General features: G+C 42.6%; 1 protein-coding gene and 1 long non-coding RNA gene across 3 annotated transcripts; both read left to right on the plus strand.

Moving 5' to 3' along the window:
- Positions 1–67456: 67456 nt before the first annotated feature.
- Positions 67457–200222, plus strand: SV2C (synaptic vesicle glycoprotein 2C). 2 transcript variants are annotated; one of them, XM_036409771.2, is made up of 13 exons: positions 67457–67697; positions 99997–100678; positions 129666–129846; positions 140637–140788; positions 176605–176738; positions 177212–177301; positions 179023–179133; positions 179605–179693; positions 182136–182300; positions 185288–185421; positions 186860–187063; positions 187541–187700; positions 196440–200222. In XM_036409771.2, the coding sequence occupies exons 2-13, from the start codon at positions 100099–100101 to the stop codon at positions 196621–196623; spliced, it is 2184 nt and encodes a 727-aa protein (XP_036265664.1). In that variant the 5' UTR covers positions 67457–67697; positions 99997–100098; the 3' UTR covers positions 196624–200222. The 2 variants fall into 2 exon arrangements, with proteins under 2 accessions (XP_036265664.1, XP_036265665.1); XM_036409772.2 differs by lacking the exons at positions 67457–67697; positions 129666–129846 and having other exon boundaries at positions 100567–100678.
- On the plus strand, positions 162678–174415 carry LOC118703125. The gene is made up of 3 exons (XR_004982925.2): positions 162678–163100; positions 173469–173474; positions 174401–174415. It is a non-coding gene; the product is annotated as an uncharacterized LOC118703125 (long non-coding RNA).
- Positions 200223–238291: the final 38069 nt, after the last annotated feature.

The following is a 238291-nucleotide window of genomic DNA, read 5'->3' on the forward strand; positions in this document are numbered from 1 at the left end:
TGCAATCTGGGTATGTGCCCTTGATCAGAATCAAACCTGGAATCCTTCAACCTGCAGGCTGACGCTCTATCCACTGAACCAAACTGGTTAGGATGAGTTTGATAAACTGCTGTCATCCCTATTGGACAAAACTGAAGTCCATAAAGATTTTTTAGGGACTGATGTTCAACTCAGGGATTTGTTGCCTTTGGATCTGATCCCTCCCTTGATCCAAAATGTATTGTTGGGCAGGAAACACATTGTGTCTGCAAATAAAAATGGCAAGCTCTGTTCTCCTACGGTATTGAATGTTTCTGTTTCATTGATTCATTCTTTATGATAATAAAAGGGTGGTGCATGGCAAAAAAAAAAATGTATTGTTGGGTGGTGAAGATATGTGACACAACATGGGGCCATACAAGTATAAGGGATTGACTACAATCACTTTCTCAGGCAATAATCTATGGACAGAACTCTTTAGAAGGGGACTAAGGGCATAGCAGGCATTCTGAGAGTGGACTCTGTTAGAGGTACAGAAACAATGAGCATTGTCTAGGAGCTGAGAACAAGTATGTGCTACCAAAATCATGGTTTAAAGATTGAACCCACTTTTATCTGTTACAGCAATGGATACAACCAGCAAAGAACAGAGGGTGTCAAATGAGGCTACCCCAGCATTTTGTTTAGAGACTCATGGTATCTACCAAACTTGTGCCAAGAATTGCTGTGAGGATTCCACAAAATAATATATAGCAGGTTGTGTTTTTTTTTAAAAAGGTGTAAACTATAAAATGGTATTAGGTACCATTCATTTATCCATTCATTTGAGAAATAATCATCTAGTGTTTACTATATGTAGGAAATTGTGGTGGGTTCCAGACACACAAGTACAAATGAGGCCTGAATACCTTCAGAAAGCTCACAGTCTAGTGCAAGAAACAGATATAAGAGCAAACTATTGGGACACAGAAAATGTGCCATAATAAAGGAATTCAGTTTTATAAAAACTGATAAATATGTTTAAGCTATTTATACTTTATGTATATTTTACTAATCCCCATTTTGTCCTTTAAAAATGTATTATTTTTTCCTAGTATAAAGTAAATAACTGAATGACTAGATAATGCAAGACAGTGAGAGATCTGACACTCAAAGATAAATATCCAAACTCAAAATCTAGTTGCCTGTCCCCCTCATCCCACTACAGATATATCAAGTTGCTTCATTTTGGAGTGAGGGAGACCTTTTCAATCAAGACTGGAAATCCAGGAGCTAGTAAAAAAAAAACAAAAAAAAAAAAAACAAAAAAAAAAGCACATTTTGAAGAATATTTAATGAAGTAGGAAACCTTTCACTACTGAGTATTAAATGCAAAAAGCAAGATACAAGACATCTCAGAAAATGAAATTCCTGTATGATGAAAAATTATGATCATATAATGTTTTCATAACCCTCACCTACCTGTAGATACTAGGTTTACAACACTAGCAAAACCCCATATTTCTCTGGCTCTGCCTCTTTCCTCCATTATATAGAACTTAAGCCCCTTACAAACATGTTCAAAATACATCTTGCTGTCCACCCAGCGAGGATGTTCCCAGTGGGATGCTGAGACCAGACCTTTATTTTACGAGGCTCATCAGAGATGCAGGCAAGCTATCTCTGGGCCCCAGGAAAGAATGCCTCTCTCTATTTTGTCACAATCTGTGAAAGGGTCTCAGGGCAGTGCTGTCTGGGCCCCAGTGTGTCACAGTGTATAGTGAAATTACTTTTACAATGTTTATTCACTGTGTCCCCTCCCCCTCCAATACCTTCACAGGATGCAGATAGTAATCAAGTAGGCAAGCCCGGTACCCAAGGTAGGCAGCACACAGAACCACTCCTCCCTCCCCAACAGCTAGGGGCTTTCTCATCACGCTAGGCTCAACATGGGCATTCTTCAGGGGAGTCCCCTCCCCACAGCTTCCTGGTCTTCACACAAATAAGGTGCGGAAGGACAGTCCCCAAATTTAAACAGATAAGCCCCAAGTACATCAGAGTCACCCATGAACTTAAAGGTTCAAACTCTGCTCATATTTTAGTGATTAGTGCTGGGTACCAGTATTGGGGGGGGGGGAGGTAATGTGAAAATCTTTATTATTTTTTATATTATATACATTAAAATACTAATTTTATAAGTAGGAAATATTTTTTTAAAAACACAAAAAGCATATACTATTAGAGTAAACAATTTGAGAAGGTTGTAGATTTTAAAAGAAAGATGATTTATCCTCTAGGGTGGCTTGAAATATGACCTTTTAAATGAACTGGATGACTTCTTACTTTGAGGTTTCTAGGAATCACTTGGGTATTTTTGACCCCTTTCTTTTTAAAACTCATATCTAAGCCAGAGATAGTAGGACTCTGTACAAATTACTAAGCATTGAAATTATTCAAACACTGAATTTCAATTGAAATGACTTTCATATAGATTCATTTAACGGTAGTTGATAGAAAATAGCAACATGTGCTTTAATCAAAGTTGTGTGTTATTTAGGAAAAGAATTTCAAGCCAGGGTAGCTTGGCACAGACATATATTCTCCTCACTGAGCTACCCAAACTCACATCTGCTCCAAGATGTGCAGCTGTGGAATAGAAGTCTCCTTCAGAGTTATGGTAGTTCATTTCTATAAAAAAAAATTATCAAGTGTAATAAAACATTCTTGGAAGACAGGAGGGATTCGTGGCATTTCAGTTGACATAAAAAGAACTAATGAGTTTTGCTACTGATAACAAATTTTGGGTACTTATTTGCTCTAAATAATGATGCTCAATTAATAACTCAAACATATATATCTTTTCCATTTTTGTTTTTCCTGCTTGGTGCCAGAATTTTCTTGGCAGGTATTGGATGGAATATACTGAATAGGTTGGCTCCACTTTTTATCTGCATATTGGATCTGGTGGTTCTAAATCCAAGTCCTTTTAATGATGATAGAGACTAAAACTTCCTAATGAACATACATTGTGTATAACAGATATTGCCAGTAATTAGAGACAAAAGAAAGGATGGCGTGAGCCAGAATAATACATATAAACTGTGTACCTGCCAAGCTGAATGTGTGCACAGCCACAGCGGGCCAAGATCTTTTGGTAAGCAATCCTCATACATTCCTGTTAGTCCTCCTGTTAGTCATTCCTTCTAATCCCTTCTAATCTCTTCCCTCTCTTAATGCTACATCAGAGGTATCGGTATCCTCTGGAAGAGGTGTTAAAGCAGACCAAAAAAAAAAAAAAAAAAAAAAAGGAATCATGTCTCAGGGTTGAGGTTCAAAATGGACTTTCGAATTAGTTTAAAAGAAAAAGTTTTATTTCAAAGGCCTATTTTTTTTAATATCAAAAGCTAAGATCCCGAATGACTTAGTGCGTAAAAGTTTTGCCATTGACACATTAGATTGGGAAGAATGCATGTGGATGACAGCGCTTGTTTTTCTTGTTGGAGAGGAGCTGTGAATCCTACACATTAGGGGAGGAGAGCAGAGTTGAAGGGCAAGACACTTTGACATCACTGAGTCTCTCTGAGAAAGGGCCCTGCGCTCTGACTCTCAAATGGAGCTGAGAGCAGGGTGGAAGCTCAGAGGCATGTGTGCATTCCACACCATGCATAGATTTGGGATTCTGACAACAGGCAGGATCCATGCTTTGCTTTCTGAATGTAGCCAGGCCAGGTGTCCAGCATGTAGAGAACCTAACTTCAGCACGGCATGGGAGCAATGAAATAGGAATGTATAGATGAGGCATCTTAGGTCTGAGAGAACCCACCAAACCTGCGTGGCTATTGTGATTAATGCCACAATGAACATGGGGGTGCAGATAGTTATTTTGTTTCCTTCGGATAATTACCCAGAAGTGGGATTGCTGGGTCATGCAGTCCTGTTTTAAAAATTTTGAGGCACTTCTATACTATTTTCAACAATGCCTCTACCAGTTTACATTCCCACCAACAGTATTTAAGGGTTCCCTTTTCTCTGCATCCTGACCAGCACTTTTTATTTCTTGTCTCTTTGATAAAAGCCATCCTAACAGGTGTAAGGTAATATGTAATTGTGGTTTTGATTTGTATTTTTTTGATGATTTTTGGTGTTGAGCATCTTTTCGTGTACCTGTTGGCCCTTTGTATGTCTCCTTTGGAAAATGTCTTTCAGCTTCTTTGTCTATTTTTTAATTAGGTATTTATTTTTGCTGTTGTGTTGTATACATTCTTTATATATTTTGGATATTAACCCATTATTGGATATATGGTTTGTAAATGTATTTTCCCATCCTGTACATTGCTTTTTTAATTTTTTGTTGTTCCCTTTGCTGTGCAAAAACGTTTTGGTTTAATGTAGTACCACTTGTTTACTAGCTTTGTTGCCCATGCTTTTGGTGTTATGTCCAAAAAATCAACACCAATGTCAAGGAGCATTTTTCTTTGTTTTCTTTTCTCTTCCCCTCCCTCCCGTCATCCTCCACTTTACCCTCTTCCCCACGTATTTCTCACCTTTTCTTTCACTCTCTTCATCTCCCCGCCACTCTTTCCTCTCTCCTGGCTAAGTCTAACAACACCCACCAAGTAGTCTCAAGTGCAATGTGGAGACATTGGGAAGGGGACAATCTACAAATGCAAGCAGAAAGATTTCAAGCTTCCTCACATTATTCTGGAAAAGGTGAAAAGTTACCAGTTTTAAGTTTTACAGTACCTTAAAAAGGCACATGTTTCTCTGTGGACACCCAGCAGAGGTGCACTGGAAATTTAAGATTGAATTCAGTTGAGGCTCACTGGTTCTATTAATAAAAAGAATCGTACAAAAGGTCTGTCTGACACGCTATTTCCTTCATGGATCAGGAGTTGGTTTCACAATGTGTGTGGTGGCTTGAACATCAGACAGAATTCTCTAGGAGGTTTGTAATCTAGGGGATTGCATTTCAGAATGCAATTTTTGTTCACTGACCTTTATGAAAGCTACTGCAAAGTGATGGTATGAAAGTTGGAAATTCATGGCTGTGAGCTTGGGGGAGCTTCCAAAAAAAAAAAAAAATGTGAATAGAATCAACATTCAAGAGAAAAACGCATTTGAGAATAATATGTTAACTATTTGTTGATTTGCTAATCAATTTCTTTTGGTGGAGAGTCGCAATAAGTAAACCCTCTCTGTCACATCCTAAGATATAGAGTCCTAGTTTTAGGAATAACTGGCTAAGGAGCTCTACTCTACAGCTTGTCTTTCATTTTAAGGGTATTGGGTAGAGTGGAAAATACGCAGGGTAAGAACACTGGATTCCAGTTTATGCTCTGCCACGAATCTCTTATGTGTCATAAGACAATTAGTTGCTCTGAGTCTTAGGATCTAGAAAATGGAGTCACTGGACTGTATGTTTTATAAAGGTCCCTTCCAGCTTTCAAATGCTACATTCAAAGTGGTGACAATTAGAAGTGCCTTTATAACAGCATGGAGTGCTGGGGTACTTGTCCCAGCCTTACAAAGGATTCAGCATTCTGGAGAAAGGGGCTGATGTGTAGATGATTTAAGAATCCAGAGATGAAAGATAATTTTGAAAGGCACTGGGGGGTCAGAGGAGCTTCAGCTAAAGGAACTGAAGACTCACCCTTGCTTAAGGACCCTGTGCTTTTATTCAACACAATTTGTCCTAAGGCAAGGTGGAGAAATATACTTCAAAGGGTAGGGTTTACAGAGATTGGGGTATTGTCAGTTTGGGGGAATAGCCTACAGCTGTTCAGGTGTTTGTCCAACGGGAGTCAATAAAATGCCCTGAGCTGTCTGGCAGCAGACAATCCTATTCAGGTTTTGGGGAAATGCCCTCAGCCATCCCAGATGATTCAGCCCTGCTGACATGCTGGAATTTGCTTCCAGCAATGGAGCTTTGTTTTCACTTCTGTAAACTGTAATGCATGGACATATCTTTATTTGGTAGAGTTTGTTCCAAAAGACATGCTGCCTTTTCCAAAGGACAGATGCTGCTTTGATCACTTGTTTGAGGATTAAACCATTGCTGGCCATGATGTTCATGTCAAATGAAGGCTGATGCTGCATTAAACCTAATTAGTTGTTGAAGAAAAGCAACTTCAAAGCTATATCCCAAAACAACCAGATTCTCTTGGCAATATCTTATAAAAGACACTTAGATAAATGAAATTTATGTTTTGAAGAATATTGGGTTCTTTTGCACAACCTTTGATTTTGTTCATTTTTCTCTTATGTTTCAGTGGATTTCACAGTGGATAGAATTTAATTTTATCATCTTGTTATCATAAAGGGGATTTGGCCCTGAGCAGGTCTGCCTAGGGCCAAACTGCTGCTGCCCCTTGCTATCCTAGCTGCATATCTAGAGTTTTGGGAGAAGATGAGGGTGAGGGGAGGGGAAAGGTGAAGGCTTTCAGGGAGAGAGCACATGGGACCTCCGTTTTGAGGGAATTTAAAGGGTAGGCACTATGTTATACTATAGAAAACAGCAGATGCTTATAAAATATTGCTATATAAAAATGTCACCAATGTACTTAACTACATGGCAAGTTCACTTATAAGAAATGTCCATAGGTTTATTTTTTACATATTACTATAACATAATAGTTTATATATTAATTTTTTTCAGGCATGGTTGAACTTTCATATTTAATTTTCCAATATGAACCCATGTATTCTAAATTAGATACTAAAAAGTAAGTTAGAGGGAAGATGGCTGCTGACGGGAAGGCAGACTGCAAGATAGTGTGTGAGCAAGAAAACAAAGGGAGAGTGTGTGATCACATGGGGAGTGTTTGTTGATGAGGGACAGCTATACTCCAGGAGACTGTGGGGGACTGCTGGACAGGGCTTCCCTGAAAGGGCAGCCCCCACTGCTGCTGGGTTCCCTCCCAGAGCCACTGGCTCAAATGCGGACACCATGCCATCTTGGAGGGAAAAGTGGAACCAATATTAGGCCCACCACCTCCAAGTTAGGGCACATGTAGACCAGACTCAAAGAAACATAGCAGACTTTTGGAAATAAGTTGCCATATAAAAAATTGACCACATCCCAGTCTAACTTCTGGGTCTTCACCAGGTAGACCCAGACAGTGTGATTGAAGGTTTTCAAAATGAATTGATATTGGGTCTAATAACCCACAGAAGGCAAGTTAAACCAGATTGGTTGCTTTAAAAATCACATTCTCTAGAGGATTTTACTAGGTGCCAGTGTCTTAGAACATAATATTCTAAAATCACTCAGTATACAGCCCTGGCTGATGTTTGCAATGTGGTTAGAGCACTGAAGGATATCAGGTTTTATTCTAGTCAAGGGCATGTGCCTAGGTTGCAGGTTTGATCTTCACCCCTGGTTTGGGCTTCCATGAGTCTCTCTCACATCCATGTTTTCTCTCTCTCCCTCCTTCCCTCCCTCCCTCCTTTCCACTCTCTAAAAATTAATGAAAAATATCCTCAGATGAGGATTAATTTTTTTAATTACTCAGTATACAAATAATATTTTAAATAAATGTTCAAAATTCAAGCAAAAACAATTCACTAAATGCCAGGGAACAATAATCAACAGAGGTAATTAAGATAGCCTAGATGTTGGAAATTACCAGAACAAGACTTTAAAGCAACTATAATCATCATGCTCCATGAAGTGATGGTGAACTCACTTAAAATGAATGGGAAGATAGAAATTCTCAGCAGAGTGCATATTATAAAAATAATTATAAAAGTAACAAAGAGAAATTTTAAAGCTAAAAAATACAGTATCTACAGACCAGAACAAGGTTATCAATCAACTTGACATAATTGATATTTATAGAAAATTTCAGGCAGAAACCACAAAACACACACTATCTTTATGCACACATGGAACATTCACCAAGATAGTTTCCCAAAATAGGAAGAATTTTGAGGTGGCAGTGGGAATAAAGATAAATGTCCATTAGAACATCTTAATCAGTATAGAACATGAGGACCAAGAATTGTCTTGATTCAACTAAATTAAACCTCCTGGCAGTGATGCTGAGGAAGAAAAAAGGCTCCCAGTTTTGTCGTTGGAGTGATCACGCACTCTATATTTGTTTTCATCTCATTTTTTGCTTTCTCATTCTGCAGTTCCAATTCAGAACCGCTTCCTGCTATCTGTTTTCCCCATTCCCTCCCTTAGAAAAACCCTGCTTCTTTTCACATTAGGAATGTATCATAGTTCTAACATTCTTTTTGTGTCTTAAAAAAGTCTGATGCCTCAGACTCTGGATGCTTAAAGATTTGTTCTGTCCAGGCTTTGCTGGATATGAGGTGGGTGGGGCAGAGGAGGACATGTGCTTTGGTCTGTAGAGTGAAAGACAATGGGTGTCCTAGTTCCACCAGTGGCAGCCACAGCTCATTTCCTCCAGAGTTACCCAAGGGCAACGTGTACCTGACTACAGCAAATATGTATGATTATTTTTTTATAGTGACAAAAACATCCTGTCTAAATGAGAAAGGTATGACCTCTTATTAACATATCTTTGAAAATTCTCAGAAAACAATCATCCTGGGCATTATAAACTATGTAATAATTGTCTCCTCCTATATCCTGCTTTTATTAGAAGGGTCCCACATTATGCTATTTATGTTTTCCAAAACTTTATCAAGGGCTGGAGGTCTTATTTCACCCCATAAAATATCAGTGAAAACTATTAACTAACAGGGACTGGCAGTTTTATAATGATTAGCTACTGAAGCATATTTTTGTAAGAGCACATTCGGGAATTTCCTCCTGGACACAGCCTTCCCAGAGTCCCCATAGATGAAATGGTCTCTTCCTGTACTTTCATGGCAACCTTCATATACATCACTTATATTACACTGAATTCTCTGTTTATGTTTCATCTCCTACAATAAACTGGCAGCTCGCATAAGACAGGCCTGTATCTTATATTCATGAGGTTCCAAAGTGTGTTCAGTAGGCTGCCACTAAGTAAAGAAAGTGACAGAAAGTGAAAACAGTAAAGGCTAAACAAGTAGAAGCTCTTGGTAAGAGACAAGAGGGAAAACAAAGCGTTCATTCCACCTAAAGGAAATCAGTTGTGAAACCTGAGGAAGCTTTTACTGAAGCTACATTGACATAGCTGCCATCAAGGAAAAGATTAAGGAAGCAAAGAATAAGAAACTGGGAGTTCTTATAGCTGAAGAAGTTACACTTAAAATGGAAGCAGATGAAAAGAAAAAGAAGGAAAAAGGTAATATGCATTAAAAACACCCGAACTACTAGTAGATAGAATATTAATACATTTGTAAAGGATTTTGAGATATTAAGTCATTCCTTGTCTTATGTGTAAGAAGTAATACTCTGATTTTTTTTCTGAGACTTTTTTTGTTCTTTATAACAGGGTTTATATATATAGCTATTCTTTATAAATATAAATTATTATATTTACCATGTGCTTTTTTGAAAAAATTTACAGTGTGATATATATATATGTATGTGTGTGTGTGTGTGTGTGTGTGTATATATATATATATGCATACATTCCACCTAACCTTGTAGCTTTGTCTAGCATGATTTTAAAATAAATTTTTAGGTTGTTATATAAAGATTTTTTTGAATGTGGCTGTTGTAATTACCCATCAAATCAAATGTCTGATGGCATTGATTAGTCTTTAAATATAGGTATGTCCCAGCATTTGGTTTTGAGGAAAATAAGTGCAGATTTTTCAGTGTTCTCTCTACTCATAACAACAGAAATAAGCTGCTACTGAGTATCATGCTTTAAAATGTGTTTTTTTGTTTGTTTGTTTTTTGATACACAAGATTGTATTTACTGCAGGATCTCTCAGAAACTTTCATGCATTTATTTATTTAACAAATATTTATTGAGCATCCACTATGCCAATCATCATTCTGGACACTGGGAATTCAGTTGAAAAGGATAAGAACATGGTTTTCATAAAGCTTACATCCTAGTGGGGAAACACATAAATAAGCAAAAAGAGTTACGATGTGCTAGGTGGTGACAGGTGCCATGAGGAGAAATAAAGCCAGGTGAGAATATAGAGTGATAGTCTGGGGTGAGAAGCAGGGGTGTGTGTGTGTGAGATAATTATATGATAGTGGTCAGAAAAGGCTTCTTTGATGCAATGGCATTTGTGTAGAATCCTGAAGGAGCCTGGCCAGTGTTGCTCAGCATTGACCCGCGAACCAAGAGGTCAGTGGTTTGATTTCCAGTCAGGGCACATAACCGTGTCATGGGCTTAATGCCCAGTAAGGGGCATGCAGGAGGCAGCTGATTAATGTTTTTCTCTCATGGGTATTTCTATTTCTCCTTCTCTTTCTAAAATCAATAAAAAAGAAAAAGAAAGAAACCTGAAGGAAGTAAGGAGGTGAGCCATGCAGATACCTGGAGGGGAATATTTAAGGGAAGAGTAAATAAGAAAACTGGTAAGTGTGCCTTGTGTGTTCCAGAAATGGCAAAGAAGCTAGTATGACAGGAATGGTTTAATCTAGGTGAAAAATGAGAGGAAAAGAGATAAGTGATGGGATAGTAATGAGAGGCAGGATGGAGGAGCAGAATAACAGACCATATGTCATAGATCATATGAAGGCTGGAATTGGAACTTTGGCTTTTATGCTGAGTTAGATAGGTAGCCCTTGATTGGGTGTAGGTATAGGAAAGACATAACCTGGGCTGCTATGTTGACAGTAGACTGAAAGGGGAGCAAGGACAAAAGTAGGGAAACACTTTAAGAGGCTGGTGTAACAATTTAGAAGAGAGTTGGTGATCATGGGACCAAAGTGATAGTGGTAGAGGTCACAAGAGATGAGATAAATTTTAAATTAGGCCCAATAGAATTCCTTGATGGATTAGACAAAACAGGAAAGTCAAGGATGAATCCAAGGATTTTAGCTCAAGCAACTGGAAAAATAACATTACCACTTACTGAGCTGGGGAGAGCTGGGGGAGAAAGGGATTGTGGGAGAAAACCGGAGTCTTGATAAAACTACCCAGGAAGTAGATAAAATTAGAACTGGACTCTAGAGCATCTTTGATGTGTTTATATGCATTGCAGATATCTAAGGGAGAGTATAGTAGGCTGCACTTTTTAAATGTATCCCATGATAGATCCTATGCTTTATCTTATCTAGTGTTTCACAGTACATACTTTTATTAAACTAAATTGAACCTTAAGTTGGTATGAAGAGATACATCTGAGGAATAGGCCATCATGAATTAGATCAATAGTTAGAAATGCTCAAATATGCTGTGGTTTTCAAAAAGACCCCACATAGAGGGACGAATTAGAAAGTTATTTTGCATTTTGATAAATAAAAATGTTAATATTATAAAATAATATAACTAATTATTAACAAAAATGTGAGAACTTATATGTTCAGAAGAACACTGCCTGTTTTGAAGTAGTCTCTTTAGATAGCTAAATACTTATTCCAAAGATACTACAGTAGGTCACAATATATTCAGAAATCTTATTATACTTAGACCATCTTTCATAGACATATTGCTTGGAAAATCCTTAGAGGTGGCAAAATGTCTTTTGAGGGTAGATTTTAATTTCTAAAACTGCCCAAAGTCATTCAGAGTCAAACCAGATATAAATGGATGAATAAATTGAGAAATAGTTTACTGTTAAATGTGAGTTGGATCTGTAAGATTGAATTTCCTGATGGTCTTGGGAGACATTCTGAAGAAGGAATTCAAAAATATTTTTGAACAATGGCAGTATCCTGAAATAATTATATTTCTTCCATAGTGTACACCTTCATTTAGATATATAAGAGTTGCTGCTGAAATCTCTTTATATTATAGAGACATACCTACTCAAAGTCAAATGAATGATTCTAATTATCTTTAAAACGAGGAAATAAGATAAAAGGTGAAATTAGATACTCCTATGCAGGCTTTCACCACCCATCCTCTCTTTCTATTCTTGGCCTATAGTTTTGTATACAAAAATGCCATAGTATATTAAAAACTATTTTAATTATTATAAGCTGGGTTTGAGCTATCTGTACTAATAGTCTAGAATTAGTAGGAAAAAAGGGATAGGATTCTTTTGGAAGGAAGTAGAGAAATTGAGCCTGCCTCTAAGATCTAGTTTAGACTAAGAAATTAATATACCAAATGGACCTGGCTTGGTGCCTGATGTTTACTGTTTTCCAATTGGGTGCAAACATGTCTGTGAATTTTTGGTGGCGAGCCAGCTGCTCTGTACTCATTCTGGTTAATTAAAATGTTCTCAGTAAAGATGCTGTTCAGAATTGATCACTCTGCGTTTGCCTGTTGGGAAGTGGGAACTGCCAGGGCTTCTTAAGCTGAATGAAAAGATTATTCTATCTCAGCAACACTCTCTCAGATCCAAGTTTTCCAAATTTTTCAAGGTTGGAGAGCCTTTCTAAATTATATCCCATGCCAATGAACCTCAACCCCGTGATTCATGGGGTATGTTTTAGCTAAACTGGGAAGTAAGAAAGGAGATTCTAATTAAATACAGTGGTCTCAATCTAGGGATTTACCTGACATTGTGGAGGGGGAAAAAAGGACACAGCAGGGATTTGTTAACACTGAAACCAGACACACATTCTGGATATGAAGGTATATTTGCTTTCCTGGTGTCCCATGCTTCTGCCAACAGCACTATTTGTGCACTTACAGAAAGTGTACTCACCATTATGGTGTCCCACATAACAGTGCACCAAGGCACTATTTACAGCAAAGTTAGTAAGAGCATATAAAAACTAATTGTTATTTCCCTGCTACTTCCTCAAGCAAGGAAATCTTTTTACAATCCTTGGTCAGAGCATTATAGAGTAAAGAAATTAGAGCAGGTTGATTCCTCCTGGAATGAATGTTTTTTCCTAAAGTTTTTATTGTGTAAAATATACATAAAATTTCTATCTTATTTATTTTAAGTACAACCATCACCACTATTCTTTTCATCTTGCAAAAACTGAAATTGATACCCATTAAACATTAACTCCCCATTTCCTTTGGCCCAGCCCTTGTATTCTTTTTGTTTCTATGGATTTAACTACTCTAAGTACCTCTTATACATGGAACATACAATATTTATCTTTTTATGATTGGTTTATTTCACTTGGCATAAAGTTCTCAAGTTACATCAATGTTGTAGCATATGTCAGAATTTCCTTTTTAAGGATGAATAATATTCCATTGTACATATAATATATACCACATTTTGCTTATCAATTCATCCACTTGATGGATAGTTCAGTTGCTTGTATGTTTCAATTATCTATATAAAAGGCTAATATGCTGTGTCCCTCCAACTGTCCGACCGGTCACTATGACATGCACTAACCACCAGGGGAGCAGATACTCAACACAGGAGCTTCCTTGGCACACACAGGCCATTTACAAAGAAACAGCATTGTGGACCTGGTGCCAACAAAGAAACACTTGGCTTCCCCCAAATGGGACACAGGCCCCGCCACCACCCCAGAGCGATAGCCCACCAAATTGCTGCCAATGCTGCCAAGACCCCATGGCACAAAACGTGGCCCACAGCCCAGCCCAGCCCAGAAACGGTCACTGTGGGCACCAGGTAATGACGTCACACAGCAACGCCCAGCTTCCTCTGCCTCGCAGCTAGCCTCCTTGGTATTTCTTTAGCTCAGGAACATGACTTACTTTATAGCCAGGTGCAAACATTTTACACTTTAACCAAATGTCTGTGAAGTGTTTTCCCGTGCCTCCTCTCATTTGACCCTCATGAGTCCTGAGGTAGAAGGATAGGACACACAGTAGAATCTTATTTTCTTTAGCTGGAGAACAGAGATTTAGAAAGTTTAGAAACTTGACCTGACTGAAAAGAAGTAAGAAATGGTGGACCTTGAAAATGACTTCAGGTTTTCTCACTGCGCAGAATATAGTCAAACACTGCTACAGTTAAATATTTCACCCTCTCCCTGCATTATCTACAATAATAATATGCTTTGTGTTGATATTTACTGCTGTGTTGTTGACAATTACCTGAAAGAGAAGTTGAGGTGCTTCACTGGGCTGGAAAAAGTTTAGCTAAATAAGAAAGGCCTAATTAAGCAAATTTATTCTATATCTATAAAAGGCTAAGTTGACTCATGTATGCGTGATACATATAAAGCTATTGCTGGCACCAATTACATATGTGTGTTTCCATCTTTCATTGTTGATCATGAGTTTGGTTGACACGTCTATTATAGAGAAAGGGCGAATAGCAATATTAAAATATTTCTTCTAATTAATTTCCTTGCAATGTGTATAAATTCGTATACCAGGCCTCTAGTTGTGAATGATGCTTCTGTAAACATGGTGTGCACATATTCTATTGAGATCCTGATTTCAGTTCTTTTGAATACATATTCAGAAGTGGAATCATATGGTAATTCTATTTTTAGCTTTTAAGAAATCACTGTACTGTTTTTGACAGCAGTTGTATAATTTTACATTATGAACAATAGGGGACAAGGGTTCCAGTTTCTCCACTCCACATCTTTGTCAACACTTGTAATTTTGTTTTTCTTTTTAAATGTGTTTTTATTGATTTTAGAGACAGGAAGGGAAAAAGGGACTGAAGCATCAATAATGAAAGAGAATCATTGATTGGCTGCCTCCTGCATGTCTCCCATTGGGAATCAAGCCTTACCAGGAATTGAGCTGTAACCTCCTGGCTCATGGGTAGACACTCAACCACTGGACCACATTGGCTAGGCTTTTTTATTTTTATTTTATTTTTGTAGCCATCCTAATAGATGTGAGGTGGTCATCCTGGTGTACTTTTGGACATTTATTTTAGACTGAGTTTTTGTATTCTATCTACTATTGTACTGTTGCAAAGGACACAGGAAGAGCAAATACTAGTACCTTTCAAGTGCTGGAAAATTATCTCCAATTTTTTCAGAGAAACAAGAAAAATCAATTTTCTAGCATAGCTTAACTTGGCTGTCAAAAATGCTCACATATAAAGAAAAGCAAAAGATTAACATTCCCATATTAAATCCTTCCACGAAGATTATCAGCTTCATGGAGCAAGAAAAAAAGAGGTTTAATATTGTCACTGTGTTGAGTTTCTGAACATGCATCAGTGCAGCTATGGGAGCAAAGACCCTGCTATAATTGCACTCACTGATCTGGCTTCCCTGAAGCCACATATTTTCAACATTATTGATTACCTGGCTTTAATACAAGTTGTAGAGGAAAGTACAGCAAAGAAAAAATGTTTCTAGATTATGACTAATTCAACTAACTGTTGGGAGTTTTATATGATCCCACTCTAAACGCCCTCTGGTCTAGTTATTATTGAAATTTATGCTTACCCTTTCTTTTAAATATCCATTCATTCTAACACATTCATCTAAGGTGAGAAAGAAACAAGTCAGCTAAGGTTCTGTGTGGGGAAGTCACACTTTCAGCAGTCTAAAAATGAAGATGGCCACACTCAAAGTTATATTTTGCTACACTACTACATTATATAGTAGGAAAAAACAGACCTAGGTTTAGGCCCTTAAGTAATTTTTTCTGCAGGTATATAAAACTCTTTAGTATCGAATCCACAAATAACATGATTATTGAGGATTGAGTGAATAAGTTTATATACTATAATTAATTTTAAAAATAGGTATCCTATTTGGTGGACTTCTTAGTATTCAAAAGACAAGAAGGTCATATTTCTGCGAGTAAACCCATTTTTTGATGCTCCTCTTTTCAGAAGGTAAGATATCCTTTCACTCAACAATTGCTCTGGAGCACCAGCTTATGTGCTGGGAACTATTTGTGTACATTTTAGTGGTTGGGAATATTTATTAAATGATGGCAGCAACTGTCACTCTTCAATTCAATTTGATGTCTGCCTAAAATGAAAAGAAACAGTGGGCTTGTGAATTCGTCAACTGAACTTGAATATAAATGACCACATGTAATATGTCAAAAACCTGGCTACATGTCTATAGACACATTTTATTTCCAATTCAGTGGGAGTTCTTTTAAAACTGAGAAGAGCCTAACACCTATTCGTGACCCTTTCCTCTGCCTGGTGTTGGGTATGATAATGTTGGGCCCTGGCTGTGCATCTTTTAAGCATTCTTAAGTTTCATATGATACGATAGACGACACCGCATAGAGGGATGAGCATCCTGAAACCTCTCCCTCCGGATCTAAGAACTGGCAACAGAAAGGACATTCTCGCTTCTAGGAGGAAAATCCGTTTTAATTATGCTTTATGCAGAGTCTTGGGTTGCATGCATCACAGACACTAGGAAATAAAGAGGATTGGTTTGGTGAGGCTCTAGGGGAAGCCTCAGAGCCCAGCTGTCTTTACACAGTGATACAATAAACTGGGGAGAGCAGTGAGGCTCAGGCAGCATCAGTCTCTCCCTCCCTTACAGCCCTGCATCCTAAACTGTCCTGTGAGATACACAGAGAGGGGAGAAGCTTAAATCCTGCTTTCCCGTTCCAAAAAAAAAAAAAGAAGGCTTTTATGTCAGTAGCTATAATCTCTAATCATTAACTTTAAACCAACACTGCAAAAGAGCCAGGATGCAATTGTACTTACTGAAACAGAGCAGGAATAATAGTGCATGGCTCTATTGAAGAGCACATGTGAATGGCAGGTATAGTTTAATTGATAATTGTGTGCAAAGAGGAAAATATAATTGATATTTTTAATATTTACTTGTTTAAAATCAGTGGATCAACGCCAAGTTGCTTTTTACTTCCTCTCTCTAATGCTATTATTTTTCTATAAAAATATGTTTTCAGATTTTGTTCTCTCTCTCAAAGGCGTGAGGCTACTCAAAAAAAAATAAGAAATGTGAAGACCATTTACTGAGTATAGAAAAAGTCCTACGGTTGTTTTATGCCTTACAGTCAGCAAGAAGAAAAATGGAATTTAAACTCTTTATCCACTGCTGTTAATTCATAACTTTCTCTGTAATGAGATTGGAATGAGCTGTGCAAAGAGGATGCAGCCTGCATAACAATAGCAGGTTTTCAGACAGATCCCAATCTCAGATTCCTACATGAATTGGAAATAAATGTGTCTATGGATATGTAGCCAGGTTGTATTTCTTTGACCCAGGGTCTTCACACAGCAAAAACATCATGACCAATTGGACAATACCAGGCTTTTTTATTTTTTAAAAGCCATTCTTAGATCCTGTGCAGTGGGCATTTATTAATATTTGAGATATAGTCCAGTAAGTCCTTTAGGGAATTAAAAAAAATCTGTTAATATATATCAGTAACTTGAATAAGAAAAATGATAAGATCAATAGATACCCAGAAAGTATTTTGATAAAAATCCTACATATGTTTCTAATTTAAACCTTTAGAAACAGAATACTTCCTTAATTTGAAAAAACTTTCTTTCAAAACAGCAGTGACATCACACTCCATGGAGGAATGCTAGAAACATTTCCACTAACTTCAGAAACAAATCAAGGATGCTTGCTAGAAATCATTATCATTTAACCTTATCATAGCAGTTCTGGACAGTGCAAAAAAAATGACAAAACAGCAATAACAAGAATTGGTATTAGAACTGAGAAGAATTGTTATTTATAGAAATATAAATAAATTTATATTTATTATCTATATAATAAAAGCCCAGCAACTGTTATGGCAGAATGTCTAGAACACCCAGTTGCTATGATGCACACTGACCACCAGGGGGCAGACACTGCTCAATACAGGAGCTGCCCCCTGGTGATCAGTGCACTCTCACAGCTGGAACTCCACTTAGCCAGAAGCCGGGTGCACGGTTGGTGAGCTCAGCAGCAGTAGGAGCCTCTCCTGCCTCCATGGCAGCACTAAGGAGCAGCAAGCCAAACAGTAAGGAGAGAGCTGGCGGGTGGTTAGGAGCAAGGGGTCCAGAATTGTGAGAGGACGCAGGCCAGGCTGAGGGACCCCTCAATCCCCGCACGAATTTTGTGCATCAGGGCCTCTAGTATTTTACATAAGTAACAAATACCCATTATTTAGCAAACCCCAGAAAATCTACCAAAAATGTATTAGAGGCTCTAGTCAATGTCTTCTGTTCCTGTCAAAATATAGTCCCCAGCCCTAACCAGTTTGGCTCAGTGATCTATGCTTCTCTCTCATCAATGTTTCTAACTCTCTATTGCTCTCCCTTCCTCTCTGTAAAAAAATCAATAATATATATATATATTTTAAATAGTCCCCAAATCACCCTTAGAAGATTCCAAGCCTTGTCAGAAAACAGCCATCAAAAGTGAACACTCAGCCCTGGCCCGATAAATCAGTTAGCGCTTCCTCTTGCTGCAAGAGGGATACAGGTTTGATCTCTAGTCAGGGCACAAGCAAGGCTGGCCAATGAATGAGTGAGTGGGTGAAGCAAAAGACCAATCTCTCTCTCTCTTTCTAAAACAAATTAAAAATAATTTTAACATGCACACTTCTACCAGCACATCTATCAACACATGCATAACCGTTGTGGCTGTTAAAATGGGTGTATTGCCCCTGGTTTTATCCATGGCCAATCCCTTTACTTGTGCACTGGCCCTTCTCTTGCTCACCTAATTAAGGACATTACTCTTGCACTTATTCCCTCTCTCTCACATTATCAGATTTTCCCTCTCCACTGGATCATTCCCATTACGATCCAAACACCCTTCAGTATCTTCCATCTTACCTCGCCATCCTTTGTCCTGACATCACTCTCCAGCTACTTCCCTATTACTTAACTCCCCTTTCCAGCAAAACTCCTTTTACAGGTTCTCCTTACTCACCTTTCATATTCTTGACCTCCCATTCTTCCTAGCAAGCCTTTATCCCTACCACTTCACTGAAATAGCTCTGGCTGAGGTCATCAATGACCTGATGCTACTTCAGTCCTGGGTTAGTTCTCAGTCCTAATATTACTCCATCTGTCAACAACTTCTGACTCACCTGGCCACTCCCTTCTCTTGAAATCATTTCTTCACCTAGGCTATGTGACACCATTTCTCTAGATTCTCCTCCTACTTGATTAGATGTAACTGTAGCTCTTCTTTGCAGATACTCCACACCTTCCAATTCTCTAAATCCTGGAATGTCACAGGATTTACCACCTCTTCTTTACATACACTCACTACTGAGGCAATGTCAAATAGTCCCATGGCCTCAGTGCCTTCTGTATGCTGATCACTCTTAAACGTACTATATTTCACCATTATAAGACACACCTTTTCCACACTTACTGTATTTTAAATTCATCTGTGTCTTAAAGTTGATGACATCTTTTAATGTTTGTCATCCAGGCAGGTAGCATGAAGTAGTTGTTTTTGACTACATAGGTGAGAACTCAGTAATATTTATTCATATTATCAACAATCCATTTGTTCACAAGTCTCATGATAAAGAAGAGCCACATCTAATCTGATGCAAATCACAAAATCATGGGCTTTGAGCCCGATGTCATGCTTGGGTAAGATTTTTAGAGGCTTTATAGGTGATGAGTATATTTTACATGTAGGAGAGATTATAAACAATGGTGGCTGGAGAGCAGACTGTGGTAGGGCAGTTGTGTTAATGGCCTCATTTAATGGCTTCCCTGTATCATGCCTGGTGCTTTCTAACTATAGTCCCCTCCGTGTCTCTGAGCTTGGCCTTCTGTCTTGCTTTAACCAATAGAATGTAAACAAATGTGATCCAAGCAGAGGATTGAAAAGCAGTTGTGCTCTCTGCTTTTCTTCTCACATGATTGGTTTGTTCACTGAATTCTCTATTCCAGCCATAAAAACATTCCTGCATTAGTTTGCAGGAGGGGGTATAAGACACAACAGAGGAAAGCTAAGATACCTAGTTATCAGAGCCATTTCAACCAGCATACTATCCAGCTATGCAGTCTGAAATCAGCCCACAGCCATAGGCTGGAAGCCAGCCAAGATCAGAAGAATGGCTAAGCCCACCCACATAGAGCTAAATAAATGCAAAATGGCTGGGTTCAAATATTCAGAAGGAAACAATGGCATAGAATACTGCTTTTGGTTGCTGAGGCATAATTAGGGTTAGTGGATATGTTACAGAAAAATAGACTTTAGTTTCAGGTGAGGTAGAATAATCTAATAAGTTAAAGGAGAGGGCATAGATGGGATATTAATTCCTCAAGGGCCTGCTATATGCCAGTCACTATGATAGGTGCTATACCTTAATTATTAAATTATGGAATATAGATCTTGCAGCAAGCTTGTGAGGTTATTACAATGCCCGTTTTCCAGATGAAGAAATAAAAAAAATTAAAGAAGTAGTAATTTACTCACCATATCAGTCAGGGTTTCATCAAAAGGAGGAGGGCAGGAAGAAGGGAGATGGATAGGGCGGGGAGGGCTTTCTTTCTATATCCAATTATTCTACCAGTTGGGGACCCTATTCATTTATCTCTACCCTGCGGGCTATCCCCAGTCTTTAGAAATTAGTCCTGAGGGGCCAATCAGGGTTAGCCGAGGCAGTGACATCACCGACCTGAGTAAAACCCCTGGACTGGGTGAAATTCGCTCTCTTTGGCCATGCTGCCTGCGTGAGTGGGATAGCCCATGCTAGCATGGAGATGGCTCTTTTGTTTATTGCATCAGACTTGGCTCCCTGGTGGTCCTTGGGGATCATGACTGGAATCCCCAGCCAGGACTATGAGGGACCCCCATTCCGGAGAGCCTGACTGGCCGCGGTAAGTGTGTATTTGTCTGTGTTTTTGTGTGAGCACTCTGGAGGGACTGCCCCTCCATCGGGGCTCTTACCTGGGTGTTTACTGGCTGCTGCGTCAGCCATGGTTTGAGTCCAGATTCGAATCTGTAATAAATTCTAGCATGCTTAATCAAATTGGCTCCGGTGGTCCATCTCTTGGGGACTCGCTTCGTAACAGGAAGATGCTTGCTTATTTCATATTATAAATTATACTACAAAAGATGATTACTGTTCAAATTACTTTTGGGAAACTATTTTTGAGAAATGAAATAAAGCAATTTTAATCTTCGATGTTCCTAATGTTTTAAATTACAGTGTACTAAATACTTTTTTTTCATTTTGTAATATATTTATTACCAAGATCAAATGTGTTTTTAAAAATATATATTTTATTGGTTTTTTACAGAGAGGAAAGGAGAAGGATAGAGAGTTAGGAACATCGATGAGAGAGAATCATCAATCAGCTGCCTCTTGCACACCTCCTACTGGGGATGTGCCTGCAACCCAGGTACATGCCCTTGACCAGTGTTACGCACAGACTTCGTGATCCCCAAGGACCACCAGGGAGCCAAGTCCGATGCAATAAACAAAAGAGCCTTCACCATGCTAGCATGTGCTCCTCCCACCCACGCCGGCAGCATGGCGGAAGAGAGCGAATTTCTCCCAGTCCAGGGGTTTTGAGGGCTAGGGATAACTCTGTCCTATGGGGCGGAGTTGGGAGCTCATCCTCGCCCCGCCCTGCCCTCTCATTCCCCCCTTGTCTAATGTGCCTAGTCAAATCATTGACTCAGCCTACTTCCTTTCAGCATAAACAACAAATACAGTTATCAAGACCCTTAGTACCACAGTTCCCAACAGTATTGTCCTCATTGAAGTCCAGTTCCCCTCCTGCAGGCACCAGTTCTCCTCCTGGCCTGTAGTTGCCAGGATCCAGGCCATGCAGGAGCTGGGAGTCATGTAGTCAGGTCTGGGTGCCATCTACTTCAACAGCAGTGGGCGTGCTCAGGATAACAGTGCAGCATCCCTTTGAGTCCTTGGGCAGCAAATTTCTTTACCCACATTGAGTTCCGGGGCTACAGGGTCTGCGGTGGGCATCTGGAACAAGCAAACTGCAGAGCCTGTAAGGACTTGAGCAAGGAAATGGTTACCATACATGATCCCCTCCCAAAAAGGGGAAACTTGTCCCAGTAAGGGGTACACCTGGCCCTCAAGAGGGCAAAGGACAGGGGGTTGGTCCAATTTTCACCGATTCTAAGACACATTTAGTTAAACCCCCTTTTCCGGAGTCCTGCTTACCTGTCCTAAGGCTAGAGCTATACTCTGAGATACCTTAGCTACCAAGTTGGGGCTGTTATCTGATAGTGGGGTATACCTCAACCTAATCTGAAGTGTCTATAAAAACTAGACCTTAATGCTGGTGGTTTAATCTCTGAAATCCACCTACCAATGCTCTCCTGGGGAGGTTCCCTGGGACCTGAATTCCCAGGGGGGATCCCCTTACCTTGCTTAGCATTTACCTGAGCACAGACAGTACTTCAAGCAACAGATCTAATCATACAGTTTTTTCAGATCTCAAATTTTTTTTCTGAAGTTCAAACAAAGCACTGAATAATCTCTTTGTAGGAGAGCTAATAGTCTTGCGCTCTCCGGCCTCCCCTAGACCTCTCCACACCAGAGGCAGTTTACTAGGATTTAAGACAATGTCAGAAAATCATAGGTCAATCACAATTCATACTTAAGTAGCTATATGACTCTGCTTAGCTGATACCAATGACAAGGAAGACTAACCATTGTGGGCTGCTTCACCACCAATCACCTGCCACTCCCTGAAGCTGGAGCAGCATTCAAATGCAAATGAACACATTCTTTACCTGAAGACTCTCAGCCATTACCTTCTAGTTTCCGCCTCAAGGCTGGGAATTTCAAAAGCTGCTTACAATGACTTGGGAAACTAGATTTAATTTATCTCCCGGTTATCTTCACCATTTTTAAAGCTCATTCTGGCTCATTCTGTACACAGAAAAGTTTTAAGCACAGCCCAAAACTATGCGCACTCATTTTGAACTGGCCTTTTCACTTTACTGAGCACAGAGATTCGCCCTTGAGCTCTTCTCCAGTACCCGATGTCGCCAGGGACCAGATGCCTCCACTCTGGCCCAGGCCCCTAGGGCCCAGGCCCCTGGAGCGAGGCTGCTTTGGCCACACTATTCAGGCGGCCCCCGAGGGGAAAGCGCGAATCGCCCCAGTGGCTTCCCGGCTCCACTTCCCCTTCCCCAGGCAGCCAGCAAATTAACCCAGGTGCCTGCTCCCCGAGCGAGGCCACCACTGCCCAGCCGCACTCCACCGCGCAGACTGAGCCACGAGGGAGCCCCCCCTCTGACCCAACGCCGCCAGGGGACCCTGCACCGCCACGCCGGCCACACTTCGCCGGCTCCATCCTGGGGCGCCATGTCGCCCGCAGATACCAAACTCAGACCTGGGAAAGGCTCACTTTCCACAGGTGAGGCAACAGCTCACGCCATTCCTCTCCCCATACGAGGGTCCCTCTCGGGCCCTCCCAGGAGGTCAGAACGTCTTCTGATCCTCCTGCCCGTGGCCTTCATGGTGCGTCCACCAGGCGTTTTCGGGCACCAATTCCACAAGGGGTTTTACATCCCTCCAGGGCGCGCACACAAAAACACAGACACACACGCACCTACCGCGGCCAGTCAGACTCTCCAGATTGGGTTCCTCATGGCCTTGGGGATCCCGGATGAATTCCCCCATATGTTACGCCCAGACTTCGTGATCCCCAAGGACCACCAGGGAGCCAAGTCTGATGCAATAAACAAAAGAGCCTTGACCATGCTAGCATGTGCTCCTCCCACCCATGCCGGCAGCATGGCGGAAGAGAGCGAATTTCTCCCAGTCCAGGGGTTTTGAGGGCTAGGGAGCTCATCCTCGCCCCGCCCTGCCCTCTCAACCAGAATCGAACCCGGGACCTTTCAATCCCCAGGCTGACGCTCTATCCACTAAGCCAAACCAGTTTCGGCAAGATAAAATGTTTTTAATGCTTGGACAAGATAAATGAAAAAATTCAGTTTTTTGTGTTGTTGTTTTTTTTTAATCTATAATGAGGTTTTTTTTTATTCCCACAAAACACTTCACTTCTGAACATGCTGGTCACAAAATATGTGTAGGTTTTTCCCCAAACCAAGCATTACTCTGTGACACCAGCTGGGTGTCCAACAATGCATCTCAACTCTGACGCTATCTAGCTGGAGGTAGTGTTGGATATCCCGGGGTTAAAGGCTCAGTCCAGTTCCACAAGATCTCTACCCCCACTTCCACCCACATTATTCAAATGCCAGTTAGAAGCCTAAGTTATCACCTGTGCTTCTAAACAACTAGATATAGACTGGAAATTTCAATGACTTCCTCCTTAAATTCTTACTTATATTTACCAGTTATGAAAGGATACAGGTGAACACTCAAATGAAGATACATGGGATGAGGTTGTGGGGGGTTCTGAGTTCAGTGGTTTCTGTCTCCATGGAGGTGGGGTAGATGAGTTCATTTACCTGGAAACTCTCCAAACCCTGTACTCTTAGGATTTTATGGAGACTTCCTTATATAGGCATGATCAATTATTAGCTCAGTTCTAGCTCCTCTCCCCTCTCTGGAGGATGAGGGGTGGAACTGAAAAGTCCAAGCTTCCAATCACAGCCTGGCCTTTCTGGTTATCAGTTCCCATTCAGGAGCCTGCCCGAGAGTCTCCTTAAAGAACAAAATATATTCCTAATGTTCTTATCACTTAGCAATTCACAGTGTTTTAGGAGCCCTGAGTCAGGGACAGGGTCAGAGATAAACATTAGAACAAGAAATGCTCCTAGTGTCCTTATCACTTAGAAAATCACAAAGGCCTGGGCTGGCATTGCTCTGTGGCTGAGCATCAACTTTTGATTCCTAGTAAGGCACATGCCTGGGTTGTGGGCTCGGTCCCCAGTGTGAGGAGTGCAGGAGGCAGCTAATCAATGATTCTTTCTCATCATTGATGTTTCTGTCTCTCTCTCATTCTGCCTTCCTCTCTGAAAAAAAAAAAAAAAAAAAAAAAAAAAAAGTGTATACCAGTATAATCACAAAAATTTCAAGAGTTCTGTGCCAGGGACAGAGACCAATACATATTTTCTATTATCTCACAAACAACAATTTGTAAATATCACAAAGTAAACTGTAATTTTTTCATAATTAGATAATTTTGCATGGTTCAGCTTGCACAGCTATTTTCTATTAATGTGCATGGCAATGCAGTGAGCACAGCCAGTGCTAAGGAAAACAAGGAGGCAGAGTGCACTGGAACGACGAGCTGAGTGAAAATCCCCCAGCTCAGAGCAGATGGCAGGAAAAGACAAGGCCATTCACCCCGTTAAGAAAATAACAGTCATGAGACTGACTGCCACTGGCCTAGAGGATGGATATGACTCTGTGGAGTTATGTTGGGCACGGCCACTCAAGAAGGTCCTTCTTGAGACAAAATCAGTATGCTGATGAGATGTCTGCATACCCACATTCACCATAGTATTATTTATAATTAGGGGCCCAGTGCACGAATTCATGCACCTTGAAAGGAACTGTGGGTCTCCTTTGTGCCCTGCCCAGCCCCTCCCACCATGGCCCTGATCCCCTGTCTGCTGGCAGCCCTACTCCTGCTGCCACCACTCCCACATGCTGATAGTGCCGGGCCCCATTCTCACCTGCAGCCAGTGCCAGAGCCACTGCTCGCATCTGCTGATGGCACTGAGTAATCAGAACTGGTGCTGGGTGCTGGCAGCGGGTGCGAGCAGCGGCTCTGGCACTGGCTATGGATGAGTGGGGCCGGCCCCAGCAGCAGGTGTGAGCACCTGACAGGACCAAGGTGTGCAGGAGCAAAAAATTTTAGTAACTACCAGAGACTTGCCCCGATGACAGCAACTGGTGCCCCACTGGTCTGGCATCCCTACTCACCTGCTCCACCATCCCACTGTTGCCGACACCCACCATGTTCCACACACGCCCCCTAGTGGTCAGCGCTCATCATAGTGATTGGTTATTCTGCTGTTTGGTTGTTCCACTGTTCGGTCTATTTGCATATTAGGGTTTTATAGAGAGAGAGAGCCAAAACATGGAAACAACCTAAGTGTTTATCAACAGAAAAGAAAATTGAAAATATACGTATACAATGGAATACTATTCAGCCATAAGAAGGAAGGAAACTCTGCCCTTGGCAACAACCTGGGTTGGCCTTGAGGGCATTATGCTAAATGAAATAAGTCGGTCACAGAAAGGTAAATACTACATGATCTCACTTATATGCTAAGTCTAAAAATAAACCCCGAGGTAAACAAAAATACTGAACTCACAGATACAGAGAATAGAGAGTAGTATCTAGACGTGGAGGATTGGGAGTGGGGAAATTGGATGAAGGTGGTCAAAAGGTACTGGGGAGGTAACGTACAGCATGATGACTATAGTTAACTCTGCTCCATGGTATATTTAAAAATTGATAAGGGAGTGGATACTAAAACTTCTCATCATAAGGAAAAACCTTTCCCCCCATTTTGTATCTATTTGATATGATGACTGTTATCTAAGCTTATTGTGGTATTCATTTCACAATATGTGTAAGTGAAGTCATTATGCCGTGTACCTTAAATATATGCAGTGCTGCATGTCAATTATTATAGCTCAATAGAACTGAAAGGAAGAATGTTTCCCCCTATAGCTAGTTTATTTAAATATAATGTGCTCCTTTGAAGCTTTTGCTTTAAGAGCAGGAGTTTCTGGCCCTGGTTGCCTGAATGTACATCTTTGCTCCCTTTCCTTCAGGAGACAAGATTGTCTAGGTCACAAATACCTACTGTCTCAGTTGCTGTGTCAGAGAGGATGACAATTCTTATTCCAGTTCTTTCATGTGAAGTCATCCTGGTCATTTAATCTTCCATTGCAGTGACACAATGAAACCCTCTCAGCCTAATGGGTTCAGGCACATCTTTCCTGGGCCGATAGCCAGGACTGAATTGATGTGCTGGTTTAAAAGCAGAAGGAAAGCACAAAGAAAATTTCAAGCCAAGAAATAAGCAAGAGAAAGAAAAAAAATACAGTTCCTGTCAGTGGCTCTAAGTGAGAATTTCTCCTTAAAATCCCAACGATGCTCTACAGTGCTATGCAAGTGATTTGTAAGGCCAGCAAGGACTGGCTGTGCTTAACAGGGTCATTTGATTTTATTGCCTCAGGTGGGACTGCTGCTATTTTGGGCCTGATAAAGGAGTCTGCAGTGGCACACGTGAGCAAATTTAAAAAGGTAAGTCATGTCTACAGTGTGGTCAATTTTTTGGGGGGGGGGCAAGGAGAGTTTTGATAAGAAAACTGGACAGACAGTGCAATGTGATATGCAGTCATAGACAAAACATATCACATTCCCACATCCCTGGTGTAGAGATACACAAAAGACAGAACCAGCTGTATTTATAGATGCTCTGCCTCAAGCTCTGAGTGTAATTGGAGAAACTAAAAGACCTGTCTCATTGGGTATATGTCCTTGTTAAGTTCCCATACTTTCTATGATATCTTGACTACTGAAGAGTTTTTCTGAGTTTGCCTTTGACTAGCAGTATGATCTTGAACAAATTACATACCTTTTCATGCCCTGACTTCTTCATTGGTAAAGGAGATACCTAAAGTGTCTGTTGAATGGCATTGTGACACTCAGAAGTTCTTCTTGAGAAATGTTTTTAATTGGAGAAACATTGGTGTCAATAGACTAATTTTAAAAAAACCAATTAAAAGCCCAACCTTGTTCCAGAAAGGATTTAAGGTGGCTAGCCATCACTTTATTCCTCTGGCTTGCTTATATAAGAAAGTTTCTTCCCCCTCCTCCCCCCACAGCCTTTCCCTTGGCTACCTTCAACTAAACTGAGGCATAGTCTGGGATGTCAGAGGTTTTTAAGAGTTTTTTATATTGCATCCTAGATTAATTGGCAACAGAGATTAGCACATGACTGGAGGCAATTGAGATTTACTTAGAGAAATAAGCTATATCAAAAATAAAATATCACTCATGTAATAGCTCAGTGGTTGGCAAACTGTGGCTCGAGAGCAACATGTGGCTCTTTGGCCCCTTGAGTGTTCTAACGCCACTTCTTCAAAATAGACTCGCCCAGGCCAAAAACCGACTTCTGCGCATGGGCCACAAAGTTTCAGTCGCACTATACATGTGCGCCTGCACGTAGTATTTTGTGGAAGAGCTACACTCAAGGGGCCAAAGAGCTACATGTGGTTCAATTCTTAGGGCCTAATCAAAGAATGATGAAAGCCCATAGTTTCAACAGCCAGGCAGTCAGCAAAATCTCCAAGGATAATGGTGTTTAAGGATCTCTGGAGTGATAGCCAGATCAGTTGCTAAACCATCCTTACTAACAAAAATTTATTTGTTATATCAAATTGCATAGATGTTGCAAGTAAAACCCATTTCTAAGTCCTGGCTGGGTAGCTCAGTTGGTTAGAGCATTGTCCCAGTACACCAAGATTTCGGGTTTGATTGCTGGGTCAGGGCAAATATAAGAATCAACCAAGGAATGAATAATTAAATGGAACAAAAAATCAATGTTTTTCCTCTTTCTCTCTCTCCAATCAATCAATCAATCAATCAATCAAAAAACAAACAATTTCTTACCCTGGCCATTTACTGGCTGGGCTGGTATAAGTGTTGGAAGCCAATTAATCTCTCTAAGGGTTAGTCTCATTTGTAAAATGGGCATAATAATATGGTCTATCTTACAGGGTTATTATAAGGATCCATCCCATGTGAGGCGAGACTTGAAAAGCACATAGATTAGTCCTTGGCATGGGGTATGCATTGCTTTCGGCAATGATAGAACCAGGAAGATTTCTTGTAGCTTCTCTGAATTCTGCTTTTCTCCAACCCAGGCCTTCCTGTGGAGGCTTCACTCTGCATGCAGTGTTCTTCCTCCCGAGATCTCCATGGTGCACTAACTCAGTCCTTCAAGTCTCAGGTGTCACCTCCCCAGTGGGTGCACCCTGTTCATCCTACTAAAACTGCCTCCCCCTTCCTGGCATTCCAACACTCTTTCCTGCATCTGGATTCATCGCCTTCTGATACAATAGCAGATGTCTTTATATGTTTTGCTTATTATCTGTCTTCTCCCACTAGACCACAAACTCTACCAGTGCAGGGATTTTGGTTTGCTTTTCTCTGCTGTACGTATCCCCAGTACCTAGAAGAGCACCTGTTACATGGTTAGGAGTTCAAGACCTATTTGTTGAGTGAACATGTTGTTTTTCCAGAAGGGATCCACTGCAGCCCATAAGTAGAGTGATGAGCTCCTGTCTCTCTCTCTGCTCTTTTTGGAGTGCCGAGAGGTGACTAATTGTGTAGGCTCAATCACACCTTCATGCCTGCTACTCAGTATAGGTAATCACTCACTGCTAATTATCTGGGAAAAGACAGCTGAAGTATGATTTGCTTGTGCAGCAATTTTCTTAAAATGGATCAATGTGAGTATTCAAGGAGATGAATCTTACAAAGTCTCTGACTTCACTCTTATGTAAGTCTTCAGCTTTCAGGTAGAAAAACAAGCAAGCTCCAAAATTTTCTCTTAAGAAATCATCTTCCTCCTCCCTCTTTCAGTTTTTCAACCCTTTAATGTTCTGGCCAACTGGAGAGAGAAAAACCGGAAAGTAAGCAAGTCAAAATAAGAGATCCGTTTTAGTTACTCTGATAATATTGAAACTACTTTGCACTCATGCTAATACTAAAATTGGTTAAAAACATAGACACTTCAGCTTCAGTGTATTGTCTTTGGTATCATGTAGTTTATTAGGTGCTAGAGAGTATAAAAAGAAGAGACCAGATAGTATTTCTCAAAGTCTGCAAGGACTCAGGTTAGGAATTGGGAATGCCTCTTTTTAATGCAATTAGCAGCTACATTATGGAACTAAATTTAGGAAGAAGAGGAAGGTTCTAAAGAGAATTGCCCAATTTAGGTCTAGACTCCTCATCTTATAGAGCATATTTTACTAATGGGATCATTAAAGCCTTGCATTATGTCTGACCCAAAACAAAGTACAAGCACATTTCCTGTCTACAGAACAGCACTGACAGTTTTCAAACAACAAGCTCTTGAAGACAGGTAACAATAGAGCAAGCCTTTCACACCCTTAAGGAGGCAGCCTGTGTGGGGAGGATGGTGTGTGGTAGTTGATGGCATGTGCTTAGATAAGTAACTTTTTTTTAAGAGGAAAAAGGCGGCAAAAATATACTGACAAAGAAACCCATGGGCTCTACCAAGATACACCAAAACTTTTAATTTCCACAGCTGACATGACAGGGCTTAGATAGAATTTGAAGAAAAGATACCTTCCCACCACTAAGGAAAATAGAGAAAAAAGAAGTAGCCATTTTGACATGGCCAGAGAGGATCTCTAAGATTCTGAGGCTCTGGCTTCTACATATTTTATGTTGAGTTTTAAACTTCATTAGTAATAATAATTGAAATAATCATCATTATTTATTGCTTGCTAAGGGCCGGGAACCAAGCTAACCATCTAACTCTCACTTAGCCTTCAGAATAATTAGTGTGGCAGGTAGCACTCCCATTATAGAGAGGAGAGAACTGAGGTTTAGAGAAGTTAAATTATTAGCCCGAGGTTATATATAGAATGTGGCTTGAGCTCAGATCTATTTAATGCCAAACTCTAAGCTTTTAAACACGACACCATATTGCCTTAACTTCTCAACCTTACCAGATCTAACCCCTTCATCCAAATATTTTATTGTTCCTTTATTACTCTAAAATAAATTTCATAGCCATGGACACAGATAGTAGTGTGATAGGCCTGGGGAGGGGCAGCGTGGAGAGAGCCAATGATTGAGGAAAGGGAGACATCTGTAATACTTTCAACAATAAAAATACGTTTAAAAAATTTCATAGATATTACTGACTATATAATTTTGAAAAACCTTCAATATCCTAAGTATATGAAGGAGAGATAATATGTATTCAAATTTATAGTAATAAAAGTATAATATGTTAATTAGACCGAACAGCCAAACGATCTTCCAGATGAAGCCGAGGCTGGGAGGACCGAGGCAAGCTATCATGGCTGCAAGGGCCGAGCTCCTTGCACGAATTTTATGCATCGGCCTCTAGTATAGAAATAAGCAAGCATGACCACTTTAGAAGATACAGTAATGTCATCAGGTACTTGAATGTATGTGGAGAATAATTATGAATGCAAATATCATTAGCAGTACTGCCATGGGTAACATGAATTTTTAGAATAAAAAACAATAAAACAAAGTACAACCTTCCATTTGTACAATAGTTTAAATTCTTGAAAAATTTAATAAAAATGAAAAGTCCAACCTCCATCCTTTATTTTTTTTCTGTTTATAGGTAAGGCATATTTTAGTTATATAGGTTCAGATTATGATAAACTTAAATATTAGTTGAAACTTTTGAATGTCAAGAGATGTAAGATGACTATTTATTAAATACCAGTGGAGCCTTCCAGTTATTTTTAATAGATAAAAACAAAACTCCCCCAAATACACCATCACAATTTTTTAAAACACTCTAAGGGGCAGTACCATTCCATTTAAGAACTATTGACAGATTTAGACAATTTTTAAGCGTTTAAATTACTGAACAAAAACAAAAATTTGTATCATTCAGAGCTCTGTAAAAATATACAAAGTATTCAGATATTATATTTATAAAGTTGAACATCCAATATTATTAACCAATGTTGCCTGAACAAATTGAATAAAAAAGTATACCATAGTATTTCTTGAATTACTCCTTAGGTCTGAATATTCCATTTTTCTCACTTCCATTAAGATGAGGCAGACCAAGCAGGTACACTCATATTCTCCTAAGACCGAAGGCAGACATCATTGAACACACACACACACACACACACACACACACACACACACCACTTGCCCTTTCTCAGCTAAAGTGGTTATGGCTATTTGATATAATTACATAGACTCCAGAAAACTAGTCATACTAAATGTCTACATTCACTGCAGCCTGATGGGTGTAGAAATGTGCTTCTTAAAAAGCCTAAACAAATGGATAAATAAAATATGTATCTTTGAATCTGTGTAATTAGAGTCTACTCAAAGGAGCACAATGACTTGTATTTTATTCTTTGCTCTTGGATGCCATAGAAGATATAGCTATTGTTCACCAAATATTTCATGTACTTCGCTATCAATTTTCAGCCTCTTAAAGTTGGAATGTGTGACTAATTTTGCCCAAGGCTGGGAGCAGAAATGATTGAAGTCATTTCTAGCATAAATACTTAACAACTGTGTGGGTACCTTCATCCTCTCTCTTTTTGCCACAGCAGATAATGAAGCCACACTTTCTAGTTGTACAACTACAAGTTGAGAGTGCCTCTGAGTCTGAGTGACTACATAGAGCAGCATCCCCAACTCACACTGCACATGTAGTATGAGCAAAAAAGAAAACTGAACAAAAATAAGGCCCACTGAAATTTGGGTCTTTTTTTTTTTTTTAACTGCCTGTCCTAGATTATTCTAGTCTGTCTGATATATGTATTTTTATTTATTTTTTAATATTTAGAAGGAGCTAGTATCCTAGACCCTACTCTTCCCCATTTATAAGTCCACAGCCATTCTATGGAGAAATATTATAATTGCTAATAGATTTTATTCTTAGAAATAATCTTAAATAAATGTGTTTTATATTTATGAGCAAATTCTTTTCTCAGGTTTACAAAGTCTCTTAATCATGTCATTTATTATTAGCTTATAATGAAGGAGGCAGGTAGTATAATATGTTAAGAGGTAAGTTATTATTAATGTGTAATAGACTGTCTTGAGAAATTTCCCAATAAGATTTTACAACATACTCAAGTAATTTATCTTATGGCAAACTTATTAAAATCTTTTTTACTCAAAATTTTCTAAAATAATTTTAAAAAATGATTTTAGCCCTGCCCAGTTTGACTCAGTGGTTAGAGTGTCAGCCAGAGGACTGAAGAATCTTGGGTTCAATTCCTAGTCAAAGGCATATACCTGAATTAAATAGAGTAGGAAGTAAAGGAGTTAATTTTCTTATAAACCTGAAAAATCCATGGGTTCCCTAATGGACTGCATTTAGATACTTAAAAAGTATTATTAAGACCAATTTCTATCTCTCATCTTTCCTTTCCACTGTGTTAATCCCATTAATAGCAGGCTTCTCCCTCTCCTTTTAGTAGCAAGAGATCATCAGCCATTATAGATATCTGCTTTCAAAATCCCATTGTAATTGAAAAGAGAGAAATCCTTCTCTTTTGATTTTTGTGGAAAAAGTCAGGCAATTCTCTCTGATAGGCTGTGGTTGTGTCATGTGACACTTCTGGCCACTGTGCCCAGAAGGACATGATGACCTGATCAGTTGTGCCCCGTGTCCCATACCAATCCTGGGGCCACAGAGTCAACCCAGCCAAACCAAAAGGAGGGGGAGAAATGCTGGGCAAGCAAAACCAATATGTCCCCACTACAGATTCAGACACAGATGAGTTTAAAGCCTCTGAGGATCTTACTATCTTGTGTAAATCATTTATCCTTTCTCTGTTAAATGGTATAAATGGTAAAGAATGCCAGTATCCAAGATTCCTGTGACTATGCTACGAGTGAAACAACTTAGAGTCCCTTATTCAATGTGGACTGCAGAAGGCACTCAATAAAAGGCAGCCTGATTCAGTTCACTTGGTATTAAATAACTACATGAACACGGCACTGTTGTGACTGCCTCTGTTGTGGAGAACCTCCAGGGCATGGCTTTCTCTCTGCCCCACTCCACTCACAGAGGGAATCTCCTTGCCAGGTTCAATAGGCAAAAGTAATGAGTGTCATTAGTATTCCTAAAATGCACACCTGCATTAGCTGCATCAGAGCAGCTGTGTTTACTATAATTCACCAACCTTTGCACAGTAATTTCTCACTCATTACTGAGAGGTGGAGAATTATCTTCTATTTGATTATAAATATACCCCCTAATTTCATCATGAAAATATGAACTTCGCATTAGCCCTGTGCAGCACTCATTGCCATTCTTTCCCTGACTCTACTGAAGGCTCCAGAGGCCCCTCCTTGCACGTCCAAGCGTTGCTTTGCTTTTCTACTGACTAGGTACCTATGTAGCTGCACCAATAGGCAGAGAAGGGTCACTGTGCCCGCAGGAATGGCTGATCATGAGTCACTGGATTATTGCTCTCAGAGTACAGGGAGGACCATACATGGAACATGGGTTGTCGCATGGGACGCCTCTTTGTCCCTCCTGACCTAATAGTATAAATAAATGGAAAACTGAGACCTAATCAGAAAGTGCCATTCCATGGGGCCTAATACTTTATTAATAACAATGGGTTAGCTTTGTTAAGTAATCTCTGTCACTGAGTTTTAAAAATAGGACCTTAAATCAGTAGTTCCTCATTTGTCTTCATAGTGTAGATTAGTGTTTCTTCTGAGATTTCAGATTTAGCCAATACAAACAGCATTTAACATCAACTACAGCTGCTCACTTTTAGGAATTTTTTTTCCATCTTATCCTGCTAATGGCCTGAGGCCATTGACCAGGGATCTGGCCAAAAGAGACATAAGATAGTATTTTAAAAAATAAGATTAATATGAAGATTTGTTTTCTTTATTTGCAAGCATTATTTACCACAGTAAACAACAATGCAACTTAAGTTAAATAGTTGAATTCTTGAATTTATATATTTACCATGAATACTTAGTCAATTACTTGATAGGCTCTATTTTATTAAACTTGAATATTTGAATTGTATGAGTTTAATAAAGTGACATTTCCAAGCACACAAAGAAGAAAATGGTTGATTATTACAAATGAATGTTCTTTCTAGAAAGAAACTGCATTCTATTATTAGTAGTATTTATTTACCTCTCTACAGGTCAATTTTTATCAATCCTTTTAGCTGCCTTCATTGCAATTCTAATGTCCCATCTTTGTACTGTTTCACATTTATCTTACTATCCCCAATACCTAGCAAGACACCTTTCACATTGTAAGAGCCAAATTAATATTTGGGAAACCGAATTTAATTTGAAAAATATAAAATTACAAGCAATACAGGAAAGGCCTAATGATCCCTTAGGCATTTTTTTTTTTTTGTCTTAGTAATATCAGTTTTATTGATTTCCTGGAAAAGTCATTTTATAATTGGAAGGACAGTTTTGCTAATGATTCATTTGGAACTTTTCTACCTTTTATTTCATCCCATTAACCCCTTAGAAGTTTTTGGTTTCATAATTTAATATTCAAAAGTACATAGTCTTGAATCATGACAAAACCTTTTATGTGGTCTTTTATTGTATTAATATTTTATAGGTAAGTAAAAGTTATTTGACCTTATTATTTTTCAAAATATATATTTTTATTGATTTCAGAGGGAAAGGGATGGGGGAAAGAAAGAGAGAAACATCAGTGATGACAGAGAATAATTGATCAGCTACCTCCTGCACACCCAACACTGGGGATGGAACCCTTGACCCAGGCATATTCTCTTACCAGGAATTGAACCATGCCCTCCGAGTTCATAGGTTGATGCTCAACCACTGAGCCACACACAGACTGGGCTAATCTTTTTCCTTAAAATAAAAAACATCAAAATTATTGAAGTTATTAATGGATGTTGTGCCTTCTTAAACTTTCCTTGGATTATTTGTACTCTTCACTCATTAAGGCAGGCATTAACAATCACATTGAACAAAACAAAGAGCCAAGGTTAAAATGATTTATTCCTGACCATTTTGCAGCATGGCCACACCAGGCTGAGAGACTGAAGCTCACTAAGACAGCTTGCCTCTGCCTCTCACTCTCCCAGGTGCCTAATGCCTAACAGCTGCATCAACTCGCCCGTGTCATTTAGTGCACTCAGAGATGGTTTGCTTTTCTCAGCATGCCTGGTACATCAACAGATGCCTTCTTGGGCTCGGAATATCAAAGTATCTTCTCAGATACCCGGCTTCCCATGAGTGGCAGGTGGTAGAAGAACAGAACAGTACATACTTCAGCAACACAAGTCCAAGCTTCTGACCCACACTGCTCTGTATTTCCTTTCATCTGTGCCATCGCAGGTGTTGAAACAAATCGAGTTGGCACTGTAGAGTGTTTTCACCATAACACCTGCTAAGACTATCCCACAACAATTCCTCTTTATCATATTTACACCAGCAAAAGGCAGCACTCTGCTGGGAAACATCACTGGCCCTCAGACAACAAAGGCAGGAGGTAATTGGCCATTGCTGTGGACTGAATATTGGTGTCCCTTCCAAGTTCATATGTTGAAGCCCTAATCCCCACTGTGATGGTATTTGGAGATGTGGCCTGTGAGAGGTAATTGGGTTTGGATAAGGTCAATGGAGCGCCTGTGATGGGTTTGGTTCTTTTAAAAGGGAAGGGACCACAGTGTTTTCTCTTCGACATGTGAGGACATAACAAGATTCTGTCAGATTACCTCTATAAGCATTGTTCCTGGCTTTCAGGCTACTATATTCCCCCCAAAACAGTACTTTGCTATCAAAATAAAGTAATTGAGAGCATCCCAATGGCATGAGATATAAGGACTTAAATAGAAGTCTTTTCCAAAGGATAATTTGGGGGGAACTTTTGAAATGTTCAGATCTATGGTGTTTGATCCAAGAAATATGGATTGTGTGCAGGAAATACACATTTTTCAAAAGTATCCCATATGATTCTGGTTTAGCCATCCCCAAACAGGCATTCAGGAGTGCATGTGTCTGAATATTTCTCGGGTGTAGGGGATAGTATTTCTTTCCATATCAATGCCCCTAGTCCTTCCCAAGGCAAGCAGTGTTACCAGCTTGGCATAAATACCTTCATACTTTACACTGTGCTCACACACACACACACACACACACACATATATGTTTGGAGTTATTTAATAATATTTTAATAAAATGGAATATTACAAATAGTCTGACTTTTTCTTAGTATTGTCTCAAGGACTCACTTCAGTATATATACACACTTACATGCAGGTTTCTTAATCTCAGCGTTATTGGTATTTGGGGCTAGATTATTATTTGTTTGGGGTGGCTGTTTTGTACCCTGTAAGATGTTTAGTGAAATTCCTGGCCTTTACCCACTGGATGCCTGTGTCCTTCAGTCCCCAGTTGTGACAATCAAAAGTATCTCCAGATATTGCCAAATGTCCTCTGTGGCACATACTCACTCCTGGTTGAGAATCACTGACAAAACTTACTTGACTATTTCCTGTTAATGGGGTTCAGGCCATTTGCCGGTATTTTTGGTCCCACTTTACAATAAAAATCCCCTATAACAACATTGCTTCTATTTCTATAGGGTAGATTTTCGAAAATGGCATTGTTAGGCAAGTTGATAGGCATTGTTAGATTCCTTTCCTAAGAGCATGCAGCAATTCACATTCCTGCCACAGTGCCTGAAAGTGTCCCTGGGTTGACACTGGCACTGGATATTCACCAACATGTTTGTTTTTCTATTTGCTTTGCACATTGTAAGCATGCCATCACGTATTTATTGGTCATTTGCTTTTCATGTTCCATGAAACCTATCATGTTCTTTGCCTACTTGTTGTCTGTGTTTTTCATTTTCACCAATTTGGAGTAGCTCTTAATTAGGGATATTAACCCCTTTTCATCAGTATTGCAAATAATTTGGTTGGTGGTTGTTTTGCAGTCCATCATTTACCTTTTGAATTCATTTTAAGATGCTATAGTCCCCCCCCCCCCCATTTTATAAGGTTAATCTGTGGGAAAATCTTTCCTTTTTAATATAGGAAAGTACAAGGGGGAAGTTATTTGCTCAAAGTTTCATCTTCAGTTAAAGGTAAAGCAGAGACAGGACATAGATCCCCCACCTCTCAGGCTTCCCTTTACCCACTCTGCCCTGCCCCCTCCACACTCCATCTGTGCATGTTTACAAACAACTGGCAGAATGGATTTGAAAATGCAGGACAGCAAAGTGGAATCAAATATTATAGCACAATAACAACCCACGTGCCTTGAGTACATAATAATTGTCTTTATGTTGTCCTTTTTAGCCATCCAAACACCTAAGCAATACTTGGAAAGAGATTGCCATCCCCCTGGCACATATGCAGGGTACCAGGGATAGAGCAGATGGCTATGAGGCATCCCTGGCGGGGATTTCTGCCAGCGAGCATTCAGTGAGGAGGCGCATAGATAGTTTAAGTGAGACAGCCCAGAGGCTAATATGTTCACAGGCATAATGTCTTTTCACAAACTGCCTGGCTGTTTATCTGTGGCAGGAGGTATCGGGGCTTTTAGAAGCTCTGGCTAACACCTTAAGCATCATATCACATTGGAAATCTGTTTCCTGTAAAAGAATTAATGTATTAGGAAAAATTCCTTGAAATGTTAGCACATCTGCTAAAATTGTATATTTTGAAAAACTAAAAATTCAAATCTTTATTCTCTGTATTGAGGCACTGAGCCCATTAATTTCTGTATGTAAGATTTGCCACACTGTTTGATACATATTTGCAGCTGGATATTCAAAGAAATGCAATATGCTGGCCAAGAGTTTGTGTATTTAAAAGCACATTGAAAAGAAATGGAAGTCAGATGGCCCATGTCTGCTGTATCACTCCATTAACCTTCTGGACAACTTCGGGGAAGCCAGTGAAAGTATTAACGCTTGTCCGTGCCTGACCATTTCAAACATGTGTGGATGCAAAATGAATAACAAACACTGGAAAATTTTAGCTTAGATGAGAACTCCTTTTCAGAAGTTTGTCTGGATTCCTGAGGCAATGATTTTCAGTCAGGATGATGGGAGACAGGTGGAGAAGGAATTTTAAAACTACACATCTCACCTGGGATTCTGATACGTTCTCTTAAAAATAATCCCATCCACCCCCACCAAAGGTACAATCAAGTAAACCATTTAGAGTTAGAAATGGTGATGTACCTCAGGTGAGTGGGGCATGGAAAAAGATTCAAAGATTCTGATTTAAATATCTAAAGAGATTTATTAAAGTGGAAATCAGCCTGGCAAATACAGGCCCCCCCCCCCCCCCCAACACACACCAGTACTACTAAAAGGAGGCTGTAGGTGATACTGTGCTGGGTGCAGTGAAGAGTACAAATATATTTTTTTCGATGTACTTTTTTTTTCAACTTCCAGTCAACAAACAATGATGAGACTAGCATAGTACTATTCTTCATACAAATACTTACTGTGGGTCTTTTAAGTGGAAGACTGTGCTAAAATTTCCAAGATGTGATCTCTACTCTAAAAAGCCCAAGATGTGGTCCCTTACAACCTACTTGACACTTGTAGGCAAGAACTCAAAGAGTAAAGGCACTGAGCAAACACCAATACTGTATCCTCCCTCTGAATGCCACTATAGCACAACAGGAATTGGGTTTACCTTCCCATCTGAAACAACAACAACAAAAAGAAACTCCAGACAAAATATATGAACGAACAGTTTTCACGATGGAACATTAGGCAGTGAATGACAGCGGTCCTGGGAGACAAAAACAAGGTGCTGAGCCCCAGTGTGCTGCCTGGGTCTGTTGTTTCTGCTGATGGATCATTCCTTTGAGTGGTTCGTAATTCTGGTTTATGAGTTCACTTTCTGTTGTTTTTCCTTTTTCCTCTGAGTCTAATTTACCTACATATAGAAATTAATGGGCTCAGTGCCTCAATACAGAGAATAAAGATTTGAATTTTTATTTTGTTTTAAAAAATACACAATTTTAGCAGATGTGATCATATTTCAAAGAATTTTTCCTACTACATTAATTCTTTTACAGGAAACAGATTTCCAATGTGATATGATGCTTAAGGTGTTAGGCAGAGCTTCTAACATTTCTCAGTCCCAGCACTATTGACACTGTGGGGCGGGTCTTTTTCGTTTTCGCCGGAGGGAGCACTGTCCTGTGCTCTTTAGAATGTATAGCAGCTTCTTGGCTCTACTCACCAGCCACCACCCCCACTCCCAGTTGTGACAACCAAAAATGTTCCCCCAAACTGCCAAATGTCCCCCGGGGGACAATATTGCCTCTGGTTGAGAAACAAAGCCGAACCTTAATTGCATTTTATTAATTTCTATATTACCAGCACTCAGGAGAATGCACTCAATAAATGGCTGTGCAATTAGCGAATGAATGAATGAATGAATGAGTAGCATGCATAAATGAATGTCATCAGTCCTTGTCTCATAGAACAAGTATCCTCAGGGCTCACTGTTCTTAATAATCACTGGAGTTCTTTTTTTTTTTTTTAATATATTTTATTGATTTTGTACAGAGAGGAAGGGAGAGAGATAGAGAGATAGAAACATCGATGAGAGAGAGTCATCGATCAGCTGCCTCTTGCACACCCCCTACTGGGGATATGCCCACAGCCAAGGTACATGCCCTTGACCGGAATCGAACCCGGGTCCCTTCAGTCCCCAAGCCGACGCTCTATCCATTGAGCCAAACCAGTCTCGGCTGGAGTTCTTATTAAAGTGCAGATTCTCCAACCCCAGTCCCAGGGAGTCATTTAATATACATGAGGTGGGGCACGGGAATTTGCATTTTATTTTATTTTTTAATATATTTTATTGATTTTTTACAGAGAGGAAGGGAGAGGGATAGAGAGCTAGAAACATCGATGAGAGAGAAACATCGACCTACTAGGGATGTGCCCGCAACCAAGGTACATGCCCCTGACCGGAATGGAACCTGGGACCTTTCGGTCCGCAGACCGACACTTTACCACTGAGCCAAACCGGCTTCAGCGGGAATTTGCATTTTAACATCTGAGAAAGTCCCAAATCCAACTACAATGCCAAAAAGTATTTATTAGAGTGGAAAAATACACCAATGGTAAAGTCTCTAGCCATTTTTATCCATCCTATTCACTAAGCATATGTAATTTCAGGGACAGGTAAACAAATTTCAGGTCCAAGAAGAATTTGCTTTTAAAAAATTCAACTTTAACCTACAACTGCATTACGATGCAGTTACCATGTGATGTTTACTTTGGGATAAAAGTCAGTATGTCAGCTTAGAGTTCAATGCGGCATCTTTTTTTGACTAGTGCTCTTAAATGGAACCATCAACCAGGGTCTGTAATCAGAGCAGGTTCTTGAAATGGGTTCAGTCTCTGCATCAACCACTTCTTTCAGAACTTGATTGAATAGAGCCCTTCAGTTCCAAAGGCAGATTTTGATCCAAGTGACCTCTGACCCCGTTTCTATGGTGATTATTTCATAGGGTTGAAAGTCCAGAGAAATCACTTTAAAGAAAGGATTTTAATGGTTACCTACTTCTTTTTTTTAAATTTCAATAACTTTGATACAGAAAAGGCTTTATTTCTTAATATTTTCAACTATCAAGAGACCCTAAATAGGAAAGGATATTTACATAGTTTGGGTTTGGTTTAATAATTTTTCTGTAAAACAGACAGACTGCTGTGGTCAGAGGCTTGGTTTCCTTTATTTCTGTAAAGTTCTTTTCAAATAGGATAGTTTCCATCCTATCTGTCTAAGGAGTTGGAGTTATGTCTCCACCTATCCAAGAGCTTTTGGAGAAAAGGGGGGGGGGGGATTTGGAGCACTTCACAGACCCACTGGCCACAGAGTATTCTGGCAGGAATGGATCAAGGATTCAGAAAAGTCAGTGCCACATCGGAATTATTTCCTTAGCAATGAAAGGAGCCCCATAGGAGTAAGAACCGCTGATTTGTGCTAATAACGACAGATGGGTGGGAGGGAACGGCATGCCACCCCCAGCCCCAGCAGCCAGCGGAGGGGAGGTTGAGAGGGGGGGTTAGCCAGGGTGGAGACACAACACACAGGAGCGCCTGCCCCCACCCCAGCTGGCACAACATGGCCAGCAGGTGCTATGCAGGTCAGGCGTGGGTCCTGGCCCTCAACTGAGCACCTCCTTGCATGATTTCAATCATGTTGCTGAGCCTCTGGTACTACTAGAAATTAATATATAAATCAAACATTAACATTTTTTCTTCTGTTCTCTAGATCAACTAAATGAGGTAGCATACAACTGCTCACTAACAGATATAAATTGTGCAAAATATTCATCAAATCATCCTAGTATTTTTGAAATACTTAGTTGAATTTTAAGAATTCCAAGTGTGGTCTTTTGTCTGACCCACTGTCACAGGTTAAATGATGCCCCCATCTGAGCCAGCATTTGGTGAAGGGATTGCATTCACTTCCAATAACTTCCCCATTAAATCTGTCACCCTTTGGCCCTGCCTCCTGGGCTCTGCTGCAGTTGCCGGGCACATTGCCTGCTCATCACAGCCAGGTACGCACTTGATGCCAGTGTTTTCCTCACAATCTTGACTTAGAGAAACTGTATCTCAGACTCTGCCAATGATGGCACCCCATTTCCTATGCCGTCAATCCCTCTGAATGATGCCACCCCAGCAATGCTGCCTGTTTCTAGAGCAGCAGGCAAGCCTTGCCCTCTGCCCTATTGCCATTGTCACCTTGGTCCCCTCCTTGTTGCCAGGGGCTACTCACAGATCCAGTGACAAAACTGCAGCTGGGCAGCATCCCTGGGTTCTTACTCATAATTTCAGTAATTAGGAAATTGCACTTCTCTTTTAAGTTGACCCACTAACAATTGCATTCCAAAATTGTCTAACTCTAACCTATGAAAAAACTGTCTGAGATGATAATATATTCAATGTCTCTAATATTACCTAGGTCACATTACAGCAGGAGACCCATTTGTTAATGGTCAGGGTGACATTCTGCAACAATCAGCTTAAATTAATGAGTTGACATTAGAAATTATTAATTACATCTACAGCTTAGTTCAGTTACTGTTATATTCTTTACAACAAATACAGAAGTACTAGAGGCCCAGTGCATGAAATTTATGCACTCAGGGTGGGGAGGGGGGATGTCCCTCAGCCTGGATTGCAAGAAGGCACAGGCCAGGCTGAGGGACCCCACTGGTGCATGATCAGGGCTGGGGGGAAGGGAACACAGAAGGTTGGCCAACTGGGGAAGGACTGCAGGATGGCTCCAAGGCATGTCCAGCCCATCTCCCTCAGTCCCAATCAGCTGGACCCTAGCAGCAAGCTAACCTACCAGTTGGAGCATCTGCCCCCTGGTGATCAGCACATCATATCGACTGGTTGGCCAATTGACCGCCTGCCCTCTGGTGGTCAGTGCACATTATAACTAGTGGTTGAGCAGCCTTAGCATATCATTAGACTGTTACGCTTTGATTGGTTGAATGGACAACCAGACACTTAGCATATTAGGCTTTTATTATATAGGATTTCAAGAGTTTAGCAACTTACCCAGGGCCTTTCTTAAATATTTCATTTTCAGCCTCCCAAATGCTGGCTATCCTGAATTTCCTGAGGTGCTATATAGGCTCCATCCTCATAGCCCAGCCTGGGTAAGATAAAAGATAGTTTAGTCATTAGTTCATAAGACCCACACCAAAAGTAGTGAAATGGAAGTCTCTTATAAATATTTGCTTCTGTTTTTGAAAGATGTCTCCTAATGACTTTCCTTTGGAATAAGGTGAAATATAAATACATATTATTAAGTGATATAATTAATCCTAATATATAAAAAGCCATGGGCTGTCATGACGGAAACAACTGGACCAATGCCCAAACACAGGCTGCCTGGGGCGACCAGGCCAGCAGGGGGGTTAGTGAGGGACGACCAAATGACTAAACAGCAGGCTGCATGGGGTGAGCAGGCCGGCAGGGGGGAAGGTGGGGGCAACCAGGCCAGCAGTGGGGGGGGGGGGGGGGCAGTTGTGAGCAACCAGGCTGGTGGGGGTGGGAATTGGGGGCAACCATACCAGTAGGGGAGATAGTGAGGGGCAACCTGGTCAGCAGTGGGGGGCAGTTAGGGGCAACCAGGTCGGCAGAGCAGGGCAGTTGGGGGCAACTAGGCTGGCAGGGGGGAGCAATTGGGGGTGACCAGTCCAGCAGGGGGAGCAGTTAGGGGTGATCAGGCAGGCAGGCAGGTGAGCAGTTAGGAGCCAGCAGTCCTGGATGAGGGTGAGAGGGATGTCCCAGATCAGAGAGGGTGCAGACTGGGCCGAGGAGACACACACACACACCCCTGCCCCTGGGCACAAATTTCATGCACCGGGCCTCTGGTTGTTAATATTCAGATAGCACAGCTAGCCCTGGCTGGTGTGGCTAAGTGGTTAAAATAGCAGTCCATGTATCTAAGGGTGTAGGTTTGATCTCTGGTCAAGGGCATGTACCTTGGTTGCAGGTGTGATCCCCAGTCAGGCAAGTGTGGAAGTAACCAATCAATGTGTCTCTCTCGCATTGATACTTCTCTCTCTCTCTTTCGCGCTCTCTCTCTCTCTCTCTCTCTCTCTCTCTCTCTCTCTCTCCTCCCTCCCTTCCTCCCTCTCTTCTGCTTTCTCTAAAAATCAGTGGGAAAAAATATCCTCAAGCCAAGATTAACCAAAAAAGAAACAAACAAATAGCACAGGTATTTTATTATTGTTGCCTAACTGAGGGATAGAAGAAAATAATGTGATTTCTCTATGGGCAGGGACCATATCTTATTATTTATCCCTCTTCTTGCACTGTGTAAAGGATCCAATACACTAAATGAGCAAACTAAATGCTGAATGAATGAATGGATGGCTCTTCTTTCAGCTAGAGGTTGGGGATTGAGGTTTGGAGGTGAGTGCTCTATAGTGGAAATAGCATGGGTTTCGGAGCCAGGCAGATCTTGGGCAGAATCCCAAGTCTAGCACTCACCTGTGATGTAGCCTTGGGCTTGTCACTTAACTTCTATGGGCCTCAGTTTTAAAATCTGGAAAAATGAGAATTGTGTGATGGTAATAATATTTATATTGTAGAGTTGTCATAAAAATGATAAATAAGGCACTAAACCTCCGGGTAGATTTAAAATGTGGAAATTTTATTACATTACTGGTCAGTCACATCATCTACTGAAAATATTAATCCTAAGGAGCAATCAGAGCTATCTTAGTATAGAAAAGAAAAATATTCTTAATATACTCTGAACTGATAGCAAAAAAAGTAAAATGGAAATTATACCCTCTCATATTTTCCATAATTCTCAAATAGCTTTAGAAATATCTCTGAGAAGATTAAAGCTTTCTCTGAGGCAGCTCAGACTACATCTATCATTACCCCTTTATCTGAATGAAGAACTCTGTAACAGCTCAGAGGAATTCCATAAGCAAATCAGTATGCAGCTATGCTTTGTAAATGCCCAGATAAGCATGTGAAACTTTAATTAGGTCTCCTCTTTTCCAGAAGAAACAGCAGTCGCGTGAGATACCATACAAAGCTCCCTGTTTTAAGAGCTCTCATTGTAGTGTTCCAAAGTTGATATTGGCCTACTTTTAGCAATTGCTTTACACAGGCCTAGACATTCAGGCCACCAGAAGCAGTGGACACACCCTGGAAAAAGAAAGGGATTGATAAGGCCCCAAGTCTACTACATAAGCATGGGCAGCACAGGTTCCTGCCCTATCCTTCACTTCTAGATTATCCTTCAACAATGGTGACTAGAGGTTGCCTGTGGCATGGCTCAGGTCTTGAGTTTTTACTGTCTCAATCCTGGAGATGTAGCTCATGTCTCCTCCATGGAAAGGTGACTCTCCTGGGTAATGTCAGATAGCCACGCAGGAAAACCAGAGGTCATCTCATTAGCATGCAGTTTACTACCTCTAGTTGGTCAAATTTCAGTGCATGAAATATAAAACATTACAATTAGAAAGGATCTTAACTGGTCCAACACCCTCATGTCAGTGATTAGAAGTATAGCCCATTCACCTATAGAATGTGATGGAATCCGAGAAAGAAAAAAATGGCTATCACTATTTAACTCATCCCTACCAAAATTCAAGCTTGTATATTCCCATAAGAGTTAATAATAATATTGGTAATAATATTTTATACAAATGAAAGCATCTATAATAATAAAAGCATAATATGCTAATTAGACCAGACAGCTGAATGACCTTCCAGACATCATTCTGGATGTCCTTCTGGACGAAGCTGTGACAGCTGGGGCTGAGGCAGAGGTTGTTAGAGGTGATCAGGCAGGCAGGCAGGCAGGCAGTGGTTAGGGGCAATCAAGCAGGCAGGCAGACATGATCAGGCAAAAACCGGCACTTGGACATCCCTTGAGGGGTCTCGGATTGCACAAGGGTGCAGGCCAGGCTGAGGGACAAACACACATACCACCTGCCCTACCTCCTCCATGCATGAATTTTGTACACCAGGCCTCTAGTAATAAAGTAAGTATACAGATACTTGTAAGTCCATACCTGTTTTAAAAAAGAATTAGTTCTTTTAACTTTAAACAGTAAAACATATAAACACATATAGAAAAGGATAGTTAAAAATAAAGGTGAAACAAGTGTGACTAAGGAACACAAGAGGTAATTGAATATGATCATTATTATGAGTATTAAATTTAATTGAGTCTCTTAGCAGCCAATGCAGAAAGAAAAAACAATGGGTTAAAAAGTCAACTATTATCTGTTTAAAGGAATCATTCCAGCTTTTCCAGTAAAACAGTTTCCTGGCACTGAATTATGAGACAGAATTAGTGCATGAAATTTTCTTCAAAAGATAGTGAATAATGTAACAGAAAATGTCCTTCATATCATCAAATAGAAGATACAGCAATGGTCTTCATGTGCCAAATTAAATATTTACTTGAATAGAAATACAATATTGAATTCTGTGAAGACTTTTTGTATTACAATTAAGGCTGGTATAAGAGCATTGGCACAAAGAAAGTAAGCCTGGAGAGGAAGAACAGTGTGGTCCAGAGATGCTGATTTTGCAGCAAATGGGCTAAATATGAACAGTTGTGCACATGGAGTGTGGAAGCCAAGTCTTTCTGAGCCTCTAGTAAATTGGTGCTGTCAGAGTGGTGTGCTGACAGCAGCTGAGCCCTCACTCATAGATGTCACCCTGCAATGCTGGCTACCTTCAGTGGTCACTGGGTTTTGAATGCTTAACATGTTTTCAAACTGAGAAACTAGGGATACAATACAGTTGAAACCCATCTGCTTGAGGAATAGGGGAAGTCATGGCAGCACAGCTAAGTGAAATAGGCAGCATTCTATTTATTAAGGCACATGGTCAAAAACTACTGGAATGGACAGTGGGATCCCGTGAGTTGAGCTGGGTGGGAGGAGCAGAGAAGAGAGAGAAGGTCTAATCAGTTGCCTTTCAAGCTTGTGCCAGCATCAGGATTCACAGGCCCATTCCTGCAGGGTTTGTGCAGGAATACAAATGGAGGTCCATGCTTTGTACATTTAAATAGATAAGGTAACTAATGCAAGATATAATATACTCCATCCTTCTACTTTCCTAAATATGCTTTCAGAATGAACTGAAAATCTAGATTCATTTAGAACCTTAAATTCTGAGTTCTTCCCCAGTCCTTCTCTTTCCACCTCCAGATTTATCCCTCATGTCAAAAGGTCTCATGAACACGTGTGTGGACATCCTAGCTTGCATGTCCAAGTTCTTTTCATGACCCTTTATCCAGCTAAACAGCTGTCTCTTGGGCCACCCCTCAGCCTTGGAAGTACACAGAGTAGTGGCAGAGTTCACTCTTGGAAAGAAGGACCAGGTTGGAGGATTACGGAGACCCTGAAACAAGTTCAAGACATCTGGGCAGTGAGTTCTGGGATGCCTGATATTTAGAGATGGGGAATGGATTCATGCAGGCACACCTCGGTGATTTGGTGAACTCCTCATCTTATGAAGGGGGACTCAGTCAGTGGAGGGCTATAGAAGAGCCCTCTAGCCCTGTGTAAGGGTGAGGGTGAGTGATTGAACACTGGTTATAAGGACCTTCTGAATGCAATATTCGTAACCAACACTTGTCCCCTGACCTCCATTTTACATAAGAGTTGATTTTGCCATTACCTCAAGTTCTGCAAAATCTGCCCCATTAGTCACAGAAGACAACATTCACAGATAGAGGAGGTTCTAGGGCCTTTTCCTATGAGTATAGCTCCCAAATCTAGATGATTTTCCCTGCTCTGCCTTCTCAGCTCAGGCAGCTCTTCTGGCTGTGTCTTCCAGCTTTATCTGTCCATGTTTACTCAGGCTCTTCTGTTCCACCTTGTGACCTGGAGAGGCCCACACTCCAGGTTTAACTCACAGCCCACCCATTCAGGGCAGCGCCTGGCTCTGTCCAGGGTGCTGCTCACGCGGTCTGGTGATTCTGGATTAGTTATGACAAAATTGACTTCACGTCTGTCTCTTGGAGTCACATGGCTCAGGTGCCTCTTTTTAATGACATCTAAAATATTTCTTCCTTTTGGAATTTTACAATGACAATGAATGAATTGAGAGTATGGGATTTCAAACAGACCTGAGTTTGAAGCTCAGATCTGCCACTTACTAGCTTTGTAAATTTTGGCAAATCACTTAAACTTCCACGGTTCCATTTCCTCATCAAATAAATAAATAAATAAATAAATAAATAAATAAATAAATAAAATTTAAGAGGATATATACTCAGCTCATAGTCTTGGTATAAGAATTGGACAAACTAAGTGCCCAACTCATGGTAAGTGTTTCATAAATGTCAAGGTCCTTGCTTCAACAGTGTTTCCAAAGGTATAATTTCTGCCAAAATCTAAGTCTGGGTTCTCAGTTTAGCATCCAGGCCCTGGGACAGTTGTCTCCATCCCCATCTCTTGTCTGCCCCTGACGTGACTTTCCTGTTCCTGCCAAGAAAATGTCCATACATCTCCACAAGTGACTCCCACTGTCCGGCTCCCATGGCTCTGCTGCTGTCAGTCCAGCTGCAGTGTGTCCAGCCCCTGAGTTGCTCTTGGCATTGGACCTCCACTCTCCAATCCCACATCTCAGTTTATATCAAAGCCTAGCTTAGCATTGACTTCTTCCAAAGAACCACTGCCACTCTCTCCTTCCCCTCTCCTGTACCACACGTGGAAGATTGTGTTTTCAACGGTAGCTGAGGTTGACCTCTCTGGTCCAGCTTCCACTGTTGCAATGTGACCTTGCCAAAGGGTGAAGTCTATCTCTCCTGCCCTGAAACTGAGTGGGACACTTTGACCAATAAGATGTAGTCAGATATAGTTTCCAGTATTTCTGAACCCAACCCTTATTGCCTTGAAACTGCCATGGAATAAGGAAGCCCAAAGTAGCTACATGAGAAGTCAGAGAGAGAGAGAGAGAGAGAGAGAGAGAGAGAGAGAGAGAGAGAGAGAGAGAGAGAGTGTCCTAGCAGCCCCTAGCTGTTTCAGCCATGCCATTTGTGTAACCAGCCTTCCAGATGGCCTTGATGACCCCACTTCCTAATGTTCACACTCTTGTGTAGTCGTCTTATATTGTATTTAGATTTGTGTATGTAATAAAAAACATACAGAAGAAGTATTCATTGAGATAAATGAATACAGTCTCAGTCAGTCTCTCTCTCAGCACTTGCTTTGGAGAAATCCAGCCATCATGGACTTAAGTAAGTCTCTCGTAGTTAATAATTGGTGGAACCCAGATTCAAGTTCAGACTGCTGGATTTCAAAGCTCATATGATTAACAGCTACACCTTCCACCCATCCTAGAATTCAGGAGAGCCCCCAATATACTTATTACTTAGTAACAACCCCCAAGCCTCACCCCACCCCCATGATGAGCTACTGCATATTTCATTTTCTAAGTGAAACCACATTAGATGTATTTATTATGCTGCCAAACTTCGTTCTGTGTAAGCCAGACACCACAGAGTGTTGTCCTGTACTTGCTTTTATTGTTTCCAGTGCTTTCTCCAAGCATTTTGTTTCATGTCTTTATGTATATCAGCAGGTCATGCCTTCTTCTGGGATGTAAAAAAATTTTTTAAAAATATGTTTTATTGATTTTACACAGAGAGGAATTGAGAGGGATAGAGAGTTAGAAACGATGAGAGAGAAACATCGACCAGCTGCCTCTTTACACCCCCCACTGGGGATGTGCCCGCAACCAAGGTACGTGCCCTTGACCGGAATCGAACTCGGGACCTTTCAGTCCTCAGGCCGATGCTCTATCCACTGAGCCAAACCGGTTTTGGCATAAAATAAATTTTAAAAGTAGCAAAAAAGTAACATTTAACAACATCAAGCAGTTCTCCCTTCTGGCTCTGATTTATTTCATCTCCTCTCAGTTTCCTATTCTGATTTGTATTGAGTGGGTTGGCTGCAGTCTTAAACGAAACAACACATAAATTAATCTGTTGTGGCCCAGGATGCTGCTTTCGGGCTAAGTGGCTTAAACTCTTTTATACTGCTAGTGCTAAGGTTTTGTTTCTCTAAACTACATTGTTTAAAGCTATTTTATGTTGCTGTTGAGTGTAAGCAAGGTAACTTGATGCTGACTCCTCAATAACCCCTTATTTGCAAACAGTGAGCCATGCTGCACTGAGGAAGGTTCTTGCCCTCAAAAAGCTTAAGGCTAGTGATAGAGATACATCTAGCAGGCTAAAATAAAATAAAATAAAATAAAATAAAATAAAATATAAAATAAATCTACCAGGCTTCCTGGGTGGTACACCAAGAGGGGTGAGAAGGAATTCATTTTCCAAATGTTTTTGGAGTATCTGTAATGCTGCAGGCAATGCCCTAGGCATTTGGAACTTGTCAATGAACAAAACAGACAAGTAGGTAGAGATTATGCTCTAGTGGGGAGCAATAGATACTAAATAATAAACAATATATTAGATGGACAATATTAGAAGGTAATGCATGTTAGCTCAAAAAATATATAGAGCAGGGTGAGGGGGAATTGAATGCCTTCATTTAAGTCTCTTCTCCATGCCAGATGTGTTACAGGAATACTTGATCATCAAAATTACCCAATCCTGTAAATGGAAAAATAAAAAAAATTGGGGTTCAGAGAAATTAAGAAATGTTGATCTGTATAATTCAAAGGTCACCAGGATATCCCCCTTTAGATATACTAAAATAAAGAAGAGACAAAGTTCAATAGAAGAAAAGGAGAAAGCAGTGAATTAGGAAGGGTTTGTGGAAGGCTTCATGGAGGAGGTGACATTTGAGTTGGGTCTTAAAAGATAAGCAAAAAAGAAGAGGGGAAAGGATGATCATTGAGGGAATTCTTAATCCATGAGTATACATCTATTTCATTCATGAGGCCATTCAGCTCAAATCCATGATTGTGTGAAGGTTTGCTGTCTCAAACATAAAGCCTCAAAAGGTTTTCCTACTGAATTACAACTTATTTTCTAATGGTGGATACACACTCCACAGCACTACAGAACTCAAATAAAATTTAAAGAACATAAAGCAGTGCTTTCATGTGCTCTCGCAATAAGGAACAGAACTGCCAAGTCAGCATTTTTAAAATAAAAAGCCCTGCCTCTGTGGGGCTCTCAGGTGGTCTCTGAGTAGCCTTAGCTTTTAGGGCAGGTCTGAAAGTGACTGCCCTTGTTCATTCATTTTACTTTGCAGAGCTCTGCCAGTGCCTTTTCCCACTATGGAAATTGGTCCTGCATTCACTAATGGTGATGTTTTCGCTCTCTTCCATTTCATCTTCTGAACTGAGTGCTTATACTCATCCCACTGAAGAATGGGAATTGGAGTTTTTCCACCATTGACCTGGATGTTCTTAAGTCTGATGAACTTTTTTCTATTGTTTCTAATAATGGCTTTCTTTTTGTGTACTTTGATTGAAGTGTACATATATAAAAGTACAAAAATCTTGAGTGTACAGATTGATGAATTTTCATAAAGTGAACAACACACTTGAGTAACCAGCACCCAGGTTAAGAATTTTCCAGGCACCCAGAAGCCCCCTCGCATCTCTCCCAGTCACTATCACGAGCCCCCCATCCCCTGAGTAATCACACTCTGACTTCTAGTAATAGTGATTAGTTCTACCTGATTTGAACATGATGTAATCATAAATGGAATTGTGTAGTCTGTACCCTTTCTTGTTGGCTTCTGTGATTTACCATGTGGTTGTGGTGGCTGCAGTTTATACATTCTCGGGCTGTGCAGTGTTCAGGTGAGTCCGTAGTGTGACTAGACAATGATGTGTCTTTTCCCTCTGCTGTTGAGGGCATTTGGGTTGTTCCCAGTATAGGGCTAAATGACTTAGCTGATGGCTTTCAAAGCAATTTATGTAACTTGTACATGATTAATAAGAAAGTAATTATTATGCTGCTAATATATACTCTATCATTACAAGCACGATTCTAACTTTAAAAATATATACTAAGGTCCTTGAAAACAAGGTGTATATCTTAATCCCCACTGGATTCTCAGGGGCTGTTTCTTTCCTTTTTGTTGTTTTTCTGAGGACTTGTATTTCTTTTATTGATTTCAAAGAAACACACACACACACACACACACACACACACACACACAGAGAGAGAGAGAGAGAGAGAGAGAGAGAGAGAGAGAGAGAGAGAGAGAGAGGTATGCGTGGGGGAAGAAACATTGATTGATTGGTTACCTCCCATAGGATCAAACCTGAAACCAAGGTATGTGCCCTGACTGGGAATGGAACTTGCAACCTTTTGGTGTAGGGCAGTGTTTCCCAAAGTGTGGTACACGTACCCCCAGGGGTATGGGAAGAGTTTGGTGGAGGTACGCGTTGCACTGGAGTTTGGTGGGGATATGCACTGCACCGTGCTTAGCTGCGCCTAATTCTACGTTCTCATGAGTACGAGGGGTACTCAGTGTTACTAAAATTATAGAAGGGGTACACATATGTCAAAAGTTTGGGAAACACTGTTATAGGGGATGACAGTTGAACTAAATGCACCACCTGGCCAGGGCTCAGAAACTGTTTCATGGTAGAGGCTAACATTTGGTGAACATATATGTAAATGAACTTCACACATGGGCAAATTTCAACTACCTACTGTGGAAAAGAAGATAGTTTTTTATGCTAAAGCCCCAAGTCACCAAACCAAGACTTAATCACAGTTTCAGCTCCCCTAAAAATGGACGCTTAAACCAGTCAGTCAGGAATCACCTGATCAGAACTATTAGGGAATCTGCCTGGTAGACCCCTGCCTCCCCCTATCGGAGAGTAACTTAGCAATAACCAATCTGTCTTTCATCTAGTATAAATTCCTTGTTCCTGCTCCCTTCTGCCTATGAAAGTCTCATTTTTGGACAGCTCCTTGGAGTTTCTTTCTATCTGCTAGATTGGATGCTGCCCAATTTGAATTCATTTTTATTCAAATAAGTTCTTACACATTTTAATTTGCTTCAGTTTATCTTTTGACACTGCCTAGGAGGCAGTTTTACTAATTAGTGAGCTTATGTCAATGCAGATGTTCTGTCAAGGGCTGAGTGACGGGTGACAGGATTATTGTAAAAGGCATTTCTGCAGTAGGTAGGCGGCAGGTAGGATTAGATGAGCCCAATTCTAAAGTGCTAGGATTTTATATAACACATAACCACACTAGTCAACAGTTACCTCCTTACCCAGCTTCACTCTCCTTGGTTTAAATTACCTGCAGTCAACCAAGGTCTCAAACATTGAATGGAAAGTTCCAGAAATAAACAATTTATACATTTTAAATTGCATGCCATTCTGAGTAGCATGATGGAATTCACACTGTCTTGCTCTGTCCTGACCTCTCTTGCCTGGGAGGTGAGTCATCCCTGTGTCTAGTGTATCTGGGCATATTTGCTCCCTGCCTGTTAGTGACTCAGTGGCCATCTCAGTTATCAGATTGTAGTGCTTGTGTTCAAGTCAACTTTATTTACTTAATAATGGCCCCAAGCTATTCACATAACTTTTATTACAGTATATTTTTATAATCATTCTATTTTATAATTAGTTATTGTTGTTAATCTTCTGTGCCTATTTTATAAACTACAATAACTTTATCATAGGCATGTATGTATCTATAGTATCCATAGAGTCCAGTACTATCTGTGGTTTCAGGCATCCACTAGGCATCCTGGAATGCATGCCCCATGGACAAGGGGGAACAGCTGTAACGTCCCTTTGGGCTGTAAGGATGGGAGGAAACAAATTGCTATGTTTTGTTGTTTGCGAGTCATTGGTTATAATGTGTTTTCCCCCCTGTTTTTTGTCTTGTTTTGGTGGTGGGAGAGGCTCCCCTGCATTAAATTTTTCCGAGGAGCAGGAGAGAAAGTTGGTGTGTCAGTAAGTAGCAGCTCCCACTATACATTTACTCTGTTTAGTTTTCATGTTTATTTTGTAACTAAGGCTTCAATGATTATGTCACATGTCTTTAGTGATATTATTGTTTTTATTCAAGGCAGAACAGATTTCGCACACAACAGTATGCCATAACCACAAAGAGCAGAAATTCAGGAGCCAAGTTGATTCCTGCCCAGTTCCATCATTTTTTACCCGTGTAACTTTGGGTCATTTATCCAACTCTCTGTTCCTCATCTGCAAAATATGGCCATAATGGTATATATCTCATAGAGTCATTGTAGGGTTAATATATGTAAAACACTTAAAATAAGGCCTGACACATAGTAAGCATGTGATCAGTTTTTGCTTTTGTTGAAAGTACTATTAATCATATTGTAGATATTGGTTAAAGGCTGTGCAACTTATTCAATTAATATTCATTAAAATGTTTAGGGTTGAAGAGATATTATAAGTGGTATTATTTACTTGGTCTCAACACAGGGCAAATAACGTAATGTTCCTTTTCTTCTGTGATATGAAACCTCTCTATCTTTGAAATATTCTCACACTATTCCTCTTTAAAAATGGGGAGTATGCAAATCCAACAGGAAGACATCACTGGCAAGCAGGAGAGAGAAAATAAGAAAAATCCTAGGGGATCTTCATAGTCTGAGCCTTGGGATCCTGAGTTGATAAGACTCAGGTAACAATGGAGTTCACCCATGAGGGCTGGCAACCACTGCCGTTTGTGTTGATAAGGCAGTGTTCTTTCACTCATCTGTTCATTAGCCATTCGTCCATTCCTTTTTTCTTATAAAGAATTCAACACCTTACTATTTCTTCCCCAGTTCCTGATCAGTACTCTCCAGAGCATTTAGAACTCTGGCATTTAAGTCTGTTGGTAAGCCCTTGTTCTCATTGATGGCGTTTTATCTGTATGCACTGGAGGAAAGCACCCAAGAAAATAATATGCAACAGTTCAGAATTGTACCAAGTAACGGAGTGAAAATCAAGATGAATCTTCTATTTGGAAATACAATACATGCTCATAACATTTAGATAAGTTACTTCTTGAAGAGCAAGACATGAGGAAAGCATTTCAACGTTCTGCTCCTTGCCTGGATAAAAATAATAATAAGCCAGATCACAAAGTAAAGTACAAACACGTATGACTATGAATTTAAAATGACCATAATTCTTAATATTAAAAGCATAATCAACACAAAGATAAACAATAGGAATTTCCAGCAAATAGAACAAAGATTTATCTTTATAAAATACTCTCACAAATCGTTAAGAAAACATGTAGACTTTAATACTGGATATGTATTGGATATGAGTAAGCAATTTACAGAAGGTGCCATAAATAACTGCTTAGCTAATATGCCCCAAAATGTTCAACCACACTAGTCATAAAGAAATGCCAGTAAAAATAAAAATATAGTCCAGCTTGGCGTGGCTCAGTGGTTGAGTGAGGTCAGGGTTTGATTCACAGTTAGGGCACATGCCTGGGTTGTGTGTTGGGTCCCCAGAGGCAGTGGATCAATGATTCTCTTTCATCATTGATGTTTCTATCTCTCTCTCCTTCTCCCTTCCTTCCTGAAATCAATAAAGATAAATTTTAAAGACAACAATATAACATTTCTCTTTATCCCATGTTTACATAATAATCCACAGATGGAGGTAGTCAACTTTTTGATGGGAAACTAAAGGAATCTTGATTTCTAATTTTTCAATATGGGCCAAAAAAAGAGTGGCTACTCAAGAATTTCAGATAACCATTGTGGGTTCTAAGACCTGCAGCAAGCATCTATGCCTGCAGAAAGCTGACCTGCTTCTAGCTTCAGGTGTCATTTGTCTCTTCAGCTCAACAATTCAGGTCATGACTCTGTCACATTGCTCAACAAAACTCCTGATTGACAGGAACCCTGTGATACATTGCTAGTCTCTGAAATTGAAATGGAAAAATGTATTTTTAGTCCAGAATGTACCAGCCACCAGATCAAATAGCAGATATTTTGATTCTGTGGTTTAGGGGGAACACATCATTCAGCCTTCAGTCATAAAGTAGAGGAACATTCCACTCTGTGAGGTAGATCTGTTTTTATCTAAGATAAACTAGTCAAAGACCAAGCATAACATTTTCATTGTTTAATATCATTTGGCAGGAAATAATTTTATAATGGCTTTGGTTTTCATAATCTAAAAAATATGACTAGTGCTGGTCTAGAACCATTGTTTTGTCAAATATCCCCAGTGTTTTTTGTTTGGTTGTTTGGTGTTTAGGCAATTCAGTTGTGCTTTTAAAATGCCTCTTCTCTGTTCACTTTGAGAGATGCTTCCAGGAGACTGCATGGGTTATGAAAAAAAAAAAAATCGCTGGGTTGTGGGCCAGCTTTGTGACTCTGGTAAGTCAAAACTTCTGAGCTTCAATTTCCCTTGTCCATAAAAAGAAGACCCCACTACCTGTCATACAATCTCATAGGGTCTGCTGAAGATCAAAACTCATATTACATGTTAAGGTACTATAGATGAAAGAGAGATGAAAATTGTTAATAACAATTAATGAGAAGAAAAAGGGTCAAAGGAGTCATAATAATAAAAGAACAAGAGGTGTCATGACCAAAATGACCAAATGACCTGTCACCATGAGGTGCATGGAGCATCTCTTGGGCTGGCCTCTCACACACTGCGGGAGGCAGGAGGTGGGGTGCCTCTTTGCAGCAGCGGGAGGGAGGCGGGCTGCCTCCTCACGCGATTTCAATTTCCCACTGGGCCTCTAGTTTTATATAAAATTAGCTTTATGATATAACCAGAACTAGAGTTCTGCACTCATATGCTAAATGTAATAGGTTTGAATTTTGGTTCTGCTGATAACTAGATATGTGACCTTGGACAAGCCAATCTCTCAGTCTCAATTTCCTCATCTATAATGCATATCAGTGCCTATTACTTACAGATTTATAAGTATTATATTAGAGACTATAATTTATCTGAAAGTATAACTCAATGACACTGGTTGCAATTATTATTTTTATTCTGGATTAAGTTCTCACCAGATGGCCTAATGATTTTGATCATTCAGGATGGCCATTCAGGAAAATATGGCAAACAAGTAAATACTTTTCTTTGAAATGGGGTCAGTGTTTATGAGTAATTTGAATTATTCAGTAATATTTTTGCTGTATCTTTTATTTGTTTTGAGAAGTACTTTATAGGGATTATTTAATTGTATGTGCATTTATTTATTTCAATTAATGTACTACGAGCCAGGCATTCTGTCTGGATTAATTCCACGGGTGCAGATGCAGACGGGAAATTGGCTATGGTGAGAGGAAAGGTACCAAGGCAAGTCCTGAAACTGTCTCTATGCCTGAGCTCAAATGCCATGGTTGGGTCTGATATGAGAATTATGCCACGTTCCAAGGAGAGCCATTTGCAACTCTTTGCTCTATCCTGAGATATCTCAAATCCTCCTTATCAGCCCCTAGCTCTTTGCAACACTTGGGAGGTCTATTGCTAGAACAACTCCAACCTAATCATATCCTGCCTAGTCCTGACTTACTAACCCGAAGCCAGGCCAGAACCAAGTCAGGTGTATTTACCAACTGGCATGGATGATTGAATTCTCATTTCTATGGAGCAACAGTTAAGAGTGAAGAGGAAGAAATGTTGGCAAAGACATACTTTTTAAGAGCTTATTAGAATATAGATACAGACTTGGAATTTTCTAAGGGCTGAAAAAATATTCCAACAAATACTGAACATTCTATATTTTCATTATTACAAAATTAAATTTGGAACAATAAATTGGGAGATGATTTGCTTTTTGAGTGTGACTAGAAATTGAAATTAGAAGTTATATTACAAAGCAAATCTAATCACAATTTAAAATAAAAATATTTAAAGCCCATTTTAGAATACTAAGATAAAACACATGTAAATTTTAGAAAACTCTTATTGTAATACTCTACCATGATCTTAGACATCTATCCAAATTTGTTACGCCTTTCAAATTTCCAACGTTCTGTAAGTGACCACAAATATGCTAACTTATGATAAAGAATGGAGCATTGGGTTATTTTTTTATTATGAAAAACAAATAGCTATCATCATTTTCTCATATTATTTTTAATAATTCCTTAAAGACTAGATTTGTCATCTTTATTATATCAAGGGACCTATATGGATTCAGGAGATAGATATGTCAGAAAAAAAGAAATCAGACTGTTCTCTTCCCACTTCAAATTGTATTATGGGTAAGAGTTATATCTAAATGTGTAAAAGAGTAGACCACACATTCTCTTCTCTGTATTTATTTTTAGGATAAAGAATCATACATCATCATTTCTATCAGATAATATATATGAGGTCCTCCTTTATGAAATATTATATAGGATACATAGAGACATGAAAACCTATTCCCTTAACTTTATGCTTCTGTGTTCATTTACTTGAAACTTTCTAAATGGACTTTTTTGAGATAAATGTACAGCAAAAAGGAGTAAACTAAAAAATGATATTTGTGTAAAATGCAAAACAAAAACATTTTCTTTATAAGGAGATGAATATAGTGTGATTCTTTTTTTCTTTTTTTTAATCTTCTTAGTATACAAAATGGGGAAGGAATGTTGGACTGAAATAGTCCCAATGTTTCTGATTTTCCTTTATCCCTGGAGCTAGTAGCTTAGTGACCCCTAAAATATTTATGAAACATACTGTCATATTGCCTAATAAAAACTGGGTAGTTTTGTGTGTGTGTTTTTTTTAATTTAATGCAATTTTTGGAGTATGGAAAAAGGAGAATTAGGGAGAGGTCTGATAGATGATTGCGTGAATTTGGGCATCAGGGTTTTATTATACCTGAAAAACAAAACAAAACACTTAATTTTCCTATATTGAGCTTCTATTATTGCTTTAGAGTTCTCTATTCTGGTGACTTGGCAAAAAAAATCATGAGAAGTAAAAAAGGCTCTTTATTGAGGACCATGTCATATGCTTGGGTCAATTAGAAGATGAAAGTACTAAGAGTAATATTACATTTCTTACCACGGCAGTCGGCCAAGTCACTGGAGTGCTTTTAATTAAACCCAAATAAGCTCTTACAAAGGTACAGAGAAGAAAGCAATGTGCCTTTTGAATTGCATGGGCTTTTCTGACATGGCACAAGCACTCGGATTTATAGGTTCCGGGAAAATATGGGGGAGTGGTCCCACCAATCCACCACATTGCCCTGCCTTCTGACAGGAAGTGCTTCCTTCATACTAGGCAGTTACTTACCGGTAACTCTACGTATAGCCTCCCAGCCCATTAAAATGACCTGCCTTACACTGGAAGATAAAATTAGTCCATGCATCATCAAATGTGATTGTTTTTATGATACCTAATTGGCAGGTGATTGCCCTCCACAGGAGTCTTCTCCTTCTGGGAGCTGATGAATTGTTTGTCCTCATTTACTGTCTTGGCTCTGTTGTCCCACGTGTTTGTGAGACCTCCTATATTTTGTGTTCCACCTTCCCTAGGGAGAAGCTAGAAACTCTTCCCCAGCTTCTTTGCAGCATATTCACCGACATGTGTCCTCATGTCTGCCTTCCTGGAACATCTCTGAGAAAGGCTTTGATCAGAAAAAAGAATGTGGGAAACTAGTCACAGCCTTCTCCTAGCAGAGGCAGTGATGAAGGTATCTCGCTTCTGAGGGACATGGCGGTGAAGGGGCTGGCCTTCCCCTGGTGGTGGAGTTGTGTCAGTGGCCTGCACTGATGGCCATGAAATCTTTGCAGGAGTGTCCCACAGTATGGTCAGACACTGACTCCCACGGTGTAGGCCCTCAGCCTGACCTTTCAGTCTTCTCAGAGATACTGGGAACTACTTCATATGGTTTAATAGAGTCCTTTTCTGGTTGAATTGTCTCATACTCTTTTGTTTACAATAAAGAACTCGGAGATATATGGATAGAGTATTTTTTATAACAACACCTTTTATTCAAAACTACAATTTTAAAATTTTGCCTATGTTTAAAGATTTGCATTTAATTCTTAAAGAACACTCATTTTTTAAAACTCTATTTTTAAAACATACCTGAAGAAATATAAACAACTTTTAAACAGTTTTACATGATATTCTCAGAAAGGCAGATGTACCCTGGGTGCCCCTGAGCATTGTTAATCAAACATACATTAAAAAAGAATGAAGAAATAGTGATAATGAAGGAGTGGGAGGATAAGGACGAAAAGAACAGAATAGCATGAAGAATGTGGCAGCCTAAGTAGGAGACTAAACACTCTCATTCGTAGTAAGCCCTAATTAGTGCAGAATGTGAAAGAGGGATTAAAGATAGTACTAGACTTTTGGGTGAGAGGAGAGTGTGGAATAGAAATCTGAGAAAGAAAAAAAAAAACAAAAAACTAGAGGAAACAGATTGCAAATCTCAAGGTGTATAGGCCTTCTTTAGAGACACCACGGGGCTCAGGCCTGGATGTGGGAGGAGGAGGGATTATGATTTCACAGGCTCTTCCCATTTGTGGTTCCTCCTTGGCAGTTTCCAGTTTATTTCCTTTGCCTATTTATCTATGGAGTTTTTATATTTTTCCTTTTCTGCATTGCCTCTGGGACAATCTAAAGAAGGGTGTTTTTGAGATTTTCTTGAGAGAAATCCTAGATCAACTTTTTTTCTTTTAAGGACTCCCCTAGTTTACATTCCAGAAAGACTTCAGAGGTGAGATACCTCTTTTTTAAAAAATTATTTTATTGTTTAAAGTATTACATATAGTAGCACATATATCTCCTTCCCCCCATTTACCTCCCCCCAGCCTCCCCTACCCCCTGTCACATGCCCTCTCCCCAGTGTCTTGTGTCTATTAGTTGTGCTTTTTTTTTTTTTTTAAATATATTTTATTGATTTTTTACAGAGAAGAAGAGAGAGGGATAAAGAGTTAGAAACATCGATGAGAGAGAAACATCGATCAGCTGCCTTCTGCACAACCCCTACTGGGGATGTGCCTGCAACCAAGGTACATGCCCTTGACCGGAATCGAACCTGAGACCTTTTAGTCCGCAGCCTGATGCTCTATCCACTGAGCCAAACCGGTATTGACTATTAGTTGTGCTTATATGCATGCATACAAGTCTTTTGGAAACAAGAATTACACATATAGCATTAAGGTGACATTCAAGGTAGAGTCAGAAAGACAAGATGGAGCCAATCGCACGTTTAAGGCAGCCACTAGTTCCCTGACTCAGCCTCTTGTCGGTTGGGTGAATGAGAAGGGGGTGTTCAGAAAGGAAGGGCCTCTTTCCCAGCACTTCAGAGAGCAGGCAAGTTCTCCATCATCCCAGCATAGAACTTTTGGTGAAGCATAGCTTAATCACAAAATGAGACTTTCTATCCCCTCCCTTAGAAGTGGCAATCACCTAGGATGAACTTGATTTGACTTTGTATCAGTCATAAAGGTGAGAAGCGACCTTCTCAGGATTTGCAGAGAACTCTTGGCAAGTGTGTGGAGAAGAGGTTTCAGCTGCTCTTTCAGGCTCCATTATTAATGAACCTCCAGAAATGAGCTCATTGCATCATGGGAAATTTAGTGTCCGTATTGGATGCATCTTATGTAGGAAATGATTAATATAGCACTCAGAGATTGGGAGTGGAGCCAAGTGGGTAGTTTTTAAACATATTTTTATTCAGCAAGAAATGGCTTTAATCTAAGAGTAGAGAAAGAGCAAAATATGAATTGGACAAACTATTAATATCAAATGTTTCCATCATTAACATTCTTGGTGCTGCTACCTCTTAAAAGAAAAAGACATTTGTAACCTAAATTCTTGAGGGCTTATTACATGCATTTTTTAATAGTTAGATCAAATGGGGGAAATCAGCATATCTATTATTAAAATAGAAAAACTGAGTGTTAGAACACTCCTTTGGAGCAGGAAGATTATACAAGACAAATTTTGAACTTGGAAACGATAAATTCTCCCTTGAACAGGAAAATAACAATAGAATTCAGTGGGTTAGCAAACCTGTGGTAGAATGTTATAAAGGAACAGCCAGCCAGTGAGAATGCAGAGGACCCAATGGAAGTATTCAGACTTGAGCCATAAGTCATCTGGATACAGAGGATGCATAACACTTGTTACAGAGCTTCGGGCAGCATCAGGAGTCACTGAAAGAAAATGAGAAAAGAAAATCAGAAAGGTGACTCTGCAACAAAGTGAGCACCTGTGTTTTTAAAATCTATTTTTATTTTTCATGTGTTTTTAAAAAATCTGAATCACATTAAAATTCTAGGAACGCTCGTGGTTTCTCAGGATACGGTTGTGCTGTTACCCCTCCAAAGAAGGCCATGCAAGATTAGCTCTTAGGTCCCTCATGTGGAAAGATCCTTGATAAGTCTCACTTTAGAAAAAAGTTCAAGAAGGAATGTAGAGTAATTAATGTTTGAGAGCAGTCATTCAAACTATGCTTAGTACCTCTCCTTTAGAAGGAACTGTGTTGGGGAGTTTGTAGACCTTCGAAAGGCTATTGTACTTTAGGAAATGAGACAGAATCACTTATAACTAAGCTGGTAAGCGACGAGGGCTGTGTATGCAGTTTGACATAATTGCTATCAGAGTATGGGACGGGGAAAAACACTTTTGCCTAAAATGGTTGGCAAAAGTATAGTAGAGAAGGTGGCATTTGCTATTCCAGGTAGTAAATGGGTGTTGCAGCTTTACGCAGAGGCAGAGAAATTGGGGCTCTTTAAGGAATGGCTATTAGTCCAAACTATCTGAGGCATAACATTCAAATTGACAATAGTGGAGGGGGGAGGAGGGGGGCTGGAAAGGAAGATGGTGCCAGATTACACATGGCTGTGCACAGCAGGTCTCAGTTTGACTTTAGAGTTTGAGTACATGTGGTTTACTGGATAAATGATCCTGTAAAGCATGGTGTGGGGGTGGAGGTTGCGGGGAAGAGAAGGTGCAGGGAAGTGAGACAAGGAAAGGGAAAAGTCAGTGAAATGTTGATTAATGAGCTGCTTACCCCTATGGGCAACCGAGATCCCACCGGAAAGCCTCTGAGAACCTGTGTAGAACACTCCTCAGCATTGCCTCTCCATGGGATAAGAACTCCGTTCCTCAGCCACCCCAAGGGCCATTGTGCAAGCCCTGGGGTGGCTGAGGTCAGAGACTGGCCAGGTCATCCTAACCCCTCATCATTCATTGCTGCTTCTGTGCTGAAGTCTCTCTGGTGGGCATTGACATGAGACCTACAGACAAGCTGGGGAGTTCCCACTTCATTGGGAGGCACCACCATTGGGAGATTTGGAGCAGGCGAGTTGCCTACCCACAGCAGCACTTTCTGGCATCTCCATTGTAGGCTGGGGACTCTACAATGCTGTGTGAGGTGGCCCCAGCCTTTTCTGCCTCTGAGATGACATTTTCTTGGTGACAAACCTGCTTTACTCTAGACCTGCAACTACACATGGGAACAAACTATATAGAAGGGGATCGTTATGGGCCCAGGGGGTATACCTAGGGTGGATCGATGAATATCTGTGTTTCCTTTAATTCATCTCTCTCCTTCTTAGCAGAAAGTTTTCCGGACATTAATATGCCTCTTTTTCCTAAGGAATGTGTCTTGTGGCTATTCTTCCACTTCCTCCCCCATCTCCACCCTAGCATGGGCTCCTGTGTGACAGGCTGCCTGCCCCTCTGAGCCACCAAAGGAGGCAAGGGTCCTCTTCAGGAACTCTTTCCCTCACCATGCCTGGGGCAGCTGCTTTCCTGGCAGTTTGAGCAGGAAGATTCTCCCAGAATCTTGAGTTTTCACAGAGCTAATTATTTTTATTTTATTTCAGCCTTCCATCTGGACTTCTAAAGTTTCCCTTTTAGTTGCTAAAATCCTGAAGTCATTTTGGCTTTAAGCAAATATTTTCCAAACACTTTCTATGCTCTCGGACCAACAGATGGAGACATCTTTCCTGTTTTCTCAACAGAAATGAACTCAACACACAATTTAAATCAGTAGAATGTGCTGAGAATATATGTGCCAGATACTCTTTCAGAGTTGGGGGGAGTGTAGACATAAGAATGCTTTTAGCTGCAAGTTAAAAAACTTGGTCTTAAAGTGGCTTTTAAAAAATAAAATCCATTATCACACAATGTCCTGTAGTATCACATGATTTCATACCTATGTGGAATCTAATGAACACAATAAACTGATGAACAAAATAGATCTCAGAGACATAGAAGCATAGAACAGTCTGTGGAATCTCAGTGGGAAGGCAGGGGTGGGTGAGTTGGTGGGAAGAGATCAACCAAAAAACTTGTATGCATATATGCATTACCCGTGGACACAGACAATAGGGTGGTGAGGGATGGGGCAGGCTAGAAGGTGTCAATGGGGGGATGGGGGACCTTATGTGATAATGGATTTTATTTTTAAAGCCACTTTAAGTCTGAGTTTTCTAACTTGCAGCTAAAAGCATTCTTATGCCCATATAGAATACTTTCAACAATAAAGATTTAGTTTTTAAAAATAAAAGAAAGAAAGGGACAGAATAGAGACTGAACCTTATGAGCGTTAAGGGCTTAATGAGATTAACATTGTTAGACTCGAGCTGTGAATATTGGGTGGATATCTATGCCTTGCAATTGACTCCTGATGACGGAAGTGAGGACAGTGGAAGAGGCATGGCCTTGGTCCAAATGTATGAGGCTCTCTCTAGACCCCTGTTCTGGAAGCTGTGTGTTGGAGCTTGGAGGAGCATCATACAGCTCTCCCTGGCACAGCCTTTGGAAAACTTCACTGTAGCTACTGAAAGGGGATGGGAGAGTAACATTCTATGTCCAGGACATGCTTCTTGTATGTTATCAAATTTAACCACCATAGCATCTGTGTGATTCTTAGTGTAGTTGTTTTTATTAAAACCACTTTGCAGATGTGAAGACAGATCTTTGATGCTCCTTACGTGTTTAACTGCTTGCTATCACGAACAGACACTGCGCAGAAGAATAAAACTCCTGATGTGCCGGAGGGCGGTGACTTTAGACCACTGGGATTTTGTGGTGTCCTCTTTACCCTCCACCAGTTTCCACAAGACAAGTATTTTTAGGAGAGAAGAAGTCTTATAAAGAAGGTATAAAGAAGACTATTCTGAGTGCTAGACCCAGTGGGCCTAGGGTCAAGGGGTGCCCCAGGAGGGACCCTAGAATGAGAGCAGCTCTGGAGGGAAGGCCAAGGCATCTATACATACCATCATCCTGAGAAAATACTTCCTTACTCCAAAGACACAACATTAAAATTCCCTCCTCCAATACAACCTGGTTTAAAATCGGACACTTCACAATCAGGGATTTCCCCCTAAGAACTGTTATCTTCAAGTGCATCAAGACATGAAAACTCAGCAGCTAGAAAGATTTATATACAGTAGATCATCGGGTTACATCGGAGATCCGTTCCTATGGCATGACGTAACTCGATTTTCGCCATAAGTCGGAACCCACCTACCTAAGCACCTACGTCACTCACATGAAGCAGAAATGAAGTGAAACAGTAAAAAAAAAATTAAAAGAAAGATAACAATTCCTGACCTTTACATATGGTAAATACAGTAAATAATAAAAATCATAAAGCACTTATGTACATACATTGAAATGGTGGAACTTTTTTAAAAAATAAATGAGAGATGGCAATGTAACTACAAAACTACATACATTGAGTCCAACGTAACCTGAGGACTGCCTGTACTTCTTTAAATGTCTCCCATGGACAGCACAGGGAAAGATCATTTTTAAGGTTTGTTTCATGGTTTCAATTTTTCTATGACATTGGGGGGAGGTTCTCAGAGAGTATCCACTTGAGAACTCAATGAATTACCAGCATATTTTGCAGTTGAGAGCTCAACATTTATATATGCACCATTAGTACTAGAGGCCTGATGCATGAAATTCGTGCAAGAGTAGGCCTTCCTTCCTCTTGGCTGCCGCACCAGCTTTCCTCTGCCACCAGGACATGGCTTCGTCCCATCTAGTTAGCATATTATGCTTTTATTATATTATTATAGATGTAGGCAATCTGGATAAAATTTATGAGTTTTTAAATTTCACAAATTTATTTCCAAAGTTAGAATTATAGGCACTCCATGGGTATATTTTCCTTCTCCTGCTTACAACACAATTTCAGCCCAAGTATTTAATTTAACTAATTCATTTATCAGAAGAACCCATGAAATGCAAATGAGCATGTTCCATAATTACAATTTCTGTTGACCACCTTATAGCACATTCATGGCTGCAATCTGCAAAGCTTTTAACCAAAACAAGACCCTGACAGGCTTTCGAAGGCCAGGGTAGCGAGTATGGGCACAATGGGAAATGAGAATCATAACGGACAGCTCTGGAGTGCCCGGACTAGAGAGAAGGGAAAGCAACAGGCCATGGACTACCTGTTTTCTTTTCTTCACCAGTTTGTATCATGCATAGTAGGAGGTGCCTGAACCGTCCCTTTCCCAGCACATGGACGTGTAGTATTTATATTACTGTCCACGCATCCTGCCACTCAAGCATCCAGGCCTATTTACACAAATAGAACACATTGGTGCATAGAGGGTGTGTGAGTTCCATACCACTGCAGTCCGCAAGGGCTCTGTGCTTTGTCTCACTTGGGGTTACCCATTACTGGAGTAAGCACCTGCCCTTGTGACCGCTTCCCACCCTGTAGGGATTCCACATGAGCCAGAGCTGGCAGGGTTGGGACTTGAGAAAGCCCAGCTTCAGGACGGGTCTCGGCCGCCAGAGAGAGGGGGCGGAGAGGTGGAAGAAAGGAAGGGGCGGTCCGCAGAGGGCCACGCCCTTCTATGTCAAGGCCCTTCGCTGAGCCGGACTTGGTGTGGCCTCCAGGAGGTAGGATAATCCTGAGCAGCCAGGTCACGCTGCTTTGAAATGGGGGATCTCGAATTGGGGTCTCCAGCATGCCAAGGGGCGAAATGTTTCTGAGAACACAAAACGACCGTGTTTCTAAAAATTAAATATTCGGTAGTCTGCCTCTTCCTCCTTCCCCCCCCCCCCCCCCGAAAAGGGGGGACCTTTTCCAGTGTCTGTCTGTGAGCCTGGCTGTCTGGCCCTACCAGGCATTAAGGAGACCCAGACCCCAGCAAAATTTCCTCCTGTTCGCTCCAACTGCGCCCTAAGCTTCCCTTCTGGAGTGCCGGAGTGGGGGAATGGTCAGTTTAGCCCTGCCTGGTGGCTTCCTGGAAGTCAAGTCAACAGGTCAGTCCCTGGCCCAGGAATAGGAGGCAACCTCTCCCCTGGCAGCCTCTCCCCTGGCAGCAGCGGCTCAGCTCTGAAAACTCCTCCTCTGTTGGGACCGGACTCGGCGCGCCGCCCCCGGGTGCGCATAGTCACAGGCAGAAAGAACTGGTGCCCTTTGCTTCCCTCCAACACAAACTCAGCCCTGACTTCTTCCAAAGTGCCTGCACTTGGGAGGGAGTGGCCTGATCTCCGCCGCAAGCCCGCCCTCCCGGGGCGCTTCAGCCGCCCCCCCCCCCCCCCCACGGAGTCGGGAGCGGCCCCCGCCTCCCCGCGTTCCGGTTGCTCGTACTCCAGCCGCGCCGCCGCGGGCACTGCAGCACCGGGAGGAGGCGCGGGCGGAGGCGGGGCCGGAGGACCGCAGCGTGGGAGCCGGGAGCCACTTTCCCGCCCCTCCTCTCGCCGCCCACACGCCCGGAGGAGCCGCCACTCGGCGCCCGCAGGAGCGGGTGGCAGACGGAGACGGCCCCGGAGCGCGAGCGGAGCGGCGCCCGCGCGGTGGCGGCTGCAGCGCCGGTAGCACCCGAGGCGGGGGTCCCCGGCGGCCGCGGCGGTGAGTGAGGGGCCCGGCAGCGGTGGCGGGAGTTCCCGCCGGGGCTGAATGTTCCTCCCGGACTCAGAGGCCAGGGGCTGCAGCCTCGGGAACTTTTGCAGCCTCGTAGAAGCGCAACTTTGCCCTGCCTGCCTGCCGGCGCCAGGCGCTGCCCAGCCGGGGGGCACCTCTGCTGGGGCAGGAGGGGGGAAGTCGGGGTGTATACGGAGGGTGTGATTCCACCTCCAGTTGCCTGAGGTGGGTCAAGGGAGGTGGGCTCACTGCATCTCGGATTCCCGGGGGCGGGTGTGTGTGTGTGTGTGTGTGTCTGTGAGCGGCAGCGATACGGGGGCCGCGCCCTCCTTCGGTGGGGACCCGCACGATCCGCGCTGGCCTGCCGGGTTGGACGGGCAGGGGGAGGCCGATTCCAAACTGGCAGCTCTAAGTCCCGGGATGGGTGTTGTTGGTCCAGGACCTCCATTCCAGCCTTTCGGGCTCAACTTTCCGGCGGGGATCCCTCGTAGACGTGAGGCGGGAGAGCAGAGGCAGCCGCAGTGGGCACTGCGGGAGCCCCGAAGAACACGGGGGATTTAAAACCGGTGCCAGCGAGTCCCCGGCGCTCCTGTCTGGTGTCTGGGGAGGGATGGAGAGAGGGAAGCCCGCGGGGCGGTGGCTGGAGGTGCCTGCACCCCACTGCCCTGCGCCTGCATTTTCAGAAAAACCCTGCTGAACGCCCACTGCGTCCCAGGTGAGGCTCAGAGTCCGGTTGGCGTGAGGCTCCCGTCTCCGGTAAACACATTGCCGAGATGATGCCAAGCTGTGCTTTGGAGAGGATCACCCCATCCACGGACCCTTCCCTTGGAGGGAGGGCTCTTCCCCCCCCCCCCCCCGGCCCGGGTTCTAGCACTGGGAGGACAGAGCCCCAGCGTGTGGCGGGGCGCCCACGGGGACTGCGGAATCCGGTGATGAACTTGGCGCGGGGAGGTGGGAATGCACCCGCCGCGGACGCACCGCCACCACCCAGCGCCTCTCTGTGGGCGCGCGGGGACCCCAGACGCCCGCACCCCCCCTCCCCGGGGACGGCGGGGGAGGGGCTGAGTCACCGGGCGCCGGGCTGGAGGTGCCCACGCCAGGGTGGCCCGAGCCGGGGATGCTCGCGTCACCGCTACGTGAGCGAGTGATGCAGACGCAGCCCCGCGGGGGGCGGACGGGGTGGGGGGCGGCGGCGGAGGCTCCGTCCGGGAGCGCGGGTGCGCGTCACAGGCTCCCGGGGCTGGATGCGGGCTGGACGCCCTGAGGCCCCCGGGGAGGCGGGCGGGGGCGGCCTGGGAGCCCCGGGGCCCGGCTGCGGGCGGCGGGCGGGCGGCTCCGCAGTGCCGCAGTGCCGGTGCCGGGAGGGCGGGCAGAGGGGGCGTCTGTTAAGGCGCCGCCATAGAGACCCTGTGGCCTCCTCTCTCCCGGGACCTCCTTCCTGCACACTTAGCTGGCAGCGGGAGAAAGTTATTTTCCTTTCCGTCTTATCCTGCATCCTGGAGGATAATTGGCGTCAATCTCTTTGGCAAATTACGAGAGGCCTCGTGGCGGCACCAAGTTTTCATGTGAAAGCGTCGATGGAGAGGTTCCTGCGACTGGGCAGGGCCAACGCGTTCCTTCCTCTTTTTTCGGGAAGCCGGGCCTTGAAGGGGGGCTTGAGAATGACTTACAGAAATAATGTGCTGCCATTGTTAAGAAAGACCCTTTCTTTCCTAACGTAAAAATATACGTTAAAAAACAGCACTATGAATGCATTCCCTGGAAGAAAATAAAAAGCACAATCCGCGTTTCATTCTGTTTATTGCTATCATTATTATTGTTGTTGTTTAAAAACCATACTTTCTGGAAATCTAATGGCAAAGGTTTTCCTGCTGGTTTTACTGAGTGAGCCCCAATCTGCAGTGTGGGTGGCAAAAGGAATGAAAATGTGTGTGAGGGGGAGGGAGGGGGGCAGAAAAACAATTATCTCACATGATTCAGACAAAGATCCTAGTTCCCACTTTACCAAGTATTGTGTTCTGTGACCTTGGGCAAGTGATTTACCCTCTTGGGTACACTGGAGGGATGTGGAAAATAGCTCAGACTAGCTCTGATGACAGAGTTGTTTTGAGGACCCAAGAGATGGTCTCAGAGAGCTTTGGACATGCAAAGGATTTGTGAATGCAAAATATTATGAAACAACATCTCTTTAAAGAAAAAGAAAGACAGTTTTATCTTTTAAAACATTACTATCCCTTTAATGAAATCTGGCCTTCAGACTCAGCAGATGTAGACAATAGACTTTTCCTAATGGTCTAATATAACATCAACTGCCATTAGCTGCTGTCTGGAGAAGGAAAGGAGGGGGGGGGGTGGGGAAGCTCCGGATTACATCTCAGTATTTTGGTGATGTACTACACTTGATCTTAGCCAAAAGGCCGAGAAGCGATAGTATTTTGGTGATGTAGTAGAGAAATGGAATTTATTTTTAATGACCTAATGACAGTAAAAGGAGCTTCTCTGGTCTGACCAGCAGAATAGCCTGAGAGCTTCTTGGGGGAAATCCTACTCATTATTATATTCCTTAAGTGTGGAAGGTGCCTCCCTCAGATTACCGCAAAGGGCATCATCATGGCGTCACAACGGGTGTCATGTGACTGCAAGTGCCAGAAAATCCATTTCCTATAATTAGGGATTATTAGTTTTTACTCTGAGGTAAGTAAGCTTGTTGACGTATTTTATAAATAAAAACATCTGATTTGTCAAAATGCTTCCTAACCAGCTCACTCTGTAATTATTCATGTTATAGACACATAACCATCAGTTTCTGTGAACAGTGGATGTCGGAGGCTGCATCAGGGGAAAGCCTAGGATCCGCCTCCATGCTTCTTGGTTCTATATTGCTGACATTTCTGCCTGATCTGGTTTAGAGCATGTATTTCATGGCCAGTTAATTTCACACAAAGGTATCCTTTCTGTCAAGTCTGCTTGTAAACTTAGGAGAGGCAGGTCCCCAGCTGTGTGCAGTTTGGGTGCAGCATCGCAAAATTGTTTTTTGTTTGCTTTGTTTTTCAATTGCAGCCCCGCTGAGCGACCAGTGTAAAGCGGAGCAGTGGATAGAATTTGGAGCCTTTTTTCTTTATTTGAGACAGCTGAGAGGGGAAGAGCCACTACTTTAATTCTTTCTGGAAATACGTCTTAATCAGATCTACAGACACCATTTAGTTTCATCCAGGATGCCCCACTTAGGGAACATGATGATGGCTTCCCTATTGGGAAGAACTGAACAAATGGATAGGAGTGGGTTTGGATGGTTTGGTCTTTTCTGATCCTAATATTCTTTCCCTCCATGAAATGATGAAATAGATAATGAGTTTTATTTTAAATCTGAACGTTGCTTACAAGTAGAACATAGGAATTGATTTTGATGAACTCAGATTGAAATTTTCCATAGAGCTGTGAGCTCTGTTTCTGTAGAGGAAATGTTAGATTTTGTAGTATGCCATTGGGAGCATTAATTAAAACATTTTTAAAAGGTCAAATTTGAAAAATAATAATCCCAGCTACTGTAAAGCAGATATTTAAATCAGTTTAACACGACAACATTTAAATTGTTTTCTGTACTGCACACCATGCCTGCTCTGTCTTTTCCCATGGACACTATGTAATACAAATGATTAAGAGCAGACACTAAGAACTATATTGATGGGCTTTTGTCTTCTCATAGCACTTGGGCCCTCTTACAGTTCAAGAGCACAGTGAGATTTATGACAGATCAGAAGAAGTGCTTCTCTTGTCACTATTTGAAAATCCTATGAATTAGAATCTTAGAATAGTCAAATAGACCAGTGCTTCTCAACTAGTTGTGTGTATTCTCCCTTCCTGGGAAGCTTGTTCAAATGGAGATTTCTGAGCTCTTCCAAGACATTCTAATTGAGTGGGTATTTTTTTTTTTTTTGCGGGGGGGGGGGGGGGGGGAGGCAGGGAGGCAGAATATGCTGTTTATCGAGCTCTGGATGTCATTGTTATGCCATCAGAACCCATGAACTTACTAAACTATGTTGCTCTCTTTAACACTGATCATCTCCTTGACACCCTTAGGGAAGTCACATTCCAGCTGGGAAGACAGATTTGAAGATGACTAAATTCTTTGGTAAAAATCAATAAGGCCGGGGATTGGGAAGGACTCTGGAGACCATTGTGTAGATGATATCAAAGAAGGGAGGGCAGGAAGAAGAAGCATCATGTATGACTGGTCAGTCTATTAGAGTAAAGACTGAAAACCTTAACCTGCAAGGCTCTGAACAGTCTGGCCCCTGCTCACTTCCATGACCTCATTTTGCAAAACCCCCCTCCCCGCAAACCTTTCCCATCCTAGCAACCTGCACTCATCAGCCTCTTCCTGCTGTGGCCATCTCTTCACCTGCTCCAACCTACCTTCAGTCTGAACTCCCTGTGGTCTTCAGATTATAGACTGGTCTTCCGTTTCTGGTCCTAATATTATTATATTCCTCTCTGGTGAAGTTAAAATTCCCTTTCCTCTCACAGCGCACTTTTGCTTTTAAGTAAGGTTGGCAGAGAAAAACAGGATGCTCAGTTAAATCTGAATTCAGATTAAGAACAAACATTGTACTTAAGGGTCAGTTGTTGTTTTGTCTTGCTGTGCTGTCTCTAGTGTCTAAAAAAAAGTATCTGGAACAAAGCAGAAGCTCAATAAATGTTATGGGATAAATTAATGAGCTAATTGGGAAAAAGGGACAAGTTTCTTAACCTCTCTGAGCTGTCATTTTTCAGCTGTGAAAAGATGATTTTTTTTTGTACATACTTTTTAGGATTGTGTATGAAGATGAAATAGGAAAATATACGTAAATATCTTAGCATGTTATTTTGTAGACACTTTGAAAAGTGGCTTTTCTTCTAATGTTTGTCTTGTAAAATGAAAGGATTCCTTCTTAATGTAAGAAATCCTACTTCCTTTTTATTATGATGCAGTCTTGCTAGCAGACAGGTGTTTCCTGAACATTTGCCAATGCAGGGTGCTGAGATTTAGCCGGGCAGTTCGGGAGGAGTACCCATCTGCAGAATGGCAGCACTCGGGGCCAGCTTCATGGGTTTTCGTCACTGTGCAGTCACACAACCTTACGTGTGGAAAGGACCCTGTGGCCCGTCTGATGTGGCTCAGTGGTTGAGCTCAACCCATGAACCAAGAGGTCACCAGTTCGATTCCTGGTCAGGGCACATGATCCAGTAAGGGGACCTGCAGAGGGCAAAGCAGGTCAATCAAAGTTTCTACCTCTCTATCCCTCTTCCTCCTCCTCTCTTTAAAAATCAATAAAAAACAAAACATATTAAAAGGGCCCTGTGTTTAGTTATACACTGCCATCACTTGAAATTCTTTGAACAGAGTCCCATGTTTTTCTTTTACTTTGGGCCCTGCCAGCTATGTCACTCTTCCTGGTAACCAATGCATGTGCTATGTGCATTGGGGACATTATATTTAGTCTTCCTAATGACCCTGGGCCTCTCATTACTTGGAGAATTTGTGATTTTCCCAGATAATGGCTTAGAATTGCCTGAACCAAATTCAATGTCTTTTTGCACTACACCACGACGGCCCTCAACTGATTACAACCACCCGTGTATCTGCACCTTTGACTGAGCACCAGGGGCTTCTGAAGGCTAGACTCAGGGCCTCAAATAAGAGGATCCTCTGGATCCTCCCCATCTCTGCTCCTGATGTTGCTGAAGGATTGGAGCTTGCAGTTCCAGGCCTGCCTCTGTAGGAGCAGCAGAGTGTGTTTTAGATGAGATCGCCTCGGGGTTCAGGTTTTAAAATATGCGTATTTGCATAAGATAAATAGCGATCTTGAGGGGTTGAACTTTTCTGAGAGAAATATGAGATGTTTGTTCTTGGCTTTAAATGGCCCAGCTGAGTCATGCAGCGCGGGAGCCTCCGCAGCACGGGACGCCCTGCGCTTTGGCAGTGGGTAGAGAAGGTGACCCACTTTGTCCTTTCCGGCTCTGACGAGCTTCTTTTAGGTGCACTCATTTTAATATTACTTTTTAGATGCTCTAAGTAAGCATTTTTTTATTCCATTGTACACTTAAGTGTGTTTGTACTTAAGAAGCAACATTTTAATAACTCCATAGGGCCATACTCATACTGTTATTCGGGGCCGCATGCTCCAAGTTCATGCACATCAAACGCATTATGATCTGCATTGAACACAAAAGTAAGCTAAGCCTAGATTACTTTAGAAGTATCCAGTTAAATCTGCAGCCTGGGTTTCCTGTTGGCCAATCAGTGTGGAGGTAGAGAAACATAGATGCGCTGTAGATAGCATCCAGTCATTTCTCTGGCTGTATTCTTAGTCCAGCTGTGGATTCCCAGGCCACTGCAGAGATCTCTCATGAGTCCTCAGGGATCAGCTGCAGTCTATCCCGGTTTCCTGCAGGGTTGATGGACTGCCTCTCACTGCCCCGATTGCCCTGGTCCCAAAATTGCAGAAACTGATGATGCTATTGAATTCTCTCATGTCCCCAGAGAGCTTAGAGGACTGCATGGAGATTGGTGAGAGGACACTTCAAGTGACACAGCATCCTATATTTTTAATCAGCAGTCCCCTCTGGTCATTGTCCTAGGACAGTGGTGGGAAAACTCATTAGTCAGCAGAGCCAAATATCAACAGTACAACAATTGAAATTTCTTTTGAGAGCCAAATTTCTTAAACTTCTTCTAACGCCACTTCTTCAAAATAGACTCGCTCTGGCCATGGTATTTTGTGGAAGAGCCACACTCAAGGGGCCAAAGAGTCCATGTCGCTCGAGAGCTGCAGTTTGCTGACCACGGTCCTAGGACCATAAATAGTGGTTCTCAAATTGCTGTTCACTTGGGATGAGCCTTATCTCAGGAGACTTCGTAGGCCCTCCCTTTCACACATGTTGAGAGGTATCACAATATTAAGATAAATCATCAGAATTTTGTACAGGATGTTTGTGGCATTATTATCTGTGGTGGTGAAAAGCTGGAAACATCCTAAATTTCCACCAGAGGGTAACCAGGTCAACAATGAAATACTACAGTAAAATGAATGAACACCTATATGTAATTAATATGAAAATATTTTGAAGATACGTTATTAGTTTAAAATACAGCACTTTATTGACTAGAATATGTGGTATGTCTATATTTTTTTTAAAAAATTAAGATATATTTAAAAGTCTGGAAGAATAAAGACCAAACAGTTATCTTTCGGGAGCAAGATAGAACCTTACACTTAGTACTTTATGTATTTCTGAATTGCTTGAGTTTCCGACAATAATCACATATTATTTTTGTAATTAAGTCATCCATAAAGGTGGTAAAAATTAATTTCAAGATGCTCCTAAGATGCTACTTTTCAAATATGTCTAAATACTGTTTTAGTGACTAAAAAGCAGTGCTAGTTTTTCCCATGGAAAAATTTTCTAGCCCATAATATAGGTAAGGTAATCAAAATTGTGAGAGTATAAATTATGTTGGTACTCAATAAAGCCATTTTCATTTTGAATGAAAAAAAAAAAAAGAGCCCACCTATAACCATTGAAGGGCCCCTGAGAAGGACAACTCATTGCTGACTTAGTTATTAAAGCTTCCCCTACTCCCCCACTTCTGTCCTCAATAAATCTTACATGTTCAATAGCTGTCAAAAGCCTGTATTACTACTCAGAATATTTTGCTTTTAGGGGCATTTTTCATTCTGCTATGTCTGTGTATTTGATGGAATTGGAGATGGGCAATTTTTAATCTTCTCTCCCCGTGGGCCTAGAAGGTCCTCCCTCCCACTATCGATCCTCCCCCACTACTAACATTTGCCGGTAGGAAAGGCTCCTTCCTACCTGTTCTCCAGGCCTCAGCTTAAAATTTCATGACGGTAGAATTCAGGGCCCTTTATCTCTCTCAGTCCCTTGTAGCTGCCACTGTGGGAGTGCCTCCCCTGCTTTGTCATCACGTCCTCTCTACACCTGTTTTCCTGCTACATTCTGAGTGTCTTGAACCCCAGGGGAGAGCGCTACATCACTGAGGTCTTTGTAACTCTCAGAGCTGGACACATGACAGCTAAGAATATTCTAAATAATTTTTAACCTTTTAAATTGAAATCCAGAGGTAAAAGCACATGTATTTAAAGGGGATATCGGTTTTCACAAACGGAGCATATCCCTTTAACCAACACCCAGCTCATGAGAGAGGTTATTCCTAGTGCTCCAGAACCCCCTTGCATGTCCTTTCCAGCCATAATCCCCTCCACTTTCCCCACGTCGGTCCTTTGGCGAAGCCTAACAAAGCTCTCCGGCTCCCATGAACTTTTTCTCCTGCCCACTATCTGAGAAACTGGTTGGCAGAGCCTTACCACTGCTGATGGACACGAGAATGCCATGGCTATGCCCAGGATGCTGTCTCTAGATGCCCAACCTTCCATCCATGAGGTAGGTGCCAGAGGCAGAGGAAAGGTCCCTAGTTTATTCCATCCTCCTCTGAACCTAACCTGCTACCGCGAGAAAACCCAGAAGAGAAAAGAATCAAACCAAGTGTTCAAAGATGGCTGCTCCAACAACTCAGGGAGATGCCCAGTGGTAATCTTTCTAGCCCTGTTTTTAAAATCCCATTATTCTCTGAGGTCACTGCCAGGCAGTGCTTCCTGTGGGATTCTCCTGCCAGAGTTTGCTGTGTATGAGGGTGAGGGCCCTCTGAATTGCTTCCAGAAGAGACTCTGACAAAAGAGGGAGTGAACCCTTGGCAACCTATCTTGGTCCATAGTTCAAGGATCCGAACATTTTCCTGTCAATTGAAAATGCTGTGAGGGTAGTTCAGAAGAAATAAATCAGAAGACAGTGAAAGAGGGATCCAGGGATAACATATGCTGCTCTGTGTGCCTTTTAGTCTGAAGTTGTAGCATTGATAAAGGCACATACTCTTTATCTATGGCAAGCAGAGGACATGGTTGTTGGGACAGGGCTCGCTTCATTTATTGATAAATACATTGCCGCTGATTGTTTGCCCAATCATTCATTACTGTGAACCTGACTGTATAATAATCAAGCCTGCCTTTTGGGTTACAAATGTGCATGAACAAAAAGGTTTGATAATATTAAATTTAAATATTGAATTTTAAAAAAAAAATTCAAACCTACAAAGGTCAGCATTCACTTCCCAGCAAGTCCAAGGAGAAAAGCCAATGTTTATTGTATTTGATGTGAGATGTAGGGATATAACCTATCTTATACCTACAGCTTTATCTATAATAACATCAAAAGAATTACATGATTCTTCTTAAGGGCAGACAGCAGCAAAACCTACTGATTTGGAGACATTTGATCTCCACTCGCATTACATAGACAGAGCCTGAGCCAAGATTAAAGGGATATTTTACAATAAAGGTCTAGTACCAATTTTTTGGCATTCTGCACTCCCTAATTATTATCATATTACACAATTGCGATGCTGAGTACCACATCAGGCATGTGGTGTGTAACATCATATTCATTTAATAAAGCTTCTAAATAAGATGGAACTTAACAGTTCATGCTATATGCAATTTCTGGCCTAGAGATATTTTTCACTTGGTAGATGACTTTGAAATTGGGTACTACAAAATTTTCAAAAATCAGATGAAGTATCTCTGGCTAAAATTAAAGTGCAACAGAGTGTGCACTTGAGTTCTTGGGGCCCCAGGGATGATGTTTCTGAAGTTACTTTTACCAACCACCTACTGGGAATATTAGCACTTTCTTTTGCTCGTATGTGTGTGTCTGTCTGGTGTGTGTGTGTGTGTGTGTGTGTGTGTGTGTGTGTGTGTGTATGTGTGGGTGTTGGTCTTCATTTCCTCCACTGGTATTGATGGGCTGTGACATCCTCACTCAGGAAATCATGACAATGCTAAGTGCCTTCCCAGGGTCTTCTGATTGGATTGTATCTTTCTGCCAGGAGGGGTTTGCGCCCTCCCTTGAAGGATAACTGACCACTGATTTTCAGTCTGGCTGACATACGACAGCACAGAATTCTCTTCTTAACAGTTTTCACTGTCTCTTTGACTGACAGTCTTGGAAATCAGTAGGTGGCCACTCTGCTTGTCCCAGAGGCTTTTTGGGATTACATTCAAGAGAGTTCAGTTTACCTTCTAGTAACAGTGAGAGTAATTTATGATGATCTTTTCTGATCACAAAAGATTTTCCTTCTTTTGTTCCAACCTGAATTTCTCATTCAAAATTCCAAACTTAATTCTAAGAATTAGCCTGGCTCTCTGTGTGTCTATTCCTTAGGCTAACAGATTTCCCATTGTCTCAGAAGAGATAAAATGGGGAGTTGGCAGTCAGATGTGAATTCTGGTTTTTAGCTGGATTTTTAAAACGTGCCAAAAGTCTCTAAATGGACAGCCTTGCCAGCAAATTGGCCATAATAGTTTATTTGTAAAATGCTCAGCAAATGTTTATAATGTCAATAAAATTAGCAGATGCTTATTAACTTTGTTTAATATTAGGATAATCAGAAAAGGAGGAGCTTTAGATAAATGATGGCATTTGTTATTTAGTCCGGATTCATGTAAATCTGCCTTTTAACTTATCAGGTGGTTAAGGTTGACTATTCATTTATTTGTTTTGTTTGTTAGCTCAAAAGCTACAGATATGCTAAATGAAATAAATGCAGCTTCATAGAACATAATGGCAGCAAAACTATTTTAATCCAATTTAGCACAGTTATTGCCCTTAAAGAGTATATTTTTCCTATGAGCTCATAAAAGGTACTTGAATTTATCTGGAGATAAGAAGACAGATATGTTTTTTAGTAACAGGCTTTAACTATTTAAAAGTAAAATGCACAAAAGATGGTGCCTACTTTTTCTGAAGAGGAAACAGGAGAAAATAGACTTGAGTAGAAAATTGAAATATTTTTTTAATGAAAGAGAAATTTCAATTCAATTTTAGTCAACAAATTGACCATCTCCCTTATGCAAGGGATAGTCTGTGCTCCTTAGAAAAAATGAGATGGGTGGAGTATAGCCTGGGATCTCAAGCACATAGACCTGGAGGGGGGTGGGGGCACAGACAGGTTACATAGCAGAACTGTGAAACAAAGAGTGGGAGTTCAGTAAAAGCAATCCAGCACTCTGTGGGGGAAAGGACACTTGCTTAAGGAAGGGTTTCTCCATCTCAGCTCTGTTAACATTTGGGCCAGACAATTCCTTGTAGGGGGCTGTGCTGTGCATTGTAAAGGATGGCTAACAGCCCCTCTGGCCTCTGCCCATTAGGTGCCATTAGTAGAATTATATTCTCATTTAATATCTGAAAACATTAAAAAAAATTAATGATTTTTAGAGAATATTTTCCCTCCAGTTTTCCTGACCAAAAATATCCCCAAACATTGTCAAATGTTCCCAGGGTAGGAGCAGATAGTGCGCAACATTGCCCCAGCTGAGAACCACTGATTTATGGAATAAAGATAATCTTCAAAAGCAATCACATTTGAGATGTACCCTGAAGGGCAGATACAGCTGTTTGGGCCATTTTGATGGCAGGGAATTATCTTTATCAGAACTGCACATGTAGAAAGAAGAACTTGAAGTCAGGTGTGCAATAGCTTAGAGTGGAGAGAGTCTGGAGGCAGAGATACCAGCTAGGAGTGGCCCATTTCAGTTCCATCATTCCAATGGACCCCATTCTCCATTTGTTCTGTGAAGCAGCCCTCACCTCTGTTGGGCCTCTGTAAGTAGGGGCACCGCTCCAGCTGCTGGAAGTAGAACAGCAAACAAGACAAAGTCCCTGTTCTCAGGGAGCTTATATTCCAGAAGAGGAGGAGACCAACACAACAACATAAAATTGAAACTCAAAATACTTAAAAAATTGTAAAGCAGTTTATGTGATCATTGGTGACTAGAGAGGCTGCTAATATTAGTGATAAAACTTACAATTGAGATAAACTAACAACTTTGTTGCAGTGAAATTATATTTACATCAACATTTATTAGAAATCTCATTCCTAGGTGCCCCAAAATAGAGGTAAAATAGAATGTATTTCTTCCCTTTTGAGCTATGAAAGTATCTGTTTTGAAGAACATTTTTTTCTAACTTTATTCAGTGGAAAAGGATTTTACTTGTGGCTCTTGGACATTTGGAAACTTCATTTTAAAACAGTGTTGTCATATGTTAGCCAGACTGGAAATCAGTGGTCAGTTATTCTTCAAGGTAGGGTGCAAACTTCTTCTAGCAGAAAGAAATTATCTAACTAGAATTCTACTACCGGTAGAACATAATCTGGTGAAATGAAACTGATAAACAGTAACTATAGGTATTGCTTAAATATCTTAATTTGGAACAGCATGTTGCTTGCTAATAAATATCATTAAATTTGGATATACTTAAAAATAATCTCATGAAGAGAAAAGAAAGACTTTTGATAGATGCTGTGTGGTGTGTGTGTGGGTGTGTGTGTGTGTCTGTGTTTAACATAACCATTTCCATTTGGTGATAGTTATCAACTTTCAATGTAAGGTTACAATGGTTCCAGCACACAGCAAGCCATGCTTCTAGGCACTTGTTATTCAGTTCTTATAACACCCGGAGTCCAGGCCACCATAATCTCGCCTGTGGAATATAGATTCCTAGCAGGCCATAGCCTGTTTGATTCAGTGAAAAGAGCATCAGCCCAAGGACTGAAGGGTCTTGGGTTCAATTCCAGTCAGGGTATGTGCCTTGGTTGCAAACTAGATCCCTAACCTGGGTCAGGCACGTGTCTCTCTCACATTGATGTTTCTCTCTCTCCGCCTCTTCCCCTCTCTTCCACTCTCTCTAAAAATCAATGGAGAAATATCCTCAAGTGAGAATTACACATGCACACAAAATCATGAATGGCCCTGGCCAGGTAGCTCAGTTGGTTGGAGGTCGTCCCAGTATGTCAAGGTTGCAGATTTGATCCACAGTCAGGGCACAAACAGGAATCAACCAATGAATGCGTGGGTAGGTGGGGCAGCAAATCGATGTGAATGTTTATATAGGCTTTATTTGTGTCTCCAAAATTTGGAAACAACCCAAATGCCTTTCAGCTGATGAATGGTTAACAAATTGTGGTTTGTTTACACAATGGAATACTAAATGATAAAAAAAAAAAAGAACAACTACTGATGAATGCAACAACAAAGATGAATCTCAAATGCATCATGCTAACCGAAAGCAGTCCGACACAGAAGCTACATAGTGTATGATTATCGTTATATGACATATTGGAAATGGCAAAAAATGGTTGCCAGGGGCTGGAGTTAGGGGAAGGGTTAATTGCAGATGGGCTTGGGGAATTTGGGGGGTGAGAGAACTGTTCTATATTTTGATTATGATGTGTTGTGTGTTTGTCAAACTTGCAACATTATATACAAAAAGGGTGAATTTTATTGCATGTAAATTATACCTTAACTAAAGAGCTTAAGACAATTTAATGGGTTGTGTCTCCAAGTAACTTTTCCATATCACCTAGATTTGTTTCTGATTTGGTTTCCCTGTCCTTGGTGCCTCCTATTCTTATCTCCAATAACAGGCTCGTCTCCCAGCTCCCCCCTTTCTCTCTGGATGGACTCTCGCTCCTGCTAATTGACTTTAGCTCCACCAGACACTCTCCTCCTCTGATCAATTACACAAAATTGACTTCCCCAGAGCTACTCCCCAGAAAACGTTGTCTTTTGATCTCATTATGTTCATTACTAGAGGCCCAGTGCATGAAATTTGTGCATGGGTAGGTCCCTAGCGGCTGCCGGCTGGAGCCTCCCTTCCCCCAGTTGCCTCCTTCACATCCACTTGGTCTGGCCCCGCTGGCTCACCTGCTGCACCATCCCACTGTGGTCCAGCTCTCATCGGGGGCACATTTGGGGCTGGCAGCACCACCGCTGCCACTCGCTGCCAGCGCCACGTCGCCCATGCCTGCCATGTTCCTCACTGCACCCTGGTGGTCAGCACATGTCTAATTCCCAGTCTGTCGAACTCCCACCCATAGGGACAATTTAACTTGGGTCACCATATAATTTATTGTTCAAATGAAAACATTTTACTTTAAAGATGGTGGGGTACTGTTAATAATTATTCTAGGACAGTGGTCAGCAAATTCATTAGTCAACAGAGCCAAATATCAATACTACAACAATTGAAATTTCTTTAGAGAGCCAAATTTTTAAAACTTAAACTTCTTCTAATGCCACTTCTTCAAAATAAACTCATCCAGGCTATGGTATTTTGTGGAAGAGCCACACTCAAGTGGCCAAAGAGCCGCATGTGACTCGTGAGCCGCAGTTTGCCAACCAGTGTTCTAGGATATCAGGTATAAATTGCAATTGTCTCAGGAATCTGGGACATATGGTCACACAAATTTCATGGCACAGATATATTATATAGGTATTCAACAATTATATTCACTTTTAAGGTGGTTAAAAGTGGCTATATAAGCAGTTCTTCACCCATTTTTCTCCATGAATTGCATGGCATACTGCAATGGGCACACTCAGCTACAATTCCTGGTTAAACATACAATTCTTCTTCTTTTTTTTCTACTCAAGGAACTATGTCAGAATGCAAGTCAATGTGAGTTGATACTTTAGGGCAGTGCTTGTCATATTTTACTGTGTGTACAGATTACCTGAGGATCTTGTTAAAATGCAGATTCTGATTCAGTAGGCCTGGGGTGGGGCCTGACATTCTGCACTTCTAACAAATGTCAATTCTACTAGTCCACAGATCAGTCTTCCAGAAGCAAGGCTTTAGGGGAAACTTTTAAAATCTACTGGCTAGTTTGGAAATTTGATTTGTTGATAACACAAATCATCTGATTGCTTATCTGATTGCTAGGCACTCAAGTATTGAGGCACTAAAACAAAGATCTGTTGATTCATTGAAATTAAATGTTTTTGTCCAATAAAAAAAGCTGGAAAAAGTCACTCTATATTTCTTGATGAGGTCTATGCACCCAAAGGCAGATAAAACCATTTATTGCTTCTCTTTAGCCTAAGAAAACTTGAGGGAAATAGCTATATTTTACACACACACACACACACACACACACACACACAGAAAATGAATGGATTGTTGCAAGAAGTCTCTCTTAAAATATTTTTTAAAGAAAATGTTTTCAGCCCAGCTGGTATGGCTCAGTGGTTGAGCATTGACCTGTGAACCAGAAGGTCACAGTTTCATTCCTGCTCAGGATTGCAGACTTCATCCCCAGTGTTGGCCAGGCAAAAGACAGTCAATTAATGATTCTCTCTCATCATTAATATTTCTATTTTTCTCTCCTCCCTTACTCTCTGAAATCAATAAAAATATTTTTAAAATGCTTTCAAATAATAAATGAGAATATAACCTCCATTATAAGCTTATATTGAATATTGATAACTATCACCAAATAGAAATGGTTATGTTAAACACACACACACACACACACACACACACACACACATACCCCACAGCATCTATCAGAAGTCTTTTTCTTTCATGAGATTATTTTTAAGTATATCCAAATTTAGTGATTTTTGTGTGTGATATTTATCATCAGCAAGCAACAAACACACTGTTCCAAATTAAAATATTTAAGCAATACCTATTTATTTTACTGTTTATCAGTTTTATTTGACTAGTGGAATTCCAGTTAGATAATTTTCCCACACATTCTGCATTTAGTACAGTGTAGAAGTTCTGTTGGGTGGTTTTAACCCTAAGAAATTAATTACAAATATAAAAATTGAAATTATGGATGTATAGAAACTCAACACAAAGAAGTCAGGACTGTATTTTCTCATAGAGCTAAATTAGATTAATGACCTGTCCTACATTGATTTATTATATGCATTCTTCACATGTTGTCTTCTTTTATCAGTTTTAAACACGTGCAAATATACACTAAGTGCTTTCTGGTTCTGTTTTACTATCTAGTTTAGACACATTAACTAGTTTATTTCTGAGAAAGTCATAGATGCCAAGTAAATAATAAGTAACCAATTTAAGTGAGGTTTTTTGTTTTTTTTTAATTTCACTTTCAGTGTTTTAGTTTCCTATTAGCCTATAAATTTGTTGAGTTCTGTCACTTTTTTTGTGAAAAATATAAACCATTTTATAGAGCACAAAAATAGTAATTTATATATTGAAGTAAAATCCTCAACTAATTTCTACTTTAAAAATTCATAGAAATTGCATAATAACACTGGTAATCATTCATGCCCATTTTAGTATCAGGTAATACAAGTCAAAAGCTGACAGTTTTTTTTGTGTGTTTTTTTGTTTGTTTTTTTAAGATCTTTTATGCCAGCTTTCTAATTAATAGGTGAAGAAAAACAGAACAAAGGCTGTTAAAACACTTTTTTAACCATGTAACCAGTTAGTGAAAAAGGCAGAATTAGAATCCTTCTTCATTCATAGTTCACTGATGTTTTTATATGGCCTCCTGTTTGTTTTCACTTTGTGTTATGTATTTTTAAAATGTTCAACACGTCACCATATTTGATAAATTTTAATTTAAAGAAAAGCAGATATTTTCTACAGAGAGTATTAATAAGGTATCAAGGACGCATCTAGGTCTTTAAAATGGGCATTGAGTTTGCTCCAGGTTTACCAAAATGATTTCTCTCTACTACTTTTACTTGCTTCTGTCACCCTCCAAAGAAACAGAGGGAAAGAACATGAACACCTGCTTTCAATCATCCATGGACTTCTTACTGAAATTAAGTAGGAAGTGTCAAACATCAAAATACAATTCACCAGGGGGGAGTGACAGGCTATGTGGTTGCTGTGGGTAGCATGGTGAGCATGTGCATATGGCCCCATGGATATAATGGCTATTCACTGTTGTCATGGCGGTAAAATTGGCCTGTTTGGAAAGGAGCTGGCCAGAGTGCTGAAATGCCTGGCGGGTCCAACAAAAAACACCCAGAACAGCACTTCCTGAACTTATTTGATCATGGAACAATTGAAACTAAATCCACTGGACAGTTATCAACTCTTATCTTTTGTTATCCATCAGCAACTTTTGCCACAGTTGATCAGTCCCCCCTTGTGCTAATTGTTAAGATACTGTCTCTCATTAGAAGTGACAGTTTCTTCCACTTGCCACATATGATTCTAGCTTTTTTTCAGAACTTGCAGAACCTGCCTGTACTGGGTTGAATAGTATTCCTTCAGGCCTCCCCAAAACCTCAGAATGTGACCTTATTTGGAAATAGAGTTTTTGCAGATGTAATGAGTTAAGATGAGGTTATAGTGGATAGAGTAGGTCCTAACCCCAACGACCAGTGTCCTTATAACACTATTCTGGAGATGGAAGCAAAGATTGGAGTGATGTGTCTCCTATCCAAAGAGCATCAAGGATTCCTGGCAACCACCAGAAGTTAGGAGAGAGGCATGGAACAGATGTCCTCTCATAGCCTTCAGAGGGAGATGGCCTTGCTGACACTTTGCTTTTGTGCTTCTAGTCTCCATCCGTACTGTAAGAGGATACATTTCTGTTGTCTTTAGCCACCAGTGTATGGTAATTTATGGCAGCCCTGGGAAAATAATACCCTGCCTCATCATAGCCCTATCAGAGACATAAGCGCCAGGTGGCTGACAGCCCTTTTTAGAAAAGCATTCCCAGACCCATGAGGCCCCTCCTTTTAGCTCAGAGACACCAGCACCAGCTGAGCAGCACCTGCTTCTCAAGTGTCTGAGTTCACCTTTGTGCGGCCCTTCCTCTAGGCATGTTTCCTAATTCTCCCAGCCCTAGAGGTGCTTGTGGGTTTTTTTGTCTTTGTTTTTCTTGCAGTTGCAACCTCATTTTGGAGATCTGATGGGCAATGATTACAGGAAAACATTCATTAACTGCTTTATAATTCTTAAGTAGAATGAAATGGAGGTTCATTTCATATACAGCCAGTTTCCTAATAGAGCGGATGCTGTGGATTGAATTGGATTCTGCCCAAAAGAAGTTGAAGTCCTAATCGCTGGCACCTGTGAATGTGACTATTTGGAAGTAAGGTCTTTGCAGGTATAATCAAATAAAGGCCATAGGGTGGGCCCTAATATGATTGGTATCCTATAAGAAGAGGGACTTTCGAACATAGAACACAGGGAGACTGCTGTGGGATGACAGAGGCAGAGACCGAACCAATGCAGCTGCTGGTCAAGGAGTGTGAGGGTTGGTGGCCACTATGAGAAGCAAGCAAAAGGCAAGGGAGGAGTCTCTTCTGCAGATTTTGGAGGGAGTATGGCCATGCTGACACCTTGACTGCAGACTTCTAGCCTCGAGAACTGTTGTTTTATGCCACCTAGTTTGTATACTGAGTTCCAGCAGTCCTAGGGCTAATATACTTCTGAACTTAATTTCAACTATTTTTTTTAGTGGACTTCTTAGGATTTTCTGTATGTAGGATACATTATATTAGAAAACTAATACAATGGTTTGTACGTGAAAAATAGATATTTCAAGACACAATGACTTAAGTCAACTCTGATTTTCCTTAGAAGTAGAATAACAGGGGTTACATCTTGTTACCAACTGCTCTTCAGAGGAATGACTGTCCACAGTGTTTTTAATCACCTAAAACTGTTAGTGGTGTCTCCCTATACCAAGTAGTGAAGTGTGTTCTAATATGCATGTCACAAAGAGCTTGCTTGTATGTTTGGTGAGCTCTTTTGGAGGAGAATGCTACTGGCTAGAAGAGAGGCTGTAGAGTTTGTCCAACTAGCTATAAGGACCACCCACCCCAGGGTGGAGGAGGTGGGACATATGCAGAGGAGGTCCCCTCTGTTTGAAATCAAGTGTGCGGAGTGTTCCTGGTGTCTCCTCTTAGGTGCAGGAAGAGGGAGTATGAATGTCCTTGGCAATGCAGCATCAGTAGAAACACACTTGGGCAGAATTGCTGGGTTTGCATGTAAAAAGTTAGTAGGCAGGGCACTCTCTCAAGCAAAGGCACGTTCCTGAAGCTATTGATCTAATTGAGCAGACCCTCAGAGATTGTGGAGTTGGCATTTGGAGGTGAACAGTCAAAAGCAGTCCCATGGCCTTTCTGACTTGTGGGACCTGTGCTGAGGGACCCCAGGGTGGCGAGGCTGATGTACAGAAATGAGTGATGGGGAAGTGAGCAGCCGAGCAACCGCCAGCTCCCACCTCTCTGTGGAGCTGTTGTTCTGTTTGCCTCCATTTTATGGAGACATTAAAAACTGAATTTTGGAAACCAGAATGGGATGATAGAAGGCACATCTTGATGTGCTGAAAGCCTGAATGTTTGAAGTTCAGCACTGCTTGGCCGCTGAAAACCAGCTCTCAGAGCCGGAAGACTTAGAGTTGGTTTCCCATTTCTTAGAACTGGCCCTCTGTGACCCTGGGCCAGTTCTGTTACATCTCTCAACCTCAGTTTCTAGATCCATAAAATCTACTCTAAGTACACATGAGGATCAAGTGAGATACTGTATGTGAAATCACTTTGTAAATGTTAATGTGCTATACAGATGACATGCTATAAATGTATGTCCCTGAACACCACTGAGGGTGAGGAGTTGAATATTGCCTTACTGTGGTTTCTGTATTAAGCACTGAGTGAGGAAACATTGTGGGTAGGGGAAAAGGGAGAGGGACCAGATTAGCTAGATTCATTCTGCTTATATTTAGAGAACCTTTTAGGATCTTTTAAATCATTAGGACCCCAAACTCTTATTTAAGTAAAACATTCAATTTAGAGGGAAATAATCCACTTATTGCACTTGTTTGTTTTGTCCTTCCAGGCATGTTGGCTCAGTCCTCAAACCCAGAGGCCCCCAGTGCTCTGTTAGAGCCCAAGTCATTGGTCACTTTCCTAAGGAGTCTTTCCAAATCTGGCTCACACACCTATTGGCCGTGCTTTAAAATAGCAGAATCAACTGGAAGGCAGCGTCTACTCTGAGCCTGTAGGTCTTTCTGCCTTCCAGTGGGCTAGTGGAAGGACCCTGTCCCTACTCCTACCCTGGCCCTGTGTGTACAGCGTGCCCTGCAGTGTGGTGTGCAGTCCAACTGGTTATAATGCAGTCAGAATCCCATTGGAAAGTGACTTTAGAGGAAATAAACTGCGCCTCCTTCTCACTGATCTCCCACCCCATCCTCTCCTATCACCTATCCCACCACCACTCAGCTGTTGCTTGCCACAGGCTCTTGGGAATATATCCTGAGAGATGTCACCATGGCCCAGGAGTTGTTTTGGTTGTTTTGGTTGTTGTTGTTGTTTTAATGGACCTATAATGACAAACTCCATCACTGACTCCTTTTTGTTAAAATCTAGGCCTGTCTTAAAGAATCTAGACCCGTCTTTCTTAAAGAATCACATGTGATGTCCTTTTGATGATAACAAAGGTGATTATTCATGATGAATACTTACAATGACCACTTGGGAAATACGTGAGCTTGAGAGAGGGTGAAGTAAGGCCCTTTTTCAGAAAGGAAATGAATGTGTCCTCCTCCCTCCATGTGCCCAGCAGTGTGTTCCATTTGCAGGGTGACCTCTGGGACTGTTATCATTAGATTCCGGTGCTGATGGAGACTGCAAGACAAAGGCGAGCATCTCACCATAGCCCGGACAGCCATGGCAAACAGTTCACTCCCCAGGGGTAGCACCAAACTGATTTGCCTCCCTTATATCAGATCAAGAAACATCAACATTGATTTGCTTTCCTGGGATCATACTAAGAGGCAGTGGGTCTGTCCTGCCTCTGTCCCATGCAGGCCTCTGTCTTTCTTGAGGGAGCCTTCTGCTCCCTGTTGACAGCCCTGGCCAACAGGTTTCCTCCCCGATGCGGCTCACCTTTGATGAGGGTTCCCCAGCACTGGTCCTGAGAATGCTTGCTCTGGGGTCAGATGCGTTTCCTGCTTCTTGGAAGAAAGAGGCACACAATGCCTGCTAGCAGATCACAGCTCTGACAGGCCTTGTAACAACGATGACAAAATCCAATTTTGCTTAATTTAGTGATCCATTCAGTGATCTAACAAATAATTTCAGAATGGGTCAGGCATTCCTCTAGGTGCTGGGAATTTAGCCAACAATAGAACAGAAGTTCCTTTTCTCATGGAGTTTATAGTATGTGGGAGAGTCAGACAATATATATATATATATATATATATATATATATATATATATATACACACACACACACACACACACATACATACATACATACATACACACACTATGTTGTGAGATGGTGAAATAGGATAAGGAAAATAGCATCAGGGGTCAGAGCATGATAATTGAGGGCACTGTCTTAGATAGTGTGGTGTAGGGGTCTACAGGGGGAAGAAACTGGAAGGAAGTGAAGGAGGAAGTCTAGCAGTTATGTTGGCGGGGGGAGAGCATTTCAAGCAGAGAGAATAACAAGTGCAAAGGCTCTAAGGCAGAAGAGTGTTCGGTACATTGGATTGGGCTGAGGTGGATGAGGGTGTGTGGTGGTGGAAGATGAGCCTGGAGAGGAGGTGGGCCAGGCCATGTAGAGACTAAGGAAGTAGGAAGGAAACATTGGGGGTTCTTAGCATGGGACTAATGCTCTCTACCCTACCTTAGGGAAGGGTTTCTCTGGTTGCTGGATGGATAAGAGCCTCTTAGGGGCAAGGGTAGAACCAGGAAGAGCAGCAAGGAGGCCATTGCAGGATCTGGGTAAGTTAGGATGCTGGCAGGACCAGGTGGGATGTTTGTGGGACCAGGTGATAGGCTGTAAGGTGGTGAGAAAGAGCTGGATATATCCCATCTTATTTGCCTATAAACTCTTTTTTTGAGGAACACTTTTTAATGTCTTTTTGGAATGCATTTTGGGAAACCCTGTTGTAGGATAGTCAGAAGTTGATCATGTATTTCTGTCAGTCATACTTTCCTCTCTGTGCTCTTTCACAGTGCATCACAGTTTCAGAGAGGTGAGATACCAGGAAGCCAGTGGGAGAAACAGAACATTGTAATTTTAACAGGTATGGTTCAGGCTGAGCTTGATGTTGGTCCCAGAGGTGTGACAGTCAGAGAAAGCATTGGAAATCTGTTTTTGTTTTTTCTTTTGTTCTGGATCTCAGAAAGGTTTTTAGAATTATTTCAACCCATGCTGAGTTGCTTGTATGACCTTTAATAAGCTAAGTCCTTGGTGAGTAAATGCTTTCCTTGTTCATCATTTGCCTGGTAAACACAGTTTAGAATCCACTCTATCCCATAATATCATACTACCAAGTGCCAGCACATACCTTTTCACTTTTGAGATCTTACCTGTTTAGTTGTTGGAGGTTACATTAAGTGGAAAATGCCTGGATGGCTAGGATGTGCCTTGAGTTCATATTTGCATAGAATCTGAGTCTAGACCCTACTGTTGAGTACCGTATTTTCCGGTGTATAAGACAACGCCCTAATTTTACAGTTAAAACATAGGTTTAGGCCTATATTCGCTGTATGACTACCCCCCACTTCCGAGGCAACACCAGTTCTTTTTTTAATAGACTGCCTCTCTGACTCTAGCCAATCTGAGCAGGCTTTTTACTAGAACACAGTGTACATGTTCTGTACCCGAAGCTTCACTGTACCCTAAACCTATGTTTTAACTGTAAAATTAGGGGGTCGTCTTATACGCCAGAAAATACAGTAGCTGAAATGTAGCTGTTAGCTGAATGAGTGAATGAATGAGTGCCCAACATTGCCTTGAGCACCAAGAATATGAGAGGAACCAAAACAAGGTCTCTTTCTTTAAAGAAATGGCAATCTGGGGAGTGGCTGGATGACTTTTGACTTCCCTTGTGACCATGGCTTTCGGCCCAGATCTAGTCTCAGACACAGGTAGGCTGTTCACTTGGGAGGATTAATATCAAGAAGTCCCTCCAGTCCCCCAGTATCTAAGGTATCAACCCAATTACTCAGCTGGAAATTCCTCTCTATACACAGTTCCTCAGATTCCAGGATCCCTTAGCCCTTTATTTGCATATTGCATATGAATTGGTGAGAGCTCTTTTCACCAATGACAGTGAAGGAGAAAGCTTTGTTACAAAAGAAACAAAGGAGAGACCAGAGCACCCATTTTCCAGTGGCTACCTTGATCACGCTGAAGTATCTGGTTCCAAGGGAACCCGGGCAGAACATGGAACACGGAGTCAGTGAAGATTCCAGTTCTCTTGCTTTGTGGGTCATGCTGCAGGGACTGTGCACCACAAAACACCTTGGTGTCCAAGCTGCGGGGCATTTGGCACAGAATGCTGGTGGGGGTGTTGAGGAGTTTCTGGTACTGCCCTCCGTTCTCCGAGCTGCAGGCAATAGGAACGAGGAACAGAGCAGCCCTTGGGGAGAGTGCTCTGGGGACTTCATCATGAGCTCGGAGTTGATGAAGTAAACAAAGGCAGCTTTTGTAGCCATCGCCCTAGGAACCTTGCAAAAATGAAATATCAATATTTACTAGGGAAAGCATGTACAACGCAGGAAAAATAAGTCATTTTCAGACACTCAAGGGAATACTGTACAAGCCTGGGGGAATTGTTGGGGGGGGGTGTGTTTGGAGGAGTTGGGGGATCTATCCCCTCATCCTGTTGATGCCCAAGGGAGTTAACCGAGGTCCGGGAGAGTGTTTTGCTGTTATCAATGCAATCTTAGTGAGGCAGACTTGATAACTCTGGCTCTGCCTCTGAATTGCATTAAAAACTCTGCCAGCATGCTGATCACATTGCCTGACTTGCTCAGAAAAGGCAAGGGGACAAACAGGCATGCTTCCTGGTGTTCTCCTCGCTGCTAACCCTCAGGGAGTGAGTGTATCTCGGCAACAGCCCGTCAACACCCAGACTGAGCCTGTGCTGCCTGCACACTCCCAGCCTGAGCTCCTGGCCAGAGCAGAGCTCAGCAGCCCGTGTTTAATAGTCACTGCTCCTTTCGGAAGGGAGACGGCACTGTCACTGCTGGATGATGGGTAAAGGACGTTCTTCTATAATACCCAGCTAGCACTTACTGAGTTAGGTACCCAGTACCAAGCTTTGCCTTTTGATGTTATTTTATTTAATCCTCCCAAGAGCACTTTTATTTTCTATTTTACAGGCAATGCCATGGACTGAAGTCCATAAATGTCTTGCCTCGTGTCACAAAGCTAGTGAGTGGCAAAAGCGGTGTTAGAACCCACATGTGTTCACAGGATCACTGTTTGTGTCTAATCATATAGGTCATTTTACTATGTCTCAGACACATGTTTGCTCAAGGGGTGTGCTGGCGTTTCTGTATAAACTTAGGAATAATCATGTGTGTGCTCCACTGAGGTGGGATATAGATGACACAGCTCATTTGTATTCCAACGTTGGGTCTAAGTAACTGCCCGACACCAGTATTCCACTGGCTCCATAGCCAACTTCTAAATGCATAAGATATAACTATCTCATTTATAAATTGCCTGGATCCATTTCTTTTCCCTCTGTGTCCAGAGGTGGGCAAGCAGAGAAACTGAAACGAGTCTCATTTTGAAATAGCTCCGATGAGAGATCAAGTGAATATAGAGAAGGATAAATGGTCACAGATCTTATTTAAAAAGGCAGGTACAGATAAGACCTGTCTTTTTCTCCTGATCCTTTGGTCTGTACTGAGGACCTTTTTTCCCAGCTCTCCTTCATCCTCGAACCTGTCTTTAAAGATATTTCATAAATGCTGCCTGTATTCTGAAGTTGTCATATTATCAGATGTTTGTAATCGGAATAAAAATGTGAAGGAGCAGGGCTAATGAGAGTTAGTTAAAGATGAGTTATTGCCAATGTTCAGGTAAATCGGACTTTATTAAGCTCCATTCTTCTAGATCCCTTACTGTAATCCCATCTCACCTAGAGGAAAACCCAAGCCCTTACTGTGGGCCTCAAAGCCCTTTATGATCTATGCCCAGCCACTTCCCTTGTGATCCCTTCATGACTCTGCTCAGCCACCGGTCTCCCTGCCATTCTCCACCTGCGGCCTTTGTTCTTGCTGCTCTGTGTGTCCAGAAAGCTCTGAGTCCCTGGGAAACAGCGTGGCTTATGCCCTGGCCTTCATCAGGCTTCTACTTACAGGGTCCCACCATGACCGCTTCTCTTAAATAACAGCTTCTCTTAAATAACAGGCTTTGTCCCCGCGCTTTCCAGTGAGGTAGCTACCAGCCAGGTGTGCTTATTGAAATGGAAATCTTTGTCCTGCTTTTATTGGACAGAGCAGGTATAGAACTTCTCTGTCATCTCTGGAAGTCCTGGGGGCCAGCGCTGCCCCAGCCTCTTACCCTACTTGAATTTTTACTTGCAGCACTCATCACTACTTGAAAGTATGTATGTGTTTGTTTTGTTATCTGTCTTGTCACTAGAAAGGAAGCTCCTTACACTTAGGGACTTTGTGTGATTTGTTCAATCTCTTCTTTTCCGCTCCTTGAAGAGTGCCTGGCACATAATAGGTGCTTAATGAATACATGATGAATGAATGGTTGGATCTTTTGGGGTCTGTTGTTGTTGTTGTTGTTGACAGTATTACAGATGTCTTCCATTTCCTCTTCCCCCCCCCCCCCCCCCCCCTGTTCCACCCAACTCTGGTTCCACCCCAGGCCTTCCTGGGAGTCCTTTTATAATTGCAGGGGAGATGAGAGTTATTGAGGGAAGTCACCCTTCTCCTATTCTTCCTGCTCTGGAAGGCCTTTGTGTTAACCCAGTGGTCAGCAAATCGGCATACCATGGCTTGCAGCTCTGTTGACAAATGATTTTGCCAATCACTGTGTTAACCCATGTGCTTCCAGGAAGGAACTCAATTCCTGGCTTTGCTTCTCTCTGAATTTCCCTCATGTGCTTCAGAAGGCCCATGAAAGAAGTAGGATTGACTACCTTCACACAGGTAGTTATACATTTGTAGATGGCCAGCCTCTGCAATATCAGGGAAGTCATCTGTCAGAATACCTTTGGCCATTTCATGGAAGAGAGTGTTTTGCTGTTACTTGAGGGTAAGAATTGTGAGCGACAGTTTGTTACTGATTATGCTTACTGATGCAGATTGCTTTGATGCTTCTCAGGCATCGGATTTCCCCTTAGCGACTGGAATCCAAGAGCAGGGCATGCTTTCGGGCTCCACTAAAGACACCTCAAGTCTCTTACCAGTTCTTCTGCAAAGTAGCTTCTTCTTTTTAAAACTTGCTTCCTCCCTTTATTTTATTTTACTTTTTCCATCTCCATTTATCCCACATATACCCTCTTCCACGTCCACCCATCCATCCCTCTGCAGTCACCACACTGTTTTAACCCTTTACCAGAGAAGGACCCAGGTCTATAGAAGGGTCTAGAGAGGAAAGCTGAGCTAGCACTGCCTCCATGATTCTGAACTTTCCCTTTCAGATTTCAGAATTGTCCTCAAGCAAGTTAGTCCGACACTTGCAGTTCATCTGATCTAGTCCACCACCAAACTTCTCTGCCTGTGTTCCCCACAGTGCACTCCCGGCCCACTGAATGAATGCAACAGAAACTATAGTTTGTGGCAAAAATATATGACATGGTTCTGAGAAACCAATAAACAAATATACAAATAAATAAAGAATTAACAAATATGTATTTGTTTTTAAGTGTATGTGTGCATTTTATTTATTAAATAACAGGTATAATAAGAAAACATAAACAGAGTCAAATGAAAGATTTGAGTGAATTTACATTTTTGGATGAGATGACTATTGTAAGACTTTTAGTTCCCTTAAAATTGCCAACAGTAAAATTCTCACTAAAATTCAAACGAAAATTTTAATATGAAATTCTTAGTATAATTTTAATTAAATTCTAATGAATAGTTCATTTGGAAGAGAAAATTGATTCAAATAAATATTTGTAAAGGATGAGTCATGAGGTCTAGCACTAGTAGATATTAAACTTATAACGAAGTGATAAAAATTAAAGCTAAATGGTAGGAGGGCAAGAGTAGATAAACATATTGGACAGAATTCAAAACTGAGTAGGTACTAATGCATATAGGAATTTTTTTGTTTCATAAAAGAGGCATTTTAATGAATGTTTCTGAGATACTTGATTACTTTTTACAATTCCCCTTTCACACAATATAGCAAAATAAATTCTAGAACTAAGCATTAAACAATGAAATGAAAATTAGTTTAGCTGGAAATTTTGGAAGTTCAGGAGGGCCTTAATAAATGACCAGGAAACATGCAAGAAGAACCTATAATAAACTATAATAATAGTTTAATAGTTTTACCTGGCAAGTCCGTCTGAAAAAAATATTTACAGCATGTATGACAAAGAGTTTAGATCTTTCCTATATAAAGAGCTTTTAAAATTCAATAAGAAAAAGACTTTGTGAGTTTGCTTAACACATTGGGGAACTTAAAACACAGGCATTTTTCCTCTCACGCTTCAAGATGTTGCAGGGCTGTACTCACTGAACAGAGGGTTCTCCTTCCTTGCCTCTTTGAGTTCCTGGTGGCTCCAAGGAATCCTTGGCTAATGACTATATAACTCTAATGTCTCTGCCTCCATCTTCATATGGCCTACTTCTCTCTTCTCTCTTTTATAAAGACACTTGCCATTAGATTTAAGGTCCACCCAGATAATCCAGAGATCTTCAACGTAATTATACCTCTTTCCAAATAAGGTCACATTTATAGGGTCTGGAGGTTAGGGGGCATAGATGTATCTTTCTGGAGGCCAGCATTAAGCCAACTATAAACCTCAATACAAAAAAATGGGCAAAAGGTAAAGTATTTTACAAGGAAAGAGATATTCAATTTCACTAGTAATCAAATGGAACTTACGAGAAAACAACATTTTTCTCTGATTTGACAGAAATTTCAACTCAGATAACAGTCTGCCATGTTCCTATTGATCTCTGGGATGAGCCCAGCTTTTTTTTTTTTTTCGTTTTTCTGTTTACCAGAGAGAGAGGCATCGCCATAAAAGACAACTCCTCCCCTGAGCTGTCCCCCCACTAGCAAAGCAGCTTGCACATTTTCTGAGATTGCTTAGTAAAGCTGGTGCAAACTTGGTTTCTTGTTTCACATTTTATTTGAGTGTCATGGTAGATGCACAAGCAGTTGCAACAATCCACCGAGATCCCCTGTATCTTTCACCTTGTTTTCTCCAGTGGCAACATCTACAAACATCTGATTTTACACAGAATTTTAAAATAAGTATTCATACCTGCCCTTGTTTATACAAAAGTATGGAAAACTGTTCTTGGCTTTAATGGGACTAGAAACTACAAGACCCAGTCTCTTCCATCAGGATCTGAGAATCAGCAGACAGGGGTGGGAAACCTTTTTCTGCCAAGGGCCATTTGAGTATTTGTTACATCACTAGAGGCCCAATGCATGAACTTTGTGCAAGAGTAGGCCTTCGCAGCCTTGGAGGCTGCCTCCATCCCGGGCTGCAGCCTCGGCTTCATGGGGACCGCTGTTTGGTAATTTGCATATTACACTTTTATTATTATAGACTAATATAGCTTGCTGCCCTGCCCCCTTCTGTAGCTCTCCGCCACCTGCTTATAGTTCGCTGCCCCACCCTCCTGCAGATCCGTGATCCAGTCATTACGTGGACAGTCGTTACGCCTCACGGTGTAATGGATAGTTAGCATATTCCTCTCTTATTATATAGGATTAGCTTCTGGGCCACACAAAATTATCAATTTAAAAATTAGTCTGCTATATTTGGTCAAACAGTTAACTCACCCCTAATGCCTTGGCAGGGCCAGACCAAATAATTTCGTGGGCCATCATGAGGATCCTCACATCACAGAAAGAGGTTGTGCACTCATTCCTTGTCTGGGGCCAGATCAAGACTTTCACAAAAAGGGTTTTTCAACACTGAAAAGTTGAATCGTAATTTTTCTTTTTCTTTTTTCATTGCTCACATGCTTAGAGCAGTTAGGGGTTAGAATTATCTACTTCTCTGTCATAGCTATGACATTGGAGACACCATGCCTGCTTTCTGTCTATAGGGGGCTCCCTGAAAGGGCCTTTTGGGGGAAGGGGTGAGAACCCCTCTAAAGCATGAGGTTAGAATATTTGTGACTGAGAGCAAAAGCAGAAAAGCCAATGCAGTGAGTTTATTTACCATTGATTAGAAGAAGCGATTGCAGAAGCTTTCCTAGCAGGCACTGCCCTAGGGGAAGGGAGAAGGGGGAGAGGGGTGCAGGCAGAGGAGCGGTGGGGTGCCTTAAGGCTACTCGGGCCCTGCTCTCATGCTCTCATACTGGCCAGGCTTCGGATCTCATTCCGCAGTGTTTATGGTGCTCTGTGCACAGGAAGCAGCTGCTGACAGTGTCTGACACGATCATCCGTTTATGGGCAGTACAGCCGTTGGCTTCATTTATTGTATGAAATGTTTTCATTTTGCCTCCAATTTTTAAAGTAGGAAATGTCTCTCCTTCTCCAGCATTGTTCTTCATTGTTCTCCCTTCTCTTTCTCTTGCCTCCTGGAGTTCCTGAGCACTCCATCCTCACCCTCTTCTCACTGCCTTTCCTTTTTTCCTGACTCCCCTCCTGTTCTTCGCATCTCTCCCTTCCTCTGCCCCTCAGCTCTCCGAAGAGAAAGAAGGTAGAGAACAGAAAAGTCCTTTAAGACACTGGGCAGAAAGCCTTATAATCACATTTACTTTAATCTCATTTTGTTGTCTTCCAAAACACAGGTCTGTGCTGAGCCACGCTTGTCTTGCCTGTTGCAGGGCATTTGTAGGGATTCGGCAGTAATGAAGCACAGTCCATTTATAAACAAACATCTTTTTGTCTCTATTGTTGGGTTTGTTAGTGATGTCTGAATGAGCAGTTTAAATGTATGTTTGTAATAGCCACTTACCAAATATTTTATACTTGGTACAAAAGGAAGAAATAGAAATGGCCATTATATAAATTCATGTTTGGAATGCTGCCACAGCCCAGGGCTTGGGGATTAATGACGAGGCAGCCCTAGCCAGTTTGGCTCAGTGTTGCTTTCTGACCGAGTGGTCTAAAGTTTGATTCCGGTCAAGGGCGCAAATCTTGTTGTAGGGGTGTGTGTATGCAGGAGACAACCAATCAATGTGTCTCGCACATCAGTGTTTCTCTGTCTCTTCTCCCACCCCACCCCCCACCCCCCCATCCGCCAACTCTGTCTAAAAATCAATGGGAAAAATAACCTTCAGGTGAGAATTAACAGCAACAACAACAAAAATGGAACAGAATAACGTTTTCACCTTTATGTCATCTACTAGAGGCCTGGAACATGAAATTTGTGCACTGTTGGCAGGGGGAGGGGTGTCCCTGAGCCCAACCTGCACCCTCTCCAATCTGGGACCCCTCAGGGGATGTCTGACTGCCAGTTTAGGCCCGATCCCACTAAACAGGCAGTCAGACATCCCTCTCACCATCTAGGACTGCTGGCTCCCTACTGCTTGCCTGCCTGCCTGCCTGATTGCACCTAACTGCTTCTGCCTGCTAGCCTACCCCCCTAATCACTCTCCTGCAGGCCTGGTTTCCCCCAACTGCCCTCCCCTGCCAGCCTGGTCCCCCCAACTGCCCTCCCCTGCAGGCCTGGTTGCCCCCAACTGCCCTTCCCTGCAGGCCTGGTCCCCCCAAACTACCCTCCCCTGTAGGCCTGATGCCCCCCAACTGCCCTCACCTGTCTGCCATCTTGTAGCAGGCATCTTGTGACCACATGGGGGTGGCCATCTTGTGCAAGGGTGTGATGGTCAATTTGCATATTACCTCTTTATTATATAGAACATACAAGGGTGGGCCTGATATTGGCTCACTTGGGCCACCAAAGAAGATAGCTCAGTGGACAAGTGTAAGATTGGTTACCATGAGGTCAGTTCAAATGCAGTGAGCTAAGCCCTAGCCAGTTTTGCTCAGTGGATAGAGCATCAGCGTGTGTATTGAAGGGTCCTGGGTTTGATTCCAATCAAGGGCATGCACCTTGGTTGCATGCTTCTCCTCAGTCCTGGCCCTGGTTAGGGCTCGTGCAGGAGGCAACCGATCAATGTGAAAAACACATTGATATTTCTCTCTGTCTTTTCCTCTCTCTTCCACTCTCTCTAAAAATCATGGGAAAATATCCTCAGGTGAGGATTAAAAAAATAAATAAAAAAAAAATAAATAAACTACATTGTTAAAAAATATATATATAATGAACCAAGACCTAGGGGGCTGTCAGTGAGAAAGAAAACCAAGTGATGGGCAGGGCAGACCACTGACCCTGGTCTCCCAGACAGCAGTTCACTGGAGTGGCAGCTGGACAAGATGCGAGGGAGGTATGTGTGTGGGAGTGGAGGCGGAGTGTCCAGAGATGAAGGAAGTAGAGACAGAGTACTTACAGGGTGGGGATGTGAAGGGACATTGCATGTGGCTTACCTGCCCCCCGCTGTCTTGAGGTTGTTTCTGAAAGGGCAGGCCTCCCACTAAACAAGCAAATGTTCTGACTCATTGATTACCAAAGATGTCTGCAAAATCATCTTATGAACTCTTCCAGTTTCCTAAGGACGTGGCTGCTATACTAGGGGAAAATACTCATTGTCTGTTTAGAGTGCCCTGTGAATCTCTGATATGTTTATAGGAAGGAAATACAATGAAAGTAGAGGGAAAATACATTTTACAAATATATATACAACTTAATAGCACGGTATATAGGGCTGCTTGCCTGCTTTTGTGTATGTGTGTGTTGTGGGGGGGGGTGGTTAATGTGAGGAATTAAGGTCAGATAAGATTGTTCTCATATTCTGGTTTTGCCTTTGTAGTGTGTGTAAATGTGTATGAGCAATATTATTTTTCTCAATAAGGATATATCTTTGTATCATTTTCAATATGTGTCATATATAATTTTTTTAAATGTTTTATATTGATTTTGAGGGAGAGGAAAAGGGAGAGAAATAGAGAGATAGAGACATCAATAAGAGAGAATATCATCAATCAGCTGCCTCCTGCATCCCCCCCCCCCTCTGGAAATCAAGCCAACAATCTGGGCATGTGCCCTGACTGCAAATCAAACTAGTGACCTCTTGGTTCCTGGGTCAATGCTCAATGGCTGAGCCATACTGGCTGGGCCACACTGGCTGGATGCTGGATATATATTTAAATGTGACAGGTGTCCTATTTGCATCCTATGCAAAGTTAACCTGGGGTCAGAGTTCCATAAAACAAAACAATGACAACAGTAAAGACCCTACATACTCCAGGTGCAGAGAACCAGGATCCACTGTGCATGTGTACATTGATATCAAAGAAATGAAAGGCAAAGAATGTGTTTTTAGCCTGAGGGGACAGTGAAAAGACAGCAAGAAATAGGGGGTGAAAAAGATGTTGAAAGGAATAATGAATATCCCCTGTGGTTTTTCTTTTTTTGCAGTTCTGTTTTGAACCCAAAGTGGATGATGCTGTTGGGGCTGAGCCACTGACCAAAGATCTATAAAAAATTCCCACCTTCATATTGGCTATCAGTTGAGATACCATGGAAGACTCTTACAGGGATAGGACTTCACTGGTGAAGGGTGCCAAGGACATTGCCAAAGAGGTGAAGAAAAAAACAGTAAAGAAGGTGAATCAAGCAGTGGACCGGGCCCAGGATGAATACACCCAGAGGTCCTACAATCGGTTCCAGGACGAAGAAGAGGACGATGACTATTACCCGCCCGGAGAAACCTACGGTGGGGAGGCCAATGATGATGAAGGCTCCAGTGAAGCTACTGAGGGTCACGATGAAGATGATGAGATTTACGAAGGGGAGTATCAGGGCATCCCCAGTACGAACCAAGGGAAAGACAGCATCGTGTCAATGGGGCAGCCCAAGGGTGATGAGTACAAGGACCGCCAGGAGCTGGAGAAGGAGAGGAAAGCAGACGAGGAAGAACTAGCTCAGCAGTATGAGCTGATAATCCAAGAGTGTGGTCATGGCCGTTTTCAGTGGACCCTTTTCTTTGTCCTGGGCATGGCCCTCATGGCGGACGGTGTGGAGGTGTTTGTTGTTGGCTTTGTGTTGCCCAGCGCCGAGACGGACTTGTGCATACCAAATTCCGGATCCGGGTGGCTAGGTGAGTGCATCAGGTCAGAGGGACAAATTTTGAAAGAGGTTTATTTGCTGATCATAGTTAACAAATAGAATAAATACAATTTGTCTAGAGCACTGTATTTTTCCCCAACCTTTATTATAAAATATTTTAAACATACAAAGAAATCCAAAGAATTGTTAATGATTTAGATTCTATCATTAACATTACTGTATTTTCTTTTTTCAATATATTTTTATTGATTTCCAAGAGGAAGGGAGAGGGAGAGAAAGATAGGAACATCAATGAAGAGAATCACCAATCAGCTGCCTCCTGTACGCCCACCACTGGGGATGGAGCCTGCAACCAGGGCATGTGCCCTTGACCAGAATCGAATCTGGAACCCTTCAGTCCACAGGCCGACGCTCTATCCACTGAGCCAAACCAGCTAGGTTTTTCCTTTATCACCTATCTGTCCATCATCAACCCAACTTATATTTTCATGCATTTTAAAGTAAGTTATACTATTTTAACTTATATTATTATAAATGTAACATTGGTTTATCCTTTATCGACTTCCAAAGGTAAGCTGTCATATGAAACTTCTTTGTCATTTTCCTAAGTACAGAGGTTAATTCTACAAAATTCTGACAAATGTGATTTCAAATTTTCAGTTTTATGTATGTATAATACTTTAGTTAAAATACTTCGGGACCCTACTAATTTTTATTTTTCTTGTAATTTATGTGTATGTTTTCGTGTTAATTTTTTCAGCTAGTCTTATTCATAGATTTTTCTCTACATGACTTTTTCTATCTTTTTCAAAGTTCATACCTTTGTGCCTAAACTGTAAAGACTTTATTTTTCTCATAGGGTTTAAAAATCTATTTCAAATCTTATTATTATTCCATTGATATGTATTAAAAATAATATGACCTTCCTATAAAAAAACAAAATAAAACAAAAACCTAGATAGCATATTTGAATTTTGTTATACAGTTGCCATGGACTTAAGGTTCGTATTGTTAAAAGCTGTAGTTAATTTGTTCACTTATTTCCACTGGGCAGTGAATGTAAGAAGGTAGAGAAATCTGCACACAGTGGAATATCCCCAACAATTTAAGAGTCTATTTCAAACACTTGTACATTTTGCTAAGTATGCCACAGGGATCATGCTTATGTGCATATTAAATCTTTACGTGTTTCAGAGTCTGTGAAAGAGAGTAAGAATACCTGTTATCTCTATTTCCAAGTGACTTTTTCAACTAAAGCTTGAAAAACAAAAATATACAGCTCCTTTTGTGGAAACTTTGTCATTCTATTAAATAATGTTATAATCATGGATGCTGAGAAATTATCTGGGTGAAAAACAATTAGACTGTCGCTGCTCTGTGATAGTAAGAGGGATAGTCATGAATGAAAGGATTTATATCTTACTCCTTTCATGCTAGTTAATTTCTAGTATTGGCTTCTTTAAAAGAAGACTGTGAGGTGGAAGGTGTGAGAGGGGAGCATATTTTGCCTGTTTTTTTTTGTTTTGTTTTTTTTTGCCAGTAGTAGACACATTTGGATGTTCAACCATCAAAATGCATAATGTGGTTCAGAGTAGGATCCTTAGTCATTTGTTAAATTGATATTCCAGCATATCTGTGACAAATCTTTCACTTCATTTATTTTTTCCCCTTTGGAGAGGAAGTATAGCTGCTGTAAGAGTGGGCATCACATAATTATCAAGATTTTGTTAAAGGAATATATCAGCAGAATGTTTTAAGAAGATAGATCCTTAGGAACACATTCACACATATAGTTAGTAATTGCAGGCTTAAATTGAGAATACACAGTCTTTTCATGTTATGATCCCACCTTTTATATTGGAAACATTTCAGGAAAATCTAAGCTGAGCTTGCCTTTGTGTCTTTATCTTCAGCGCTGAATGGAAGCACCATATGGCACATGGTTCTTATTTGATTGTCCTATAGCCTACCATCCCTGAGGAGTCACCCCACTCCCACCTCCTACCGCAGGCGGCATTAAGAAGTATAGATTATGCTGTGGAACAACTGGAGCGCAGACCTTTTGATTTCTTCATGCATGTTGCCAGCTTTAGGGAATTACAGATGGGTCCCCAGGCATGTACAGTTTCACTCAGTGTTGTGAGTCCACATAGAAGCATCTTAATGGCTTCAGAGCTGTGCCTTCCAGACCTGCATTTCAGTTATTTTGCCATTGTAATTATAACCAAGACCTTTTTAGACAATCATTTAAATTATTTTGTCATTTTCATTTCATCGGATAATAGCTTTGTAATATAATTATCACACTAAGTCACAGCAATGGGATCAAAATGCAGGAAGGAAAGATGCATGACCCATGTTTGGTGGCATTGGGAGGACATGATTTGCAAAATAATTTCTCATTTGTTACTAAGCATTGTGTCATTTTCCTCAAGGCCGGCCAGGAACAAAGAATAAAAACCGATTTATGCTTTCATTATGTGGGAGATGGGTCTCTTTGTATTGGCTGGAAGATTAACTTAAAGGTAGCCAAGGTCATATCGTGAATGAACGCGTATGTGTGTTTAGTCTGTTTGCCTCTGAGATGGTTACTTGTGCTGGGAAAAGGGTAAATATTCAATTGTCCAATGAGCCGCTCTTTAGGGGAATAAGTGCAGTCACTTTCAGATAATCCATTCTTTATTGCTAAAGTCGATTTATTGAATATTTATTATGTGCAAAGCCCAGGGTTACCACAATAGGGAAGGGGAAAAAAGACAAGGTTTCCGTATCTAAGGAAGTTATGGTTAAGTATGAAGAAATCACACATGAGTATGGATTACTAGTACAAGGAAGCAAGTGTCCATAACTGTACAAAAGAAAAAAAAAGTGTCAATAAGGAAACTTCAGGCAGGAGACCTTGAAGGGGAAGGACCTGACTGAGGCAGTAGAGAGAAGGCATGGGTTGGAGAGCTGCTCCAGGGGCATAGTCTGTGAGGATTAGGCAGCCAATGAGTTTGGAAAGGAGAGGAGGTGCGGGTTAATGAACGGAAGGCAGTTCATCCATGTAGGTCATACAGAGTAGAGGTTTAGTAGGAGGGAGAAAGATGGAAGGTTTTGTTTTAGGCTTTCCACTTTGAGATCTGTGGGGACATTTGCAGAGGGATGCCCATTGGACTACTTCCCATTTGGGCTGAAGCATCCAATGGTTGGGAGCCATCTCATTTACAATCAACCTGCCAATGGCCTTAGCCAGGGAGATGGTGGTTTCCTGCTGAGCACTAGTTAGGGACTGGTGGTGAGGAAAATCTCATTGAGGAGAATGGTCTGGCATTTAAGAAGTTACTGACTGCTGGAACTGACTCGTCAGATGAACACAATGATCAATGGTCATACCTAGGAAGTTTTTTGTTGTTGTTGTTTTTGTTTTGCTTTTTTATCCTCACCAGAGTGTGTTTTTATTGATTTTTAGAGAAAGAGGAAAGGGATAAGAGAGAGAGAGAGAGAGAGAGAGAGAGAGAGAGAGAGAGAGAGAGAGAGAGAGAGAGGCATCAATGTGAAAGAAAATCATCAATTGGTTGCCTCCCATACGTGCCCAATCAGGGATTGACTCGCAACGTAGGTATGTTTCCTGAGTGGGAATGGAACGTTAAAACTTCTGGTGTATTGGACAATGCTCCAACCAATGGAGCCACCCATCCAGAGAAAGGCTAGGAAGTTTTTAAAAGAAGGAGTCTGTGTATTGAGTGAAGTGACAGTATGCCTCTGACTCTGCATACTCTCCCCATCTTTCATTAACATGGCAGGACTTTCTCAGGCACCACACATTCTCCTGGTTGCTGTAACCTTACAGTGCTGTGCCTCACAGTGAGAACTCGGTGAGACCATATCTTAGCTCCTGTCCAAGAGTTGTTTGGGTTGGGTGGAGGGTAGGTTGAGATCTAAGGCAGGAAGGATGCTATAACCATTTTAGCCTCAAGCTATGATCAGGCTCAGTCCCACCCCAGCTCTCACCTATCAGAGCAGAATAAGCACCTCACTGGCTGCTCTTCCCTTGTGTTCGCCCTTCAGAGGGGCTGGTTTCTCACTCAGTGGCTTGTTGAGTGAGACCCACCCAGTGAAGCAGGGAACCTAATCACTATGGGTTCAAATGCTTTCTCACTGGGGGTTACAAAGCTTTAGTAATATTTAGAACCTCAAACATTATCGTGGCCAACTGTTCTCTGAATTATAAGACCCTAAAAGTGTACACTGCAGATTTCAGGGTCAGCAGCTCCGTACTCCGCCTGATCCCCTGGTCCTTGACCGCCTGCCTCGTTATTTCAGAGGGAGGTTTGGTCTCTGGTGGGTGTGCCCTGTGGCTCTGTTTAACCTTCTGGCTATCACAGTGATCCTAATTGGAATTAGAAAGTTATTGGCTTCTGGAGAATGTCCTGTCCACCAACACTAGCAAAATCTTATTTGGATTCATTATTGTCAAATTGGAGAAGATGACTCAGTAATTCACCGCCGTTATATTCCTGGGCCTTGCTTCCTCTGGTCCCCCACAATCTCCTGAGAGAAAAGGCATGACAGTGGAGTTGAGCCAAGTAGACTAAGATGTCTCCATCCAAAGAGTCTGAGATTCATTTTCATAGGACAGGGGTGACCAGAACTCCCTGCCACATTTCTGAAACGTGCCAATAAGCAGCTTTTTGGGACTATGAGAATGTGATAGTAAATGCCTTTCTGTCCCCCCGAGGGTCACTGGAAGATTCCCCATAATACAGCTCTGAAACTGAAGGCTGCTTCTCGCTGGCTGAATCTCCGTATCCCTCTGTGCTACCCTCCTGCGTGAGAATTCTGACCCACTGTTAGTACCGGCCTTGTGTGTCCTAAGTCAGTCTGGGGACCCCTTGAAGTCATGAGAACTGGGTGATTTGTTAATTTTGGACTTTGGTTTAAGTAAGGCAATCTAAATTATTAAGCATCTGATAACTGGATCAAGCCAAATACAAATAATACAGACTTGTAGGTTTGAATTCCACACATCAAGATGCAGTTGCATCCTTCATGGGAAATCAGGCCCCTCAATAGTCTCACCCAACAGGGGCTTTTGTAGGATGTCAGCTTCCTGCAGAATGTTTCAGAGCCGAGAACCGTTTGATTACTTTCAGTTTGAGGAATCAGTCTCAAAAATCATTAAAGTTAGTATTTTTAATCCACATATTTGCAATTGACATTCTTACCTTAAACTTAGAAATTTCTTATTGGCCTTTAATATTGTAAGAGAGGAGTAAAAGAGGTCCTTAGATATAGTTCTTACCTTCAATTTAATTTTAACTATTTTTAAGTGTATGATTGACTGACTTTAATGACCACTATCTCTTTCCAAATGTTTCATCACTGTGAACAGTAACTCCCTATTTCCTTTCACCTCAGCCCCTGGTAATCCTAATCTACTTTCTGTCACTATGGATTTGCCTATTCTAGATAATTCATGTAAGTGGAATCAGATAGTCTTTTGTGCTTTTGTGTCTGGCTTATTTCACCCAGCAATATTCATCCATGTTGTAGCATGAATCAAATGTTATGTTACAGGAATGTTACCACAATACAAAAAGGAAGTCCTTTTGGAGATGGGCGGGTGCTCCTGGCTGCCCTCAGAGACAGATGATGGATGGAGTTCGCCTGTCTCCTGTGTTTGAGGAGATGCTGGAGTTGGTGGTGTGTCCTGTGCAGTTGAAAATGTAATAACAGGGAGGGGCCTGAAGTTGCTGGGTTGCTGGTCGGGAACAGAGGTGAGGGTCCCTAGGAAGATTATAAATGATATTCTGAATTTAAACAATGGGAAGGGAGTTTTATAAAGTACTCGAGAGTGTTTTCCTTATCCACCAATATATAGTAACATGCATTACAAGGGGGCTTTTGGTGCCATTTTTTGAGGAAAGGTTTTCTTTCCAAAAAGTAAATCCTTTATCAACAGCTGCAGGATGTGCTTTTGGTTTTTCCTCCTGAAATGGGAACTGACTTTTTTTTTTTTTTTAATATATTTTTATTGATTTTTCACAGAGAGGAAGGTAGAGAGACAGAGAGCTAGAAATGTCGATGAGAGAAAAACACTGACAAGCTGCCTCTTGCATACCCCCTACTGGGGATGTGACCGCAACCAACATACATGCCCCTGACCCTGACCGGAATCGAACCTGGGACCGTTCAGTCCACAGACCAACACTCTACCACTGAGCCAAACCGGTTTTGGCGGGAACCGACTTGTTTAGGCTGGTCTTTCTCCTCCACAGTGGGGGGGATCATTGTCCCCGACTATATTTACAGTTACACATCCCAGAATGAACCGCAACGTGCAGGCGCAGTGTGGCCGTGATAGTTCCTCAGTGCCCAGCTGTGCTGGTAAAATGATCATCTTTCTTCTTCCTATCTACGTGACAGTAAATAGCTTTTCTGAGAGTAGCTTAGTTTTCTCAATAGGATCTAGTTAAGTGAGAAATATTAAAAGTATTACTGTGTGAAAAGAACTGATTGAAAACAAAAAGAGTTAACTGACCTGCTCACAGGAAGAAAGGCCTGAGGTGGGACTCAGTTCAGCTGTAAGCAAGCACATCCCCAAAAACGGAGGTGGACTATACATGTGAGAGGCGGCTGGCTTCTAAGACTCCTTTGTTTCTATAATTACCCACTTATTTTTCAATTTAATAGATTTCAGATGTGTTTGTAGAATGCCACCTTTCAACTTTACCAGTTCTCCCACAGAAAGGGGACTCCTCCATCCATGCATTCAAATTCTTACCGAGTTGGTGCAGGACATTCTTCTCTGTTTTGGGACAAAGATCAACCAGACACGAGAAGCTTGTTGTCAAAAGGGTATGGAAAGTAGAGGATTGAGGTTGTGTTTGAGGGAGGTGTGGATTTAAAAAGCCTTCAGGAGATTGTGGTAGTTGAGCCAGGCTTTGAATTGTGGGTAGAATTTGGAGAGAGAATAGACTGAGCCAGAGCACAAAGGCATGAAAACGTTGGATTGAGTATTGTGACTACATCGGGGTTCAGGTCAGTTCAAGTGAAACATACATGGTGGGGAGCAATTGGAAAGAAGGGCCGGCAGCTCCCTGCTCAGGGAGAGCTTTAAATGAGCTTATTCCAAAGCAGGTGGGGAGCCTTTGATGTGTGAGCAGAGAAGTAATGTGGTGAGAACACGCCATGGAGAGACTGCTGTGCTCAGAATGGCTTGGAGAGGAGCAAGCTGGCCAGAAGTTAAGGTTCATTTGCATTTGAATGATCTAGCCTGTGGGTGGTGAGAGATGATGGCAGAGGGACTAGAAAGGAAAGTCTTGGACCTTCACTATGGATTAGCTATGGGAGCAGGGAAGAGAAGCTATATGGCACTGAGGCTTCACGCCCAAGTGTTGTATTGAGTGGCAGTGCCTTAAGTAGAACTTGGAATTCTGGGATTGGTCGGAAGGAGGGAAGAGCAGTGCATGGGAGGAACAGACTAGTTACAACAGACTGTTCAAGTAATCACAAGAACTGGATGTCTTATTCACAGGCTCTGTGGTACGTAGCACAGAGCCTGGGTGGTCAGTGGTGTTCAGTGAATTTTTGTTGAGTTTGAGGTGGCAACCAGGATGCTCATTAGAAATGGTTCAGGAGAGCATTTAGAAGTGGATTCTGTGGCTTGATAGGGAAACTCACCCTAGCAATGGACATTGGAGAGATCTTTGAATGGACATTGGAGAGATCATTGGAGAGACGCAGAGCCCATAGGAGAGGATGTGGGTTGAGGGGGAGAACACAGGAAGAGAAGGGGGCCAATGTAGATCTTTAGTGACTGCTTTCAGGATTGAGTAGAGGAAAGTCATAAAATAAATGATTGGAAAGATAGGAAAAGTCTCTGCTGCCTGGAGGCCAAGAGCAGGGGCCGTTCAGGACTGAGGAGGTGGCCATAACTGAGGAGTGCCTCAGGGGGCATGGCTGAGAAGAGGACGTTGGCCATTGGACTGCTCCAGAGGGAGTGGAAAGGCTACGTGTCAGATTAACGGCCAAATTAAGTTTTAATGTTTATTTCTAAAGGGTAGGAAACAAATCAGTGTCGAAAAATAGGTTATAGGGTAGAAAGATATATTTGTCTGGGATAATACACCTAATAACTTAATTATACCATAGACTGGAGCAGCTGAAAAAAAATACTTACCATCTCTTCAAGGGGAAAATTGCAGATCTGTAGCCATTACTTCTGCGTCATTGTGTGCCAATAATCACATCCGGAACCTATCTGAGAGATAAGTTAGCAAACCAGGAGCAGATGGGGTTAGCTGCTCCTATCTCGTTTTATTTATTTTTCCAAATTGAAAACAGTGTTATTTACTGGTGCCTCTGGATTTAACAATAAAATAAACTTTGCTGAAATGCTCACATTGAAGCACACACATAGCAATGATAAACAGTACAGAACTGCCCAGGGCGGTTGAGTGAGGGAGAAAGGCAGCTCCCAATTGGCCACTCCCTGGGGGTGCACTGACTCAGTCAGAGGGTCCTCTATGACCTGCACTACAACTTTGTCCCCTGGGATGCTGCTAGATCAGTAAAAAGGTTCCTGTCTCTCTCTCTCTCTCTCTTTCACACACACACACACACACACACACACACACGCACACGCACACACGCCTGCCCGCCACACCCCACACTGGGCACACTAAATTTTGTTGTTAATCCTCACCAGAGGATATTTTTTTCCATTGATTTTTTAGAGAGGATGGGAGGGAGAATGGGGGGTGGAGGGAGAAACAAAGAGGGAGAAAGAGAGAAAAATATTGATGTGAGAGAGACACAATGATTGGCTGCCTCCTGCATGTGCCCTGACCAGGCCAGAGATGGAACCTGCAACCCAGGTACATGCCCTTGGCTGGGAATTGAACCTGGGACCCTCTGGCGCTCAGGCCAATGCTCTAACCACTGAGCAATACCAGCCAGGGTTGGGCATACTACATTTATAATGTAGGGACCTAGGCATGTGATAGTGGCTCCCGCAGACTCCTACTGTACATCATCATGTGTGTGGGATCCCAGGTCATGTTTTCTTGGAGTCACAATGCAATGCATTGTATGTATACACACATTTTACAACCCATTCATCTGTCAGTGGACATTTAGGTTGTTTCCATGTCTTTGATATTGTGAATAATCCCACAGTGAATATGGGAGTGCAGCTGTATCTTAAAGATACTGATTTTAATTCTTTGGGATATATACCCAGAAGTGGGGTTGCTGGATCATAGGGTGGTTCTATTTTTAACTTTGTAAGGAACTTTCTCACAAAGTTAGAAATGGAATTCTAAGTCCATAAATAAACATAAAACTAAGGTTAACTGATTTTAGCAAGGGTGCCAAGACCATCCAATGAGGAACGAATAGTCTTTTCAACAAATGGTGCAGGGACAACTGGATAGTTGCATGCAAAGGGATGAAGTTTGACCCCTTTCCTCACACCTTATACAAAGAGAACTCAAACTAGATCAAAGTCAAATGTAAGAGGTAAAAACTAGAATTCTGAAGAAAACAAAACCCTTATGATCTTTGATTTGACCCAGGATTCTTAGATATGACACCAAAACACAAGAAACAAAAGGAAAATATAAATTAGATGGTATCAAAATTAAAAATATTTGTGCCTCAAAGCACACCATCACAAAAATGGAAAGACAACCCATAGAAGAGAAGAAAATATTTTCAAAACATATATCTGATAAGGGACTTGTATCCATCATCATCATATGAAGAACTATAAAAAGACAAAAAAATGAATTAAAAAATGGCCAAAGGATTTAAATAGAATTTCTTTTAAGAAGTTTTCCAGATCCCATTGACCTGGTGATGGGCGGAAGTACTGTCAGGTAATGATATTCTTTTTTTTTTTTTTAATATATTTTATTGATTTTGTACAGAGAGGAAGGGAGAGAGAGAGAGTTAGAAACATCGATGAGAGAGAGTCATTGATCAGCTGCCTCTTGCACAACCCCCACCGGGGATATGCCCGCAACCAAGGTACATGCCCTTGACTGGAATCGAACCCGGGACCCTTCAGTCCCCAAGCCGACGCTCTATCCATTGAGCCAAACCGGTCTCGGCTAGGTAATGATATTCTTGTCCTTGTATATCTTCCTCCCTCCCTGCCCCCCAAAATATTCCATGTGCTTCTAAAGAAATGGCTATATATTTTAATATTGTCCTTATTTTTGTAGTGTGATGTTAGAAAGACTAATTGACTTTAATGGTTTAGTCATTGTCATTTAATATCACAGGATGCTAAATGCGGTAAGGAGCACATAACAGACAAGAACTTACGCTGTAGGGGCTGTGGGTGGGGAATCAGAGTCCAGGGTTCCTTCAGAGTCGGGTGGCTGATTAGCTTTGTCCAGACTCATCTGTAAAATGAGAAGATAGCACCAGAAGTTTCCCAACTTATCAGTTCCGGCTCTCTGTGATGCAGAGATTCTATGAAAGATGAGTTATCTTCATGTTTCTTAAGCAGAAGGAAGATGGTTATTTAAAAAAAGAGTACTGCATACATATCATATGGCATCCTATCAAATAATGTGACAGTAGTAATTCTGGAGAGGTAGCTGGCTTGCATGCATTGAGCCCTGGAGTGTTTCTTGGGACATGAGGTATGACTTGCTTGATCCCATCTTTTTGCTGTGGATGCCTGTGTTCCCTCCTCCTCTCCACCAGGCTGTGGTCCTGAGAGCAGTGTTGCTCACTCTGGTCCCAGGAGGTATTCAAGTCTTTACTGTAGGACTTCTTAGAGCCTAGAATGTGCAAAAGTGAGATAATATTTCCAAAATGATTTGCCTGTAAACCCCTTTGCTTCATAGAGCATGCATTCATACTTCACCAAGCAGATATTAATACTTACTGAACTAGGACTCCAGTTCAGGGGTTGTTGGTTCTATTCCCAGCCAGGGCACATGCATGGGATGTGGGCTCAGTCCCTGGTGAGGGGTGTGCAGGAGGTAGGTGATTGGTATTGTGCTCTCCCATGGATGTTTCCCGCTTCTCCCTTCTTCTCAACCTAAAAAATCAGTAATGTGTAAAAAAGAAATCTGATTACCTACTTCCTTAAAGTGAGAACAATTAAAAGAAATTTAAATGTTATTTTAAAAAATTGATTTCAGAGAGGAAAGGAGAGGGAAAGAGGGATAGAAACATCAATGATGAGAGAGAATCATTAGGTGGCTGCCTCCTGTGCTCCTATGCCTCCTACGGGGGATCGAGCCTACAAACCAGGCATATGACATAAACAAAAATTGAAGTTCAACCACTGAGACACACTGGTCTGGCAGAACAATAAAAATTTTAAGGTATCATGTTTTCTTTAAATATTTGAATCATTTCTAGAATTATTAAGAGTTTTTTACTGGCTTCTAATTCTTTTCACGAACTCTTGGATTATTAGAGAATTACTCTGTTCCCTTTTTAGATACTCTCAAGACCATTTCCATACAATAGTCATGTACATTAGGGACTGTTGTTCATATCAATAAGAAATTTATAATCTGCACATAGAATAAGAACTATATGGTGGAAAGCAGTTGCTAAAGGAAAAGCCAGCAGATCTGAGTGATGTGACACATCTAATTTGAACATCATCTCTAGTTCATGTGCCTCCTGCTTGAGTTCTGCCAGCTGAAGACATACCACAGGTTAAATCAGGTGACTTATCCAGTTGTGTTTTATTTTCCTTTTTAATACCAAGTAATTTTCAACTTGACACTAAGTTTCATATATTTTCACTAAGAATTGTGATTTTTATTCTTTCTTGGGATGTACTGCTGGGGGTATGGAACTCACAGCTGTATTATTGGGGATATATATAGTTTAAGACCTGCAAGAAGTTGTAAAAATAGTACAAAGAGTTCCTATTTACCCTTCCCTTCAGCTTTCCCCAATAATAATATTTTTCAAAACCTAAGTATATTGCCAAACCAGGAAATTGACATTGGTATAATACTGTTAATTCAAATATAGACCATAATTAAATTTCATCAGGATTTTTTTTTTTTTTTTTTTGCATTCACTCTTTTACAAGGTGGGTATAAGTCTAAGAAATTTTATCACATATATCAATTTGTATCCCCTCACCACAGTCATGGCCCAGAATCGCCGTTCCATCACCATAAAGAAACTCCCTCATGCTTCCTAACCCCAATTCTAACCCCTGGCAACCATTGACCTGTTCTCTATCTCCTTAATTTATCCATTTTGAGAATTTTATAGAAATGGAATCATATCGTATGTAGCCTTTTGCAGTTGGCTTCCCCTCTTCCCGATTCAGCATAATGCCCTTGACATCCATCAGTGATTGTGTGTATTAATCATTTGTTCCTGTTTATTGCTGAGCAGTATCTATTGAGCGTGGGGTTTTTGGTTTTGTTTTGTTAGGTTAAGATCAAAGTAAAAAAGATCCAAGTAGCTGGGAGCAAATAAGGTGAGGCCAAGGAGAGGTGAGGGGTGGGGGCGGTGGAGAAGGAAGGGGAGAGGCAGCAGGACAGATTGGACAGACTGGGGTAGAAAGCGAGGACAGAATCAAGATCCAGAGTGAGAGGCCTTGCCTTGTGCCAAGCCCAGTCCAGGAAAGTGATAGCTGCCCTGGAGACATATCTGGCTTAAACTCACATCTAGAATGGGATGTGGCCAGAAAGAAAGAGTCGTGTATGTGTGTGGGGTGGGGTGGGGGTGGGGCTTGGGGGGGGGGGCGACATAAATACCTAATGTCTCCTCCTCCTGTCCCTGACTAACCCCAGGGCCTCAAGCCTGCCATTCCCCAAGTATACTGCTATTGTTTCAGCCCTGTGGTATCTTGTGTTTATATCATGCCCAGAATAGAAATGAAGATATGGTGTAAGGGTTCAACACTCTCATGGGTAAGAGTTTTAGGCATGTTTTTTCCAAAGTGAAGGAACTTTCTATCAGTTGACCCAGCACATCATGACGCAGCAGCATTCCACATCCCTGCATTGTGGGCTCTGAGGTGATTTGGCTTCAATTCCAAAGCTTTTTAAAGGCAGGGGAGAGGAAGCAGGAACTGGGCTTCTAGATACCAACTTTATAATTAGAATCAACAGCCCCCTACTTGAGCTGTTAAATGTGTTTGCTTAGCCCAGATTCAGCTGTAAAATGGTAGAAGAAATGGAACTTCAATAAATTAAAATAAAAGGCACCTCTGTCGAAGTCACCCTTGGATATTATGGCCAATAAATCCCGCAAATCTCCATGAGCTAACAGACAGCCGCACCAATACATGCTGCCTCGGCAAATGTTCCCTTGAGTTATTTTCCCCACACCTTCAAGTGTGGGAGTGCAGCGTGTGTGGGCATGCATGGGTGCTCCTTCTACAAAACGACAAGTTATTTGGATGACACAGATTAACAGCAGAGCCCTGTCTCGGCACCACAAACTCCCATCTCTTCCGCACCCTAGGCCCAAATTTTCTGCGGCAGAGCTCTTTTCCCATTTCAGAGAACCAGTGTTCACGGTCAAGTGTGCTAGTGTAAAGGGGTTCTTCTAAGATGGGATGCTTGGGCATGGGGTTCCATGAAACAGAAGGCCCCTTCTCTACTTGATATACCTTGCAGAATTAGATCACTGATAGAGAACGCTTTGTCAAGTATATGGCTCCCTAACCACTATACTGTACACCTAAAACTAGTACAAAATAATATTGAAAAATACAATTTTTAAAAAGAATAATGAAAGGAAGTCCCCACTGTTAGTATAAGAAAGTTCTGCATAATTATATAGTGACCCTCCTCTGCAGAATTAAGGCATTTTCACATTGGATCATGCAACTGAATTACATTCTAGTAAGCATGCATTGTAAAGTCCAGAGAGCAAAGGTTCCCATCAGATTTTCTCATAAAACATAAAACCATCTATCTTTTCTGAAAATACATGGGCTCCAGGAGTTTGAGTAGCTCCGCACTGATGTTCCGGAGATGCTCCAGTGGCCAATTTTACCCTGAAAAGAACTCCTTGCTCTGCTCCTTTGCTGTGCTCTGACACTGCCCTGTAGACACCATTGCTTAATTAATTCTTCTGGTGTGACATTAATCTCGAGGAAGTAATTTGGCACTAACGTAGCTGTGGTAAGTAAGCCTCCCTCTATTTTTCACCATTAATTAATGATCTGTTATTTAAAGTATTGCTGGCTTAACTGGGTTCTTGTGTCAGGCAGTTGTCCTAACTGGTCATAACAGAAAAACATAACAAAATAAGAGCATAAAATACATTTTAGTGGATGAAGTAGGTGGAGAATGAACAATGGTTCCACCAAACCCCTTTGGGAGAATTCTGAATGTATGTTAAGAATGGGTTAATCCAGGAACATTGGGTAGTTAGTTGATGAAATTCAGCTAGGGATTCCATTTAGAAGCTTGCTGGGCCCTGGAATCACTGTGGCAATATGATGACTGTCACTCCAATTTGCTGGTGTGACCAGATTAGCTCAGATCTCTGTGACTAGAGCACTGTACTAAGCATCCAAACTTGACATAATGTTCAGAGGAAATGTCTTAGATGTGGCTGGACACTGTGGCAGGGTGGTGAAAAACTAGGAATTAGGGGTATTACAGATGTATTTTATCCCAGGCTTGTCAGTTAGAATTTTGTTCCTGAAGCTGAGAGAGCTACTGGGTCAAAGAAGATAGAACAAAAGTGGTAAGTCCCTCAGTAGCACCAGGGGAATGCATCAACTACATCAAATCATTACCCGATTAGCAAAGGTTTGGGTAAATCCTGTGCCTACTGCAGGTTGGTGATAATAATTAATGTTTTAACCAATTAACGAAGCTGCCAGGCACTGCTGATGTTTCTTGGAAACCAGTCCATGAATTTGCCTATAAAACTGCTGGTGGAAGAGTGATATTGATTTGTGGAGACATATTGTGGTTTGTAAGAAAGAAGTAGTTTTCTAAAAGGTCAGAGATGCTTCTGTAGGGCTGGTGGCAGCTGTTAGAATCTCACAGTTCTCCAGAGAAGCTGGAGGGAGTGGGGGAGGGAGTAGAGAGGAGTGGGGGCAGGAGATGTACACGAGAAAACACATGGAAGAGAAAAATGATCCCAATGAAGATATAATTTCCCACTCCAACCACACTGACCTCATTTTGAAGTCTCTGAAGTTTCCATTTTGTTCTCCTCTGATTAAGAGTTCTTCCTAACTGGCAAAATTAGGGGGAGTCTTTGGCTCCCCCTAGAGTCTAGGGTTTGCCAACAACAGTTAATGAACATAAAACAAATTGTCACTTCTCTCACTCTTTGTTATAAAACAAAAGGAAATTTGACCATGACTAGATTTTACTCACATGGCCTAGGGATGACATGCATAATTCAATTAAAAAGAGGATTTTCTCTTTAAAGTAGGAGAATATATATACAGTATATTATATAGTTTTAATAAGAAAAATTGACAATAAAATTGTGAATGTTTACACACTAGTGACAGTTGTAATTGTTGAATTGCAGAAAACAAATTTAGTCTAAGAAGGGTTAAATAGTGCTAAGTTTTCCCTGTATTCCAGAAAACTTCCTTTGTGAGACTTGATTTGCTGATGGGATTCTCTTAACCCTGATCCTGAGTGTGCTTAACTTTAGGAAAATTACCTATATTAGTCTTTTAAATTGCTAAACAACTTAGACAGATCTAGAAACCTATATACAACTCATTAATTCTTAAAAACTTTTGAAATGAAAACTAACCATACAACCTGGAAGTTTAATGAATCAAATTCTCTTTGGGAAAGTCAGCATGTGGGCCACTGAGAGAGACAGGGTTGAAATCCTATATAATAAAAGCCTAATATGCTTAAGTGTCCGATTGTTCATTCGACTGTTTGAACAGTCGCTATGATGCACACTGACCACCAGGGGACAGAGGCTTCTACTGGTAGGTTAGATTGCTACTGGGGTCCAGCCTATGGGGACTGGGTGATATCGGCCAGACACACCCTAGAGCCCCCCAGTGGTCCCTCCCTGGTCCCTATTGTGCACCAGTGGGGTCCCTCGGTCTGGCCTGTAGGGATCAGGCCAAAACCAGCTCTCCAACATCCCCCAAGGGGTCCTGGATTGCAAGAGGGTACAGGCCAGGCTGAGGGACCTGACCATTGCACGAATCCGTGCACCAGGCTTCTGTCTATAATAAAGGCAATAGTCACCCCTGTCAGATTTGTCCCACAGCACCCCTGCATCTCTGTCAGTATCTCTCCATTGGGATGGGGCAAGTTGAGGAACTAGGAGGGCTGGTGGTGATGTAAATGAGAACTGAATGTGACACAAAGCCCTCTGATCCCTCCGCGTGACACTGCTCTGCTTATCTGCACACACAGCTATGAGTCAAAGTTCAGTCCATTTAATGTAATTTGTACTGTGAGATTTCAATGATCACTGATTTACCCCATTGTGGAGACCCAAGATGGGAAAATGGAAGGCTCTTGGAGGATCTCAGCTCAGGGGAGGCAGTTGTGCAGAGAAAACCATGATAGTGAATCTGCTCCCCAGTTTTCAAGAAGAGCTGTGATTCTGCCTCATCTGCCTCCAAGCTTTATTAATCAGCCACATTGCATTTGGCATGCTCCAGAGCACATGGAATTTATGTCCTCATGCTCTTCCCTGTAGGAGCTAATGAATACATTCCATTGGGAGAGAATATGCTCTCTCTACATATTTCTTCTCCTTGCAGTCATGCTCAGGTCTCCCATCTTAAAACCAATCACCCACCACCACCTCTACCCATAAAACAACCCTTTTTTCAATCCTGGCCCCATTTACTTAAATTCTCTCCTTCCACTATGTTTAAAACCCACCAATAAAAGCAAAATAAAAACAGAAAATGACTTGACAGTAGTCTCCCACTCACTGTTTAGTTTATGACTGGAATTAAGGGGGAGGGAGGCTTAGAAGATTTGTTTGTTATGTTCTTTTTTTGAAATGATATTCAGTAGGAAAAGAAATATTAACAATTAAACCATGTTGATCTTTCTTAAAACTGAAAGTGAAGAAATCTATGTGATTCTTAATACTGTGTTTCTTATAGTCTGGGTACCCCAATGAATGAAATGTTTTTAAAAATGTCTTAAAGAATATGCTTTTCCAGATATGTCTCATTGTGTAACAAACCACTTGGCGATTTTAAACAATACCCATTTCATAATATCTGGACAGGGTTTGGCTGGGTGAGCCTCCTTTATGGTGCCATCGGAGGTCACTCAGTGGTGTCTAGCTGATAGATAGGCTGCTCTGGAAGGTAGGAGTGTGACACTTCGGCAGGGATTGCGGAAAGGCTGGGCTTGGCTGGGAGTATTGAGGATGGAGCCTACCTGTGACCCCGCCAACATGGCATTTGCAGGGTAGTCAGAATTCTTAGGTGGTGACTTAAGGAAGAACAAGTGTTCTATTGGGAAAGATGAAGCTGCATGGCCTTTTATGGCCCAGTCTTGGAAGTCACCTAGCATCTCTTCTGTCACAATCTACTCATCAAGCAGTTACCCAGAAAGGAGAGGAAACATAGACCCACATCTGGATGTGGGGGGGGGGAGTGTCATGTAGAACAATCATCATTCATGCACACAGGATACGTCTCTCATTCCTTACTCATTTTATGAGCCATGGTTTAGGAAACTTCTTTCCTTAGCCTTTTTTCCAGAATGCAGTATTTCCAAAATATTAGTGTTTTATACTAGTGGCTCTCAGTCTTCTAGATTTTCAAGACCAATTAAAAAAAATTAGGAGGATTCACAGAGGGAAGCCAACTTTTTATTTTACTAAGGAGCTTCATTTAAAAATAATGTCAATGACCCACACTATTCTTTATATCACCATCATTTCATAAAGCAAAAGGCATGTTCACATCAAGAAATAGGAAGGACATATCCTTAGAATAAAGGACCTTCTTTCAAGTTGAATAACCTTATTTTTATGAAAAAGGCATATTATTTTCCGTGTGTGTGTGTGTGTTTCACTATACTCTCGTGGAAGCTTTCTTATGGAGCCTATTCTGAAGATGTACATTTGGGAATCATTTTTCTAGCCCAAAGGTCTAAAGTATGCCACTTATCGGACTTTTGGGGGACATTCAAGATTTTGTGGTAAAATTTTCAGATTTCTATTAGTTGCATAGTTATATGTGAGAGGGACTAAGGTTTGAGTTAAACCTATTATGTTAATTCAAATTAAATTAGCTAGGTTTTACTGATTATTTAAAACTAGAGGCCCAGTGCATGAAAATTCATGCACTGGAAGGGTGGGTCCCTCAGCCCAGCCTGTCCCCTCTCACAGTCTGGAGTCCTCAGGGGCAGGAGGCAACCTGACAATCAAGGGAAGGTGACGTCCCCATCACACCTCTACTGCTGCCACAGCTGTCAGCACAAGCCTCAGCTGGTCCTGGTTACCTGAGCCTCAGGCCAGTCTGGGCGGCTGGGCAGCCACCATCTGAGGCTTGCCTGCACCTTGGGCCGGCTGGGGGCGCTGAGGGGACTGGGAGACTCAGGAAGCAGGCACCCCAGAGGGGCTGAGAGACTGGGCACCAACATCTTTGAGGGCATGGCAGTCAATTAGCATATTCCCTCCTTATTGGGTTACCGCCAACTTTGTAATGGTATGTGGGTCAATTAGCATATCCCCTCTTTATAAGATAGGATATGCCTATAATATAGCTTATTATTCTATTATATAGAATAATGTAGTCTCATGAAATTTCCTAGTAAGATGTCATAAAACTTAGTTCCTATAGGGGTCAAAGTACCAATAGGTTGTAGATATAAGACTGACAAATAATACAAGTCAGAATGTGGGTGAGAATATGTAGAAGGTACTCGTGAAAGCTAGAGCAGTCTAGGGTGATGTCACAAAGAATGTGAAAGTGAAATTCAAGTGGATGAAAGGTTAGAGAAAAATGCTTCTGGAAAGGTTACCTGGATAAGGGTTCAAAGATAAGAATGGCTATAGTATGTTTAAGGAACATCCAGAGATTTTTGGGTGGGTTGAATTTTATCATCCTTTGTTTGGAGGAGAAAGCAGAATGGACTCAACATTCTTGGTTTTGTTTTTGAGCTGTAATATAATAATTGATTGAAATTCCTACTTGTTTCTTATTCTCAATGCGATTCCTTTGCCTTCCTAATGTGAGAAGCAGATGGCTAACTGCTCATGCTAGACACAAATCAATTATAATCATAATAGAAGTAATCAGCCACTAAATAACAGTTTCAGTACCGTGGGCCAACCCCTGAATATGGCACAACCGCTGAAACACCGACGTGTCCTCTGACCGTTTAGGACTGAGGAGCCCTTGTGTGATGCTTCATCACTAATGACAACCTACATCTCGGGTCAGGAAGTGCTGCCCTGAATTCACCCCAGCTTCCCGGGCAGCGGGGGCCTTAGGACCAACGTCCCTTAGCCCGAGGCTGAGCTCCATCTGTACTCACTCAGGCTCTGGGCTGGCAGCTTAAGTATCTGCCTACTCAGGGAGACACAGGGTCTGTTGGAGCCGCAGAAATGGATGGCCAGTCTTCCCTGGAGACGTTTACAGTACCTGTTATAATCGAATCTGTTTCTTATTGTGGTATTGGCCACCTACACTTGGAAATTCAGCAGCAACAACAAAAAAACATACACATTAGCTTTCCAAGAAAGGGGCCTTGGAGGACGTGTGTCATCCCCTCCCAGTCAGTACTGACCAAGCACGCTGTGATCTTTGCGTCCCCCTGCAGACCTGTTTGCCTGCCATACCGTCACATCCTCCGGTCTGGGAATGGCCCGAGGGAAGCTGTGGGAGTCCTCCTCTCCAGAGGCTCTGCTGCATAGAATATCAACAGATAGAATGTGGACATTGTCCAAAGATTACTTTCTTACTCTGTTCCTCTCATATGCCACTTGCATTTAGATTTGTGTGCTTTATTTGCTCACTGTGCTGATAGAAAAGGAAGTTCTCTGAAAACACACACACACCTTGCATTACTTACAGGTGCACTTAAGCTTAAGGAGATTAGCACATTTCTCCTAAGCCTGCTTTTCATTCTTTTCTGGAAGCAAGACCCATGGTGACACTGGGCTTCCGAAATAGCTCGCTCCTTCGGTCGTAGCAGCCTTTGCTGTGCTCTCTTGGACCTGTGGTGCTGGTTTCAGGGCAGCCAATAGCTGAACAAACATCACATCAATAGCTGATGTTTTCCTCTGTGTTCTCTGCTCACCGTGTTTGTTCCGGTGTCTTTTCCCACCTGAAACCTCGTGCCCCTTTGCGCCTGTGAATGGCAGTTGTACTTGGCTACACGCCCTGCCTCCATTTCCTCACGGACACTCTGCTTTAGTCCTCTCTCTGCTTGCCAAGGCTACTGCACTGAGATTGCCCCTTCAGCCGCCACTGGTGACCCCTTCCAAGACAAGCCAAAGGCCTTTCCTCAGTTTTCGCATCTGGGCCTGGCTGGCAGCCTTTCCAGTTCCCCCTCTAGCCAGGCCTTCTTCTCATCTCCTTCCACACTTCTTCTCTGACTTCTTCTCTTCCTCCATGTGGCTGTTCCTCAAGGGCTGATCCCTGGGTCTCTGTCTCCTTCCCTTCTTCCTTGCAGAGAAATCCCATATTTTGCACGGCTCTGAACTGCTCTGCTGGCCTGCCCCCTCCCGAGCACGTTTCTTCTCTTGGGCACAGTAGCCTCAGAGCTAACGGTTTACTGTCTCAGACACGCCCGCTCTCCTGTTCTTCCTCACTCCCCTACCCCAGCGCTGCTACAGGCACACTTTGCTCACGCAGGGTTTGCAGATCCAGCCTGCAGCCCAGGCAGCCCTGCCCGCTGTGTGAGTGCTTTCCTGGAGCACAGCTGTGCGGCCAGCCTGCGTGGTCTGCGGCTGCCTTCCTGCTGCAGCGCAGGAACTGGTATGTGATACCCAGGCTCACCACCAAGTGACTTGCTCTAATGCTCTTGACTCCTAAGACTTTCTTTCTTTATTGCTTTGAACACCAAGTGAGCTGTAATTGCCCTTGGTTCTGCAGAGCCATACACACAAAACATTCCTTAATATCTCCTTCCCTATCCAGTGGACACGCGGTTTGCTAGCCATTTGAGGAAACATTAGTGAATACATTGCACTTTCTTATTAGGATTCCCCTTTTCTGCAGATGGCTCACGGGACTCAGGGAAGGTGTCCCTGGACCGTCACAGGCTGTGTAGCACCCGGGGGACTTAGGTCACAGTAGTAATATCACTCGCTATGACGTTACCTGCCTATATACGCAGCTTCCTCAGGCAGCCTGGACCAAATAACTTAAATGTCAGACTTTCCAAAGGTAACAGTCAGAGAGGTGCTGTGAACTGCATCTGATATTTACAGTTCTTTCCAGCAAAGGTGAGCTGACTTTTATTGCAAATGTTCTCCATTGCAAATTAGAAAGGGCTTTTTTCCCCTTCCTTCGTACATATGCCTTTGATATTATTTCTTTCTTTTATTTTTTATTTTTTTTTGGAAAGTCCATAAGTGTATTAGAACACATAATGGCCCTTAACTTTGACTATTAAAAATAATAATTGGAAAAAGTTAAGGCCTTAGTTTTTGGAGAAGCCTAAATAGTTTATTTAAATAGTTGCAAGCCTGGCTGATGTGGCTCGGTGGTTGACATCCATCTATGAACCAGGAGGTCACAGTTGGATTCTAGTCAGAGCACAGGCCAGGGTTGAAGGCTCCATCCCTAATAGGGGGCATGCAGGAGACAGCTGATCAGTGATTCCCTCTCATCATTAATGTTTCTATATATATCTCTCTCCCTCTCCTTTCCTCTCTGAAATCAACAAAAATATATTTAAAATAAAATCAAATAAGTAATTTCAAGTGTCAAAGATAATCAAGTGTTTGAGATTTGAAAAATTGGTTTACTGTGCCAGGGCTGTTTCAGATGGTTTCTTTTCAGAAGCTAAGCTGAGGGAGTAATTTCACTTTCTGCATTATTCCAGAGCCCACTCCTTTCTTCCTGTTGTCTCTTTTTATCACCCCTTTTCTCCTTTTTAATATTAGTTTCTTTAATATGTTTCACATAGCACTCAATGTTTTATGCCATTTAACCCCTCAAATATCCTGTGCAGTAGGTGTTATTATACAGAGAAAACGGAGGTACAAAGAAGTAAAGTAATTTAATCAGGATCAAGCAGCTAGTAAGTGATAAAGTAAGAATTCATATCTAAGCCATGTGTTTCAAGAGCCTGGGCTCTTAACTATTTGTTGACCCCGAAGTTCAGAGTGGCCAACATTAGTGGAATGAGGATGAAGGATATTGCATTCGGTTAAAACACAAAAGCAACAACAACAAAACAGTTTACCTCCTTTTCCTATCCAATCCCTATGCTTCAGTAATGGGTCCACTTCTTAACACACTCAGTGGAAAAATTCAATAGAGTAAGTACTGAACTTGAGATTTCATGTTATCATTTCTAAAAATTCAAGCACAGAATTTGAAGCCAGTAATGATGAGAAATAGCAAGTTGTAGATAAAGAGGAAGACAGTGCATCCTTCTCTGCATTGAGTGGGTGCAGGGGTAGCAGTGAAGCATCCATCTTATAAAAAACTTTTGTTTGAAATTTTAACCCTGCTATTTGGCTTCTGTAAATGCTTGCTTGCTTAAATAATAAGGAAAATAAGACTACTCCCATTTCAGAGGGGCCATTATACCTTCACCGAATGAAATTATCAGTGTGGCACCAGGCCAGGCCTTTGGTTGAGGTCTCAAGGCCCCAGCACACAGGGGCTCTTTAAGAACTTGCAAAGGGGGCCAGAAACATCCCATATTTGGGAGACAAAGAAGGTAGAAACATAGAAGTAGGGAAAATTCCTCCATGTTGGGGCCCAGAATTTGAGAAACATTTTCCTCTGGACCCACACATAATAAATGTAACTCCGTCTCTCTGAGTATTGCTTGGTTTTTCTCCGGTTTTCTGTAACAGTAGGGGATGGACAGACTGCAGTGGGGCCTTGCCAAGGGATGGCCATGCTCATAGCCAACCATTCTGAGGGCCCAGGAGCAGAGACCAGAGGGCAGCAGCTGTGAAACCATCCACATTAGTGGGTGGATAGGTAGGTGAGGAGGATCCATAAGAGACCAGCAAGGGAGAGAGGTTCTTCCCACCTCAACCTACACTCTGTCCCCCTGGACAGAAGAGAAAGCCTTGGCCAGCTTTGCAGGACTGACCAACCCCATTATCTAGAAACCCATCTAATTAAGTCTGGACTGGTAATTGGTCAGTTAATGGGAAAATCGGTGAAAGGAAGAAAATATGCAAGATATACAAATGTACTTAAATATTGAAGGATACATTCATATGAGCATCTTTGGATGCAGAAGCAAAGACTTTCCTTTGAGTAGGAATCTTCAGCCCTGGCTGGTTTGGCTCAGTGGATAGAGCGTCGCCTGGGCACTGGAGGGTCCCAGGTTCGATTCTGGTCAAGGGCACATGGTGGGGTTGCAGGCTCTATCCCCAGTAAGGGGTGTGCAGGAGGCAGCCAGTGAATGATTTTCTCTCATCATTGATGTTTCAATCTCTCTCTCTCTCCCTCTCCCTTCCTCTCTGAAATCAATAAAAATATTTCTTTAAAAAATTTTTTTAACCTAAGAATTCTCTTATAAAAGGTTTGTGTGATCATCACAATAAAGATTATCATTGAATTCACAATACCACCACAGAATATTTTTTCATCGAAAATCACTTTGTAAATAAATGATGCATGAATTATAGAGTAATGCATTAGCCATAGGTAACTGAAATACTTGAGACACTTTTAAAAAATGTATTGGCTTAAAATTACTATGAAGAAAACACTGTAGACCATTACTTAAAATTGTTCTGTTTAGTTGAAAGGTGGTTTAAAAACGATGTTGCAAGGAAAGATGTGGCCCCTGAGGGATTGTCAGAAAGAATCAAAAGCAGCTTTAGCAAGGAGACAGATATGGAAATGTGATATTTGTCAGGGGAAATGAGGCTAGATTAAATAAAATGAAATCAGCCCCCCATGCTAGAAAATGCCTTAATGGAAAATCATGCTGGAGGCCTCCTTTGTCTTCAGAAAGACGGAGAGCTGAGCTGGCCAGGAATGGCCGGAAGCCCAGCTATGGCGGAGGGAGCAGCGGGAGCCTCAGGTCCTGCTTGTTTCTCAGGTCAGGTTCAGCCTCCTGAAAGCCCTCTCACCACGGAGGTCTGCCTCTGGTCCTGAGGAAGACAGGCCCTAGGAGGGCCCGAAGTTCCTGCTTGTCCTTTAGAAACCTCCAGCTTGTGTGGGGAGATCTGGCTTGTTCTGTGTCTTTGGAATCCCAATATTCCATGGCCTGCATCTTCTCCTCTCAAACATGTATTAGATGAACACAAACTTTTAAGTAAATAAAAAGAAAAAAGAATTGGTGTTTCACTAGAAAGCGCAATAGTCTAAAAGAGCCCGGCAAGGGTGCACCCGGATCGTGAGAGGATCTTGTTCTAATGCACAGTCTGTGCCTGTAGGTCCCAGTGGAGCCCTGCAGGCTGCTTTCCGAGCGAGTTCCCCCATGGAGCTCCGGCTGTTGGCCCAGGGCTTAAAGTCTGACCTCATTTTAAATACTGACTTCTCATGGCCTCAGTTTCCTGCCTGTAAAATAAGGAACTTTGAACTAAAATGCCCTCTAATTCTGACCACCAGCAGCAGGAGCATGAGGAGAGAACTGACAAGGCGGTTCCATGTCGAGAGCAGGTGTCTGCTCTGAGTTTCAGGGACTCCCCATTCAGCACGGTGAAAGCAACGTGGACATGGGAAAGCAAGGCAGGAAGTACACACAGTTTTTGTGCGGATGGTCCCAGGGTTTCCAGTTTTAGTCACATGGTGCCTTTGCTAACATTGAAAATGTCTGGCCTTAATTAGATCATAGGACCAACAAATAACCTCCTAATGGTTTCATTTGTTTTAAATAAGCTACTATGTAGGCTTAATTCTCTCCATGGCATGCCAATGTAACATTGCATTACCGGGTAGTAACCCAACATAGGCACACAAGGTTATTGCCTTAGAATCTGAAACCCTTTTTTAACCAGAGTAGACGTGAAACCCTTTTTTAACCAGAGTAGATGTGAAGATACCCCCTAAACCTCTCGCTGGTGGAAGAATTTAATTCCATCTCAAAATCTTTCTTATCCTTCAGGATTCTCTCAGATGTTTCCTGCTCAGTGAAACTTTCCCAGAAACCACAGTCAAAATCAGTAGCCACCTCCTGTCCCTCGGGTCCCAGATATGCCCCAATCAAACCACACATCTCACGGTTGGGCTCATTCAACTATGTGCCTATTGTCTCCTTCACTGACTTAGAAGCCCTTTATGCCATTTTTAAAAATATATACTTTATTGATTTTTTACAGAGAGGAAGGGAGAGTGATAGGGAGTTAGAAACATCAATGAGAGAGAAACATCAGCATACTCCCTATTGGATATGTGCCCACAACCAAGGTACATGCCCTTGACCAGAATCGAACCTGAGACCATTGAGTCTCCAGGCCGACGCTCTATCCACTGAGCCAAACCACCGAGCCATCTTGATGGTGTAGAGACTTGGAGCCCAGGTGCCTGAGTAAACTCTTCAGCACTGTTCTGTCTTGGTCATCTGTCCTCAGGAGGCCATTGAAAGTTCTGGCCCGGATGCCCCTCTCTGTAGTGGCCATGATCAGATGGGGTTGTCGGAGGGTTGTGTGAAATGATGGGTGTGACACTAACTCCTCTCCTGAGTAGGTGTGTGATGAATATTTGCTATGTTTTGCCTTCTCTAAGGTCAGGGAGCATGACTTATAATCCTTACATTCTCCCACTTCAGGAAATGTCATGTAGAGTGGGTGCTTAACACATTCTTTAAAGTTGAATTTAATATCCTGTCATTTAAGGAGATGGAGTGTATTTATTTTAGGCATAGTAATAATATGAGATGCAAGCAGAACTGTTTGGTTTTCTCCTAATAGCTGGTAGTGATTGCATTTCTGCAATATATGTTGTGTATTTTGAAGTAGTTATTAAAATTCTGGCAGAGATTTATTTCTGGTTTGCTTAGTTGAGAAATCCTGAACACAAGTAGGGCGGTGGGGGGAACAACACTATACAGGAAAAAAAAATGGTATTAACAGGCAGTTCTTACAGGATATCCATTTTTTTATACTTATATGTATAAAACTTCTGGAAGAGTTCATTTTATATATTTCTATAAGGTTTGAAGTTTTGGCCACATAGGCATATTTGTTTGTTTAAATATATGTTAATAGAAGTATCTGGGGGAATTGAAGGATGGGCCATATTAATTCTACTCTTTTATATATTAAAACCCCTAATACATTTTAAAGTTTAATTTTAAATGGCTTAAGTACCAAGTGCTAATGAGAAACGAGGGTTTTCTGCCCCTACAAAGTCCCCATCACAGAAGTCCGAGGTGAGCTCAGCCTTGACTACCTCTGAGCTTTCAGAAGCTCCTGGGATGGGCTGTATCCTCACACTACCACTGGGTGGGGGAGAGCTAGCACCTCATTATGAGCCTTAACATATTGGAATCATCGCTTCATAAAGTCATGCTCTGGCTTAGTGAATACGAGGCGAAGCGACTTCCTGGAATGAGGGGGATGACAGGATGTGGAGGCCAGTCCGGCAGGAGTATCTTCCCTCCCAGACCCGAAAAGCAGGGGAGTTGCCCTCCTTGGACCAACGCATAGAAGCCAATACTTTTTTACCAACAGATTGGATTTTCATTTTTCCTCTGGCACCACTGAGCTGTTTTCAGCATTGACCCCTGACTCCCACCAGGGTTGGGAATGTGCCCCTTTGAAGTGTCTTAGAAGGTGTAGTGCACCCCTTGTCCTGGGTGAGGGTAGAATGAAGCAGCATTTCCCCCTAGCTTCTGTCAATCATTTTCTGTTACCCCTTACTTAGCTAACTCTCCAGGTGAAGCCCAGGAAGAAGGCACTTCACTCATGTTAGGTACTGCTTTCAAGTCTAGGTGGTACCACCCACCACACAGGGGCCTGAACAAACTGGGATGTTTTCACAGGAGGCCAGCCAGGATGTTGGAGGAATCAGGATTACGCTGTACAGTGAACTGCCTGCCTACGGACGGGAATGTAGGCACCACTCACTTTCCTGTGGTCAGATCATTAACTTCTCTGTACCCCAGGCTCCTCCCCAGTGAAGTGGGCTTCCACAGTATTAACCTCCAAGTGTCATCATGAGAGTAAAGGAGTTCCTTCACATAAGCACTTAGAACTGGTGACGGTTCAGCAAGTGCTAGTGATGGTTGTTCATGTTCTTGTTCCTGGGGCTGGAGCTCAAGAAAGACTCCCAAGTGCTCAGATCGCAGCCATTCCTGACCTGTGGGAGCTCACATTCCGATTCGTAGGCATTTTTAAAGACACAGACGTTATTATGAACAAGCTTAGCTACTGATTATTCTTCTGAGAATAAACAGAAGAGCAAACTTGATCCTCTTATAAACAAGATCTATTGCATATGCATTTCCCTGGTGGATCTGTCTGCTCTTGGAATTCCTTTACTTTGTGCTGATACATTTCCTTTGCATTGTCTCCTGGACATGCATTGGGGCCCATGGTATGTGTAGTCTCTTTATTGAAAAGGGTGATCTGTGTATGGTCAGCCCCATAGCTCAGAGACCAATATGCCGTCCCACCAGACGAGGCTGACCAGCCATCCTCATCTAAATGAAAGCAGTTTTGTTTCCTCAGTTGCTCCAGCACTGGCCGTCCACTGTAGCTGTCTGTACTTGGCCATCTGCAAAGCAGCATCCACATGTCGTTGATATGAGGGTCACCAGGCTGTCAGGTGCTCTCTTTCTGGGTCTTACCTTGATGCATTAACAGTGTGGTAAGCAACTGAATTCAGGACGAATGTCTAAGTAGGCTATTTCCCCAATGAATCCAAAGTAATACATCAGCCAATGGTTTGCTTGTGTGTGTGTTTAAGCTCACTACTTAGATGCTGCTGAGTATCTTGAATGTGCCTTTGTAAGGGGCTGTTCAAATGGTGCTTTGATGAAGCAAGGGAAAAGGCAGAAATAAATGAAAGGTGTGTTCGCAGCTTTTTAAACACCGCGTTCAGATATAACGAACTTTCATGGTTAACTATGCCATTTCCCCTGGACACTGCACACCCTTTTGGAAACCTCCCTGAAGTAACATGTGCCACACCTAACGTCATTTAATCCTGAGAAAGAATCTGGTCAGGGTTTACAGGGCCTGGTCTTTAGAAGAAGCAAGTGAATTAGAAAATTCAAGTGTATACTCACCCTAACGCAAAAGGGACACCTATCTAGCTCTTGATTTTTTATTTGCTGTCTTCATGGAAGCGAAGCCAACTGTGATGAGTAGCACAATTTCCAAAGTGTTAACAGCGATTTCCCTTCTCCTTACATTCCAAGAAGAAGTTTTCTCTTATGCACGGAGTGTGAGACAATTTCAGATTAAACCTTGTACTATCTGAACTCACCTTCCTCAGCTTTTTTTTTCTTCCCAAGGAAGAGCCAGGGCTTTCAGAGGGGACCAGGGAGAAAGCACCCATGGAATCTTCTAAAGGGTTCCTAAGGGTGTGACCTTGGCCCAGGTCATGTGCTGGGAATCCACTCTGATGGGAGCCCCTGACTCAGTCCCTCATCGTGGCCTTGTCACGGAGGTAAGTCAGGCATCCAGACCAAAGGTGATGTAACTGTGAGTCGGATTCTAGACTTGTTCTGTGTGGAGACTCAGGCCTGCCTGCTCTGTACCATCCCCATGAGACTAGTGAGAATGTGACTGTTCTCTTTTTGCCCTTGCCATTGCTCATGGCAGCCAAAGGTAGCCCACAGAGCTTACTTTCCAACCTGAAGGCTGGTTTGTGAGTTCTAAAGATTGTATTTTTAAAGGAAACTTTTGCCATGGAAAATGCTGGAATGTATTTTGCTCCTTGTTCATTTGCTGTTACATGTGCCATTTACTCTCAAGCACTGACGTGTTTCTTTGTTTTCTGTGTGTTGCAGGCAGCATAGTCTACCTCGGGATGATGGTGGGGGCATTCTTCTGGGGAGGACTGGCAGACAAAGTGGGAAGGAAGCAGTCTCTTCTGATTTGCATGTCCGTCAACGGAACCTTTGCCTTCCTTTCCTCGTTTGTCCAAGGCTATGGCTTCTTTCTCTTCTGTCGCTTACTTTCCGGATTTGGGTAAGATTTTCTCCTTCATATTTTATAGTGAAGTGTTTATTCTCCATAATTAAACGTGTTCTCTACTCTAGAGGACCTCGTTACCAAGAAATTATCCCTTAACACATCTCCTTCCCTATCTTCATGTCAGCCTTATGGGCCATAATGCTGGTTCTTAGAAATACAATTACCAGCATTTACATCCAGAAGAGAAGGGAACACATGTCTGTTTTCTCATGGCTGATTCTGTTAGTATTTTGCTTCTAGGAAATGGGTAAATGGAAAGCTGTTTCCATGGCAGAGCACATTCATAAATGTATTTTTTTTTCTGAAAATTTAATTCAAGCAAGAAATAGCTCTGGCCATATATTATGGATAATTAAACATTTGAACCATTAAGGCACTCCCTTAAATCCAGGGTGAGAGTGTTTCCAGTAAATATTGTTTTATTGATCTATGATAACAGCATATTTAACTAGGTAGGAAGCCTGCTTCCTGAGATGGAATAGGTTGCATGTGTTTGCTTTTTTTTTAAGTTCTTGACTTTGTGTTGAACTAATGAAAGTTGTGCTGCTAGCCAAGTGCAATGGCATAGTATAGCCAATGGTGTAGTCATTTTCGTTAAAGAGCCTGATGCACTTACTACTACTAAGTCATTCCAAGCTTAGGAACCCAGAAGCTCAATAAGGAGAGTCCAAGGAACTCTGCTTGGATAAGGGGGGGGGGGGGGGGGTAGAAAAATAAAAATTTCTGACTGGTGCTTGAGCACTTTATTTTCATTAGAGACATTCTTTCTAAAATACATAGCATAAGATGAATCTATAGGAATCAAATAAAATAAATAAATGGAGAAAGGGAAGGAGACAGTGCTAAATTATGAATTTGAGAAGCATATCAGTTGTGGTTGTTGATGATAAATGTACCCAGAGAGCAAAGCACAGTTTTTCCAGAAGAGAAGGTCAGAGAACTACAACATGCATTTTCATTAATTACATAGAGTAGTATTTTTAAATCAGCTAAAATTAGTAGGAATATAAAGCATCAGAGAGAAAGTGCGTAAATGGGTTACTTCAAGAGCACAAAGAGTTCCCCGTACAGACTAATGGGTCACTTTTATAGCTCATTTAAAATAATTTTTAAATTTTTATATGACTTATCCTACAAGATTTGTAGACATACTGAGATTGGTGTATTATACACAAATTTTTCTAAACTTCTTTTTTTTTAATCTCTTTACAGCCCCTCACATACTATACTCTGCACACAATGGGCACTTTCCAAATATAAGAATCAATTGCACTAATTTCAGGAAATTTCATCAGAGTCAATACATTTCAGTACACCAATCGAGTAAACCTAAAGGGTTGGAAAGTTTGGGAAAGTATAAAAATATTTTCTCCTTGGAAAATAAATGATTAGAATCAATAATTTGCTTTGAAATGGTGGAGGAAAAGAGCTTTTCCTCAGCCTTTGATGTTCAAAGCTCTGTGTGAGGCTGGCTTGCATACACCACTGACGTGTGTTGGCTCATGGATCCAAGGGCTGCAGCATTCCTAATGCTGAGTAGCATGAGATACCCAAGGAAGAACAGGTGTTATTTGCAGCTAACTTTTAAAGGACCTTCTCAAAATCCTTGGGCTAAGACATTCTTGTCACAGGAAAAGGCCAAGGTTTCCCTCTGCTTTCTATTACCTACGTAATACCATGAGCTATCTGGAGAAGGCTGATAGCCTGAGTTCTTAATTTTCCAGTCCTTTCCATTTGCAGTCTTATCCAGGAAATTCCAACCATGTCCACAGACTCAAAAGTACCTGACTGTGCCCAAATTACTATGGCAATAGTAATTGCCAATCTGCTGTGATATGATCAGCTCAGTTGGCTGCAGGGAAGAAGGCCATTATGGTGGCTGCAAAATACTCAAAGTGAATGGACTGTCCAGAAGCTGATCCAAGGGCAGTACAGAGCAGAGACTACTTGGGTATATTCATGACATCATCTTCTCTGCTGCAGATAAATCATCCTTCAGCAGCAGGATGACCTCTAAACAACGTAATTCAGCTGGTAAGGCACAGACAGTGTATTGCTAACTCAGCAAGCTTTCTAAATGGTGATGCCAGAGGCAAGTGCAGCATACCTCCACGAAGTTGGCACAGGACTAGAAGTCCAGAGGCCCAGGTCCATCCACCTGCCCTTTACTGCGGGAAAGTCACTCAGGTTCTCCAGTGTGATTCGTCTTTTGAAAAGCTAGTAGGAGGATCAAGGGAGATAGTGTTAAAAGTACATGGAAGAGGAGGAAGTGTGGGATAATGTTTAGGAACAGTCCTCTATGGTTTGGCAGTTACTGTTCTCTCTTTGTTCTTCATCCCATTCCTCCAGCTAAGCTGCCTGTGCTCATTGCCTCCGAATGACAGCAGAGGGAGAGTAAAAAAAAAAGAGGCCTCTTTCTGGCTTTGAAATTTCAAGTCTTGCCCATGAGGGAACCAGAAAGGAGGAACCATAGGAAAAGACTTGGGAGAAACCAAGTAAAATGGCACCTTCCTGCTCCCCAGAATAGGTGGGGATCCCCTGGGCTGGGGGCAAGGCTGAGATGAGTCATGCGAGCTTACTCACCTGGGCCCACGTGACAAAACTCCCACAGTTTTGTGAGTTCCAGCAACTAAGGGGACCTGAGAAATTAAGGTAAAGAAAATCAAGAAAGGTAATGATCTTTCTTAGCTGAGTTTATGGGTCATGTTACCTACATGTAAAACATGAAAAGTTGATGACAGAGGACTTTTTCACAAGTTTTTTTATTTGTGTATAGTTGGCATACAATATTATATTGGTTAAGTACATGGGGCAAAAGTAAGTTTACAGTTGTTTGTATGGAAAATAATATATTGTAATAGTTAATAAAAATGCAAGAATAAACTTCATATTTTGTGTACTCTCAACTGTAAACCTACTTTTGCCCCACCTGTATTTCAGGTGTACAGTATAGTGACTCAACATTGTTATACCTTACTTCGTGATCACCACACCAATTCTAATAACTGAGTGACTTGAGTTACTAGTAATCATCTGTTACCACACATATTTATCATAATATTATTGACTGTATTTACCTTTCCCTTTTCACCCATTCCCCCAACTTCTCCCTTCTGGTAGTCATCTCTTTAGTCTCTATTTCTATGAGTCTGTTTTTGTTTTGTTTGTTCACTTGTTTTGTTTTATTTTTAGATTCCACATATAAGTGAAACCATATAGTATTTGTCTTTCTCTGCCTTACTTATTTCACTTAGCATAATAACCTCTAGATCATCCATGTTGTCACAAATGGCAAGTTTTTTTAATGCTGTATAATATTCTACTGTGTATGTATACACACACACACACACACACACACACACACACACACAATATCTTCTTTATCAATTCATCTGTCAATGGACACCCAGATTTTTCTCACTGGCTCTAGAGTTCATCTGGACACCCTTGTCTCTGAATTGCTGGGTAGTCTCAGCCAAGTCTCTTTTTTTCTCCAATTCCACTCAGTTCACCTCAAAAAACACTTTAGCACCTGCTCTACCCCTGAAACCATGCTGGGTCTTTCATGGATTTAAGTGAGCCCAGGCCCCAAGAAAGACCCTGGGAATTCTCTTTTGTCTTCTTGGTAGCACTTATTGGTGCCTTAAAATATTTGCTTTTTATGTGTTTATTTTCCTCTTCCCCAGCATGTGAATTCCAAGAGGGTCAGGACTGACAAGACAAATGTGTCTGCTCTTTATTGCTTAGTTGCCTAACGTGGGCGTGGTTACTCTAAGGATGGAGTCAAAGCAGCGGACTGCACAGACCTATGTGGAGGGTGCACCTAGAAGTGAAATAGTAATTCTTACTTCATCTGTATAAGCACAAGAATTCTAGTCAAGTGAACAAAAGTTTAATTTGTATGATAAAAACAGATTTCAGTTACAAGACTTGAGCCAGTTTATAGATGAAGAACCCCTTGAATGAAGGATCCTGGTATATTACTGAAAATTTATACTCTTAATCTTTCAGCCTTCCTCAGGATACCTACAGCCTTTTACCAGGGTAATTGTGCATGAGGGAAAAGAAAATAATCAAACTTTTCAGGACTTATTACTGGGCACTGGCTCTGAACTGACACTTACGTACTCCAGGAGATCCAAACTGTTACTTTGGCCTGGCCAGTGTTGCTCAGTGGTTGAGCATTGACCTATGAACCAGGAGGTCACAGCTCAATTCCCAGTCAGGGCATATGCCCAGGTTCCAGGTTCAGTCCCATGTGGAGTATACAGCCAATCAATTATTCTTTCTCATCACTGATGTTTCTATCCCTCTTTCCCTCTCCCTTCCTCTCTGAAATAATAAAAATACATACATTTTTTTAAATGTCAGGGTAAGGACTTATGGAAGACAGATAATCAATGGAGTTTTAGCTCAGGTTCATCTCAAAGTGGGTTAATGGGTCCTTGAATCCATCCCGTGGTTATTTCCCAGGTCCCATTCTATCACAACTGACAGAATCTTCACATCGGTACAGCACCTGTTTACTGGTTCCATACACTGGGAATCTCAGAGCAGGAGAAGAATTTCTGGGTCACAGTCTAAACCATCCAGTCATGGGACCAGGAATCCCCCAGCTAGGACTTAAGTTGCAGTTACGTTCTTTGGAGCTAGCTACTCTGTGGACAAGTAAACTGTGCATCCTAAAATCCAAGGTTAAGGTGCCTTTGTGTTGATTCTATTGAAAACACCGTAGGTTGCTCTATATTATTTTATTGTTGAAACATCCTTTGCAGCACTAGGTTATAGTCCTGTTTCTGCATATAAAGGAGCTTGGAAGGAGCTCATGTTTTAGCCTGATGATATCTGGGCTTATGGGCCCATTGCCTCTAACTGTGCTTTCTGCTTAATTCACCACACCAAGTCATGAATATATTTTCTTAGTAACATAAATATGTCCAGCTGCCATATTCTGTGTGACTTTCAATATTTATTCAGTGCCAAGAATAAATCTCCTGCCAGGGACAACAGTGCTTTTGCGGGAATGAGGAATAAAGCATCACCAATTACTCAGCTGACTCTCACTTTCCTAAGTGAATCTCACTCCAGGGAACAGACACCTCCTTCTCCTCTTTTGTTACAGAAAATTGGAATGATGGAAAATGGAATTGACACCATTGATTCATTTTCATTTGCCCAGGATTAAATTATTTGCTTCCAGTCACTGTTAATTATGGGAATGATAATGCTTCAGATGCTGGCAATGTCCAGGTTGGGAGCTGCTCACTGAGGGCCTGGCGCTGCTGAGCATGAAGGTCAGGATCAAAATATAAAAACAACAGGAAGTAAGAAGCAATTCTATTGTGTCTGTCTATCATAAGTGAATGGATAGTCATTTCTCCCTCTGCGTAAGGAGCCTCATAAATGCGTACTTCATAGCTATCGGCAATGTCCACCCACTAGCTAGCTACTATATTGTTATAATAACCAGAATGCCTTTGTTTTGTAGAAATTATTACCATTAACTGGAATTCTTCAAAGTGTTCAATATCTAACGTCTCATTTATGTGCACAACACTTTTAAATAATTAGGAATGCAAAATTAGTATCCATTTTTTAAATATATTTTTTTATTGATTTCAAAGAAGGACTAGGGAGAGAGAGATTGAAACATCAATGATGAGAATCATTGATCTGCTATCTCCTGCACACCCCCTCCTGGAGACCAAGCCTGCAACCCAGGAACGTGCCCTTGATCGGAATGGAACCTGGGACCCTTCAGTCCCCAAGTCAACGCTCTATCCACTGAGCCAAACCAAACAGAGCATACCTTTTTTTTAATTAGAAAATTGAGGCACAGATAGATTGACTTCAAATGTTCAGTAGACCCCAACCCAGGTCTTCTGCATCTTAGTCTTAATTCTAAGCTATAATATTTCCCTTCAAAAGTAGTCTTTCTTTTAAGATATGTTTTACTTTCTTATCATATTGAAAAAATACAAACCCATTAAAAATTGTTCAAAACTTTTACATAATGCTTACCGTGTGAGAAATGCTGTGTTAAGCACTTTATAAATATTGCCTCATTTAAACCTAACGGTGACCCTAGGGGGAAGATACTATTTATTCTATCGACTTTATAGATAAGAAAATTGAGACACAGAGAGATTAAATAGCTGTCCAAAGTCACACGGTAAGTGGTGTCATCGTAGCCAGTGAGTCTGGCTCCAGAGCCCATGTTCATAACCACGAGACTGTGCTATCTCAGATTCAATGAGCAATGTCTCCGATTTCATAGGACACAATGCTCAACATATATAGGCACTAAATAAACATTCAGGAAGATTTCTGATTTAGAAAACCAAAATGGAAAGAACTCCCCCGATATGGAAGAAGAGGCAACAGACTAAAGTAGCTTTGATCCAAAAATAATCATAAGCCCAAACTGTAAACAGTGGGTCAGAGTTTTCTTAGACCTGCGTTGTCTGTCAGGTCACATGTACCAGCCAAGCATTGAAATGTGACCAATCTGATATGCTGTAAGTGCAAAATACATAGCACTAAATTTTAAACTTAGCACATATAAAAGAACACAAAATATTTCATTAATTAATAATTTCACAATAATCACATGTCAAAATGATAATATTTGGATATATTGGGTTAAATGAATATGTATAAAAATTAACTTCACCTGATTTTTGCTGTATTTAAATATCTTTTCTAGAAAATTAAAAAATATATGTGGTTCATGTGGTATTTCTATTGGAAAGCATTGTCTTAGACAATGGGTTTTATGAGAATTTCCAACATAAAGTTGATCTTTTGGACACTTTATTTCCCTGTATTCCCTTTAATAAAGGTGCTGTTGATCTCAAGAGAGAAGTAACAGAGCAAAAGTTCTTTTAGACTCACAACCTGTAATTGTGAAAAATTAGCCATATGCACTCTGTGAGCAGGAACTTGTGATCTTCAAGCCTGTACTCCCAGCAACTGGTGATGTGCCTGGCTGAGTATGACTGGGTTAGAGGGTGGATGGGGAGATGATAGATGGATGGGTAAATGGTGTGTGGGTGGGAGGGTGAGTAGAGGAAGCAATGAGTAGATATGTACAGGCTGGAAAAGTCTGCATATTTTTATCATCATTTCTTACAGTTCATCATAATGATCATTTCTTTTCATGACACTATCTAGGTGCTGTAGGAATGAATGCATTCTTCCAGCTCTCTCAATAGGGGGATTAATTTTTTTCAGGCAGCATTAGAATCCTGACCTATGACCACACCTGTTCCCCCAGTGGCACCAGGTCTGCTGCTGTCAACACATAGACTTCTGTAAGTTTGGGGGCTCAGGGCACCAATCTGATAGCAAACAAGGGCCAGGGGTTGGATTGAAGCTATGTTTTCTTAGAAACACAATTGTGTCAATTTAATTATTCATTTACATCTCAATATTTTTAAAGTAGTCATTTTCTACCAACTATTCTATTCATAGTTTCTATAATATTGAAAAATAGCAACTGCCTATATCAAGACTATCATTCTGTAAACTGCAGCTTTAGAGATTGAAGGACGGAATCTATCCAAACCACCCATCAGTTTAGCACTGCCAGGGTGCCTAAGAGAGTCCCACCTTGATGTGTTGAGTGGTTTGGTTACTATTAAGTGTTCTCCTTTTCTATCTTGATTACTCACAATAGCCACGTGGCTTCTAGTCAATATAGCAATCTCATTTTCTGTGCAAACCCAGCTCATTCAGAGCCCGTTAGATCTCTGTTCTTTCATCTAAGCTTCTGAACAACCTCCTCTGTGATAGCCTATTTACTTCATGAAGAAGGAGCTGAAAAGCCCATCCTTGGGGGCTGCTGCTTTTAACTGTTTATTTCCATGTCCAATTCAAAACATAATTAATTGCTTCTGAATTGCTATGCAATTTGCCTGTGTCTTCCTTCCTCTTTTGTTGATTCTGAATAAGGATTAAAAGGATGTTTTTCATGCAAACTATTTGTAACTGTGATTTCTGCATGGACAACATCATTCACTATTCTTCTTATAAACCCATCATACTGTTTAGAGAGCTCTTGGTGGACTTTACCTTGTTTCACCTGCATGAACCTGTGACTTTACAACAGTTATTCCTTCTTATTTATGTTCTCCCTTAACGCCCGTTTCCCAGAAATGGGAAGTGGAAGATTGAGGTAAGGGACTGTTTTGAAATCACCAGGTGAAATAAGTTAGAATGAAATTATTATGTCACAGGCTCACTGGAGAATGAAAGCAGAGCAGAATTACTCAGTAGAGTCCATCCTCAGGGCAGGAAGTCATCAGACATCCCATAATTTCTCCCCTAAGGTGTCCTACTTCAAGCCATTTTAAGTACAGTTATTTTTATCTGCAACCTCCCTCTTCCATTGAAGAAGCCCGGATCCCCACCCACCTCAATAGCCAGCATAAGTCAGTTTGAGGAGGGACAGGGATGAACAGTGCATCCCTAAACTGCCACCTGAGCTGGAGGTTTGGCTGTGAAGTGGACAGGCCTTAGGACAACCAGGCTTCCCCGTTTCTCCTCACGGTTTGTGCAGACAGTGATATCGGTCATTCTCCTTCCTCTTGCCATGATAAACTGAGTGAACGTATGCGCCTCATTCTCCCCACAGAAGAGAAAGCCTGTCTGTAAAGCTGATACACCCTTTGCCTTACACAGTATCCACTCCTGAATTTGTCTTAAGTTACTGAGGAAAAGCAATGTTTCATGATATTCACCAGATGCCTAGTATTGAGTCAAATACAGAACGTTTGAGGAACTTGTGTGTGTCTATGTGCATGTTCATGTGTACAAGGGGATGGGAGAGGGCTCCCGACTCATTCTAGGAATGTTTTGCTTTTACTTATTGATTTCAGAAAGGAAGGGAAAGGGCGATAGAGAAAGAAACATCAATAATGAGCGTGAATCATAGATGGGCTGCCTCCTGCACGCCCCACACTGGGGATCGAGCATGGGTCTGACCGAGGATCAAACTGTGGTTCATAGCAGAGACACTCAACCTCTGAACCATGCCGCCTGGGCAGGAATGTGTTTTAATACAGTTTTATTTAGTTTCTTTAGTTCCTATAATTAAAGTTGTACGAACCTAAAATTAATATATTTAGGGAATAATCCCAATTCTGAAATGCCAGATATTAATGTTCTATTTAATTATGTCAATTTGGAACCCACCTATATAGAATATGGATTTTCGCCTCCTATTGCGGACAATTGAGAGTTGACCCTTTTGACAGCTAATAAAATAGGCTTACTATCCAATTCTGAGAAAAAATCCTTCATAAGCACCCTGATCTAATTGCTTCGTCTTTGTAAACATAAATTATGTAAACGATGTATAAGTATTCTGATGAAGAAGGGAATAGTAATAGTTAACATCATAGCACACTGTAATGTTTTTCTCGCCTAAAGAAAATCACAGTAAGACAAGAAGCAATGTTTTCCCCAAAAGAGATGATCTGCCCACGATAAGAAATGTGAATGTTTGGGTTGTTTTATAGGTCTCTGAATCTGAAGGACTTTGCAAAGGATTTACATAGACTCCCTCCCTCATTTTCACTCATTCATTCACTGATATTAGAGTTCCTTGCTGTCTGTCTGACAAACATTGAGATACATCCATGCAAAAATAATCTCCTAAAAAAAAAAAAAAAAAGAGGCATTGAATTAAAACCAGCTGGATTGCTCATATGCCCTTATAAGTTGGTAGTCTCTTTTATGCAACATGATTTGTTTAAAACTAACTGGCGAGTCTACAGCCTTCTACTTGCTATCTTAGTCACCCTGGAGTACATTGCTCTCAGTTCAGCATGGCCTGGCATATCTTGACATGCAATGGTGCCTTCACAAAGTGTGAGTTACTGCTCTTACATATGAACCATCCAGAATCCCGACGAAACATTAATTAGGTTGTGAAAAGCCAATAAAAACTGGGACTCTTTTTATGCATTGAGAAGTGAGGTCACAGATTAGGGACCTGGGACCTTATGGTGCAGAGAAAACGGATACATCACATCGAGTGGGAATAAAGAAGTAGCGTCAAATGATTTCAGATACAGACATTTTATTTCCCATTAAAATTGTGTGTTGTCATGAAACCATTTTAACTCTGTTCAAAACTTAGTTGAATGTTTTTCAATTCAACTGGCTGTCCATGGTTTGAGGTCCTGAGCAAGCTGACAGAGGACTGTGTGCCTGACGTGGTGAGGCATCGAGCCAGCTCTGACAGCACTACTCACGCTTGTGTCTTGTTGGGGGTCTGATTGATGGACTGGGAGCTGTCTGGCTACTCTGGTGAGATGGCACTAAATTGTGCTGCATCTGAAGTCATGTGGAATCACACTTCTAGACTCTACAGCAGCGGTTCTCAACCATAGGCGACCCTGCTAGTGGTTGAGAATCGCTAGTAGGGTAGCCTAAGACCATTGGAAAACACAGATATTTACATTACGATTCATAACAGTAGCAAAATCACAGTTATGAAGTAGCAACAAAAATAATTTCATGGTGGGGGGGTCACCACAACACGAGGAACTGTATTAAAGGATCGCAGCATTAGAAAGGTTGAGAGCCACTGCTTTAGAGAGATAAAACTCTATTACACAGAACTGAATCTATTAAAGTAATAAAGTAATAGAAAGTCTACATTCACTGATAAGCTGGGATAGAGAGCCTGTGCTGTGAGAGCTTGCTTTGATTCTGCCCTCTGTATCTCACGTGACGGTTCAGGCCCTGAACTCCCTTATTCTCTGTATCTCTGGCAGGATCGGAGGAACCATGCCCATTGTGTTCTCCTACTTTGCGGAAGTGCTGGCCCGAGAGAAGCGGGGCGAGCATCTGAGCTGGCTCTGCATGTTCTGGATGATCGGCGGCATCTACGCCTCTGCTATGGCCTGGGCCATCATCCCGCACTACGGTAAGAGGCTGGCCTCGCCCCAGCCAGGGGCCACCTTGTTTTAAATCGGCCTCCATTCCCATCCCCTTTCTCTCTTCTACCTGCTGGTTTGAGAACAGTACTGTTATCACGTTTCTCCCTGTTGTAATGTCTAACCTTTCCCCCCCTGTACAGAGATCTGTGCAAGGTAAGACTGTGCCAATGGGTATTCAGGGATATGATTGCATTCTGCTCTGTGCTATCAACTCTGCGGCCCCTGCCCATGTGGATGGGAGAGGATGCACAGAGCATAATCAGCATATAAACAGCATGAGGTTTGAGGACTGTCATATACACCAGGCACACAAGTGCCTCTATGGGTCCCCCCTGTCAGCCCCATCTCTTCTGGAGCTCCGAACTGGGATGGCAGCAGGAAGGATCCCAGCTTGTCGTAGGCTGTCAATTTGCAGAACCCAAGAGGTGACTTTCCCATCCATGCTCTGCAGATCCCCTCCTCAGCTCCTCCTGCGAGCTTACTGCTCCTGCCACCTCAGCAGACTTGAAGGTTTCATGTCTCTGAGCAGAACTCTCCTACTCATAGGCCACAAGCTCCCAGGAACCAAATTTAATCTATAGGGAAAGGGATGGGGAGATGTTGTGTGTGTGTGTGTGTGTGTGTGTGTGTGTGTGTGTGTGTACACGTGCAAATAGTCTCAAGTTTGCAAAAATATGAATACTGTATAAATTATAACCACATATGACTCAAAGACTCGTGCTTTGTCCTGTTTAAAATCTAATCAATCTGAAATTAGGTTTCAAAAATCCACTCTTTTACTCATTTTTCTATTTTCCTGCCCCCCTTTTTTTTTTTAGAACAGAGGAATTTTTCATTATAAAGCATAGTTCTGTTAGGGAACAACCTTAAGTGAATCCAACTTCTTGTAAAATCAAAGACAAGACAGACTTATTATTCTGAGGCAGTGCCATTTGTTTTGCCACACCGAGTTACAAAATTCTTGCTGTCCCACTCTTTCTTTTAATAAAATGTGACATGCAAACCGAAATTGTATTTTGCAAGAAGAACAATACATGAGGAATTGGGTACTTGGCCGGAAGAGAACTTGTCTTTGCCAAACATCTGAGTGTGAGGTGCCAAGCTCAAGGGATGGGCTCATCCTTTTGAGACCGTTCACTTCTGGGCCAGAGATGCCCTCCTACAGGCAGGCCCCACATCCATCATCAGGCTCATCTTCTGGCACCACGTGAGGAATTAAAGGCGTTTCTCCTCATTCATCTGGAGCCTTCCTTCGTAGAGCTGCATCTGACTCCCGCCCCACTGTGTGGGCTGCTGGGAATGGAAAAGCCACTTCACTGTCATGTAAGGAATTGCACCTACGTACAGGAGCCGAAGAGGAGGTGCAGAGCCTGGGCAGAATCCAGCTGTGCCAGCATTGCTCCCAGAGCTGCTGCGAGTCTGTGCGTACCATTTGTGCAAATTAAAATCAGATGCATCACTCAGGTGCACACAGGTGCAGTCCCACAGGGCACCCCCTGGCAGCCGCACTCCTTCTGAGCCAGCCTTGTCGTGTGTCTCGGCCTCTGATGACAGACAGCACAGCTCCCTGACTGTGGCCACATGTTCTCCGGAGAAGCTTGGCTTCTGGGTATATTGCTGTCGCCTCCTTCATCCTGCCTTCCCATTACATCTCAGAATTTCTCCTGCTGGCCTTCCTGAACTCAGAGTTCAAATTGGTGTCTGCATATTTCTACCAGGCCTGAGTGTGGTTGCTCTTGTTTTTGTTTTGTTTTTTCACTAGGCCTTCATTCCTCAGGCTCCTGCCTTTTATATACCCCTGCCCAGGAACTGTAGGGGGCTCCAGATCTCATCTCTGGCCTTGCCAATTGTCAACCAGTGGCCAACCCACAAATGTTTAGCATGATCTCCACTTTTCTTTTTCTCAAGTACACACAAGGCATTTTTGTTTATAGCAAATAGGGCTGCTTTATCCATATATAACTGGAGAAAGGGGAGCTTGTAGATCATAATGCATGAAAAGTCATAAAAACAATCACAGTACAACAAAATTAAATGTACCTGAAGCTGCCATTAATTTCTATGTTGAAGGAACCTTGATAAATAATGACCTGGTGTAGAAATCAGTAACAGTATTGGAGGTTTTGTATGGCCAGAAGTGTGTCAAAAACAGCAAATTATTATAATCAACACAGTATGTATATTAGAATCAACAGAGGAGATTTCTTAAATGCCCATGCTGATTTCATTGTTAATACTCTTCCAACTTAAAGAATTTTAATTTTTTTTCAAAATAAAAGAGTTTAAGTTTAAAAATCCTGTGCTGAGACCTCTGGGATGTTCTGTAACTTGATGGGTAAAGGGGGTAGGGGTGGAGTTTCAGAGGTATTCATTTATAAAACCTCATTAAGGTGGGTGCTTAGATTTGTGCACATCGCTGCATGGATGTTATGCTTTTTCATGAATACTTCTTTTAGTGGTGAAGTTAAGATTTTTTTTTATTGAATATGAGAAAAAATTTCAGAGGTAGGAAGGGAGAGGGAGAAAGAAATAGAAACTTCAATGATAAGAAAGAGTCATCAAGGGGCTGCCTCCTACACATCCCCTACTGGGGATGAAGCAGCATCTAGGCCTGTGCCCTAACTGGGAATCTAGACATGACCTTCTGGTTCATAGGTTAACACTCAACCACTGAGCACACCAGCTAAGCTGCTTTTATTCCTTTTAATTAAAAATTTTTTAAATTACATTGGACATTCAATATTATATTAGCTTCAGGTTTACACATAGTGGTTAGACATTAACATAAGTTACAAAGTGATCCCCCCATAAGTATAGAACCCATGTGGCACCATACAGAGTTATTACAATATTACTGACTACATTCCCTATGCTGTACCTCACATCCCTGTGACTCTTCTATAACTACCAATTTGTATTTCTTAGTCCCTTCACCTTCTTTACCCAGTCCTCCCTCCCTTTCTCCCATCTGGCAATCTCTCTCCCCTCAGTTTCTTCTGTGTATCTATGAATTTGTTTCTGTTTTTTTTTTAATAAAAACTTTTAAACAAATGTTTACCACTTCTGCCACCTCCTGAAGACACCCATGCTATCTATCGAGTTTCTGATAGATTGGATCAGATTCTCTGGGCTGGGGACAGTGGTTTGAGATTCTTCAGCTCCCTGCCTCTCCCACGGGTGATCTGCGAAGTCCAGGTCTTCATCACACACCCCAGGGAGGCTGTGCGTGGGGGTAGCGGGGAGAGCAGCCTGGCCTGCAGGCTCGCCCTGTGTTGTTGATTTCATTCAGGCTAAAGGGCTTTCCCACTCAACAGGTGTGAAGTCATGCTTTAAGAGTAACTTTGACACTCAAATAGCTCTTCTTTCCCATGAGACATCTTTTTACTTTACCTAAAACAGACAAGGGGTTAACACTTCATCTGCTTGCCACGCAGCCTCTGAAAGCATGCAAGGTTTTCCATTTCCCTCTGAAATTCTGCGGCGTGTAAATGACGCCTCGGCCCACAGAGACAAGAGTCGGGTGCTGAGGCCAGGTGTTTAGAATGTGGCTCTTCGTGAGCCCACACCTATTCTCAAGCCCATGGTGTCTGGCCCACAGTGGGGATCGACCAGCGATGCACAAAAGAGCAAGCGCTGTGTGAGAGAACAGACAACTGTGTATATAGATGGTCCTGTAGCCCTGTCCCCTCCCCCACGGCCCCTGGTGACCAGGAAGCCTCAGCATTTCCTGGAAGTCCCAGAGCCTTAAGGGGAACATGGGGCAGGACACTGAATCACGGCTCCTTCCCACTCTGGCCGAGAGCTCGCATCCAGGCCCAGGCTTCGGCATTGCTGCCGATGGCAGTGCTGTCCGTTCCATTAGACCCTCTGTTGTCATTTTCTCTCTTAAATGTGTGTGTGAATCAGAGGAGGTGTTGTGCGTGACAGAGTGCAGCACGGACATTCCATTAGCTAAGTGGGAAGGTTCTCAGTTCAGCAGGAAATGCCTCAGCTCTTACAGCCCACACTGATCAAGCATGCAACTGAGGTGCATGCCCTTGACCGGAAATCGAACCTGGAGCAGCCCCAGGGCCTCCATCTGGCCCGCCCTTCACTGCAGACCTCACAGGGCCACGCTGAGGGCATCCACAGAGCCAGACCCAACCCAGCCCTCCCTCCAGCCACAGGAGATGTCTGGGCTTAGAAATACACATATTCCCAAGGTTGTCTGATGGCCAAGCTGTCTTTGCTTCCTTTAGTTATAAGATGTGCGAAGCTAATACATTTCTGCTCCCTAATGGTGAAACTGGGGTGCAGGGAGGAGGGGGAGTCGAATGGCTGCCTGGCTAAAGAAAGAAGCAGGGAAGGCTGTGTGTGTCCCCTGGAAGACCCTGTGGCCAGGGAAAGACCAGGCAGCGAGAGCTGGTCTTGAGTCGCATGGCCTCCCCTCTGCTTCTGGGTGTGGGAGCTTTGTCAAGCTTTTCGGCTGCCCTGGCCCCGTTTCCTAGTCAGCACTGCAGCGGCGGGGATTAACAAGCACGCCAGGACACCCAGTGCCTACTTCTCCCTGAGGGACAGAGTCCTACACAGTTTCGGGAAGTGCTTGCCCACATTCTCTCACTGACCTTTGAGGTTTGACTAGTGAGCTCAGAGGAGCTGCCTCCTCTATTGTGCATTAATCCAGTCGCCATAGGGCTTAGGGCTCAGCTCCTCCAGGCAAGCTCCCCAGAAAGGGAACGGGTGCTGGTCTTTGTTGAGAGCCTTCTATCTTTCAGCCATTGTCTCAGGCACATTACCTTAGTCACATGACCGTAAAGTGGAGCCATGGGCTTTAAAGACATGCAGCTTTCCTGCTCAGTGTGGATGTGAAGGAACTGTAGGATCCCGTGCTTCGAACACTGCTGGGCCGCACTGCAGAGCTGGGGCAGTAACCCATCGCCCTCAGGCGGCCAGGGCCAGCCTACAGGCCTCCTTGCAGAACAGTGTTGTTAAATACAGTAAATGTACTAAGCAGGATTACAAATTAAACCAATTATTTCAAAACATAGCTATCAAAGCATGTTAGCAATATTAACTAACATCTAATAACAGCAACATCCATGGTAGTCTATTTATTGTAGTAGCTAGCATAATTTTAAATTAGAAATGAGTGTAGAAATGAGAAATTAACAAAGTTTTTAAAAAATTCTAGGAAACCACTAGCCTCTCGGTTTTCCCCAGAATCCCACGTTCCATTTTTTCACCATCTGTATGACCCGATATAAAATATAAAAGAAATGAACAAGCATAAACAGGATAAGGAATGGTTTGCTGTGACATAAATGAAGCACGGAGAGAGGCAGCCCAGCGCTTTGCCAAGCTGTCCTCTCGTGCCCTCCTTGTGTTCTTTGCACCCCTCTGCCTTATTTTGGGACCAGATTTTTTAGAATTTTCTTTACAGCGTCAATGAAAAGTAAACTCTAAGCCAATTCTGGAAACTTTGAAGCCAGAGATCAGGCTTAGTAATCTTCATAACCCCCACAGCACCAAGCACAGTGCCTGAGCCAGAGGAGCCCACAATGAGTGTGTTATTGAGTCACAAGCTGTTGTGATAAATGACCTGCCGGGGCTGTTCGCCCCCTCCACACTCGTCTGATCCCAGTCCTAATGAGTTTGGTTAAAGAAGCCTGTGCCCTGCGGCTATTTTTGCCTTTGTGAGTCAGCAGTTTCAGGAATGGCTTCCTATCCTGATGACGGGTGTGGCTGGCAGAGTTGAGAGCGAGGAACTGTTGTCCCGTCACACTGCATTGGACTCAGACCTCCATAGGAGCTGCTCCTTAGAACAGCAGGATTGGAAGTAGCTTGTCCACTGCCCAAGATGTTGCCTTTGCTAAACAACAGCTAGGCTATTGTGATCGAAAGTGGTTCTTCAGCTTCTGGGATGTGTTTCTTTCTTTCTCTTCTTCTCTCGCCTTTTCTTTCCCTGGCCCGGGACTCCCATTTCCATCCTGCAGCACTGTATCCGGGCCTTCCCGGCTGCTGGAGGGAGCCAGACTGTTGCGTTTGTTTGTGTCAGGCGCTCATTAGGCACTGAGCATCGGGAGACGTTCCATCCTGGGAGGAATCAGCCCCGGCTGAATCAGACCCTCCTGGGCGCTTCTCAGAGGCCAGCCTGTCAGCGGTAATGGTTTGAGGAGTACCGAGCTAGCGCCTGACTGAGGCTGGCCTGCTGTGGCCTGAGTGTGTGGCTCGCAGCAGAGAGGCCTCGGGAACGTTGCTGTCACGCTGAGGAGGTCCAGCTCAGGCCGAGGAGGGCTGGCCCGGGCTGAGGAGGGCTGGGTCAGACTGCATTCCAGGAGGACTCGGAAGGAGACTTAGGGAGGATGGAAAATTCCAGAACTGACCAGCTAGTTAAGGCAAGAGGATTATCAGCTTGCCCTCCAGACTTCTATGGCTTTATGTTTGAGGCTGAGGTGGTTCTTCCAAGGGGAGTGCGGGACTGAGAAGTAGGAGCAGCGGGGAGACACCCCACTCACCGCCTGGCAAAAAGATTTGCTGTCATTCTCTTTACTAACATTTAACACGCATTTATTATGTATCATACCCTGTTCTGAGGAGTAAATTACGTTAATTGTTTAATTTTTATAATGATCCCAGGGAGCAGTACTATTATCTCATTTTACAGATAAGGAAACTGAGACCCAGAGAAGTTAAGTGACTGGTCTAAAGGTCCCCAGCTGGCAACGTGGAGGAGTGGAATTCAGAACCACACTTAGTGGCTTCTCTGCACTGTTTCACCTTCTACTGTGTGACACCCAGAGCCACTTACACTCACTCTGGCTCATGCCCAGCTTTCCAGCGAAGACTCCATATAAAGAGGCAGTGCCTTTCCTCCTCCTCATCCCCCCCTCCTCGTCCTTCACCTTCTCCTCCCAGTCCTTCTCCTCCTCCTACTCCTCCTCCTCCAGGATGGCTTGTCTAAATGGCCTAGCCAGGAGAGCAGAGAAATTTCTAGAACAACATTTCTGTAAACTATGGCTGAAGTGGAAACTCCATTGATACCCGCTCTTTCCACCCTTATCCCCTGTGTCTGCCTGGCTGGGATCCCCATCCTGGTGAGAAAAGGCAGCTCATCCGCTCAGAGCTCTCCCACCCCAGCTGACCTTGCAGTGCTAGTTGTTGCTTCAGAGCCTGAGGATCTCCTCTGGTCAGATGAGGTTTGCTCCTAGCTTCAAGACCCTCCTTCCCTCCTTCCTCCCCTTCCTCTTTTCTTCCTCCCTCTCTTCCTCTCTTGCTCCCTTGCTCCCTCCCTTCCTTTCTTCCTTTCTTCCTTTCAGGTGGCGATTAGGAGTGGGTAGAAAGATAGTAAAATGGACAAAGACCAACTGCTCCCTCCTGGCAGCCAGCCCAGGCTCTTGCCTCTTGTTTCCATTGGGACTTGGGATGCAAGCCCCTAGGAGGGCTGGTTACCAGGTTCCATGTCCGCTGACCCTCACTCCTTCCATACACTCCCCCGCCTTCACACTCACCTGCACGAAGTCCCTTCTCTTTCAGCTCCATGTGAATGTGTGGGCAGTCTTTCCTGCATTCCTCCTGTTCAGAGAGGACACGATGGTGCCCAGCGGAGCAGAGAGGATGTGTGCCAGGCAGTGGTCATGTGAACAGGGCCCATATGCTGTGAGAGTCAATGGCAGGAGCCAGAGCCCTCTCTCCTCTTCAGAGCCACGCTGAGGCCGGGGCCTTGGTGACTAACGCTAAGTGAGGGAGAGGACGAGGTTGGGATGTGGGGAGGGGGGCTGAATTGGCCTTCTTCTAACATACATAGGGGAGTCATTCTGGAGAAAGTCATATGATGTTTGTCCAAATGTGTAAATGTGTACACTCTGACCTCCCACACTTCACCCCTGGCTTATACACATTCATATGTCAACCCATAAGGCACCATATCTGAGGATGTTCTCAGCAGTGTTTTTTGTGAAAGGAGAAGGCTGGAGCATTCTACGTGTCTATCACTGGGGAATGGGTATGCAAAAGGTGGTGAAATAGTTTGCATCCATTAGAAACAATAATGGTAAAAAAAAAAAAAAAATCACAAAAACAATGCTGAGTGAAAAAAAGTTTAAAAAAAAAGTGAGGACTCCAGCAGGTTGCCATTATGAAAATAAAACGATAGACTACTTATTATATAAAGGTTTTATTCAAATTCGAAAAACAATTAAAACACATTGACAGAGGGCGTGGAAGGAAATGTTGATAAAAGGCGGAGATAAAGTTGTATGTTTGCATGATGCTGTTGATGGTGTGGTGGCAGGGAAGTGAATTCAGCCCTCTGCACATAAGATAGAAAAAGAAAAGAAACGTCGGGAGTTTCATTGTTGTTCATGTTAATTATTCATTTACTAAATATTTTCTGAGCATGAGATACATGGGGAACAGGGGAAGTAGCCCAAAGAGTCTCAGACTAAGGCTCCGAGGCCATCTTACTTATCCCCCAGGCCCTGGTGTTCTCCAGCCTCATCCCTGACCCGCCCGAACTAGAAAACGCTACTGGCCCCTTAATTCCAATTTAGCATTTTGCTGCCCTAGAGAGTAAGTCCAGGCTGAGGAATGGGTTAGGAGCTCTCTGAAGGGAATCTCTATTCAGAGCGGGAATCTGCAGGGTTTCCGCTTTGAATAGAGATTCCCTGTGATCATGGGATCATCAGTCCTTGCCAACATTCCCAAACATCTGCCTTCAGTCTAGGTGTTCTTCTTCTGGTCTTCAGAGGTGCAGGTGGAATGCATTCGAGCTGCTGCAGCTCAAAGCTGGTATTAGTTAGTTAGTTAGTTAGTTAGTTACCGGTAGTTAGTTAGTTAGTTTGGTGTTGGGAAGTTCGTTGTTGAAATAATTTTTATGTCAAAACAACGAAACTGCCTTCATTCACAACATGGAGGGACGCACTCTATTAGGAAGGATTCTGTACAAATAATTATTTTAAACAAATGCTGTTTTATTTCTTTGAAATGCTGTGCATTGCTATAAGCGAGGATGTAAATGGGCGTATTAGTTTGATTTATATGACATGACATGTTACCTGATACGTATTTAAATTGAATGGAGCCAGTGATTTAGAAGCACCTGTTTCCAGACCAGCCTAGCCAGGGTGATTTCATACTTGCCCATTTGCCTCCCCCCGAAATGAAGTGTGTGGTTTTATTAGGAATTCACACTGCGTAATCAGTCCCTATTATACAGTCTAGGCATGTTTCTGAAGGAAATTGTGATTCAGATTCTAAAGCACGATTCCAAATAGCATACCCGTTTTATCACAGTGCAGCATAGTCAAGGTTTGCCTGCCATGGCCTTGTTTGAAAGGTACAGCACATTTTCAGAGGAAAAGTTTGGGGGGGGGGGGGGGGGTTAACTCAAAAAGACTCCAATGCCCCGTGCGTGTGGTACCGTGATTTCCAAATTGGAGGGATCCAGATAAAATGAAGTTTCATTCTGATTGACTGTCCTCCTTCCTCAGTAAAACAGTGTTTTGAGCATCAAATAAGAAGCTGATTTCAGGCTTCAGTTCTCATTGGCTGCCTGCGGTGTCACTCACCGTCTGGAGGGCGGATGTCCTGGCCCGGTGCGAGAGCAGCATCAATCACAGTTCCATTTTAGGGGGAAGGCTATTGATTTGCTGACTTTTTCCTCTCCTCCCTCCGATGCAGACGCTAGTGGGAAATGGGAGCTTCCTTCATGCAGTTTATTATAGCCAGTCCGAAGGGCGGCCTGTGCTTCCTGATTTATAATGAAAGGTGATGCAGGTGAGTCGTTTCATACCGCTCGTCTTGCATTGACTGTGATCAAGAGATAAAAGCTGGAGCAACTACACATGCTGGCCAGGCCTCGTCAGCGTTATTTACCGCCTGTCCGAAGGCGGGGGCGTTTCAGCAGTGGAGCTGGAGGAACTAATGTAGGTCGATGACAGTGCATTCATGTTCAGTTTGGCTTTTAAACTTTTCCTGTGGTTATTAATTTGGCCTTTTAGGATCAAAGCACCTAAATGAGATTTGATGTAAGAGGATTTTTCCATCAAAGGGTTAGAAAAAAGACAAAACAAAGAGATTTATCCATGGAGAAAGGGACTAAATAAATAAATAAATAAATAAGAGATGAGATATTTTATGATGTCTTAAAAGACACAAAATCAAGGAATAAATGTTTTGGTAAAATGCAGCTGTGTCTCGGCAAGGTAAACCAGACTTCGTTAGATTTTTTTCACTGTTATGTCATGGATTTTTTTAAGACATGATCTACATGAGTTGGTAAAAGGAAACCCAACAAAGCTTTCTGTGTCACTGTGCTGAGAGAAAACACTTCTAATTTGGGACAATTGTAATGTGAGACTAAATATATTTATGAAGAGGAAGATTGAAATTATGAAATAAATAATAAAAAATCTATTCAACATAAACATTTCAATACAAACAGTGCTACGATTTGACTTCAACGTGGCAGAAACTCGGGACATAAAATCTTGTAATTGCGGTGTGTTGTGAATGCTTATATCAAATATCCCAGGCAATCAATTCCACATGGCATTTGCTTAGAGCACATGTGTCAAACACAAGGCCGGCGGGCCAAATCCGTCCCGCCAGGCCTTGCAATGTGGCCCACACCGCACTGTCATCACTGCACTCCGCTGCGTTTCCATCACAATGACAGTTTATGACTGTTCAGTAAACCATTAGGCCCGCGTTTTAGGCTGGATTTTAGATTTTGGCCCCTTCTCTGATTGAGTTCGACACCCCTAGCTTAGAGCAAAAGATGAACTAAGTTAAAAAAAACACACAAACATAGTAAAGCATTTTCAGGTCCAGAGGAAGACATCATGATTTTACAAATCCACATTTGTTTCTTTTCTATTTAGTTCACAGATACATTTAGTATATTTCATTAATTTTAATAACTTATTTACTTAGCCTAATAAATATCCAAAAATGTTATTTCAACAAGAAATTGATAACCAGAAATAAGATATTTTACATTCTTTTTTTGGTACTAAGACTTCAACTCTAGTGTGTAGTTTCATTTACTGAATATTTCAATTGGATGCAAATGTTTCTTGGAAATGCTTGCTTTTGTGTTTAGATTTCATAGTGTTTATACTTGAAAAAGTAGATTCATACCCAAGTTGTTCCAAACACATTTCAGTTTTCTGTTAACTGAATCAAGCATCAGTTTTAAAACTTAAATTTGTTAAAAATAAAACTAATTCAACACCAGCAGCATTTCAAGGGCTCAGTAGCCACATGTGGCTGCCATATTGGACAGCACAGGTCTCTGGCAGGATAGGTAAGGCGCATAAATCCGGGAAGTAAACACACTCATGAAGAATTCATATAATGAGGAGACCCAAGGTCTGAACACTGCCTTTGCACACATTCTTTTCCTGACTTTATCCTTAGGAATCGATCTTATGTCAGCTTTACCAGGAAGTCTTTCCTAGTCGTCTCAAATTGGGTTAGACGCCCTCAGCTGTAAGCTCTTACAGCTGCCTCTACATCTTCTATCTTCAGTGTGTTGTGCTATGTTCTAATTATTATCAATATAATTATATTGGTATTTCCAACTAGTTTGTAAATTCCATATGGCCAGGAAGCTATCACTGTTGATTCCCCAGTGCCTGGCCCTCAATATATTTGTGCGGAATTAATAAATTAATTGTGATTAAATTAATTGAATGGCCAACCCTTGGAGGAAAAGGCAGAAGGACTAGCCCCATTAGAACGGAGAAGCCAGGGTATGAGAGGGCACCAGGGTAGGGTGGTGATGAGGGGAAGAGACAGAAGCTCAGTTCATGCAGGACACTGAGCCATGTGTCATATGCTTCTGGTGAGTCAGAGAGAATGAGAATTAAGAAAAGCTATTAGATTTGTAACCAGGAGATCCTTTTTATGATCATCCACAGAGACAGTCGGACAAACCTAAGCTCAACATTTTTCTCGTAAGCTCACTGACATCCCTGATTTAAGAGTGGGAGATACTTTAAATGTGCTGAGCAGATTGGGTTCCAGGGCCATATCCAAGTCTTCAATGTTTGGTCAGCTGTGATACTTCCAGTTACTGCAGTTCCCACTAATGGCAGCTATTAAATCTGTATGCTAATTGAAATTGTGAGGGATTCATAGCTGGCTTGGGGCGCCGTGTGATTTATGGGCCTCTGATCTAAAGATACTTAAAGCATGGAATTATTGGAGCCAGGAAGAGAGATGTGATTAATCAAAGAAGACAATTTACTAAATGACCCACTAAACCACTGCAGAAAAAAACTAAAAAAAAGACTCTAGTTCCATCCATGATACAGGTGTACGTGTGTGTGTGTGTGTGTGTGTGTGTGTGTGTATGTAAGATAAAGTGTACACACAGGACCTAACAGGGTGTGTGTGTGTGTGTGTGTGTGTGTCTGTGTATGTAAGATAAAGTGTTCACACAGGACCTAACAGGGTGTGTGTGTGTGTGTGTGTGTGTGTGTGTGTGTGTAAGATAAAATGTACACACAGGACCTAACAGGATTTTTCCAGCACACAGAGATTGTGCTTGGAGGTTTTAAGGGCATATATTTATCTTCTAAGTTTGTTTACATTGTGAGCATCACCATCAGCAAATATCAAGTTCCTGACTCCGTGCTTGCATCATAAGAGAGAGCTCTTGGGTGCTGGGAAATGGCTACAAAAAACAAACAAGCAAAAAAGCAATTTCTTTTATTTACATTTAAGGCCCCGCTGTGAGTCTAAGCCTGTCTATTTCCCTGAATATTCCTTTAATTTTCTCACACTTGAGGCCTGTGTTTCCCTTTGCCTAAACTACTGGCACTAAGAAATCAGGATGCAAGTCAAAAAATGTCTAGTATTTATCTAAATGGAAAATTGACAATAACATATAAGTAATTGTGTTGAGTAATCACTGATGCATGCCCTCAGTTAGGTGGGACTTGTGTTCCTCCTACCAATGGACTCTCCTGTTTCTTGCTGAACACCTCATATGGACAGCCATTTACACATGTTTTCAGTTGGTACAGACTGTCAGAACAACTGGTCAAATTCAGAATTTCCTGGAGAAAAATCTGTCAGGTTTGGAGTTTGAGACTGTGCATCTTCTGGATGCATGCTCACAAATGCTAAACATTGATATACACATGAGCAAACACACACACACACACACACACACACACACACACACACCCCTTCCTTCACTTTACATGCAACCTGGGCAGCATGGAAAGAATTCAGAAAGGACATTCTGCTTGGAAAATCAGTATGAAGAGGAGGGGGCCAAGGAAGTGCTTTGAAGTGCTTTGTATGGATCCAAATTACCCATCTACCAACTGAGCAGGACATAGTGGTGCTGCTCCCCGTTCCCTGTAGACACTAAGACTCTGTGTCATACCATTGTCACACTTCTCCAACCCAAAGTACACATACACACTTATATTTTCTACCCTACACCATGTACCTGTGCCAGCAAAATGGTATTAAAAATTGGATCCTGGGTTAGCGAAACTCTCTCAGAACTAGGACCCTTGAATGGATGGTAAAGAAGAGGCTCTGAAGAGAAGCAAGTGCATCCTCAGTGTTCCTTGGAAACTACCTAGCTAGGCAATGATTAGAAATTATTTATTTGCTGAGAGATATCCTGGTGACCTTTTCAGAATGGAAATTGAAGAACTAGACCTTGAAAAATCAGAAGCTCAGAATAATCTAAGTACCAGTGCCCTGATTTCCAACACACCTGGGAAAAAGATTCACTAGTACTCAGAGTGCCAAGTGAGCTAAGAAAAAAACAAAACGCAAGAGGAAATAACCAAGTGAGAACAATATGTCTATGACCTGCTGGGTGCAACAGAGGTGACCCTAAAATTTTCAGGTGAACACTGTGGTAGAGTAATGCTTTTCCATGGCATATACTCACCTATTTGTATCCATTCACCATGTTTACTTCCTATCAATCTGTAATCATCACTCCCTTAAAACCAACTCTCCACATCTAGGGATGCACGGGGATGCCAGGAGCTGTGGCAGAGAAACAGGGCAAACTGATTTTTACCGGGTGCAGCACATTCTCTCCTTTGAGGGGAGTATTATCTGTGTGCTCATTTCAGATTATGAGTTCACTATTGCTAATGCCTTTTCCTTCTCCCGATTGTCACACTGGTGCACAGAGGCTGACATAAAAATTTGCTAGGTAGGGGGAGGAGGGACAGTAACAACATCTGGGAACTAGGTCAATTCAAAGAATCTGTTGAGCAGTCAATCTGTACACTGGGATTGTAAATTTAACTCTGAACTTTTGAAAATTGTGGAACAAAAGTAGTTTTTTGTTTTCTATTAAAACTGAAGTTTAACCACCCAAAGTCCTTACAATGTCATATTCATCAGCTTCTAAGATTACTTGGAAAATCAAAGACTACATGAGTGTGGGTACTTCATAATTAAGTAGATGGGAAAGCGTGAAATTCAAGGTGTCGGGCAGCCCCCTCCCCACCTGTGAGGCAGTTGGTGGCTGGGATTGTTAAACAGCTGGAAGAAGAGATGCAAGGCCACCTCAAGGGAGACGATGAATTGCCCAAAGCCTGGAGAGTTTAGAGCTACTGAGGGCAAACTTGTATTCATGGCCTGTTTGCCTCCAAAATGCTACAGAACTGGTAACATTCTCAAGGGAAGAACATATCACTGTGGACGTCAGCCTTCCACACTCATATATTATCAAATGACCTTCCTCAATCATTCAAAGGCACAGAATGCATGTAGACAAGGCAGTGTATTTGTTTGCTAGGACCAAGTGCCACATATTGGGTGGCTTAAAAGAAGTTTATTTTCTCACAATTCTGGAAGCTGGAAATCTGAGGTCCAGGTCTTGGCGGGTTGATTTCTTTGGAGGGCCCTCTCCTTGGCTTGTAGATGGCCAGCTCCCACTGTGTCCTCACATGGGCATTCCTCGGTGTTGTCTGTGTGTGAAGGTACTCTTCTTCTAAGGGCACCAGCCATATTAACTTAATTCCTCTTCAAGGCTCCATCTCAAAACGTTCTCATCTAAAAATGTTCTGGGGTACTAGAAGTTAGCACTTCAACCTTTGAATTTTGGGGGGACACAATTCAGCCTATAACATCAGCCAACTTTCCAGCCCAGTGCCCTGCATACAGTGAGTGTTTGGAAAATAATTGTTGAATAACTAAATCAGGAACTGTTAACCAGAAGCTCTCTGTAAGAGGAAAGAGCAGGTATTAAGAGCAAAAGTATGATGATGCTGTGGCTGCAACTTGTGCCACTCAGAGAAAATAGCAATCGGATTTTTAAAAATAATTATATTGCTATTAAATCTTTAAAAATTAAATTCTAGATCATAAAGAGAGAAGGATAAAGGACTTGGACAGTCTCTCTTTGAAGGACACAAATAAAAGTACACATGCAGGAGGTCTCCAAGATTGCTTGCATCATATATTATGGTTCAAAGCTGATGGAGCAATGAACAGGTGGTCCAAGTTTATGGAAAGGTTAGATTGGAAGCTCCTGTAGTAGAGGTTCTAGAGTCTGTTGTTATTTTTAACACACTCACAGAAACTGAAAATGTCTTATGCCAGATGCAAAACATTTAGCCGTTTTTCATTCTTCTCATATTCACAGTTAAAAATACACCATGGGAAGTAAGTTGGAAAAGATGCCTGATGCAATCCCACTATTCATTAAATATTCAGCATCGGCATTGAAAAATACTGTAACATTATAATTTCAAGCCAGCTTGGGGAGCATTTAAACCGTATCTGAAGGTTTTGAATAATCATGTTAATACCAGCAGCTACTTTGATTTGATTAGTGAGATAACTAACTTGATATCTCTAACAAAAATACCCTGAAAATATAGTTACCTGGTGATTAAGATGTCCATTTATACCAAGTTTTTTTTAATAAGACTCTGCCTTCCTCTGCTACAATGAAAATGATCCCAGGTCAGTATGTTAACGATGCCTGTGGCTGTTTTTGTGTGGTGTCAGTGGTAGCACTGAGCTAGGCCTAATCGATCTCCCTGCAGAGCCAGAGGGATATAAATCTCCAAGTCTCAACTCAGTCAACCATACAGCAGCTCAATTTTGTGCCACAGTCCTCGTAATGAGATTTCTTTTTCAATGGCACTGGCTTAATGTTAACCTTCAGTGGCATTAGCTACCCAATTGTAATGTTCTATTCTGAACACTTGGTCTGTAGAGTGATCTTCAGTTCTCTTTCAAAGTCACTTCCTGTGAAAAGTAGAAATCGGTGTGAAAATAAAATGGTCGATGACTTCAATTCTTCTTTGTGTCCCCATGTTTCAAAGGTTACCTCCTGGGTAAAGAATTTGGTCAATAGATGCCCAATCTTTGTCTCACTCTCTACTCTCTGTTATGTTATTTTGGCTGTTTGTTTGTTGTTTCAACCCTATTCTTTTTTAAGTATGACAAAAAAAAAAAAATCCAAACCTAACTAGTTTAAAAATAAAATGCCTAACTCAGTGTTATTTAACTTGATTTTTATTTCTTACATGTGTTGTTAATGAAAACCATGTTGTATTTAAAAAAGACTGTACTATTAGTTAACCCATCGGGGATGCTCTGAGGGAAAGCTTGCTTCTCTTCTCCAGTCCTGTATTGCTGTGCCAGTTTACTTTGCTTCCTTTGTATTAAATAGGCACCCTGTGGAAATAATATCCAAACCACGTTTGCATCCAGCACTTCCGAACCACCCACCCCTTTGCCCTTGTTTTCTAGGTGCATGGAGTAAAGGAGCTATCCATCTACCTGGACCAGTAGCAATACTTCTCCTCTATGAGCCTTCATGGATTGGGTCCAGCCCTGCCACTCTGAGGGAAGCTTGCTTTGCTTGTGCTTGTGGTCACCTGAGAGCAGACTTTCTGGGTCAGCGTCAGGAGCCTGGAGGCAGATAGAGGAGGGCCAGGCTACCCTGGCACAGCTCTGAAACAGAAAACTATCATCCAGAGCAAAGTCCAGATCTTCGTAGCCAGATGGGCACAGCTAACTCTCCTGAAATCTCAGTGGATGGTCTTTGCTTCTGATCCTGTTTCTCTCTTTATAAAGGGAAGACCAAACGGACGTCTTGTTTTTGCCCACTAAAGGGAGCAGCCATTAGCTTGTGTGTCATAAAAGCTCTTACGTTATACTCTGAAAGCTGCTGGGGAGTCCCCAGGTCCCCTCCCCTGAGGTCCTGGTGTTTATTCTACAATATGAAGGAGCACTTCCAACCTCGGGGAAGTTCAGTGGCTTGTTGATACAGAACTCATTCACTTTAAATGCTCCTCCTATGTTCTCATGCCACCCAGTCTTCGGGGAAATCCAGTAGGGCCCCCACACTGAGAGCACCAGGAACAGGTGTAGCAGAGTCATCTGGAGGAATTGTTAAAATACTGGTTGCTGGGTCCCACCCTCAGAGTTTCTGATTCCCTAGGACTGGATGGAGCCAAAAATTTGCATCACTAACAGGTTCCCAGATGATATTCATGCTAATGTCTCAGAGACCACCCTTTGAGAACTGGTGCTATCCAGGATTAGAACTGGCTGCGTACCTATTTGTTGTTTTATTGTTAGGGGTTCAGGAAACCAGTGTATTGAACTTATTGACAAGGTTTCCATATTCTAGGGATTGGCATCGCTGTATTCATGACCCTGGGTCTTACTGTTACACTGGGATTATTGGTAACAAAAGTGCAATGAAAAAATAAGTACCTAACTTCGTCATAGAATTTTACAATTTACAAAGCATTTTTACTTCCATTAGCTCCTTTGAGCCTTCGGGCCACCCCTAAGGTTCAATATTACTGTAGTTACAGAATATTATTATTAGGGAAAACTGAGGTTCAGAAACAGTAGGAACCTTGCTCAAGGTCAACGAGGTGGTAGAATTAGCACTTTCACCTGGCGAACTCCCAAGCCTTTTGTTCTTCAAACTAGGTATGCAAACTCATTGTCCAAGGAGGACATATGCAATGATGGTTACAAGAAGCCACTTTTGAGAAGCTCTGCTTCCATAAATTGATGTGTCTGAGAACACACCCTCTATATGCTGTGAGGCAGGTGGAATGCCCAGGAGGGTCCTCAGCTGGTCACCTCTAGATTCTGAAGAAGGGACGTGGTGTCTGTGGTGAGAAAGTAAATGGCCTCCAGTGGGCAAGTGACAAATCCTTTTGCCACCAGGTGGTTTCTAATTCTTTGTTTTCAACAAAACTGAACACGATTCTAAACAAGTAAGCTCACAGATGATTACCAATGTTTGATAGGTAGCTAAGAGGACCTGGAGTTCATAGAACTGAATGATGGAGCTATAAGTAAAACTCCCTCCATTCATAATAGCTCAAGAAATGTAATGGTGTTTTTTTTTATCACTTAGAAAGCTTAAGATCAAAGGATATTGTTTTACATTTAAATTTAGAATATATGTTTGTTGCAGAGAAGTATAATAGGTTAATCAATAAAATCACACACGTATGATTCACACATAAATATATGCTTGCATTTAGTTAGAATTCTGTGGGGAATGTGGAATGGAATTTCAAGTTCAAGGACAAAAGGGGATCTTGTAAATTTCCCTTTTAATCAAGAGCTTTTCCCTGTGATTATTAAGTGGCCGATGATGGTTCCAAGATTCTGTGATATGTTGATGGCATTGGCTCCATTTTAAGGAGTGAGGTCATGGTTCTATTTAAAGTTGCCATTATTTACAATAGGCCAGAAAGTTTACTCTTAGCAATATATATCTCTCCAGAGCTAAGATTAAAATGTCAATGTCAATTTAGAAATCTGAGAGGAGAATGGCTTCTCAAAATTCCTTGGGATTAGATGAGCATAAAGTTGGGTTTTACATTCATCTCTGACTCCTTGGTGCGGAATGAGCTGCAGACATCCCCAGAGAGTTGGATTTGTCTGTTCTCTCTCTTTTCCCACCATATTTCCTTTCATCTGCCCCCAAATCTTACTGTTCTTGCCATGGGAATTCCATCTTTGTCAAATGTTTCTGAATTATTTATTATCACTGTGATATTGTGATTTATAATAAGAAATGTATATTTGGTCTTCAATCCCATTCCTGACAGGGTTCCTAAAACCCTTGGCATTTCCTAAGGGATGCATGAGGAAGGTGTCTTTGTTAGATTAATGAAGTGACTTGGAAGACCCCTGAGGATGGGGGCTGGCTGCTGTGGAATAACCTTGTGATTGGAACTTTCAGGCCCACTCCCCTCACTCACAGACCTCTGGGAAACGAAAAAGGGGCTAGGAATGGAGTTTAATCACCAAAGGCCAATGGCTTGATCAGGCATGCCTCTGTAATGAAGCCTCTAAAAGCCTGAAGCTTGGAGTTTGGAGAGCTCCTGGGTTTAGAGATTTGAAGAGAGCAGTTCTCTAGGGGGGAGCATGGCAGCGCCGAGCCCCTTCCCCCACACCTTGCCCTATAGATCTCTTTCACCTGGCCATGCCTGAGTTACAGCCTCTATAGTAAACTAGTCATCTAGTAAGTGGAATGTTTCTCTGAGTTCTGGCAGCCATGCTAGCAAATTATTCAAACCCAAGGAGGGAGTCATTGGAACCTCTGAGCTATAGCTACTCTGTCAGAAGCTCAGGTGACAACCTGGCCTTCAATTGGTACCTGAAATGCATGCCTGTGTGTGTGTGTGTGTGTGTGTGTGTGTGTGTGTGTGGCAGGGTTGTGTGTGGGGAGCCCATGGGGGCAGCTAGTGTTCCTGACCTGAACCTGTGGGACCTGATATTATCTTTGAGTAGATATTGTCAGAATAGAGTTGAATTTTAGGACACCCAGCTGGTGTCTAGAATGGCTTCGATATGTGGGGAACACCCCTCCCCCCATCTTAGTTGGTATCAAAATCCTTAATCACCAAGTTGAAATCTTTAAGCTCTACCTACAGGCATAATTTAATTTAGAAACAAGTATTTCCATGTGTCATAAAAGGAAATATAAAGAACTTTATTCCTCTGTTAAGATGAAAAACTACTGCAGAATATTCTCATTGATTTAAAAAAAAAAAATCTGAACTGCTTTCCTCCTCAGATTTGGCAGGAGGTCAAAATGTAATACATCTACAAGTCTAGGCAGCTGTGTGGAAGAATGACAGCATTAGCGCATCGCTCCCCTCTCTTTTTATTGTTTTTATAACTGGGCGACAGACGGGACTACTGGTGGAACCAGGTTCTTAGAGCCCAGCTGGAGTGAGACATTGGCAAGCATTACTCTGGGCTCTGTGTTTAGCTTCAGGAAGTGTCTCTCTTGATCTGACTCTTCCAGCCCAGAGATCCGTGGACATTTCCAGGTACACAGGCAATGTCCGATGCAGATATGCCCTAATATTCAATGTGAAATACAGTCATTGCCCCCAAAGTATTGTGAACCAGCATTCATACATCAAATATTAGTGAATGAAGTCCTTACTTTCCCTGAGCCTCTCACTAGATTGTCTCATGGCTTAATACTAATAATTGTACTAAATCCAAAATGTAAATTATGTTTATCCCTGGGTAATAAAATTTGGGTGATTTGCCTCCTTTTCAATTATACTAGTGGCCCGATACATGAAATTCGTGAAGGGGTGGGGAGGTCCTTTAGCCTGGCCTGTACCCTCTCCAGTCTGGTACCCCTCAGGGGATGTCCAACTGCCGGTTTAGGCCCGATCACACAGGGACTACTGGCTCCTAACCGCTCATCTGCCTGCTTGCCTGATTGCCCCTAACCACTCTGCCTGCTAGCCTGCTTGCTCTCAACTGTCCCCCTGCCAGCCTACTTGCCCCCTACTACCCCTCCCCTAGCCAGCCTGATCACCCCCAACAGTTCCCCCCACCAGCCTGATCACCCACAACTGCTGTCTCATCCTGGCCTGATCACCCACAACTGCCCTCCCCTCTTGGCCCCTAGCCACCTCTACCTCAGCTCTGCTACCAAGGCTTTGTCCATAAGAACATCTGGAAGGTCTCCTGGAAGGTCTCCGAATCTAATTAGCATATTACCCTTTTATTAGTATAGATTCTACATTGCTTGAATTTGCTACATAAGCGTGTATTGTTTGTCTAACTGGGAAACAATAACAAAATGGCTATTTGAGGGCAAAGAAAACAATCAAAAGAATCCTAGGCAGGTAATGGTGAATCAAGTTCACCTGCTTCCCAGGTCCTGCAGGATATTTATCCCCCAGGAGGGTACTGTGCATGTTGAACTGAAGAGTGTGGCCAGCTGACCTAGCATGTGAGTGAAGGAGAACTCCAGAGGATGAGCATGGGAATTGCTCCAGGCTTCCCCTCAACTTGCAAAGTCAAGTCACTGGGGAGGCTTTTAAACTCACCTCATCTTTGTGTATCTTATGGACCCAGGGTGCCCCCCAGTGTTGGTTAGGGTTAATCACAGCTCACTACTTGGAGCACTAAAGTGGAGGGGATGCATTTTAGCTTTGTGATTCCCGTCAGATCTAATTTTCTGTCAGAAGCCTCTCCTGTCACCTACAATTCAGTCTTCAGAACTGGAGGGGGGTGGGGGGGACTCATGAGGTATTTTTAAAAACTCATTTTTGTTTCCCTTTGGGTTCTGAGGAGCACTGTTTCCACAGAAATTCATACCCACTCCAAAATCTTTTTCTAATCTACTGCCCTGTTAAAATGTCATTATACTTATTTTTTCAAGACTGGCCAGTTCATATCACTTTGCTCTCAATGCGTTTTTCTTGTCATCAGACAGGATTCTCCACAATGGCACCTGAACTGCTACCTGCTCCTGCCAAATGGGAATGACTTCTATTGTAGATTCTGAAAACCTTTGTCATGTAATTTTTAAATCTAGCGTTACATTGAGGCCCCCCTTCGTTGTTTTTTTTTTGTTGTTTGTTTTTACCGAGGCCCGTTATCAGACTTCAAAACCCAAGGGTTCTAAGTGCACCAGACTTCCAGAGCCGACGAACTAAGCAAAGAAATCTCTGGCTTTCCTGCTTAATCAATTAACATACAATGTTATTTATTAATCTCACAATTATCACTGCCTCCAGAGCTAAGTATTCTTTATAGCTCAAGTGGTGTGTGTGTGTGTGTGTGTGTGTGTGTGAGAGAGAGAGAGAGAGAGAGAGAGAGAGAGAGAGAGAGAGAGAGAGAGAGAAAGAGCCAGAGAGAGAGAGTATGTGTGAAGGAGTTTGGTCTTAAGTAAGGTAAATGGTGAGAGCTACAGTACTCATTGAGATCACAAAGCCAGAATTACCTGTTTTGTGTCTTGAACCCTTAACAGTAACTCTGCTGCCTAACCCTTTTTGTGGACTGGGTGGTGGTTAGCAGAATGTAGTTTGTATTTGATTCATAACGATGATGACTGAAGTCCACCCTAGGCAGCATGGTCCTGGTCGGAAGGTCAGCAGCCTCAGCAAATCTCCCTTTGGCAGAGAAGAGTGGCCTGAGCTTCCTGAGTGCCCAAATCTAGGAACACCCCCTTCAGGAGTTACCCTACTCCAGGAGAGCGTGGTCACGGGGGTGGAAGGAGCTTTGGAATGGAACCTGAGCCCTGCCTGGCCTTTGTCATCTCTGGTGTGAAGAGCAGAAAGAATGTTTTCTGGTCAGATGCAATCAACTGAACTAGTGCAAGACCCAAAGCAATAGAATTTGAATACTTCCAAATCAGACCAGTTATTAAGTATCTTAGTCTGGTGCGTAGAGCTTTGATGTATTACTGGTAATGTAATCTTGCTGCTGCTGTTTCATCGGACCACTTGTTTTAAAATTGAGATTATTGTTTACATAGAAAAAGTTGCAAGAATCATAAATGGATAGTCAATGGATTTTGACAATTGTATATACTTGTATAACCACTACCCAAATCAAGATAATAGAACATTTTCATCTCCCCCAAAAATTCCAACCCAGGGGCAACCATTCTGATTTCTGTCACCAAATATTCTGTCTATTCTTGAGCTTCATAGAAAGTATGGACCCTTCTGGCTTCTTTTGGTCAGCATAGTGTTTTATTAATTCACACATGTTGTTGCATGTACCAGTGGTTCATTCCATTTTATTGTAAAATAGTATCCCATTTATAGACACACCACGACGTGTTCCTCCCTTCTGCAAATGGACATTTGGCTTGCTTCCATGACTTTTTGTTGTTTTTACGGTTTTTTTGTTTTGGTGGGAGGAAAGTTTCAGGGAGGAGAGGGCTTAATTTTAATGTTTTTAATGGCTGCTTTCGGATCAGTCTTATAAAATCTTTTGAGCTGCCTCAGCTTGCTCATGTTTTTGTGTTTCTTGGATAAATACCCAGGAGTAGGAGTTCTAGATCATAGGGTAGGTGTATGTTTAACTTTATAAGAAACTGCCTATTCTCTATAGTTGCACCATTTTACACTCCTGCCAGAAGAGGCGAGGTGTTCCGGCGGGTGTGAGTGCTGGGAGATGTCAGGGGCACGTGATGGGTGGGGATGGAACAGCGAGGAGGACTCTGGGAGGAAGAGCTGAGGTGGGCCCCAGAGAACACCTGCGTCCCAGAGTTCTGAATGCAGGTCCATGGAACCAGGGGGGCCCTCCCGCTGACCTGCCACAGCTTTTTTGGCGCAGCCTCTCAGGGACGTGTGCTTGCAGCCAGGTATTGTTACCAAGGACACTGCTTCCCCACTCCTGAGGATTAGCAAGGAATCTTAAGAGCAAACTTCCCTACCCCTAAGAAACAAGAATGCAAACACGTTTTAGGAAATACATGGTTATTACCTGTCTCGTGGTAATGACCGCTTATCAGCTGTGGGTGCTGTCAGAAAGCATTTGATGGAGAATGCTACCTTCTACCAAGGCCCCAAGGGGAAAACATTTCTGTTCTTGTGGTGCACCCCCTTCACTTGCTTTTTGGGGTGCATTTAAAAGTATGTAAGGAGGAAAATGACATCCCTAATAGATCAGTTTTATAGCAAAAAAATAAAAATAAAAATAAAAAGAGCTTATACCCATGGTTGGCAAACTGCGGCTCGCAAACTACATGCGGCTCTTTGGCCCCTTAAGTGTGGCTCTTCCACAAAATACCACGGCCTGGGCGAGTCTATTTTGAAGAAGTGACGTTAGAAGGAGTTTAAGTTTAAAAAAGTTGGCTCTCAAAAGAAATTGCAATTGTTGTACTGTTGATATTTGGCTCTGTTGACTAATGAGTTTGCCGACCACTGGCTTATACAAAAAAAGAAAAAATACATCCATGTAGGAATGAAACGTAAGGTCTTCTGAAAGTCTGTTTCCAAACCTCTTGTTTCCAAACAAGCTTCTAAGTGTCCTGATTCATTAGCTCTGTTACTGTGAGAACTGGTGGCATAGGCACAGGGGCTACCATAGAGCAGCAGCTGTCCTCGGGGCATGGTTGGGCACTGGGCTGGATAATTCTGTGGGGAAGGGGGAGCTGTCCCGTGCACTCAGACACTTAGCCGCATCCCTGGCCACTGCCCACTAGATGCCAGTAGTAACCCTCCTCTCCTAAGCTCACCACAATAAAAAATGGCTTCAGACATTGCCAAATGTCTCCTGGGGTACGGCTACCCGATTCTGCAAGTGGAAAAAACACAGGGTGTGTGGTTCATGAATTTCAGATAAACAACAAATAATTTTTTTAGTACAGGTATGTCCTAAATATTGCATGAGACATACTTATACTAATTTTTAAAAATCAAATTTAACTGGTGGCCTGTACTTTATCTGCCCACCACCCACCCCCACCCCCGGGGTGGAGGAATGAGTCCTGGGCATCAGGACTGTTGGTGTATTAAACAAGGCGATGTGTGTGAGGTACCTGGTCCATGGAGGGGGTGCCATTTGTGTTCTGGAAACCTGCCCAGACCTTGCATCCACTCCACCTTATCCTTCCTGGAGGCTCCAGTCGGTGCTCCAAGCTTCCTGTCTTTCCCAAAACTGAGTTGTGAGTGGGTGTGCTGTCGTGAGGGGAAAGGGAGCCTGCCTGTGAATCTGTGAGGCTGGGAGCCGGCATTCTGGTCAGAGCTGGGTTTGCAGCTGCCTCTGCTGGAGCTGCAGTCTGCCGGCTCCCTGGTGCTCTGTCCCCGTGGCCTCCCTGAGTTACCCCTCCTTTCTTCCACGTAGCAGCCGAGGGAAGGTGACGTGGGATGTAAAACTGCGGCACCGTCCAGACTCAGGCACTCTGGGTTTGATTTTTCTGGCGCCATAGCCCTGGGATGCACCAGGACCAATCATGTCCACAGTCGGTAGCTGTGAGGAACGCCTTTCTGGGCCAAGATTGATGGCCCACACTGTCAGCCTTTCCAGAGAGCAAAGGTGAAATTTAACTCTGGGTGGATGCCTGACATTTTGCAGCAACGGGGAGTGGGGGGTGGTTAAGGAGAAATAGCATTTGTATGTCTCCTGCGGGGTCATAAATCAGGGATGGACAACAGTGAATTAGGTTTCTGCCAGCAATTGAACTGATTTGGGCTCCTACATTTTATCTTGAGACATTCTGAAATGAAACATGCTTTAAAGATGTTAGAAGTGCCCCTGTGGGTTACATATCAGCTTATTAACTCTTGAGAGTTTCATTTTTCCAAAAGGAAGTCCAATTCATGGTGGGAAGCATTCAGTGTGTTCATGAGAAAATACATCATTGCTCTAAGGGAGCCCCTTTCCCCTCTGGCTGCCTGTGAGATAGAACATTAGAAGCTGGGGAAATGGGGAGCTGCTGGCCAAACTTTCCGTTATAAGATGATTACGTTCTGGGGACCTAATGTGACCATGGTCCTACAGGTGTCATGGTGAGTATACTGATAACTCTGTGATGTATACTTGAAGTTTGCTAAGAGAGTAGACCTTAAGTGTTCCCACCACACCATTAAAAAATGTGAGGGATATATGTGTGAATTAACTTGATTATGGTAACCATTTCACCAGGTATACATATGTCAAATCATCACATTGTAAACCTTAAGAAAACACAATTTTTATTTGTCAATCATACTTCAAGGCAGAAAAAAAAAATGGCTCACACACTGTGCTGTAAAGCAAGTTCCAATGTATTTCAAAAAAACTACCCAGCCTTGTGCATTTTTTCACAAGGAAATGAAACTGAAATTCTGTTACAAAACCAAACAAAAAAAAACCCCATATATTTGAAAATTAGGAAATATAACATATGTTTCCAAAATCATAAAACTTTTTAATGTACTAGGCAAAGGTTTTAAAGGAATTTAAAAATTGGTTATTTATTAATTAAGTAAGCATCTGTTGAGCGATTACTCCTTGCCAGGTTTTTTTTTGTTTGTTTGTTTGTTTTTTGTTTTTTTGTTTTACTAAAGATGACAAGACATGACCCCTGCCTTGAAGGAACGGCCTTGTGGGTAATCACTCTCTTGTGTGATTTTTCTCTGTCTCAGACACCATGCTAAGGGCTGTGGGAATTCACAGGCCACCGAGATAGCTCGTGGGGAGAGTGAATACCTCTTCGTGTGTCCAGAATAGTTAAAGAGGATGTTCCTCTGTACTTGGTTGGTAGAAGACTGAGTTGAGGAGTTGACAAGGGTGGGGAGGGATAACGAATCTGGACTCTACCCTGAAGGGCCAGTGCAGACCACTGAAAAGTTTTTAAGCTGGTTAGTGATGTGATGTGATTTTTATTACAGAAAGATCTCTTGAATGTATGTGGAACACAGACTAGAAAGGCAGATTGGAAGCTCTATTGAAGAAGGGTGGTATTAAAATTATTTAACAACTAGAGGCCCTGGCCTGCAGGGATCAGGCTGAAACCTGCTCTCCGACATCCCCGGAGGGGTCCTGGATTGCAAGAGGGCGCAGGTCAGGCTGAAGGACCCCGCCAGTGCATGATCGGGGACAAGGAGGGCTCCAGGGTGTGTCTGGCCCATCTTGCTCAGTCCTGATTGGCCAGATCCCAGCAGCAAACTAACCTACCGGTTGGAGTGTCTGCCCCGTGGTAGTCAGTGTGCGTCATAGCGAATGGTTGAATGATGGAACAGACAATTGGCATATTAGGCTTTTATATAGAGAGATAAAGCTCTGGCCATCAGAAGAGAGGAAAGCCAACATGCTGGAACCTGGTTCCCCAAGGCTCCTGCTGGGCGCTACCTATTTCATTGCTGGATGGTGAATCCAAGGACCCAGACCTCAGGTCAACAACCATGACATGCATACTTTAGTATCCCAGCAGTGGGCACAGCCATGCCAACCCCTGCTACATTATCATAATATTAATACTATATTATTGTCTGTATACAAAAGAAAATTCCAAAGGACCTTTGTCTAAAACAGATGCACATACACATTTTATATTGTCATTTTTTTTCAAACACTCAGACTCATCCTTTTTCTCAGTGGACCCCACACGAGGGATGACAAGGGGTCAGCTAAAGCAGGGATGGAGAGAAAGGAACAGGTTTGGGAGAAATACAGAAAATACAATGGCACTGGCCATAGGGAAGGAGAGCAGAGGCTGACTCCCACATTTCTGGTCTGGGAGGCCATGAGGAAGGCTGAGTGTCTGCACTTGGGTGGGGGCTTTGGGGCAGCATCTGATGGCAGTGAACCTCAGGAACCGCAGGTTTTCTGAAGGCTGTTCCCTCGGTGATTTGATTGCATACAAGGGAGCAGTGTCTGGCTGTGGGGCTAATAGAGTGGACCACTCCAATGCTGTATTTCCATCCACTGTACTTGGAATGAAGGTGTGATGTCCCTTCCTGAGGCACAAAGCCTAGAAGCCAGAGCTCCCAGGACATTGTGGTTGCATGCATTTCCCAGCCCATTAGAATGGAATTTCTTTGGTATAAATTACTAAACTTTTAGGGTCATTTTGGGTCTGCATCATGGGCTAAGCAGCTGTTTCACTTGTCACGTGTTAACTGATTTGTTCTGGATCAGAGGCTACAAGGCAAAAAATGAAGCTGGGGAAAAAAGAGCAGGTAGAGAGGTCAGCAGTTAGCAGAGATGTACTGGCGTGACCTTTGTTGTTAGCAATAAAGAGCGCTTGGGCTGACTTCTGTTGTCATAACACTGGAAATATTACAGCCCCTCACCCCAGGAAAAACTCCTTACCTAAGAATGAATTCCATTGGCATTTTTGGGTCATATCATTAAAAATCTTCTGAGAATGGACAAAGCTTTTGTTGATCATGAGCAAGATCTTGCTGAGGCCTTGTGCAAAGAACAAAATGAAATCTTGGCCTGGAGTGGAGTAGAGACCATGAAGTTGTATGGAGCACTGTTTAGGGGGGAAAGTATTTTCAGGACACCTACTTTAAAAGCAGATTATTAATATAATGATCTGAGCTGTTAATATACGGAATAAGTACCTATCATGATCTTGCTACAAGTCCTTTAGCAACCTTCATGCACTTGTGTCAGAACTAACTGCAGTTTACAAGTTTGTTCTGTTTTGTTAAATTTTGGAAGTGTTCCATTTCTTACCATGGTTCAGTACTCGAGAGATTTGTTGCCTCATCTGCTCCAGACACAAGAACTTAGAATGAGCTTTAGAGGCTATTAGTCTAATGTTCTACCTAATATAAGAATTCTCAATCTTTACTTTTTTTTATTTTCTCAAGTTTTACCTATATCTCCTTTTTCCCCAATTGACTCCCCCCAGCCATTCCCACCCTGGGCAAGCCCCCACCGCCCCAGTGTCTGTGACCATTGGTTATGTTAATGCTAGAGGCCCAGTGCATAAAATTAGGTGGTGGGAGGTCCCCTCAAACCAGCCTGCACCCTTTCCAATCCAGGGCTCCCCGGGGGATCTCTGACTGCCAGTTTAGGCCCAATCCCTGGGATCAGTTGGACATCTGATGTAAACTGACAGTTGAACATCCCTCTCATAATCCGGGACAACTGGCTCCTAACTGCTCACCTGCCTGCCTATTGCCCCTAACTGCCCCCCTGCCAGCCTGATCACCTTTAACCGCCTCTGCCTGCGGACTGGTCACCCCTAACTGTCCTCCACCTGCCAGCCTGGTTGCCCCCAATTGGCCTCTCCCGGTCTGGTTGCCCCACGCAGCCTGCTGTTCAGTCATTTGTTCAACCCTCACTAATCCCTCTGCTGGCCTAGTCGTCCCATTAAGTCTGCTGTTCAGTTGTTACTGTGAGGGTGTCCTGATAATTTGCATATTATCCTTTTATTAGTATAGGTGCATACATACAAGTCCTTTGGTTGCTCTCTAACCCCCTCTCCACTACCATTTGTCTTTATATTGATATATTCTTCATATTATGTTGATCATTATATCCCACTTATGAGTAAGATCATGTAATATTTATCTTTCTCCGACTGGCTTATTTTACTTAGCATAATGTTCTCCAGTTTCATTCATGTTGTTGCAAATGTTAAAAGTTCCTTCTTTTTTATAGTGGCAAAGTATTCCATTGTGTAGATGTACCACAGTTTTTTAATCCACTCATCTGCTGATGGGCACTTAGGCTGTTTCCAAATCTTAGCTATTATAAATTGTGCTGCTATGAACATAGAGGTGCATATATCCTTTCTGATTGGTGTTTCTGGTTACTTGGGGTATAGTCCTAGGAGTGGGATTACTGGGTCAAATGGAAGTTCCATTTTTAGTTTTTTGAGGAAACTCCATACTGTTCTCCACAGTGGCTGCACCAGTCTGCATTCCCACCAGCAGTGCAATAGGGTTCCTTTTTCTCCACATCCTTGCCAGCACTTGTTGTTTGTTGATTTGTTGATGTTGGCCATTCTAACAGATGTGAGATGGTACCTCATTGTTGTTTTGATTTGCATCTCTCGGATGATTAGTGACTTTGAGCGTGTTTTTATATGTCTCTCAACCTTCTATATGTCCTCTTTCAAAAAGTGTCTATTTACATCCTCAATCTTTACTTTTGTTGGTTTTCAGTGTCCTAAGACTATACCTGTTCACAAAATGAACATAATTGATTATTTTTATCAATGAACATCAGCTTATATAAGAGTTTGTATATTAATATAAATCTGCAAACATACATAGTTCACCTTAAATTATTATTTCTGTTAATAAAGTAGCAAAGGAAAGTTAATTCATGTCCTTATGCTATCTATACTAATAATATCCTAGGTGGTCGTCACACCCTCATGCCATGATGCTGTCACACTGTCACAATCCCACAATCCATCACCAGGAGGCTGCATGCGCAGCGGGTGCATGCAGGTGGGTGGGGACTTGACACTGTGTGCATGGCGTAAAGGCAGGGCCGGGTGGCCGCTCTGCATGGCCAGGCCTGGGGGTCCCATGGCCCCGCACACAACAGAGGCGGGACCCCTGGCTCCAGCCTACTTCTTTGGGGCGATTCCTAGAGGAGCCCCAGATGGGTGGGCAGGCCCTACCTCTTTGGGGAGATTGATCGCAGGGCTCCTGCACTTTGAGAGGGCACAGGCCAGACTGGGGGACCCCCCTTCCCAAGTGCACAAATTTTGTGCACTGGGCCTCTAGTTAGATAATAAATATGAATGTACACGAAGTGTATTTATAGAGTAATGAGCTGCCTTTACATTTATAAGTTCCATTTGTATATGGTCAAAATTGGACTGTCCTATAAGCTATTGTAGGATATATTTGTATAAAATTCTTTAATGAAGTTTTGGTTGCGCTACATTATTGTATTATTAATACTATATTATTGTTTACCTACAAAAGAAAATTCCAAAGGGCTCTTGTTTAAAACAGATGCACACACACATTTTCTGCTATCATTTCTTCAAACACTCAGACTCATCATTTTTCTCAGTGGAGTTTCAGAGGCATCACGTTTGCATGAGTTTTACATGCTGCACAAAGAATTCTTTCTGGAAAGTTTCTCTCATTTACTCTTTTCATACTTAGAACACTCACAGATGCTATTCCAGAAAAAACAAACAAACAAACAAACACCCTAAAAAATAAGCCCATGAATTTCTGAGTTTCAGAAGCCACCAGGAAATGTGTTTTTTTCGAAGCATGGGTAAGATCACAAGCCAAACTCAGCAGCCAGAGGTATAACGTGACTTCCTCCTCCCGCTGACCACTCACTGTGTGCATTCCAAATGGTAGGGCCTGCGCTCAGAAACAGAGACTAACTGGAAAGGTCATCAGCTTGTTGCTTGGGTTTTCTCTCAGAGACAGATGAGGACTGCAGTTAATTGGAATTTAACCCTTCGACCTTTGCCCTGGGCTGTGTAATTCCCATTGAATTGGCTCTCGTTTCTTGAAGGCGTGATTCTGTGCTGCAGGCAGATCCCCGCCAATTTTTTTTTAATTTTTTATCATGCATGATTGCTTTGTGTGTCACTGTTTGCAATAGTGCTTACATGGTTTTGGCTCAAGATGCAACTGGCCTTTGCCCCAAGAATCCAACATTAGAAAAGTGACTGGCATTACAGGTTTAAAATTAAAGGTCTGTGAAGTTTTTCTTTCCCACCCAGAGCGATACCGGGATAGACTCTGCCACTGTCGCGTTGCTATCTCTAAGTGTGCATGGTGGTGTCAGTGTTTACATTCGTCACAATCAGAGTTACTAACAGTAGTTTAGTTCCGAAAATTGTGTGGCTATGAAGAGTGTCACAATTATCATTCCAGTTTCCATATCCCCTCCCTTTTCCCATCAGGCCTTGTATTTCAGAAAACCAAAGGCTTGCAATTCTTTGAAAAGATTTTTCCCCTTTTTGAGTTAAAATTAAGACAAAGTAAAGAAATCATGCCAGAAACGAAAGACCTGCTGGTCCCCACGTCCTACCCCAAGTAACCATTTCAAATAGTTCAGGGTATTTTTCACCCACTTGTTTTCTAGATATAATGATATGTTTTATGTGTATATAAAAATGCAATCACCCTGGCCGGTTTGGCTTAGTGAATGGAGCGTCAGCCTGCGGACTGAAGGGTCCCAGGTTCTATTCCAGTCAGGGACACATGCTCAGATTGCAGGCTGGATCCCCAGTGGGGAGCGTGCAGGAGGCAGCCAATCAATGATTCTCTATCATTATTGATGTTTATATATCTCTCTCCCTCTCCCTTCCTCTCTGAAATCAATATATATATATATATATATATATATATATATATATATATATTTTTAATGCAATCACTACTATTACCCTGTTTTGAAAGGAGTTGTTTTCACTGAGCAATGTAACTTGGACAGTTTCCATATCAGTTCAGAGATCTACCTCATTCTTTGCCAATAGTTACGTGGTATTCTATTGCATGGCTGAACCATAGTTTGTTTAACTACAGTATTTCCCTCACACAAACCTTTTTTTAATTTTTTAAACAAATGAGAATGAGGTGAAAATCTCTGCTGATATCAGCTTCAGGGACTTTCCAGCTGCATCTTGTTAAGTCTTCTGTAGTCACAGACCATACTATTATAGATGAATGACAACCTGAGTTTCCTGTCAAGGATTAATGTTTCATGCTGATTAGCTAGTATTCATATTTTAAATCAGTGACATGTTAAGGGGATAAAATTTTATTTCTGTGAGAATAGAGTCAGAAATTCATCTGATCATGGTTCCCTTCCTAAGCTTATTGAGAAAATGGATTTTGAGTTACTTTTCCAAAGAGAATTTTAATTAGCTATGTGTCTTGTGAGTGAAGACCACCAAAAGCCCCAGCTGATTTGGCTCAGTGGATAGAGCGTCGGCCTGCGGACTGAAGGGTCCTAGGTTTGATTCTGTTCCAGGGCACATGCCTGGCTTGTAGGCTTGATCCCCAGTAGGGGGTGTACAGGCAGCAGCTGATCAGTAATTCTCTCTCATCATTGATGTTTCTCTCTCTCTCTCTCTCTCTCCCTCTCCCTTCCTCTCAGAAATCAATAATATATATATTTTAAAAAGACCACCAACAAATAAATAGGTTATTTACTTCTTAACTATTGAAAACTGATCTCACATTTAATATGTATTTTATTAATGTTAATTAGTATTATATTCATGTTTTAGATCATTGGATCTGTGTTTTGCACCTAAAGTCTGTCTTCTTGTCAACGATTGTCATGGATGATATCATGGAACTGACAACCAAATATGTATAGATCAGTGAAGTGGGTGCAATGTCACCAGCACATCAGGGACAGAACCAGGAGCCTGCATTCTCCTGCCACCATCACATACTCCTGCCTCTGCACCTTGAGAGAGTGCAGACAGTCAGGCAGCTGGGGAGGCAGCTGGTTTCTGCATTCAGAGCACATCAGCCTGAGTTTGTGAATGGCCTGGATCATTATGCAAGACGCACAGCGCTGTTATTAGCACCACCCTGGTGATTGCTGTGCAGTAACTGCTGTCCAGAACACCCTAATTGAGGTCCTTCCTTGCATGGAGTTGACATGATGTTTACGTAAATCCCTCACTATGACATTTTAATGGATATTTGTAACAAAGTCCAAAGGACAATTAGAACCACCATCCATGCAAAAAAATCATTTTTTTTTAAGACAAGACACGGTGCTAACATGTAAAAGGCTCATTTTACTGAATGCAGATGAATGTCCTAGAGCAACAACCTGCTTTCCCAGTTACATGCAACTTGCTTTTACACTCAGTTCTGTACTTCATGTTGATGTCTTCCCTTTTCCTGATGTTTGTGATTTATGTTTTCTGTCACTCTTAAATTCAGATTCAAGTCATCTTGCAATGGAGCTGGGGAGAGGTCCCAAGAATTCATAGCTTCATAGCTACAGTTGTCAGTGTTTCATCCCTTCATTCTTTTATTCATTTTTAATTTGGATAAGGGTATGTTCATTTTACAAAGTATATGCTAGGCTATTTCTCAATACCCTCACTGTGTCCATCCTTCATTCAGGCCACAGTATATCACCCATCCATCTCTGACACACAAGCAGACACTCAGGGGCATGTCTTAAAAGCAGAGCAGGGTTGGACTCCCTCTGACCACTCTAGGGCTCCCCACCTCTCTCTGAATCACTGGTGGGAAGAATTGGGAATCTGGTATGGCACAATCCATCCTGGTTGGTCTCATCTACTTCTTAAGTACTTACTTGAATTGTATCTCTAACTTAGATGTTAGATATGTAAAAGGGATTAAGCAAAAAACAAACAAATGAACAAACAAAAAACTCATAGACACAGGCAACAGCATGGTGATTACCAGAGGGGAAGATAGCTAGGAGGAGGTAGAAGAGGGTATAGGGGTATAAATGGTGATGGAAGGAGAAAGAAACTTAAGAATTTGCTCTTTTTGTTCAGGAACTGAAATCAGAAAATAAATTTGGCTATGGTGCTTTAGAGAGATACCTCCACCTCTTTTGTACTCCCAGCACACTTTCTTCATGTTCTACCATTTATCATATCTCTTAATCATTATACCTCTTCCACTGGAATCTAATCCTAGAGGGTAGGGGTAAGTCTTATTAGCCCCCACATTGCAGCATTGTGACACATATAAACACTCATTAAAAGTCTGAATCAATAAATGAACAAAAAGTACATCCAGATATCACTATGCATTCGGGAAGCACAAATTAAAACTGTGATGAGATGCCACTACACACCTATTAGGGTGGCCAAAGTTTTACTATGACACTGTTCACAAAAAGGCTTCTAATAAATACCAAGCATTGCCCCACATTAAATGTTTGCCTCCGTAAATTCATCTATGCCTCTATAAATTTCCTCCCTTTTCAATTGGGTTTGATATGTCTCATTTCTCATTTAGAATCATGTTTGAATTTTGCTCTCAACCATTTTATATTTATTTAAATATAAGACTTTTTTTTTTAAATTCATCTTTATTGTTCATATTATTATAAAGTTTCCTCATTTCTTCCTCCCTCCACCAGGTTCCCACCCCACCCTCCGCCCCCTCCCCAACCCCCTTAGTCCTCATCCATAGGTGCACAGTTTATGTTCAGTCTCTTCCCACATCCACCACTCCCCCTTTCCCCAAGAACTGTAAATATAAGACTTTTTTTCAGTCCATAAAGAGATTTCTATTTGTATCCTATTAAGTTTGTTTCTATTATAATAAAAATGCTATTTGGGACTTTAAAATTTTCTTGATCTATTGGATGACATGTGCATGTGGTGAGAGATATGACAACTGGCAATTCTTAATAATGGCACCAGTCAGGGTGCTGGCAGGCAGTGATGATGCTCTTATAGGGGCCATTTAAAAAGAGTTATGTGGGAACGGTAGAGAGAAACCAAAAAGGAATAATAAGCACCTGGGAGCCGGTAGCAGAAGGGCATTCTCTACCCACCTGTGTCTCACAGGGCACGAGGAGGGAGGGGTTGCTGGAACCTGACAAGAGGTGTGGCTACAGAAGCTTCCAGGGGATGAGCATACCCAGGGTCAGACCTCCACCCAGCCAGCGGGAAGGAAGAAGGGAACAAGGGAAATAAATATCCTGAACTCCTCTCCCACTCCCTGTCCCCCTTCCTTTATCCAAACCCAAGTGGAAGAGAAGGGTGTGGGAGCCAATTGCAGTCCATAGACATCCATTTCCTGGCACACAGCTCAGTGGAGAGTGATCTGTAGGAGCAAACAGAAGGTACCCAGCAGAGGAGTCTGTTGGGGAAAATATTATCCCAAGTTAATTTTTCTTGGCCTTCAAATTTTGGTTTTTATCGGCATACTTAGCCCTGACCCCTTTGGTTCCAAGCACCTTTCTTCTCAGCACCCCTACTGGCAGTCCTGTTGCCACTGCTGGTGCTGTTGGTGGTAATGAGGTTGGTGGTATTGAGCTGGCCAGCCCGGGCCAGCTCATTCTATTGTGGGTCCCAAGATCTGACTAAGAACTTGAGGTGTAGACACCACAGTGACTGTGGAGTCCGCGTTTCCCATCAGGCAGTCTGAGGGGCGCTCTCCCTCACTCTCCCCTCCTCCTTTTCCAGGATGGAGCTTCAGCATGGGGTCGGCCTACCAGTTTCACAGTTGGCGTGTGTTCGTGATTGTCTGCGCCCTCCCCTGTGTCTGCTCGGTGGTGGCCCTCACCTTCATGCCGGAAAGCCCCCGGTTCCTATTGGAGGTAACCTTTGTTATTACTGATACTCAAGGAAGCCACATACGTTGGAGACAGTTGCTTGTTAATTCTAGAAAAGCATGTCTGCCTCTTGGGGAGGTATTTTTCCTTCCTTATGGGGAGGGTTTGGTGTGATGGGGACATGCTTCCAACAACCAGCATGTGAACAAGCTGCCTCGTGGCCAGAAAGCACTCATGTTCCTCCTCAAGCAGTTTACTCTTTGCTCAAAGAGGAGAACATGGCTATTGTTCTATAAATGAAAATTTACCATCCAGAGGTGTTATTTCTAGTGATAGACACATCCATTGAGCTGCTAAGGTATTCAAGGATATCCAAGTAGTCAGTATGTTCCAGTGGGACACACCTAAATGCATTTTCACAATTACACCAAATTTGATTTGGCAATTGAAGATGGTTATTAGAAAATCAGGGAGTGTGTTTCACCTCCAGCACTTCACTGTCTGCTCGCATTTGCTAGGTTGGAAAACATGATGAAGCTTGGATGATTCTGAAGTTAATTCATGACACTAATATGAGGGCACGGGGTCAGCCTGAGAAGGTCTTCACGGTGAGTACTGCTCCTCAGAGAATCATCTGTGCCAGGGGATAGGAAACTGCTTCTGAAAAGGCCAGATTGTAAATTCCTTTCTCAATGTAACCCCCATTCCTCATACTTGCCATGTTTACCTAAGCCTGTGCACTGCTGTTGTATGTGCTGTTCCCTCTGCATGAACATTCTTTGATTCTCTTGTTACAAAGTTTATTCTCAATGGGGAAACCAGTCTAATGAAAATTGGGTGCACAGAATTTTTAAAAGAGAACATGGTTTTTAAATCTTTTTTTATATATGCAGCATATAGTTAGGTGAAAAATGTTTTGTCTAAAATGGGTTTAATACATAAAGTAAGACAGAAGTGGGACAAAGGTAAGATCTTCAGTGTCATAAATGATATGAATTATAGTTCTTAAAATGTGAAATAGTCCCTAATTAAACAGTCCCCCTGTATCTAACCTATTTTATTTTTATTTAGGAAATATATTTTTCATGATGTAAAGATAGACTTCAGTCTGTCATCTATCCAATTATCATAGATTCTTCATTGGCAAAATTTGTGTGTAGTGTAATGGAGAAAGTAAGATCAGTAATGGAGGACTTGGAAGCTTTGAGGAGACAATTCTTTTCAGAGACACATAATAGAAGAAGGCTGTTTTTACATAAAAGAAACATGAAGCTGGAGGATTCTCAAGACTTTAGCTAGACACTGGGTACCACTTAATCCTTTACCAAAGACTTCTGGGAAAGTGTCTCTGTAGGGACTCATTGCCCTGCTTACCTGCTTTTCTTCCAGGAGGCTGGAGTTACCAAGTCCAGCCATGACCATTCATAATAGTATTATTATGTAAAATGGGAATAATGTGGGAATAATCCCCAAAAATGGATAATCTCAAAGTCATGTATATGTGACTTTCAAAAATCATTACACGATTTTACTTTTAAATATAAGACTGTCTTTCTTTTAGTCCATGAAGAGATTTCTATTTGTATCCCATTAAGCTTGTTCCTATTATAATAAAAATGCTATTGACAAATCTGCCTTTTCCCTTGTTATATCTACAATACAGTGAGTGTACATGGATTCCTTGCAGGTCTCCTCCTTACTCTCTTTTTCCTGTGCCCCACCCTTACATACTGTTTTACAGGGCTAATTTCAGCTAATTTTTCCTTTACACACTCTCCTTAGCTGATCTCATCTATTTCTGCGACTCTATCACCTAATGGACAAATCTCCTGAGCTCTAGACATGCATGCTGAAGGGCAATAGTGATGCTCCGAGGATAAAAGGTTGATGGGAAAGCTTTAAGAGCTATGGTTAGGGGCCAAATTCATCAAATAAGTAGGTTTCAAAGAAAAGTAGGTACAGTCACTATAGTCCAAGCAAATAATTCTTAATCCAGAAGCTGTCCTATCTGGATGTTTTATCTGCTAATGTGTGCCTTCACGGTGATGATTCCGAGAAAGGCCATTTTAGTTTCACACTATTCCATTACTACTTGCCCTTTACCTATTTCCCTATGGTATTCCTTCCCATTCATTCTTTATTCAGTTCTTTTAGGTGCCATTTGGGTCTGTGCACTTGCATCGTCAGTCTCATATATGTATGGAGTGATTATCAAATACCTGCTTTTTTGTTGGAGTCAGCTTCCGCTCCTTTAAAAACAAATGGTAGCCTTAACAGAGCGACATCAGAGAAGAGAACTCAGCCCTTTGCCCTCTGTTGATCTTTACAGGTAAACAGAATCAAAATCCCAAAACAAATAGATGAATTGATTGAAATTGAGAGTGACACAGGAACGTGGTACAAAAGGTGTTTCGTTCGGATCCACACAGAACTGTACGGAGTAAGTAACAAGCTTGTCTGAATTGTTGGCCAACTTGTATTTGAGGTTAGTCAGAAGCGGGGTTGACTGACCAGTTCCATGAATGGGTTTCTTCCCACTTCCGACACCTGACTTCTGGACTAGGACCAGGTAATAGGATCTCCTTGGGACCATCGGGGAAACTAAGATCTTTGGGAAGGGAAGGTGTCCGGTAGAGTCTTGGTAGTGCTGGGTAGCTTCAGGTACTTTGCTATTGACCTCAGGAAGCTGGTAAATGAAATTTCCAGTATTTAGTTTTCTCTAGCCTCTGGCTTTTACATTTTAAGTTCAAATGAATCCAGTTCTTTTAGGTGCCATTTGGGTCTGTACACTTGCATCGTCAGTCTCATATATGTATGGAAACACAACTTTTTAATAATTTGTTGGAGGGAGTGGGGATTGGGGAGTGGGGGTGACTAGATAGAAGTAAACTAACTCTCTAATATTTTACAGATTTGGTTGACTTTTAGGAGATGTTTCCACTACCCAGTTAGGGAAAATACAATAAAGCTTACAATCGTTTGGTTCACCCTGTCCTTTGGGTAAGTGATATTTAAATTCTTGGTGAGTGAAATCTTTATGTTTCCACATTATAATTCCTAGTCATGCTGCTTTCCTTTCTTACACTGTTTGATGCTGTTAACATTTAGGAAAAAATTTATCCAGATTATATTTGCTAACAGTTATGGTTCTATAATCCAGTCATTTCACTTATCATAAAGCTGTCCGGACAAAACCAATAGTATTTGGAAAGTCCAATAAAACCCTGATTGATTTGCCCTCCCCCTCCCCCCCATGACTTCTCCTCCCTCCTCTCCTCATGGGGTTGGCCCCAGCCACAACAGCCTCTTTGCTCTTCCTTGAACGTGCAAGAAAAATATCCTATACTTTCAGGTCAATAGGGTCTTCATGTCTGGTGGAGCCCCACATTTATGCTGTAAACTCCATGCCTTCACATCCTTAAACTAAAACAGGCAAGCGATCAGACATGACTGACCTTTCCCAGTGCTGTGAGTTGTAATAAGGAGACAAACAGGGAAAGGGGTGGTCAGGACACCTAGCCTCTTGTTCTACCTGTGAGCTGGGGGCATTACTGAGTTTTCATTTCTCATTTATAAGTTGAGAGGGTTGGTTTAGAATATATAAAGTCACTCCCACCCTATTAATCCATGAAAGATGAAAATCAGCAGGTATTAAGTGCCGCTGTGTGCTAAACACTAAGCTAGGTGTTAAGCCAGACAAAAGTTCTACTCTTAAGATGTGAAAAGCTACATGATAATAATTATCTGGTTTTTTTATTTTGTTTAACAATTTATTATTGACCACATTTTAAGCTTTATGATTTTCTTACTGATGTCCCCATCACCTCAAATAGTGTGTAGCATTTAGTGGATATTCAGTAAATGTTTACCAAATAAAAGAAAACTGAGCTAAAACTCCTCCATATCATTGATTACAGACACCAAAGGATAGCATGCCTTCCCAAGGTTGCTATTTTTAAAGTTTTTTATCTTCTATATATGACTGGAGACCAATGCTATAGATGTTGTATCTTTGAGTTACTTCTTATTCAGTGGCCACCACTCATACCCTCACAGTAATTTAATTAATGATCTATGAAGAGAAGAGGTTGGAATCTGGAATCCTAAGTCAATGATGTTTCCAGACTCCTGAAGACAATGATAATAAAGCTACACATACTGTCTTCTGAGCACTCCCTGTGGGCTAGGTACTTTGCATCCCATTTCATCTAAGCAACCACCCAGGAAGGTGGATGCTATCATCAGTCTGACATTAGAGACGATGTAACTGAGGCTTAGAGAACTGGCTGAAGATCACACAGCTGGTAAGTAGCAAGGCCAGGATTCAAACCTAGCATGTCTACCTGCAACATGATAAACTAGAGCAATGATCCTCAAACTGTAGTGTACCTCAGAAAAATTACCCGGAGGACTCCATCCCCTGAGTGTCTGATTCAGCAGGTCTGGATGGGGCCTGAGAGTTTGCATTTCTGACAAATTCCCAGGTAATGCTGATGCTGCTGGGCCAGGACCCCACTTTGGGAACCACTATTTTTCAGAGGATTGTTGTTCAGTAGAAACGTAATGTGAGCCACACGTGTCACTTTAAATTTTCTGGCAGCCACGCTATAAAAAAAGTAAAAGAAAACAGGTGAAATTCATTTTAATAATATATTTTATTTGACTCATTATGTCTAAAATGTTATCCTTTCAACATATAATCAACGCAACCATGATTAAAGACTTATTTTACATTCTTTTTTATTAGTCGTCCAATGTGATATTTTATATAGACAGCACATCTCAGTTTGGACTAGCCACATGTCAGCTGCTCAGTAGCCACACATGGTGGGTACTGAAGAGCACAGTGGTTACCCGTTGGAAAGACACATGTGAGGCCAAGAGGCAGAAAGTGGAAATAACCTGGGTTTTCAGATCATCGCCTGCATGGTCCTTTCCCAGCCTTGACCTGCTTTGAGAGATGGGGCTGTACCCTCAGGCTAGCAGTGGAAGGGGAGTGTGGGACCCAGAAAAGATTCTGCACTCATAAGAGAGGTCATTCTTTAAGGGCTCTTGCCGGTTTTGGACACCAGGTGTGTGGCAGACTAGGCGATGGGACTCCTCAGTGCAGCCTGGGGTGATGAGAAAGCTTCAGAACCAGCATGCCAGGTCTGGGTAGAGGGTGGAATTCTTATCCATGTCTCCTCCCAAAGCAGCGGCTTCATGAATTGTGTCCCTGGGATTCCCCAGGGAACCCTAGGCCATATGTTTAGGTTGATTTTTGCAGACTTCATCGTGGTGGAGAGAGAGCAGCACAGATGACAGGTGATGGTTCCTAATGTTTCAGGGCGCCGGTCATCATGCCTCTCTGGGAACCGTACCTCGCTGAGCCTGTCAGGGAGGCGGGTGTGCATTGCCTCTCGTGTGGAACCCTTACAAACTCCCCTTTCTCGGTCTTCGCAGGTACTATGGATTATCTGTTTGGTTCCCTGACGTCATTAAACACCTGCAATCAGATGAATATGCATTACGAACTAGAACTGTGCCAAGAGAGAAATATGCCAATTTCAGTATCAACTTTACAATGGAAAATCAGATCCATACCGGAATGGAATACTACAATGGCAGGTCCAGAAACTTTGAAATAACTTAGTGTACTAGCTTCACTGCATTGGCATATGTATAGTATTTTAGTTTTGTTTTGTTTTTTAATTTGTACATTTAGTCATTTCTGGCTGAATATGAATACTTCCAAACGGGCATTAAAGAAAAGGGATCTGTTACTTCACTTAAAACTACTTCTGAAACTGAGCTGCTTTGCATTTGTTAAGTAGTGGGATTGACTGTTATGAAATGAAAATTTAGAGAGACCCTGGAGAGAAAGGAAAATAATTTACAGAAGAGAAGAATGAAGAGTACGATAAAATAAAATGGGTTATACATTTATTTAATTCAAAGAATAAATCTGAAGTGTACTGGTAATTTGTTGCCTGTCTTCAATTCCTGAAAAAGGGGACCACTTTTCAGAATTCCTTTCTTTCTACATGATGCTGGATCAAAATTGAAGTTACATTGTATCAGGAAGTTTTAATTAGAAAATAGGAATGATTCTCCAAAGTTAGGGCTTTGACAATAAAGTATGTTATCAAAAGCTATTTTTGAAAATAGAATCTGGAATGCCTCTTGATGAGCACAGAGGACTGTCTCAAAAAGATTCTGGTTAATTCTTTCAGGAAAGCAAAGAGATGGACAAGGTCATTGTTTATAGCCATGATTTGTTGTCTTAGCAAAAATAATCACTCCTGTGAGTCCCAGTGGTTTACATCATTCTTAGGAAATGGTCCTAATTTCAAAAATGATAAAAGTGAAAAGCTAAAATAATCAAAGTTTCCTAGGGCAAAAAACCCTAGGAAACTTTGGAAAGATGAAAAAGAATTCTGTGGGAAGTTTGTGGTTTGCAGTGAAAAGGAGAATTGCCAGCAGAAGATAATTGTTTGAACTGACAATTCAAGGAGGGGCCTAATCCTAATGCCAATTCCAGCCACAGAGAACCACCTGCACTCTCGCACACGCATCCTGACTCAGAACTGTACTTGGTTCCCAAGAATCTGTAGAGTCAAGTGCTCTGTAATTCTAGACTGAAAATTTACTTAGTTTATTAAAAGAAAAAACACTCTTACTTGCCCTAGCCAGTTTGGATAGAGGAGAGGGTCCTAGATTTGATTCTAGTCAAGGGCATGCACCTTGGTTGCAGGCTTCTCCCCAGCCCAGGCACCTGGTTGGGCTTGTACAGGAGTCAATCGAAGTATTTCTCTCACATCAATATTTCTCTCTGTCTTTTCCTACCTCTTCCATTATCCTAAAAATCAGTGGGGAAAAAAATCCTCCAGTGAGGATTAAAAAAAAAAAAAATATATATATATATATATATATATATATATATATATATATATATATATACTGTTACTCCATTAGAAATTTCTAGAATGTTTCTATTTCTGAGTCATATTTTTAGTAATATTTGTTAAAATTCTAAGATGCGTATTTAGTCATGACTAAGAAATATTTTATATTAACAATATAATGATTAATAGTTTAATATTGATAGTACTAAAATCCTTATAAAATATATATTTATTTTAGAAGTGGTAGAATTTTTTTCAAGGAAATTTGAAATACCATTAGCTAACTCATTTAAAAAAAATAGCTTTCCTGTTCAGCATATAAATAGCACCTCTTTCTGCACTGATAGGGAATCCAAGGTAGACTACCAGGAGACAGAGCAAGCGGTAGAATAACGTGTCTCATTTGCTAGCACTTTTCATTAAGAATGCTCCTGGAGAGCACCCAAAAAAACAGCAGCCCAACAGGGCGGCCTGAGGAAAGATCGGAAAAAACTTACTTTCCCTTTTAAACATTTTTAATTTTGTTCCAGGTGTATTCTGGGTATATGCTACCCATTCAAAAAATTGTTTGCCCTTTCTAAATTCAGTTCCATTTCAGAAAAATTGATGATCTTAAAATGTATTTGTTATTTACCCTCCTTTAAGTGGGTAAATTTACAGTTTAGATGGTTTTTCTCTGGACTCCTAGAGCAGGGGATTGACATAGATTATTTTTTAAGCCGGTTGGTCTGTTACCGGTGTAGGGTGAGAACAATTTTGAAAGTGTTACCCAATAATTAGTGAATTGCTCCAGGACCAGTCCCTTTCTGACCCTAACAAGAGTGGCATTTAATATCAAAACCTCTTCTGTGGTTGAACAAGCAATTTCCTCCTGGTGACTGTATAAGTATATATTCATGGTCTCTTAATAAATTACTGAGACACTGTGGAATATTTATTCATGTCTCCTGAGATCCTTATCAACACAGACAGATCTGAGTCATAGACTCTTCTAAGATGTTAGGATCATTATGACTGTTATTATTTTTACTACCTAGAGTTTCCCCGTCAGCACCCAAAACTGTGTATGAGCAGGTTTCATCAAGCTACACATTTCCAAAAATAAGCAGAGCTCTCATCATTCTGTTTGGTTCAAGGAATAAACTGTTGGCTCTGAGAAGAGAAGTATTCTTGGAGTGACTGTGGCTCTGAGTTTCTTGACCCCTGAGTCAGTCATTCCTCATGTCCTTTCTTCAGGGTAATGCCTACACTGGAATGAAGAAACCGTGGGTTTTTTGCTTGGGTAGCAGACTCCCTTTAAAAGTGTGTGTGGGAGCACATCCTCCGGTTAGAGCCATAAACCCCAAATAGAGGATTTTCAAATAAAGCCATATGGGAAGGAACAAGAAGAGAGGATTGAAAAATAAAGAATTAATAGTCACAAGCAATCTCCAATTGCCTACCCCACAAAAAATATTTCACCAACATTGCAAAAAAGCTAAGTGAATGCCGTCTCTTCTTTGGATAGGAAACAATCTTGGCAAGTGATGGATAGCCAAGAAACATCTATCTTTGGATGAGGAAAAGGGGGAAAAACTAAGAGTTTAGAAAACCCAGAAACCAATGTTCTTTGCAATTAAGAGTGTCCACCGAACAGCAGCCCATCTCTAAACCTTCAAACCCTGATGGACAATCATTTATATGAATTTTGTGTGTGTGTGTGTTGTGCAGATTTCTCGGGGTCAAGTTCAAATCTGTAACTTTCAAGGATTCGCTTTTTAAGGCCTGCACTTTTGAGGACGTGACTTCAGTCAACACCTACTTCAAGAACTGCACATTTATTGACACTGTTTTTGACCACACGGGTAGGTATGCTATTTAGTCCTGCTGAGGCCTCTTCAGAGGGCCTGGCACTGGGCAGAAATGAGACACGCATGTCACAGTGTGGGCAGAGACTTAAGAGGGAAATGGAGATTAAAGTATAAATTAACAGATAATTTAATCAGGTTGGATCAAAGTTGGGTGTGTATTATTTGTGTTTGTCAGATGTAATACAAATGGGACTTGCAGAAGTTCAAAGCTGAAAAATAAATGACTTGGTGCATAATTTTTAAAGCAAAGCTGTAGTTTATTTGTTTTGATAATCTTGGCTTCTAAATCTGGTGTTTCTTTATGTCATCATATCTGAACTACAGTCAGCAGAGAAGAGCAAACATATGGCTGATTCATACATATTTTGAACAAATTGTTTTTGATAATTGTTGTATGGAAGCTATTAGCCCTATAAAGATAGTCCTTCTAAAACATGATAATTAGAACAAACTAAACATCACAAAGGAGTAAACAAGTAACAAAATTAGCAACGGCTAATCAAAAGAAATCAGAGGATAACTGGATTCTTTAATTTAGCTTATTCCTTTTTCAATAAATATAATCCTTCATTCTGCAGTTGTGCCTCAGTACCATAGGGATTGGTTCCAGAACCCCATGGATACCAATATCCATGAATGCTCAAGCCCTGTATATAAAACCATAGGCCTGGTGCATGAATTCGTGCATGGGTGGGTTCTCTCGGCCTGGCTGGTGATCAGGGCTGATTGGGGCTGGCCAGCCAAGGGAGGGACAGCGGGAGGTTCGCAGGCCACGGGAGGTCGGCTGTGGGAGCAACTGACCACCGAGGGCAGCTCCTACTTTGAGGGTCTACCCCCTAGCGGGCAGTGCATGTCATAGTGACCAGTTAACCAGTATTCAGTCATTCAGTTGCTTAGGCTTTTAGATAGATAGATAGATAGATAGATAGATAGATAGATAGATAGATGATAGATAGATAGATAGATAGATAGATAGATACTGTAGTATTTGCATAACCTCTGCACATCCTCTGTGCACTTAAATCATCTCTAGATTACTCATAATATCTAATACAGTGTAAATACTATATAAATAGTCATTATACTGTATTGTTAGGGAATGACTATAAGAAAAACCATCGGTACATGTTCAGTACAAATGCATCCATCATGGGCCTCACAATACAGTGCACATCAGCAACGACATTCCTTTTATTTTTTTCCAATCCACAGAGGTGGAATCCGTGCACAAGGAGGGCCAACCATACTTTGTAATGTAAAGTCCAAGACCTTGCACTTTGTCCAGGCAAAGACACTAAACGTCAACCCAGCCCAGGCCTTGAAGCGCTCAAGAAGATTAGAGTATCACAGGATTCCTTTCTGTGTTCTCGTAGGCTTTCTTATCTTGGTGTATAACTGTTAAGAAGTTGATGAATTATCTTTATGTTCACAGATTTCGAGGAGTATAAATTCATTGACAGTGAATTTCAAAACTGCTCCTTTTTTCACAATAAAACGGGATGCCAGATTACCTTTGATGATGACTACAGTGCCTACTGGATTTATTTTGTCAACTTCCTGGGAACATTGGCGGTGTTACCAGGGAACATCGTGTCTGCTCTCCTGATGGACAGAATTGGGCGCTTGACGATGCTGGGTAAGTGCTTCGTTTCCTGTAAAATAAAGGAGCTGCCCTGCCATCTAGAGGGAGCCCACCTTCCATGTCCCCTCCACCCTCTTAGTGATTTGCATCCCACAGAGGTGAGAGAAATCCCTTCAGACCTTTCATTAAGACAACATCTTAGTGAAAATTATGTCTAATTACATTTCATGTGAGCAGCTTCCTTGAGTTCACAGCCTAGGAAACTATATAGTTATGTGTGACTAACGTATATCTTCCCACTTAAATAGCTGAATAATTGATGAGCATTTCATGCTTGCTGTGTTTAGAAGGCAGGTAAAGGGGCAACCCTTTCATCCAGGGGAGGAAACCTGCACCTGAGCCTTGCCATATCCAGTCTGCAGCTTCCCCTTGGGGGTCTGTGTCACTGTTCAAAGACCTTAAAGACTCAAGGGTCTTTGCTCTACCAAGATGAGGGGAAACATCCCAGGCTTTTGTCTGCTTCCTTGGCAGGTGGCTCTATGGTGCTTTCGGGGATTAGCTGTTTCTTCCTTTGGTTTGGCACCAGCGAATCCATGATGATAGGTATGCTGTGTCTGTACAACGGGTTGACCATCTCGGCCTGGAACTCTCTGGATGTAATCACTGTGGAACTGTACCCCACAGACCGGAGGTATGTTGAAATGGGTGTCTGGGAAAAGGTGCTCTGAGCCCCACAGGACCATTGAAAGTCACAGAAAATATGCCAAATTGTCGTGTTTCCAAGAAAGTAAAACTCCAAAAATATCTGGCATATGAAGTTAAAAGGAAAGTGCTGGGGAATATAGTTGCTAGCGGGAGTTAATAGGACAGTTATTACTGGCAATTTGGCCTCCCGGTTCTTGACTTTGTGCAGGAAAAATTTCACAACACAAGTCCAGGTGATTTTGAGAGAACCTTTATTAAAGGTGGGGACAGAGACAAGATCTTAGCAACAGGAGTGAGCCTAGGCGGAGACTCCTTGGCCCTTTGGAAATGTGAGGAATAGTGGAGCCTCGTGCGGCTGCGTTGGCCCTTTAGAAATAGAGTCACAGAGGCAGAAGTGAGCCCGCTGGGTTGTGTGGACTCAGAAAAAAATTACTGAGGCAAAAGAAGGGCCTTTGGAAAAAAGAAAGCAAAGAGGAAGGCAGGAAAGAGGAGGCAAGAGGAAGCAAGAAAGTGCTCTAGAGGGAGTGCACACTCATGCATGCTTAGTCCTTTCTCTATTAATATAAGCAGGAATTTGGGGGGAGGTCCCAGGGAAGGATCTCAATAGAATATTCATCAGCCTTCCAGGTGTGTCCTTTCTGGGTTGTGATTGGTCGGTGCTAAGGCAGGGTGTCATTAGTCAGTGCAGCCCTGTCCTGATGTCAGCCATGGCCTGGCTTCATCTGGTTTCGCTGCTTTTCTGGGCCTGGAGCTGAAACACAACTGAGGCCTAGATGTTATCTCTAATTTGACCAAAACTCTGTCTCTGGGGTCAACACACCCGAGGCTTTGTTCCTAAGATTACTTGGTGCTGATCAGAACCTCATTGTTCTTAGGGATTAATGCTTAGGGGAGTGGTCGTTGGAGAGAGAAGGAGGCAGAGAGTCAGGGTGCTGGATGAGGCCAGTTTGAATCCGCCACCTGTCAGTTTCTCCATTCCACTCACCAAGGAATTCTCCTGGCTTCTTACTCTCCTGCCTCTCACTGAAGCCAGTGAGGGAATGTAATGGTGCCCATGACTCGGTTTGCTGACTAAGAGTGTGAGGAAGCTGTAATGGGTCTGTGAGGAATAGGATCAAAAAGCCTGTCTTGGCCCACATTTGGAGCCAGTACTCAGTCCTGAGAGGGTCCTAATGTTTGAAGTGTCTGCATGAGCTCTACAGTTAGGATCCCCAAAGACATCTCTAGAATTATCTCTTGACCTTCCTGGTCTGTTGGAGGAAAAGCCCAACACACATTTCCAGTTACCAAAAGAGATTGCTATTAGAAGGAAAAGATGCATCTTGTCCCAAAATGGAGACCCGGAGACTTTGTACCTTATATCAGAGAAAGGGCTAGAAGGGATTCGGGGTAGGGCTTCAGCAGCTGAGTAGTTAAAAGAATAGAAGTCCTGCATTGCTGTTTGACATGTGTGAAGACAAATGCTCTTGCCTTCTTTTATTCCGCGTGTGCTCTGTCACCATGGAAGCCCTTTCTGCGAGAGGGTAGAGTCAGTATTGTCTGGGCTTTGAAATGGAGGAGGGTTTTCTTGGGCTGAGCAGAGACATTTGGGATATCCATTTTCATCTGTTGTTGGAAAGGTGAATTGTCAGCTGAGATAAAAACAGAAATTGCTGTTGATGTTAGCTCAGGCCTTCCAAGACACAGAGGTCAAGATGGGCCTAAGCATGCACAGAGGTGATTAGGGGAAGCTCCCATGTGAGAGAAAATGGGAGAAGTGAAGTCTTGGACCTGCAATGGAGGTCTGAGCCCTAGCGAAGGCGCAAGGGTGGGTGGATAAGGTTTCACCTTCTTTACCTTCTCCATCAACAGTGTGGAGGAGACCAGAGTTCAGGGGCAGGCGCTGCCAGGAATAGCTGGGTAACTTTAGGTTAGTCCTGTCACTTTTCTGGGGCTTGGCCTCCCCATCTGAGAAATGGAGGGTGAGTCAGGCACTCTACTGAGTCTGTAAATGGCCTCATTTAGCCTGATTTACCCTTACTCAGCCTTACAAGGGTAGGTAGTTTTATTCCATTTTCAGGTTACTAGACAGGGCTCATAACTTGGCTTGGATCACATAGCTTCAAACTCCGACTCTGTGGTGCTGCTTCTGATACAGACAAACCTATCCCCTCCCAGTAGGTCCGAGGTGAAAGTCAAGGGATTTGTTTCTAGGAAGCCCACCTGGCAGCTGGGATAGACAGCCACGTTCGTGAACCTTGGCCTTAAATGAACTGCAAGTTGCCTCCCAATGGTCACTTTCATTCCATCATTACTTACCTTGGCCCAGGCCCTCACTTCCAAGCTAGGTTTACCAGATAAGTGATAAGACACAAAGGCTTTCATTATCACCTGTCCATGAATATTTGCATTTCAACGGGAATGAACACTGGGAGGATCTGGGATGGTGGCGGGGATGGGAGGCAGATGGAGGGCTGCTTTGAGCCCAGAGGTTCCTCCCAGCAGACAGGTGAGGCCTTCTCCACTTACCTGTGAGTAAGGAGGATCTTGCTTGCAGTGGTGACGGATGCCATCCTCCTAGGTCAAGGAGGACACACGCAGGCTGCACACATAACATACGGCTACTGAATACTTAGGTGAGATAAATGTCCCCTTTCTCTGAGGATCAGAAAACAATTCAGCCTTTTCTGACTTAAGATATAAAATTATATTTTTTTTCCTCTGAAAAAAAACAAGATGATAGTCTGGCAACAATAAACAAATATGGCCCAACTAGTGCCCATTAAAATGTCCATTACAGAAAACTACTTCCAACCCATTTTTTAAAATATACTTTTATTGATATCAGAGAGGAAGAGAGAGGGATAGAGAGAGAAACATCAACAATGAGAGGGAATCATCAATAAAGCCTGCAAATAGGGTATGTGCCCCAACCAGGAATTGAACAATGACCTCCTTGTTCATAGGTCAACACTCAACCACTAAGCAATATCAACTGGGCTACTCTAACCTATTTTAAAGATATCGGGAAATTCCTTAGTTCATTTCAGTGTCATATGCATCCCTGTGCCAGTCCCAAAGGAGTTGTGCTGAGTGAATGTAAAAACTAAAGGCCCCGTTCCAAAGATGTGGCCGGGACCTAGCTGAGGCTAACTCCGGTCAGGGCGCCCTGCCATTGACACAAGCCAGTTCTAAGGGGAGCAGAAATGGGGCCTGGCCCAGTAGGGAGGTCTCCAGGGCTGTCCCAGTCCAATATACAGCTACTGAATAAGGGTTGAAAGAGAAGGAAAGGTTCAGGATGGGTGAGACACTGTCTCTGGTGCCAATGAGCTGATAAAGCAGGACACACACGGGCACACGCACATGCACACACACACACACACACACACACACACACAGGAGAGGTTAAAGAGCAGGGCAAAGAGGGAGGGAGGAGAAGAAAGAGGCTGGTAAGGCGTTTGTACTGGATTCCTCTCCTGCAGCCACAGCACCACATCATAAACATTCCCCTGGCTATGCGACACCTCCGGACCTTCCCTCACAAACACATCCCAGCCAAGGAGGGCTTATATGTGAAGGTGTTTGCCGTGACATCGTTTATGTCCCCCCAAGTTTGGAAAGCTCCTAAATATCCAGCAATGTGGTTGCAGAAATAATGGTTATATGTGAAATCACAAAACATAAATGACAGGGGACAAATGGTTATATTACTGAATAGAAAAGACAGAATGCAAAATTCTATAATTTCTGTGATTTATAAAAATATGGCTGATTGGAAGCACACCAAAGGGAATTTGGAAATGGAAACCATTTGTAGGAGGGGTGGAGCGGATGTCTTGCTTTTATAATTTCCTGTAGTATGTACCAGTAAATCCAAGTCAATTCAAAAATGCAGATGTCTCTGCGAGACTGCAGGGCTCTCAGCCCTGGGCACCCCAAGTTGAGAACAGCTGCATGAGGAAGTGGGAGACTTGTCTGGGGACTGGAGGCAGGCCAGGCCATCTGGCACCTGAGAAGCCATTGGGGGGATGTCTAAGGCAGCCTGAGTGGGGTGCCACACAGATAAGTCAGGAAGATGTGAAGATATTTTGAGGCAGAGAACACCTCTGCCCACATTCCATCCATCACTTGGTAAGCTCCTCCTCTTCCTTCAACCCATTCTCTTCTATCCATCCCCTCTAAGAGGCCTTCCCTCACTTGCCCCCACCCCAGCCTGGGGTCACTTCCCATCCCCTGGCCCCATCATTCTCTGGGTGTATTTATCGCTGCACTTAATAGGTTGTGTTATCATGAGGTTGTGTTACCATGATCTCTTTATATCTGTCTAGTGCCAATGGGCACTTCATCTTGGGATCCCTGGTGCCTAGTGCCTTACTGAAACAAAATATGCTAATGAGTGATTGCTCCCCCTCCCTTCCTCACTTCCATTCTCTCCGAAAATCAATGGGAAAATTTCCTTGGGTGAGGATTAACAAACACACACACACACATAAATAACGTTTTTAGGTTGATCCAAGACCTAGTCATCATTTCTAATATTGTTTCTGTGGGAGAAATTAAATTTATTCTGTGTTTCAAATAGCCCATTTCCAGATGAGCCTTTAGATCATGATGTATTCCTGATTTAGGGACTGCCTGTACGTTCCAAAATGCCCCATGCTGAGGCACTTCCACCAATGATTGGACCCAGGGAAAGTTCCTTTCCAAAGCTTGGACTAGAAAAAGAGAATGCTCACATCTTACCCTTTAATGGAAAAGTCCCATGAGCTCGATCTGGATCTCCACCATTTCAGCCCTTTACAGAATCTAGCATTTTATTCCCCCGCTAACAATGTCCTCAGTCGATGGGGTAGATATTTCAGCCAATGTTTAAAACATGGCTGACACTCACTGCCGGAGTGCTGCCTTAGTTAGCGTCCCTGTCTGCTTCCCAGGAGCCTCATCAGACCCCAGCTGACCCTGCCCTGAAGTCAGAAAAGCAAAAAGAAAGAGGCTGGCCCAAACTGCTTTGGCTCAATGGATAGAGAGTCAGCCTATGGACTCAAGGGTCCCAGGTTCAATTCTGGTCAAGGGCATGTACCTTGGCTGCGGGCACATCCCCAGTTGAGGGTGTGCAGGAGGCAGCTGGTCGATGTTTCTCTCTCATTGATGTTTCTAATTCTCTATCCCTCTCCCTTCCTCTCTGTAAAAACTCAATAAAATATATTTAAAAAAGAAAGAGGCTGGATGGGAGGGCAAAACTACCTCATCTTATTCAGAATGGAGTCTCCTTTCCTCAGTCACCAATTAGTACATACAATTATATAAATGAGCTAAAACTTGCTACATTTGGAAGGCCCTAAAGAAAGAGCCACAATCCAGCTGCAGAGGGAGGAAGCTCTGGTGGCCACACCCCACATCAGCGGAGCAAAAGCCATGCGGGCACCAGCACTGGATTCTCAGACAGAGGGAATTAATGGTGCAGGGAAAGGGCCGCCTTCATGGAACCAGGAACAAACCAGGCTGCTGCCATCACACGGTACTGTTTGGGGGGAATTTTTCCATTTAAAAGATTAAATAAATAGGTTGAGCAATAACTGAAAACAAAGGATCTGGCTGAAGAGGAGGAGGAACAAGGTTAGCGCTTATAGAAAGGTAACAGATCATTTCATTCTTTCTGTGCTTGTTGATTAAGAGGAGTTTTGGGGCATTTGGGGACTGACCAAAGATGCGGTAACTTGCCTGGCTGCTAAGTTAGCAAGCAGGGCCCTGCAAGTTCTGAGCTCCCTACCCTCAAAGGCCGTTAGGAGCACAAGGAGACTTGTTTTTTGAGTGTCTGCAGAAGTTAATGCCTTTCCTTGAAGTAAGAACAAGGGGATGAATAAGCTAGAAGCTTCTTTGCTTGGTAAACAGACTAGAGGTCTGGTGCACAAAATTTGTGCATGGGTAGGGTTCCTAGGCCTGGCCAGTGATCAGGGCTGATCTGTGGGGCAACTGGCGGGGTGGTTGTGGCACCTGCCTTGGTTGGCCTGGGGCCTGCAGGCTGGGGGCAGCTCCTGCATTGAACATCTGCCCCCCAGTTGTCACTGTACATCATAGCGACCAGTCGTTGTGCTAGTTGTTCTGCTCTTTGGTTGATTTGCATATTAGGGTTTTATTATATAGGTTAAATCCCCAAGGGAGAGCCACTTTGAGAATAATTTTTCTAAGATAGCTGAGCCTACAGTGCATAGAAAATCACACCCTCCAGTATTTGAAGAAATAATTTACTTATTCAAGGAAAGGACAGTCACATTTTCTTGAATGCTCCATTGATTAAAGGAGGCAATATGCTTTGCACCCATATCTGAAGAACCACCTCTGCTTGGTAAATGAAAAAGGATCCTATCATGATGTTTTAGATGCTTCAGATACCAGATGCTCCTGATGCGTCACTCTTAATCCTGCATGGAAATCTCAGAAGCCATCCTTCCCTCCATCACAGCTTCAGTGATACAAGGAGATAGCCATCTGTATTTCACACCCTGTTCTGAGTTATACCAGGGGTTTACTCTAACACAGATGTAAATTCCACATGGGTCATTCCTCAGGCTCAGTGTTGAGAGACTTCTTCATACAGAAGAATGTTTTTGCTTTCTTACCAGCAACATACTTACCATACTGACTACTCAATTTTTTTCCACAACAATATAGCTTATCTTGCTACCACAAAATGTACTTGGTCATTTATGATCTGAAAATATAGTTTAAAAAGTGAAAGAAGTCCATTGAAAAGGCTATGATTCCAATTATATGACATTTTGGAAAAGGCAAAACTATGGCGATGGTAAAAAGATCAGCAGTTGCCAGGGACTAGGGGGCTGGAGGGATGAATGGGGGGAGCACAGAGGATTTTTACAGCAGTGAGACTGTTATTCTGTATGATGCAATAATGGTGGGTACATGCCATCATACATTGATCAAAGCTCGTAGGATACACAACATCCAGAGTGAACTCTAATGTATGGCTCATCAATTATAACAATTGTACCATACTAATAGGGGAAACTGGGGTGGGAGGGGACAAAAGGGGTGCTACTCTCTTTACTTTTTCCATCAAACTAAAACTGCTCAAAAAAAGTATTATTATTATTATTATTATTATTATTATTATTTAGAATAGTGCCTGGCACTTAGCACTATTGAATAATTTATTGAATACATATATACAATTTCCCTGATGGGGAGTCAAAAGTCCCAGTTAATGGGACTAAAAAAGTCTATTTATTAAAACTTCAGCCTCATGGCATCATCTTCATGGACATGGAGGAGGCGGTGAGTGATGTTATTATGCTCTGGAGGCCAGCATACAGCCTCCAGCAATTTCATTTGGCAAAAAAAAAAAAGTTATCAGTATATTGAATCTTCTTATCTTTCTGTTGGTGGTGGTTACTAGTCTCTTTCTTTAAAAACAAGGCAAAAAGAAAAAGAATACCAAAGTAGCTTACCTCATCTCAAGAAGTTCCTGTTCTCTCAGTTAGAGAGTCCGTTACGCCCCTTCCTCACTCTCCTTTTTAGTGCTGCTGCCCTAGCTTAGGCCTGTCTGCTCTAACAGCCAAGTCTCTGGCCCTGCACTCACTCGCAGGCTGGTTTTTCCCTGTGGTGTGGGAAGGGGGGTGGTTGGATAACCTCAATCAATATCCACACATTGAAGAAAATACCTCGAGGAAAAGCACAAGTACTGATGAGGACTTGTTATGACTGGCCAGAGGAAAACCCACTCTTAAAAATTTACAATCGAAGATAGCTGTGTACTAAATGCTGCATTTTGCAGCATATGAAATGCATTTCCCTCTGGTGGGGAAAAAAAAATGTATCTAACAATGACCCTGCATTCAATGTGCCCTTAGCACGTGTGTACCCAGTGACAGACACAAAGCTGAACTGGCATAAAGCTGGGGAAATTCATATCACCTCATGATGTCAGTGGTTCCAGTGCTCTCGTGAACAAAACTAAGCCTCCTCCCAGGAGACGACAGTAAAATCACACTCAACACACATAAAGAAGTACAGGTTTTCTTTGCCAAAGACGGCCTTAAGGAATGGGCTGTGTCTTAGTGATATACCACCTGTGCCCCTTAAATGCCAGCAGAGTGAGCAAGATCTCCAGGCCCACCATCTGAGTCTCCTCTGTCATTCTTCTTGGGCTCGACTTCCCGCCTGGAAGTCTGATGAAGCTGTGAGAACTGTGTCACCTGCTCGCGGACAGACCGCCCCCTCAGTGTTCAGCTTCCGCTAGCCACCAAAAGCAATTGGGAAAAGACCAGGAGAGTTCACCTCCAGGGTACCAGGAAGATGGAGCATGCAATCCAGTCATCCCTGGTTTTCTCTGAAAATAGGCTTCCATTATTTAAAACCTCACACATTAATTAAACCAGGGGGGGGAAATAGGGAGTAAAAAAAATTTTTTTAAATACATCGTCATACATTTTTATTTAAGTCTGAAAGAGAGTAGAAACTTTTCTGACACCCTGAAATGTTTTCTTGGTGAATTGGAACTGATGGGCAGAATGAAATCAGTGGAGAGAAAGTGCGTAGAGGGCTGAAGGAACAGTACCAACAGCTGGGGTTCTCCATCTCCAGATGTGCTCACAAGCATTTAGTTATTCTCTCTAATGGTACACCAACCATGGAGATCCCTGGGAAGTACCTTATGGAACACCTGTGTCTAAAGTCGGAATCTTGGACGTCACTTTCTCAACCTTGTCCGTGTTTCCTTCCTTCGCAGGGCAACAGGCTTTGGCTTCTTGAACGCACTCTGCAAAGCTGCCGCCGTCCTTGGGAACTTAATATTCGGCTCCCTGGTCAGCATCACCAAAGCAATCCCCATCCTGCTGGCCTCCACCGTGCTCGTGTGTGGAGGCCTGGTGGGGTTCCGCCTGCCTGACTCACAAACCCAGGTCCTGATGTAACGGGAAAAAAGCCATCCCTCCGCCTGTGTTTCTTTCTCCTGCCCTGTGTCATCTCTCCTGACCGACTCAACACTTCAGATTTTTTCAGATATAAAAGGTGGTCAAATGTCAGAACACGAACTCTTGCTGCGACTAAAATTTAGATGCATACCATCGTGCCCCTTAAATGTGATTTTGCAGAGGGTTTGGGTTTAGTTTTGTTTTTCATGCATCGTTATCTTTCCTGACGACCGCTACTGCCTCCCCAAATTCTAGTGGAAGCATTTTTTCAAATGTCCTGGTCAGCCGGGCCTCTCTGAGGTTCTCTCGCTGCAGGCCTGGGAGCTAAGATGAGGACTGTGTTGCTATAAGAAATAGATCCTGCTCCCAGTTCAACATTCACAGGAAGTATAAGTTGGCATATTATTGCATTTGTGCTGAGGAGAGGGGTTCTTTTTTTTCTCGTTTTTTTTTTCCAAACAGAGTGACATTTCCTGTTTACTTAGAAAAGGACACCCAGCAATTCTAGCTGTAACAGCAGAGCCTTTCAAAGAAAACCATGTGGTACCAAACAGGGCTGGGTGGGGCTCTTTCAGGAGCGACAATTAAGGTGGCTCTGCTGACAAGAAAAATAAAGGCTCTGCAGTGAGCAGCCCAGGTCTGCCTGAGCTGCAAAAGCAAGGTTTCTTCCAGAAAACCCTGTTCATGCTGAAAATGTGAGGAAAGTGTGTCTGTGATTGTGGCATGAGGTTCAGAATGTTAGAAAATGAGAGAGAGAGAGGGAGATCTTTGGCCTCCACTCCCCCTTCCTCCCCCTGCCCCAGCCATGTATCTTGCCAGAAAACAGATTCAGGAAAAGAAAGCCTCTTTCTAAACATTGGGTCTGCCTACCTGATTCTGCCATTCATCCAAGCTGTTTCTAGTCTAGAGACTGCCAGGCATCTGCGTTGTTGTAAATTTTAAATCAGGGAGACTTTCACACCTAAAGCCATTTGGAAATGCAAAGTGATACCTGGAGGGACAGGAGCCCCAGTGTTTGACATTGGACTCCATAGCTGGCTTCCCGAAGCAGGTCCCAGCTTCTGTCTTCCCCGGGGCCGGGGCACGGGCCAGGGTGTTGTGTGTGGGATCGCAGCCTGACGGGCCCCAGGGGCCCTCTGGCAGGCACGGCAGCCTCTCCCAGCCGTGTGCGGCTGCTCGTTTTATCGTTTTATCGGCGCAGCCTGCCTGGGCCTGGAAGAGAGAGGTCAGCAGGACATTCCCACGGGCTGTCAGCTCTGTGACCTCCTCACCCATCAGGCCTGCCCCTTCTCCAAGCTCATGCTTTTTGCTCATCTTCTTTGAAATCTGAAGCCGTCTTGTAGACAGGCGGCAGTGACCAGAAGCCAGGAATAGATGCCGTATTAAAACAATATTCCTTTTTTTAACTCTCTCTTTCTTGTGAGAGGATTACCTCTTACTTATTATAGGCGTTTCCAGCAGGCCTCAGCCTCGCTAAGGAGAGCCTTTGTTTCCAATAGTCATTGCATTCAAAGCTGTCTTAACCCCAGAGGCCCCTCTGCTCCCCCTCCCACCCTAATGATCCTGGTCGAGCTCCAGACTGCGGAGTGCAGACTCCCTGAAAAGCTCCTTTCATTAACATAAGCCATTAATCGACTCCCCCTTGAAGTAATTCTGGTCTGGAGGGGGGAGGGGCAGCCGGGGGTTGGGGCTGGCAGGAAGAGGGTGGTTCCCTGGGGACCCAGCTTAGGGCCAGAACGTCAGGAAAACTCAAACCAAAAACTGCTAAGGTGGCTGGCAGAAGGAAAATCAATAAAGCCTAAATGAGATCTATTGGACCGATAGCAGCATGGCCGGGAAGGAAACAGGACTCGCTCTCAGGTCTGCCTGTTGTCATATTGCCGGAGAACAAAGACGGCAGTCACAAACCAAGAAGGGACCCTGTGTGTTACTCTTCTTCCGTGTGGACTTGCTTCTCCTCCTCTCCACCCCTTGATTTCTCTTCTTGGAAAGGACATATCTGGGGACCGGAGCAGGAGTATCTTTGCTTTTTGGTTTTTTGTTTGTTTGTTTGTTTGTTTGTTTAGTTGCATGTAGCCTGTGTGGCAATAACAGCAAAAGAAAGATGTGTGTCCTCCATTCACTAATTCAAAAGAAAAGCAGAAGTGTGCATGGATGCCATACTCTTGTCTTCTGTGATCCCTGACTCTGCTTGCTGGACTGCCTTTCCTTTCAGAAAGATCTCCCACGTCCACTGTAGCTCTGAGTGCATAAACCGTCTCCCAGGCTGCGGAGCTCCGTTTACAGGGAATTTTATAGGAACGCTGGGTTGGGTCAGAATAAGGTAAACCAGCAGAACCCCACGGGCCATGAGACCGGCCGTCATACATCCCCTTCCGAAGGGCCTTTCTCGGCCTTCGTGTCACCTAACCCAAGCCTCCCAGAGGGATCTGTTCTAATCTCCTGGACAGTCAGTGGTCACAAACCTTCTTGGTCACCACCTTTTCCACCTTTCCTGCAGTTTTCTCTGCCTCCCGCTGTTCCCACCACCAGGATTATCTAGGAGAGCTCAGGTTCTTCCCAAAGTATGTGGTGTGGCCTGTCCGGCTTGTTCTGGGGTTAGCCAGATTAAGATAGAGCCATGCGATGAAACAGAAACTCTCCATTCTAGCAATGTAGGAGACTGCTGGCTTATAGACACACACCCAGCACCTCATTTCAGCTACAACAGAAGGAAAGTGAGAGTGTGTGCGAAAGCAAAGGTCCTGGAAACAGCCCCACTTGCTCCTCTTTTTCTAACTCCTTTTCTACCTAAAGTTTCCTCATAGCTGTTTGGAACCAATCCAGAATGTGCCTGAACCCTATTATTACTGCTGGGTCCTCACGGTAGGAAAGAAAACCCAGCTGCTCCAAACTGTAAATCCTGTACCACGTTACAGCCCCAGCTCCCAGGCAGGCCTGTGCCTTGGAAGCCAAACCCAGCATCCAGGCGTCTTCTTAGGTCCAGAGTGCCTGCCCTGGGAGATAAGATAGGTGGGTCCTAGCCCCACTCCACCACTAACCAATAGTGAGATCCAGATCTTGCTGGGGAGAATGTTAGTCATCGAACATTCCCTGTCTATAGAGTAAAGGATTGGGACTATTTTAGGATTCTGGAGAATCTGCCTGAAAAGGGGGATTATCTACCTTTCGATGATAAACTCATCGTTATAAACACCAAGTAGGTTCAAATTAGAAACTAAAACAGTGGGAAATAGGCATGTATACAAGAGTTCAAGGAGTTGTTTGGAAGCCCTGGTGAATGGGCAGAGAACATAAGTCTCATGTGGTTTGTGCTTCCTGCCTGGTAGGATCTGGAGCGTTATCTCGATTTAATGCTGGTTCCACCCTTATCTCTGCCCAGGGAAGGACCCACCCTGTCAGGCAGATGACTCTCCAGTCACACTGCTATCGCAGAGGCTGTGTCCTATAGTTACCTCTTCCCACTTCTCACTTTATTCTTAAAACTTTGTCTAAGTAGATCTAGGCCTTCAGAAACAAAGTTATTAAGTGATTTCACCTAAGTTGGCAACTATACCTTCACTTACAAATCTCACCAAATCGGAATTCAGGATTATGCCCCAAAATGACTGAGCTGCTTTTCTGGATGTCTTGAGATAACAAGGGAGAGGTGGGGAAAGAAGCGTAGTGACGAAGGGAGAGTCTAAGGTATCATAGAGAAGGTTCCAGTGAAGGAGTAGGGCATCCCTGAGACTTTCTGAACCCTGGGACCTTTTCAAAAGCTTCTCATGGGAATACCCTCTGAGTCCCTCGGCCAAAATAGAATGTGATAGTCTCTTGGTTTTTTTCTATTCAATATCAAAACGGCCTTTCCCTAGATCTTCACTAAAACGCCTCACCTGTTTGTGTGCTAAAGGCTCTGAAACCAGGGACGTCTGAATTTGGCCTTTACCTGGTATACCGAAAGACAGCTGATTGGTTGTTTAGGTGCTTATTGGCTATGAAATTGGTTTTCCTTTAACCACTATATCATGTTGAACTTAGTCCAGCTACCAAACCCACGGAAATGCCAGTCACGTTGCGACAGCAAAAAGCAATCTACACAGTGGGACACTCTAAAGTAGGGGTGTCGAACTCAATCAGAGAAGGGGCCAAAATCTAAAATCCAGCCTAAATCGCGGGCCGAATGGTTTACTGAACAGTCATAAACTGTCATTGTGATGGAAACGCAGTGGAGTGCAGTGATGACAGCGCGGTGCGGGCCACATTGCAAGGCCTGGCGGGACGGATTTGGCCCGCGGGCCTTGTGTTTGACACGTGCTCTAAAGGGAACTGTGTATTTCTTACAGTGTTTGTTCCTGCCAAGCAAAGTACGTTTTGAGTAAAGCTTCCCTCTCAATCTGTGTAATGTAGACAAAAGAAAGTTGTCTGTGTCTGCTAGGTATTTTGTGTGTCCCTTCACTGTGTCCGGTGTAGAGTGACAGCTGTCTCGCCTTCGGCCTCTCTCAGACAGTGTCTAGATGTAGTTTAGTAATCCCAGAATTTTGAGTTACAGGGATACAGTTCACGGGTCTGCTTAGGCCCGTGTGTTAGGCTAGCAGGGCTAGGCAGAGGGGAGAGCTGGGCAGAGCATTCACTGGCCTCGTGCCATCTCGCGTGATTATTTGATAAATATTTATTGAGCACCTCCCGTGGGCATGGTTGAGGCACTGTGCTTCACCTCAGGAAGCTGGGAAGCCTCATACTGACCCAACTCCACGTTGGAGCCCCCTCCTATAAACACAAAGTGTTGTTGTTTTCCGGATGTAAAAGAAGTCATTGCCTACGGTGGATAGTGCAGGGAGTTCTTGGAAATTGGAAATACCTCTGAGAGAAGGAGGAAGCCCTCAATGTCTGGACTTTGTTGAAGGGACTACTAAATAGTACTGGAAAAATGGAGGCCATGCGTGTGCTATTTCTTTAAATGTTTCGGCAGAAAACTGCCCTAAGGTATTATTCCAGGAAAGGAATGGCAGCAAAAGATAGCCCCATCTGCATAATGATGTTCATTTTTAAAGTCCCAGTGTCTTCCAGGACATTTTGTCTGTTCTCAGAGGGCAGTGCTGGCGTTTCCTCCAGAGCAGAGTCAGCAGAGCCCTCAGCTTCCAGGATGTTTCCTTTCTGATTCTAAAGGCTTGTGACTGAGTCAAGTGTCTTTGCAGATATCCTAGAGCAGCGTTTCCCCTCCACCCTCCACAGATAAGACACTCAGAAAACAAGTTCTGACAGCCAGTGGCAGGAGATTTTCAGATTTCAGCTTAAACCCAGTGCATGGTTGTGGCAAAAGGTCTTGAAGCTGCAAAGGACTTTTGGGGCTCCGAAGGCTCTGATTCCTCTTTAACCCACTAGCACTGCTGTCCTCTTCACCCGCCCTAGACAGTACACACCCTGTCTTTCCCCTCTGTTTTTCCTTCTCCTTCCCTCCTCTCGTCACCTCTGCATCTGGCAGTGTGCAAGGTGAGGCCAGGCTTTCCCGGGGCTAAAGAATGTGCTGATCCATCCTGCATGTGGTGAAGGCCGGGGAATAGAACACATGAAGAATGTGAATGGGAGCACGGATATGAGCTCTAGACTATTGGCCTTGACTCGGCTCCCTGTACTGGGCCAGATCTCCCACTGCTTCTCCACTCCTGTTGGCGATAGATAGATAGATAGATAGATAGATAGATAGATAGATAGATAGATAGATAGATAGATGGGCACCACTGGCATGAAACCTCAGAGATGCCCATCCCTCGGAATCTATCGGGCTTTGGAAGAGGGACCCCCCGCTCCATGCCCACAGAGGGTCTTACTTGGTGCAGAAGGCTGGGTGTTTTGCATTCTGATTTAAATGCTGACATTGCAGAGTTTGCCCCTTTCTGCCTGCCCTGCCGCAGTCATGCTCCCTGTGGAGTCAAGAGGGCCCCGATCTAGAAGGAGAAGAAAGCAGCCTCGGCCCTCTGTTCAGACACAGCATTTAACGTCAGGCCAGTGGCCCGCCCTGGAAGCAGGGGTGCAGGGTCCCAAGCAGCTCTCAGGTGCCTGGAGCGTAACTGGCCACGCCTGCCCAAACCCAGGCCACACCAAAGCGAAGCCGGGGAGGGTTGTGTGTCAGCATTGCCCATAAGGCAGCAGCAAGAAAAGGCAGGCATAGCAAGCTCAACCTCCTGTCGGCACACACAGTTTCTTTCTGCATTTGTATTGACTGAGAAGAGGACCCACAGTGCAGAGAACCCACCGCTTTCTGTGGGAATGGTGCCTTCAGGGAGAACACACAGAAAACGGGCTATTTTATTATGTGCAAACAAACATACGCTTGTTTGAAGTTACAGAGTATCTCCCCTCTCACACCCACGTAGGCATCCAAGGAGGAAACCCCTTCCTTGCCTTTGACGTTCACCAGACCTGTCTCGATAGAACAGGACAGATTAATGGCTTAATCTCATTTCCACCACCGTTGCTATACATTCATTGAATGGCATCTATGTCTTAAATCAAATGGAAGAAAAAAAAGAAATGTTCTTTCTTGCTATGTGCGTCCAAAACGTGGCCGTGTGTCTTCGCCCCGACCAACCCAAAACACACTGAACAGATTGCGTGTCCTTCATGGATGTCCAGATCCTGTAAATAAATCCCTGGGAGAGCCTTGCCTTTCAGGTGAACCCCCATTTCCACAGGCTGACCCTACAATCCTCTCTCCTCGCACGGAGATCTTGGCCATGGTCCTGTCCTTGGTTTTGGTGTTTGGGCGTCTTGTTTTGTCTCGTCTTGTGTCTTTTCTGTGTTGACTGCTCTGTAAGACCTCCTGCTGTGAATGTCCCAGTTGCCCCCATTGTACTCTCTTTCTATCAATATATATGTGCTGCATGTGCGAACCCCAATAAATTCTGTCCTGGGTTTCTGGAGTCTTCACTTAAGTGCAGCTGGTCTTGTTGTGAACTCATCATCCTGGTATGCTCCTCTGCGTCTGTTTCCTGATTGCCAAAACGTTTGACCACGTGTGTTTTGACGAGTGTCCCGAGACAGCCATGTGTATCCTTGTGGAAGGGCATGCTCCCTGGAGGCTCACTCGTGTACAGCGTAAATCCATCCGATGTGGACGTGTGTATACATGTATATGCCAGATACTTAACATTCATGTAGCAGCTGCAAAGATATGTAATGTACATCCAATTAATAAAAAGAGCATTTTTTTTTTTTTGCTCCGTTATATTCAAATAAAGATTGCCGTGTGACTGGTTTTTCTTGCAAGCATGGATTGACCCTAAAAAAAAAAAAAAAAAGAAGAAAGAAAGAAAAAAGAAAAGAAAGTACTTTGTAAAATGGAGATGGTGAAAACCTGTTTCCCTTGATTCCGGCTGACTTGAATTGTGTCTGTGGGCCGGTGTCATGGGCATTGATGTATTGTTGATTTTACAGGAACACTTTCTGATGGTTGGCCAGGACCACTGGGAAGAAAATGTTGGCAGGGGAGTTTGTGGCAAAGCAGATGCTTGTGTTCTTTTGCCCCCGAGCAGGAATAGCAAACAGATTTGTAACTAGCATATGGTCTCCGATTGATTGGTCGTGGCTGCTTGGAACACGAGTTTGAGAAGAATGATGAGAAAAAAAGTGCTGTTTTGTAGCATGGGCATGGGAGGCAGACACATGGACTGTCTGCCACGGATTTGCTGAGTACTCTCGACTTCATTTAAAAGGAGACCCAGCTTCAAGTCTCTTTACTAATAAAGGGTGTTGTTACGCACATAACAAAGAAGGTAGGACAATTCCTAACTTGGGTACGAGGTGGCTTGGCAACATTATCTAAGACCCAGGTTCTTTCTGTCTTTTAGATCAGCCATCCCTGGCTCACTGCCTTTTGCCTCCTCATGGGCTTCAGATGGTTTCAGCAATTCTAAGCATCATTTCATCACACAAATATCTTAAGGGCCACAAGAGGTACCATCCCCTCTTTATGACCCTTTTTTACCATTAAAGGGATCATTCTCAGAATCCTCCAGCAGACTCCTCCTCTGGATGGATTTGTACCATTTGCCGACTCCTAAGCCAGTCACTAGCAAGGGGAATATAATTCCCACCACTGGCTTAAACTACTCAAGATTCCCCTCCCCCCAGAGAACTTGAAAGGACCTCACCCTTCCCTGAAGCACAGGGCTTCGGACTATGTGAACAAAATTGGGCTTTAGCAAGCAAGGAAGAAGGAAGGTCGCTACTGAGAAGGCTAGCAACCGTGGGCTCCAGAACTGAGCCATTTCATGCTGTGGCCACATGCCGCTATTTATATTTAAGCTTAAAAGAACTGAAATTAAATTCAGTTCCTCGGTCACACTTAGCCACATTTCAGGTGCTCGCTCGATTACCACGAGACTTGTGACTGCTATAGAACATTCTATCCTCAACGACAATTCTGGAAAACACTATCCTGGCTCGGCCGACGTGGCTCAGTGGTTGAGCATCAACCTATGAACCAGGAGGTCACTGCTCCATTCCCAGTCAGGGCGCATGCCCAGGTTGCAGGCTCGATCCCCAGTGTGGGGCATGCTGGAGGCAGCTGATCGATGATTCTCTCTCATCATTGATGTTTCTTTCTCTCTCTCCCTCTCCCTTCCTCTCCAAAATCAGTAAAAATATGTACATATTTTTAAAGTTTAAAAATTAAAAAAGAAAACAAATGCTGGACGCTGAGCATTCACACCCCTCTGCAGACTGTCCTTTCTGCTGGGGCTGCTCCCACTTCCTCTAGCTTCTTTCCCACCCCTTTCCCCCCTCCACCACTACCACCAGGCCAGAGCCCTTATTTTTGCTGCGGTAGCTCTGTTTCCCCCTCTTCCTCCAGCGGAAATGCCCATCACCCCACCAGTCTTCCCCCTTTCCCAGGCCCCAGCCCACCAGACCCAGGACCTAGTTAGTATTCGAGAACAGTTACCATATGCCTCCCCTTTCTGTCTCCTGCTGCACGACAAGGGGCAAGAAGTCTCCACAGGCAAACACTCCCAGGAGTGCCGGGATGGCGGCAGGCACAGACGCGCCAGATGCTGGGTGTGCCTGGCGAGGGTCACTGTGAGGCAGAAGGAAGCATCTGCAGGCCTGGCCTGGACCTGTGGCTGCAAAATCCCAAATGTGAAATGTCTAACAGTCGGTGTGTTAAAACAAGGCCACAGAGGTCCTGAAGGAACAGCTTTCTCTCCTGATTGCTGTCCCAGGCAATGAGGTCACGAGCATCCATGTTATTAGTTTGCTAGGGCTGCCCTAAAAAAGCAGCACGGACTGCTACAGGCTACCACAGCAGGAGTCAGTTTCCACATAATTCTGGAGGCTGGATGTCCAAGATCAAGGTGTAGGCAGGATTGCTGTCTACTGTCTCTCTCCTTGGCTTTAGATGGCTGTCTTCTCTCATATGGTCACATGACTTCTCTTGGTACAAGTCTGTGTCCTAATCTCCTCTTCTATGAGGCCACTACTCATGTTGGGTTTGGACCTGCTCTACTAACCTCTAGTATCTTAATTCTCTTTTTATTTTTTATATATATTTTATTGATTTTTTACAGAGAAGAAGGGAGAGGGACATCAATGAGAGAGAAATATCGATCAACTGCCTCCTGCACACCCCCTGTGGGGATGTACCTGCAACCAAGGTACATGCCCTTGACTGGTATCGAACCTGGGACCCTTCAGTGGGCAGGCCAATGCTCTATCCACTGAACCAAACCAGCCAGGGCTTAATTATCTATTTAAAGACCCTGTCACCAAATGCAGTTACGTTCTGAGACACTGTGGTTAGGAGTTCAGCAACATATGAAATTGAGGAGGTGCAAAATGCTACATTTGTAATTGTGTAGAGTGTGTTGTTGTATGTGTATATGCTTTGCACAGAATGTGGTTGAATATGCTTGTGGTCACATGGAAGAACAGCATTGTGTCGTCAGCATAAGAACAGCCAAACCTGTAGAACATTTTTATAAAGGTTTATTAGAGCCAAACAGATACCAGTTCTGGAAGTAAGATTTCAACAGACTGAGAAAAATGCTTCTGATAAATGTCATTTGCAGTTGTTGTTTCTTTAATATGTATACATTTTATACATTTGGAATGAAGGAGGGACTGTAGGAAAGATTACATGAAGTAAAAGAGAGCAAGTCAGGGACATCTCTAGTTGAATTATAGGAGAGTTAACAAGATTTTATGCTTTCTTGAGGATGTTACACTTTCAAGGGATCTGAAAAGAAGGCATTTCAAAGGTGTATAAACAGACATGCGCAAGAACAGTGGACAGGGCTTGCATCAGGCAAAGATAACATCTCACTAGGGACGTTACAGGCCTGAGGCGTGACTGCTTACCGTGACCTGCCCCGGAATTTATGATCAGATCACCCTGTGCAGCTACTTGCCATTAGATTTATTCCAGAGCCCCCTTCTCCTCTACAGGGTGTGCTCAGTCTTGTGTGAGAAATAACCCCAGGGCCCTGCACTCAGGAGCCAGAAGCAGATACTGGGGACAGCCCAGGGCTGTCCTCAGACTGGTGCTTCTGCCTCCTTCAGCCTCTCCACATATTAAGACCTTGCTCTCTATGCAACAATTTATTTTATCCTGGAGTAGGTGAGTGCACTGTTGCCTGTCCTGCACCACAGCCTCTGAGCAAAGCAGCCCTCTGTGGCCTGTCCCTGGTGAAGCTTCCTCTGGCCCGGGACCAGCTGTGCCCTGGTTGGATGTGAGCATAGGCAGGAGGAGGCACTTTTCTGGAGCTGGGGTGGACCTGTCAGCCTGTCACTACGCCCTCTCTTTGTTGAGTGGGGAGAACAGATACATCTTCATCCCCTGCAGTTCGCTGTCCAGACACCAGGGGGAGAAGTGAAAGCCACAAAGGAAACAAGTTCCTGCCGCCAAGGCAGGTTCCAGCCCTGCAGCCGCAGGGGCTCCCTAGAGCCAGAATGAATGAGGCTTGCGGTCTGGGATCAGGGACATACAATCAGCACCAACCCTGACTCAAGTGCACCAGCGGCCGCCTGCCTGCAGTCCTGATTCTGGGCCCAGCCTCAAAGCCCAGAGGAGGCAGAACAGAAATGCACCCAATGCCCTTTGGACTGAGATGTCCAAGGAAGTCTCAGCGAATTCCGTTTTGGATGAGCCTGTGAGGAAAGCTGCTGCACATGACAAAAGGATCAACGACTCCTGAGCTCTCCCTCAGGCTTTGGAAACACGGACAAATCCAACCGCAGGCCCAACCTTTACTGTGATGTCGCACCCTCTTCAGCCTCCTGCCTCCATGAGAGGACTCTCCGCCACTGGAGAGCCACTTCTGAAAGTGCAGGGAGCTCGGGCTTCCCGGGTCTCTGTCCACACGGAGGACAGTGACCCTCCCAGTGCAGGGGCAGAATCTACCCGTTGCCGAGAGCATGACTTGGGGCAGAGTCAGTTCCAGGTTTGGGATGGGAGGGACCCTCTTTAAGAACAATGATACAAAAGTGTTTATTTAGAATGAGAAAAGAAGCTACCCACAATTTATGAACTTTTTAAAAATGATTGGAGAACATCATAGGCCATAACAAAATCCAGAAAAATACCAGTTTTTATTGAAGAACTTCCTGACACACCTGTGTAATTTCCCCCCCTAAATCATCCTCTTTGATGGCCTCTTTTGTGACAACGGCTTTGTGATATCAGTGTCATAGAATAGGAATATAAAATTAGTTTCGATTACTAAGCTGCTGATTTTTTTTATTTTTGACAGTTTCTTGTTTCTTCACTTCTCACATACTTCCGGTGCTGATGTCACAGACCACATTCATACGTGCAGCCCAATCTCTGGCTCTACCTTTGAGACACAGGCCAGGCGGGTGGGCAAAGCAAGCAGCATGAGTGTTCAGTGGGGCAGCCAGCAGTAACTTTACCATCGCAGGAGTGACTGAAAACCAGTCATACATATCCCAACAAACCCAAACTGAATATATCCCGACTCCAATTCTTTTTAGCCAGAACCCAAGTGCCACCTCCTCCCAACACCAGGCTGACAGTGAGGAAAAGAAGACGGAGTGGAAACAACCAACAGTTTTAACTAAGGAATCAGTCTATTCACTTGCAGGTTGTTGTTGTGTTGTGTTGTGTTTTGTTTTGTTTTGTTTTGTTTTGGGGGGGAAGGGTTGCTCACTTTTAAAGATCCTATGATTAGTACCTTGGACCCATGAGAATGGGGGCCCTGCCTCTTCAGCTTCCTTAGTTTCCTGGTAACACTCCGCTGAGTACTGGAGTCACACAGATGTGAGTTTGAACCCTGATTCTGCCACTTAGCAGCTGCGAGGGCAGGGAGGAAGCTAAAATTAGTCTTTCTGAGTTAATTTCCACAACCATAGACTAAAAAAGATGACACTTGGTATTTCACTGCGGTTTGTGAGGAAATGTAATGAAAAGGCTGAGCAAAGTGCCATGAGTCCTAAGTAAGTGATGGCCACTGTGATGCACATGATTGGCTCGAAGCTGCTCCTTCCCACTAGGATGTTGAGATGCACTCAGATGGGAGCCAGAGCCGGGGTCAGGCTCAGGTGGGGTGGAGTCCTGGCATTTCTAACTCTCGCAAGACTTGTGACAGGACCGTGTAACTTGAGCTTCCATTGTCGTCAGCATGCACAGCAGGGACCTTGGCCTGTGGTAACCCTGGCAGCAACTCAGAGTGACTCACCCACCACCCCCAAATCCAGCTGCAGTTCCACTTCTCACAAAGGCAGCCTCATCATGCCCTGCCAGATGCCCAGGTGCCCAGCTCCACGGGAGGGCCTCTGGCAACCAGGAAGAGAAGGAGGAGAAGCAGTGGCACACACAGGATGCAGGGACTCCAGCCACCCATGAGCACATGGTGCAGGGATTGGCCGACCTGGAAATGCCCATCAGGAGCTGCCTCTTTTCCTGTTCCCTGGGGCTCTGTCATTGATCCTGCCGGATCGGAGATGTTCCACAGAATGGTAGCTCAAATCTCTCCAGGTGCAGCTGTGGGGAATATACCCAGAGGAGTCTTGCTTCCTTGAGACTAAGAAAAAAACCAAAGAGCAACTGTTCCCCGCGGGCACGCTTTCAGAACAGCGATGAAGGAAATGAATAATTTATAAGGAGAACAAGGGCCATGTTAAGTGATCCCTGAGCACAGGAAGGCACCATGGGAAGCCAAGGGAGATACGTGACTGGAGCCCAACGGTGTGCCAGGCCCCATGCTGGACACTTTGGAAATAATAAAGGAGCTAGGAGTTTGGTCTCTAGATTCAGTCAGACTAGTGCTTCTGCACTAGTAAGCTGCGTGGTCCAAGGAAAGTTCATTAACTTCTCTGAGCCTCACTCCCCCATCTGTAATATAAGGATACCTATATCCCACTTTTAAAGGATTGAATGATGATACAAATGCTTAGCATACTCCCTTAATGGTGTCTTCTGATGCACAGAAGTTCCTGATCTTAAAGTAGTCTCATTATCAACCTTTCCATTTTAGGTTAGTGTTTTGAGGAAACCCTGTTATAAAGAAACCTTTGTCTACTCCCAGGTCATGGAGACATTCTCCTCACCTAGCTGCTTTATTGTTTTTCATTTCACATTTAGATCTACATTCAGCTGGAATTCTTTTTTGTGTGTCTTTAGTATCCATTAGAAGACACCATGAAAGGGCAAGCCACAGAGTTGGAGAATATATAACCAACAAAGGACTTTTATACAGAATAGATGAAGGACTACTATGAATCAATTGGGGGGGGGGGGGGGGAGTCAGATAACCCAATAGCAAAGGAGCAAAGACTTAAATGGAAAGTTCACAAAAAATGTCCAGAACAACATGGCCATTAAACATAGGAAAACAATTTCATGAGTCATCAGGGAAAGGCAAATAAAACCATATTATGATATCGCCAAGTATTGGCCTGGAGTTCTCATAAAGGAACTCCCACTGCTGGTGGGAAGGTCAATTGGTGTGGCCACTTTGGAAAAGTGTTTGGAAATACCTGCTAAAGCTGAAGGCTTGCATATCTATGGTACAGAATTCCTCTTCTTTGTAAATGCCCAATAGAAATGTTTGCATATGTGCATTAATGACATGTACAAGAATGTTTGTAGCCAAATCTGGGACATGCCAGGGCAATACTGCCTTCCCCAGATCTCCCTGTACTCACTCATTGATTATCACACCATTGGTTATGCTCTCTCCCAGTTCACTTTCTTGCATTCATACATCCTTCTGAACTCCCATGAACATTCTGATTTCTCCCTATTTGCCAGCATTTTTATCATTTCTTCTAAAATAGATTTTGCCCCTAGTTTTCTAAATAAGTATGATTTTAATACCAAAGTCACTAAAGACAATTCAGAAAAAGTAACTTGCACTTAATTGGTTACAAAGAAATTAATTTCTATGGGAAAGGGACATTCTCTTTTCCAAAACTTCCTTATAATACAATGACTGCCTTTGGTTGAGCCCCATATATAGGACTTAGTGATTTATATACAGTATTTTTATTAATTAATTTAAAAATGATTATGTAATTTATTATATTTATATCTTAAGTAGTTTAATTTATTTCATTAACAATAAGTTATTTATGCCCTAGTCAGTTTGGCTCAGTGGACAGAGCATCGGCCTGCAGACCGAAGGGTCCTGGGTTTGATTTCGGTCAAGGGCATGTACCTCGGTTGCAGGCTCCTCCCCGGCCTACTCTCTAGTCGGAGCTTGTGCAGTAGGCAACCAATCAATGTGTTTCTCTCACTTCATAGTTTCTCTCTGTCTTTCCCTCTCTTCTATATTCTCTTTAAAAATCAATGGAAAAATATCCTCAGTGAGGATTACAATAAATAAATAAATGTTATTTATAACTCATTATAATTTACTAGAGGCCTGATGCAGGAAATTGGTGCAAGAGTAGGCCTTCCTTCCCCCAGCTGCTGACACCGGCTTCCCTCGGCACCCAGGACCCGGGCTTCCCTCCTGCTGCCAGCAGGCACCTGGGACCTGGGCTTCCTCGCAGCCTCGGCTTCGTCCAGAAGGTCATTCCGAGGGACATCCAGAAGGACGTCCAGTCTCATTAGCATATAACACTTTTATTATTATAGATGGTATCTTAAGTAATTATAATAAGTTACTTTGTAATATTATTTTATAGCCTAATAGGTATGTCACTATCCTCATTTTTCAGACGAGGAAACTGAGACTCGGGGAAGTTACGTAACTTGGCCAAGGACACAAAGCTAGTAAATAATTAGCAAAACTCCAACCTAGGTCCCTCTGCCTTAAAAGCCCACAATCTTAAGGACTAAGCTCTCTATAGTATTTGCATATTTAGGACTGGCCTAGCATGTTACGCATCCAATAGTCTCAGTTTTGTCCCTTAGGCATCAAGCTCTAAAAGGAGAAGGCAGAGCGTCAACATTTTGGCTTATCAGAGTCCATTCACTGCAGGGTAAGCGTGTTTTCCATGTGTCTGTTCCCACACTGGGCACAGAACAAGCAAAAGTGTTTTAGGAAACCAGACAGTCCCTGCCCTCGCAGAGCTTTACCTGGAAGAGTCTCCAGATAGGCAGTAAGCATTCGTTTAGAATTATTCAACAGCCTTTCTTAAACAGTTGTCCTGTGCCTGGGACTGGGCTGGCTGCTGGGGACATACAGGGCAGAACCAGTTCCTCTTCTCCCGGCCCACAGCCCAGCTGGGGAAGACAGACAAGGAAACAGGCAAGGATCATATGATATGAATTATTACGGCAGACATCCGGGGCCCAGGGGAGCTTCCAGAAGGAGAACCGGGCCCTGACAGGAGGGCTTGGAGAAGGCTTGCCATCCTGGCCTGGCCTGGCCTTACGTCGAAGGAAGGCCTAGAGACTGCTGAGCTGTCATGACTTGTCCAAGCTGCCAGCATGACTTCCAAAGTGCTCTTTTATCTACCGGCCAACTCAGAGATAATGGCTAAAAATTATAGCGTACTTAATGCAAGCCAGGCACTGCTTTCATGCCTCACACTTACCTTCTTTACTCCTCATGGCAGCCCCATCTGTTTACCTGAAACCTGCAGTGCCCACCCAGTCACATCGCTGGAAAAGGGGGAGAGGCGGTTGGCCCCAGGCAGAAGGCCCCTGTACTGCCCCCCTCCACCACACTAAACTGCCTCTTCACCTAGAAACCCCAACACACCAGGTGCTTGACATCACTGCCCAGTGCTCATGCTTTATACACAACAGGTTCAGGGATGTAGCCAGAGGTGTTTTGGTAAATATTTAACACCCATCTCTCCAGATTTGTAGTGTTTGCAGATTTCCTTGGTGTAAATACTCCCACCGTGGTTGGTTTCAAGCTACCAGTGTGATGTCTCTGAGTGTGGATTTGGGAATAGAGGCTCAATCTCATTTATTATGTATAATAAATACTCATTATATAATACATAAAGTATTTCTATCATACAGTTTCAGCGGAAGTCAATAACATCAAAAGCATAGATTATGGAAAACACAGTAAAATAATTAGGAAGTAATATGTTCTCAGTAGTTATGAACTTTGTCTTTAATATAATGTATTTGATTTTATGTTTATGTAATTTGACTTTTAACGAGGACCGTGTGCTTAACCACAGCTTGCAAAATTTGTGAGAATTTAGCGATAGGCTTTTGCATGCCTGTACAACACACGCCAGCATTCCACTTGTTACTGCATTGGGTTCTCTGTTTGCCTTGATTCTAAGCTCTAATTAACTGCCCCTGCCTCCTTTGCAGCCTTCAGTCCCCACCAAGCTACCACCAGAGGGAGAAGGGAGAAGGGAGAAGGGAGAAGGGAGAAGGGAGAAGGGAGAAGGGAGAAGGGAGAAGGGAGAAGGGAGAAGGGAGAAGGGAGAAGGGAGAGATGCTAGCAAGTGCTAGGCACCTGGTACCATGGCAGTCACTGAGGCAAAGGCTTTACTGATGTTACTCACTTCACCGTCCCACTAACCTCACAGAAAAGAGAGAAATAAATATCTTCATCTTGTTTCACTTTTTTCCATGGTATCTCCAGTGCCTCAAACTCTGCCCTACACAAAGTAGGCACGCCCTTACTGTTTGTTAAATGAATGAATGAACAATCTGAGGGTGCAGTCCAACTCCTGAGCCAGCAAACCAGGCTCTCTGTGAACGTGGCCCTGCCTTCCTCCACAGCCGCCTTTCCTACCACAGCCGAGTGCATACACCTCACTGGCACATGGCATGCTGGGACACACTGCTAAGATTACTCATGCTGTCCCCTTGACTTAGGAGGCCCTTCCCCCTGGCTTGCTTTCTCAGGTCAGGCTTCTCCAGAAAGACGCTCTGGGAGACAGATTCATGTGGAGGAAGTGTTGGTGAGTGCTCTTCATAGTAGCACCATGAAGGTACTTTTAGTAGTAATAATAGCACCCTTGAAAGTGCCCTCAGTGGTAACACCCATGAAGGGGAGAAGAAAGCAGGGTTGACTTCAGTATTGCTCTATGGCTCAACGCTGTGAAATAGAACTACATTTACAAGTGTCTCTATGTCTAAACATAGTGTAGCACGTCGAAACCAGTTTGGCTCAGTGGTAGAGCATCGGTCTACGGACTAAAGGGTCCCAGGTTCAATTCCGGTCAAGGGCATGCTGATTGTGGGCACATCTCCAGTGGGGGGTGTGCAGTAGGCAGCTGGTCGATGTTTCTCTCTCATCGATGTTTCTGGCTCTCTATCCCTCTCCTTTCCTCTCTGTGGAAAATCAATAAAATATATTAAAAAATAAAAATAAATAAAAATAGTGTAGCAGTGATGGAGAAAAAAGAGCATGGGCACTGGAGCCACATTTCCCGGATCCATTTCCGGCTCTGTCACTTCCAACTGAATGACCTTAGACAAGTTGCTTAACTGCCCTTTGCCTCAGTTGTTTCATCAAAAGAAAAATAGTAACTACCTTTTAGGATTGTTGAGTTAATACAAAGCACTTAGAACAGTGCCAGGTGCTTAGTAAGCTTCCAATATATGCCAGCAATTATTACCAAAGACACGCGTATTTTCAGCAGCTTAGTTTAAATGGTCAGAAAATGACTGACTAGGAAAAAGATCCTTGGAGTTCTTGGCTCTCAATAAAAGCACAGGGGAAGGGATGGGTTTTTAACCTTCACTTCAATCACTGCTTTTTCATCTTCACACACTGAAGCATCGGGTCAGACCTTCCACAGCCAGAGCTTCAGGCAGTCAGCTGAAGACTTTCTTTAGCATGTGTTCTTAAGACAGCAGTTCCTTGCCTGCCCAACAGGAGTCAGCTCCCAGTTGAGAATGGCATCATTTCCCACTGACGTGCAGATGCTAAATGCCAGCTTTGTGGAGTGAAAGAAGAACGTGTGTTCTCTTCTTTGTCTCGAGCTATTCTGTGAGCCGTTTAAAATGACGTAAGAATTAAACAACCACAAATCTTCATGTCTCTTCCGCGTGACCACATCCGCCTGTCCTACTCTCCATGCATGTAGTTCTCCTTTCTCGGGGCCCCGCAGCTGCTAGAGAAAAACCCGGAGAACTTGCCTGCCTGTCCACCATCGCTTACCTGACTGCTAGCCCTCCTTCTCCAGAAGACACAAAGGGAAGGACAGAGAGCAGGGAGAGTAAGGGTATGGGAAGAGAGGGAATTCCCCAAGGAGGGGAAGTGAAGCAGGCTTCCCTCCTTCCCCAGAGAAACCCTTTTCCTGGGGCCTGAGATGCTCCTGCTGAGATGCTAAGGAAGTTCTGTGACCTCGTTCTCCTGTGTGAACTCATCCGTTCACATCCAGATGGGCCCTGGAGGTCCAGAGCCCCTGAGTTGCTGATTACTGCAAGTCTGTTTTTTTAATTCATTAAATGAACACCAAGGAACTACTATGTACCAGAAGTCGTTATAGAGACCGGTAGGAAATAATACAGACACTCCCATCCTCAAGGAGCCTAGATGATAACGGGGAAAGACAGACAAGCAAACAAATGAACAAGACTCTGTAGGACGGTGTTCAGAACTCATACACAGAACCCAAAACAGGGCGATGGCCCTCTATCTCCATAGCAGCTACTTTAGGTTGAATGGCCAGGGAAGCCCTCAGTGACCGTTGACAACACTATGTCTCAAAGCTCAGTCTGGATTAGATAGTGTTTGCTGTGGAATCTACAAGCCGGGCATCCCCTCTTCCCACAAGAAGACAACAGCAAAATTAGGTGGGGCTGCACCAGGAAGGGTGTGGGAAGTGTCACAGCAAAGGAAACTTTCGGCTCTTCTGCACCCTGCCATGCCGCAGCTGAAACCACAGCTTATGGTCCAGCGGCTCCACTCGAGCTGCTGTTAGTTTTCTGTCCCAGTCAGTGAATCTGTCTGGCGTGCAGACACTAAAATCATGACAAAAGCAGACTGCTGTTCCACAGCTCCAGATGGGTGCAAGCCAGACCACACCCCGGTGGACCCACTTGCATATTTCTCACCATTGCACAGTGAGCTCAGCGCCTGCAGGACAGCTCTGTCCCCCTCAGCGGTGTCATGAAGGATGATGGTACTTCACAGGTGGTAAACCTCAACTTTAAAAAAAAATCTGACATGTCAAGAACCATATGATTTCACTCATATGTAGAATACAAAATTGAAAAGCAACCAATGAACAAACGAGAAATAAACAAAAACTCATAGACAGGGACAACAGCATGGTGGTTACCAGAGAGGAAGGGGGTGGGGATGGGTAGTAAAGGATAAAGAGAGTCAACTACATGGTTACAGAGGAGAACTGACTTCGGGTGATAAACACACGATGTATCGTAGAACGGTACACTTGAAACCTGTATAATTTTATTAACCAGTATCACCCTGATAAATGCAATAAAAACATCTTGAAAGATCTGACATGTAAGCCAAATTCAGGAAAAAAAAAATTAAAAATTCATTATGAATGTAAGCAGCTCCACCCAAAAAGAGAGCTGATTGGACAAGTTTTTGTGTGTCCCTCCAGATTCTCTTTTGTTCTTTGTTAATGTGCAGTGAAACTTTTTCTACGATTTATGATCAGCATAAATACACTGTATCCTTTCTTTAACTTTTTTTCTTGAACTTTTTCATATAATTCATTTTTCTTTATTAATATTGTCTCCATGGATCATTTTAACAGGTTTGCTTTTGTTTTTCATTTTAACAGTTTTTAAGAATCTAAGGACATTGAAATTATTTTCATTCCATTTTGAGGATTAACATTGTCTAAGATTTTTCACAGGCATTGTACAAAGCTATAAGACCCTGCTCAAACCATCTTGGTAGACTGGTTGGTTGTCCCCCTTTTGCCTTGCAGAAATATTCCACCGAGTGAAGTGACCATGTCAACGGGTGTTGAACAGCTTTATAGCTCTTGTTAAATTTATTAGACTTCTCTCAGGAAAGACGGAGCCAGTTTATGGCACCGGTCAGTAGTGGGTGTATGCCTCTTTCCTCAGATCTGCCTCTAAGCTGGCTATATCAATAGGAAGAGATAAAGTCGTTGCAAACAATTTGGAGGAATGCGTTGTCTCATAAAATATTCTCAAAGCCTCCCTTTAACCCCACTCGCAGGTATAAAACCTTCACCTTCACCCTGCAATTCTACAAACAGGCCACTTTCTGCACCTGCCTCAGCCCTTTGTTTAGATTTCCTCTGAAATGCTTTTTCCAGATAACTGCATGGCTTGCTTCCTTATTTGAGTCTCTGCGCCAGTGAAATTCTAACCAAGAGGCCTTTCCTCTTCCTCCTACCTAATGTGCCACTCCACCCGACCTGTCACCTGCCTGCCACTCTCTTTCTTCCAGACCGCATTGCCTCATTGCCACCTGACATGATAGGTACCATTTTTCTTCTATGGATTTCGTCTGTGTCCCTCCACTAGGATGTACATTTCATGAGAACAACTACTTTGTCTCTTATTTGCTTCTCTGTTCCCCGTGCCTCAGACTTAGTAAAGGTTCACTGACTAGGAATGAGTGAGTGAATGAGTGAGTGCCTGGTGTCTGAGGGGCTCGCCATTTGTTGCCTGGCATTCTGAAAATAAAGTGCTGGAAACCTGTGCTCAGCTCACTGGTGAATCTTGAAAGTTTGCAGGTTGTGGGTTCTTAACTCTCATGAGATCTGAGTCATCTCTCCCCAAAAATGTACACTCACAAAAGTTAGCGTGTGGTTTGGTGGGTTTGGATGGACTGGCGGGGGGGCTTTCAAAGTTCTGAGTTGTCCCCAGATAAGAAAATCAGAATGTTTCCCATAAGAAAAAACAAATCCAAATTCAGAAGACCTGGCCGCACTTAGCCCACATTCCTAACTGAAGATAAGCGACAGCAGCCCCACCTGGGAGGGGCCTGCCCTCTTCAGGTTACCTCAGTCCCTGCTGCTCCCTGTGGCTTCTCTGGATTAGAAGTTGAGTGGTGACCATTGCTCAGTGGGTTCACCCTGTTGTTTTTCTTAAACCTGAATGAAGAGTGAAGCAATGGACTTCTGCCTCTTTTTTTCTTAAGCCAGGCCCACTTCACTTGTCTGTGTTACATGCCTGGCCACTTTAGGGATTTGACTTAAGACCCCTTATCTAACTCAATTATAAATCATACAGTTGAGGAAGCTAGGACCCCAAAGGTTAAGAGACTTGCCCAAGATCACATGGGGGCTGACTTGAACTAAGGTCTCCTAAGTCAATGCTCTTTCTACCATACTGCCTTCCCAGCTGAATAAAAAGGAAAAAAAAGAAGAAGAAGAAGAAAAAAAAACAGAAAAAAAAAAACTTAGAGTGTCATAGAGACCATGGCCACCTGAAAATCTGTCAGAACTGAGCCATCTTTCAAAGTCACCTCTATCTACCTGCCAACTGCTCAGAGACATTCAAGCCATGCTTGGCCTAGTGAATAAAAAAAAAAAAAAAAAGTGAATGAATCGGTTTTCAAATGATAGTTTTATCTGGGGGAACATAAGATTCATTGAAAAGTCACTTTTCATTGAGAGTTGAAGATATAATTTTATTTCTGACCATTTTTAATTTCAATGGGATCGATTCTATCATATAATATACACAGTTCTAGTTTACCATGTGAAGTGGGTGCATCCCTACTCAGCAAACCGAGTAGGGATCAGCCATTCGGTCCTCTGGAGGACACAAATGTGCTTCGTGACCCTAATATGCTCGTTTGATTTTAGATACTGCAGGTCCCTTTAAATTTCCCACAGCTCAAGTTTCAAGACATCAAAACTCATGATTTGTCCTGATTCCAAGAGATAAGAAGCAGGTGACTGGGCCACGGGTGCTGGGAACTGCTGCAGAGGTGACTGTGTTTCTCTTCTGATCATTGACACTAATCAGGCTAGACATGGGCCCTAGTTCCCTTCTGAAAATCCATCCTCTCTGCCTTCATCTTAGCATTGCCTCTCCTTGGGAAATTGTTCTCATCCTGACTAGTGGCAATGTTGTGCCCAGAGTAATAAATGAGAGCTACTTGACCTTTTCAGGAAAGTTATCATCATTATTATAACATAATTTAAAAAAACATTTCCTCCTGAATATTTACATCATCTAACCCCTGAAGACACTAACTGCCACTTCTAGGAGTCCTGTTTCTATGTTATTTCTCCTTCTTTTTTTTCTCCTTCTCCTTCTTCTTCTTCTTCTTCTTCTTCTTCTTCTTCTTCTTCTTCTTCTTCTTCTTCTTCTTCTTTTTCTCCTCCTCCTCCTCCTTCTCCTCCTCTTCTTCTTCCTCCTTTTTCTTTTTCTTTTTTCTTTCTTTTTTTTTTTTTTTTTTTTTTTTTTTTTTTTTTTTTTTTTTTTTAGCAATATATGCCCTGGTTTTCACTAGATACAGAGTCATAGAATAAATACCACATTTCCCAACTTCCCTTGTAAATACAAGTAACCATATGTCTAAGTTCTAGCCCAGGGGATGTAAGTGGAAGGATCATGTGTAACTTCCAGAAAGGTCAGGCTGCCTGGACTGTGGGCATCATAGCTGGACCTCAAGCAGTCATCTCAGACCAGGGGGTGTAAGCCAACCTGGGGATGGCAGAGCAAGAGGCTAGGAGGAGCTTGACTTCCCAATGATGATGGAGTTTTCTGTCATTTTTAACTGAGTCCAGTACTAATTAAAGCCACTAAAAATTGGTCAAGAAGACTGAGAACCATTTTTTGAGAAGTATGCTTAGCAGGGAAGCCAGAGGCTACCTAAAACTTTCTTACTAGAGAAGAAGAAGAAATAGATTTAAGGGGAGAATTAGTACGTTTCCACACCTTCCGAACAATTTCCTGCCTCTTACCTGACCCATTCCAATGTGTTCTCTGTATTTTTCTAAAACACAAGTCTGATCATTTTTACACAAGTCTGTTTAATGTTCCTAAATGGTACTTGATGGTCTTCAGGATAAAGTTTAATTCTTTTGCTAAAAGCACAAGCTCCTCCATGGCTGGCCTCTGCCTATCTTCTCAGTATTATTTTCTCCTCCCCCCTACATAGTGCTGCTAGAGTTAGTAAATAAAAATATACACACTAGTTAAATTTGCAGATACTTACTCTCCAAGTTATTTATTATTTATCTGAAACTCTAATCAACTGTGTGTCCTGTATTTTTATGTGGCAACCCTACCCAACATTCACGGTCACATTAGCCATAGTGGAAAAACATGTTTGTGTTTTCCTGAACAGTCACATCTCAGCCCTATGTTGTTCCCTTGGCCTAAAAAGTCTTGCCTCTATTCCTTTATCTGCTTAATTCCATTTGCCCTTCAAACTTGGGTCAAGGGTAATCTTTTCTAAGAAATTGTCCTTGATCACCATTAGGCAGTGCCTGAAATCTGATTCAGCTGCTCCACCTCCAAATTCTTATATGACCAGGGCACACCTCTAGAATAGCACTTGGTCTGTTTTATCACCACTAATGCCCTTGTCTGGTTCCGCCCCCTCCGTGGCAAACCTCATGAGAACAATGTCAACTTTAAAATTGTATACTCCACACACAGAATAGTAACATGTATTTCAATGAACGAACGAGGCAGCAGAGTAGAGTAAAAATTCTCATGGAAATGGGAGAATGACCTGGGTTTACATGCTGATTCTGTCTTCTACCAGCTGCAAACTGAGGTCAGTTTAGTACGTGTGCTCTACAGACAGTTGATATTTTGCCTGCACATGGTGGGTACTAAGTAGTATAAGTATCCTTCCTCCCTCCATCTGACTGTTATTAGAGGGCACACGTGAAACAGCCAGCAAGGCTTCATTTCCAGATAACCATCACGATGACCTTCCTCTCAGCAGCGAGGAATGCTGATAAGACACCAAAGCCAGGCACAGGGGCTCCTGCATCTCAATGGCTAAAAGAGCAAACACTCACTGGAATCTTTCAAACACAGCTTTCTTTTCTCATTATTGAACACATGGTGTTTGTTTAACCACTGAGTTCTTTTCTTCATAGTACTATTCAACTTTTAGAAATTGACATATTATATTAGTGTCAGGTGTACAATATGAATTGATATATGTATATATTATGAAATAATCATCACAGTAAATCTACTTAACATCTGCCACCACACATAATTTCAGATTTTTTATTTGTGATGAGAACTTTTAATAGCTACTTTCTTAGCAACTTTCAACTCTGCAAATAGCATTAGCTATAGTGGCCATGCTGTACTTTACAGCTCTACTCTTTCTTTCCTTTATAATTGACCCTCTTCATCACTTTGCCTGCCTCCCACCCCCTGCCTCCGTTAACCACCAATCTGTTCTATCTATGAGTTCAGTTTTTGTTTGTTATGATTCCACATATTATTAAGATGTGCCTTTCTCTGTCTGACTTTTTTGCTTAGCACAATGTCCTCAAGGTCCATCCATGTTGTTGAAAATAGCAAGATGTCTTTCTTTTTATGGCTGAATAATATTTGTATGTGCATATGTGTATGTGTGTGTGTGAGTGTGTGTGAGTGTGTGCATGTGTGCGTGTACATTTTCTTTATCCATTCATCTATCAATGGACACTCAGGTTGCTTTCATGTCTTGGCTATTGCAAATAATACTGCAGTGAACATGGGATATGCAGATGGTTTCTTTCCTTTTCTTTTCTTTTTTTCTTTCTTTCTTTTTTTTTTTTTTTTTTTTTTTTTTTTTTTGAGTTAATGCTTTTATTTCCTGTGGATAAATACCAGGAAATAGAATTGACAGTTCTATTTTAAAAATTTTGAGGAACTTACATACTGTTCTCCCGATTGGCTATACCAATTTACATTCCCACCAATAGTGCACAAGTGTTCCCTTTTTCCACTTCCTTACCAACCCTTGTTATTTCTTGCCTTTTTTTGTCATAGTCATTCTAACAGGTATGAGCTGATACCTCGCTGTGGTTTTGTTTTGCACTTCCCTGATGGTTAATGATGTTTAACACCTTCCCATGTACCTGTTAGCCAACTGCATGTCTTCTTTGGAAAAATATCTAGTCACACCCACTGCCCATTTTTTAATCACATTGTGTGTTTTTGCTATTGAGTTGTATGACTTATTTTCAATGCTAAAAAAAATGTTTTAAACTGCTGGGAAATGGGCAAAGCCAGAAAAACTGATTTTAAGGCTGTGGCTTAAGCAACTGGTGTAAAAGTAAAAAATGAGCTATTTCACTAATGTAATATAGCCTACTTTATGGAGTCTGGCTCTTCAATGGTAAGAAGCAGAATCCAGTAGGTGAGTGAGTTTTGTTGTAGGGGTACATAGAGGGATAGGAAGACAGGGTCCTTGACCCCATGGCCAGGCCTCAGAGAGATGGAACTGTGCTTTGGGCACTGAAAGACCCTCAGCAATAGGCTTTGGCAGGGTTTCACCATTACACTGTCTGGGAAATTCGGCCTGATTCTTTGCTCCTGTGGCTGTTGACTGTCTTTAATGCCTCATATTCAAATGCCCCAAGAAAGACATTTTTTAAAATATATTTTTATTGATTTCAGAGAGGAAGGGAGAGGGAGAAAGAGATAGAAACATCAATAATGAGAGAGCATCCTTGATCGGCTGTCTCCTGAATGCCCCCAACTGGGGATCAAGCCTGGATCCCGGGCATGTGCCCTTAACTAGAATCAAAACCAGAACCCTTCACTCAGTCCACACGCTGAGGTTCTAGCCACTGAGCAACACCAGCGAGGGCTGTACTTCTTCTTTCTTAATAACTAACAATTATTGTTAAGGCCTGTCTTTCCTATTGAATGAAGTTCAATGAGGGCAGGAACTTTTCTTGTCACTGTTTTCCCCCTCAAATCGTCTAGCTCCAATTTATTCAGGGAAACATAATTATTCATAGAATGAATGACCTTTTGTTATCATGCTCTCTGCGCAGAATGTTTTTCATTTAAGAAACGTGTATGTACCCCCGCCATCTCAATGTCGAGCAGAACCTAAATAAAATGGTTCTGAGTTGCAATGCTCTAGAAAAATGGATCTTCTACCTGGACAGGTGCGAAGCTTCCCAGGTCCATCCTTGGGAAGTGACTCAGGGCAGCACATGGCTGGCAGGCAGGCAGGCTGGGAGGGGCCAGGCCCTGGGGTGGATCAAATAACAAGTTAAAGGGAAGCCGGGCCGTGTTGGTCCTCCTCCTGCACAACATCCACCTCTGACTTCCCACCTCGCCCCCACCGGAGCCGCTCCAGCCACACCAGAATAGCAAACATGGGGTTTTTTTGCTGACTTGACTAAGCCACAAGGCTTCGCTCTGACCTTTCCCCCACGCAGCACTAAAGGGAAAGGGTGCATTTAAAGTGGAATTGCACCAGCTTCCCGTAAGCATTGCCACACTTCACAGCTGAGCATCGCTGCCTGGAATGGGCGAGGATGTCTACCTCAGCACCAGCCTTGGCATTGCCCCCAGCGCAGCTGCCTGCACCACGAGGAGCCAGGCCCAGCCCGGCCAGCCCCTGGGAGCCTCTGCGGGGCCAGGGGCCAGGCTGGCTCTTGTCTTCTGCTGTCCAGCACCTTGGTGGAAGGGGCCAGAGAGCCCTCAGTTATCTTAGCTGATGGCAAGCTAAGATGTGCAAAACTGAGGGCACAGGACTCAGCCGCACAGCAAAGCTTCCTGGCCCCCAATGGAGAGCAAAGAGCAGCTCTTGTATTTCACCTGAGGGCCCGGCCATCCTCTGAGACTGCCAGACTGGCGTTTATCCTCCATTCCGAAAACTCAGTTCTCTACCTCCATTTCCATTACTCCTTTCCCTGCTGACTATTCTCTCTGCTCCCTTCCTCCCAGCCTCCAGCTTCTGCTGCCTTTTCACTATAGCCTCTTTCTTTAATTCCACACTCCTCCTCCCCCCCCCCCCCCCCACTTCACTGTGTCTCACCACCTCCCTAACAGCAGGCACGGTGTGTTCAGCCTGTGACCACGACATAGGTCTCATGTCAGACCCCCTTGCAGGCCATTGCCCAAGCAAGGGAAGGCTGCCCCTGGGTTAGGTTAGGCCGCTGGGGCCAATTCCTGACTTAATCCACTGTAACTGGATCCATCCGCGCAGAGTCACGTGGTATAAGCCTCCTGCGCAGGGCTCTGTCCTCGCAGGGAGAATACAGCAGCGAAATGAAAACACGAGCCTCTGCCTTCCTGACCCACGAGTTCTCCTGGAGGCCGAGGACTGACAAGAAACACACAAAAAGGAAGACAGGACAGACGATTGCTGTGAGGGAGCAAAGCCAAGCCAGATGGGAGCATAGAGAGTGCCTGAACAGGGGTGTGTGTCATTTCCGGCAAGGTGGTCTGGAGAGTACGAATGAGGCAGTGACATTGGTGTCATCAGGGACACCATGAAGGGGAGGGGCCAAGAAGGAACCCCGCGGGGCTCTGGCCTGGTAGGCACGACAATGCTTCTGGACACATGGCCTGGACACATGGTCAGCACCAAGAATCATCAGAAGCCCTGCCCTCCAGGCCTCCCCGAGCAAAGAGAGATGCCTCCGTAAGGAACATCGTGCAGCTGTGATGCTTGATAAAGAAGGACCAGAGCCCAAGAGGCATTTCAGAGGGGAAGCAGAGTGCAGGCAAGGGTGCTTGTAAGGATGGGGCTGCAGGGACCGAACAGAGAGTGGCTGATGATGGAATTCCTGGAAGAGAGAGATGTGTGTGTGGCCAATTACCCCGACTTTGACAGTCCCATTCGAATCTGTCCACTTGCATCTCTTTTTCCTGATAAGCTCACACCTAAAGCAAGCCGCCCAATGGCCTGCTTCCAGCGAGGCAAAAGGTGGGGGAGAGCTGGGGCCTGCACGGTGCTGCGGCTGTGGGGCACGTGCCAGAGAAATGCCGCTCAGCATTCACCGCATTCACCACGCGTTTAACCCCACCTGCCCTGGTATCACCTGGGGTGGGGCCCTGGGCCTACTCGGGGGAGCAGGAGCTCCCAGTGGGAGGCCACAGTCTTTCTACGATGGTGCTCCTGACTCCTGTGCATGGCATGTTTCCCCAGAAAATCCCCTGCATCCGTGAACAAACTCTTCTTTTAAGTTAAAAAGAGAAGACGAGAGTAGAGGTATTGTTGCTGTTGTTTTTAATTAAAAAGGCTTTTTGAGGACAGGCAAATATGCAGTTTCCTTGTATGCAAATTAGAATGAGTTATATAAAAGCAGGTTTGACCTAGCACTTGGCTAAGAGCTTTGCCTCCATTGTCTCCTTTGACATTCCCACAGTCCTGTAAAGCACAGACTGCTGGACAGACGATGGTCCAGTGGCTTGAGAGATGCAGGGACTTGTCCAGGGTCACATGGCTGTATGCAGCATAACCGCTGCTGTAGGTTTTGCCCTGGCAAAGGAGCCTCAGCAGCAGTGATGTCTTGGCAAATATGGGGAGGGTCTGTGACTCTGATCATCATCAGCTTCCGCTGGGAAACGTGCCTAAAGAAATGCTGGAAACAGTGCACGCCATCTGCTTGCTTTATCTGAAGTCACTCACTCACTCACTCAGCAAACACAGGCACTTACGCTGCATGGGGCCTAGATGCTAGAAATGAGACCTGGTTCCTTTCTGATCAAATAATGGCTGCCATTGTATGGAAGGTCAAACACTGTACATGCCCAATTCAGCAAAACCTCCCCTGGTGAGTCTCACTTCTTCTTCGTCCTAAAAGCTTGTCTTTACTCTATGGGCTTCTGACTTTGGTTGGCAAATGTTTATTTTGTTAGTAATCCTTGCCATGCCTCCTGAACCCATACAGACTGCACACTTCCTGAAAGTAGACGTTCTGTACTTATCGGCCACTCGGTAAACACTCTGTGGGATCATGCAAACCCTTTCGGATACCTAATACTTTCCCGCATAGCATCAAAACGCCCACCCTTCAAGAGATCACCAGTTTCATTTCTGAGCATTGAGTTGCATGCTCTCCTTTTTCCTATCACTTCCCCCTCTTCCCCCTAGGATCTAAAGAATGATAATGTATAAGATGACTTGAAATTAAACTCTTTTTAAGTTTTCTGTACCGGTAAAACCCAAGGCAGTTAGGAATGTTTTCCAGAGATGCATTAGCTCTAAGAATTTGTTTCCAAACTCTATGTGTGTTCTCTCTCTCTCCACACCCCCTCCCCTTCTTTCTCTTGCAGTCTCTCAGGTCACAGTATGGTTTTTCCAAATTCATACAGTCCCTTCTGGGCCGTGAACAAAATCTAGGGGGCTGAGGGAGAACTATTCCTTAGGGTTCCCAGGCCCTGGCAAGGAGAACCCAAAACTCATTAAGTACTTCCTAAAGCTAGAGGTTTGGAGAAGGAGAGGGGAAAGCTGCAGGAACCACTGGTAAACCAGCTGCCAGCTTGATGACCATAGTACAGAGCCAATAGAAGGCTAGCCAAGGGGCGGGGGTAGGCTGAGGTGGAATTGTGAGAAAAAGAGCTCCCTTCCTCCCTGGGCCGAGGGAGCCATGCCCATTGGCCGCCCTCCAGCCCGCTGTGACCTTGGAGCTGGAACTGCTTAGCGAGGGAGGAGCCAGCTGGTGCCTGGTGCCTGGCCAGGAGGCCCAGCACCTGAGTGGCATCACAGGTGGCTCCGTGGGGTCCCTTACACATTTGGTTCCTGGTCAGGCTGGCCTGGCCTCAGAAAAAGGCCCTGTGAGCAGCTCCTTTGAGGGGGCCTGTGGAGGTGGATGTAGGGCGGGGAGTCCTTCGCTCCTGTCCCAGGACGGCTCTCAGAAGAGGTGTCACTGCTCCATCACCTTCCACCTAAGTACAGGGCTCAGTTCTGGGGTCGGCCCCACTCTCAAGAAGGGACAGCACACCCCCGGGCTGGCACAACAGGCAGCTCACCTGTACCACAGCCTCTCTCCACCTACCCTGCTACCTGGTGTAAAATTCAGACCCCCGTACTCTTTCCCTCCAGACAACCCCTGTGAGGAGGAAGTGTTCTCTGAGAGGGTTGGTCTGGGCCTAGAATGTCTGGTGTGTGGATCCACCTGGAAGGCAGGAGGGCGCTGGCGAACAGAGGACTCCGCAGGGGTCAGTCTCAATGCGCAAGTGGGTTAGAAGAACCTGCAGCACCAGGTGTTCCCCACACCCTGAGGCAGGTACAGGTTGGGGAGGAGAAAGTCTGCAAGGCAGGAACAGGCAGGGCACGTTGCCCAGGGCAGCAGGGCCTGCGGGCTCTGGCTGAACTGGGAGTTTGTGTCCCATGTAAAGAGTCAGCCACTGGCCCCTCCCAGCCTCTTGGTGCTGCATGGGAGCATGGAGGTTCTGGCTGTCTGGGTTTTGAGATTTGTTGTTGTTGTTGTTGTTTTTGTTTGATTTAAGGAGAACAGAACCAATCCGTTTTTTGTTTTGTTTTATTTTGTTTGTTTTACATGTTGACAACTAATTTAATTATTTTAAACACTGTGTAGCTCTACAGAGTACAGGCGAAGTGAAATAGCTATGGGCCCCACTTGGTCAGTAGGGAACACCGAAGAAAGTCCACTCAAGGCCACATCTGCTTTGAGGGGTGCTGAAGCACCACCTTCCCAGCTCTAACACATGGCATACAATTATTTAACCTGCAGGAGGCCCTTCTCAACTCATCAAGCCAGGAGCTGAATGCAATATTGTCAGCCTCTTTATACCTCAGAGCCATATCTTGACGGTGAAAACAGTTCAATCCATTCTTTTTTCTTTTTCCTCTTTTAGCTAAAAATTAAAAACAACAAAACAAACAAAAACAACCACAAACAAACACCTAAAACTGCAGATCTTTCCCCAGGAAGTTTCTCTGGAGAGGCAGCACTTAATTTGAGAGACCTTTGCTTCCAGGTCATTAGTCAGGAATGTTCCAGGTGGATCACCAAGCCAACATGTTTTGAACTTGGACAAAAGCCCTGAATGACCTTGGGCAAGGTACTCAGCCTATCTGATTTCCTAATTCTGCTCGTTAAGGAAACTATTGCTGGGTGGGGGAAGCATAAAACCAAGAGCTCTGATGGTTCATCTTTCAGACCCTTTGGGCCTCAGTGTCCGCCTACAAAAATTTTCCTGGAACTGGTCTAAGGCCCTTGGGGCGAGGGTCTCGACCAGTCCTCTGCTCAGAGCTTGCCCCTCTTTGGAACTCAGGAATGCCCCCTGGCAGAAGTGTGAAATGGGTGATGTTTGAATTCTTTGAGCTTTATCCTACCTCCTGTTACCTGATGCCCTAGCTGGACTCTCCACACCCCAGGGGCTCTTGAATTGATTCAACAGCCTGGTTATTTTACTAAATGACACAGCAAGGCATACGTATACATACACATAAAGGAAACTTTGTGTATATTTGAATGTCACTTGTACCAAAAACTACGTAGTGAATTTGTCCCCCCCCCTCCCCCTTTTTCCCCCCCAAGGTTCAGAAGGTACCGATGCCCCTGCTTTTAGAGATCACATCCAGGGCTTTCGTGCTGAATGCCACCAAGTGTTTAGTGTTTAGAACTATCTCCTCATCCTGACTTGGAAGCAAGTTTATTTATTCAGCATAAAAGGAAGTATTTGAATTCACAGAGTGTGAGTCTCTGCAACTTTCCAAAGCAGCAAGACCGGACAGACAACTTTTAGGACAATAAGACATATTTCTCCGTTCCCAGTGCCACCTTGCTAGTCAAAGGGCCAAAGTTTTGCCACCCTGAAGCTGCCTCTGGGGATATTGATTGTAAGCTGTTTATTAAGAAACAAAAAACAGCAGAAAGAACCTTTGACCCCCTCCCCTTTCCTGCCCAAGAGATTCGGGTAGAAAAACCCCCTTTGGGAAGGCAATCTGAGGCTGTGTCTAAGCCTACTGTGAATTACGTGTGGTAAATAGGAGGGCCTCGGGAAACAGCCTGTCCGTTACATGCCTACCCGCCCCCCCCCACCCCGTGTGCCATTGCTTCGGAGTTGCCCAAGAATGTGCCTGTCATGTGTGTTCCTCTCTTCCTCAACTCCCAGGAAATCATCCAGTCTCATTACTGAAATATTCTCCTTTGTCCCAAAATGCCATATATACTCAATGTGGCCTCAACTGTCTTTGGAGTTTTCATGCTTGTGTGAATTTCCCCATGTACATGTACTGAAAGTTTGAATTTTCTCTAGTTAATCTGTCTCTGTTAATTTGATTATTAGCCCAACTAGAAGAACTTAAAAGAGGGGAGAAAAAGTATTCATTTTAAAAAATCCATATACTATCTTAATTATACAATTGTAGCTATATAGGAGATTAACAGTAAAAAGGACGTAAATTTTAGTGAATATAGATGATATGTATTTAAATGATAAAAATGAGCCCCCCCCCCCCAAAAAAAAAAAAGTCCCTTCTATTGCCTCTTCACTCAGTTTTGAACCACTCTTTGGTGAAACTAAACAGGTAAAGCAATGTTTTTGTGAATTTCACAATATTGCCTCGGTGAACCATCCTACTCTCATGACTTGCCTGGCTTATACAGACCCAGCTGGCATTTTGTACTGACAGATTTGCACACACAAAAAAGAAGTTAGGGCAAGAACAACATGGACCTGGAAGGTACTCTAGGGCATGCCCAGCACATGGTTTATATTCCTTTCTTTCTAACCCTCCTCAGCATTTACATGTGATCCCCCCCATCCCCCAAAGAAGGTGTCAGAGAAATGGCTGAATCTGCAGAAGAACTGAACAGAGGGAAGTCCAGCAAATGCTTTAGTACATGATGCCTGGGAATTAGAATCGCACAACAGGCAGGTGGGAAGGCTGTCTGCAAGCGGAACCCCAGTTCCTCCGGCTCTGGGCAGAGGCTGGAGCAAGCTTCCTGCTCCTCGCCCGCATTCATTTGCTATACTGGGAGCTCCTTTCAGGGCACAGGTTCACCCTGTTTCCGGCTCACCCCTCTCTAAGAAGTGAGTGATTATCTTAAAGCCCCTCCGGGCTTCTCTTCTCCCAAGAAGGATCTCATTGGTCACTTCCCTCTGGATTCTCCTCTAATAGTTAAGGCCTTGCATTATTCACTTAGAAGCTGCTCCTGGAGGGAGGACATGGCAGCGTGAATTCCACTCCAGTTCTCTTCTAAGCCGGCGAATGGAAGCCCGCACCACGCTACCCCAGACAGTGTTTTGTGGATGCTCGAAGCCTCCCTAGATTTTTTTGTTTTTCTATTCTGAAGCATAACCCAGCATTCATCTACCTTTATTTATGCAGCTTGGGATTTTCCTGACCCCTCTTTTTTGTCCTGGTCCCTAGACAGTGGAGCAATTAGAGCAAGCTAATGTAACTTTTACACCTGTTGTTCCTGGAGCTGGAAGCCAGGGGTTTTCTCTAGCTGGATGCATTCTCACCACCTGGGTCAGCTCCCGGAAAAGACAAATCCATACTTTCGTTTTGTTTCATAGGACTGCTTCTAGAAATTGAACTGGTCGACTGGTTGGAGTGAAGGACCTTGGGTTGAAAGCGTGTAAGTGACTTTCCAAGCAACTCCAGTGTCTTCCCTTCTCAGACACGTCACAGTTGCCACTCTCTCCCTCTCTGAACTCCATGCTAATATTATACCTGTATGATCCTGCTGTGCTGCTGCTCTGTTCTTTTCTGGATGGGAGAGACTGCGATGCAGGTACCTGTTCGTTTACATATAGGCCACTTGCCAACGTTGAGCTCCCTGCTGTAACCGGATGCTGCTGGCACATATCTACAAATTAGTGTGGAATATGGAATTTTATAGAGCTTCTCCTTCACAACGGGGCTTGTTAGAATCAAAGACCCAGAGAGAGGCAAGAAAGTGATTTTAGGACCCCAGTTTGAGGCAGGCGAGTGATGGAGGGTGCACCACAAAATTAATTTTGGAGAGAATTGAGATTGAATTTAGTAATTCATTGGTATGACAAATATCCATTGGATATATAAGTGAAGAATAAAATTGGAAAGTGGTTAAACTAGAACAGCAGACAATTAAGAACTTCAAGTCATGGAGAACCAAGAACTCTTTGAGGAAGAAATGAAAATTATCTTGAAATAGAAATTTTATGTTTCAACTCTCCCCCTCCTTTCCCTTCCCTTCCCTCCCCCCCCCCCTTTTTTTTTAATGTTCTAAAATAGGATTCTTTCATCAGAGGCACCAGTGAAGCCTGATAGAGGCACGATAGGAGAAGAGTCAATGCGGTAATGGTGTCCAGGTACAAGGTGACAGAGGAGGAGAGGGAATGTGTGGCCTCTTCCCTTGTGGACCTGCCCACTAGATCCTGGTTGTGTGTTGTTGTTTTGAGGGACTAAGAAACCATATCAAGGGAAGTCAACAGGCGTGTAATTCCAAAATCTCATCTTTGAGGCCAAGTAACTGACCAAGACCCTGCCACAGACCCTGTGTTAGCTGAATTCTATTACAATGTGTATTATCTATTATCACAGAGAAGCACTAACTTAAGTAGCGGAATCCAAAAACATTCTAATAATGCTAAAACAGAATCAAGAAGGAGCAAGTCACTTAAGATTTGAAAGTGTTATTTATAAATTTGTTTAAAAACAAATTAGTGTAGAAATTTATTTGCAAAAATAGTGTAGAAGTAAACTAAAAATGAGCTTAGATCTTCTGGTGCATGGGGGAAGGGGGATATTCTCTTAGGTTTATCCTTGGAATTGCCTGCCATGTAATCTTGAAAAGAAATTAGCTGTGAATGGGCCACATTTTCAAAATTTTGGTCAAATGTTTTATGACTTATTTGAAAAGGACTTCCCACTTAATGGACCAAATCCTTTCTATAACATTTCCAGCTAAATATTTTCTTCCTTTTCAAAAAAACAAAACAAAACAAAACAAAAAAACACCACATACAATTTCAAGGAAGCATTATTTTAAGGCTCACGTTTATACCAGTTAACAAATTTTCTGAGAAAATATAAACTCCAGACATTCAAAAGAGCTTAATGTAACCACATTTTAAAGGACATTTACAGTTAATATTATAGTTTGCAAAAAATAAATTCCTAATTCAGTGCTATTTTGTTTAACTTTACCTCCTGGGATGTTTTCAATTATTTCAAGAGATTGTAGAATCCTCTCTCAAAGTAAAAATCATTTAAATTTATTTAAAAATAATTTAAATACACATTAGTAGACAACATGTAGCACTTGGAATGGGAAGGAGGGCTGAGGGTTTTGTGAACTCTAACAATAAACACTGAGGGTTTAAAATGACTGAACATTACGCAGTGTTTTTCTGGTGACTGTCATGCCTCCCCTCCCCCGCTCGACCTTGTGACTGATCCGCGGAAGGTCCCTGTCTTAAGCTTCAACAACACCATCCTTACTCCGTATGTCTTTGCTCATAGTAGATTCTCACAGAAAGATAGAGCATAATAACTCGGATACTCCAACATGCTTAGAATACAGAAATTTTAGGAAAATGAAAAGAAGCTGCTATGGACTGACTGTGAGACCTACCCCCCTCCGCCAATTTATATTTTGAGCCCAAAATCCCAATGTGATGGAATTTGGAGGCAGGACCTTTGGGAGGAAATTGAGGTCAATTTAGGTTCTGAGAATGGAGCTCTCAAGATGGGACTAATGTGATTATAAAATCCTGGCTGGTGTGGCTCAGTTTATGGAGCTTTGTCCCATGCACCAAGTTGTCCCATGTCCCAGGTTACTGGTTTGAATCCAGGTCAAAGCATATGCCCAAGTTGTGGGCTCGATCCTCAGTAGGGATCGCGCAGGAGGCAGCTGATGGATGTTTGTCTTTCACATGCATGTTTCTCTTCCTCTCTCTCAATAAAAATTCAATAAAAACATATTTAAAAACATGTTTTTAAACTAACAAATAAAAATAAACAGAAGACAGGAGATTCTGTCTTCTGCCCTGTGTGCATGCAGGCAGCAAAGAGAGGCCATGTGAGGGCCTATTGGGATGGCAAACCGGAAGAGGACCTCCTCAGGAACTCCATCAGCTGGAACCAGGATCCTGGACTTCCCAGCCTCCAGAATTGTGAGAAACAAGTGTCTGTTGTTTAAGCTGCTCTGTCTGGTCTGTGATATTTTGTTATAGCAACCAGACTGACTGAGACAGAGGCCCTCACAAACCAGCTGTTTTTACTGACCAGGCTTAGGAATTGTAGAGAACAAACGATCATCTTTATATGTAGTAGGCAGACCCCATTTGTTAATGTCATTACTTGCCCGGACCCAAGTAGATCTCTACTCTGATTGTCGAATCTTTATCGATCACCTACTTATTCTGGGCAGAGGTCAAGTTCCAACTGTATGAAAGCTCTCAATGTTTAAACTCAAAGTTTCTAGGAAGAAAATCCTAGCTTGGAACATCAGCAGGCTTTCAACAGCTGTACCTCCCCACACTGCTGTCTTGGACCCCCTGGGATGCTTCTTTTGCTTACTACTTGGGGAATATACATGAAATCTTGGTACAGTACTCCAAGTGCTAACTTTTTAAAAATAATAGGACAACATAAATATTAAATAAATTAGCATTTGCTAAAGTCTCAAAGGAGGACACCAATAAAGGTATTTGATACAGCATTTCAGAGGAGGAAATAGTCCATTTACCGTATTTTTCGGACCATAAGATGCTCTGGACCATAAGACACACCAGTTTTTAGAGAAGGGAAATGAAGAACAAAAGATTCTGAAACAAATAGTGTCCTAAAATATTTTATGTGCATTAAAACCCAACATCACAGTCATAAACACATGTAATCAACCCTGTAAAGTAAACAGCAGCATTTAGAACCATTTTAGAGCCGGGCAAGCACACAGAGACCACACAGAGCCGGGCAAGTAAAAAAACTTTTTTTTAAAAGTATATGTGTAGGCTATATTTGGACCATAAGATGCAGGGACTTTTCCCCCCCACTTCTGGGGGGAAAAAAGTGCGTCTTATGGTCCGAAAAATACGGTTAATTGCAAAAAAGAAAAACAACACAAAAATAGCCATCCAACAGCTCAGGTAAGAGCTTGAACCAAAGTAGTAGTGGCGATGATGAGAGTGTAAAAATAATATAAATAGAGCCAATCCAAGGGGAATCAGAGCTGCCATCCCAGAGGAACTGCCTTGTACAACTCACTCCTCAAACCTTTGGAATGTGCAAACCGGACAAAATAACTCTAGACTGGGCCTAAAGCAGCATTGTTTGCGAAGCTAGCAAGAAAACAAGCATTATGACTACCTACTGAAAATAAAGACATTCTTTAGCATTAGCATCACTATGTTAGCTTATTTGCACCTACAGAAATTCCTTCCTTAGCTTCATACCCATAGAAATCCCTTCTATTCCCGTCATTGTTCTCCTTCCCTTTCTCATAAATACCTCCAGCCTTCACCTCCTATTCAGAACACTACTTGGGTCTATACCTGAATCAGTGCTTGCCAAACTGCTATTTTTTTTTTTTTTTTTTTAATCTCAAACTCTGGTTGCTTCTCTCTCTGGCCTTTTATTTTTAGGTTAACAAGAGCAAAGAAGAAAGAAGAGACATGAACAAGTGATAGAGAAATTCAAAGACCCACCGAGTCTTAGTGACTGAGTGGACGCTAAGGAATGGTCCTAGAGGAATCCACAAAGGCTGAGGTTTTGAATCTAAGAGCCTGGACTATATGTACCAACAGGGTATGGCAATCAGAGGAAAGAGCCATTGGTAGATGGGGGGGTGGGAGTGGGGTGATGTGGAAGTGGACGAGTCTGACTTTTTACCTATTGAGTGTGAGTTCATAGTATATCAATGAAACCTGCTTTCCATGCTGTGGTGTTCGTTGGTTCACTGTAGCCTTTTACACTTGGGCTGAGCAGATCCAGATGTGAGGTTAACCCTTGACTAACTGAGCACCTGAATTTTAACAGCTGGTTGGCTACAGAAAGGAAAAAAGAAAAAAAGAAAGGAAAAAAAAGGAGATGCTTTAAAATAAAAAATGGGTCCCCATCAAAACGTTTAAGCAGTATGTTGTGAAAGTGAGGCAATTTCTGCTTAGAGAATAGACCCGTCCTGTGGCCATCCTACCTATTCGCTAAGTGAAGAGCTAGGAGAGCTAGGCGTCATTGGCAAATCCCCAAACGGAGAAGCCGTTTACCAGGAAGTGTGTCCTTGCACTTCCTGAGGGAGCAGCCGAGTTTTGGAGCAGAAGCCACAATTCCTTTATCATATAATAAGTACTTAACTAGAAAGATTGCATGTTTGCATATCTAAATTGCTACCCTGTTAATTTCAGTGAGGCTTTGTTTTGAAATAATATAGATTTGCCTTAATCAAGAAAACTAAATGAATCTGAACTAAAAACTGGAAACAAGCAACCTAAGACATTACTTCTTTTTTTTTTTTTTTTTTTTTTTTTTTTTTTTTTTTTTTACTATATTAGCAGGATGTATGTTTCTTTAAAAAAAAAAAATATTTGAGCTCTGGCTAGGTGGCTTAGTTGGTTGGAGAGTTATCCCATGCACCAAAGGCTGTGGGTTCGATTCACAGTCAGGGTACATACCTGGGTTGTGGTTTAGTCCCCAGTTGGGGTGTGTATGGGAAGCAATTGATTAATGTTTCTCTCTCACATCAATGTCCCCCCCCCCCCTCTTTAAAAGTCAATAGAAACATATTCTTGGGTGATTATTAAATATCTATCTATCTATATTTGAAAAGCATTCCAAACACAGAGAAAGTTAGAGAGGATAAAATATCAAATACTTATATATGTACCACCCGATGCAACAAATGCCATCTTTGCTCCAGTTTTTAAAGGGAAACTAAATATTATAGATAGATTTGATGTTCCTTGTCTACCTTCTCAGGGGTTATTGCTATTCTGAAATTGGTATGTTTTTCCTGTGCATGTTTACTCATGCATATGTCCCAATATGTATCCTGTAATATTATTTTACTAGAGGCCCAATGCACGAAATTCATGCAAGAGTAGGCCTTCCTTTCCCCAGCTTCCGGCACCAGCTTCCCTCTGGCACCCGGCACCCAGGCCTCCCTCACAGACCTGCTTCCCTCATAGTCAGGAGGGTCATCCAGAAGGACATCTAGTCTAATTAGCATATTATGCTTTTACTATTATAGATATGTTTGTAATTGTACATAAATGAACATCACATCGTATTTACCATTCTCTATATTATTTATATATTTTACAATGTGCTTACCCATTCTGCCACTAAAGGACATTTAAATTGTTTCCAGTTTTTCCCTGGAATACCTGAACTCTTTCTTAGCCCAAACTCAAGGACCTGCGTCTAACATCTGGTGCCATTCACATTTGTACAAGTTTTCCTCTGTGTGGGTGCTTTCCTAGAGGATCTTAGTAGATGTAGAACTGCTGGGTTTCAGGAAATGTATGTCTATCTTTACCTTAACTAGTCCTCAGAATGATTGCCCACAGTACTCCCCTCCTGACATTGTGTGAGAGCTCCTGACAGTCCTCACTTGTTGAACATTTACATTTTTGTCAACATAGAGGTGTTTTTATTTTTGTTATCCAATAGTGAAGCTTCTTTCAAAATATCCAAGCTTTCCTGGGTCAGTTAAAGGTTGTTTGCTTCTCATTAGCTAAGACAGAATGTTCCAGAAAGGCAATATATGAGTCAGGCAGAGGAAATTAAGATAGGGCTAAGAGCTCCTGCCAAAGACAGATCAATCTGAGATTAAGATAAAGCATACTTGAAGTTGAAATCAATGGGAAAGAATGAATGATTTTAAAAAAATTGATTCAGGCCGAAACCGGTTTGGCTCAGTGGATAGAGCATCGGCCTGGGGACTGAAAGGTCCCGGGTTCGATTCCGGTCAAGGGCATGTGCCTTGGTTGCGGGCATATCCCCTATGGGGGGTGTGCAAGTGGCAGCTGATGGATGTTTCTATCTCTCTATTTCTCTAACTCTCCCTTCCTCTCTGTAAAAAATCAATAAAATATATATTTAAAAAAAATAAAATAAAAATTGATTCAGGTTTATAGGTGTGTGCTAGAGGTCTTTACTGAGCACCTTTCAGATCTTACCACATCAAAACCTGAGACCAACAAGAAACTTCTAGGAATCACCAGTGAGGCTATCATCAGAGCTAGTGCCTGGACACAAACCGGACCTGTCCCTAAAGCTTGGTGATGGCAAATGGATGGTGATCACCTGGGGCATTTGTAGTGGATCCTTTAGCATTCACCTGGGAGAAGAGAATGTACAGTATATTTGACAGGAGGTGAACATATAGAAAATTTTTGTTCACTTTATTAATCTAAAGAATAGGAGATTGGCTTCTGTGCTGGGGGAAAAGTCGGGACTCAGATAAACAACTGTTCCTAGTATAGGATCAAGTATATTTAGTATTTAGTAAATGCATAACTGTAAGAAACTAGTTGAGCAGCTACTACATTCCAGGCATTGAAGCAAGTCTTTTTAAAAAATATATTTTTGATTTTTTTTTTCAGAGAGGAAGGGAGAGGGATAGAGTTAGAAACATCGATGAGAGAGAAACATCAATCAGCTGCCTCCTGCACACCCCCTACTGGAGATGGGCCCTTGACCAGAATGGAACCTGGGACCCTTCAGTCCACAGACCCATGCTCTATCCACTGATAAGGGCTGTGATTCTTTTTTTTTTTTTTTTTTTTTTTACCTCACCAGGTAATTTTTTTTAAAATTGGTTTTAGAGAGAAAGGGAGAGAGAAAAACATAGATGTGTGAGAGAAATACTGATTGGTTGCCTCCCATATGTGTTCCAACTGGGGATTGAACCCACAACCTAGGTATATGCCCTTCCTAGGGACTGAACCCACAACCTTGGTGTATGGGACGATGCTCCAGCCAACTGAGTTACTGGGCCAGGGCCTGATTTTCTTTTTCTTTTTTTTAATTTATGTTGGACTGTAACAATTTCCTTTTTAAATATAGACGTCTCCTTTGCAATAAAGTGCAGTTCTGCTCCTGCTCAGTGTTTCTCTGGTCTGGGACAGGGAGAGAAAATCTTGACAACCCAAGGCTCCCAGGACTTTGGAAAACCCCTGATTCATTTCTTTCCTGTCGTTTCTTCATGCCTCACGTCTGATCATGCTCTGAGAGCACATTGGTCACTCTTCTGGTAAATATGTTAAAATGATCAATAACATGCTATTATTGGAAAGTCACCAAGTCATTCCAAAAGTAAATGGAATGTTAAAGTTGCATGCCAAGATTTTTACTCAAGCATACCTTTTTAATCCGGTTTGAACCTCTTGATATAAATAATCTGTTATTGTTATAAAAACAAAGCTGCATTTTTTCAAACACCTTCATGCTTATGTCAACTTATCAAAAGGAGAGAGACGGGCTTCAGAAAACAATCATTTTTT

Source organism: Pipistrellus kuhlii, unplaced genomic scaffold (genome assembly GCF_014108245.1).
Source record: "Pipistrellus kuhlii isolate mPipKuh1 unplaced genomic scaffold, mPipKuh1.p scaffold_m20_p_4, whole genome shotgun sequence".
Lineage (NCBI taxonomy): Eukaryota > Metazoa > Chordata > Mammalia > Chiroptera > Vespertilionidae > Pipistrellus > Pipistrellus kuhlii.

Excerpts from the sequence above, each read along its gene's own strand:
- SV2C (XM_036409771.2), top strand. The coding sequence starts at position 100,099 with ATGGAAGACTCTTACAGGGATAGGACTTCACTGGTGAAGGGTGCCAAG. Across the intron at positions 129,847-140,636 it reads CGCTTACTTTCCGGATTTGG|GATCGGAGGAACCATGCCCA; the intron begins GTAAGATTTTCT and ends TATCTCTGGCAG. Across the intron at positions 179,134-179,604 it reads TCCACACAGAACTGTACGGA|ATTTGGTTGACTTTTAGGAG; the intron begins GTAAGTAACAAG and ends AATATTTTACAG.